This window comes from Saccoglossus kowalevskii, chromosome 6 (genome assembly GCF_978046115.1).
Source record: "Saccoglossus kowalevskii chromosome 6, keSacKowa6.1, whole genome shotgun sequence".
Taxonomy (NCBI): Eukaryota; Metazoa; Hemichordata; class Enteropneusta; family Harrimaniidae; genus Saccoglossus; species Saccoglossus kowalevskii.
The window spans coordinates 21,333,141-21,619,343 of NC_140646.1; the positions used below are offsets into that span (position 1 = coordinate 21,333,141).

Sequence of the window (286,203 nt, forward strand, 5' to 3'; positions counted from 1 at the left end):
TGTTCGAATTGCGTGCTTCTCATGAAGCGACGAATATGTATAGTGCATTGATCTTGCATTTAATCTGCAGTTTATGATGACTGCGTGATTATGTTTCGTAACCTGTTACTCTGAAATGGAATTGAATGTAGAATACCAAAATACGACTCAAAACAACAAGAACTACATATAGCACAATCTGCCCAGACCAGGATTCGAACCTGGGTTATTGCGGCCACAACGGAATGTCCTAACCACTAGACGATCACGGCTAGCCAGTCAAGTTCGGATCAAGTGTTACTCAGTAAGCGACGAATAAGCATAGTGCATTGATCTTGCATTTAATCTACAGTTTATGATGACTGCGTGATTATGTTTGCAAATCTGTTACCCTGAAATGGAATTGAATGTAGAATTCCAAAATGCGACTCAAAACAACAAGAACTACATATAGCAGAATCTGCCCACACCACGATTCGAACCTGGGTTATTGCGGCCACTACGGAATGTCCTAACCACTAGACGATCACGACTAGCCAGTCAATTTCGGATCAAGTGTTACACAGTTAGCGACGAATAAGTATAGTGCATTGATCTTGCATTTAATCTACAGTTTATGATGACTGCGTGATTATGTTTGCAAATCTGTTACCCTGAAATGGAATTGAATGTAGAATTCCAAAATGCGACTCAAAACAACATATTGCACAATTTGCCGAGACCAGGATTCGAACCTGGGTTATTGCGGCCACAACGCAATGTCCTAACCACTAGACGATTACGGCTAGCCAGTCATGTTTGAATTACGTGCTATTCAGTAAGTCACGAATATCTATAGTGCATTGATCTTGCATTTAATCTGCAGTTTATGATGACTGCGTGATTATGTTTCGTAACCTGTTACTCTGAAATGGAATTGAATGTAGAATCCCAAAATACGACTCAAAACAACAAGAACTACATATAGCACAATCTGCCGAGACCAGGATTCGAACCTGGGTTATTGCGGCCACAACGCAATGTCCTAACCACTAGACGATCACGGCTAGCCAGTCACGTACGGGGAATTGTTGCTCAGTAAGCGAAGAATAAGTATAGTGCATTGTTCTTGCATTTAATCTAAAGTTTATGATGACTGCGTGATTATGTTTGCTAACCTGTTACTCTGAAATGGAATTGAATGTAGAATACCGAAATACGACTCAAAACATCAAGAACTACATATCGCACAATCTGCCGAGACCAGCATTCGAAAATGTGTTATTGCGGCCACAACGCAATGCCCTAACCACTAGACGATCACGGCGAGCCAGTCATATTCGGATTTCGTGTTACGCAGTAAGCGACCAATAAGTATAGTGCATTAATCTTGCATTTTATCTGCAGTTTATGATGACTGCGTGATTATGTTTACTAATCTGTTACCCTGGAATAGAATTGAATGTAGAATCCCAAAATACGACTCAAAACAACAAAACAACGACATAACGCACAATCTGCCGAGACCAGGATTCGAACCAAGGTTATTGCGGCCACAACGCAATGTCCTAACCACTAGACGATCACGGCTAGCCAGTCATGTTCGAATTACGTACTACTCAGGAAGCGTCGAATATGTATAGTGCATTGATATTGCATTTAATCTGCAGTTTATGATGACTGCATGATTATGTTTGCTCACCTGTTACCCTGGAAAAGAATTGAATGTAGAATCCCAAAATACGACTCAAAACAACAAAACAAAACATAACGAACAATCTGCCGAGACCAGGATTCGAACCTGGGTTATTGAGGCCACAACGAAATTTCCTAACCACTAGACGATCACGGCAAGGCAGTCATGTTCGAATTACGTGCTTCTCATGAAGCGACGAGTATGTATAGTGCATTGATCTTGCATTTAATCTGCAATTTATGATGACTGTGTGATTATGTTTCGTAACCTGTTACTCTGAAATGAAATTGAATGTAGAATACCAAAATACGACTCAAAACAACAAGAACTACAGATAGCACAATCTGCCCAGACCAGGATTCGAACCTGGGTTATTGCGGCCACAACGGAATGTCCTAACCACTAGACGATCACGGCTAGCCCGTCAAGTTCGAATCAAGTGTTACTCAGTAAGCGACGAATAAATATAGTGCATTGATCTTGCATTTAATCTGCAGTTTATGATGACTGCGTGATTATGTTTCATAACCTGTTACTCTGAAATGGAATTGAATGTAGAATCCCAAAATACGACTCAAAACAACAAGAACTACATATCGCACAATCTGCCGAGACCAGGATTCGAACCTGGGTTATTGCGGGCACAACGCAATGTCCTAACCACTAGACGATCACGGCTAGCCTGTCGTGTTCGAATTTCGTGCTATTCAGTAAGTGACGAATATGTATAGTGCATTGATCTTGCATTTAATCTGCAGTTTATGATGACTGCGTGATTATGTTTCGTAACCTGTTACTCTGAAATGGAATTAAATGTAGAATACCAAAATACGACTCAAAACAACAAGAAATACATATAGCATAATCTGCCCAGACCAGGATTCGAACCTGGGTTATTGCGGCCACAACGCAATGTCCTAACCACTAGACGATCACGGCTAGCCAGTCATGTTCGGATTAAATGTTAGTCAGTAAGCGACGAATAAGTAGAGTGCATTGATCTTGCATTTAATCTAAAGTTTATGATGACTGCGTGATTATGTTTGCTAACCTGTTACCCTGGAATAGAATTGAATGTAGAATTCAAAAATACGAATCAAAACAAAACAACGACATATCGCACAATCTGCCGAGACCAGGATTCGAATCTGGGTTATTGCGGCCACAACGCAATGACCTAACCACTAGACGATCACGGCTAGCCAGCCATGTTCGGATATCGTGCTACTCAGTAAGCGACGAATAAGTATAGTGCATTGATATTGCATTTAATCTGCAGTTTATGATGACTGCGTGATTATGTTTGCTCACCTGTTACCCTGGAAAAGTATTGAATGTAGATTCCCAAAATACGACTCAAAACAACAAAACAATACATAACGCACAATCTGCCGAGACCACGATTCGAACCTGGGTTATTGAGGCCACAACGAAATGTCCTACCCACTAGACGATCACGCAAGGCAGTCATGTTCGAATTGCGTGCTTCTCATGAAGCGACGAATATGTATAGTGCATTGATCTTGCATTTAATCTGCAGTTTATGATGACTGCGTGATTATGTTTCGTAACCTGTTACTCTGAAATGGAATTGAATGTAGAATACCAAAATACGACTCAAAACAACAAGAACTACATATAGCACAATCTGCCCAGACCAGGATTCGAACCTGGGTTATTGCGGCCACAACGGAATGTCCTAACCACTAGACGATCACGGCTAGCCAGTCAAGTTCGGATCAAGTGTTACTCAGTAAGCGACGAATAAGCATAGTGCATTGATCTTGCATTAATCTACAGTTTATGATGACTGCGTGATTATGTTTGCAAATCTGTTACTCTGAAATGGAATTGAATGTAGAATACCAAAATACGACTCAAAACAACAAGAACTACATATAGCACAATCTGCCGAGACCAGCATTCGAACCTGTGTTATTGCGGCCACAACGCAATGCCCTAACCACTAGACGATCACGGCGAGCCAGTCATATTCGGATTTCGTGTTACGCAGTAAGCGACCAATAAGTATAGTGCATTAATCTTGCATTTTATCTGCAGTTTATGATGACTGCGTGATTATGTTTACTAATCTGTTACCCTGGAATAGAATTGAATGTAGAATCCCAAAATACGACTCAAAACAACAAAACAACGACATAACGCACAATCTGCCGAGACCAGGATTCGAACCAAGGTTATTGCGGCCACAACGCAATGTCCTAACCACTAGACGATCACGGCTAGCCAGTCATGTTCGAATTACGTGCTACTCAGGAAGCGTCGAATATGTATAGTGCATTGATATTGCATTTAATCTGCAGTTTATGATGACTGCATGATTATGTTTGCTCACCTGTTACCCTGGAAAAGAATTGAATGTAGAATCCCAAAATACGAATCAAAACAAAACAACGACATATCGCACAATCTGCAGAGACCAGGATTCGAGTCTGGGTTATTGCGGCCACAACGCAATGACCTAACCACTGGACGATCACGCCTAGCCAGCCATGTTCGAATTACGTGCTACTCAGTAAGCGACAAAAAAGTAAGTGCATTGATCTTGCATTAATCTACAGTTTATGATGACTGCGTGATTATGTTTGCAAATCTGTTACCCTGAAATGGAATTGAATGTAGAATTCCAAAATACGACTCAAAACAACAAGAACTACATATCGCACAATCTGCCGAGACCAGGATTCGAACCTGGGTTATTGCGGCCGCAACGGAATGTCCTAACCACTAGTCGATCACGACTAGCCAGTCAAGTTCGGATCAAGTGTTACTCAGTAAGCGACGAATAAGTATAGTGCATTGATCTTGCATTTAATCTGCAGTTTATGATGACTGCGTGATTATGTTTGCTAATCTGTTACCCTGGAAAAGAATTGAATGTAGAATCCCAAAATACGACTCAAAACAACAAAACAAAACATAACGCACAATCTGCCGAGACCAGGATTCGAACCTGGGTTATTGAGGCCACAACGAAATGTCCTAACCACTAGACGATCACGGCAAGGCAGTCATGTTCGAATTACGTGCTTCTCATGAAGCGACGAATATGTATAGTGCATTGATCTTGCATTTAATCTGCAGTTTATGGTGACTGTGTGATTATGTTTCGTAACCTGTTACTCTGAAATGGAATTGAATGTAGAATACCAAAATACGACTCAAAACAACAAGAACTACATATTGCACAATCTGCCCAGACCAGGATTCGAACCTGGGTTATTGCGGGCACAACGGAATGTCCTAACCACTAGACGATCACGACTAGCCAGTCAAGTTCGGATCAAGTGTTACTCAGTAAGCGACGAATAAGTATAGTGCATTGATCTTGCATTTAATCTACAGTTTATGATGACTGCGTGATTATGTTTGCAAATCTGTTACCCTGAAATGGAATTGAATGTAGAATTCCAAAATGCGACTCAAAACAACAACAAAAACAACATATCGCACAATTTGCCGAGACCAGGATTCGAACCTGGGTTATTGCGGCCACAACGCAAGGTCCTAACCACTGGACGATCACGCCTAGCCAGCCATGTTCGAATTACGTGCTACTCAGTAAGCGACAAAAAAGTAAGTGCATTGATCTTGCATTAATCTACAGTTTATGATGACTGCGTGATTATGTTTGCAAATCTGTTACCCTGAAATGGAATTGAATGTAGAATTCCAAAATACGACTCAAAACAACAAGAACTACATATCGCACAATCTGCCGAGACCAGCATTCGAACCTGTGTTATTGCGGCCACAACGCAATTCCCTAACCACTAGACGATCACGGCGAGCCAGTCATATTCGGATTTCGTGTTACGCATTAAGCGACCAATAAGTATAGTGCATTGATCTTGCATTTAATCTGCAGTTTATGATGACTGCGTGATTATGTTTGCTAATCTGTTACCCTGGAATAGAATTGAATGTAGAATCCCAAAATACGACTCAAAACAACAAAACAACGACATAACGCACAATCTGCCGAGACCAGGATTCGAACAAAGGTTATTGCGGCCACAACGCAATGTCCTAACCACTAGACGTTCACGGCTAGCCAGTCATGTTCGAATTACGTGCTACTCAGGAAGCGTCGAATATGTATAGTGCATTGATAATGCATTTAATCTACAGTTTATGATGACTGCGTGATTATGTTTGCTAACCTGTTACTCTGAAATGAAATTGAATGTAGAATACCAAAATACGACTCAAAACAACAAGAACTACATATCGCACAATCTGCCGAGACCAGCATTCGAACCTGTGTTATTGCGGCCACAACGCAATGCCCTAACCACTAGACGATCACGGCGAGCCAGTCATATTCGGGTTTCGTGTTACGCATTAAGCGACCAATAAGTATAGTGCATTGATCTTGCATTTAATCTGCAGTTTATGATGACTGCGTGATTATGTTTGCTAATCTGTTACCCTGGAATAAAATTGAATGTAGAATCCCATAATACGACTCAAAACAACAAAACAACGACATAACGCACAATCTGCCGAGACCAGGATTCGAACAAAGGTTATTGCGGCCACAACGCAATGTCCTAACCACTAGACGTTCACGGCTAGCCAGTCATGTTCGAATTACGTGCTACTCAGGAAGCGTCGAATATGTATAGTGCATTGATCTTGCATTTAATCAGCAGTTTACGATGACTGCGTGATTATGTTTCGTAACCTGTGACTCTGAAATGGAATTGAATGTAGAATCCCAAATTACGACACAAAACAACAAGATCTACATATAGCACAATCTGCCGAGACCAGGATTCGAACCTGGGTTATTGCGGGCACAACGCAATGTCCTAACCACTAGACGATCACGGCTAGCCAGTCATGTTCGAATTTCGTGCTACTCAGTAAGCGACGAATATGTATAGTGCACTGATCTTGCATTAATCTACAGTTTATGATGACTGCGTGATTATGTTTGCAAATCTGTTACCCTGAAATGGTATTGAATGTAGAATCCCAAAATACGACTCAAAACAACAAAACAAAACATAACGCACAATCTGCCGAGACCAGGATTCGAACCTGGGTTATTGTGGCCACAACGCAATGTCCTAACCACTAGACGATCACGGCTAGCCAGTCAAGTTCGGATTAAGTGTTACTCAGTAAGCGACGAAGATGTATAGTGCATTGATCTTGCATTTAATCTAAAGTTAATGATGACTGCGTGATTATGTTTGCTAACCTGTTACCCTGGAATAGAATTGAATGTAGAATTCAAAAATACGAATCAAAACAAAACAACGACATATCGCACAATCTGCAGAGACCAGGATTCGAGTCTGGGTTATTGCGGCCACAACGCAATGACCTAACCACTGGACGATCACGCCTAGCCAGCCATGTTCGAATTACGTGCTACTCAGTAAGCGACAAAAAAGTAAGTGCATTGATCTTGCATTAATCTACAGTTTATGATGACTGCGTGATTATGTTTGCTAATCTGTTACCCTGGAAAAGAATTGAATGTAGAATCCCAAAATACGACTCAAAACAACAAAACAAAACATAAGGCACAATCTGCCGAGACCAGGATTCGAACCTGGGTTATTGAGGCCACAACGAAATGTCCTAACCACTAGACGATCACGGCAAGGCAGTCATGTTCGAATTACGTGCTTCTCATGAAGCGACGAATATGTATAGTGCATTGATCTTGCATTTAATCTGCAGTTTATGGTGACTGTGTGATTATGTTTCGTAACCTGTTACTCTGAAATGGAATTGAATGTAGAATACCAAAATACGACTCAAAACAACAAGAACTACATATTGCACAATCTGCCCAGACCAGGATTCGAACCTGGGTTATTGCGGCCACAACGGAATGTCCTAACCACTAGACGATCACGACTAGCCAGTCAAGTTCGGATCAAGTGTTACTCAGTAAGCGACGAATAAGTATAGTGCATTGATCTTGCATTTAATCTACAGTTTATGATGACTGCGTGATTATGTTTGCAAATCTGTTACCCTGAAATGGAATTGAATGTAGAATTCCAAAATGCGACTCAAAACAACAACAAAAACAACATATCGCACAATTTGCCGAGACCAGGATTCGAACCTGGGTTATTGCGGCCACAACGCAATGTCCTAACCACTGGACGATCACGCCTAGCCAGCCATGTTCGAATTACGTGCTACTCAGTAAGCGACAAAAAAGTAAGTGCATTGATCTTGCATTAATCTACAGTTTATGATGACTGCGTGATTATGTTTGCAAATCTGTTACCCTGAAATGGAATTGAATGTAGAATTCCAAAATACGACTCAAAACAACAAGAACTACATATCGCACAATCTGCCGAGACCAGCATTCGAACCTGTGTTATTGCGGCCACAACGCAATTCCCTAACCACTAGACGATCACGGCGAGCCAGTCATATTCGGATTTCGTGTTACGCATTAAGCGACCAATAAGTATAGTGCATTGATCTTGCATTTAATCTGCAGTTTATGATGACTGCGTGATTATGTTTGCTAATCTGTTACCCTGGAATAGAATTGAATGTAGAATCCCAAAATACGACTCAAAACAACAAAACAACGACATAACGCACAATCTGCCGAGACCAGGATTCGAACAAAGGTTATTGCGGCCACAACGCAATGTCCTAACCACTAGACGTTCACGGCTAGCCAGTCATGTTCGAATTACGTGCTACTCAGGAAGCGTCGAATATGTATAGTGCATTGATAATGCATTTAATCTACAGTTTATGATGACTGCGTGATTATGTTTGCTAACCTGTTACTCTGAAATGAAATTGAATGTAGAATACCAAAATACGACTCAAAACAACAAGAACTACATATCGCACAATCTGCCGAGACCAGCATTCGAACCTGTGTTATTGCGGCCACAACGCAATGCCCTAACCACTAGACGATCACGGCGAGCCAGTCATATTCGGGTTTCGTGTTACGCATTAAGCGACCAATAAGTATAGTGCATTGATCTTGCATTTAATCTGCAGTTTATGATGACTGCGTGATTATGTTTGCTAATCTGTTACCCTGGAATAAAATTGAATGTAGAATCCCATAATACGACTCAAAACAACAAAACAACGACATAACGCACAATCTGCCGAGACCAGGATTCGAACAAAGGTTATTGCGGCCACAACGCAATGTCCTAACCACTAGACGTTCACGGCTAGCCAGTCATGTTCGAATTACGTGCTACTCAGGAAGCGTCGAATATGTATAGTGCATTGATCTTGCATTTAATCAGCAGTTTACGATGACTGCGTGATTATGTTTCGTAACCTGTGACTCTGAAATGGAATTGAATGTAGAATCCCAAATTACGACACAAAACAACAAGATCTACATATAGCACAATCTGCCGAGACCAGGATTCGAACCTGGGTTATTGCGGGCACAACGCAATGTCCTAACCACTAGACGATCACGGCTAGCCAGTCATGTTCGAATTTCGTGCTACTCAGTAAGCGACGAATATGTATAGTGCACTGATCTTGCATTAATCTACAGTTTATGATGACTGCGTGATTATGTTTGCAAATCTGTTACCCTGAAATGGTATTGAATGTAGAATCCCAAAATACGACTCAAAACAACAAAACAAAACATAACGCACAATCTGCCGAGACCAGGATTCGAACCTGGGTTATTGCGGCCACAACGCAATGTCCTAACCACTAGACGATCACGGCTAGCCAGTCAAGTTCGGATTAAGTGTTACTCAGTAAGCGACGAAGATGTATAGTGCATTGATCTTGCATTTAATCTAAAGTTAATGATGACTGCGTGATTATGTTTGCTAACCTGTTACCCTGGAATAGAATTGAATGTAGAATTCAAAAATACGAATCAAAACAAAACAACGACATATCGCACAATCTGCAGAGACCAGGATTCGAGTCTGGGTTATTGCGGCCACAACGCAATGACCTAACCACTGGACGATCACGCCTAGCCAGCCATGTTCGAATTACGTGCTACTCAGTAAGCGACAAAAAAGTAAGTGCATTGATCTTGCATTAATCTACAGTTTATGATGACTGCGTGATTATGTTTGCTAATCTGTTACCCTGGAAAAGAATTGAATGTAGAATCCCAAAATACGACTCAAAACAACAAAACAAAACATAAGGCACAATCTGCCGAGACCAGGATTCGAACCTGGGTTATTGAGGCCACAACGAAATGTCCTAACCACTAGACGATCACGGCAAGGCAGTCATGTTCGAATTACGTGCTTCTCATGAAGCGACGAATATGTATAGTGCATTGATCTTGCATTTAATCTGCAGTTTATGGTGACTGTGTGATTATGTTTCGTAACCTGTTACTCTGAAATGGAATTGAATGTAGAATACCAAAATACGACTCAAAACAACAAGAACTACATATTGCACAATCTGCCCAGACCAGGATTCGAACCTGGGTTATTGCGGCCACAACGGAATGTCCTAACCACTAGACGATCACGACTAGCCAGTCAAGTTCGGATCAAGTGTTACTCAGTAAGCGACGAATAAGTATAGTGCATTGATCTTGCATTTAATCTACAGTTTATGATGACTGCGTGATTATGTTTGCAAATCTGTTACCCTGAAATGGAATTGAATGTAGAATTCCAAAATGCGACTCAAAACAACAACAAAAACAACATATCGCACAATTTGCCGAGACCAGGATTCGAACCTGGGTTATTGCGGCCACAACGCAATGTCCTAACCACTGGACGATCACGCCTAGCCAGCCATGTTCGAATTACGTGCTACTCAGTAAGCGACAAAAAAGTAAGTGCATTGATCTTGCATTAATCTACAGTTTATGATGACTGCGTGATTATGTTTGCAAATCTGTTACCCTGAAATGGAATTGAATGTAGAATTCCAAAATACGACTCAAAACAACAAGAACTACATATCGCACAATCTGCCGAGACCAGCATTCGAACCTGTGTTATTGCGGCCACAACGCAATTCCCTAACCACTAGACGATCACGGCGAGCCAGTCATATTCGGATTTCGTGTTACGCATTAAGCGACCAATAAGTATAGTGCATTGATCTTGCATTTAATCTGCAGTTTATGATGACTGCGTGATTATGTTTGCTAATCTGTTACCCTGGAATAGAATTGAATGTAGAATCCCAAAATACGACTCAAAACAACAAAACAACGACATAACGCACAATCTGCCGAGACCAGGATTCGAACAAAGGTTATTGCGGCCACAACGCAATGTCCTAACCACTAGACGTTCACGGCTAGCCAGTCATGTTCGAATTACGTGCTACTCAGGAAGCGTCGAATATGTATAGTGCATTGATAATGCATTTAATCTACAGTTTATGATGACTGCGTGATTATGTTTGCTAACCTGTTACTCTGAAATGAAATTGAATGTAGAATACCAAAATACGACTCAAAACAACAAGAACTACATATCGCACAATCTGCCGAGACCAGCATTCGAACCTGTGTTATTGCGGCCACAACGCAATGCCCTAACCACTAGACGATCACGGCGAGCCAGTCATATTCGGGTTTCGTGTTACGCATTAAGCGACCAATAAGTATAGTGCATTGATCTTGCATTTAATCTGCAGTTTATGATGACTGCGTGATTATGTTTGCTAATCTGTTACCCTGGAATAAAATTGAATGTAGAATCCCAAAATACGACTCAAAACAACAAAACAACGACATAACGCACAATCTGCCGAGACCAGGATTCGAACAAAGGTTATTGCGGCCACAACGCAATGTCCTAACCACTAGACGTTCACGGCTAGCCAGTCATGTTCGAATTACGTGCTACTCAGGAAGCGTCGAATATGTATAGTGCATTGATCTTGCATTTAATGATGACTGTGTGATTATGTTTCGTAACCTGTTGCTCTGAAATGGAATTGAATGTAGAATCCCAAAAGACGACTCAAAACAACAAGAACTACATATCGCACAATCTGCCGAGACCAGGTTTCGAACCTGGGTTATTGCGGGCACAACGCAATGTCCTAACCACTAGACGATCACGGCTAGCCAGTCATGTTCGAATTACGTGCTATTCAGTAAGTGACGAATATGTATAGTGCATTGATCTTGCATTTAATCCGCAGTTTATGATGACTGAGTGATTATGTTTCGTAACCTGTTACTCTGAAATGGAATTGAATGTAGAATACCAAAATACGACTCAAAACAACAAGAACTACATATAGTACAATCTGCCCAGACCAGGATTCTAACCTGGGTTATTGCGGCCACAACGGAATGTCCTAACCACTAGACGATCACGGCTAGCCAGTCATGTTCGGATCAAGTGTTACTCAGTAAGCGACGAAGATGTATAGTGCATTGATCTTGCATTTAATCTAAAGTTTATGATGACTGCGTGATTATGTTTGCTAACCTGTTACCCTGGAATAGAATTGAATGTAGAATTCAAAAATACGAATCAAAACAAAACAGCGACATATCGCACAATCTGCAGAGACCAGGATTCGAGTCTGGGTTATTGCGGCCACAACGCAATGACCTAACCACTGGACGATCACGCCTAGCCAGCCATGTTCGAATTACGTGCTACTCAGTAAGCGACAAAAAAGTAAGTGCATTGATCTTGCATTAATCTACAGTTTATGATGACTGCGTGATTATGTTTGCAAATCTGTTACCTTGAAATGGAATTGAATGTAGAATTCCAAAATACGACTCAAAACAACAAGAACTACATATCGCACAATCTGCCGAGACCAGGATTCGAACCTGGGTTATTGCGGCCGCAACGGAATGTCCTAACCACTAGTCGATCACGACTAGCCAGTCAAGTTCGGATCAAGTGTTACTCAGTAAGCGACGAATAAGTATAGTGCATTGATCTTGCATTTAATCTGCAGTTTATGATGACTGCGTGATTATGTTTGCTAATCTGTTACCCTGGAAAAGAATTGAATGTAGAATCCCAAAATACGACTCAAAACAACAAAACAAAACATAACGCACAATCTGCCGAGACCAGGATTCGAACCTGGGTTATTGAGGCCACAACGAAATGTCCTAACCACTAGACGATCACGGCAAGGCAGTCATGTTCGAATTACGTGCTTCTCATGAAGCGACGAATATGTATAGTGCATTGATCTTGCATTTAATCTGCAGTTTATGGTGACTGTGTGATTATGTTTCGTAACCTGTTACTCTGAAATGGAATTGAATGTAGAATACCAAAATACGACTCAAAACAACAAGAACTACATATAGCACAATCTGCCCAGACCAGGATTTGAACCTGGGTTATTGCGGCCACAACGGAATGTCCTAACCACTAGACGATCACGACTAGCCAGTCAAGTTCGGATCAAGTGTTACTCAGTAAGCGACGAAAAAGTATAGTGCATTGATCTTGCATTTAATCTACAGTTTATGATGACTGCGTGATTATGTTTGCAAATCTGTTACCCTGAAATGGAATTGAATGTAGAATTCCAAAATGCGACTCAAAACATCAAGAACTACATATAGCACAATCTGCCCAGACCAGGGTTCGAACCTGGGTTATTGCGGCCACAACGGAATGTCCTAACCACTAGACGATCACGACTAGCCAGTCAAGTTCAGATCAAGTGTTACTCAGTAAGCGACGAATAAGTATAGTGCATTGATCTTGCATTTAATCTACAGTTTATGATGACTGCGTGATTATGTTTGCAAATCTATTACCCTGAAATGGAATTGAATGTAGAATTCCAAAGTGCGACTCAAAACAACAACAAAAACAACATATCGCACAATTTGCCGAGACCAGGATTCGAACCTGGGTTATTGCGGCCACAACGCAATGTCCTAACCACTAGACGATCACGGCTAGCCAGTCATGTTCGAATTACGTGCTATTCAGTAAGTGACGAATATGTATAGTGCATTGATCTTGCATTTAATCGGCAGTTTACGATGACTGCGTGATTATGTTTCGTAACCTGTGACTCTGAAATGGAATTGAATGTAGAATCCCAAATTACGACTCAAAACAACAAGATCTACATATAGCACAATCTGCCGAGACCAGGATTCGAACCTGGGTTATTGCGGCCACAACGCAATGTCCTAACCACTAGACGATCACGGCTAGCCAGTCATGTTCGAATTTCGTGCTACTCAGTAAGCGACGAATATGTATAGTACACTGATCTTGCATTAATCTACAGTTTATGATGACTGCGTGATTATGTTTGCAAATCTGTTACCCTGAAATGGAATTGAATGTAGAATTCCAAAATACGACTCAAAACAACAAAACAACGACATAACGCACAATCTGCCGAGACCAGGATTCGAACCTGGGTTATTGCGTTCACAATGCAATATCCTATCCACGAGACGATCACGACCAACCAGTCATGTTCTGATTAGGTGCTACTCAGTAAGCGACGAATAAGTATAGTGCATTGATAATGCATTTAATCTACAGTTTATGATGACTGCGTGATTATGTTTGCTAACCTGTTACTCTGAAATGGAATTGAATGTAGAATACCAAAATACGACTCAAAACAACAAGAACTACATATCGCACAATCTGCCGAGACCAGCATTTGAACCAGTGTTATTGCGGCCACAACGCAATGCCCTAACCACTAGACGATCACGGCGAGCCAGTCATATTCTGATTTCGTGTTACGCATTAAGCGACCAATAAGTATAGTGCATTGATCTTGCATTTAATCTGCAGTTTATGATGACTGCGTGATTATGTTTGCTAATCTGTTACCCTGGAAAAGAATTGAATGTAGAATACCAAAATACGACTCAAAACAACAAGAACTACATATAGTACAATCTGCCCAGATCAGGATTCGAACCTGGGTTATTGCGACCACAACGGAATGTCCTAACCACTAGACGATCACGGCTAGCCAGTCATGTTCGGATCAAGTGTTACTCAGTAAGCGACGAATAAGTATAGTGCATTGATCTTGCATTTAATCTAAAGTTTGTGATGACTGCGTGATTATGTTTGCTAATCTGTTACCCTGGAATAGAATTGAATGTAGAATTCAAAAACACGAATCAAAACAAAACAACGACATATCGCACAATCTGCCGAGACCAGGATTCGAATCTGGATTATTGCGGCCACAACGCAATGACCTAACCACTAGACGATCACGGCTATCCAGCCATGTTCGGATATCGTGCTACTCAGTAAGCGACGAATAAGTATAGTGCATTGATATTGCATTTAATCTGCAGTTTATGATGACTGCGTGATTATGTTTGCTCACCTGTTACCCTGGAAAAGAATTGAATGTAGAATCCCAAAATACGACCAAAACAACAAGAACTACATATCGCACAATCTGCCGAGTCCAGCATTCGAACCTGTGTTATTGCGGCCACAACGCAATGCCCTAACCACTAGACGATCACGGCGAGCCAGTCATATTCGGATTTCGTGTTACGCAGTAAGCGACCAATAAGTATAGTGCATTGATCTTGCATTTAATCTGCAGTTTATGATGACTACGTGATTATGTTTGCTAATCTGTTACTTTGGAAAAGAATTGAATGTAGAATCCCAAAATACGACTCAAAACAACAAAACAACGACATAACGCACAATCTGCCGAGACCAGGATTCGAACCAAAGTTATTGCGGGCACAACGCAATGTCCTAACCACTAGACGATCACGGCTAGCCAGTCATGTTCGAATTACGTGCTATTCAGTAAGTGACGAATAAGTATAGTGCATTGATCTTGCATTTAATCTGCAGTTTATGACGACTGCGTGATTATGTATCGTAACCTGTTACTCTGAAATGGAATTGAAGGTAGAATACCAAAATACGACTCAAAACAACAAGAACTACATATAGCACAATCTGCCCAGACCAGGATTCGAACCTGGGTTATTGCGGCCACAACGGAATGTCCTAACCACTAGACGATCACGGCTAGCCAGTCATGTTCAGATCAAGTGTTACTCAGTAAGCGACGAATAAGTATAGTGCATTGATCTTGCATTTAATCTAAAGTTTATGATGACTGTGTGATTATGTTTGCTCACCTGTTACCCTGGAAAAGAATTGAATGTAGAATCCCAAAATACGACTCAAAACAACAAAACAAAACATAACGCACTATCAGCCGAGACCAGGATTCCAACCTGGGTTATTGCGGCCACAACGCAATGCCCTAACCACTAGACGATCACGGCGAGCCAGTCATATTCGGATTTCGTGTTACGCAGTAAGCGACCAATAAGTATAGTGCATTGATCTTGCATTTAATCTAAAGTTTATGATGACTGCGTGATTATGTTTGTTAACCTGTTACCCTGGAATAGAATTGAATGTAGAATTCAAAAATACGAATCAAAACAAAACAACGACTTATCGCACAATCTACCGAGACCAGGATTCGAATCTGGGTTATTGCGGCCACAACACAATGACCTAACCACTAGACGATCACGGCTAGCCAGCCATGTTCGGATATCGTGCTACTCAGTAAGCGACGAATAAGTATAGTGCATTGATATTGCATTTAATCTGCAGTTTATGATGACTGCGTGATTATGTTTGCTCACCTGTTACCCTGGAAAAGAATTGAATGTAGAATCCCAAAATACGACTCAAAACAACAAAACAAAACATAACGCACAATCTGCCGAGACCAGGATTCGAACCTGGGTTATTGAGGCCACAACGAAATGTCCTAACCACTAGACGATCACGGAAAGGCAGTCATGTTCGAATTACGTGCTTCTCATGAAGCGACGAATATGTATAGTGCATTGATCTTGCATTTAATCTACAGTTTATGATGACTGCGTGATTATGTTTGCTAACCTGTTACTCTGAAATGGAATTGAATGTAGAATACCAAAATACGACTCAAAACAACAAGAACTACATATAGCACAATCTGCCCAGACCAGGATTCGAGCCTGGGTTATTGCGGGCACAACGCAATGTCCTAACCACAAGACGATCACGGCTAGCCAGTCATGTTCGAATTTCGTGCTACTCAGTAAGCGACGAATATGTATAGTGCATTGATCTTGCATTAATCTACAGTTTATGATGACTGCGTGATTATGTTTGCAAATCTGTTACTCTGAAATGGAATTGAATGTAGAATACCAAAATACGACTCAAAACAACAAGAACTACATATAGCACAATCTGCCCAGACCAGGATTCGAACCTGGGTTATTGCGGCCACAACGGAATGTCCTAACCACTAGACGATCATGGCAAGCCAGTCATGTTCGGATCAAGTGTTACTCAGTAAGCGACGAATAAGTATAGTGCATTGATCTTGCATTTAATCTAAAGTTTGTGATGACTGCGTGATTATGTTTGCTAATCTGTTACCCTGGAATAGAATTGAATGTAGAATTCAAAAACACGAATCAAAACAAAGCAACGACATATCGCACAATCTGCCGAGACCAGGATTCGAATCTGGATTATTGCGGCCACAACGCAATGACCTAACCACTAGACGATCACGGCTATCCAGCCATGTTCGGATATCGTGCTACTCAGTAAGCGACGAATAAGTATAGTGCATTGATATTGCATTTAATCTGCAGTTTATGATGACTGCGTGATTATGTTTGCTCACCTGTTACCCTGGAAAAGAATTGAATGTAGAATCCCAAAATACGACCAAAACAACAAAACAAAACATAACGCACAATCTGCCGAGACCAGGATTCGAACCTGGGTTATTGAGGCCACAACGAACTGTCCTAACCACTAGACGATCACGGCAAGGCAGTCATGTTCGAATTACGTGCTTCTCATGAAGCGACGAATATGTATAGTGCATTGATCTTGCATTTAATCTGCAGTTTATGATGACTGCGTGATAATGTTTGCTAACCTGTTACTCTGAAATGGAATTGAATGTAGAACACCAAAATACGACTCAAAACAACAAGAACTACATATCGCACAATCTGCCGAGACTAGCATTCGAACCTGTGTTATTGCGGCCACAACGCAATGCCCTAACCACTAGACGATCACGGCGAGCCAGTCATATTCGGATTTCGTGTTACGCAGTAAGCGACCAATAAGTATAGTGCATTGATTTTGCATTTAATCTGCAGTTTATGATGACTGCGTGATTATGTTTGCTAACCTGTTACCCTGGAATAGAATTGAATGTAGAATTCAATAATACGAATCAAAACAAAACAACGACATATCGCACAATCTGCCGAGACCAGGATTCGAATCTGGGTTATTGCGGCCACAACGCAATGACCTAACCACTAGACGATCAGGGCTAGCCAGCCATGTTCGGATATCGTGCTACTCAGTAAGCGACGAATAAGTATAGTGCATTGATCTTGCATTTAATCTGCAGTTTATGATGACTGCGTGATTATGTTTCGTAACCTGTTACTCTGAAATGGAATTGAATGTAGAATCCCAAAATACGACTCAAAACAACAAGAACTACATATCGCACAATCTGCCGAGACCAGGATTCGAACCTGGGTTATTGCGGGCACAACGCAATGTCCTAACCACTAGACGATCACGGCTAGCCAGTCATGTTCGAATTACGTGCTATTCAGTAAGTGACGAATATGTATAGTGCATTGATCTTGCATTTAATCCGCAGTTTATGATGACTGAGTGATTATGTTTCGTAACCTGTTACTCTGAAATGGAATTGAATGTAGAATACCAAAATACGACTCAAAACAACAAGAACTACATATAGCACAATCTGCCCAGACTAGGATTCGAACCTGGGTTATTGCGGCCACAACGGAATGTCCTAACCACTAGACGATCACGACTAGCCAGTCAAGTTCGCATCAAGTGTTACTCAGTAAGCGACGAAAAAGTATAGTGCATTGATCTTGCATTTAATCTACAGTATATGATGACTGCGTGATTATGTTTGCAAATCTGTTACCCTGAAATGGAATTGAATGTAGAATTCCAAAATGCGACTCAAAACAACAAGAACTACATATAACACAATCTGCCCAGACCAGGATTCGAACCTGGGTTATTGCGGCCACAACGGAATGTCCTAACCACTAGACGATCACGACTAGCCAGTCAAGTTCAGATCAAGTGTTACTCAGTAAGCGACGAATAAGTATAGTGCATTGATCTTGCATTTAATCTACAGTTTATGATGACTGCGTGATTATGTTTGCAAATCTGTTACCCTGAAATGGAATTGAATGTAGAATTCCAAAATGCGACTCAAAACAACAACATATCGCACAATTTGCCGAGACCAGGATTCGAACCTGGGTTATTGCGGCCACAACGCAATGTCCTAACCACTAGACGATCACGGCTAGCCAGTCATGTTCGAATTACGTGCTATTCAGTAAGTGACGAATATGTATAGTGCATTGATCTTGCATTTAATCGGCAGTTTACGATGACTGCGTGATTATGTTTCGTAACCTGTGACTCTGAAATGGAATTGAATGTAGAATCCCAAATTACGACTCAAAACAACAAGATCTACATATAGCACAATCTGCCGAGACCAGGATTCGAACCTGGGTTATTGCGGCCACAACGCAATGTCCTAACCACTAGACGATCACGGCTAGCCAGTCATGTTCGAATTTCGTGCTACTCAGTAAGCGACGAATATGTATAGTGCACTGATCTTGCATTAATCTACAGTTTATGATGACTGCGTGATTATGTTTGCAAATCTGTTACCCTGAAATGGAATTGAATGTAGAATTCCAAAATACGACTCAAAACAACAAAACAACGACATAACGCACAATCTGCCGAGACCAGGATTCGAACCTGGGTTATTGAGGCCACAACGAAATGTCCTAACCACTAGACGATCACGGCAAGGCAGTCATGTTCGAATTACGTGCTTCTCATGAAGCGACGAATATGTATAGTGCATTGATCTTGCATTTAATCTACAGTTTATGATGACTGCGTGATTATGTTTGCTAACCTGTTACTCTGAAATGGAATTGAATGTAGAATACCAAAATACGACTCAAAACAACAAGAACTACATATAGCACAATCTGCCCAGACCAGGATTCGAGCCTGGGTTATTGCGGGCACAACGCAATGTCCTAACCACTAGACGATCACGGCTAGCCAGTCATGTTCGAATTTCGTGCTACTCAGTAAGTGACGAATATGTATAGTGCATTGATCTTGCATTTAATCTAAAGTTTATGATGACTGCGTGATTATGTTTGCTAACCTGTTACCCTGGAATAGAATTGAATGTAGAATTCAAAAATACGAATCAAAACAAAACAACGACATATCGCACAATCTGCAGAGACCAGGATTCGAGTCTGGGTTATTGCGGCCACAACGCAATGACCTAACCACTGGACGATCACGCCTAGCCAGCCATGTTCGAATTACGTGCTACTCAGTAAGCGACAAAAAAGTAAGTGCATTGATCTTGCATTAATCTACAGTTTATGATGACTGCGTGATTATGTTTGCAAATCTGTTACCCTGAAATGGAATTGAATGTAGAATTCCAAAATACGACTCAAAACAACAAGAACTACATATCGCACAATCTGCCGAGACCAGGATTCGAACCTGGGTTATTGCGGCCGCAACGGAATGTCCTAACCACTAGTCGATCACGACTAGCCAGTCAAGTTCGGATCAAGTGTTACTCAGTAAGCGACGAATAAGTATAGTGCATTGATCTTGCATTTAATCTGCAGTTTATGATGACTGCGTGATTATGTTTGCTAATCTGTTACCCTGGAAAAGAATTGAATGTAGAATCCCAAAATACGACTCAAAACAACAAAACAAAACATAACGCACAATCTGCCGAGACCAGGATTCGAACCTGGGTTATTGAGGCCACAACGAAATGTCCTAACCACTAGACGATCACGGCAAGGCAGTCATGTTCGAATTACGTGCTTCTCATGAAGCGACGAATATGTATAGTGCATTGATCTTGTATTTAATCTGCAGTTTATGGTGACTGTGTGATTATGTTTCGTAACCTGTTACTCTGAAATGGAATTGAATGTAGAATACCAAAATACGACTCAAAATAACAAGAACTACATATAGCACAATCTGCCCAGACCAGGATTCGAACCTGGGTTATTGCGGCCACAACGGAATGTCCTAACCACTAGACAATCACGACTAGCCAGTCAAGTTCGGATCAAGTGTTACTCAGTAAGCGACGAATAAGTATAGTGCATTGATCTTGCATTTAATCTACAGTTTATGATGACTGCGTGATTATGTTTGCAAATCTGTTACCCTGAAATGGAATTGAATGTAGAATTCCAAAATGCTACTCAAAACAACAAGAACTACATATAGCACAATCTGCCCAGACCAGGATTCGAACCTGGGTTATTGCGGCCACAACGGAATGTCCTAACCACTAGACGATCACGACTAGCCAGTCAAGTTCAGATCAAGTGTTACTCAGTAAGCGACGAATAAGTATAGTGCATTGATCTTGCATTTAATCTACAGTTTATGATGACTGCGTGATTATGTTTGCAAATCTGTTACCCTGAAATGGAATTGAATGTAGAATTCCAAAATGCGACTCAAAACAACAACATATCGCACAATTTGCCGAGACCAGGATTCGAACCTGGGTTATTGCGGCCACAACGCAATGTCCTAACCACTAGACGATCACGGCTAGCCAGTCATGTTCGAATTACGTGCTATTCAGTAAGTGACGAATATGTATAGTGCATTGATCTTGCATTTAATCGGCAGTTTACGATGACTGCGTGATTATGTTTCGTAACCTGTGACTCTGAAATGGAATTGAATGTAGAATCCCAAATTACGACTCAAAACAACAAGATCTACATATAGCACATTCTGCCGAGACCAGGATTAGAACCTGGGTTATTGCGGCCACAACGCAATGTCCTAACCACTAGACGATCACGGCTAGCCAGTCATGTTCGAATTTCGTGCTACTCAGTAAGCGACGAATATGTATAGTGCACTGATCTTGCATTAATCTACAGTTTATGATGACTGCGTGATTATGTTTGCAAATCTGTTACCCTGAAATGGAATTGAATGTAGAATTCCAAAATACGACTCAAAACAACAAAACAACGACATAACGCACAATCTGCCGAGACCAGGATTCGAACCTGGGTTATTGAGGCCACAACGAAATGTCCTAACCACTAGACGATCACGGCAAGGCAGTCATGTTCGAATTACGTGCTTCTCATGAAGCGACGAATATGTATAGTGCATTGATCTTGCATTTAATCTACAGTTTATGATGACTGCGTGATTATGTTTGCTAACCTGTTACTCTGAAATGGAATTGAATGTAGAATACCAAAATACGACTCAAAACAACAAGAACTACATATAGCACAATCTGCCCAGACCAGGATTCGAGCCTGGGTTATTGCGGGCACAACGCAATGTCCTAACCACAAGACGATCACGGCTAGCCAGTCATGTTCGAATTTCGTGCTACTCAGTAAGCGACGAATATGTATAGTGCATTGATCTTGCATTAATCTACAGTTAATGATGACTGCGTGATTATGTTTGCAAATCTGTTACTCTGAAATGGAATTGAATGTAGAATACCAAAATACGACTCAAAACAACAAGAACTACATATAGCACAATCTGCCCAGACCAGGATTCGAACCTGGGTTATTGCGGCCACAACGGAATGTCCTAACCACTAGACTATCACGGCAAGCCAGTCATGTTCGGATCAAGTGTTACTCAGTAAGCGACGAATAAGTATAGTGCATTGATCTTGCATTTAATCTAAAGTTTGTGATGACTGCGTGATTATGTTTGCTAATCTGTTACCCTGGAATAGAATTGAATGTAGAATTCAAAAACACGAATCAAAACAAAACAACGACATATCGCACAATCTGCCGAGACCAGGATTCGAATCTGGATTATTGCGGCCACAACGCAATGACCTAACCACTAGACGATCACGGCTATCCAGCCATGTTCGGATATCGTGCTACTCAGTAAGCGACGAATAAGTATAGTGCATTGATATTGCATTTAATCTGCAGTTTATGATGACTGCGTGATTATGTTTGCTCACCTGTTACCGTGGAAAAGAATTGAATGTAGAATCCCAAAATACGACCAAAACAACAAAACAAAACATAACGCACAATCTGCCGAGACCAGGATTCGAACCTGGGTTATTGAGGCCACAACGAACTGTCCTAACCACTAGACGATCACGGCTAGCCAGTCATGTTCGAATTACGTGCTTCTCATGAAGCGACGAATATGTATAGTGCATTGATCTTGCATTTAATCTGCAGTTTATGATGACTGCGTGATAATGTTTGCTAACCTGTTACCCTGGAATAGAATTGAATGTAGAATTCAAAAATACGAATCAAAACAAAACAACGACATATCGCACAATCTGCCGAGACCAGGATTCGAATCTGGGTTATTGCGGCCACAACGCAATGACCTAACCACTAGACGATCACGGCTAGCCAGCCATGTTCGGATATCGTGCTACTCAGTAAGCGACGAATAAGTATAGTGCATTGATCTTGCATTTAATCTGCAGTTTATGATGACTGCGTGATTATGTTTGCTAACCTGTTACTCTGAAATGGAATTGAATGTAGAACACCAAAATACGACTCAAAACAACAAGAACTACATATCTGACAATCAGCCGAGACCAGCATTCGAACCTGTGTTATTGCGGCCACAAGGCAATGCCCTAACCACTAGACGATCACGGCGAGCCAGTCATATTCGGATTTCGTGTTACGCAGTAAGCGACCAATAAGTATAGTGCATTGATCTTGCATTTAATCTGCAGTTTATGATGACTGCGTGATTATGTTTGCTAATCTGTTACCCTGGAAAAGAATTGAATGTAGAATCCCAAAATTCGACTCAAAACAACAAAACAACGACATAACGCACAATCTGCCGAGACCAGGATTCGAACCAAGGTTATTGCGGCCACAACGCAATGTCCTAACCACTAGACGATCACGGCTAGCCAGTCATGTTCGAATTTCGTGCTACTCAGGAAGCGTCGAATATGTATAGTGCATTGACCTTGCATTTAATCTGCAGTTTATGATGACTGCGTGATTATGTTTCGTAACCTGTTACTCTGAAATGGAATTGAATGTAGAATCCCAAAATACGACTCAAAACAACAAGAACTACATATCGCACAATCTGCCGAGACCAGGATTCGAACCTGGGTTATTGCGGGCACAACGCAATGTCCTAACCACTAGACGATCACGGCTAGCCAGTCATGTTCGAATTACGTGCTATTCAGTAAGCGACGAATATGTATAGTGCATTGATCTTGCATTTAATCCGCAGTTTATGATGACTGAGTGATTATGTTTCGTAACCTGTTACTCTGAAATGGAATTGAATGTAGAATACCAAAATACGACTCAAAACAACAAGAACTCTACATATAGTACAATCTGCCCAGACCAGGATTCGAACCTGGGTTATTGCGGCCACAACGGAATGTCCTATCCACTAGACGATCACGGCTAGCCAGTCATGTTCGGATCAAGTGTTACTCAGTAAGCGACGAAGATGTATAGTGCATTGATCTTGCATTTAATCTAAAGTTTATGATGACTGCGTGATTTTGTTTGCTAACCTGTTACCCTGGAATAGAATTGAATGTAGAATTCAAAAATACGAATCAAAACAAAACAACGACATATCGCACAATCTGCAGAGACCAGGATTCGAGTCAGGGTTATTGCGGCCACAACGCAATGACCTAACCACTGGACGATCACGCCTAGCCAGCCATGTTCGAATTACGTGCTACTCAGTAAGCGACAAAAAAGTAAGTGCATTGATCTTGCATTAATCTACAGTTTATGATGACTGCGTGATTATGTTTGCAAATCTGTTACCCTGAAATGGAATTGAATGTAGAATTCCAAAATACGACTCAAAACAACAAGAACTACATATCGCACAATCTGCCGAGACCAGGATTCGAACCTGGGTTATTGCGGCCGCAACGGAATGTCCTAACCACTAGTCGATCACGACTAGCCAGTCAAGTTCGGATCAAGTGTTACTCAGTAAGCGACGAATAAGTATAGTGCATTGATCTTGCATTTAATCTGCAGTTTATGATGACTGCGTGATTATGTTTGCTAATCTGTTACCCTGGAAAAGAATTGAATGTAGAATCCCAAAATACGACTCAAAACAACAAAACAAAACATAACGCACAATCTGCCGAGACCAGGATTCGAACCTGGGTTATTGAGGCCACAACGAAATGTCCTAACCACTAGACGATCACGGCAAGGCAGTCATGTTCGAATTACGTGCTTCTCATGAAGCGACGAATATGTATAGTGCATTGATCTTGCATTTAATCTGCAGTTTATGGTGACTGTGTGATTATGTTTCGTAACCTGTTACTCTGAAATGGAATTGAATGTAGAATACCAAAATACGACTCAAAACAACAAGAACTACATATAGCACAATCTGCCCAGACCAGGATTCGAACCTGGGTTATTGCGGGCACAACGCAATGTCCTAACCACTAGACGATCACGGCTAGCCAGTCATGTTCGAATTACGTGCTATTCAGTAAGCGACGAATATGTATAGTGCATTGATCTTGCATTTAATCCGCAGTTTATGATGACTGAGTGATTATGTTTCGTAACCTGTTACTCTGAAATGGAATTGAATGTAGAATACCAAAATACGACTCAAAACAACAAGAACTCTACATATAGTACAATCTGCCCAGACCAGGATTCGAACCTGGGTTATTGCGGCCACAACGGAATGTCCTATCTACTAGACGATCACGGCTAGCCAGTCATGTTCGGATCAAGTGTTACTCAGTAAGCGACGAAGATGTATAGTGCATTGATCTTGCATTTAATCTAAAGTTTATGATGACTGCGTGATTTTGTTTGCTAACCTGTTACCCTGGAATAGAATTGAATGTAGAATTCAAAAATACGAATCAAAACAAAACAACGACATATCGCACAATCTGCAGAGACCAGGATTCGAGTCAGGGTTATTGCGGCCACAACGCAATGACCTAACCACTGGACGATCACGCCTAGCCAGCCATGTTCGAATTACGTGCTACTCAGTAAGCGACAAAAAAGTAAGTGCATTGATCTTGCATTAATCTACAGTTTATGATGACTGCGTGATTATGTTTGCAAATCTGTTACCCTGAAATGGAATTGAATGTAGAATTCCAAAATACGACTCAAAACAACAAGAACTACATATCGCACAATCTGCCGAGACCAGGATTCGAACCTGGGTTATTGCGGCCGCAACGGAATGTCCTAACCACTAGTCGATCACGACTAGCCAGTCAAGTTCGGATCAAGTGTTACTCAGTAAGCGACGAATAAGTATAGTGCATTGATCTTGCATTTAATCTGCAGTTTATGATGACTGCGTGATTATGTTTGCTAATCTGTTACCCTGGAAAAGAATTGAATGTAGAATCCCAAAATACGACTCAAAACAACAAAACAAAACATAACGCACAATCTGCCGAGACCAGGATTCGAACCTGGGTTATTGAGGCCACAACGAAATGTCCTAACCACTAGACGATCACGGCAAGGCAGTCATGTTCGAATTACGTGCTTCTCATGAAGCGACGAATATGTATAGTGCATTGATCTTGCATTTAATCTGCAGTTTATGGTGACTGTGTGATTATGTTTCGTAACCTGTTACTCTGAAATGGAATTGAATGTAGAATACCAAAATATGACTCAAAACAACAAGAACTACATATAGCACAATCTGCCCAGACCAGGATTCGAACCTGGGTTATTGCGGCCACAACGGAATGTCCTAACCACTAGACGATTACGACTAGCCAGTTAAGTTCGGATCAAGTGTTACTCAGTAAGCGACGAAAAAGTATAGTGCATTGATCTTGCATTTAATCTACAGTTTATGATGACTGCGTGATTATGTTTGCAAATCTGTTACCCTGAAATGGAATTGAATGTAGAATTCCAAAATGCGACTCAAAACAACAAGAACTACATATAGCACAATCTGCCCAGACCAGGATTCGAACCGGGGTTATTGCGGCCACAACGGAATGTCCTAACCACTAGACGATCACGACTAGCCAGTCAAGTTCAGATCAAGTGTTACTCAGTAAGCGACGAATAAGTATAGTGCATTGATCTTGCATTTAATCTACAGTTTATGATGACTGCGTGATTATGTTTGCAAATCTGTTACCCTGAAATGGAATTGAATGTAGAATTCCAAAATGCGACTCAAAACAACAACAAAAACAACATATCGCACAATTTGCCGAGACCAGGATTCGAACCTGGGTTATTGCGGCCACAAGGCAATGTCCTAACCACTAGACGATCACGGCTAGCCAGTCATGTTCGAATGTAGAATTGAATGTAGAATCCCAAAATACGACTCAAAACAACAAGAACTACATATAGCACAATCTGCCGAGACCAGGATTCGAACCTGGGTTATTGCGGCCACAACGCAATGTCCTAACCACTGGACGATCACGGATAGTCAGTCATGTTCGGATTTAGTGTTACTCAGTAAGCGACGAATAAGTATAGTGCATTGATCTTGCATTTAATCTAAAGTTTATGATGACTGCGTGATTATGTTTGCTAACCTGTTACCCTGGAATAGAATTGAATGTAGAATTCAAAAATACGAATCAAAACAAAACAACAACATATCGCACAATCTGCCGAGACCAGGATTCGAATCTGGGTTATTGCGGCCACAACGCAATGACCTAACCACTGGACGATCACGCCTAGCCAGCCATGTTCGAATTACGTGCTACTCAGTAAGCGACAAAAAAGTAAGTGCATTGATCTTGCATTTTATCTGCAGTTTATGATGACTGCGTGATTATGTTCCGTAACCTGTTACTCTGAAATGGAATTGAATGTAGAATACCAAAATACGACTCAAAACAACAAGAACTACATATAGCACAATCTGCCGAGACCAGGATTCGAATCTGGGTTATTGCGGCCACAACGGAATGTCCTAACCACTAGACGATCACGGCTAGCCAGCCATGTTCGGATATCGTGCTACTCAGTAAGCGACGAATAAGTATAGTGCATTGATATTGCATTTAATCTACAGTTTATGATGACTGCGTGATTATGTTTGCAAACCTGTTACCCTGGAAAAGAATTGAATGTAGTATCCCAAAATACAACTCAAAACAACAAAGCAACGACATAACGCACAATCTGCGGAGACCAGGATTCGAACCTGGGTTATTGCGTTCACAATGCAATGTCCTATCCACGAGACGATCACGACTAGCCAGTCATGTTCTGATTAGGTGCAACTCAGTAACCGACGAATAAGTATAGTGCATTGATAATGCATTTAATCTACAGTTTATGATGACTGCGTGATTATGTTTGCTGACCTGTTACCCTGGAATAGAATTGAATGTAGAATTCAAAAATACGACTCAAAACAACAAGAACTACATATCGCACAATCTGCCGAGACCAGGATTCGAACCTGGGTTATTGCTGCCACAACGCAATGTCCTAACCACTAGACGATCACGGCGAGCCAGTCATATTCGGATTTCGTGTTACGCAGTAAGCGACCAATAAGTATAGTGCATTGATCTTGCATTTAAACTGCAGTTTATGATGACTGCGTGATTATGTTTGCTAATCTGTTACCCTGGAAAAGAATTGAATGTAGAATCCCAAAATACGACTCAAAACAACAACATAACGCACAATCTGTCGAGACCAGGATTCGAACCAAGGTTATTGCGGCCACAACGCAATGTCCTAACCACTAGACGATCACGGCTAGCCAGTCATGTTCGAATTACGTGCTATTCAGTAAGTGACGAATATGTATAGTGCAGTGATCTTGCATTTAATCTGCAGTTTATGATGACTGCATGATTATGTTTCGTAACCTGTTACTCTGAAATGGAATTGAATGTAGAATACCAAAATACGACTTAAAACAACAACAAGAACTACATATAGCACAATCTGCCCAGACCAGGATTTGAACCTGGGTTATTGCGGCCACAACGGAATGTCCTAACCACTAGACGATCACGGCTAGCCAGTCATGTTCAGATCAAGTGTTACTCAGTAAGCGACGAATAAGTATAGTGCATTGATCTTGCATTTAATCTGCAGTTTATGATGACTGCGTGATTATGTTTGCTAATCTGTTACCCTGGAAAAGAATTGAATGTAGAATCCCAAAATACGACTCAAAACAACAAAACAAAACATAACGCACAATCTGCCGAGACCAGGATTCGAACCTGGGTTATTGAGGCCACAACGAAATGTCCTAACCACTAGACGATCACGGCAAGGCAGTCATGTTCGAATTACGTGCTTCTCATGAAGCGACGAATATGTATAGTGCATTGATCTTGCATTTAATCTGCAGTTTATGGTGACTGTGTGATTATGTTTCGTAACCTGTTACTCTGAAATGGAATTGAATGTAGAATACCAAAATACGACTCAAAACAACAAGAACTACATATAGCACAATCTGCCCAGACCAGGATTCGAACCTGGGTTATTGCGGCCACAACGGAATGTCCTAACCACTAGACGATTACGACTAGCCAGTCAAGTTCGGATCAAGTGTTACTCAGTAAGCGACGAAAAAGTATAGTGCATTGATCTTGCATTTAATCTACAGTTTATGATGACTGCGTGATTATGTTTGCAAATCTGTTACCCTGAAATGGAATTGAATGTAGAATTCCAAAATGCGACTCAAAACAACAAGAACTACATATAGCACAATCTGCCCAGACCAGGATTCGAACCTGGGTTATTGCGGCCACAACGGAATGTCCTAACCACTAGACGATCACGACTAGCCAGTCAAGTTCAGATCAAGAGTTACTCAGTAAGCGACGAATAAGTATAGTGCATTGATCTTGCATTTAATCTACAGTTTATGATGACTGCGTGATTATGTTTGCAAATCTGTTACCCTGAAATGGAATTGAATGTAGAATTCCAAAATGCGACTCAAAACAACAACAAAAACAACATATCGCACAATTTGCCGAGACCAGGATTCGAACCTGGGTTATTGCGGCCACAACGCAATGTCCTAACCACTAGACGATCACGGCTAGCCAGTCATGTTCGAATGTAGAATTGAATGTAGAATCCCAAAATACGACTCAAAACAACAAGAACTACATATAGCACAATCTGCCGAGACCAGGATTCGAACCTGGGTTATTGCGGCCACAACGCAATGTCCTAACCACTGGACGATCACGGATAGTCAGTCATGTTCGGATTTAGTGTTACTCAGTAAGCGACGAATAAGTATAGTGCATTGATCTTGCATTTAATCTAAAGTTTATGATGACTGCGTGATTATGTTTGCTAACCTGTTACCCTGGAATAGAATTGAATGTAGAATTCAAAAATACGAATCAAAACAAAACAACAACATATCGCACAATCTGCCGAGACCAGGATTCGAATCTGGGTTATTGCGGCCACAACGCAATGACCTAACCACTGGACGATCACGCCTAGCCAGCCATGTTCGAATTACGTGCTACTCAGTAAGCGACAAAAAAGTAAGTGCATTGATCTTGCATTTTATCTGCAGTTTATGATGACTGCGTGATTATGTTCCGTAACCTGTTACTCTGAAATGGAATTGAATGTAGAATACCAAAATACGACTCAAAACAACAAGAACTACATATAGCACAATCTGCCGAGACCAGGATTCGAATCTGGGTTATTGCGGCCACAACGGAATGTCCTAACCACTAGACGATCACGGCTAGCCAGCCATGTTCGGATATCGTGCTACTCAGTAAGCGACGAATAAGTATAGTGCATTGATATTGCATTTAATCTACAGTTTATGATGACTGCGTGATTATGTTTGCAAACCTGTTACCCTGGAAAAGAATTGAATGTAGTATCCCAAAATACAACTCAAAACAACAAAGCAACGACATAACGCACAATCTGCGGAGACCAGGATTCGAACCTGGGTTATTGCGTTCACAATGCAATGTCCTATCCACGAGACGATCACGACTAGCCAGTCATGTTCTGATTAGGTGCAACTCAGTAACCGACGAATAAGTATAGTGCATTGATAATGCATTTAATCTACAGTTTATGATGACTGCGTGAATATGTTTGCTGACCTGTTACCCTGGAATAGAATTGAATGTAGAATTCAAAAATACGACTCAAAACAACAAGAACTACATATCGCACAATCTGCCGAGACCAGGATTCGAACCTGGGTTATTGCTGCCACAACGCAATGTCCTAACCACTAGACGATCACGGCGAGCCAGTCATATTCGGATTTCGTGTTACGCAGTAAGCGACCAATAAGTATAGTGCATTGATCTTGCATTTAATCTGCAGTTTATGATGACTGCGTGATTATGTTTGCTAATCTGTTACCCTGGAAAAGAATTGAATGTAGAATCCCAAAATACGACTCAAAACAACAACATAACGCACAATCTGTCGAGACCAGGATTCGAACCAAGGTTATTGCGGCCACAACGCAATGTCCTAACCACTAGACGATCACGGCTAGCCAGTCATGTTCGAATTACGTGCTATTCAGTAAGTGACGAATATGTATAGTGCAGTGATCTTGCATTTAATCTGCAGTTTATGATGACTGCATGATTATGTTTCGTAACCTGTTACTCTGAAATGGAATTGAATGTAGAATACCAAAATACGACTTAAAACAACAACAAGAACTACATATAGCACAATCTGCCCAGACCAGGATTCGAACCTGGGTTATTGCGGCCACAACGGAATGTCCTAACCACTAGACGATCACGGCTAGCCAGTCATGTTCAGATCAAGTGTTACTCAGTAAGCGACGAATAAGTATAGTGCATTGATCTTGCATTTAATCTAAAGTTTATGATGACTGCGTGATTATGTTTGCTAACCTGTTACCCTGGAAAAGAATTGAATGTAGAATTCAAAAAATACGAATCAAAACAAAACAACAACATATCGCACAATCTGCCGAGACCAGGATTCGAATCTGGGTTATTGCGGCCACAACGCAATGTCCTAACCACTAGACGATCACGGCGAGCCAGTCATATTCGGATTTCGTGTTACGCAGTAAGCGACCAATAAGTATAGTGCATTGATCTTGCATTTAATCTGCAGTTTATGATGACTGCGTGATTATGTTTGCTAATCTGTTACCCTGGAAAAGAATTGAATGTAGAATCCCAAAATACGACTCAAAACAACAACATAACGCACAATCTGCCGAGACCAGGATTCGAACCAAGGTTATTGCGGCCACAACGCAATGTCCTAACCACTAGACGATCACGGCTAGCCAGTCATGTTCGAATTACGTGCTATTCAGTAAGTGACGAATATGTATAGTGCAGTGATCTTGCATTTAATCTGCAGTTTATGATGACTGCATGATTATGTTTCGTAACCTGTTACTCTGAAATGGAATTGAATGTAGAATACCAAAATACGACTTAAAACAACAAGAACTACATATAGCACAATCTGCCCAGACCAGGATTCGAACCTGGGTTATTGCGGCCACAACGGAATGTCCTAACAACTAGACGATCACGGCTAGCCAGTCATGTTCAGATCAAGTGTTACTCAGTAAGCGACGAATAAGTATAGTGCATTGATCTTGCATTTAATCTAAAGTTTATGATGACTGCGTGATTATGTTTGCTAACCTGTTACCCTGGAAAAGAATTGAATGTAGAATTCAAAAATACGAATCAAAACAAAACAACGACATATCGCACAATCTGCCGAGACCAGGATTCGAATCTGGGTTATTGCGGCCACAACGCAATGACCTAACCACTAGACGATCACGGCTAGCCAGCCATGTTCGGATATCGTGCTACTCAGTAAGCGACGAATAAGTATAGTGCATTGATATTGCATTTAATCTGCAGTTTATGATGACTGCGTGATTATGTTTGCTCACCTGTTACCCTGGAAAAGAATTGAATGTAGAATCCCAAAATACGACTCAAAACAACAAAACAAAACATAATGCACAATCTGCCGAGACCAGGATTCGAACCTGGGTTATTGAGGCCACAACGAAATGTCCTAACCACTAGACGATCACGGCAAGGCAGTCATGTTCGAATTACGTGCTTCTCATGAAGCGACGAATATGTATAGTGCATAGATCTTGCATTTAATCTGCAGTTTATGATGACTGCGTGATTATGTTTCGTAACCTGTTACTCTGAAATGGAATTGAATGTAGAATACCAAAATACGACTCAAAACAACAAGAACTACATATAGCACAATCTGCCGAGACCAGGATTCGAACCTGGGTTATTGAGGCCACAACGAAATGTCCTAACCACTAGACGATCACGGCAAGGCAGTCATGTTCGAATTACGTGCTTCTCATGAAGCGACGAATATGTATAGTGCATTGATCTTGCATTTAATCTGCAGTTTATGATGACTGCGTGATTATGTTTCGTAACCTGTTACTCTGAAATGGAATTGAATGTAGAATACCAAAATACGACTCAAAACAACAAGAACTACATATAGCACAATCTTCCCAGACCAGGATTCGAACCTGGGTTATTGCGGGCACAAGGCAATGTCCTAACCACAAGACGATCACGGCTAGCCAGTCATGTTCGAATTTCGTGCTACTCAGTAAGCGACGAATATGTATAGTGCATTGATCTTGCATTAATCTACAGTTTATGATGACTGCGTGATTATGTTTGCAAATCTGTTACCCTGAAATGGAATTGAATGTAGAATTCCAAAATACGACTCAAAACAACAAGAACTACATATAGCACAATCTGCCCAGGATTCGAACCTGAATTATTGCGGCCACAACGCAATGTCCTAACCACTAGACGATCACGGCTAGCCAGTCATGTTCGAATTTCGTGCTACTCAGTAAGCGACGAATATGTATAGTGCATTGATCTTGCATTAATCTACAGTTTATGATGACTGCGTGATTATGTTTGCAAATCTGTTACCCTGAAATGGAATTGAATGTAGAATTCCAAAATACGACTCAAAACAACAAGAACTACATATAGCACAATCTGCCCAGACCAGGATTCGAACCTGAGTTATTGCGGCCACAACGCAATGTCCTAACCACTAGACGATCACGGCTAGCCAGTCAAGTTCGGATCAAGTGTTACTCAGTAAGCGACGAATATGTATAGTGCATTGATCTTGCATTTAATCTAAAGTTTATGATGACTGCGTGATTATGTTTGCTAACCTGTTACCCTGGAATAGAATTGAATGTAGAATTCAAAAATACGAATCAAAACAAAACAACAACATATCGCACAATCTGCCGAGACCAGGATTCGAATCTGGGTTATTGCGGCCACAACGCAATGACCTAACCACTGGACGATCACGCCTAGCCAGCCATGTTCGAATTACGTGCTACTCAGTAAGCGACAAAAAAGTAAGTGCATTGATCTTGCATTTTATCTGCAGTTTATGATGACTGCGTGATTATGTTCCGTAACCTGTTACTCTGAAATGGAATTGAATGTAGAATACCAAAATACGACTCAAAACAACAAGAACTACATATAGCACAATCTGCCGAGACCAGGATTCGAATCTGGGTTATTGCGGCCACAACGGAATGTCCTAACCACTAGACGATCACGGCTAGCCAGCCATGTTCGGATATCGTGCTACTCAGTAAGCGACGAATAAGTATAGTGCATTGATATTGCATTTAATCTACAGTTTATGATGACTGCGTGATTATGTTTGCAAACCTGTTACCCTGGAAAAGAATTGAATGTAGTATCCCAAAATACAACTCAAAACAACAAAGCAACGACATAACGCACAATCTGCGGAGACCAGGATTCGAACCTGGGTTATTGCGTTCACAATGCAATGTCCTATCCACGAGACGATCACGACTAGCCAGTCATGTTCTGATTAGGTGCAACTCAGTAACCGACGAATAAGTATAGTGCATTGATAATGCATTTAATCTACAGTTTATGATGACTGCGTGATTATGTTTGCTGACCTGTTACCCTGGAATAGAATTGAATGTAGAATACCAAAATACGACTTAAAACAACAACAAGAACTACATATAGCACAATCTGCCCAGACCAGGATTCGAACCTGGGTTATTGCGGCCACAACGGAATGTCCTAACCACTAGACGATCACGGCTAGCCAGTCATGTTCAGATCAAGTGTTACTCAGTAAGCGACGAATAAGTATAGTGCATTGATCTTGCATTTAATCTAAAGTTTATGATGACTGCGTGATTATGTTTGCTAACCTGTTACCCTGGAAAAGAATTGAATGTAGAATTCAAAAATACGAATCAAAACAAAACAACAACATATCGCACAATCTGCCGAGACCAGGATTCGAATCTGGGTTATTGCGGCCACAACGCAATGTCCTAACCACTAGACGATCACGGCGAGCCAGTCATATTCGGATTTCGTGTTACGCAGTAAGCGACCAATAAGTATAGTGCATTGATCTTGCATTTAATCTGCAGTTTATGATGACTGCGTGATTATGTTTGCTAATCTGTTACCCTGGAAAAGAATTGAATGTAGAATCCCAAAATACGACTCAAAACAACAACATAACGCACAATCTGCCGAGACCAGGATTCGAACCAAGGTTATTGCGGCCACAACGCAATGTCCTAACCACTAGACGATCACGGCTAGCCAGTCATGTTCGAATTACGTGCTATTCAGTAAGTGACGAATATGTATAGTGCAGTGATCTTGCATTTAATCTGCAGTTTATGATGACTGCATGATTATGTTTCGTAACCTGTTACTCTGAAATGGAATTGAATGTAGAATACCAAAATACGACTTAAAACAACAAGAACTACATATAGCACAATCTGCCCAGACCAGGATTCGAACCTGGGTTATTGCGGCCACAACGGAATGTCCTAACAACTAGACGATCACGGCTAGCCAGTCATGTTCAGATCAAGTGTTACTCAGTAAGCGACGAATAAGTATAGTGCATTGATCTTGCATTTAATCTAAAGTTTATGATGACTGCGTGATTATGTTTGCTAACCTGTTACCCTGGAAAAGAATTGAATGTAGAATTCAAAAATACGAATCAAAACAAAACAACGACATATCGCACAATCTGCCGAGACCAGGATTCGAATCTGGGTTATTGCGGCCACAACGCAATGACCTAACCACTAGACGATCACGGCTAGCCAGCCATGTTCGGATATCGTGCTACTCAGTAAGCGACGAATAAGTATAGTGCATTGATATTGCATTTAATCTGCAGTTTATGATGACTGCGTGATTATGTTTGCTCACCTGTTACCCTGGAAAAAAATTGAATGTAGAATCCCAAAATACGACTCAAAACAACAAAACAAAACATAATGCACAATCTGCCGAGACCAGGATTCGAACCTGGGTTATTGAGGCCACAACGAAATGTCCTAACCACTAGACGATCACGGCAAGGCAGTCATGTTCGAATTACGTGCTTCTCATGAAGCGACGAATATGTATAGTGCATAGATCTTGCATTTAATCTGCAGTTTATGATGACTGCGTGATTATGTTTCGTAACCTGTTACTCTGAAATGGAATTGAATGTAGAATACCAAAATACGACTCAAAACAACAAGAACTACATATAGCACAATCTGCCGAGACCAGGATTCGAACCTGGGTTATTGAGGCCACAACGAAATGTCCTAACCACTAGACGATCACGGCAAGGCAGTCATGTTCGAATTACGTGCTTCTCATGAAGCGACGAATATGTATAGTGCATTGATCTTGCATTTAATCTGCAGTTTATGATGACTGCGTGATTATGTTTCGTAACCTGTTACTCTGAAATGGAATTGAATGTAGAATACCAAAATACGACTCAAAACAACAAGAACTACATATAGCACAATCTTCCCAGACCAGGATTCGAACCTGGGTTATTGCGGGCACAAGGCAATGTCCTAACCACAAGACGATCACGGCTAGCCAGTCATGTTCGAATTTCGTGCTACTCAGTAAGCGACGAATATGTATAGTGCATTGATCTTGCATTAATCTACAGTTTATGATGACTGCGTGATTATGTTTGCAAATCTGTTACCCTGAAATGGAATTGAATGTAGAATTCCAAAATACGACTCAAAACAACAAGAACTACATATAGCACAATCTGCCCAGGATTCGAACCTGAATTATTGCGGCCACAACGCAATGTCCTAACCACTAGACGATCACGGCTAGCCAGTCATGTTCGAATTTCGTGCTACTCAGTAAGCGACGAATATGTATAGTGCATTGATCTTGCATTAATCTACAGTTTATGATGACTGCGTGATTATGTTTGCAAATCTGTTACCCTGAAATGGAATTGAATGTAGAATTCCAAAATACGACTCAAAACAACAAGAACTACATATAGCACAATCTGCCCAGACCAGGATTCGAACCTGAGTTATTGCGGCCACAACGCAATGTCCTAACCACTAGACGATCACGGCTAGCCAGTCAAGTTCGGATCAAGTGTTACTCAGTAAGCGACGAATATGTATAGTGCATTGATCTTGCATTTAATCTAAAGTTTATGATGACTGCGTGATTATGTTTGCTAACCTGTTACCCTGGAATAGAATTGAATGTAGAATTCAAAAATACGAATCAAAACAAAACAACAACATATCGCACAATCTGCCGAGACCAGGATTCGAATCTGGGTTATTGCGGCCACAACGCAATGACCTAACCACTGGACGATCACGCCTAGCCAGCCATGTTCGAATTACGTGCTACTCAGTAAGCGACAAAAAAGTAAGTGCATTGATCTTGCATTTTATCTGCAGTTTATGATGACTGCGTGATTATGTTCCGTAACCTGTTACTCTGAAATGGAATTGAATGTAGAATACCAAAATACGACTCAAAACAACAAGAACTACATATAGCACAATCTGCCGAGACCAGGATTCGAATCTGGGTTATTGCGGCCACAACGGAATGTCCTAACCACTAGACGATCACGACTAGCCAGCCATGTTCGGATATCGTGCTACTCAGTAAGCGACGAATAAGTATAGTGCATTGATATTGCATTTAATCTACAGTTTATGATGACTGCGTGATTATGTTTGCAAACCTGTTACCCTGGAAAAGAATTGAATGTAGTATCCCAAAATACAACTCAAAACAACAAAGCAACGACATAACGCACAATCTGCGGAGACCAGGATTCGAACCTGGGTTATTGCGTTCACAATGCAATGTCCTATCCACGAGACGATCACGACTAGCCAGTCATGTTCTGATTAGGTGCTACTCAGTAACCGACGAATAAGTATAGTGCATTGATAATGCATTTAATCTACAGTTTATGATGACTGCGTGATTATGTTTGCTGACCTGTTACCCTGGAATAGAATTGAATGTAGAATTCAAAAATACGACTCAAAACAACAAGAACTACATATCGCACAATCTGCCGAGACCAGGATTCGAACCAGGGTTAGTGCGGCCACAACGCAACGTCCTAACCACTAGACGATCACGGCGAGCCAGTCATATTCGGATTTCGTGTTATGCAGTAAGCGACCAATAAGTATAGTGCATTGATCTTGCATTTAATCTGCAGTTTATGATGACTGCGTGATTATGTTTGCTAATCTGTTACCCTGGAAAAGAATTGAATGTAGAATCCCAAAATACGACTTAAAACAACAAAACAACGACATAACGCACAATCTGCCGAGACCAGGATTCGAACCAAGGTTATTGCGGCCACAACGCAATGTCCTGACCACTAGACGATCACGGCTAGCCAGTCATGTTCGAATTTCGTGCTACTCAGTAAGCGACGAATATGTATAGTGCATTGATCTTGCATTAATCTACAGTTTATGATGACTGCGTGATTATGTTTGCAAATCTGTTACCCTGAAATGGAATTGAATGTAGAATTCCAAAATACGACTCAAAACAACAAGAACTACATATAGCACAATCTGCCCAGACCAGGATTCGAACCTGAGTTATTGCGGCCACAACGCAATGTCCTAACCACTAGACGATCACGGCTAGCCAGTCAAGTTCGGATCAAGTGTTACTCAGTAAGCGACGAATATGTATAGTGCATTGATCGTGCATTTAATCGGCAGTTTATGATTACTGCGTGATTATGTTTCGTAACCTGTTACTCTGAAATGGAATTGAATGTAGAATCCCAAAATACGACTCAAAACAACAAGAACTACATATAGCACAATCTGCCAAGACCAGGATTCGAACCTGGGTTATTGCGGCCACAACGCAATGTCCTAACCACTGGACGATCACGGATAGTCAGTCATGTTCGGATTTAGTGTTACTCAGTAAGCGACGAATAAGTATAGTGCATTAATCTTGCATTTAATCTAAAGTTTATGATGACTGCGTGATTATGTTTGCTAACCTGTTACCCTGGAATAGAATTGAATGTAGAATTCAAAAATACGAATCAAAACAAAACAACAACATATCGCACAATCTGCCGAGACCAGGATTCGAATCTGGGTTATTGCGGCCACAACGCAATGACCTAACCACTGGACGATCACGCCTAGCCAGCCATGTTCGAATTACGTGCTACTCAGTAAGCGACAAAAAAGTAAGTGCATTGATCTTGCATTTTATCTGCAGTTTATGATGACTGCGTGATTATGTTCCGTAACCTGTTACTCTGAAATGGAATTGAATGTAGAATACCAAAATACGACTCAAAACAACAAGAACTACATATAGCACAATCTGCCGAGACCAGGATTCGAATCTGGGTTATTGCGGCCACAACGGAATGTCCTAACCACTAGACGATCACGGCTAGCCAGCCATGTTCGGATATCGTGCTACTCAGTAAGCGACGAATAAGTATAGTGCATTGATATTGCATTTAATCTACAGTTTATGATGACTGCGTGATTATGTTTGCAAACCTGTTACCCTGGAAAAGAATTGAATGTAGTATCCCAAAATACAACTCAAAACAACAAAGCAACGACATAACGCACAATCTGCGGAGACCAGGATTCGAACCTGGGTTATTGCGTTCACAATGCAATGTCCTATCCACGAGACGATCACGACTAGCCAGTCATGTTCTGATTAGGTGCTACTCAGTAACCGACGAATAAGTATAGTGCATTGATAATGCGTTTAATCTACAGTTTATGATGACTGCGTGATTATGTTTGCTGACCTGTTACCCTGGAATAGAATTGAATGTAGAATTCAAAAATACGACTCAAAACAACAAGAACTACATATCGCACAATCTGCCGAGACCAGGATTCGAACCTGGGTTATTGCTGCCACAACGCAATGTCCTAACCACTAGCCGATCACGGCGAGCCAGTCATATTCGGATTTCGTGTTATGCAGTAAGCGACCAATAAGTATAGTGCATTGATCTTGCATTTAATCTGCAGTTTATGATGACTGCGTGATTATGTTTGCTAATCTGTTACCCTGGAAAAGAATTGAATGTAGAATCCCAAAATACGACTTAAAACAACAAAACAACGACATAACGCACAATCTGCCGAGACCAGGATTCGAACCAAGGTTATTGCGGCCACAACGCAATGTCCTGACCACTAGACGATCACGGCTAGCCAGTCATGTTCGAATTTCGTGCTACTCAGTAAGCGACGAATATGTATAGTGCATTGATCTTGCATTAATCTACAGTTTATGATGACTGCGTGATTATGTTTGCAAATCTGTTACCCTGAAATGGAATTGAATGTAGAATTCCAAAATACGACTCAAAACAACAAGAACTACATATAGCACAATCTGCCCAGACCAGGATTCGAACCTGAGTTATTGCGGCCACAACGCAATGTCCTAACCACTAGACGATCACGGCTAGCCAGTCAAGTTCGGATCAAGTGTTACTCAGTAAGCGACGAATATGTATAGTGCATTGATCGTGCATTTAATCGGCAGTTTATGATTACTGCGTGATTATGTTTCGTAACCTGTTACTCTGAAATGGAATTGAATGTAGAATCCCAAAATACGACTCAAAACAACAAGAACTACATATAGCACAATCTGCCAAGACCAGGATTCGAACCTGGGTTATTGCGGCCACAACGCAATGTCCTAACCACTGGACGATCACGGATAGTCAGTCATGTTCGGATTTAGTGTTACTCAGTAAGCGACGAATAAGTATAGTGCATTAATCTTGCATTTAATCTAAAGTTTATGATGACTGCGTGATTATGTTTGCTAACCTGTTACCCTGGAATAGAATTGAATGTAGAATTCAAAAATACGAATCAAAACAAAACAACAACATATCGCACAATCTGCCGAGACCAGGATTCGAATCTGGGTTATTGCGGCCACAACGCAATGACCTAACCACTGGACGATCACGCCTAGCCAGCCATGTTCGAATTACGTGCTACTCAGTAAGCGACAAAAAAGTAAGTGCATTGATCTTGCATTTTATCTGCAGTTTATGATGACTGCGTGATTATGTTCCGTAACCTGTTACTCTGAAATGGAATTGAATGTAGAATACCAAAATACGACTCAAAACAACAAGAACTACATATAGCACAATCTGCCGAGACCAGGATTCGAATCTGGGTTATTGCGGCCACAACGGAATGTCCTAACCACTAGACGATCACGGCTAGCCAGCCATGTTCGGATATCGTGCTACTCAGTAAGCGACGAATAAGTATAGTGCATTGATATTGCATTTAATCTACAGTTTATGATGACTGCGTGATTATGTTTGCAAACCTGTTACCCTGGAAAAGAATTGAATGTAGTATCCCAAAATACAACTCAAAACAACAAAGCAACGACATAACGCACAATCTGCGGAGACCAGGATTCGAACCTGGGTTATTGCGTTCACAATGCAATGTCCTATCCACGAGACGATCACGACTAGCCAGTCATGTTCTGATTAGATGCTACTCAGTAACCGACGAATAAGTATAGTGCATTGATAATGCATTTAATCTACAGTTTATGATGACTGCGTGATTATGTTTGCTGACCTGTTACCCTGGAATAGAATTGAATGTAGAATTCAAAAATACGACTCAAAACAACAAGAACTACATATCGCACAATCTGCCGAGACCAGGATTCGAACCTGGGTTATTGCTGCCACAACGCAATGTCCTAACCACTAGCCGATCACGGCGAGCCAGTCATATTCGGATTTCGTGTTATGCAGTAAGCGACCAATAAGTATAGTGCATTGATCTTGCATTTAATCTGCAGTTTATGATGACTGCGTGATTATGTTTGCTAATCTGTTACCCTGGAAAAGAATTGAATGTAGAATCCCAAAATACGACTTAAAACAACAAAACAACGACATAACGCACAATCTGCCGAGACCAGGATTCGAACCAAGGTTATTGCGGCCACAACGCAATGTCCTGACCACTAGACGATCACGGCTAGCCAGTCATGTTCGAATTTCGTGCTACTCAGTAAGCGACGAATATGTATAGTGCATTGATCTTGCATTAATCTACAGTTTATGATGACTGCGTGATTATGTTTGCAAATCTGTTACCCTGAAATGGAATTGAATGTAGAATTCCAAAATACGACTCAAAACAACAAGAACTACATATAGCACAATCTGCCCAGACCAGGATTCGAACCTGAGTTATTGCGGCCACAACGCAATGTCCTAACCACTAGACGATCACGGCTAGCCAGTCAAGTTCGGATCAAGTGTTACTCAGTAAGCGACGAATATGTATAGTGCATTGATCGTGCATTTAATCGGCAGTTTATGATTACTGCGTGATTATGTTTCGTAACCTGTTACTCTGAAATGGAATTGAATGTAGAATCCCAAAATACGACTCAAAACAACAAGAAACTACATATAGCACAATCTGCCAAGACCAGGATTCGAACCTGGGTTATTGCGGCCACAACGCAATGCCTAACCACTGGACGATCACGGATAGTCAGTCATGTTCGGATTTAGTGTTACTCAGTAAGCGACGAATAAGTATAGTGCATTAATCTTGCATTTAATCTAAAGTTTATGATGACTGCGTGATTATGTTTGCTAACCTGTTACCCTGGAATAGAATTGAATGTAGAATTCAAAAATACGAATCAAAACAAAACAACAACATATCGCACAATCTGCCGAGACCAGGATTCGAATCTGGGTTATTGCGGCCACAACGCAATGACCTAACCACTGGACGATCACGCCTAGCCAGCCATGTTCGAATTACGTGCTACTCAGTAAGCGACAAAAAAGTAAGTGCATTGATCTTGCATTTTATCTGCAGTTTATGATGACTGCGTGATTATGTTCCGTAACCTGTTACTCTGAAATGGAATTGAATGTAGAATACCAAAATACGACTCAAAACAACAAGAACTACATATAGCACAATCTGCCGAGACCAGGATTCGAATCTGGGTTATTGCGGCCACAACGGAATGTCCTAACCACTAGACGATCACGGCTAGCCAGCCATGTTCGGATATCGTGCTACTCAGTAAGCGACGAATAAGTATAGTGCATTGATATTGCATTTAATCTACAGTTTATGATGACTGCGTGATTATGTTTGCAAACCTGTTACCCTGGAAAAGAATTGAATGTAGTATCCCAAAATACAACTCAAAACAACAAAGCAACGACATAACGCACAATCTGCGGAGACCAGGATTCGAACCTGGGTTATTGCGTTCACAATGCAATGTCCTATCCACGAGACGATCACGACTAGCCAGTCATGTTCTGATTAGGTGCTACTCAGTAACCGACGAATAAGTATAGTGCATTGATAATGCATTTAATCTACAGTTTATGATGACTGCGTGATTATGTTTGCTGACCTGTTACCCTGGAATAGAATTGAATGTAGAATTCAAAAATACGACTCAAAACAACAAGAACTACATATCGCACAATCTGCCGAGACCAGGATTCGAACCTGGGTTATTGCTGCCACAACGCAATGTCCTAACCACTAGCCGATCACGGCGAGCCAGTCATATTCGGATTTCGTGTTATGCAGTAAGCGACCAATAAGTATAGTGCATTGATCTTGCATTTAATCTGCAGTTTATGATGACTGCGTGATTATGTTTGCTAATCTGTTACCCTGGAAAAGAATTGAATGTGAGAATCCCAAAATACGACTTAAAACAACAAAACAACGACATAACGCACAATCTGCCGAGACCAGGATTTCGAACCAAGGTTATTGCGGCCACAACGCAATGTCCTGACCACTAGACGATCACGGCTAGCCAGTCATGTTCGAATTTCGTGCTACTCAGTAAGCGACGAATATGTATAGTGCATTGATCTTGCATTAATCTACAGTTTATGATGACTGCGTGATTATGTTTGCAAATCTGTTACCCTGAAATGGAATTGAATGTAGAATTCCAAAATACGACTCAAAACAACAAGAACTACATATAGCACAATCTGCCCAGACCAGGATTCGAACCTGAGTTATTGCGGCCACAACGCAATGTCCTAACCACTAGACGATCACGGCTAGCCAGTCAAGTTCGGATCAAGTGTTACTCAGTAAGCGACGAATATGTATAGTGCATTGATCGTGCATTTAATCGGCAGTTTATGATTACTGCGTGATTATGTTTCGTAACCTGTTACTCTGAAATGGAATTGAATGTAGAATCCCAAAATACGACTCAAAACAACAAGAACTACATATAGCACAATCTGCCAAGACCAGGATTCGAACCTGGGTTATTGCGGCCACAACGCAATGTCCTAACCACTGGACGATCACGAATAGTCAGTCATGTTCGGATTTAGTGTTACTCAGTAAGCGACGAATAAGTATAGTGCATTGATCTTGCATTTAATCTAAAGTTTATGATGACTGCATGATTATGTTTGCTAACCTGTTACCCTGGAATAGAATTGAATGTAGAATTCAAAAATACGAATCAAAACAAAACAACAACATATCGCACAATCTGCCGAGACCAGGATTCGAATCTGGGTTATTGCGGCCACAACGCAATGACCTAACCACTGGACGATCACGCCTAGCCAGCCATGTTCGAATTACGTGCTACTCAGTAAGCGACAAAAAAGTAAGTGCATTGATCTTGCATTTTATCTGCAGTTTATGATGACTGCGTGATTATGTTCCGTAACCTGTTACTCTGAAATGGAATTGAATGTAGAATTCCAAAATACGACTCAAAACAACAAGAACTACATATAGCACAATCTGCCCAGACCAGGATTCGAACCTGGATTATTGCGGCCACAACGCAATGTCCTAACCACTAGACGATCACGGCTAGCCAGTCAACCTCGGATCAAGTGTTACTCAGTAAGCGACGAATAAGTATAGTGCATTGATCTTGCATTTAATCTACAGTTTATGATGACTGCGTGATTATGTTTGCTCACCTGTTACCCTGGAAAAGAATTGAATGTAGAATCCCAAAATACGACTCAAAACAAAACAAAACATAACGCACAATCTGCCCAGACCAGGATTCGAACCTGGGTTATTGAGCCCACAACGCAATGACCTAACCACTCGACGATCACGGCAAGGCAGTCATGTTCGAATTACGTGCTTCTCATGAAGCGACGAATAAGTAAAGTGCATTGATCTTGCATTTAATCTGCAGTTTATGATGACTGCGTGATTATGTTTCGTAACCTGTTACTCTGAAATGGAATTGAATGTAAAATCCCAAAATACGACTCAAAACAACAAGAACTACATATAGCACAATCTGCCCAGACCAGGATTCGAACCTGGGTTATTGCGGCCACAACGGAATGTCCTAACCACTAGACGATCACGGCTAGCCAGTCATGTTCGGATTAAATGTTAGTCAGTAAGCGACCAATAAGTATAGTGCATTGATCTTGCATTCAATCTTCAGTTTATGATGACTGCGTGATTATGTTTGCTAACCTGTTACCCTGGAATAGAATTGAATGTAGAATTCAAAAATACGACTCAAAACAACAACAAAAACGACTTATAGCACAATCTGCCGAGACCAGGATTCAAACCTGGGTTATTGCGGCCACAACGCAATGTCCTAACCACCAGACGATCACGGCTAGCCAGTCATGTTCGAATTACGTGCTACTCAGTGAGCGACGAATATGTATAGTGCATTGATCTTGCATTTAATCTGCAGTTTATGATGACTGCGTGATTATGTTTGCAAACCTGTTACACTGAAATGGAATTGAATGTATAATTCCAAAATGCGACTCAAAACAACAACAAAAACGACATATCGCACAATCTGCCAAGACCAGGATTCGAACCTGGGTTATTGCGGCCACAACGCAATGTCTTAACCACGAGACGATCACGGCTAGTCAGACAGGTTCGAATTTCCAAGAATCATGTAAACGAAAAGCAAGTATAGTGCATTGATTTTGTTTGCGAACCTGTTACCTGGAATAGAATTGAATGTAAATTCTCTGGTTTCAAATGCGCTCTAATTGAAGGATTCAAGCTTGGTCTCTCATTGAAGTTGGTATTTATATCGGGAATACAGTACAGTATAATTCTCGCATTGTCCCTCAGTTGGCATGAAACACAAACTGTTTATTAGCTTGCAACACTGAGACTAATATGGTTATAGTAAACATTGTATTCATATCGTGAATTCATGCATGTGAACATTCATTCCTCGTCCCTGGCTGGAGTTTAACCATCAATTTATCGGTTAACTGTTGAATATGCTAAGCAGTTGCACTACCGAGACTGCCATAGTAGTCTATATTCCAAATAAAAATAAAATAGACATTACAAACCTTCCAAATTTAACTCTCACCTGAAATTTTAAACAAGTAGAACACATTCTCAATTAAAGATAATACAAGTCATTGAAAATGACACAGTCCCCGTTATATTTTTAAAAGTTCTCTTTGTGCTCGTCATATTAAAGCGGAAGGGTTGTCACGAACGTGTCCTTGAAACTTGAGTCCCTAGTGGCAAATACAACAGATTGTTTATTTACATCAAATTCGAACATGTGTTGCGTAACGACCCCTTTGGTTTAAGACATAGCAACGAAAAACATAGATCACAAGTGAAAGTAAAACAACTTGAGGTGTCTATGTTATTGCACTTGCTAAATTTGTTTAAAGTATGTTTGAGAAAATGCAAGTCTGAGGATCGGAATGAGGCACTAAAATTAATTACCATACATGAATATGAATGCTTGATGCCATGGTGCCCTTCAATAAATATTTACATGGGGCTTACATAACATACGTATTTGAGATTCTGGGATAGGGAATACAGCAATTTCAACAAATTGTATGCGAGTTCTGGACTAAAGTGGCTAATATACCCTTTGTACAAGTCGAGCGCCCTATTGTGTTGAATAATATAGTGAAGGCAGTGTCCTAAAATTTGCAGTTTTAATAAATATCAGTTCAAAATAATGCGTTGAATACAATTTAACGTTTGTCATGCCTCTAATTTAAATTCACAAGACAGGTGGTGTCAAACAATGGTGATCTATCTGTGAATTACATTTGCATATCTACATTATAAAATTAAAAGAACTCCCCTCATAGGGGGATAGTTCGTCACTTTATTAGTGTAAAACATCCATATCCCCATAACCATATCTGAGAGGCGGAAAGCAATCTCAGATATGCGAAAGGCGCTAGCTCGCTGTGACAAAATGCAATGAGACATGTAATTGGCGAATCAAACAGTAGCATCAATGTGAATCTCCCCCGAGGGTGAATGGCAAGCAGAGTTAAAGCGTAGGTCAGCATAACTGGCATGTCAAAAAAGACACCAACATTATGAGTAAGCTAGGCATGAGCCCGATTAAAAAATGTTTAAGCATGTCCAAGATGTCACAATTTAAACAAACAAGATGGCCGCCAGTCGGCCATATTTTATCAAAATGGCAAATTGAATTGACATGTACATGTATCCATGTGCCAAATACAAATGAAAATGGTACATAAATCTTGGGAATATAAAGCCAAAGTAGTATAGCCAAAAAGTCAGATGGCTGTCAATCGGCCACATTTACCACAATTTAAAAAACAAATAAGATGCCTGCCAGTTGGCTATCTTTGAACCAATTGCGAAAGAAATTGTCATGGACATGTAACCTATGTACCAAGTTTGAATGAAAACTGACAAAGCATGTCCAAAATACAACATTTAAAAAAAAAAAGATGGCTGCCAGTCGGCCATTTTGAATCAAATCGCTAAACCACTGCATGTGCATACAATGTATGTCCCACATAAAGTACTAGACACATGCAAAGAATGAATAGAATTGGTCTGAAGGATTCTGAAATAAGACTACGGACGGACGAAAACCGAATTATAAGTCCCCGTTTTCTGACTTCGTTCGAACAGGGACTAATTACACACAATGAGGAGGTCGTTTTTTTTTTTACAAGAAAATATAGATCGATGCTACTGGACAGATATGATGTATCAGAAATTCATCGTCAACACAAATAACATAGTTAATCCTCTTTCAGTTTACAGTAAATCATACACTTCATATATTTAAAAAAAATCTACATAGTATGAGTAAATTACAATATAAAAATACACAACAAATTTGAAGATAACAAATTCTTCACACTTATTTGGTATTTTATATAGTAAAAACAACTAAAATACACTTAATTTATTTCAGAAAGTCCTAAATTAAATACAGGGGTAATGAAAAATAACTTGGACATAGTTTTTTGCACTGACCAGCAATTGAATTACATAAATACTTTAATTATCATTATCATGCATCAAATATAATTGCAGTAATGATAATTCCTTTTACAATCAATCAATTTGTCAACTACAAACTAAGGTAAGCTTTATTATAAAGCATATAAAATGTTTCAGTTTGTGGATTTGTGAAATAGAGATTTACCTAGAATCTACATGTAATACTGCTGAGAAATCTAAAGGGCGGTTGCCATAGTAACTGATAAAGTGTTCACATTGTGTACATAAAGTACATGCTCAACACAAATGGCTACTTTAACAACTTGACAGGAGATTTTTTTTTTTTAATTGTTTGAAATATGGTAAATACTCCAGTATATTTCAGTAGTTCATACATTCACCAATTAAGGTGAGTTTTCATGTTACAGGCACAGGAACAGTTTCCAGCAGTAGCATCGCAACTTAAACTTGGCAGTGCACAGGATTCGTTCCTCCAGTGTACTGGCTGCTGAATTCTCTGGAGATGCCTTTTTTATATATACAGTAATTGCTCACAAAATTGTGGGAACATGTTACCAAAGTGTCTCTGAAATCATCTATGACGATAAATTGTCAGAAATGGTGTTTCCTGTATGCAAATAAGCTAGTTAAACATGCTAAAGAAACATGCAGGATTTCTGATTGTGATGTGTTTATGGCGAACAGCTGCGGAATGGATACATGGCATAAATAAGATCAGATTCAGGACATACAAGTTTAAGAAATATATCAAGTTGTATAGGAACGGTCAGGGCATGTCAGAGATATGGCTCCAGAACTGTATTCCTATATTGAAGCAATATGCCTACCACTCAAACATTTAGAATCCAAACTAAAAAACACAGGTTATAACAAGACAGTCACCATTGCTCATTTATTGATACACAAAACTGAAATGAGTCAACCTTTTTGAATCGAAATTTGAAATGAATATGCATAAAAATGTATGTACTGTAAATGCATTAATTATTCCCTGGGTTTTAATATTGCTATTTTTACTGATAAGTAAAATCATTTAAATTAAATATATGTGAACATGTAAAAAAACAATAAAACTCATTGTTTTTCCGTGACAAAATTCATGAAATTAAATCACAGCTCAAAACATGAAAATAAATGGTACAATATAAATGAGTACAGGTAGTTCTGTGATGGCAAAAATGCTTAATTTTGGTGCTTTTTAAACTTTATAATGCCTGTCAATCAGCATCTTAAAACCAATATGTATATGTGTGAAGTTAACATGTGATCGGCAAGATATAGTCAGGGACACATGGAGATTAATCCAAAAGGCCACATTCAATAAATCTGATATCACATGGTCACTCATTGGGGATCCACTATTTATCACATCACTGTCCAGAGAAAAATATGGACATGAGCACAGGGATGTGTATAGTTAAGAGGGACAGAGATAAGGAACCTCAAACTCCACACACTGCTGTGTATTCCATTTTATATACTAATTTAGAGCAACAGTTGTTGTTTCATCAAAATATCTTGTGATGAACAGAACCACTGTATCATATAGATTTATAATCCACATAAATATGACAGCGTGGTTTAAAAGCCCAACAAAAAAATAGATCTGTTTCTGTTCGGCGTGCATGTCAGTCCCAAAGGCACCGCTTGAAAGTATTTTTGTTTTATTTGGAACAAAGAAGAAAAAGTGTGCCTGCTGTTAGTGGAACAATATCTTGTTTCTGCGCAGATCAACATTATTAGCACCAATTCATACTGGATATACGTGCATAATTCTTCAAACTCAAAAAGAGAGACGACTCTTACTTCCATGTTCAGTAGGATAGCTGTTTTGACCCATAGCTGATGCTTTTAGTGGTGTTAGTTCTGTATCATTCACGTCACCACCCTAATAAAGAAACACAATAAATATGATAATCTTGTACTGTACATTATTACATATGTACTGCAGTTTATTTTGATTCGTCCCTGAAATCAAAATCGATATTTCCACAACCCATATGCAAATGAGGTCCGAGAGCAAACAAAGTAGTCCCTTCAGGAGTACAGTTTTTCGGAATAAACAATATTTAGAAGTACGATATTTTCCCCTTGGGGTACATGAATATACTTGCCGAGTGACATGAAATTTGAACAACAGTAATGGTACTTTTAGGCAGTCACTTATTTTGGCCCAAACTAATTTGCATATCACCCATGCAATAATGTTCTCGATATTTTCACGGTCGATATGCAAATGAACATGGTATTTTCATTGGCTACCGAACTATTTTTATTTTGTAAACACATTTTCGTCTGCTGTTTTTATCCAGTTCAAATCGTTCAACAACAGTCAGGTGTACATCACATGGAATACTACAATTGGGAGAACTTAATGTGTGTTGACCACCTGGAAACTGAGTTTTATAAACCTTGAAGGGCTCTCAGAAGATCCACCAGCAGTAAAATCAGCGATTACTCTGGAGCCGCAACCATCAGCATCGAGATACCAGGTTTCTGCTGGCGACGTTGCGGCATTACTTAGTTCCAAATAAAAATTACCAACGCCAAAAGAGCAACATTTTAACCGGTAATCAAGACTCAGTCAATCCACGACCAGCAGGCAACATCACACACGAAGGTGTAGCATGCAGCCACAGTCCCTCAACGAAGGACTGTGGTGCAGCTAAGCGACAACCGCTGTCGACGAAAGTCATCCCGTCTGTAGAGTACCGCAGTTGCACGGCATGTTTGCCAATGCACAATTCTGTGGCGGAACTTTTAACTTCAACATAAACTGTGTATCATAGTCGTCCAGTTCAAGTTCTGGTTCTGCCGTGGTCCCAACTAAACGTCAACGAGTTATTTATTCGGACAGCGACTCAGATTAGACGTCTGATTATTTTAATTTCAAACAAACAGTGACACGCGTTCTCCATACGCGTTCTACACTTGTATTGGAACATATTAATGGGCAATGGGATTCCCCGACCTAAATTCCATCCCGGTTTGCACGTTCTTTCTTTAATACGAAATTATCAAGTATGGAACATATGTAATAATAACAGAACCCCACACCCTCCCCGTGGCTTTCGCTGCGTATGGAAGTTATTTTCATGTTATTTTCGCTTCGCTCGTGAAAGTACGGCCGCAGGATACACCGCATCTCGAGTGTGGGGTGTGGGGTTCTGTCATATTATTTCAGCTGGAAATAATTTTTTTTTCTCTAAAAAAAAAAATTGTTGACAGATGCATGTATGGACACAGTCACATAGACAGACAAAACACAACTCAAATTTGGTTTATAAATTACTTTCCATACTGATTTGCCTTAAAATTCACATGAAAACTGGGGAAAGGAGTCCTGGATGGTATTTTGCTAAATAATAGAAATGTATCTCATAGAAGCACACATAAAAATAAAAATTGTATATATTGCATACAGTTTGCATACTTGATTATTAAAATATTATGGTGATTTTAGACACACTTCTGTCATTTACGTATAAAGATATACAACTACCGTACTTTCCCGATCATAAGCCCAGGGGCCTGAGCATGTAAAATTGAGAAAATTAGGGGGTGGGCTTATACTTGAGGACTACCTCAGAAAAGATTATTCGGAAAAGTAAAACTATGTTCAATGACCAGGTTTCACAACTAGATGATTACATTTTTGGCGTTTCGATTAAACACCCTGGGCCTATACTCGGGGATGCCCTCAACTTGTTAAATGTCTAAAAACAGAGGGGTGGGCTTATACTCAGGGAGGGGCTTATGCTCGGGGAAGTACGGTAATAGAACAAATCGAATCATATAAGAAATTTGCACAAGCTAGTTTCTAAAACCTGAAGAACAACAGAACCATTGCTGTTGATAACATCATAGTACAATGTAATGACAAACCTTTGGTGGGGTAAATCCTTTTTCTTTGCACCATTTATTAAAACACAGGGTAGCTTGTTGAATTTTTACTGGGTCTATGTCCTTACAGTAGACCCTAATGTGTTGTTCAGCAAACCTCTCAGGTAGCATCTGAGAAACCTGAAATAATAATCACATGACAGTGAAATGAGGGAAATATTCATAATGATGGATTTTTTATTAAAGGGCTTTGAAATGCACATGAACAACAAATTGTATTTACCATATTTACTGTGGGACACAACTTGAACTATGACCTGTGGGACTCAACTTGAACTATGACCTGTGGGACTCAACTCTGACCTGTGTGTAATGCGTAATCTACATACCTGATTTTTTCTGACCATCATTGCTTCGTTAGGATTGGCTTTAGAATAAAACCTAACATGATCAATAGGATTCTGGTCACCCATGCCGTAGTCTAAATCAATTATCTACAAGTGAAAAAGAGACAATTTGATTCCCAACCTGATAAAACTGGGATCAATCTATATCGCAAACAAATTTAAGTACTGGTGTTGGCAAGTCATTCTAAAATGAATAAGAAGCAGTTATGATTATATGTAGATTAATAAGTTGCAAAAGTACAAGTTTTGGTTGTTAGTAGACTAGAGGTGTGAAAAATGAACTTTTTGGTATGGATGGGGGTTAGATTTACTGGTATCATTAGATTAATTAATCAATTAGCCATGTCTATTATACACCAAAGTTTGATGTTGTGTGATAGACTGTTAAATCTGACACAGGACAACGGAGTCACGCTTCCGAGACTGTGTGGTAATACTTACATGGACAACGATGTTATCAGCTGGCACTTGGTGACCTGCTGTTGATAATATTGCTGATATTCCTTCCTGAATTTGTGGAATTTCATCCTGAAAAATAGAATATTAACATGTACAAGGTAAAGTTCAATGTGTGCACCAAGATTAAACAAATTCTGTCATTGCATGACTGAGAAGTTGGGTTGGACGTACAGAAATGCCTGATTTTTAGCACTAAAATTGCAACCATTTGATTAATATCGTAAATCAGATCCCAACAACGAATGCAATATGGACTAAATACCACATAACCATAAAAATTGTTGCAACCACAATGCAAGTAAATGTTCAGCAACAACTTTAGACAGCGCCATCTAGAGTCTGAAACTAAAGTCAAGCTTGTTCACTTGTTTAAGTATGACCATTGACAAGCTATTGTCACTCCCGGTGACTCTCATTGGGAACATATTTTTTTTTTTTTTTTTTTTTTTTTTTTTTTGGAAATGCCTCTAATCAGATACCTTATTTTTCCTAGCTGAAAATACCTAAGTTGGTCAGATTCCAAGTCAATCATGTACAGATTTGTTGGAAGCAGTAATTAACCATCAATATGACCCAAGTAAATGCATGGGTATATATTAAATATATGCCAAATATATTAAAAGAAATAGGTTGGCGTGCAGTTCGCGCCCTAATTTTTAGTAAAACAAGCCATGCATGGCATGGCACAGTCTTCGTCAGTTATCAAATTTAAAATATATAGTTTTGTTTATAGTAATATAGCTGGAATATAACCATGTCAGGAATATTATTTTTTAACATTAAAATGATTGACATTTGTATCTGATCATCAAACAAGTACTTATTGAGAGATATTGCTTTGGAACAGCATTCAAAATCATCCAATTTGAATACATCTATATATATAACATGATGTATAACGAATATATAAAATTTGAATATAATCAGTCAAAGCATTTAAGAGATATGGCTCTAGAAGCCCAATCATTAAAACAAAATGGCTGACCGCCAGTCAGCCATTTTGAATCCAATCTGAAAAATAAAATGACTTGCATCAGGAACCCGTAATGTCTAACGTATGTACCAAGTTTGAAATCCATCCAAGTCGAAGATATGGACCGAGAAGCCCATTCATTAAAACAAAATAGCCGCCAGACAGCAATTTTAAATCCGATCTGAAAAATAAATGATGTGCATCAGGAACCTGTGATGTCTAATGTATATACCAAGTTTGAACAAAATCTATCTGTAAACAGCCGAGAAATGCTTGATTTTTAGGATTTTTTAAAACAAAAATGGCGCCATTTGGCCATCTTGAATCAGATTGTAAAACAAAATGATGTGCATCAAGGTCCTATAATGTCTAACATATACACTGTAACCTCAGTATAATGAACACCGTTATAATGAACTTCCTGATATAATGAACACATAGCGTGTCTCCCTCTCACAGCAAACCCAATGTATTATGTACTTCATTATAGTGAACATTTCACTATAACAAACTAATTGTATGTCTCCCAAAGAGTTCGTTATAGCGAGGCTACAGTGTATATCAATTTTGAACAAAATCCATCTATAAACAGCCGAAAAATGTTTGATTTTGATGATTTTTAGCACAAAAATGGCCGTTATTCGGCCATCTTGAATCAGATCGTGCATATGTATAATATCATGTATGATGTATGTGTGATTGTGAAGTTTGATTGTGATTGGTCCAGGCATTTCTAAGATACAGGTCCGTACGCACGCATGCACGCACAAACACACGCAAGCACGGAGGTCAAAACATAAGTCCCTGTTTTTGACAGTGTACAAGTCTGCATAAGATCTATAATGTATAACACAATGTCTCTTGATAACATTCACCTTCACCAGAACCATACCACGATGTCCACCCTCTATTAGTCTCACATGCAGTTCAGATATTGGCTGAACTGCATTGCCGTGCAAGTGATTAACTCAAGACTCAAAGTCAAGTTAATAGTACCTGATTAATGGTGACACCATCAGGGGGTCTTGTTTGTCCAATACATTTATACAACTTTCTTGTGAATATCTTGCGAAGTATTGTGCGAGATTCTTCTATTTCTGGTTCTGTTGTTTGTAATATTTGGTGAATAATATTATCCGTTAGTTTACAGAATGCTACCATGTCATCTATTGTTTCGGATATCTTAACCATTGTCCTGCAGAAGATATGCATAGATTAGGGCGAGATGGGTACATGAAATTACAATTAATTGTAGTGCATAAAGTTATGTCCAAGCATTGAATTTCTCTACAAATATTTCCCTTACACAGGTATACTGTAACAGAGTTTATTTTCCCGGGGTTTCAATCTCACAAATTTTAAATTTTGGGCATATTCACTAGGTTTAAATTCATTACCGGTAATTTGATAGTAAAACAATGCATTTTTAAATTAATGTGATTTAAATGTAGCAATTTTTAATGGCATGTGAATAACTTTCATGTAACATAATTATGACAGCATTTCTACAGAAGTATTGGCCCAGCAAATTAGCAATCTTGCTCACGTATTCACCGACGCATTTCGTTTAGACAAAGCAGGGAGCAACAATTATTACATAGTCTAGTCACTTAATCATTTCAGTAACTGTAATATATAACAAGCTAGTATATAAAACATAGTCAGTTCTGTTTTCAAAAGACAGGAGACTAACCAGTTGATCGCTTAAAAAACAAAATGACAAAATAGCTGTCTACTCTGCCACTATGTATTTTCAAGTGTTGCATTTCGGCATTCTACTTTCTAAATCTAGGTGTCTAACTCCAGAACTTCGCCAATATTCACTGATGAGTAAATATAAAAACAGTTTGTGTTATATATAGTTTCAAAGACTAGTTGAGCAGTATTTGCATTGTCCATTCTAACAGCTATAAGGATTGGTGAAGAAAACATACTAAGGTATGATTACTAATGGCACCAGCAAGTCAATCTGGTAGGAAATCTGTTTAGTCATAACCAAAGTTTGCAAAACGGCTACCCAAATACTGGTGAGATTTGCTGTAGCACATTACATGCCATATAGTAAAATATGGATATAATTTAAACATGTTAAATTTAATCTGCAGCAAATTTTACCACATCACACGAGTACTTATCGACTTTCACTGAAATCCTTGTTCAGCCGAAGTTAAGATTGGGACCCCCTTGTGGTAAATTCAATCAATCCTTCAGTCAACAAGTTACCGTTTGATTACCGTAATTCTAAGAGTACCGGTAATGATTTTTTTAAACTAAATTTAGAGACTTACCACCTTACTAAATATTGTGATTTTTAACAGTATTTCAATAGTTTACATACAATGCGCTGAGACTTGAGTAGTGCATTTGGAATATACATTTTCAATATCGTATTTATCCGGGTAAGTGCCCATGCCCAGGCAAACACTCACCCCCCACTTTTAATACAATAAAGAAGTTGAGATCATATCCGGGCATATGCCCAGGGGATCTTTTTCTACACTTGTAATAAAATAATTTAAAAAAAACTATTTTTTGTTCGTTGTATTAACGATTCAAGCAAAGCAAGTGTTGCACTCGTTCGGCTTCAGTGTCATCGACAATAAAACCATTGTAGTAATCCGTACCCGGGGGAGTGATTGAAATCACGTTGTTTTGGCTTTATGAAATATTCAGTAGCAGCTTGCGAATCCATAACTTGGGCCAGCAATTTTGCAATGTCAAGCAGGGATGTCACACCGAAGGCTGTCAACCATCTTTCATCGCAGCTATTGCATTTCTCTCTTGAAAATTATTCTTCTGTCGTTGGAAAGAAAATTATTCCTATTTCAAGCCCACCGTGATATCCGTATAGTGAGACATTCAGACCGAATGGTAACTTTCACCATGATTGATGAGCTTCTAAGTCTGGTAAGAAAGCAATGTTGAATTCACCTCTATGATGAAACACTAGTAGTGATGCCATTCTTAGTCAATCAGTAAAGCGGATGCTTAAAGGTCAAAAATGATTGCCAGACAGTAAACAAAAGCATCGTGTGCCATTGTAGTAGAGTCGTTTGCAGAGACCCCATTTTTCTTGTCTCTACACTCTGTGTGGGACAACATCAACGAACTTCAGGACGAAGATGTAGGGATTTTGTTTGATCAAGACAGTGACGCCGAATTGAACTTTGAGGGTTTTGACTTTTACAAAGATGACAATGAACGTACAAATAGAGATCTGAACTTTCGTAATTTACTGTGTAAATTATTATTGATCTTGTATGGCTGTTGTACCGGTATTTGTCAAAACCAAAAATAATTTTATGCAGTTTAACCCCTAACATTTTAATTCATTTTGAGTTTATGCGTGCTTGTCGGTGAGAAAATCCTACCGGGGTAATTCAAATGATTCCTCACGGTCGATTTTTATTATTTCTGGTTTATTTGTCACATTATAAGCAATAAATTATTTTTGTTATACCCCTAATGTTGCATATTGTTCATTTATTGTCGCTGCATGTTTTTATTTGCTATTCTATTCCCTGCCACAGTTTGATCTTTGTGTTGTTAATTTTCATTTTTTTTTTTTTCAGGGGATGTTCAGGACCCTGGGCGCTTACCCGGATAAATACGGTACTACTACTACTACTACTAATAATAATAAATACATACCCATTTGTGCCTGGAATCTTGATATGATCATCAGCTTTTACAAGGGCTTCAACAATCCTGAAATACAGAAGAACATTTGCAATTGAATTCTGTATAAAAATTAAAATTGAAACTGAATTTTTGTGTTTTATAAAATGATCATGATAAAACATCTTGTTTACTATTTGCAATAACAAGTAGAAATAAACCATTATTAATTATAAAACCACATATTTCATCGGGAATCACGAAATGAGTGATTATGTCAGCAGGATTACATTAAAGTATTATAATACAAAGCATGCAGAGGTCATAGGTCAATTCTCAATTTCAAACCTCCATAGTTTAGACAAATTTAAACAGCCCAGCCTTGTTACCCATAAATGAGATTCAGATACTTCTTTCACAATTTTATTCAAGTGGTCTAATTATTCAAGTAATTTTCACATCGGAAAAGACTGATATGAACATCGCCTATCATTCATAACACAATTGGGTTTTTGGATCACCAATAAAAAAATCATATACGGAAAGAGACTGTTAGAATTGATCACTTACATTGATTCTATAATCTTGTTGACTTTATGTTGATAGGCTCTTCTATGTAACGTATTCCTTGTATGAAACATGTCATACAGGTTACTGACTTCCTAATAGAGTAATTAAAATAAACTAGTATTAAAATAAATCAGTATTATCACCATGTGTTTGACTGCCATATTTATATTTCTCGTCGAAGTGTATTTTTCTATATTAAATTTGTTTATTTCAAACCAATGCTCACATAATCAATTCAACAAATTCAGGTGATGATTTATGTAGTTACGCAGACCCGTGTGACCGCACAGAAGAGAATGCAAAAAAATTAAACATTGTTTTGCTTCAATACCAATATCAAGAATGGCAAAATCTTTGGACGGGAACTTATGACATGGATTAGGTCTACACTATATTCTCGGGATTTCACTCAAAATACTTAGAACACTACTGTGTAAATGAACATACAACATCATTTGATGGAATCTCACAATGAAAAAGAAGCACAAACTTGTCCTGAACAGTTTAACATTTTCATTACTGAATAGACATCCATATACTGTTTCTGACAAGTATCAAAAGTATTAATTTTATTTGCGTTTCCTGAGTGACAGAAGTGATGTCATAGTAGTAAACTATAAATCCAAATAAACTGGATTTTCAAAGCTGCATGTGACAAATGCAATATGCAGAAAAATTACATTATGGCAAACTAATGTGTATTGTTCACAGTGGTTAAGTTGAGGTTTCTGAGTGAAAAGTAGCCAACTTGTTTAATAATATATATACTGGTAAGCATTAGACACAAATATTACCTTCTCTCTACAGCATATCTGTGGAGAACCATCCACGTTGATAACTCTAGCAAATTGCTGAAATCGGCGATAGTCAAAGTTGTTTGGAATTCCCAGATTGTGACAGTCTCTGGCAAAGTAGTCCCACTTGTCCACATCGATACCATTCCTTTTATTGGCTACTATCTCATACAGGAAACTCTTCTCTTTTTCTCTGCCACGGTAAGGACATGCAGTCTGAAGATCATTAATCACAGATAGTTAAAGAGATGAAATGACATTATTAATTATTGGCACCCAAAGATTAAAGACACATTTCCAGGTGGGAAAGATATTAGTTAGGAACATGGTTTAAGATACACCACACGTTTTAACTGTACAAAAAACTTTTGGTTCCTACAATATCAAACCAGTATAAAGGGGTCCTACTATTTAACGCCCGGACACGCGAGGGAGTGTCCGGGCACGCGCGGAGGCGAACAGGGGGGAATACCTAACGCGCGGGGCAGCGGCAGCAATCCTTGTACTGTATAATATTAGTTTATGCTCAAAATTTGAACCGGAGTGGCGAATTCGAGCAGCTATCATAGGGGAAGATGATGTTAGATGGTGTTAGACATCAGTTGAGGCAAACAACCATACTGGAACATTTATTTATTTATTTTATCTTTAAAAAAGCCCTTAAAATTCTTAAATTTCTGCAAGCACATTGGGTTGTTGCTGTACCCAGATTTGACTATATACATTGTAGAAAGAAATAGAATTGTAAAAAAGAACAATAGGCATGCAGCTAAAAGACTCCTGATATGTTTACCTTATTATTCTGTCTCTGCAATGGTCCTGCTATCTGTTCTTTTATGAATGTAATGTCTTTTTCATTTAATCCGTAGTCTTTAATTACACCCATGAGGTTGTTGTCTTCTATCAAGTAATCAAACATGTCAACCGAGGCTTGCTCATGCTGTAGAGATAAAGGCATTAAGCATATCATTAAATGAAAAAAAAAGTAGTGAGCTCTCCAGCTAGTACGCAAACATGCACAAACTGACAAGCAGCTAGTCCAACCTTAATCTAGTTTTTAAGACACGCACAGTGCAGTCTAAGCCTTAGTACAGACTAATGAATTGTGTCAGATTTAACCCCTAGAAGGGCTTGGAGATAATGCTCTACACATATAGTAGGTTTTTGAGACAAATATGGGTGGCAATCCGTCATGAACCATTAAAAAAGTGAAGACAGGTGAATACATGTCAATCCAATCCATTAGCCCCCAGTCTGATTCCAGTCGCAGCTAAAACGATTTACAATTTGTATAATCTTTCTTAGTTTGTGGCGTTTATTATTTAGTTCATATTAGCAGTAATCTCTAGTCTCTCTCCCTCAATCATGTGTGGGTGCAACTGAAAATCAAAGAAAGCTTGGGAAGAACTCCCGTGTGCTGAGATTATTGGAGACACATTAAAATTAATTCAAAATTTAGGATTTGCTTTTCAAACGAGAAGCATTATCAAAATTTATAATACATACAGAAAATACATTTGGTTTTTCATCCATGGTTTTTAATCTTATTAATTCTAGAGCACCTCTGTGATGAATTCAATTTAAATCTGATTTTTTTTTAGATATCAACATTAAACTAATCATGTCTGTGGATTACCTCAATGAACCAAATCAATTATTATACAAATTAAGTAATTATTACATATTGATTTAGGTCTGTATATTGTTTCAGTACGCACATTTACAAAATTTCATTATAATGTGATGATTAATCCTTACCAAATTAGTGGAAAGCTGAAAAAGTAAATTATTATACAAATTAGGTACCGTATATAAACCTAAAACTAATTAGATTATCTCATTGTGTTAGAGTATACATGTATAAGTACCAAAATGCACTGAATTGAGATATGTACTGTCACAGACCATCTATGTACAAACTTTCATTGAAATGTGATTAGAACCAACAAATTATGAACTATTATGCAAATTAGGTAATTAATAAGGTTAAATTAGGTTAATTATATGCATAGATTTTTTTACAAACTAACATACGGTTCTTGAGATAATGAAGGAACGGACAGCCACACATACAGGGTGTACATTTGTACATACAGACAGACACGACACGGTCAAAAAGGATTTTCACATTTGATAACTATAGGCTATATTATGAATGATGAGGGACTGAGTAAATATGCAGGTTGGCAAAAGACAGTGGTGTATATTGTCGACAGCACATACAGGTAGTGTTTTTCTGCATTTTAGGAAGCTGGTTATCATTAAAACATATTCAATCATCATATTTTTTGTGCATTTACCATATTTTATGTCTGGAAATCCAGAAAAAGTATGGTCACTGACTCACTGTCCAAATATTGGGTCAAACACTCTTGAAAATGATGATTTTGAGCCATTTACCATTGTTTCCATGGTGAAAAGATCTTGTCATAAATGTATATAACAATTTTGTTTAGGTACATATGGTGAAAAAATCATATTTGATTTATGAGATGCGTGCTTATGCTTAGCAATCTTAAATTTTAAGCGTTAGAGTCATTGTGCCAGGTCGTGTTCAATATACGACACATAGTGAGGTACACAATGCATGTAAAATACATTGCATATTTACATGTAAATTCAAATGTAAATGCTTACGTGTGACAACTGTAGTGCTTTAATTGAGTTATCACGAGAAATGTTAGATTAGAACTGATTTTGCCACTCGGCGCTTACTGCAAAAATCATTTATATCTGCTGGAATTAATTTTCACTGAAAAGACTTTTAGGGAGTTTTGTATGGAGTATAATTTCACTGATTTTTGATGAGTTTAAATAAATATAGGAAAAAGCACTATATATATTTTATTTTTACTGAATCATCCCTTCAGTGGTTATTTTTTATCTGGATATTCTCAAATCCTGTCATGTTGCACTGTTTTCAAATTCTGCTTTGAGAGTAAGCTAAACACAACTACCCGGTAACCAATGGATGATTCCTTTTTTGTGCCAGGCGACAGTTCAGGACATTGAATGTCACCGTTGTCTCTCCTGACTTTTTTCTTGTATGTGCAAATTGCAAGTGCTAGTGATGACACATAGTGCATTTTTGCCACAGAACTCATATTCATGTTTGGGACAACATGACAGGGCCGTGCGACCATCTTTCTATCAAATGGCAGTTTAATGCGCTATCCTGCGTCAACCAGGCTCGGTCGAACACAAGCACCTGCAGACCTTAACCAAGGTTCCTCCAAAGTCGCATTTGTTAATGAATGAATCTCAGCCAGTGGAATTGGCCTTCCCATTGAGACTGTGGCACACTCACCCAGGGTAGGGGGTCGACCCTTTTGATGTTCAGGCTGAGGTAGGATTTGAACTTAGGTCTACCGATCATGAGTCTGATGCGACAACCACTATGCTACCAGTGACTGGTTGATTCATGATTTTCGTTTAAGGTCATCCTTTCTTTGTCAATCAGAAAATTCTGTGTGGGATTTCTGAAGTTGACAATAGTATCGTTTTAAATGAACAGAGATGATGTTATTTTGTTCCCAGTATGAAATGGTTATATTAGATTTATAAGTTAGTATGTTTTGAACTATATGTATGATGAAATAAATTACAGGAAATATGCCTTGAACAGTAAAACTTTACTAATTTTCTTTAATGTGCCAATTGTTTTGGCTTCATCTTTTTATTTTCTGTTCAAATGTGATTTAGAATCATGTTGCAATGTGCATGAATTTACATGATTTTGTTATTGTTGTAGGGCTAACTTACATCAAGTTTGTTCATCTTCTAGTCGTTTGTTTAGTTGACTGTTGTCTTTGTCAAATGACCTGCATTCTCAATCTGAATACTTAGCATTGAATGTGAGCTCATTTTCACCATGTCTGTCAGCTGAATTGCTATATGTGTAAAATTCATGGCAGTTCTAATGAACCCATGCATGATTATGTTGGGAAAAACTGTATTTGACCTCAGCGGAATTGAGTGATTTCATCGGATGTGCCAAACCATCATAAACCAACACCTTTCATCACATGATTGCTTAAATGACATGTGATTTTGCATGTGACTTTGTGTTCCATTTACCATGGAAACCACAAGACCATTCGCCATTGTGTTTGATTTTGTTAACAGTGAATCCAGGTTCATAGTGGAAATTCTGCCACGGTATAATATGGCGTGGCAAAAACCAAATCAATGAATCATGGCTGGCGAAGATGGTAACGAACATGAATTGGCTTTCATTGCAAATGAGTAAACACTGATAGTCCAAAGATTATATTCATTGCCCTCAAGACAAATAAATATGATTTGCCGAGATATTAATTAATACATTCACAGTTTCAGGGACACATTGATAAAATTTATATTAAGTTTGGAAGTCATTCTCTGGTAGCCTTCTGAACATCTCATGAGAATTTGACAACCCTGTACAAAATAAATCCCTTGTGTAGCCTTGTTAAAGGTTGAGATAAAAAGAAATAGTCACAAGGTGAATTCTGTATAATTTTCACTGCTAGAAATACCAGGAGTTCATGTTTTATGGTGTGCGTTAAAACAAAATTTAGTGAAAGTCATTGAGAGTCTGTGTCGTAGGACCCTGAAAAAATCTTCAATCAATCAAATCAAATGTTTGTGATTTTCACTGACTCACGAAATTCAAAACAAAACAAAAATATCCAATGTGCTGTATGAGAAAGGACATAGTACATGGAGTATGTATGCAAGATTAATTAATTGAATGTAATATATCCATTGGGTAGCGTTGTATCTTACCTTCCAATTCTTTTTAGGTCTAACATAAGGAATAAACCAATTATCAAACATATGGGAATATGGACCATGGCCTGAAATAAATACGACAAGTTTTGTACTTTTGTTATCATGATGGATAGAGGTTTACTTGCAGCACTCACTTAGGGGGCTGTCCAGGGATTGCGTTAACCCCATATTTTGCTTCCCTGACTCCAATTATTGAAGAGGGACCCAGTTTTTCAGTCAAGCTGGGGTCCAATCTCTAATAGTTATCCAGGATAAAATTTCTATCTCTTAAAATTTTGTAAGTGAGACTCGTCTTGCAGCGACACTAGCGCAAACCCTGCTGTCTGTACATTTAATCCTATATGTTGTTTTGGATTTAGGAAGTTTCACATCTTTCTTGGAAACAATCAGAGAATCAATACTGTAAGGGGTTGACTTCACATCAAATCTTAGGGCTTTGTTCCAGATGATATTTTGTGAAAGTCACTGCAACAAACTCCCTATAGCGTGACAAGGCAAATCTTAATAACAAATTGTTTTAAATTACTCTCCGTACATATAAATTTAACTTTGACAATAAAAAAACCAACAGTACACATCATTTAAAGAAACAGCGTATATTAATGACTTTGGTTTGCAGAAAAAAAAAACGACAAATAAGCAAGATGTTTTCTCTCACCAAGATCATGGCAAAGACCAGCAATCTGCACACATAATACATCAACATCGCTTATAGGTAAGTCTGGTTGTCTGGTTTGCAAGGTTTTCGCTAACTGTCCAGCTAAGTAACACACACTGATTAAGTGGAAATAACAATATACAATGTAATACACAATTAGGGTGAATACATTGCCTGCTGAAAGCCCCTATCATGACAGGCAATGTGTTAATACAAAAATATAGAAATAATAAGAACTGATACAAATCACCACCATTTTTAAGCTTTCTTACTACTCTAAAAAACATTATTTTCACTTGGAATTACATGTAATTTTCGCTGAAAAAGTGATGAAGTGAAAATAAAATACAGAGAATATCTCTTTTTTCCTATATTTAACATTCAACTCATCAAAAAATTAGTAAAAATAAATTCCATACAAAACACCCAAAAAGTCTTTTCAGCGAAAATTAATTCCAGCTAAATTAATGTATTTTACAGTATATGTTGACGTAACAAAATAGCCGACACTGGTTGATAGTAATGGAAACAAATACGCTATAATTATAATACGCGATAGTACATATGTACTAAAGTTTCTATCATTGCATTCTGCTTCAGGAAATAGCAAAAACATCCCAGGACAGGATGAAAATCGAGAAAAACAATGTGCCGGTACACCCATGACAAATTAATATTTTGTGAATACAAAATGGAAAATGAAAGACAAAATTTGTTTAAACATTATGATAATCTAATTGTGCAAAATAAACTAAACTTACCCAATAGAATGTTCAAATCTATTATGAGCTGCCCCAGGGAATACAAAATAACAAGCACCAAGCTGTTTAATGTAGCGTAGCCTCTGAAACTGTGGTGTATCTATTATCTTCACACACAGGGGATGAACTTCAATATGTCCATGTATTGGGTCATTGAATACATGCACCTGGAAGGTAAAACAGTGATATGAAGCACCAGCAACGAGAGAGATTCATGATTTCCAGAGACATCTATTCACTCACCATTGGAGCCTGCACAAGGACAGAATGAAGACTAAAGCACCACAGTCCACATTAGTTCCCATGCAATGTACTAAATGAGTGTAAAATACAATGTACATTATTATTATTACCAGTATACATGTATAACATTTGAACACTGACCAATTGAACATTAAATTCATTGCCACTACATATTGTGAATTATTATATTTCAGTACCAGTAATTTCATTACAAGATACATAATTATATCAGCATGAATTTTAAAACATACTATCATGACAGCCAAACTTAATTGATGTTGAGTTCTGGTTGCAAAAGTAACATTGCATTATTTTTTGGACAAAATACTAAGTACTAGTTTGCGATCCAGAGAAAATGATTCAACCTTCATATTAAGACAACCTGTCTATAAAGACCTTTTTAATGAAGTCCCCTGGATTTTTGCTATACATAGGTTTATCTGGATATGTATATTGGCCTTGCAGGAACGCAATGGATGAATGTGTTTTAAAGGTTCTTTGAGATGAATTACACAACCATATCATGTGTGGTACCAGACTTACTTTCAGATTGAGATTATCTTGAGAGAGATTTCTAAAAAGCTGTAGAAGCTGAAGTCTAGTGCCCATCTTTCTAAGAAAACAAATATACATGTCATGATTTCAAATTAAGAAATATAAAATAAATCATGCATGTACATACAGCTAAGTATAATTGCCTTATCTTGGCAATGTTAAAGCGCGGTAGTCGTCGCGCTCCGCATGAGCCACATTTGTGTTAATAAACATTGATTTTCCAACAATCCAATGCGCTCTTCAAATGGAAATCACAAGTATGAGGTTTGACCTGGGCGCGACTTGCACTGATTACCGCCGGTGTCTCCTTTGATGCCTTCCAATAACATGAAAATTACTTAATTAAAGCTTGGAAACGTCTCAGTTCGTACTCGTTGATCTGTGCAACAGTCAAAGTCGCCATTTTTGTATATATGAGACCCATATATCTTGCACATGCGCAGCGCGACGACTACCGCACTTTAAGATAACAAGGGCAATCCTAATAATTCTGTTAAAAATAGAACCATTTTTGAGAATAGTCAGAAAATAAACTTCTATTTAGAGGAAAAAGCTAAATTTCTTCCATAGAAAAAAATGGACGAGTAAAAAACATGCACATTTGGGGCTTTTCTTGAAAAGTGAGAATAATGACATTTTGAGGGGCATGCACATTTTACAGACACTAAAATATTTGATCCACGTAAAATTGTTTTTTGAGAAAATGCTAAGAGTTAATGTAACCACCTGTGCTGACACCTTGCTACCGATATAAAGCACATAGCAACACCTAGCACCAGAAAGTTGTTTTTTCCAGCTTAGCTTTTCTTCAGTTATTACTCTCTGTTATTATAGCAGGACAGTACTTACTCAACTCCAATTTTCTCCAATCTTTCTTCAGTCAAATCTGACAATACTGATCCAACAATCTGCTCACCTATACAGAAATCAAACAGAATGTATGCATGACACACATACTGGCACCTCAACAACTGCATGCATGGGGGAGGGGGGGGGGGTTAGAAGTTATCATTGATCTGTACCTCTAGATTAGTTATTAGGATGTGTGACATGTATGAGGCCTTATATTGAGATAATAAATAGTTACAGCATCGAAAAAGAGCAAGAACCTGTTAGTTTGTTTCACTTTGAGCTGCATATAATGTTGTATCTTTTTATGATGTAATGATACCATTATTTATTTTGAGGTTATCCAATTTTATTTTACATTTTGACATGCCTATTTTTGAGCAAAAAAATAATGCAGATTTTCCATTACTTAAACTAAGTTGTGCTGTTGATAATGCATTTTGTATATATTTCTTTTTTATGGCAGGTGACTGAATATTAAATTTTAGACCCAATGACTAATCAAGACATTCTCTAAATTACAGTTTATATAGACTCAATTTCCAGACTGTGTCCCATCGTATTTCCAGTTAGGGAGGTGGGGCAGCTCATTAAATTATGGATAGGTAAAACTTGTGAAATCTTTTTACTAACCATCAAATATTAAGCTTACAACTATGTAAGAGAAAAACAGATGTGAATATATTAAGCGTTTACTTACAGCAACTTGACTTTTTACTGTGATCCTAGTTTAAATCTTGTGTGTGTGTGTTTATATGTCCTAATCTGCCTCAGTAGTTGCGTTCACGCACAGCTCCTTAGCACGGGCTAAGAAGTCAAATTCCTTAGCCCGTGCTAAGAAAACGTGCGTGAACGCTTAGCACGGGCTAAGGAATGCTAAGTACGGGTTAAATCTGATCCGAATTTAAGACGCGGTCTAGACCTTAGCACGGGCTAACGAAGTATGCGCGAACGCTTACCCCAGGGCTAAGCGCCCTCTGCGGCGACCTTTGGGTGTAAAAATTGTCCCATGTTCGTATAACGACACTATTCCACCAGTCATTACTCCGCGCTCGCTTCCACACTAATCGGGTCACTGTAGTAGAGCGTACAGCATGCAGCAGCTCCAATCATAGACAAAATAAATTTGGTTCGCTGTCTACAACATGCATTAATAAAACTCTGTATTCTGTTACGCCTGTTTTATACTGTTTATGTGCATCCAAATAAGTTGGGCCCGTCTCCACTCGTGTTCCTGTGCACGTCGCTTCAAAATTAGAACGAAACCCAGGAACGAAACATGCCAGTAGCAGAAATAGAACCTCGCGCGTGTCATTCATTTTTCGTTCGTAAATAGCGGCTTACCAAAGGTCACCGACTAATGGCACCCCTTAGCCCGTGCTAACGACTGGCCCTCCCTGTGCATGGACGCAATTGGGTCTAGCCGAAATGCAAATATGCTAGATAAGCCTAAATCAGCTTAAATCTTAGCCCGTACTTCGTGTAACGTGAACACAACTAGTGTTTACCCCAGAAATTTTATGCACTGCAGTGGTAAAAATGTATGTACTAATTTGCATAACATTTGTGTACTATTTGCATAATCATTCTGAACAGAAATTATGATAATTAACCTACTCAAGTACACAATGCACAAAATTATTGACTCGCAAAACTTATTTCTCCAAGAGAAACTTATCAAATTGATTCTCTCAGGATAATGACTGTGGTCAGACCAGTATGGCAGTAAAACAAAGCATTGTGATGGTCCCACCACACTGTGTGTATCCTGGGGGGAATACTGTCAGTGTCTGTACATGATATTAGACAGACTGGGACTAAACTGTTAACACATTTCCTGCTGAAAGCTTCTATGAATAGCCAAGATGGTGATGGTAAAACAAAAAAAAAAACAGTTGGAGCATGTGATGTGATGGTAATTATTTACCTAGTAGATTAAACATTTGTTTTTTCAGGTTTGTTGTATGTTGATAATTAATGTTCAACAAAGCAAAAGTGTATACTGTAAAATACTTCATTTTCGCTTGGAATTTATTTTCGCCATTTTCCCTGAAGGGATGATTCCGTGAAAATAAAATCCAGCGAATGTACTTTTTTTCTTATATTTCACATTAAACTCATCAAAAATCAGTGAAAATAAATTCCATACAAAACACCCAAAACTTAATTCCAGCGAAAATAAAGTATTCCACAGTAACTTCAATAATTGCCTACTATCAATTATTAGACTTTGAACTCATGGTGTTTTATATCGATCATTTGACTCTACTTCTATTTTGTTGATCTGACATATCAGAAAATGACCCAATTTTGAAGACTCCATCAATATCAAATTATAGCTGGACTCCAAATAATTACATGTATTGAAGTTTTAGATCAAGACTAGTGAAACGCTCTCATAGCTGTGCTCTCGCTGTCGCTCGCAAATGTCGTAAATTACGAAATTTTGACAAAATTTACGAACAAAATAAATATCTATTAGTAGGATTTACGAACACATTTTGTACAAAATACCCTCGCAAATCGCCCTCATTTAATTGTCAAGACTCGACTGTGATCATCACGCGTGTTACGGTTTGAGTGATTGCCATTTTAAAGTTAAACAACGTCCCGTTACTTCTAAGATTGCAACAATTGTTACATGGTGATCGCGATCAACACGGAACTGCCACTGAATGTATTTTTCCACTCTAAAGTTATTTTGGTGTCATCGCACATGCGTAGTTTAGTCGACATGTGTTTCAAGATACCCCGCGACATTACTCTGAGTATGGAACGGTTTCATGTCGCCCTTATCAAACACGTGATTTATTTATTTATTGAAAATGGAGACTACGTCAAAAAGGAGCAGACAACTGCTCGACGACTATTTTTCACGACGAGATGGAGAAACCGCTAAATCGTGTTCAGAACCAGAAACAAATGGGTGTCCTAACCCTGACAGCACCAAGAAACTGAAAGTTGATCGTACTGCAGCACGATTTCAGAAATAATGGAAGGTTAGCTGCGGTTCCGTAGCTCTTTGGTGCGACATACAATCTAATTTTGCCCTACCAATTTCATTCGGACGTCTTGTTTTTATTTTTGTTGTTGTATGTCGAACATGGGCCGGCCAGTCTCTGTCACGTAAATAATGCGGTCGGCAACATAGGGCTATGATTCCACAGCTAATGGAAGGTGAGACAATGTTAGCGAATCGATCGAAAAATATTATAATTCTTAGCATAGCTGCAGTTCTGTAGCTCTGGATTTCGCTGGTGTCCGTGTATGGCGTTTTTTGTTGCATCGGTAGTCTGATTCGGTCGTCTATTGGTAACCCTAGGTAACGTCTATTGGTAACCCTAGGGTTTCGCAATTACCAGTAGACGACCGAATCAGACTACCGATGCAACAAAAAACGCCAAAAACGGACACCAGCGAAATCCAGAGCTACAGAACTGCAGCTATTCTTAGCATTGAGATCGAGTTACAAGACCGAAAGTTACTTTAGTTACTTTTTCACTTTAATTCAGAAATTTCGATGAAAATAAATAGTCATTTTGTGTCGTCATAAACGTCAACATGCGGGTTTGCACGATGAGCACGGGAGATTACTTCATAATAATATTGATTGGCATAGAGTTTTTTTCTGAGAAATTTCCCGTGAAAATTTATTCACAGACTTATGTTCTTGGCAGTGAACTTAGTGAACTTTTGAATGATGACTATTTTCCCCACTGTTAACAATGTGAGCTTATCATGAATATGTTTAATTAATACTGAGTTATTCAAATAAAGGTTCTGGTGTCTACATTTTATATTTTGTTGTGATGTTTTGTTGTACCATCATAAATGGTACATTTTGTGGAGCAGACTGCCTAATTTGATGTCATGAAATTACACACAAAATTAGAGCTCAGGTTGCACCAGCAAGCACCATTTTCAGCATGCTGTTCTTGTTTTCGGCGGACGACAGAGGGGACACCTCCCTCTCCTTCTCTCTTCCCCGTTGTGCTCGGTCGCGGGAAAATGCTCCGCAGTTTCCAGACAAAGTTTACTAATACTTTTTTTTCTTGATTAGTAAATTTACTATTACCTAGCAAATTCCAGAGAGAGCCCAGCATAGCAATCTAAAACTTCAATAATTTTCAAATAACTATTAGAGAAATTATAACAAAATAATACCAGACTTTCATAGTCACTCTGTGTAATGTCATTGTCAAATGATTATCGGATAACTTAAACCCAAAGCCAAACTTGTATAATACAATTTAAAACCAAAACCAGACTTGTCTTGACTTCCTTGGTGACACATTCTAGAATACCGGTAGTGCCTAAGTTCTAATATCCATTTGATTTGAAACTTAGAATTATCAAATTTGTTGATTGATATTAGACAGCATACTGTTACAGCAAGTCTTATAAAGCTCATAATTTTGCAACCCTTTCAGTCCTGTAAAACCTCATAAATTTATTTAAAAATCCTTTTTCAGAGATGATTAGCCAAACTAAAGGATAACATTCAAATTGTAGGTGAACTGCCTTAGTACATGTAGTTGGCAAATTAATGATCAAGTACTTGTGAAATTTGTTGTAACAAAGTTTAAGATTGATCTTAGACAACATACGAGACTTGAGTTGGAGTTCTTTGAGTCCCGCAAACTCCATTAATAAGTTTGATAATCATATCTGATATCTGTTCCCCAGCAGCCTCTGTTCGTTTTCTCAGCTTTCCTCCCGAAAAATAAATTCCAGAACATTTGCTATTCATACACCCTTATTTGCATAAGATACTGGAGCAATCAATGCTTTGCAGTATGGTGGAAGCCCAGAACAAAGGTGTTGACAAAGGTGTTGACAAAGGTGTGCCATTTTAGTTGTTTGCATCTTTTCCTCAAAACGTTCAAGCTATTTCTTGCAACCTTGGCAAAATGCATGGTGAATACAGTGGTTCAGCAAATGCGTTTGATGACATAGTATCGTGGTGGTTTCCATTCAATCTAATTATACATTTATGCAGAATTTTAGGGATTGACCAGATACACACAAGTTGCATGAACATATACAGCAGTAGTCATCAGGAGATTAATGATAATCTTTCGGTGAGTGCGTTCCAACAAAGGAATACATTTGTCAGGAGTCACCGTTAAAGAGTGTGCATTCCCGCTGCGGCCGCATCAAAACTATAATGCAACATTGTATCATTTTTTTTTTCATGCATCGCAATCTTCAAGAAAGTATCATACACCAAATCTATTCATCTTAATCTCCAGGGAAGAAAACATCCAATCCAAGTTTTTTTAAAAAGACTCTTTTTACCTCCATGATCTATCTATCAGCACAACAATATTTACACAACTACATGTACATCAATTGTACAAAACTTACATTGATTTACTGTGACTTTCAAAGTGTAACAAACCAAAATACAACAGCAAACAAGTCACTAGCCAGTTTATTGGTTATTATAATTAGTCAAGTAGTACTGACATCTTGTCTTGCCTGATTGGGTGTTTTTTCTAAGGCTAATTCCCTGGTAGTCAAGATATGCAAATTTATAGTCAGTGGAACAGGAATCGTATAGCAAATGTTCTATTTTTCGGTAGCAAAGCAGAGAAAACAGAAGGAGTTAGCTGGGGTGCTGATAATGAAAAAATACAAGATCTTGCCTTCATAAAATTGTTCAGATATCAGATATATGATAATTGTTGACAGGCAAACACCTATGTCAAGAATTTCTCCTTTTAGCTCCATGTCTATATGAATAGCTACGATTTACTAGTACCGTACTTATCCGGGTAAGAGCTCATGCCTGGACAAACGCCCACCCCCCACTTTTGACACAATAAAGAAGTTGAGGTCATATCCGGGCACACGCCCACGGGGTCTTTTTCTACACAAAACAAAAAAAACTATTTTCTATTCGTTGACTGTGGTTGTATTAATAGTTGACTTTCTTGAAGTCAGTCGTGATACTTATAAAAATTGTTAATTGCGTAAAACAAGGAGTGAACGCAAAATAGCAGTGACAGCTTTCTGCCTTCAGAACAGCGCGTTCACCGCTGATTTTTTTCAGAATCATAACAGTCAGCAAGTCTATAAAAATAAATATTAAAGCAGAAACGGTAGTTCTCTTTTTGAAATATGTCGTGGCCCTAAAAAGGGCTGGCCGTTTGGTTTGTGCATCCTTAACGATTCAAGCAAATCGTATAAGAAGAGCCGCTAAGCAAGTGTCGCACTTGTTCGGCTTTAGCGTCGTCGACAATGAAAACAATGTTGCAGTATTGTAGCAACCCGTACAGGGGAGAAAGGTTGAAATCACGTTATTTTGTTTATAAATATTTTGTAGCAGCTTGCGAATCCATAACTGGGGCCAGCAATTTTGCAATGTCACGCCGAAGACTGCCAATTTTTTTACCATCTTTTATCATCGTTATTGCATTTCTGTCATGAAAATTATTCTTCTGTCGTTGGATAAAAAAAAAAAAACTTTCTATTTCAAGTCCACCGCGATATCCATATACTGATATAGTGAGACATTCCAACCGCCGGAACTTGCTGAATGATAACTTTCACCGTGATTAATAAGCGTCGAGTCTGATAAGAAAGCAATGTCACGATTTGACCTTTATGATGAAATACTAGTAGTGATGTCATTCTTAGCCAATCAAATAAAGCAGATGCATAAAGGTCAAAGATGATTGCTAGACTGTAAACAAAAGCATCGTGTGCCATCGCAGCAGAGCGGCCCCATTTTTCTTGTCTTTTTATTATGATTAGACATGAATGAAAAGTGCCAAGCTGACAGACTGCGAAATCGGTGGATTAAAAGTGCTAAGTCCAAATTGTGTGGGACGATATCGACGAACTTCAGGAATAAGTTGTAGGGATTTTGTTCGACGGCTACAGTGACGCCGACTTGGACTTTGAGGGTTTTGAGTTTGACGAAGATGGCAATGAACGTACAAATAAAGATCTGAGAAGTGTTTTCAAACAGCTATGAATTTTTATAATTTTTACTGTGTAAATTTGTAAATTAATATTGATCTTGCATGACGGTTGATTCGTAATTTGTCGAGACCGAAAATCATTTTACGCAGTTTAAACCCTGACATATTAATTCATTTTGAGTTTATGCGTATTGGACGTGTTTGTCGGCGGGAAAATCCTAATTCAAATGATTTCTCACTGTTGATTTTTATTATTTCTGGTTTATTTGTCACATTATAAGAAATACATTATTTTTGTTTTACTTCTAGTGTTGCGTAGTGTTCATTTATTTCCGTTGCATGTTTTCATTTGCCGTTCTATTCCCTGCCGCAGTTCGATCTGCCTGTTGTCAATTTTCGCGAATTTTCGGTTTTTTTTGCCGGGGATCTCCTGGCAAACGCCCACCCCTTCTTTTTGGCAATTTTCCATGTTCAAGACCCTGGGCTTATACCCGGATAAATACGGTATCATCTTCACAAACTTAGACAGTATAATACTCTCTATGGAGCACCTTCCAGTTAAGCCTAATCCTGCAACAAATTTACTTTCTGGATTAAAATAACAATGGATACCAAAAGATAGATTAACATTGTAAACAACATAAACAATAGTGTCCCTTGATTCTTTGGTGCAATCCATGGGATTGAGCGGTTCCCCTATAAGGATGTAGTAGACTTTCGCGGTGATTTTTTTCTTCTACTTTTTTTTCTTTCATTAAACGGTGACTTATACATATAGGCAGTCATAAGACCTTGTTTTTTTATTAAATCAGGTTTTTATTTCAAGAAAAAACGGCTTTTTAAAAAATTAAAAAATAATTTACAAGTAACGGAAATCCCGGGAATGTGCACTTCGGCTAAGCCCCTCTGAGCCTAAACAATAACATTTGTAATTAGCTTAATTAATCCCGCAAATAAACATCGCGTGTACGCGTCTGGTCAAATGACCGGATACACTCACTCGTTGCTGTTAGTTCATCGCATCGCTTTTCTCTACTACATATTACTGTTCATTTATTTTGTATTGACCAAGTTTATTTTGAAAAATAGCACAGGAAAAAATCAGAAAAGGACTGTTTCAATGACAAGCAAAACCTGCAAGTTTCTGAATAGCAGAAATCGTATGTTTTACTACGAAACACAGTCCCTCAACGAAACAAAGTCGGACGAGTCGAGTGAAAACCTGTGACATCTGCTCCACCGCACTGGAGACTGAAGACACCACCGTAACTACCTCGAATGTTGACGATGAGGACACTGTGCTCTCGCTGTCGCTCGCAAATGTCGTAAATTACGAAATTTGGACGAGATTTACGAACAAAATAAATATCTATTAGTAGGATTTACGAACACATTTTGTACAAAATACCCTCGCAAATCGCCCTCATTTAATTGTCAAGACTCGACTGTGATCATCACGCGTGTTACGGTTTGAGTGATTGTCATTTTAAAGTTAAACAATGTCCCGTTACTTCTAAGATTGCAACAATTGTAACATGGTGATCGCGATCAACACGGAACTGCCATTGAATGTATTTTTCCACTCTAAAGTTATTTTGGTGTCATCGCACATGCGTAGTTTAGTCGACATGTGTTTCAAGATACCCCGCGACATTACTCTCAGTATGGAACGGTTTCATGTCGCCCTTATCAAACACGTGATTTGTTTATTTATTGAAAATGGAGACTACGTCAAAAAGGAGCAGACAACTGCTCGACGAGTATTTTTCACGACGAGATGGAGAAATCGCTAAATCGTGTTCAGAACCAGAAACATATGGGTGTCCTAACCCTGACAGCATCAAGAAACGGAAAGTTGATCGTACTGCAGCACGATTTCAGAAATAATGGAAGGTTAGCTGCGGTTCCGTAGCGCTTTGGTGCGACATACAATCTAGTTTTGCCCTACCAATTTCATTCGGACGTCTTGTTTTTATTTTTGTTGTTGTATGTCGAACATGGGCCGGCCAGTGTCTGTCACGTAAATAATGCGGTCGGCAACATAGGGTTATTATTCCACAGCTAATGGAAGGTGAGACAATGTTAGCGAATCGATCGAAAAATACTATAATTTGTGTAACATTCTTACCGGGCATTCTTAGCATTGAGATCGAGTTACAAGACCGAAAGTTACTTTAGTTACTTTTTCACTTTAATTCAGAAATTTCGATGAAAATAAATAGTCATTTTGTGTCGTCATAAACGTCAACATGCGGGTTTGCATGATGAGCACGGGAGATTACTTCATAATAATATTGATTGGCATAGTTTTTTTCTGAGAAATTTCCCGTGAAAATTTATTCACAGACTTGTGTTCTAGGCAGTGAACTTTTGAATGATAACTATTTTCCCCACTGTTAACAATGTGAGCTTATCATGAATATGTTTAATTAATACTGAGTTATTCAAATAAAGGTTCTGGTGTCTACATATTATATTTTGTTGTGATGTTTTGTTGTACCATCATAAATGATACATTTTGTGGAGCAGACTGCCTAATTTGATGTCATGAAATTACACACAAAATTAGAGCTCAAGTTGCACCAGCAAGCACCATTTTCAGCATGCTGTTCTTGTTTTCGGCGGACGACAGATGGGACACCTCCCTCTTCTTCTCTCTTCCCCGTTGTGCTCGGTCGCGGGAAAATGCTCCGCAGTTTCCAGACAAAGTTTACTAATACTTTTTTTTCTTGATTAGTAAATTTACTATTACCTAGCAAATTCCAGAGAGAGCCCAGGGACACCACTATACTGTCACTGGAGGTTGGTGACACATCAACATACGGGATGAGCATGATGTCGAAATGAAAAATACCCGGGAAAAATATCGCCAGCGAAGTCTCAGTGCAGTATCTGTCCGGCAACGCTTGCGGTGAAGCGAATAACACAAGGTTCGTCGACCTGGATATATTGATTTCGAATCTGGCTGACCGCTGTAAATGTTCTCAGTGTAGAAAGGGAAAAATAAATATCCATGAAGAATCTCGTTATGGCTGGGATTCTCACTTCAGTCTCCGGTGCACATGCGGCATTTTGAACATAACACATGCACGCGGATTGGCTAAGAATACGCCCTAACGAGGTAGTCAAAAATAGTAATCAGATCCATTGTGTCATATGGGACGGCAGACTGACTTTCAAATTTGAGTGACGCATCGGTGGTTCGTAGACAAAGCAGTTACACATACATTCTTAGCTCTTGAAAATGAAAACTGTTTTGTGCTGGTAATAATTGTATAACAATCATACTGCAAGTCGACAAAACTAAACTAAACGAAACTCCGATTGTAACGAGTTATAGAGCAAAAACGACGACCTGTAATTCACGACAGTGCTGTCGGCAAGCTTGACTGACTGACTTGCTTCCAAGCGGATTCAGTCAGCAAATAGAAGGCCCCTTTTTTACTTCAATTACGATTTTTAATTGATATTCAACAACAAAAGTGTCATCGCCGGTATTTTAGTAAAAATAAAAAAGCGTAGCTTTACCGAGTACTCGCATCTCATTATGCAGTTCTGCTCTGATGACATTTTCGCTTGGTTCAGGTGCCGTGGCTTACGAGAAAGGGAGCGTAGACACGACAGTGTTCAAGTTTAACAGTCACATATCACGTTTTGTACATAAACAATTGTTTGTTGTGATATTGTATAACACTTAAAACTAAGCTTGTCAAGCAAATAAACTTAAATTGATAACGGGAATACACTGTTTATTCAAGGGCGGCCATACTTCGTTTTCACGTTTCTTTTTCAAATTATCGATTTTTTCATAACTTTATCGGCCATGTACCAAACGGGTTGTTTTGATTTTTATAAAACCAACACAATAGCTATCTAAAACATCAAAAAATAACTGAATACTATGCGCTGAGCAGAAAATATCCTCTCGACTGTGCTACTTTTGGTTTTTGAGTCTTTTCAGCCATTTGAAACGTAACGTGTCTAAAACCACAAAAATCACGATTACGCAAACAGTTCTTGTCCGATTTCATTGATTTTTTCAGAGATTGAACTCAAGATCAATTGAAAACAAAATGTAAAATATTTTTCAAGTATCAGTAATATTTCATTACTAATTGACCTGTGAAAACAGAGCACTCTAATTTTTTACATAATTCTTCTCCACCACTTTGTAAAAAAACCAAACAATTCAGAAACTATCTCTTTTACATTATTGTTGAGAACATTGTAGTCTTCCTTTTCTCATAAAAATGTGTTGGCTAACTGTTTTCGTTTTCTAGTAGCAATAAAAATTGCAGAACAATCGATTTTGTTTATTTAGCAGTCACGTGACATAATTAACGTTGACGTTAGTGTTATAATTTTTGGATAAAGTGTTGCAAGGGCTACAATAACATGTAAAAATTGTTAGTCATTAATCATTGTTATTATTTTTTTTATCAAGCTTTTTCTGTTTTGCCCAACGAAAGTCTACTACATCCTTAAACCGAAAACATGTCAAAACACAGGAACAAGTCACCGGGAGGTGTTTAGTCTGACAGTCTTGAACGAGGTTGTATTGACCACCGACTTCAGCCATCATTTGCCGCGTTATGGACGCCGGGGAATGCTATGTTATTCAAAACTGAACTTAGTGTCAAATCACAAATAGTGCTTTTCTCCTAATATTGTACTTACACCCTCTATGATATTGTAACAATCGCGGGGATGTGATTTCCTTTTCAACAACTTGTACTTGAACAATGCAACATATCATAGATATAACTTACGTTGAAAAACTTGAGTAACATTTTTGAATTGATTCACTGCCAGATATTCACAAACATCGTCTACGTCCCAGTCTCGGTGGCTAGATGCATGTAATTTCATTTTCTGGGCATTTGAATTTCCCGGGTTTGAATTCTTCCGCTTTCGCGTCGCCATTTTTCTTTCTCAAAACATATATACTACGCACTCTCCACGCAGAGGGCGCTCGTTCCCGGCAAGCCTCATGTCACAGTCAGCTGGCGCACATGTGGTAATAAAATAAATACGATATTTACTAACTCATAGTTGCTGTCGACATAGGAAGTAAAGTAAGCAAATAACACCGAATAAACGGCAAGGTAAAGACTACGTCTAATTATAGTAAATACGTACTGCGTGCGTGACTCGAACCGGCGCTCGCGTACGGCACCTAATCGCCTAGCTTCACGCTAGCCCTGAGTACAGTCCTGTAGGTTGGCCTCCTTCCGCTGATCAGTCGGCCCCACAGTCCTGAGAAGTCGCATAGAGCAGGGATTCGACACTATTGTGAAGGAATGTATTGGGCGATTTAAGAGGCATTCAGCTTTGCAGTTAAAAAATAAGCAGGTCGTCACGTCTAACTATTCTGAATGCCTTAACTGGAAGTGAAATTACATAAGATTTCCCACTCTAGTCGATCAAATCGACATTTTCCAACGTCAACCGAAAGTATACGCCGCCATCTTCTTCTTGACGTATTTATAAACAAAACGTTGTTTCGTTGCGTAAAACTAGCATTTGTGATCGCTTGATTTGATCGATAGATGTTTTAGCTGGTTACAATCATGTAAACTGCAGAACGGTTCTCCGCCATAAATTTGTAGGCGGGTGTCGAATCCCCGGTCTATGCGACTTCTCAGGACTGTGGGGGCCGAATGATCAGCGGAAGGAGGCCAACCTAAGGACTGTACTCAGGGCTAGCTTCACGCCACAACACGTCTTCCCCTCGGCCACCGGGCATCCCCAAAAAAGTCGGGGTATTTGAAACTAAAAATTGGCATTCCAGCCACAGCAGCCAATCAGCGACGGCCTAACGCTTAGATGACAATTTCGGTTTCAAATACCCCGGCTTAGTGTTCTAGGTTCTTCGCGTAATTAGGTGTTCGTATGCAAGTGATTTATCCACACAAAAACGACGAATTCGGCCGAATTGTGTTATCAGTTGGCTTAATATAAGGCACGGATCTAGAAGCCGTACCTACACACGAATTGGTGACGTCACAAAATACATGACCTTCAATCGGGGTCGTTTCCTCGGTATATACGAATTGGTATATAAAAATTACAATAAAGAAACTTAAGACATTACACATAAGGTAAAATAAATCATGTGACAATATAATGATAATAACGGTAATAAATCCTAGCTTAACAGTTGAACAGAACGATCATATAGTCAGTCGGGTGACGCCGAGGGTCACGCACTTGTTGCAAAATGGCCGTGTGGTTGAAACTGGGTCATGGCGTGACGGGCGAGGAAGACATCATTAAACACTCTCAAAATCACAATAAAACGGGGAAGTGGTTGCATATTACGGCGTAGCCAACATGGGAAATACCGCCCATTACAAACGACATGGGTTCGAATCACACGAGATACACACTCACCAGAACCGAAGCAATCAGAAATTAAAGCTGCAAGCAGCGTCACAGGGGCCCAAGTATACATGCCATAAATAATGAGGTCAAATGATACACAATTAGTTTGAATGATTAGTACCATGAGGTCGAAATGCAGTTGGTTCCATGTATTTATTTGAGATATAAAGGTTATTAATATATGGTCATCTGTTATTTTAATCAAATCTCTTGTTCAACGTTGTCATAATAACACAGGATTCATCATTCTAACTACAACAGTGCTTGAGTTATAACAGTGATGATTATTAATGAGGTTAGAAGCCCCCACCCCATGCAGTTGGTTCCATATATTTATTTGAGATATTAATGTTATGAATATTAATGAGTTCACATGACCATAAATGGTCATCTGTTATTGTAATCAAATCTCTTGTTCATTGTTGTCATAATAACACAGGATTCATCTTCCTAACTGCAACAGTGTTTGAGATACAACGATTAAGCATATTAATGAGCTCACATGACCATATATGGTCATCTGTTATTTTATTCAAATCTCTTGTTTAACATCATCATACTAACACAGGTTTCATCTTCCTACCTGCAACAGTGTTTGAGATATAACAGTTATGCATATTAATGAGTTCACATGACCATATATGGTCATATGTTATTTTAATCAAATCTCAGGTTCACTGTTGTCATGATAACACAGGAATCATCTTCCTACCTGCAACAGTGCTTGAGATATAACAGTTATGCATATTAATGAGTTCACATGACCATATATGGTAATCTGTTATTTTAATGAAATTGCTTGTTCACTGTTGTCATGATAACACAGGAATCATCTTCCTAACTGCAACAGTGCTTGAGATATAGCAGCTATGCATATTAATGAGGTTAGAAGCCCCCCACCCCATGGGCGCGTAGCCACATGACCTAGCCATGTGCCATTAAGGGGAAAGAATGTATCTAAAGAGTAGAATACACGTACAAAATTGTATTCCAATCGGACTAATACAAAACATGTAGTTGCATAGTTTCAATTTTCACAAAATCCAAGATGGCGGCCAAACCACGTGACTTATCGAAAATATATTATTTTTTCCATATGGAGTTAAGGCCAGGCATGGTAAATATAAAAACATCTAGTAGATTCGTTGAATCACCTCTGAGAAACAAATGCCCAAACTTTTGGTCAATTTTCCTCAAAATCCAAGATGGCGGCCAAACCATGTGACTGATCTGAAATCTGTTATAGGTTTCTAAAAGAGATTGACATAGAGATGCCATGTAGCAATATTGAAAATAATCGCTCACGTGTGGCATGAGTGAAAAACTACTTCCTGTTGAGAACAAATCCAAAATGGCGGCCAAACCACGTGACCAAACATAATGAATTTCTCAAATCTAAATCTGCTCCATATGTAGAAGCTAAGTACTGAATATGAGAACATTTTACTTGGCGGTTCTGAAGAAGAAGATTTTAAAGTGTTTTTTGCCGTTTTTAGGAAAAACAAAATGGCGGGAAAAGTCACATGACCGCTAAAGTTTTTATTTCTGATATTTATTACACATGAGTTGTACTATATACCATAAAAAAATCTAGACGCCTAGACCCTCAGAAAGTGGTCAAACAACCACTTCCGGTTTTATTTCAATCCAATATGGCTGCCAAACTAATTGGCCAATCAAAATTCTGAAAGCATGTTGCACCAGTTCATATTAGAGACTATCAATATAGAGCAATTTCAGACTATTTGGTTCAGTGGTTTTCTCAAACGGCTTGACGAAAAAAGTTACGGAAGAAAGAAGAAAGAAGATGAAGAAAAAACCGAACAATAAGAATAGGGGCCACGCCCTACAGGCTTGGGCCCCTAACGAGCAATCGTTTTGGCTTTTCCGTTCAACTCATCGGAACACTGGAGTAGTTAGAAAAATGAACACCACTTAACGACCAACGTCGATGGCGTTCCCTATATTACGAAAACAATTCAGGCAACAGACGAATATCTTCTGTGGTGTTGTGGAATTTATACTGTGTCTGCGGAATTGTTGATTGAGGGTTCGAAGCCAGCTGTTAACATTTTGTTAGAAAGTTTCACAATTAAATCAAATATCCAATGATACCAGTATATTTATTTCATTATTTTAACAACTTGCAATGGTGTTAGTTGGTCAAACACGAGTTCTTACACCTAAATATGTATCAAATATTTATCCACACATTTATTCTCTCAATTTAACAACCTTGTAGAGGTGGAAATTAATCAAACAACAGGTATTTACTCACAAATATAATGGTCAATATTTGTCCATACATTCATTCTGTCAATTTAAGAACTTGTAATTGTTGGAATTAATCAAATGAGAGTTGTCTACACCAAAATATTTGTCTGCACATTTATTCTCTCAATTTAACAACTTGTAATGGTGTAAAATAATTAAACTAGAGCTGTCTACACCAAAATAAGTCTAAAATATTTGTCCACACATTTATTCTCTCAATTTAACAACTTGTAATGGTGTAAAATTATTAAATGAGAGCTGTCTACACCAAAATAAGTCTAAAATATTTGTCCACACATTTATTCTCTCAATTTAACAACTTGTATTTGTGGGAATTAATCAAACGCGAGTTGTTTACACCAAAATAAGACTCAAATATTAGTCCATACATTTATTCTCTCAATTTAACAACTTGTAATGGTGTAAAATAATTAAACGAGAGCTGTCTACACCAAAATAAGTCTAAAATATTTGTCCGCACATTTATTCTCTCAATTTAACAACTTGTAATGGTGTAAAATAAATAAACGAGAGATGTCTACACCAAAATAAGTCTAAAATATTTGTCCGCACATTTATTCTCTCAATTTAACAACTTGTAATGGTGTAAAATAATTAAACGAGAGCTGTCTACACCAAAATAAGTCTAAAATATTTGTCCACACATTTATTCTCTCAATTTAACAACTTGTAATGGTGTAAAATAATTAAACGAGAGCTGTCTACACCAAAATAAGTCTAAAATATTTGTCCGCACATTTATTCTCTCAATTTAACAACTTGTAATGGTGTACAATAATTAATTGAGAGCTGTCTACACCAAAATAAGTCTAAAATATTTGTCCGCACATTTATTCTCTCAATTTAACAACTTGTAATGGTGTAAAATAATTAAACGAGAGCTGTCAACACCAAAATAAGTATTAAATATTTGTCCACACATTTATTCTCTCAATTTAACAACTTGTATTTGCGGGAATTAATCAAACGCGAGTTGTTTACACCAAAATAAGACTCAAATATTAGTCCATACATTTATTCTCTCAATTTAACAACTTGTAATGGTGTAAAATAATTAAATGAGTTGTCTACACCAAAATTAATCTCAAATACTGTAAAAGGGTTAATTATTCACTGGGTTTTAATTTCGCTTATTTCGCTGACTGCAAAAATGCGCTAAATTAAAACCCAGTGAATATGTAAAATTTAGCATAGAACACATTATCTAAATAATAAAACCGTGAATTTAAAACCCACTGAATATGCCTGAAATGCTAAATCAGCGAAATTTAAACCCAGTGAAAATTAACCATTTTACAGTATTTGTCTACACATTTATTGTCACAATTTAACCACTTGTTAATAGTGGAAATTACTTAAACACGACTTGTTTAATCAGTTGACATCAATGCAACTTACCCGCAGACAGTGCACAACAGAGTATCATTATTGAGCAAATATAAACAGGAACGTGTCTTGGCATTAGGTTTAGGGTCGGGTCAGGTATGGGCAACGGAATTATTAACAGGAACGTGTCTTGGCATTAGGGTTAGGGTCGGGTCAGGTATGGGCAACGCAAATGGCAAACACCCAATTGGCAAAATGTACACTAACGGGTTATGCCATGTATATAGTTTACACAAGTAAAAACACAAAATTGCCAATTTTTTGGACAATTGTAACTCAATAATAGAAATATGTTGTATTTCTATATATATACACACTATATACTCTTATCAATTGCAAACACAACCAGTCAATCCAAAGTGGTCTTGTGGGTTGGTTCTCTACATAGTGATCAGGAGGAGCCGGGTTCAATTCCCTTGCCTGCCCATCTTTTTCTCGCAAACACTATTTGGCAATAAAGCTAAATATGACAACAAATTGTTCAATTTGCATGACTACCCACATAGCTCAGTTGATTTGTACTATGTCAGCAATGTGAGCGATCGCTGGTTCGAATCCAGTATGTTTAGTTAGATTTTTGAATGCTAGTGAAGACAGTGCTCCTATGAATAGGACTTAAATCCTATTATTTGTGTCACCTATTTAACGTGACAATCACAGCACATATCATGGTGCCCCTTAGAAACATAATACATGACAGTGCGCTGGGAACTCAAAGATCGCAAGTTCGAATCACGGATTGGACACTCCTACAAAAGACATGAAAGACGTTAAAAACATAAACAGCGGATTCAAAAACTCAAGTCAGAAAAACAGAACACAAGAATACTACCTCACATAGAAGCCAGTCGAAGTCGACGAAGAACGAACACAGTTGACAGCTGTAGGTCACGTGTAACAACAGACACGAGGAGCATGACCTGGTATTTTTTTTAGATTTTATTTTTTATTTTTTTCATCTGTTTTTTTTTAGTTTAAAAAATGTGAGCTGGCTGGAGCCTTCATCCCTTGTCTATTTCTTACACTAGATACCAGCCGATACCCCCCCCCCCCCCGCTCATAGAGACTGCGTATTACAGTTGATTATAGTTCTGGGCTCCCTGTGGTCCTGCCCGCGTTTCACAACTTGTCTATATTTAGTTTTATGCGTCATTCAAGATGGCGGCCCCCTAATAGTAAATATCGCATTTATTTTATTATATCAGATGTGCGCCAGCTGACTGTGCCTCATGCTTACAAACCTCTGCTGAACGTGAATTTGCATATGACTACTTGACAGCGGATCAATTGACATTAAAATGATTGACATGATTCATTTTCGTTGCTAGCAGATAAGTACAGTGTCCCATTTCTGTAACAGTTTACTCAAACGTTCATCACAAGCTTCCGACATATTCTGTAGTCGTGTATTATGTTTGGGACAAACCATTGGGTGGATTTTCGGGAAAACTTGACTACGCCTGTACTTTCCCGAGCTATGTATTGCATCACACTCCAAGTAGAGTGACTGTGATTGTACAGGGAAATTTGAGCCTCGATCTGAGCTCAGACCACTAATAAACTGACTGGAAACGCATATTATATCAGCAAATAACACCGAATAAACGGCAAGGTAAAGACTATGTCTAATTATAGTAAATACGTACTGCGTGCGTGACTCGAACCGGCGCTCGCGTACGGCACCTAATCGCCTAGCTTCACGCCACTACACGTCTTCCCCTTGGCCACCGGGCATCCCCAAAAAAGGATGCTTAATGACCGAGCTTATTACGTGCAGAGAACGTGAAACCCGTCCACGCGATACGCGCCACACAGCATGGCCAGAATGCGGCAAAGGCCTTCAGATCTGGCTGTAGTAGGATGGTACAGCATTTTAACAGTGAATAAGTACTGAGAAATAATTTTTAAACTCATAGTTGCTGTCGACATAGGAAGTAAAGTAAGCAAATAACACCGAATAAACGGCAAGGTAAAGACTATGTCTAATTATAGTAAATACGTACTGCGTGCGTGACTCGAACCGGCGCTCGCGTACGGCACCTAATCGCCTAGCTTCACGCCACTACACGTCTTCCCCTCGGCCACCGGGCATCCCCAAAAAAGGATGCTTAATGACCGAGCTTATTACGTGCAGAGAACGTGAAACCCGTCCACGCGATACGCGCCACACAGCATGGCCAGAATGCGGCAAAGGCCTTCAGATCTGGCTGTAGTAGGATGGTGAAAGTAATGGTACAGCATTTTAACAGTGAATAAGTACTGAGAAATAATTTTTAAACTCATAGTTATTCACTGTTAAAATGCTGTACCATTTTTAAACATGCTTACCATGCTGTTAATTTTTAAACTCATAGTTATTCACTGTTAAAATGCTGTACCATTACTTTCACCATCCTACTACAGCCAGATCTGAAGGCCTTTGCCGCATTCTGGCCATGCTGTGTGGCGCGTATCGCGTGGACGGGTTTCACGTTCTCTGCACGTAATAAGCTCGGTCATTAAGCATCCTTTTTTGGGGATGCCCGGTGGCCGAGGGGAAGACGTGTAGTGGCGTGAAGCTAGGCGATTAGGTGCCGTACGCGAGCGCCGGTTCGAGTCACGCACGCAGTACGTATTTACTATAATTAGACATAGTCTTTACCTTGCCGTTTATTCGGTGTTATTTGCTTACTTTACTTCCTATGCCTATTATATCATCTTTCCAAAAAGTAAACCGAGGCGAACGTCAGATCAAAAGAACAACCCGCATTTCCAGTCTGTTTATTAGTGGTCTGGGATCGGAGCGCCGAATTGAGCTTGGATCCGAGCTTCTATTCATTTATACAAAACTTCCAATCATACTTTGGACGACTTACCACAAGATATGGACTAAGTGAATCGTTTAAAGGGCGGCAGTCGCGTCGCCGTGCCGCGTCCTGTTCGATATGGCACTCATAGCGACGTATACAACGCATGTAAAATACATTGTTTATTTACATGAAATTCGAACACGCGCTGCGCGACGACCACCGCGCTTTAAGCAAATATATAAAAATGTAACAAAAATGGTAACTAAATTGAAATTGAGCAAAACTTTGGGAGTACCTGTATCGATTCAGACAACTAGAGTTGATTGAAAAACACGTGTGTATTAATTTTAAAAATACCACAAATACCTTACCATTCTTCTGCCAGTGGTTGGTGAATGTTTTTTTTTTTTTTTTGAACAAGCCATGGAATATTTTGAATTAGAGTGCATATGCAAGTTTATCTCTACTAATATCAATCAGCTAAATCATACAGAAAAAGCAGAACTAGCAGATACAGTGTTACAGTAATACGTAGAACACCACGAGTATGGATATTTTGATATTACTGATCAAACCCGGCCTGTAATTTCATCTGATCAAATGAGAAATTATTCATCCAATTTGTGTCACATGGCATTGCATTTATATGGCAGTTGAATAACACTGCCAAAGAAGGGGATTTTGATAGATTAGTTTCTAATTATATTTATAATCTCCCATATTTTTTATACCCTTTCAAATCTGAGCAAGTACTTCATTAAAAAAATAGATTATATATTGAAGACACAATTCATATTAATTTATTAGAGCAAATGAGTTTACGTGTTTTGGAAAGATCATTTACAAATGCACGGGACTGAATTGGGTGCAAAATAGAGTCTGATTTAATTGTGGAACATTCTGTACGCAATCGAAAAGATTTTATAAGGGGTTTGGGAACTAACAAAAGTGAACAGGCAATACTAAGGGTGACAAATGCAGCGTGTACTGTTCAGTCTATTGTGTCTACTTTTGATGATTCCTTGAAGATTGAATCTGTTTCTTCTTGTCATTCTTAGCCTGAAACTGAGAATGACAGGAAAAAAGTATTAGGTATCTTGAGAGAAATACGTCCATTTAAATTTGTCTCTGGACGTACATTTAAAAGCTTCCCCTCAACTCTAGAACATCCGCATCAAAACATTGATAAATCGAAAATTTCTATTTCCATGAAGCGAAATATCATGAGATTTTCAACTGGAATGCCAGTTGAATTTGAATAAACATTATTTCAGAATGGGTACTGTGATCCAAATTGAGCTACTCAGGCCAATTTTCCAAAACTTCAAAGATTTTGCTTTGTATGTTGGGTGTGGTGTAACATTTATGAGAAACGAAATGTTTCCATCTGGGGGGGGGGGGTGTATGTTTCATACTGGACTTGTTCTTGACAGCAGAGCTCTTTTGACTGCCTGGTTGTTTGTTTTGTTTAATTAAAAGCTATCTGTGTAATGCTATGAATGTCCCTGCAGACCACCAGTGTAGTTTTATAAATTGTTGTATTTGATGTAGTGCTGCAATCACTATTGTCTGGATGCATGTAATCTGATGTAATTCACATTCTTTACTACTTTGCATCCTGTGTTTTGTAAATTGTTGTTGTGCTAAATTATACAATTGTTTTTTTGGTGTAAACATTACAGCTACATACGTGACAGACTGAAGTTTTACAAAATTATTCATGAAGTGCAAACTTGTAAGGTTTACCAAGGTTTCATACTAAACACAACTTTCAGTAGTGAAAATGTACTGATTGGTTTTCAGATTCATTTTTCACTTTTACCCATATTGTGAATGAATATTTGCAATGTCAAATGGCTGTCCATGCTACCATCTTAAATTATATAGCCTGTTAGATTAGGCATGAATTAATAAATACTAATATACATTGTTTCTTTATTGTTTTAACCTGCATATACCCCCAAAACTTCTTTCCAACTTTGCACCATGTTGCTGACCATCTGTGTACTTTGTATTTCCCGAAATTAGCAACCTTAAAGCGCGGTGGTCGTCGCACAGCGCGTGTTGGAATTTCATGTAAATAAACAATGTATTTTACACGCGTTGTATACGTCGCTATGAGCCCCATATCGAACAGGACGCGATGTGACGACTGCCGCCCTTTAACCAACAATATCCCAAAATTGAATTTATAGGACCCTTTCAGAATTTTTAGGGCTGTGAAAATAAAACAAAACATTCTATTTATTAAATATTTTGTGGTTGCTCAGCGCTACAAATTTTCAAGAATCACAGCCATATTCATAGTGATGCAAATTGGGAATGCAACTGTACACATAAGATTTGTTATGGAATCATGTATAAAATTGTGATTTAAACCTGGCCAAGTTTAGAGCTGAGACAGTTCTCGCATGTACATTGCTTTGCATATATTGAGCAGCATTTACATTTCCAGAGCTTAACTTTTTGCTCCTGAAATTAATTGTATTCAAGATAACTAAACGTAGACATCTGTTTTACAGTATTCTACAATATCCTGATTTAAATCTTTGTCATTTGAAGCAATATCAGATGAATTGAAGTAAATTACAGCTGATGCTTTCTGACCAGCTCTACCTGCTCGCCCTATTTGCTGGAAGTGCTAGTAATCATTTAGTGATCTTGGTAGTTTAGCATGAATCACTCTTCAATCACTGTACTATCAAAACCCATACCATGTTGCTTGTTTTTGAGCGGCCGGATCGCCAACCAGCCTACCGGCTTGTAACATGGTATGACCATGGATGCAATAAGAATTACCTCCATGGTATGAAATGTCCATGACTAAAAAATAACGGAGCTTGTAATCAAAACAGCTGATTCCTTCCTGCTCATCGCTTCTCATGTGCAACAATGTTGTTCCGCCTTCCACTCATATTTTTTTTTTTATTAGACGCATAAAATCCTTAGGAAAGGATAAAAAGGGTCTTACAGAAAGAAATTAAAAAAAAAATACAATCTAAAAAATAAAACAAAAAATAAAAACTTTTCTAAAAAAATAAAACAAATCAAAAACAATAAAGACAATTTGCAGCCAATAGTGAATACAGAATATAGAATGAACACAAAATGTAGCCTAATACACTGATAGTTGTTGCTGTTTTGTTCCATAGCTGTTTTTAGGAAGACAGCTATAAAGGCTGGTATATGCAAATACACGTACGTAAAAGGTTTGTGAGCGTGAAGTATGCGCCCTCTGTGTGGAGAGTAACCGTTGTGTCGTCACCGGAAGCGCTGTTCCGCACAATCGGTGTAGAAGACGCCGAACTGCAGCGTCAATGTACTAGTAACATAAAAAAAAGCAATAAAGCTGTCGACTTTCAAAGAAAAAAAGGTGAATTAGTCATAGTGGTAAATGGTTGTGGTGAAAATCCATGTCGTATAATGATTATTTAAAATATCTTCAGCCATGGAACTAAAACACATTAAAAAAAAACACGTATTTTTTAATGCCCACTTAAGGGGCATTGACCTTTGACTTTTAAAGGCTAAATAGGATTGACCTCCCCAGTAATCACGCGTACTTATTTACGTTGTAGTCATTTTAGTATGGGCCAGATTGATTGTGATCGCGTGGTTAGTGACTAGTGGAACCGTCAAATGAGTTGTACTATAAATACGTTCTCAGATCTGTAAATGAGGGTAAGTGTCTTGGATTCCTGTCACAATATTCCATCTAAACGCTAGTATACATCTCACTCCCGAATTTTTATAACTATCCGTCACTCAGTAAAGTGACTTCATGTATACTATGCTTAAACCGAAAACATGTCATGTAGTTTTTAGATGTTGTGAGCGAACATACCTGAGCACTAAATCTATTAACGTACTACAGTTTGTATGTCACAACGAGTGGTGAACGCGACTCTGCTGACTTCGCTCGTCTCACTCTCAGATTTGATGCGTAACGACATGGCTGCACGTAACGCGCTGTCACAGTCATGTAGTCGTTAAAAAAAAATACATCTTTGCTATTCTAGAATGTACTTTGACCGTACTAACTAACCAAAGCTTGGTGTTGATGAAAGGCCCAAAAAGGCACTACCCCTTTATTGGAAGACGCCAAATAAATCAAAACGCCTTGAAATGTGTCGACCTGGTCATCACCATGTCTGATTCATGAATACTATACGTACGAATGTAACCATTGACGTGATGTTCCCATGTGTTGCACATCCTTTGCCAGTACCCAGTACGTTGTGTTTAGCTGAAGACATTCACACCTTTTCCATAGACATGTGATTGTTCAAATCAATCACGTTGTTTGCCTTATCACAATCATCAGGGTAGTAAGTATCCTCATGGAGCTTCTCTTTTCAGCTGCATGATATCCAGTTTATCAGACATTGTAAAAACAAGGAAAACATACTTTTGTACCTGCATATACACAACCATTACCTTCCATGACACAACCATGCAAGAACAATTCACACATGTTATTTGTACATTATTTTTATTATCATGACATCAATTATCAAACTAAATATTGCATGTTGTGAAAGCTGTAACAGTATTCTAAAAAAAAAAAAATCACTGACATGCATGGTTACTTTTAATTGGTTCTTGGCACTATGTCGCAACCATTCAAGATTCATGGCATCAAAAATCAAATATATCAAAACACCATCCAATGTGGTTTTAATTGAAAAAAATTATTGCTTATGAAGACAAATTTTCACTCTTCGATTTTGTTTTTATTTACGGTTGCTAAAAAGATGCTGCGTTCTGTCAAAGTTTGCAAGGTGCACTTCAAAAGTTCTATGTTTTTTGTGAAAACACCATTGTCTGCCTTGAACGGATGGCACTGCCACTAACAATTTGTATTAACACTTTGGTAGAAAATTTACATGGATTATTTTTTGGTAAGGAATTATGTATAATTATTTGTCCAATAAGTAAAATAATCTCAAACTCATATTCTAATATTCATGATTGTATGTGAGAGAAAAATAAAGTACTCTAAGTACTTTTTTTGGTGGTGGGGAGGGGGGTTGTACTGATACATCTTGGCAAATGTAATTTGAATGGCCTCTCCATAATTTGTTATGTATACAAATGTTTTCAAAAGTGTTAATCCTGTGTGCTAACTTCTTACTACCTCTTACTGTTGACTAGTTGTTGAAAGGACCGATTTTGATAAACCTGTGATTGAGTCATTTTGAAGACTAACATTGCTGTTTAAAAAATGGCTTCTCGTCAACTTGTAGAACTACATTCAAATCTTGGCATTGAACATTCAGAGTTGAATGTGACAGAAAAGTAAACTACTCCATGCATTCTGGTTCTCAAAAATATCAACTTACGAGTTGTTTTCATTTTATTTTATTTTATAATTTTCTGATTCTTTGAAGAAGAAAAAAAAGTCACTCATGGTTGTGATGAATGCAAAACTGCTAATTTGAATATTCAAATCTGGAAGTTCCCTGGTAAACCTGCTAAGTATTATTTTTAGTGCGAAATAAACAATGCCATAAAAGGAAGTTTAATCTTCTTTTATTTTAGCTCCAAAGTTACAGCTATACTGTTTCATTTCCTGCACACTACTTACTCGGTTGTTTGGAAAAAAAGATACCTGGAGCAATATTTATAAATGTTTATAAGTGGATACAATTTATACAACTTTTAGCTCATGCCTACCTCAAAAAAAAAAAGTTACTGGTCTCTGTTATCATCCGGCATGTCAGCTTTCATCTGCTTTGTTACTAGGATGATTGAGTGTTAGAAGTTATTATTTGAAAAAAACACAATTGATAAATTTTTCAGTTCAACTGATAAATATTTATTGAACCACAGTGACTGTGGTTGGACCAATCACTGGTACATGGTGCATCATGTATATTGATGGTTTGCAGATTCATGATGTGCATGTGCTCAGTACAGACTTGAGAGATGTGCGCACTGATGGCCCTCATCCCTCTATTTTATTTGTTATAATACTGTAAAATACTTTATTTTCGCTTAGAATTAATTTTCGCTATTTTCACTGATCAAATGATTCAGTGAAAATAAAATCCAGCTATTATACCTTTTTTCCTATATTTTACTTTCAACTTGACAGAAATCAGTGAAAATAAATTCCATACAAAACACCCAAAAAGTTTTTCATCGAAAATTAATTTCACAGTAGTTTGTTTTATGTATACTGTAGAATACTTTATTTTCGCTTGGAATTTATTTTCGCTATTTTCGCTGAAGGGATGATTCCGTGAAAATAAAATCCAGCGAATATACTTTTTTTCCTATATTTCACATTAAACTCATCAAAAATCAGTGAAAATAAATTCCATACAAAACGCCCAAAAATCCTTTTTAGCGAAAATTAATTCCAGCGAAAATAAAGTATTCCACAGTACATGAAATCTTCATGGTTATAACTAAGCTAAACAATTCTGTATTGATCTTGTTTTAATCATGATTATAAAAGAGATTACATAGAAGTTCATGGACACATGGATGTACTAAGAATCCATGATGGACATAAGATCCACATAGATATAATGTCATGTGTACAAGTTGTGCGAGGAAATCGAAGGTCGAAAAAAAAATCCTAAATAATAAATTGCACTAGTCTCTTACTGTAATTTTTTAGACCCCAGTGTTCACCCCAGTTAAGGTAGCGGGACTGTTATTTGCATACATGTTTTCATCTTCAAATTGTGACCAAATGACTACAAATAGACCCAGGAAAGTATACATTTTTGGAATCGCCAGACTTCAAGCTGTTCAAAGGTGTGTTTGTGCCATGCCCGTATCATTCCTGTGTTACTAGTACTTACTTAATCAAAAGTGAAAAATAACTTTTTTTGTAAAAAAAATAATTCAGCATTTATGCTGGTGATAAGAATTTTTTTTTTCACTTTTCCTAGTTGTTCAATAGTCTAGTAAATTGAATGTGTCTGGTCAGTTTTATTCAAGCAACACGTTTTGAAAAATGTTCCATAGACTTGTGATTGTTCAAATCAATCACGTTGTTTGCCTTATCACAATCATCAGGGTAGTAAGTATCCTCATGGAGCTTCTCTTTTCAGCTGCATGATATCCAGTTCATCAGACATTGTAAAAACAAGGAAAACATACTTTTGTACCTGCATATACACAACCATTACCTTCCATGACACAACCATGCAAGAACAATTCACACATGTTATTTGTAAATTATTTTTATTATCATGACATCAATTATCAAACTAAATATTGCATGTTGTGAAAGCTGTAACAGTATTCTAAAAAAAAAAAAAAATCACTGACATGCATGGTTACTTTTAATTGGTTCTTGGCACTATGTCGCAACCATTCAAGATTCATGGCATCAAAAATCAAATATATCAAAACACCATCCAATGTGGTTTTAATTGAAAAAAATTATTGCTTATGAAGACAAATTTTCACTCTTCGATTTTGTTTTTATTTACGGTTGCTAAAAAGATGCTGCGTTCTGTCAAAGTTTGCAAGGTGCACTTCAAAAGTTCTATGTTTTTTGTGAAAACACCATTGTCTGCCTTGAACGGATGGCACTGCCACTAACGATTTGTATTAACACTTTGGTAGAAAATTTACATGGATTATTTTTTTGTAAGGAATTATGCATAATTATTTGTCCAATAAGTAAAATAATCTCAAACTCATATTCTAATATTCATGATTGTATGTGAGAGAAAAATAAAGTACTCTAAGTACTTTTTTTGGTGGTGGGGAGGGGGGTTGTACTGATACATCTTGGCAAATGTAATTTGAATGGCCTGTCCATAATTTGTTATGTATACAAATGTTTTCGAAAGTGTTAATCCTGTGTGCTAACTTCTTACTACCTCTTACTGTTGACTAGTTGTTGAAAGGACCGATTTTGATAAACCTGTGATTGAGTCATTTTGAAGACTAACATTGCTGTTTAAAAAATGGCTTCTCGTCAACTTGTAGAACTACATTCAAATCTTGGCATTGAACATTCAGAGTTGAATGTGACAGAAAAGTAAACTACTCCATGCATTCTGGTTCTCAAAAATATCAACTTACGAGTTGTTTTCATTTTATTTTATTTTATTACTTTCTGATTCTTTGAAGAAGAAAAAAAAGTCACTCATGGTTGTGATGAATGCAAAACTGCTAATTTGAATATTCAAATCTGGAAGTTCCCTGGTAAACCTGCTAAGTATTATTTTTAGTGCGAAATAAACAATGCCATAAAAGGAAGTTTAATCTTCTTTTATTTTAGCTCCAAAGTTACAGCTATACTGTTTCATTTCCTGCACACTACTTACTCGGTTGTTTGGAAAAAAAGATACCTGGAGCAATATATATAAATGTTTATAAGTGGATACAATTTATACAACTTTTAGCTCATGCCTACCTCAAAAAAAAAAGTTACTGGTCTCTGTTATCATCCGGCATGTCAGCTTTCATCTGCTTTGTTACTAGGATGATTGAGTGTTAGAAGTTATTATTTGAAAAAAACACAATTGATAAATTTTTCAGTTCAACTGATAAATATTTATTGAACCACAGTGACTGTGGTTGGACCAATCACTGGTACATGGTGCATCATGTATATTGATGGTTTGCAGATTCATGATGTGCATGTGCTCAGTACAGACTTGAGAGATGTGCGCACTGATGGCCCTCATCCCTCTATTTTATTTGTTATAATACTGTAAAATACTTTATTTTCGCTTAGAATTAATTTTCGCTATTTTCACTGATCAAATGATTCAGTGAAAATAAAATCCAGCTATTATACCTTTTTTCCTATATTTTACTTTCAACTTGACAGAAATCAGTGAAAATAAATTCCATACAAAACACCCAAAAAGTTTTTCATCGAAAATTAATTTCACAGTAGTTTGTTTTATGTATACTGTAGAATACTTTATTTTCGCTTGGAATTTATTTTCGCTATTTTCGCTGAAGGGATGATTCCGTGAAAATAAAATCCAGCGAATATACTTTTTTTCCTATATTTCACATTAAACTCATCAAAAATCAGTGAAAATAAATTCCATACAAAACGCCCAAAAATCCTTTTTAGCGAAAATTAATTCCAGCGAAAATAAAGTATTCCACAGTACATGAAATCTTCATGGTTATAACTAAGCTAAACAATTCTGTATTGATCTTGTTTTAATCATGATTATAAAAGAGATTGCATAGAAGTTCATGGACACATGGATGTACTAAGAATCCATGATGGACATAAGATCCACATAGATATAATGTCATGTGTACAAGTTGTGCGAGGAAATCGAAGGTCGAAAAAAAAATCCTAAATAATAAATTGCACTAGTCTCTTACTGTAATTTTTTAGACCCCAGTGTTCACCCCAGTTAAGGTAGCGGGACTGTTATTTGCATACATGTTTTCATCTTCAAATTGTGACCAAATGACTACAAATAGACCCAGGAAAGTATACATTTTTGGAATCGCCAGACTTCAAGCTGTTCAAAGGTGTGTTTGTGCCATGCCCGTATCATTCCTGTGTTACTAGTACTTACTTAATCAAAAGTGAAAAATAACTTTTTTTGTAAAAAAAATAATTCAGCATTTATGCTGGTGATAAGAATTTTTTTTTTCACTTTTCCTAGTTGTTCAATAGTCTAGTAAATTGAATGTGTCTGGTCAGTTTTATTCAAGCAACACGTTTTGAAAAATGTTCCATAGACTTGTGATTGTTCAAATCAATCACGTTGTTTGCCTTATCACAATCATCAGGGTAGTAAGTATCCTCATGGAGCTTCTCTTTTCAGCTGCATGATATCCAGTTCATCAGACATTGTAAAAACAAGGAAAACATACTTTTGTACCTGCATATACACAACCATTACCTTCCATGACACAACCATGCAAGAAAAATTCACACATGTTATTTGTACATTATTTTTATTATCATGACATCAATTATCAAACTAAATATTGCATGTTGTGAAAGCTGTAACAGTATTCTAAAAAAAAAAAAAAAATCACTGACATGCATGGTTACTTTTAATTGGTTCTTGGCACTATGTCGCAACCATTCAAGATTCATGGCATCAAAAATCAAATATATCAAAACACCATCCATTGTGGTTTTAATTGAAAAAAATTATTGCTTATGAAGACAAATTTTCACTCTTCGATTTTGTTTTTATTTACGGTTGCTAAAAAGATGCTGCGTTCTGTCAAAGTTTGCAAGGTGCACTTCAAAAGTTCTATGTTTTTTGTGAAAACACCATTGTCTGCCTTGAACGGATGGCACTGCCACTAACGATTTGTATTAACACTTTGGTAGAAAATTTACATGGATTATTTTTTTGTAAGGAATTATGCATAATTATTTGTCCAATAAGTAAAATAATCTCAAACTCATATTCTAATATTCATGATTGTATGTGAGAGAAAAATAAAGTACTCTAAGTACTTTTTTTGGTGGTGGGGAGGGGGGTTGTACTGATACATCTTGGCAAATGTAATTTGAATGGCCTGTCCATAATTTGTTATGTATACAAATGTTTTCAAAAGTGTTAATCCTGTGTGCTAACTTCTTACTACCTCTTACTGTTGACTAGTTGTTGAAAGGACCGATTTTGATAAACCTGTGATTGAGTCATTTTGAAGACTAACATTGCTGTTTAAAAAATGGCTTCTCGTCAACTTGTAGAACTACATTCAAATCTTGGCATTGAACATTCAGAGTTGAATGTGACAGAAAAGTAAACTACTCCATGCATTCTGGTTCTCAAAAATATCAACTTACGAGTTGTTTTCATTTTATTTTATTTTATAATTTTCTGATTCTTTGAAGAAGAAAAAAAAGTCACTCATGGTTGTGATGAATGCAAAACTGCTAATTTGAATATTCAAATCTGGAAGTTCCCTGGTAAACCTGCTAAGTATTATTTTTAGTGCGAAATAAACAATGCCATAAAAGGAAGTTTAATCTTCTTTTATTTTAGCTCCAAAGTTACAGCTATACTGTTTCATTTCCTGCACACTACTTACTCGGTTGTTTGGAAAAAAAGATACCTGGAGCAATATATATAAATGTTTATAAGTGGATACAATTTATACAACTTTTAGCTCATGCCTACCTCAAAAAAAAAAGTTACTGGTCTCTGTTATCATCCGGCATGTCAGCTTTCATCTGCTTTGTTACTAGGATGATTGAGTGTTAGAAGTTATTATTTGAAAAAAACACAATTGATAAATTTTTCAGTTCAACTGATAAATATTTATTGAACCACAGTGACTGTGGTTGGACCAATCACTGGTACATGGTGCATCATGTATATTGATGGTTTGCAGATTCATGATGTGCATGTGCTCAGTACAGACTTGAGAGATGTGCGCACTGATGGCCCTCATCCCTCTATTTTATTTGTTATAATACTGTAAAATACTTTATTTTCGCTTAGAATTAATTTTCGCTATTTTCACTGATCAAATGATTCAGTGAAAATAAAATCCAGCTATTATACCTTTTTTCCTATATTTTACTTTCAACTTGACAGAAATCAGTGAAAATAAATTCCATACAAAACACCCAAAAAGTTTTTCATCGAAAATTAATTTCACAGTAGTTTGTTTTATGTATACTGTAGAATACTTTATTTTCGCTTGGAATTTATTTTCGCTATTTTCGCTGAAGGGATGATTCCGTGAAAATAAAATCCAGCGAATATACTTTTTTTCCTATATTTCACATTAAACTCATCAAAAATCAGTGAAAATAAATTCCATACAAAACGCCCAAAAATCCTTTTTAGCGAAAATTAATTCCAGCGAAAATAAAGTATTCCACAGTACATGAAATCTTCATGGTTATAACTAAGCTAAACAATTCTGTATTGATCTTGTTTTAATCATGATTATAAAAGAGATTACATAGAAGTTCATGGACACATGGATGTACTAAGAATCCATGATGGACATAAGATCCACATAGATATAATGTCATGTGTACAAGTTGTGCGAGGAAATCGAAGGTCGAAAAAAAAATCCTAAATAATAAATTGCACTAGTCTCTTACTGTAATTTTTTAGACCCCAGTGTTCACCCCAGTTAAGGTAGCGGGACTGTTATTTGCATACATGTTTTCATCTTCAAATTGTGACCAAATGACTACAAATAGACCCAGGAAAGTATACATTTTTGGAATCGCCAGACTTCAAGCTGTTCAAAGGTGTGTTTGTGCCATGCCCGTATCATTCCTGTGTTACTAGTACTTACTTAATCAAAAGTGAAAAATAACTTTTTTTGTAAAAAAAATAATTCAGCATTTATGCTGGTGATAAGAATTTTTTTTTTTCACTTTTCCTAGTTGTTCAATAGTCTAGTAAATTGAATGTGTCTGGTCAGTTTTATTCAAGCAACACGTTTTGAAAAATGTTCCATAGACTTGTGATTGTTCAAATCAATCACGTTGTTTGCCTTATCACAATCATCAGGGTAGTAAGTATCCTCATGGAGCTTCTCTTTTCAGCTGCATGATATCCAGTTCATCAGACATTGTAAAAACAAGGAAAACATACTTTTGTACCTGCATATACACAACCATTACCTTCCATGACACAACCATGCAAGAAAAATTCACACATGTTATTTGTACATTATTTTTATTATCATGACATCAATTATCAAACTAAATATTGCATGTTGTGAAAGCTGTAACAGTATTCTAAAAAAAAAAAAAAAATCACTGACATGCATGGTTACTTTTAATTGGTTCTTGGCACTATGTCGCAACCATTCAAGATTCATGGCATCAAAAATCAAATATATCAAAACACCATCCAATGTGGTTTTAATTGAAAAAAATTATTGCTTATGAAGACAAATTTTCACTCTTCGATTTTGTTTTTATTTACGGTTGCTAAAAAGATGCTGCGTTCTGTCAAAGTTTGCAAGGTGCACTTCAAAAGTTCTATGTTTTTTGTGAAAACACCATTGTCTGCCTTGAACGGATGGCACTGCCACTAACAATTTGTATTAACACTTTGGTAGAAAATTTACATGGATTATTTTTTTGTAAGGAATTATGCATAATTATTTGTCCAATAAGTAAAATAATCTCAAACTCATATTCTAATATTCATGATTGTATGTGAGAGAAAAATAAAGTACTCTAAGTACTTTTTTTGGTGGTGGGGAGGGGGGTTGTACTGATACATCTTGGCAAATGTAATTTGAATGGCCTCTCCATAATTTGTTATGTATACAAATGTTTTCAAAAGTGTTAATCCTGTGTGCTAACTTCTTACTACCTCTTACTGTTGACTAGTTGTTGAAAGGACCGATTTTGATAAACCTGTGATTGAGTCATTTTGAAGACTAACATTGCTGTTTAAAAAATGGCTTCTCGTCAACTTGTAGAACTACATTCAAATCTTGGCATTGAACATTCAGAGTTGAATGTGACAGAAAAGTAAACTACTCCATGCATTCTGGTTCTCAAAAATATCAACTTACGAGTTGTTTTCATTTTATTTTATTTTATAATTTTCTGATTCTTTGAAGAAGAAAAAAAAGTCACTCATGGTTGTGATGAATGCAAAACTGCTAATTTGAATATTCAAATCTGGAAGTTCCCTGGTAAACCTGCTAAGTATTATTTTTAGTGCGAAATAAACAATGCCATAAAAGGAAGTTTAATCTTCTTTTATTTTAGCTCCAAAGTTACAGCTATACTGTTTCATTTCCTGCACACTACGTACTCGGTTGTTTGGAAAAAAAGATACCTGGAGCAATATTTATAAATGTTTATAAATGGATACAATTTATACAACTTTTAGCTCATGCCTACCTCAAAAAAAAAAGTTACTGGTCTCTGTTATCATCCGGCATGTCAGCTTTCATCTGCTTTGTTACTAGGATGATTGAGTGTTAGAAGTTATTATTTGAAAAAAACACAATTGGTAAATTTTTCAGTTCAACTGATAAATATTTATTGAACCACAGTGACTGTGGTTGGACCAATCACTGGTACATGGTGCATCATGTATATTGATGGTTTGCAGATTCATGATGTGCATGTGCTCAGTACAGACTTGAGAGATGTGCGCACTGATGGCCCTCATCCCTCTATTTTATTTGTTATAATACTGTAAAATACTTTATTTTCGCTTAGAATTAATTTTCGCTATTTTCACTGATCGAATGATTCAGTGAAAATAAAATCCAGCTATTATACCTTTTTTCCTATATTTTACTTTCAACTTGACAGAAATCAGTGAAAATAAATTCCATACAAAACACCCAAAAAGTTTTTCATCGAAAATTAATTTCACAGTAGTTTGTTTTATGTATACTGTAGAATACTTTATACTGATGGCCCTCATCCCTCTATTTTATTTGTTATAATACTGTAAAATACTTTATTTTCGCTTAGAATTTATTTTTGCTATTTTCGCTGAAGGGATGATTCCGTGAAAATAAAATCCAGCGAATATACTTTTTTTCCTATATTTCACATTAAACTCATCAAAAATCAGTGAAAATAAACTCCATACAAAACGCCCAAAAATCCTTTTTAGCGAAAATTAATTCCAGCGAAAATAAAGTATTCCACAGTACATGAAATCTTCATGGTTATAACTAAGCTAAACAATTCTGTATTGATCTTGTTTTAATCATGATTATAAAAGAGATTACATAGAAGTTCATGGACACATGGATGTACTAAGAATCCATGATGGACATAAGATCCACATAGATATAATGTCATGTGTACAAGTTGTGCGAGGAAATCGAAGGTCGAAAAACAAATCCTAAATAATAAATTGCACTAGTCTCTTACTGTAATTTTTTAGACCCCAGTGTTCACCCCAGTTAAGGTAGCGGGACTGTTATTTGCATACATGTTTTCATCTTCAAATTGTGACCAAATGACTACAAATAGACCCAGGAAAGTATACATTTTTGGAATCGCCAGACTTCAAGCTGTTCAAAGGTGTGTTTGTGCCATGCCCGTATCATTCCTGTGTTACTAGTACTTACTTAATCAAAAGTGAAAAATAACTTTTTTTGTAAAAAAAATAATTCAGCATTTATGCTGGTGATAAGAATTTTTTTTTTCACTTTTCCTAGTTGTTCAATAGTCTAGTAAATTGAATGTGTCTGGTCAGTTTTATTCAAGCAACGCGTTTTGAAAAATGTCCTGAATTTGAATTTCTGTTTTAGTCGCATTGCCCCCAACTCAAACCACAACACATTGGTAAATAATCCATGAAATATTTTGTCTGGACACATTCAAGTTCCTCTCATTGTCACCTTAAAGCTGTGAAAATTTGGTGTTAAACCGACGACAATAAGTATACGTTATTTTTTGTTAAAGACCTTGTATTTTGAAAAACATAAACTCCTAGAAAACGACCATGAAGTAACAGCAAAGATTTTCAAGCTTGTTTATCGGCATAATCGATTTATTTTCCCATCAAGGTCTGTTCTAACATGTGCAGGGGCATCCAAATGTGTAAGGCTATTGGAAACCAAAAAAATAAAGGAATGGGATAGCTATAATTCGATAAAATCGGCAGATGAAAACAACAAAATCAATGATTTTTTTCAGTGGCTGTGTGTGTCTGACACATTCATATGCAAATGACTAATCTGTGAAATAAACAGGGCCAGAGACAAACCACTCAAATGTTTGGAAACACTCATTGTGTGTCAGATAGCTACTGATAACACATCCTAACATTGCTTTGTCTTGAGTTAATCTTTGAAACTTATAGGCACACAGATTAAACCTGTGTTGTTGATTTTGGAAAACACTACTGAAGCTGCCTTGCTTCCCTTCAGAAAATCTACATTTTAACTAACTTACATTCTAGGTTACGTTGACTTTATCAGATGAAAGTGTATAGTGCATTTCATCAATTAATAATTAAATGTGAAAATCGTAATTTTCAACACAAATAATAGTCTCGCTACGTAAATTTGCATAACAGTTAATTTGCATAAATAATAATATCTAATATGCATATATTACACTATTGTTTCTCAAAAGTTCAGTCATGGCATATCACATATTACTTTTACTAATATCTGACTTGTAACCATTTTCATCCCCTCCTGGGGATGTTGTGTGTTAATAAATAAATAAACTGTGGTCAAGTACAGTGTATGATATTCAACCTAGATATAGTAATTAAGGGAAGGTCGCCAACAAATTTTGAGCTTGTGGAAGGAATATATATATATATATATTGATTAAAGATACTATTGTATATAATGTTCACTTGTGAACGTTTTGCCATTATATTCATAGCTATTCATTTCGGTATGCCATTCCTAACATGACAATCAATGTGAGCATATCTATTGATATTGTTCTTGAGAAAAAATGAACTGATGATGAGACTCTGTGCTACTTCCTGTTATTCTGCAATCTACCCTTTCTGAATTTGCTTTATGGTAGTATAACCATAGAATTAACATGTATGATTTTGACTGGTTGCTTGTGGTGCTGGTAAAAAAAAAAAAAATCGGCCTTGGTTTGGACCTTCCGGCCCCACGTGTAATGTTAATATATTGAATATACAATGAATGCATGACAAATGTATCTTATTCACAACTTATTTTTCGTCTTTTGCATGACATTTTTCATGATTTACTGTAGAATACTTTATTTTCGCTTGGAATTAATTTTCGCTGAAAATAAAATCCAGCGAATATACATTTTTCCTATATTTTACATTCAACTCATCAAAAATCAGTGTAAATAAATTCCATACAAAACACCCAAAAAGTCTTTTCAGCGAAAATTAATTCCAGCTAAAATAAATTATTTTACAGTAACACCGTATTTGACACAATGCAATAGATGTCTAGAGTTCTCCCAACTTAGAATATGATTTGTTTTAAACAGAAACTCATCGACAGTGCAAAACTAGACTAACAAAAGTCTGGACTTCTTTTTTGTTTTTAACTTGATCATAAAAGCCCTGTAAGACGTATATGGACCCGAGAACGAGTTAAAAATTGGTTGGCACAAATAATCTTTTTTGGCCACAACGATTGTTGTGCTTTAAAAATCTACCCACACAAGTCTCCACTTTTTACATGTTTTCTTTGTCATTCTCTGATTGTCAATATCTACTAATTGGACTCTGCTCCTTTCATGTGCAATGCTGTCCTTGGTCTTCCTTCAATATAACAATCAATTTTTTTTTTTTTTTTTTTTGTGAAAAAGTTTTCAATACAGTGTAACAATGAACCTAATTTGCATACTGTAAAACACCTTTAAATAGCCACATACCATTTTAGTGAATTTGACTCAATGCACGAGTAACTGAATCTTAAAGCGCGGTAGTCGCCGCATTGATTTTCCCACAATTCAATGTGCTCTTAAAATGGTAATCACAAGTATGAGGTTTGACCTGTGCGCGACTTGCATTGATTACCGCCGGTGACTCCTTCGATACCTTCCTATAACATAAAAATTACTTAATTAAAACTTGGAAACGTCTCAGTTCTTACTCGTTGATCTGCGCAACAGTCAAATAAGCCATCTTTGTTTATATGAGACCCATACCGCACTTTAATTTATCTAAAGTGCCAATAATCTTACTGTGAGAATATACTATATGAGCTAAAATAACTTGCTCGCTAAAAAGACATGTTTTACAGTATTTAGGTTAGTTTACATAATCTGGTGTTCGTTCACACACAAAATTTGGTCAAGCCTAAAATTTGAGTAAGCCTAAGGCTTTCCAATGTGAAACCACCTAATACAATGATTTGAATAAAATAGTGATTGACAGTCATTTTGAAGACATGTTTGACATGCTGTAAGTGTTTAAAATCTATGCCTTCTTGTCAGCTAATAGGTGAGAATTACCCTTAAATCTTGCCTAGTAAACTTAAATCTAGTAAATTAATGTCAAAATCATAGAAAAAAAAATACACCATGCATTCTGACTGTCCAAATGAATGATTTTGTGGAGTTTTTCAGGATACATCATCATGAAGTGAGATTTAGTGAAATCTGGTCGACATTTTGTCTTTTATACACCCAGAGCCACAATTTAAGGTTATATGATGCTCTCTATTCGTTGGGCAGTTTAAATTGCTACTGTCGTCACTCAGCACGTGTTCAAAAACAATGTGTTTGATTGATTGGGCAGTCACATGATTGATGCAAAGAATTTTTGAGTTATTACTGTTTTGCTATACAGTGACATATCTGCACAATTATTTATATCCTAATACATATTTTTTTTTGTTCTCAACAGATTAACTGCAAAATGGATGAAAAAAAAGAATCTATTTTGGTGGGCATCTTTGTCTGCTTTGTCGGCATGGCGTCATGGATCGATATCAATGGCGTGTGGGTGGAACTGCCATTAATGGTGCACGTTTTACCCGAAGGCTGGAATCTTCCTTCCTATCTGATTATCATAATACAAGTAGCTAACATTGGACCTTTACTTTTCATTCTGATCAGCAAACTTACCAAACTTCAACTTGAGATTCCTACAAACTATATTATTATTTCCATTGGCGTTGTGGCATGCTCGCTACTTGTTGTCTTCTGGGACAAGACAACGCATCTGTTTGGGGAAGAACACAGTACAGCATTGTTTGTGCTATCTTCGTTCTTGGCGGCCGTGGATTGCACATCGTCTGTATCCTTCTTAGCATTCATGGCTATGTTTCCATTAAAGTTCATGACACCTTACTTTGTTGGAGAGGGACTTAGCGGACTTATTCCAGCGTTAATTGGACTGATTCAAGGTGGAGGGGGTAACTCTGAGTGTCTGAATACATCATATACTAACTCTACCACCAATTTTACAAGCTACCAACAGATTTACTATCACCCACCGCCACGATTTTCTGTTGAAGTCTTCTTCTCTATTCTTGTCATTATGTTGTCCTGCAGCCTCATATCGTTTGTGATGTTAAACCACCTGCCATTAGCAAAACGTCAAATGATACAAAATACTGATTTGAAGACGAAAAGAATGAGGGGATACGATATTGTTGCTGATAACACTGATGAAGGTGTCTCTATAGAGATGGTCAACAAACATAAACATTCAACTGTAACTGAAATAAATGCAGAGAATTTAAAATATGGTCAGATAAAAACACGTCTGAAGTCTGCACTGGACGCTGAAAAGATCAAACCGAAGAATGCCATGTCATCTTGGGATTGGCTATTATTGATGACCATCCAAATGTGGACCAATGCTCTGACCAATAGCGTAATGCCGTCTGTTCAGACGTATTCAGCGCTCCCTTATGGCAATATAGCGTATCATCTTGCTGTGACATTGGGTCAGATGGCTAATCCCCTCGCCTGTCTGGTTGTGCATCTCTGTCCAACCAGAAACAATGGTATTATCAGTTTGATAGCCTTCCTGGGCACGGCTGCTGGTGCGTATGCGATGTCAACCGCATTGAAAAGTCCATACCCTTACCTCTGTGGCAGTATGGGCGGAGAAGTTTTGGTGGTAAGTTGCTTAATAACTCCAGTGAGCTGTGGACAAATTTGTTTATGGCTGACTGAATCAGTTAAGATGAAGTATAGCCATAATTTTTTTTATGCCAATGAGTTTAAAATGGTAACTACTGTAAAATACTTTATTTTAAGACGGGTATTTTTTTTGCTAAAATGACTTTTTCAGTGTTTTGTATGGAATTTATTTTCACTTCTTTTTTTATTTTTATTTTGATGAGTTGAAAAAAAAATATATTTGCTGGATTTTATTTTCGCTGAATCATCCCTTCTGCAAAAACATTGTGAAAATAAAGTATTTTACAGTAGGTTCTGTCCTACGACCAGGTAAATCGAGACATAGACTTGATGAAGTAAGTAACAGATAGTGTAGTAACGAAAACCAACTCCTGTAGTCTATGGATAGCTGTTTGTTATTGACGTTTCAATCAAACACACCTCGAAATCACCATCAGAGTTACACCATCTCTCCTCCAGTGCCGATTCTATCCTGATTAGTACCTGTGTCTGGTAGACACATTGATAATGAAACCAAGCAATCCATAAACAGTCCAGTCTACTTGTTTCTCATTACTACTTTGTATGATGCCAATGTCAACATTTCCTTTTAGATTTGGCTACAAAAAATATTGTTACTTATTTCCAAATCAAAGACAAATTTCATATCCACTTAGTAAATTGGGACCATTATTGGTTAATTTATGCAAATTTTTTAATAATGGCTTGTAGCTTATTTTAACGTGTTTGACAGTATTAATACCTGGTAGAAGCCCCTCTATTCATTTTGAACACTGACTCAATAAATATCATATTTGCTTCATTGGTAACATGTGCACTTTACATAATTGACACAGGAATGTTTTATGGCCAAAGTATGGAAATATACTACCGTAAAATCTGTATTAGAAGCTGCATCCATTCATTTTGAACAATTGAGAACCAAAAATCCATGATTTCTCATATGTGTAGATGTTCTAATAGAAACTGTATCCCTTCTGTTGCATTGTACCATTTTAATAGAAACCATGGCTTCTAATACAGATTTTACAGTAGTATACGCTTCTAATGAGAGCAAATATGGTAGACGAACCAAACTACCGTACCAATCACGACTATTATCAAATGAAACACAATTTTTACAGGCATATTTTAAAGAGTATCGTCGACGCCCAGCAAAAAACACTAAATGCTTGGCAGCATGAAAGGCTATGTACAATGGCGCATACGAATGTGATCAGATACTAAAACGTCATACCGGTAGCTTTGAAAAGTACCCGGATGTGAAATATGCTTATTCGTTATTTATTCCCCTCCATGAATGGCCTCCATGGTGTTTAATTTTAAGCTACAGTTATAATTAAAACAAAATTAAACCACTGCAATATTATTATTACAGTTTGGAATATACACAACTATAAATTAAGACCGCATTTAGGTTTGCTTCAATATGAGAAAGGAAATGCCTGACACAACAAATAATACACGTTAAAACCAATTGGTACTAATGTATGGGATCAATGCCATTAATGATGATTCTGTATGCTACGCCATCAGGTTTGAAAAAATAAAAACCATAAAATAAAAAATTGAGACTTTATTCCATTCCTTTCTATTTGTACAATGTAGGTGCTGGCATGGATTATGTTAGTTGGATTTCTGACCTACGTCAAAGTGATGATTTGCGTTAGATGTCGTGATAATGGACGCAGAGCATTGATATGGTGCGGTGCCGTAATGCAGACTGGATCTTTAATCGGTTCTATTATCATCTTTCCTTTGGTCAATACTTTGCATTTATTCACTATAAGTGACCCTTGTTCCAATACATGTTGGGACTAGTTATGTGCAATGTTTGTTATGACTGTAATTTATCTCCCTCTTTACTATACTCTATGTCAATGATGAATGTTACTAACTAGTAAAAATGGGAAAAAAAAATTACTGTAAATTCTTGATATTTTGCACATACTTTGAAAAAAGCAAGTCACAAGGAATATTTTTTTGTGAAATCATGAGCTCGAGAAATTTGATGATTCAATTTGACATCAAGTTGCAATCGCACTTGAAATTAACGCAACGCGAATAAATTTCGAAATTAAGTAAATGTACTTTCTGTGATGGTATTTATTGATTTGTTAGTGTTTTGGGATAGATCATGTTTTATTGCATGAATGTGCATGCATTGCGAGAATCATGTTGGATTTATTTCAGTGCATACCCCCCTGTGTTGCTGTATTATTTTACAAATTGTGAATGCATGCAAGTCAGAACATGATTTGTATAAATTATTAACGTTAAAGAGGAAAATAATGGGGTAATGAGGATGACCAGCTTATCTAACAAGCTCAGCCTGAAAAGACTAAAGACATTCATATTTCAATTTTTTGGGGATTCCCCTTTGAAATAAAACTTTGTTACTTGTGTTTAGAAATATTTTTTTTAACCATCATAAAATTTAATAGTATTTATTGTAAGCAAGCATACTTGTTAAAAGTAATACTACATATCAATACACTGTAAATTATTATCATTTTTTAGCTCCGCTGTCGACTTTGTCGAGCGGAGCTTATCATATGAGTGATTGTCCGTCGTCGTCCGTGTCAATGTTTTACTTTTTCGACTTCTTCTTGAAAACTACAAGCCTGAATGCTTTGATACTTGCTGTATATGTACCTTGGGTAGACCTCTCTTAGATTTGTTCATTTCATGTTGATATCTTCAATTCTCTAATTTTGGTGAATATTTTTGTCATTTTTGGTAAAAAGTGATATTTTCGACTTCTTGTTGAAAACCGCAAGTCCAATTGCTTTGATATTACATATATAGGTACTACATGTGACCCTCTCTCAGATTTGTTCATTTTGTAATGATATCTTTAATTCTCTAATTTCGGTGAATATTTTTGTAATTTTTGGTAATAAGTGATATTTTCGACTTCTTGTTGAAAACCGCAAGTCCAATTGCTTTGATATTACATATATAGGTACTACATGTGGACCTCTCTCAGATTTGTTCATTTCATAATGATATCTTTAATTCTCTAATTTTGGTGAATATTTTTGTCATTTTTAGTAAAAAGTTATATTTTCGACTTCTTGTTGAAAACCGCAAGTGCAATTGCTTTGATATTACATATATAGGTATTACATGTGGACCTCTCTCAGATTTGTTCATTTCATGATGATATCTTCAATTCTCTAATTTTGGTGAATATTTTTGTCATTTTTAGTAAAAAGTGATATTTTCGACTTCTTGTTGAAAAGTGCAATTGCTTTGATATTACATATATCGGTACTACATGTGGACCTCTCTCAGATTTGTTCATTTTGTAATGATATCTTTAATTCTCTAATTTCGGTGAATATTTTTGTAATTTTTGGTAATAAGTGATATTTTCGACTTCTTGTTGAAAACCGCAAGTCCAATTGCTTTGATATTACATATATAGGTACTACATGTGGACCTCTCTCAGATTTGTTCATTTCATAATGATATCTTTAATTCTCTAATTTTGATGAATATTTTTGTAATTTTTGGTAAAAAGTGATATTTTCGACTTCTTGTTGAAAACCGCAAGTCCGATTGCTTTGATATATTATACATATAGGTACTACATGTGGACCTCTCTCTGATTTGTTCATTTTCTAATGATATCTTCTGTTCTTTAATTGCCATGTGCATTGCTAACAGCGGAGCTATCTCAGCCGAGAGGCTGCTTGTTTTGCAATATTGTTATTTGTGGGCATTCATGGGAACACTATTTTTCACCTTGATCCAGTATGAAATGTACAATGCTACAGAATTTCATGTTTTCACCAAAATTCTACAACATTTGTCACTTTCCAAACTCAGTTTACAGTACTAAATATTCTCATCTAATTAAAAAAAAAAAATGTAGATATGTTTATTTATGAATATTTTTTTTTACTTGCTTTTATTAATTTTTTATTTATATAAAAATAACTTAATAACAACAAGTAAGACGAAATAAATATACAGTAAAATACAAAAATAACAATAAAAAAATGTATACAAAATGAAAAAAATATTTAAAATATTGAGCCTATCTCTTCATCAGATTTTAATGGGTATATTACTGCACGATAAAAAAAGAGACTGTAAATGGGCTCTTATTCACAGTAAATTTCAAATAGGGTATTAGTGGTTGTGACAGGAGTGTTCAATCAGTGCTTACTCCATCAGGAAATCACAGTACTACCGGTAGCCATAATTTTACAGTACTAATCAAATAATAGATAATTTTTTCCAACAACCTGATATATATTTATGATATCGTTGAGAAACATTTTTTGTATAAAATAAGTGTTATAAAATATTGTGTGTAAATTTTGATAATATGCTTCAATACTGTATTGCTTCATTATCGTACACATAAGCTTCGAGCAGGTGTAAAGACCAGTCATATATTGTAACCTAGCTTTTATGTTACCAGTATTTTTTGCTGGTGGGGTCATTAAATGAAGTTACTGTAAGTAAACGGTACTGTATTTTGTATTATCAGGAAATACATTCCCACTATTTTTAGATTTTCTACTAAAACCATGCAAGTATTTCATTCAACTCCAAGTCTATTCATGTCAATTTCATCAAGTTAAATGGACGTATCTTGGATGAATAAATTCAAAGAAATATTATGTTGTTTAATTGTTGTAGGTATTTATTATTACACTGTTCATTATTGCGTGTTATAAATCACCACTATCAGAATTAAAGGTTTTTATGACAATATAGCTTTACATTATCGCACGATAATGTAAACCTCTATTCGCAAGTGAATTCATTTCAACAAAAAGCCTCTAAATTTGATCTGATGTTGATGATTTATAGAGGGCGAGGCAAGGGGTAGCTGGTACAGTTTTACGGGTAATAATAAGGGCTTTTTACAATTTACAAGGGGAAAAAAGACGTTTTTACAGTTTAAATGCTCTTGATTCAGTTAGAGGGCCATTTACGTTGTGACATTCAATTTTGCAGTGAATTGTGTCATCTAGTTGTTTTACAGTTTCGAAAATGTAATTTCCCTGGATTATTCTTTACGATTTTTTTATTTGGATGTAAATTCTTGTACGTACCGAGAAAAAATGACACATTTTTACAGTGTGCGTCTAGCCTGTGATTACAGAATTACGGAATTTATTTTTCAATTTACGTTTACGAACAAAAAAATATTGCAATTATGTTGAACGAAAATAACCCTTGCCCCCCCCCCCCCTATTTATACAATTTTTGACTCCCATGTGCGAAGCACATAATGGGAGTCTTTGCAGTTAGTGTGTATGTATGTGTGTCCGACTGTTCCACTGCTATCTCAAGAACCATACATCGGTTTTTGATGAAACTTGGTGCATAGATGCTCTGGGCCAATGCACAGATTGATTAGGTTTTGGTAAAAATCCATGCTCATTAATTACCTAATTTGCATAATAATTAGCTAATTTTTAGCGGTTCCATGCCACCGATATCTAAACAACCACTCATTGGATTTTGATGAAACTTGGTACATAGATGCTCTGAACTTATGCGCAGACTTGATTAGTTTTTGGTAAAAATTTGGCATATTAATTACTTATTTTGCATGATAATTAGCTCATTTTTAGCGGTTCCATGAATGTTCCACTGATATCATAATTAACCAATTTCCAACTTTCACACTGATATCTCAAGTACTAATCATCACATTTCAATGATTTTTTGTACACAGATGCTGTAGGACAATGGACAAACCTGGATAATTGTGGGTTAAAGTCTGTACAATATTAATTGCCTAATTTGCATAATTAACCAATTTTAAGCTTTCGCACTGATATCTAAAGTACTAAATATTCCATTTCAATGAAACTTAGTACAATGATGCTCTAGGACAATGTAGAAACCTAATTATTTTGGGGTAAAAATCTGTTCATATTAATTCCCTAATTAGCATAATAATTTATAATTTATATTATAATCAATCATCCAATATGGTGCTGTGGGGGATTCATTATTACCAGGACTTGACCACAACTATATGAGTGAACTTTCTCAATATATACCAAGTGAGCTCTGTTTATCATGCAACCGGGCTTGCCACTGTAAATACATAATTATTGTCCTATGCAGATAAATGGAGAAATTCAACATTTTTCACCACCAGACTTTCTGGCCCAAATTTTTCTGCATTCTTTTTCTTATATTCTTCAATATTCCTGGAACCCTAATTTTGGAGTCAACAGACAAAATTTCAAGTTTGGATTGGAATGAATTAGTTGATATCATTCTGAACAGGGGGAGTTAATTTTCATATCGGATGGCATTGTTCCCAGTATCATCGACCCAATCCCTGAGGAAGAAATTAAATTTATTAAATACTTAGTCTTTTAAAATATGTCAATCGACAGATAATGATGAGATTCCAGCAGAACCTTTCAAGGAATGTAGTACGTGTATTTATATTTGTCTTATTCTGTGAAAATTGTCATGGAAGAAAACAGGACGTAATTAAATGTCAGTTGTCTATTGTCCGTCAACAATTAGATCTTAAATTTCTTCTTAAAAACTACCAGTTCAATTGTTTTGATTCTTTATATGTAGGTACGTCCTTCAGATTTGTTCATTTCGTGACATTTTCCAATTTAACGATTATTTTTGTCATTTTTGGTAAAAAATGAATTTTTCAACTTGTTTTTCAAAACTACCAGCTCAATTGCTTTGATATTTGATATGAAGGTACCTTGGGTATGTAATTTGTAGCCGGAAGATAACATGGCAAAATCCAGGTGAACTATCGCGGTTGTGATATGGCAAAAACATAAGCAATTTGGAGTTAGGGGTGAGCAATTTGGGGTCTGAGTTAAGCAATTTGGAATTAGAGGTGAGCAATTTGGGTTAGAGGTGAGCAATTTGGAGTTAGAGGTGAGCAATTTGGGGTTAGAGGTGAGCAATTTGGAGTTAGAGGTGAGCAATTAGGGGTTAGAGGTGAGCAATCTGGAGTTAGAGGTGAGCAATTTGGAGTTAGAGGTGAGCAATATGGGATCTGAGTTAAGCAATTTGAATTAGAGGTAAGCAAATTAGGGTTAGAGATGAGCAATTTGGGGTTAGGGGTGAGCAATTTGGAGTTAAAGGTGAGCAATTTTGAGTTAGAAGTGAGCAATTTGGAATTAGAGGTAAGCAATTTGGAGTTAGAGGTGAGCAATTTGGGGTTAGAGGTAAGCAATTTGGGGTTAGGGGTGAGCAATTTGGAGTTAAAGGTGAGCAAATTGGGGTTAGAGGTGAGCAATTTGGAATTAGAGGTGAGCAATTTGGAGTTAGAGGTGAGCAATTTGGGGTTAGAGGTAAGCAATTTGGGGTTAGGGGTGAGCAATTTGGAGTTAAAGGTGAGCAATTTTGAGTTAGAGGTGAGCAATTTGGGGCTAGAGGTGAGCAATTTAGAGTTAGAGGTGAGCAATATGGGGCCTGAGTTAAGCAATTTGAATTAGAGGTAAGCAATTTGGGGCTATAGGGGAGCAATTTTAAGTTAGAGGTGAGCAATTTGGGGTTAGAGGTGAGCAATTTGGAGCTAGAGGTGAGCAATTTGGGGTTAGAGGTGAGTAATTTTGAGTTAGAGGTGAGCAATTTGAGGTTAGAGGTAAGCAATTTTGAGTTAGAGGTGAGCAATTTGGGGTTAGAGGTGAGCAATTTTGAGTTAGAGGTGAGCAATTTGGTGTTAGAGGTGAGCAATTTTGAGTTAGAGGTGAGCAATTTTGAGTTAGAGGTGAGCAATTTGGAGCTAGAGGTGAGCAATTTTGAGTTAGAGGTGAGCAATTTGGGGTTAGAGGTGAGCAATTTAGAGTTAGAAGTGAGCAATTTTGAGTTAGAGGTGAGCAATTTGGGGTTAGAGGTGAGCAATTTAGAGTTAGAGGTGAGCAATTTTGAGTTAGAGGTGAGCAATTTGGGGTTAGAGGTGAGTAATTTTGAGTTAGAGGTGAGCAATTTGGGGTTAGAGGTGAGCAATTTTGAGTTAGAGGTGAGCAATTTTGGGTTAGAAGTGAGCAATTTTGAGTTAGAGGTGAGCAATTTGAGGTGAGCAATTTTGAGTTAGAGGTGAGCAATTTTGAGTTAGAGGTGAGCAATTTGGGGTTAGAGGTAAGCAATTTTGAGTTAGAGGTGAGAAATTTGGGGTTAGAGTTGAGCAATTTTGAGTTAGAGGTGAGCAATTTAGGGCTAGAGGTGAGCAATTTGGGGTTAGAGGTGAGCAATTTGGAGTTTGAGGTGAGCAATATGGGGTCTGAGTTAAGCAATTTGGAATTAGAGGTAAGCAATTTGGGGTTACAAAAGGGTGCAGCAAAACTGAGAATATGTTTATTTTACACACACTTATCCAGAAATATGTTGCCGAGCAAGCGTCCAAATCCTTGTTTTGTTTTCTTTGATTATATTAATTATATGAGAATGAAGCGATATCTCTATGGCTTAACATTTTCGATATTAGGTTTTCCACAATGGGTGTGAAAATTGGGGTATATAAACGGTTCAGACATTGAAATATAAATATGAATACACTTATACTATTAAAGCGTCAGGAGTACTACATATGTATACAATACTGTCATAGGTCAGGCTTCTCAGTTCCTCATTCAATCATTACTACTATTTTAAATAGCTCGAATACGTCTACGAGGAAGAAATAAGTTCATAAAATACTTAGTATTTAAAATATATACCCGTAAATCGGTAGGTATAAATAGGATTACAGCTGAACTTTCACGGAATGTAGTATTATATTTGTCGTTCGTCCGTCAACAATTATATCTTCGACTTTTTCTTGAGAACTACTTGCATTGATACGCAAATACCTTGGGCCTCCGTCAGATTAGTTTGAGACAGACCGCCACCAGTCACTGAGGACATAGAATATTTCGTTTTTATCTCGCATAAATTTCGCTATTACTAAACGCTGCCTTTTTGTATTTGTTTATCTGTGTTCTTTTTTCTTGATTGTATTTATGAAATTCCACATTTCGCTTTTGCTGACAGAGTGAAGCGATGTGTATAATCGAAAACAGGAACATAACTAACTGTATGACAACGTCGAAGGACACCACCATTCACCAAAACAACAAACTAAATTATACAGTTATCACACTGCAATTCCAGGGAAGAAAGTGATCATCAAGCGGATGAAAAGGTGAATGAAGTTTTTTAGATGGATTAAATAAGCTAAACGTGCATGCAGGCCACATCAGAATACACGCGCACACACTTACGCACACGGTATATACATAAACACACATTGGGATCAATTAAGCGGCAGAGTCATAGCTAGGATGACTTTTGGATTTGATTATAGCTAGAAACGAGGAGAGCGTTAATTCCTGAACATATGTGCGCGAGTAATGTTTTTACTGGGCAGAGTAATTCAGAATAGTGTATATTTGCATGGTAACTTAGTACACAGTCAGGGACTGTGCTTAGTATAATACTTTTTTCATTGAGCACATAACATTGACAACTGTGTATATCGCCCTCTGTGTCAAAATTATGCCAAAGGACTTCCAATGTTTTGGTTTTGATTATATCTGGGCAAACCATTGCACCAACAATCCAAGAGTGTTTTTGTCAATTTGAATATGCTTTAAGGTAGAGATGCAGGTTTGTGGGCACTTGGGAGTGAATTTTTTTTTTTGCTTTTTTTTTATCCAAACAGTCTTTGCAGACCTGTTAACATTTTGTAGAACTGTGAATAGCAGAACATACTCAAAAAACGATTTTAAAATATAGATAACAGGTGCAAACATTATCTCTTTTGAATGCTTAGCAAGATTTAGCAAGGCTGTACATAAATAATAAAAAAAGAAACATGGTGAAAAAAGAAATGACGGGATCTCCATAATATGCACTATATTTAACTTTTAACAAAACGATAATACATTTAAATTTGGAAATGTTACAGCCATTTTAATTATGAGCATTAGCAAACTTCTTACTGAGTGAATTGTTATGCAAATTAGCAATTATCTCAGCTTCTTTTTAGTGCACATCCCAGAACTTAACAAAAAAATAGCTCCTGGACGCTTTGACCTTTTGTTTTGAAATGTTCACAAATGATTGACAATGTAATGATCTTCAAAACGCTGTCGGGCATTATTTTTGGTTGAACAGTGTTACAACAATCGTACAGACAACTTGCCTGGGTGTTAATTTATGCATAGACTTGAAGTAGTGAAATTTGAGCTGCTGCCCTGCAAAATTGACAACTGGTAGACAGCTTTCAAGACGTCACTTTCTTCATGGTGAACAGATGTACCCATAAACCAATTTCGACAGGAAACAGAAACATGGTTTAGAAGCTAATTTTTTTTTAATCACTTTTGACAAAAAAACACATTTTTGTGCATATTTCAAACTACAGTGTCCATAAAAGAATACTAAAAAAAATTAAAAATTAATACAATAAGCTTTCCGAAAATATATAGTTTTGTGGACAAGGGAGGTCATCTTGGTTTCCTAATTAACTAATTAAAATACCTGGCAGGTAAACTGCATCTCTACCTTAAATATTACATTTAAGTCAATTTTCTAAGTTACGGTCTTTTAAGTCAGACATGTCTAATTTTACTACAGAAAATTACTTAAATTAATCTGTAATCAATAATTTTCTAAGCGTGAAGAATTAATTAAATAAAACCTGTTCAAACTGTAACTTGAATGCAGCTGAAGGTAAACAATAGTGCGCCATCTATAGTTAAGAAAGGACTACACTTTTTACTTATCATGTACGAGTGCGACTACAAATAATGTAGTATAATAACGAGTACGATAAATGTGCTGGACCGATCAAGTTCAAACTTCACAAATGCCACGTCACATATAATTCTATATCCAGTATTTATATGTTTATTCAATCTTGTAATTTTTACAGTTAGCTTTGATATGTTTATACTGTTATATTGTAAGTAATCTAAACTCCATGGAGTACACGATGTTAATAAAGATTAAAATTAATTTAATTTGTTCAATGCTGGTTTATTGAGTACGCTATTAATAGACTCATTTTTTGGAGGGGTCATAGTAAAAGACCATCAGCCAAGACCCGCCTCCCCTCTCGTTCAATGGTGCGATCCCAAAAGCAAAACCGGGATACCGCTGTGTGAGTTCTGAGTGCTTCGAAAAAAAAGCATAAATAACAATAAAATCGAAGCTTTCCCTGCTGAATGCGTTTCGGTTTATCAGTGAGTGATATATGTTAGCATTATGTAATACTATGTACCAGCCAGAGGTTTACACCTGTCTGGTTTGCCTGGAGACGTACACCCGCGTTTTTTTTTCAGGCAGGTGTGATATACAGCACTACGTTGAGCCCGCATCAAAAGTCGAAACTATTTAACTCTACTGACACGCCGTTTTTTCTGTAATAATGTATTTTTCACATCCGTAATTTAATTTGAATAGCAACGTTTTGCTATTTTAGTATAGTGTGACGTACGACAGCACGTATGGTAGACTGCAGGCCGGAATGTTTATGCAAATATTTTAGCATGTCCATTGACGTCATTGTAATACGTCCCATAACGACATCGCACAATGGCTAGTATTTTTAGATTAATCGAATGGAGCAATTTTAGACCAATCAAAACACACTTTATATTGGTGCATAGCTGAGTCGGTACTTGCGCAGCCAGTATGCGTAGAATTGTATTTTTGTACTCACTGTTGTCCTTGCTAGAAATTATCACTGTGAAATTTTAGCGTTAGTTCATGTGAAAGTATTTCATTCATTTTCCGCCCAACCTTGTAGGAAACGGACATTAGATTACCACATACATGCCAGCGATATAGAAATCACAGCACCCCAACTCCAGCATGAACGATCTAGGCCACAGGAGCTCGTTCGATGGCAAAATCGCCGGTAACTACGATCTCGAGGAAACTCTAGGAAGGGGTCACTTTGCGATCGTCAAACTAGCTCGGCACGTCTTCAGCGGCGAAAAGGTAGCTGTCAAAGTCATCGATAAAACCAAACTAGATGAAGTATCCCAAGCTCATCTCTTCCAGGAAGTACGTTGCATGAAACTAGTCCAACACCCGAATGTTGTACGTCTCTACGAAGTTATAGAAACACATACAAAACTGTATTTAATACTGGAGCTTGGCGATGGAGGTGACATGTACGACTACATTATGAGGCATGAATGTGGACTAGACGAGGACACAGCAAGGACTTATTTTCGTCAAATTGTTCGGGCCATATCGTACTGCCACAAATTACATGTTGTGCATCGCGATCTGAAGCCCGAGAACGTTATTTTTTTTGAAAAACAAAAAGTTGTTAAACTGACAGACTTTGGCTTTAGCAATCTATTCTTACCCGGCGAAAAACTCGAAACGTCTTGTGGAAGCTTAGCCTATTCCGCTCCAGAGATCCTACTCGGAGATTCCTACGATGCTCCTGCAGTGGGTAAGTGTTTGTAAATGCCACATTTTTATTTATTATGAATATAAAATTATATTATTACACTTTTGCAGTTCATGCAAATCGCTGTCTGACTTCATGTGTGTTATATTACAACACACAATACACCTTTGAGTGAACATTGCATCCTGCAGGCGGGCTTGAAGCAGTATGGCCACCGAGTCAGAAGGTATTAAACGTCGAAAGTAAAATCGATAAGTATTGTGTTAGTCCAATATATCTAAAGACACTCGTGGTAACATTTATTCACTTTGATGATTGTAATACATTTCACTAAGTTGTGTATGTAGTCAAATTATCCTTTTTTTGTGTAGAAATAAGTTGTTAGGTACCAGCTTAGTAATTATTAATTAAAACATGATGAACTGAAATATTTAATTCCACTCATCATCTCAAGCATTTTCGGAAAATTGATAAACAACCACATCGTGCAGGTAGACATAAAACCGAATGTCACTGAAAGTAATACAGAAAGTCACATGAGTTTACATATAAGATCAGGTGAAAGTATTTGCATAGAGTCAGCTGTCAAACTTGTTCTTGTATCAATTCATATCAGATTTATGATAGGGTATTCTTCACCAATCAACGCCGTGTATTAATACTTTGCCGACCAGATAGATTATTTGTGGTTGTGTGTCAAATTAAATTCACAAACTTCTCATCCCATCTCATCTTGTATTACCATACTAACTAAATTATTTACGTTAATAATCAGTCATTATCTAACAGATTTTGTTGATGAGGTGAGTACGTAGGCCTATATTTAACTATGAGCTTGCTTTTCCTTTAGGGTGCCTGGCTTACGCCTCTGCAATCGTAATAATCCGAGAGTTAGATAAACCCACTCTTTTTAATAATCTTGTATTAAAGTTTATTATTTATATTTCTACATGTTGCTTTCATTTAGCCTTATAATATCATACTCAACCACGTTAGTGGGATCTGTGACCTCCACTTGTAAAATCATGATTTTAAAGGAGTGGGCTCTTAGCCGAGCACAATCTCAGAAAATTCACGTGACATTAGCATATTACAGTGGCCCTTAGCTAAGTCACTGGTGTTGGGATGCAAGCAAAAATCATGACTTATTGAGGGCAGCGACTAATCAAGGGCCAACTAACACAAAAGTCCAGAAATATATATTACACTATTATTGGTAGAGTAATGGCTGAGTATAATGTAGGAATAGTAAAACGTTAAAAAAAGACAAGTCCGACAAAAAGGGACCAATGTATCATGACTAGTCAGATAAATAACGAAATAAAGGGAAGAAAGAAATTGTGTTAAAGTAGAGGATGGGTGCTTGATAGGATACATGTATGGCTTCTAATCCAGTCAATTATGATAGCTATAGCCTGGTTCACACACTGTCAGGGATTTTTTTAAACAAGGGAACAGGGGCGCAGTGCCCTCATGCCATGGCCATGCGCCCCTTTACCCTAGGGAGCAGATCCTCTGGCAACCATAAAATTCTGATTGACCAGGGATCACATGTGGCCACAGTTTTCAACTGTGACCTGTCTGATAGTAATTTTGGCCCCAAGAAAGCCATGGAATGCTCCATTTTAACTCAGATTTTTTGAAAACTCTACACCCCCAGTAGGGAGAATCCTATCTCCCCCCACTTGGTGGCACCGTTGAATTGCAGTGCTGTCTCTTGCATTTTTTTTACTAGAAAAATCCCTGCATTGTGGAACACATGGCTAAACTATAGTGTATTAAAATGCCACAGAGGTCGCCTTTATATTGTCTGTCTTAAATATTTCTTTTTGTAAATTTGATAATTGGCACAATAAATGTCAGTCTCTGTGTGCTCAAACAGTATGTGGAAAAAAACAAATTGTGTTATAGTACTGTTTTTATTGCTGCAATATGAGAATTTTCAACTGGATAACAATTATTCAAATGGTGCAATGACAATAAGGCCACACTGATTTAATTTTACGGATGACATCCTCTGGAGACCCCAAAACTAATGCGAGAGGGCAAAAAAAAAAAATCCTGCTAAAACCATAGGACAGTAGCTGGTATTACGAATTGAACCACAGAACAGTATATCAAAAAAACAAAACAAGAAGTCTTTATTTGTAGGAGGCACATGTTGATGTACACATCTCGTACTGTATTACTGTCACAGATATAACCATTTCAGACAAACTCTAGTACATGCAGTCATGAAGTACCTTCAGTCAGAACACTGCATTCAAGGTACAGCATGAACACCATTTTCAGTACAAGTCAATGCGGAATGTACATATCACTACTTTATGACAATAACTAACAAAACATTGCACTGTGTGTGCAAGCAAATTATCCGAATCAAAAAAATGAAAAAAAAAATAAGAAGAAAATTTTCTACACCTCGAACGCGGACTTCGGCCGAGGAGCTTCCTCTGCTTTCGTTGGTAGCGTGGTCGCCATATTGGACTCATTTACGACAAAATTGGCACGTTTTGAGGTAGTCTAAAACAAGTTTTACGACAAGCCGGCGCTTTGTGGCAATATGAGTCGGCATATTCCAGGCAGAAAACTGCTCTGTGGAGACTCATCGTCGGAGATTTATTTATTTTTTTTGAGAACAGGCGAAAACTAATGCGTGCACGGATGTCATCCATAAAATTAAGTCGGTGTGGCCTAACTCATAATAATGACTGAAAGTTTATATTGAAAAAATATTTCTAAGAAGGGTAATGTTTCTCTCGATTTCGTAAACCCATAACTGCATAATTAGCATAAATTAGTATAGGGTCCTACGACACTGAGTGCCATTGAATTTTGTAAAACTGTGTCTTTCTAGCAGTGAAAATTAATCAAGTGTCGCAGTGCATTTTTTTTATTTTTCATTTAACTAGGGTTTCTTTATGCTGTGTGTGCGTGCACATGGAATTTGCATTGAACACAACACATTTTGAGAAAACATGCCAAGGTATTTGGTTTATCATGTCTGTTGTGGCAAGAAAAATTAATTAAAATTATTTTTCAAACTTGATCAATCCATGGTACAGCTAGCTTATGCACTTTTGGATATATTGGTGACAATAAGGAGTATTTTGTATACACCATCACATCCATGTGAAGCCATTGTCTGATCGGATCAAAAATGGCTGGCTGGCGTCCATGTTGTTTGCAATTCACTCTATAGTATATTAATACATTCCTTACTTTCTCTTATAGTTCACTAGCAATCAAGGTTTTCTATAGTTTAACTATGTTTTTTTTTACTGAATTAAAAATACAATGGGGAAACTAAAAGACTTATTACACCTGAACAACATGATGGATGGTGTCCCATGATGTAATCTCAGGGATTGAGAAAGATTGTTTAATAATAGACCAACTGATGAACACTGTAATCTTAAACCTGATCTGATTGTACAATACGCTTTGCTGCCACATTTGTCAGTTCTTTTTTTCAAAGCATTGCAAACATGACAACGGAATGAAAAGCACCAAGTGTTTCCATGGTGATCAAGCTGTCATAGCCCAATGAATGATAAACATGATGAAATGTGTAAAACGGGATAAATTGTCTGGTTGCTATCAAATCTATGATGGTTTCATCAAATTATATTACCATTGTTGAGTAATTACTGACATGAGAATATCGTATTTATTATCAACTCAAAATGGTATTTATGGGGGGAAATGATTAGTTTGAATCATTAGAATTGTTGCAATAAAATTGCCTCGCTATTTTAAGCCTGCATTTCTGTATATATGGCAAGTTAGATACTTCACTTAATGCCAATATATTAGACTGCTACTGTTTCTCTCAGAGGGGGGGGATTCTTATTAATATTTCAAAGGGGTTAATATTGGGAGTTTATAGGACGTTATTTTCGGACAGGTGTAGTGCAAGTTTATGAGTCTGCTGCTTCCTAAAATAATATAAAGTGGGGAAGTCTACATCTCTTTTTTCACCAAATACCAATCAGTATAGAGTTCCTGGAACGCCTGACCTTTGCAGCTGTTTCCTGTCTACTAAAGAACACGGTTTATTGGGAGTCAATATATTGATAGTACCTGTACATGTATTACTGGCACAGTGTATCGTTCATCTTGCTCTTGGAAAAATAGTTTTGCTGTCCTGAAACGTTGATTTTTCATTTTAATTTGGTGAAAGAATTCCCAGACTGAAATTAGACATACTGAAAACTGTTTTACACTGCAGCAAAATTTCGCCTTTGTTTTACTGACTCACAGAAATCTTTTGCGTACATGTTAGTGTATGTGAGAATATTGTCTCCATGTTATCTATAAATTTAATAAAACTATGTTGGCTCATACTATGTTGGCTGGTATGTGCTTCCAACAATGTTGGCTCATGTTCTGTGTTTTGTATGTACTCCCAACAATGTTCGCTCATGTTCTATGTCTGGTACAATGTATGTGCTCCCAACAATGTTCTGTGTCTGATATGTGTCCCAAACAATGTTCGCTCATGTTCTATGTCTGATATGTGTCCCAACAATGTTTGCTCATGTTCTATGTCTGGTATGTGTCCCAAACAATGTTCGCTCATGCTATGTGTCTGGTACATTATGTGCTCTGAACAATGTCGGCTCATTCTTCATGACTGGTATGAACTCCCAGCAGTGTTGGTTCATGCTTCATGCCCGGTATGTGCTCCCCACAATGTTGGCTCATGCTTCATGCCCGGTATGTTCCCCCCACAATGTTGGCTCATGCTCTGTGCTTGGCATATGCTCTCAGCAATGTTGGTCATTGCTTCATGCCTGGATTGTGCTCTGAACAATGTTGCCTCATGCTTCATGCCTCGTATGTGCTCCTAACAATATTGACCCATTCTGTGTGCCTGGTATGTGCTCCCAACAATGTTGGTCATTGCTCTATGCCTGGTACATGTATAAGCATTTCCCAAAAATTGTTAATCAAGTCAAAGTTTTTTCTGATGAATAATAAAGAACATTTGTTTTGTGTTTACCTGTCATTGAATTGTGAAATGAATATGCTGAGTAATCCAATATTCCTTTAGCATTCACTAGCATATTAGTAGCACCACATGTTTTGGCGTTTCTTTTTAAGAGTTTACATAGATATCTCCTTGAGATGGCAGGCTTTCTACTTTAGTCACATATAGTATATATTCTGAAATAAATTGACATGATTTATGTTTATGTATGTTGTAGCAGTCTAATTTTGGCTACTGGTGATCAAGGCTTGAATATGCCCCCTCTGGATACAAGTATTTCATTATCATATCACTTGTCAAAACCGATGAAATGAATGTTGTCAAAGATGAAGGGTGTATTAGATTTTAATCTATGCTACATGTATGACTATAATAAGGCAGATCTACATTTTTGATGGATTGATCATTCAGTATCAGTTGTGTTGGATTACAAATAGTAGAGCTATTTGACTGATTCAGAGTTCATTTATGTCATACATGTATACCGGTGTGTAGCTGTAAAGTACATTACATGATTGTTGATTCAAATTGCTCTAATTGAAGTATTGTTCTGACTGATGTATTTGTATCTTCATCATCTCTAGTCAGGTAGCTTGCGTGCGAGCGTGACTACTTCGGCAGAAATTCCCATTTGTACATTATGCATTGTGTTTGGTGCAAATTACGTTATTCATGTTTGTCAATTTACATTACTGTGTTTGCTAATCCATGCACTGTATTTGTACTGTACTTGCCTTTTTGACAAATAACGTCTGATGCTCTGAGATCTTGTTAATATATCATCTCCTTTGCATAAATCTGTATTTGGAATTATATTACTGGTAATGTGAGTTAATTGTAAACAGTTGTCAGAGGGAAATATTTGTAATTGAGTACATTCACTGAGTGAAAAGCGAGGTATCACACACACAATTGCTGTTGTGTGAGAGCATATGACATGTCATTTGTAGTAAACTCATTCCTTGACATATCATTTACTCAATGAAAAAAAATCATACATTAAAAAATTTGCAATTTGCTGAAGGAAACGAGTAACAAAGTAAGTGTGAAATCCAAGGAGACGGGAGACAACAACATTTTTATTTGTGCCTTCAGAAGTAACCTAGAGCCACGTGAAGATTTAACAACTTGATTTTTGAGATTCCATTTCTTGATGATTCCTACAGAGATGGTACACTAGTGGGTGTGCATGTATGTGTGGAGGAGATGAAGACTTGATGAATGAAAAAAAAAGGGAAAAAAATTCTGAAAACAAAATTAAATCTGGGATTTGTCACCTGTGCATGCTTGCAGATACCTTTGCACTTTTATCATGTTATATTCCTTTAGGAATTAATTCCTACATGTACACGTGCACAGGTGACGATCCCTTCGCTTTAAGATGAGTGGCTTTTTTATCCTTGTCCCAATGATTAGCGGATAACTGCAGGGTGAATGGTTATCCTTGAAATACGTACAAAGAAAATAAAAAGTAAAGTAACTTTTGAACATTACACAGAACTCGAGGGATAATTTTGATACTAAGAGACCTCACTTATTTTTCCACTACAGTGTTTGATGAAGTAATGAAACAGGTACTATTTGTGAGCTGTAAATTATTTTAACAGAAAAACAAAATCTCCCTTCCATCCCATTTTAAAAAAGGTTTGACCAGAAATATTTTTTTTGCAAGGTCTAACATGGTGATTGTTTTCTTCTCTTTTTTCACACATTTACGTCTTGAGTTTGAGTATTGTGACACTATCCCATTGGGTGGTGTCTTGTTCTGAATGTATGTTGAATTTCTGCAGCAATGCAAGTTGATTTGGTTTCAATGTCATTGTTTTCAAGAATTTGTTGGGTAATCGTAGACATGCAAATTTACAGAAATCTGACATTTTAAAATCAAAATCCCACTTTATTTGCAGTATCTTTACCGTGCCCTTATCATCAAAGATGGAAGAGAAAGGTATATCAAGGGGAAAATGTCTATCGTCGTTGTTGGCATGGGTGGCGGCGTTGTTGTTGTTAGTGATTGTTAATGTGTGCACAATAACTTTACTAATTCTATTCCAAACTTTATCAAACTTAGTCACCTAATTCATCAATATAAAATCTTCCCTTAGTTCAAACAACAGATGTTCTGTGTAAAAATATCATGCAAAAATTGAGAACATCTGATAAAATAATAAAATGGTGATACACAATCAAAGGTTGCTGATCCCTGTGGGAATATGCATTGTTGTATGTGTTCAATGAAGTAAATCATTGAACACAAAAAACAAAAACAATGTAAAAATACATAAAAAGCAAAACGTTGCATCCACATTTTGAAAGGAAAATTGTACTCAAAAATATAATTCATTCGACAAAACATTTTTGTGTTGAAATATATAAATTTTGAAAATCAAAATTCACGGAATTTTTTTCAGCCATTAGAACAGAATGATAGAGCTTTTATTGTAAAAATACGCTTCACAAGATTGCAGTGTTTGAAAATGAAGGGTCTCAGGAGGCAACAGTACTGTTGACTTCTCCCTCCACTGAACACCAACTAATTATTTGAGTTGATTTGCATACAAAGCAGAGCTTGCAACATGATAGTTATTCCTAGAGGCTTTTTTTTTCACTTTTAAAATAATACAGTAGTCACATAATGAATATAATAAGGCAGTTCATATTTGTCTCAGTAAATCATTAATTTTTGACAGACACCTGTACAAAATACTTGGGCAAAAGCCAGCTAAGATTTTCTGTTATCTTGCATGTTTTACGAATCTATTCACGTCTAAATGCAGCACTTTTTTTCTGAGATGAGGCATTTGTTTTTATCCTAAAATATCTGAATTACTTTGAATTTGAACAAATTAGGCGCCAATGTTTTTGTAAGATATTTACATCAATCAAGGACATTCACTTTCCCACTACTGTTTCAATCCTAAAACTTGTTTTGATTCAAAATTAATTATGACAATGCATATTCATATTGAAACAAACTATGATAAAGGAAATAATATTATACAACAAAGGGCAAGGTCACCAGAGTTCAACTATGTTTTACACTGCTACCGGAAATACCAAATTTAGCCTAATTGTTTTTTAATGACCAGAGAAGCTGTTCTTTCCTGCGAGAGATCAATAGAATTACCCTTTAGCTTTACTTTTGACAAGTGGAAGTCATTTTCATTTGTACTCTTCATCCTGTTTTCCATCATGATGTGTCGAAATGTGATTCTAGTCTCGAAAGAGAGGCGCGATCAGTTGCTGTGTAATTGCGGAGGCGTTTTGTTTTGAATCGTCACTTGCATAAAATCAAATTGGAATCAATACCGTCGCTTATAAGACTGAGAGCTCTTGTTACCGAGATTCTCATTTATACTGGCTGATTGGTAAATCTTGCATCTTGAACACTCAATAATAAAATAAATAGTGACTTAAATGCAAGATTTGGAAGGTGTAAAATTGACATTCCTCGTAGCAAGCCCTACCCTACTATATATGATGATGCAACTCTCCTGAATGGCTTACAAAGTAACAGATGATAACTGATCACAAGGGAGTCATAACACGTTTAAGAATGGAGCAGTGGCTGCGTGGCTGAGCTGTTATTTTTAATATTCTTGACAACTGCAGAGAATCAACATTTGCGTAATAAACAACTGATATTGAAACATACTTACACAGGATATTTCAGACATATGTTACGTCGTTTTCTACCCGACATATAATATCTTGGTGTACGTGTAGTACATGTATACATTGATTGATTAGTAAAAGAACTCTGACGTATTTAGAAATACTTATAATATAATATAATGTTTAATTTATTTCCAATTTGACAGCATATCCAAGATCACACATTGAGTTGATAAAGTTTGGTATTTGCAACAGGATGTTACTTTCCAATCTAAAAATACATTTCATGTTGATAGTTTAATATGATGATACATTATTTACTCATATCGGTAGCGTACCAAATCTTCTATGTAAACTTCTAGATGGTGGCTCTGTTAATACATCAACTGCTGAAAGCCTCCAGAGAAAATAACGAATTGCCGATATCTATTGTTTAAAAAATTCACCAGCAGGCAATGTGTTTATGTTAGAAGTTAGAAGCTGAAATTGGTCGTAAATCGCGTAACAATTAATATTCATTGCTTTATTATATTCAATCATGAAGCTTTAGTCCCATAGTAACATGAAGAGTATTCTTCTGATACATTATTGTATTTTGAAAAAATTTATCTAATATTATACAAAAATTGCTATTTTTAGAACAATGACATATAATCAAGATTTTTTGAATAATTCTAGGGAGCAAACAGTACCTCATCAGTCGTAATGTATAATTAGATAGGCAGGGATTGAAATGGAATTTTTCCCTGCATGCATAGTGTGCATGTTGAATTTGAAATTTACCTGCACTAACTTGTTGTGAAATGCACTACTTTTAAAGTTTAAATAAAATTTACAGGTTCCCGATTGATACAATCACGAAAGAATTGTTTTTTTTTTCCCAATGTTGGTTGAACTTAATTTAGGCTTAGTGAATATAATGAGAAAATGTTGTGTTAATTTCTGCATGCACAGCGTGCACATTATATTTTGAGTTTACTTGCACTAGTTGATAATCTATGTGCATAGTGCAGTGTGCACCAGGGGTATTTTGATCCCTGATAGGGCATAATATGTCTATTGTCGGAACAATATTCTTTATTGATAAAAAATTTTCGCCGATCACAAAAAAAACAAAAATCAGCTGGTGACTCCAACTTTTTTTGAAGTCATTATCAGGATTCTATTTATAATCATATATTGACATAATGTCAGCTATTTTGTGTTATGGATGTGTCAGCTTATGGGGACTTGTACAGTGTTCAGCATTTACATTATCACATTTTACAATTGTTGACTTTTTGATAAATGTTGTGTTATTTATCTGCGTTATCTGTGTAATAGTGTATTAGCTGGTAATCTCATCTTTTTTGGTTCATCTCCTCATTTTGATCATTCACACATTTTTTTTATTTTAGTAAAAATTGTACCTACTACTGTTGTGTCAACTCTGACATTTATGGAGATTTTCTCTATCTTCGTGGTAACAAATCTACGGGGTTAAAACAGCACAGTACATGGTTGCTCTGGTAACAGCATGGTACAATTATTGCGAAAAAATGGTCTCTTGGCAATAAATTTTAATTAAAGCTCTTGTGTGTCCAAAAATACATTGACTTTCTCGCAATATGTATTTTGATACAAGTGTGGAATAAAATTTCAACACTGGGTAAAATAAATACAAGCATATTAATTCATGTCTTATGCAGTATTTAGCATTCCTGTGTAGTCCAAGGTAGTATCGCAAAATTCTTATTATGGGTGGAATGATTTTTGGACTAAAAAGTATATTTGTGTCAGTTTTTGTGTGGGTTGCCCCATGTCGATGTAATGCAATAAAACCGTGCTCTCTGAATCTCTATAAGTGATTTTATATGTGATATTATATTTTGTAACAGTAGAAAAAAATGTTTGTTCAATCAAACAACAAATAATTTGCATTGTACATGTACCATTGAATTAATACCAAGTAATAAAAGCATTTTTGCCAAATTAGCATATTTTAATAGCATGTTATTACATTTCATTATGTATGACATCATAAACGTTTTGAAACCAAGTGACTTGATTGTCAGCTAAAATGTTGTATAAAAATTATCTTTTTTTCTGAGCGATAATCAAATCATACATATTCATTGTGTGTTTGATAGACTTTCAAATATCGTGTTTATATTAGATAAAGCATTAGATTGATAATGTAAATTGAATTTTTCCTCGCAGAATAACTTATTTCAGCCAAAATTACCAGTATACATTATTTAATCTTGTGAAACTTGCCCCAAAGGAATTGAGTCTCACTAGCAACAGTCATGGCCTAACAACCAGTAATCGCTCTGAGCAAATTTAACATTGAACTTCTAGGTTCAGTTGAATTTGAATGCAAAAAATAAATTTAGCGAAATTAAGGCTCAGCTCCAACTACAAAACACAGTTTTGTAGGTGTTGCATAACCCATGGAAAGTTAATACTGTCGCCAATGTATACTAAATCCCACGTAGGTTGCTACAGAGTATCAAGCGTGGGCCACTCAGTGCTTCAAAAAGTAAAAGAACATTCAATAATTTATGTGAGTAGGCGGCGATGAAAAAAAATATATAATGCCCACTGTGATAAGTTTACTGATGATTTGGGACTGCTTTGCTGGAGTTGGCTAGGTCACTGCAAGTTTGAATCATCGTGAATAATTGCATTCTTCACATGATCTGCTTGTTGTCTTTAAAAAACAAAGTGTTTTTCAACATGAGGCTACACATACATGTAGCTGATGTGGTTTCTCAGTAATCAGAGAATTTATGTATACTATGTACAACTTTATTAGCTCCGCTGGTTGAATTTGTTGAGCGAAGACCATCATATGAGAGATTGTTAGTCGTCATCGTCCGCGTCTACTTTTTTCAACTTTTTCTTGAAAACTATAAGCCTGATTGCTTTTATACTTGGTGTATATGTACCTTCAGTAGACTTCTCTTAACCAGTTCCCTCTTTTCATCACAAATTCAAAAAATAGTCCTGTTTATAGTCTGCACTTCCCTTCCGAAGATTGGGACAAAAATAACCAACATTTTTTGAGTAAAAAGTAAAAATTGATTAAAATTTTGTCTGTTGTCTTCAAAATTAGGATTTATTTCCAGAAATATTGAAGATTATAAGAAAAAAGTGCAGAAAAATTAAGGCAAGAAAGTCTGGGGGTGAAAAAGTTGGATTTGTTCATTTTGTGATGATATCTTTAATTCTCTAATTTTGGTGAATATTTTTGTCATTTCATAACTATTCATCCTGGGGTACTGGTATCCGCAGCCTCTTGAGTATCTTTGTAATACAAGCCTATATAGTCAGTATCTGCTTACAGTACAATGTAAAAAAATGCTGCAGTTGTATGTTTTATTTCATTGAAATACCATATTTTCATTATTTTGACAATAAGCATGGTAGATTTCTAGTACAATTTTTTTTGTCCATTTCTAATTTAAGTAATATCATTAACTTTGGTTTTTTGGTTATACAAATAGCTCAATGACATGCATAAATCGATGAAATTTGCATTATTAATGATGTCAGATTTAAAAAAAGAAAACCAGTTCCCTTCCAATATTCATTATAGCATTCCAATAAGGAGACTTTGCGTTGTTTACACTGGTAGGTATTATGGATTACTTGCAATTTTGGAACAAAATGGAGTCAAGTGTTAGTGTGTTTGAGGATCTCGCATGTCAGAGTAATGCAAATGGTGAAACAGGAGAGCAGAATGATTTCTCGGGTTGTATTGTCAAGTGTCCAGGTGCCTGTCATGCTTTGCTGGTTAGTTCAGGTGAATACCTATCAAAACACAATGGTATTGTATTGCGTATTGTTAACCCCTACCTAAATGTACCTGTACAAAAATGAAGGTATTCTGTTTTAAATAGATTCTATTGTACTACCTCTGTTCACTCTTTTTATCAAATATGCTTGACAAAATAATACTAGGTACTATTAAAGCAATTATGCCCAAGTATTAAAATAGTGAAATATAAAGTAGTTTTAATGAAAATCTGCACATCACAAGTACTACCCGGTAGTTATGTTAATTTATCAATTTCAGGAGTTGTATATGTATAGTGGTTGTTGCATTGGACCCATCATTGCCAAATTCTTGGTTCATATCCTACCTAGATTTTAATCCTACCGCAGGTAATCAAATCAAACTTGTGTTCAATTCCCATTTAGGTTCAAATCCTACCAAGGCTCATATTCTGCCTGGGCTCAAATTCATGGGTTCAAATCCTACCTGGGCTCAATTATTACCTGGGTTCAAATCTTATCTGGGGTTAAATATTACCAATGGCCGAGATTCATTCAACCAGGGATGCAGCTGTGTAGTTGTTTGATCAGGCCTGGTTTGATGTTTTGGGTAGGACATTATTGTAAGTGCTAGAAATCACCGCACAGTCCTGTTATGTATATGTATGTAATAAAAAGTCAGTAGTTGTGTTCATGTTATGGATCTTGGCATGTGCCGAGAGTTGGGACAGAGTTGTCATGTACCAAAAAGTGTGTGTGAACAGTCTGGACTTCATTGATTTTGGTCCCAATAGAGAGTCAGGATCGAAACTCGGCACATGTCAGGATTGGCTGCCTGAATGCTCAACATAAACAGGAAATCACACCCTTGCCAGTGAACTTAAGAGAACATATACTGATTCATATGACATGGCGATGGAGGAAAGTGCTGCCTGCTTGTCTAGAAAGATATGGTTTGATGCTCAAGTAGGAGCACTGACTAGTACATGGAAAGAAGATGACATTTTGTTTCTCATTGACAGCTCAACAAGAAACAAAAAACAGGTGTATTGTGGTACGATTTCAGCACAAGCCGCAGTAGTCACAAGTAACGTGAAAGCAACTGCTGTAATCCATCTGCAAACTCGAGGGATATAAAATATTTGGCACGTGCCGAGATCCTGTGATGTGAACATAGCTAGTGACACCACCTGGCACGAATATATTTTTAAAAACAGACAAATTTATTGATCTGCACATAGTGGTGATCATACTGACCTTTATATTTTTATTTCCTTGTAATGTCCTACTTTACTGTGGACTTTACACACTCATTGTGCTGTGTACTTGTGTGCATTGTCAGCAGTTTGTTGCAGGTGGTCTTACATGAATGTAGTAATTTAAAACTACTTCTCTTAATTCTAAGGGACTTTCGCTACCACAGATGGTGCTTCCTAATCATCATAAAGAATTCAGATTAATGCTACTTTACAATATTTTGACGTAACACCATTTGTACTCTGAAATTGTACATAATTAAAAAGATAAGGGGGTCAATATTGAAAGGGTGCAATTTACTTTGACTATTAATTTCAGTCGCATCCATCTGTGCCTGTGACATTACGGGCCTATGCATTTGGTCGATTTATTTCAGATTTGGCACAGAGACAATTAGTTGCATCTCGGTAAATATACAATGTGTCTATTCGACTAAAAAAATTTTCAGGTTGACACATGTGGTGTTCTCTAATTACAAAATACACCTTGTAATGCTGGAAGGGCTTGGGAAAAATGCACTAAGTATTGACAACTGATATATCTAATTAAAACTTCACATATGTATTGCAGATGCATATAACTCAGACTAGGTGCATAACAAATCACCATACTAAACTTTGAACAGTCATTCAACTTCCATGGCCTCGGTTCAATCTATTGGTGTATAGCCTGACCTCTAACAACACTGAATGTATTCTTAGATTGTTTATCCCTTCTTTCTTAAACATATGCTAAGCATACTATACTCCCTATATATAACAGTATAGTTTATTTTTAATCACTGTTTATACTGTATGCCCTTTTTGTCTAGCCTACTAGGAAACCATGTAATGTGCAGTTTTATTTGTTTGCATTCTACAAAGACTAGAACTGTTTTTTGTTAGCTTTAGCAGACTTGCGTCTACGTAATCTTTTATACTGTATTTGAATACGCTTGCTAATTCTGTGATTTCAGACCCATGGTACCATCCTAAGAGATATAATATCCATCTCCATTTTTTGCTTAAAGGGGCACCTTCCAGTTAAGATTAATTTCACAACAAATTTACTTTCTGGATTAAAATAACAATGGATAACAAAAGATAGATTAACATTGTAAACAACATAAACAATAGTGTCCCATGATTCTTTGGTGCAATCCATGGGATTGAGCGGTTCCCCTTTAAAGTTCTTTTATTTTTAAATCTTAACTATCTTAATAATTTGTAGGAGGTGATAATATCCAATTCAGAATTACATATTTTAATAATGTTCTTAGTTTATTGATGCAACACCGGATGTAGCGCGGCAGTAATTAAAACTACATGTACTTTTAATATATAATATATATAGCATATTTGCTCTATTCGTATGTGTATGCGCTGACATAATTTACAGAGATGTGTTTCTATAGTCTAAATAAATAATATTTAAATGATTCAGTATACAACAAATGTAGTTGTTGGATTGTATATGCCTCAGTTGGAGGTGCGCTTCTAATAGTGCGAGTAGTTTTTTTTTTTCAAAGTTAAAATAAGACGAGTTTCTAAAGCATTTAATAAACATATGAATTTACGTATAAATATATGAATTTACATTCCTGATTCAGTTCTTATGGGGGGGGGGGTTATAGATATAATAAAGAAAGTGCAAGGTACAATGTTGATTTAAAGATTCATTCTGTCAATTGAGTTGTTATTGTCAATAGTAAAACAAACATATCATAGATATTTGTTGGAAATGTTTAATTGTGGTTACCAAAATGGTCCCTGTTTTTGTTTTTATTCTGTACAGACATGTACATTTCACATTTAGATATTACGTCAATTATGCAAGGAAGAGATAGGATGTCTAACTATTCTAGGAATGGTGCATCCTGCAGTGTGTTCATAGTGGCACTGATTTATACAGACTTCAGCTCCAACATTAGAAATAGCATCTCAAGATCAACCTTGTGATAGTTTCCATGGCGATTCATATTTCCCATCCTTTTTTTTTTTTTGACTTGACCTCTTATAGTGAGAATAAATGTAGCTAATAAATGCAGACAAGCCTATTCAATAATTCACAAGTATTTTAGTTTTTTTTTTTTTTTTTGATGTTAATTGAAAAGGAAATCTGAGTAAAGAGGTCACAGCATGGAATTGATCTGTGTCCTGCTTTTGAAACATTCTGTTGCTATTTTGGTAATCAATTAACTGTTATTCCTCCAATGAAATCGCATTAGAGTTTGACCTTCGAGTGACCTTGCTGTGATCCTAAGTGATGTGGTGTATATTATATGTACTTTAATAGTTCATATTCAGCACTAGCTGTTATTGGCATATGGACATTCTACTGTCATCTTAAACACTTGCCGAATTTGTTTATCTTTAATTCAACCAAATTTCTTTTTAAATGTTTTATTACCAAAAAAATTTAAGTATAAATTTATATTTTATTTTAATGTAATGAGAAATACATTGTTAATATAATGCTTTTATTATTTAATCGTGTGTGCTCATGCGGAAATAGACGCAGCTCCTTTTGATATATGTCAAATCTGTTTCAGGAATTTCTTTACGTCACAATCTTATAAAAATTTAAGTATCTTGACACTTTTGACAACGTTTTGACATTTATTAAAATTTTGGAAATTACCAACCATTATAATCCCTAATTTGAGTATTACTGCAGCTGACAATCCCCTTGCTAAATTTAATACAACATGGCTTGTCTGCCCACACAGTCTTGGGTTTCTTTGGTTAGTTCATTTTTTCTCAAAAATGGGGGGATAGGGGAGATTAAACATTGGCATCGTAATAATTCTTGATGATATTACGAGCATTATATTCGCACTTGATAACTGTGCGTGATTACTTCACGTCGTGCTCACTGATGCCCAATTATCCAAATGTTTCTATTCTTACGATTGATTTAATGGTTTAGTGACGTCAATGGCTGCCATGCAAAGGAAGACTGAATTGAAACGAGAACATAAATGCAGCCAACTAATCTATATTCACTGAGTGTGTGTAAACCATGTCGGGTCATTTACCTTACTTTTAGACCGGAAGACGAGTGAAATCGACTGATTATATTTTAGGATTCTGCGTAACACATGTCTTGTGTAATCCATTCAAGAGTTATTGATGTTATAAATTACTTATATAAAGTTAAACTCCATTTTCCAATGTAGATTATGCTGTCTTAAGGATCGCTTGAATGTATGCACAGGTTTTTGAATAACGAAATGCAGCTGTTACATTTGAAGAGAACATAATGGCTGTTTTTGAAACTTAAACTTAACTACTATCCCACAAACAGTTTTAAAGGTGATCCATGTGTATGTATTTGTGTTTCAGAATGATATTATTTAAAAAGAAATGCATATATTACATAGAACTGTGACTTTACCGTACCATGTATTATTTTCATTTTCACTGCTTTAATCACAAATTATTAAGATGCTGGTAGATTGTCACGATGTTATTAAAAAAAGTCTATTTTCGGAGAAAGTATTTTGAAGTAATCTTCAGAGTCTTAGAGAGGTTTATTAACCTACAAACTGATAATGAATAAATGATTATCATATCTTATGTGTAAATTTTATTAATATGTGTATTTTACGTTCCTCCTTGATGTTGAAAATATAGGCTAGCATTGACCTTTGAATAAAAACAATGAGCACTAAAATAATATTAATTTAACATTTAACTTGATGACATCATTGCATAGCATTTCTGCTAGAGTAGTGCAGCAAACCCCTTGAGGGCGCTGTTGGTATTTTTTTGTTTCAATCTCAAAGATTGTTTTTCTTTTGAAGTGTTTTGAGGTTTCATTGCAAGCAATGAGCTTAGCTATCATTAAAAAAATGATATTCTCTGGGTGGTGAGATTTAATTAGAGAAGCGTTGCTTGGCAACTCATGAAGTCGTTTTCACAAGGTCATCAGTCTGATGAAAGAGAAATGTACATTTCAATTTTCAAGTGAAAAAGCAGAAATGAACAGTACCGGTAGCTATTCACCTGTTCGTTTCCTGGTCTAAATTTCTAAAAATGTGTCAAGAATATTTGGCTATTTATATTTGAAGGGCATTGAGGTGTAGGGTATCTACACGTAAGTAATCGCTTCTATGACCTATATGTGAATTACGAGCCATGTAAACTCATGTATGGTAACACAAAGTCGATGTAGGCTGGTGGTCTAGTTATTCTCCCACTGTGTGGTGCTACGTGCGTGACATGTTAGCCATCTATGTAACATGTACGGTAGTTTCCATTCTTGACATACTCGTACCACATGTACTGATATATCACTGTATTTATTTCTATTCCAGATGTCTGGAGTCTTGGGGTATTGTTATTCATGTTGGTAAGTGGTTCGCCACCATTCAATGAAGCAAATGACAGCGAAACACTAACCATGATTATGGATTGTAAATATATTTTACCAGATTATCTTTCGGATACATGTAAAAAGTAAGTCATTCATGGTCACTTTTGCACAGATTGTTCACTGGACCATATTTTTGACCATATTTTTTATGCTGGAAAGCAGGAATAATTTGCACCTTTGTCTTTTTCAGTTTTGCAATAATTCATTTTTCGGGTTAGTTTTTCTATATCCTGTGACAGTAATAATAGGCAAACAAAAAGAAAAAGTATTCAAACTTGTTTCCACTGTGGACGCCGCGCAGCGCGTGTTTGAATTTCATGTAAATAAACAATGTATTTTACACGCGTTGTATGCGTCGCTATGAGTCTCATATCATTTTGACTACAAGATCAAGTTCAGTTACCTCAAGTTTGTTTTCCCAGTATTTTTCAAATACCTAGTCACAGGGAATGAATGGTAACGTTTCTGTAAATTCTTGCATCAAAAGTATGTTAGCAGCATATTCATTCATTCATTCACTCTTAATTTAGTCTGTTTGGATTTAGAGATATCTGACATTTCTGTAAATATAATCAGATTTTAGAAGCATATACCTGCATAGTGGGTGTTGATACTATTACACAAGATTAGGGATTCCTACTGAATATTAATAATTAATTCCCTATGTGCTGCTAGCTGTAGACCAATCATAATGTATATATGTAAATTACATTATACCAGTGAATCAGTGCAATTATCGTAATCAGATGAAATTCTGTTTTAATTTATTCAAGCCACGGGTAGATAGAGCATCATGTTCTGTTATGGTTTATACAGATTTGATATAAAGGAGTATTAATGGAATGTTGTCGACACTGGTTCATTTGAGCAAGCATAACATCCCTTTTTCTTGTGCCTCGGCGTGCATGCGCAATGTAGTGGTGTGTACCAGTTCACAAACTGATATTTTTTTCAAAAAAATTTGTGTTACGATGGCTTAAAATCTATCAATGTTTGCGCGGAGAATAAAATTTAAAAACAAGTGCAATTAAGACTACAGTACTGGTATGTTCACATTTTGCTGTCACTCAGTAGATATATATTAAATGGTAAAATGATAGTTCCAGGCCCCATTTTATTTTACTCTAGACACTTGCATAACGTTTTAAATAAATAAATAACAAAGCATTCAAGCTGACATTTCTCTAATAGATGTCACACAGGTCTGTGTCTGTAACTCTACATATATGCTTTTAGTAAGTAAAACTTTTAGCAATGCAGCCATCTCTTCGTATACTAAATCTATAATTTGCTGCTCTCACGAGAACATTGCAGGTAATCAGACTTAAATGAGTCCTGTTTATTTTGCCTGTTCTCCCCTATGCTAGAAGGTGACATTTTTTTGTAAAGGTGAAATTGCTGCACGAAAAGACTGATGTAATTTTCGACTACAGTCCCCTTTGCTAGAAGTGCACTTGTTCGTGTAAAGGTCAGATTTGTGCACAAAGAGACAGATGACATTTTCAACTGTAATCCTATCTGATAGAAGATTTTGTATGCATACAAAATGCAATTTGAATATTGGCCAATTGGAAAACAGCAATCCATGCACTTCTATTGATTTCTTCTTTTAGGGCTTCCAGCAAATTTTTGACTGCTATTTGTTTTGTATTTGTTTATAGTCTTATACGAAGTATGCTTATACGAGATGCGAGTCGGCGTGCTACTTTAGACGATATTGAAAACCATTCATGGGTAAATTATGGAGAATCTGTGACTGTCAATAATATACCTTTTATACAAAGAGAAGACATCACTGATGCAGATCGTGAATATATAATCAAGAAAATGGTTGAAGGCAACATAGCTGATACAGTTTCAATTTTAAAGTATGTCCAGCCACATTTTTACCTTGCCCGTACCATCAAAGATGGAAGGGAAAGGTATATAAAGGGAAAGATTTTGTTCGGCGTTGTCGTCGTCGTCGTTGTCGTCGTTAATAATTGTTATTGTGTGCATGATAACTTTACTAATTCTATTCCAAACTTCATCAAACTTGGTCACCTTGTTCATCAGTATAAAGTCTTCCCTGAGTTTGAACAACAGATGTCCTGTATGAAAATATCATGCAAAAATTGAGAAAAACTGATAAAATATTTCGACTGTTTCTACTTGACTGATCACTGGTGATACACATCAAAGGTCACTGATCTCAGTGGAAATATGCATTGTTGTATGTGTTCAATGAAGCAAATGATTTATCTTGTAATAATATCCTTGGTAATGTATCTCAGAATCCCTTACTGGGTTTCAAAACCAACTCATGGAGAGATTGCACAGTCTGATACACATTTGCAAACCTACCAATAAATCTTTACAGAAAACAAGATGTCAGAAAATCAATATAAGCACTGCTATGAACTGGGTGCCAAACTTTGATCAAGATCTGAAGTTAATAGAAAATCTGTTTAGTTCAAAGTTATCAAATCAAAAACAATACATAAAAAATACATAAAAAGCAAAACATTTCATCCACATTTTAAAAAGAAAATTGTTCTAAAATATATGTATTCTGTATTTGACAAACAGTTCATTCGACAAATGAAAACTCACAGGAATATGTTTCAGCAATTAGAACAGAATGATAGTTTTTATAATACTAGTTTAAAAACTCACTTCAAACAAAGATTGCAGTGTTTGAAGATGTAGGTTCTCAGGAGGCAACAGTACTGTTGACTTCTCCCTCCACTGGACACCAACTAACTATTTAAAGCAGAGCTTGCAACATGATAGCTATTCATAAAGGGTGTTTTTTTTTTTTACTTTTCATATAATACAGTAGTCACACAATGAGGCAGTTCATATTTGTCTCAGTGAATCATTATTTTTTGACAGACACCTGTACAAAATACTTGGACAAAAGCCAGCTAAGATTTTCTGTTATCTTGCATGTTTTATGAATCTATTCACGTCTAAATGCAGCACTTTTTTTTGCAATGAGGCATTTGTTTTTATACTAAAATATCTGAATTACTTTGAATAAAGCTGGAAATTATGTCCCTTTAAATAATTAAACAAATAAGGCACTAATGTTTTTGTAAGATATTTACATCTTTAAAGGACATTCGGTAGACTGATTCCCCACTGTTAGTTCAACCCCAAAACTTTTTTGTATTCAAAATTAATTATGACAATGTATATTTATATTGAAACAAACTATGTTAAAGGGAATTATATTATATAACAAAGGGCAAGGTCACCAGAGTTCAACTATGTTTATTAGTCCCCGTTCGGACGCAGTCCGAAAACGGGGACTTATGTTTTGCCCTGTGTGCGTCCGTCCGTCCGTCCGTCCGGGATCACCTGTATCTCGAACATGCATGGACCGATTAAGTTCAAACTGGACTCATACATCACACATTATATGGGACATATGCACATGCATTTTTTTCATGATCTGATTAACGATAGCCGAATAGCGGCCATTTTAAGGTCGAAAATGCATCAAAATCGCACATTTTCAACATTCCGGACCCGGAGCTCAGTTATGCATGGACGGATTTTGTTCAAATTTGGTACATACATTAAACATAATAGGACCTTGATGCACGTCATTTTTTTTTTTTGGATCGGGTTCGAAATGGCCGACTGGCGGCCATTTTGTTTTAAAGAATTCAGTTCTGGATCCGTATCTGAAACATGCTTGGATTGATCGAGTTCAAACTTCACACACACAAGGTACATCATGTCACAAATATGTATGTGCATTTGTTTCATGATCTCATTAACGATAGCCAAATGGCGGCCGCTTTAAGGCCAAAAATGCATTGAAATCGCACATTTTCACCATTCCGGACCCGGATCTCAGTTATGCATGGACGGATTTCATTCAAATTTGGTACATACATTAAACATAATAGGACCTTGATGCACGTCATTTTTTTTTTCGGATCAAGTTCGAAATGGCCGACTGGCGGCCATTTTGTTTTAAAGAATTCTATTCTGGATCCGTATCCGAGACATGTCTGGATTGATCAAGTTCAAACTTCACACACACAAGGTACATCATGTCACAAATATGTATGTGCATTTGTTTCATGATCTCAATAACGATAGCCAAATGGCGGCCGCTTTAAGGCCAAAAATGCATTGAAATCGCACATTTTCACCATTCCGGACCCCGATCTCAGTTATGCATGGACGGATTTCATTCAAATTTGGTACATACATTAAACATAATAGGACCTTGATGCACGTCATTTTTTTTTTCGGATCAAGTTCGAAATGGCCGACTGGCGGCCATTTTGTTTTAAAGAATTCTATTCTGGATCCGTATCCGAGACATGTCTGGATTGATCAAGTTCAAACTTCACACACACAAGGTACATCATGTCACAAATATGTATGTGCATTTGTTTCATGATCTCAATAACGATAGCCAAATGGGGGCCGCTTTAAGGCCGAAAATGCATTGAAATCGCACATTTTCACCATTCCGGACCCGTATCTCAGTTATGCATGGATGGATTTTGTTCAAATTTGGTACATACATTAAACATAATAATAGGACCTTGATGCACTTTTTTTTTTTTTTTTCGAATCAAGTTCGAAATGGCCGACTGGCGGCCATTTTGTTAAAGAATTCAGTTCTGGATCCGTATCCAAGACATGTCTGGATTGATCAAGTTCAAACTTCACACACACATGGTACATCAAGTCACAAATAGATATGTGCATTTGTTTCATGATCTGCTTAACAATAGTGGAATGATGGCCATTTTAAGGCCGAAAATGCATCAAAATCACGTATTTTCACAATTCCAGAACCGGATCTCAGTCATGCATGGATGGATTTTGTTCAGATTTAGCACAATGTGTTGTACATATGCAGGTGCATTTCGGTCATGATCTGCTTTGAATGTATATGTCACTCAAATATGAACGGAACGGGGACGTGTCATTGACAATGACTTGTTTTCCAACTGGACAATGTCCAGAGCTTTTACATGTATGGATTGAGTTTTGTACATTCATCCATCTGTTTGTCGCATTTTCTCAGGTTCATGAACCCATTTTTTTTTCAAGCCATACAATATAGTAGAGATGGGATGGCATACATATTCCCCGTTTTTTGTTGGATCAAATTCTCCAATTGGCAGGCCATACTTGACCCCAAAATGGCCTAAAAACCTAGAGCATAATATTGGTATACACACAATTGTGTTGTGAAAATAAGTCTGTGTCATGGTCTGTCCATGATGGCCTACTGGCAGTAGGCTTTGCTTTACCAAAATTTTGTTTGTACATTTCTGCTCGTATTCAAAATTCTCACTGTCCAACTAGGTTCATACTTGGTATTTCAGGCAATTGTGTTTTTCCTCAGCAATGTTCACAGTGTAGATTTGGAATGAGCACTTTAAAAAACAGAGCTTATAAATGCTGACCCTTGTGTCATTCCCAAATGGCTTAATATCTCAATTCCTGTATTTAAATGTTATGTTTTTTTACCACAGTTATTATTTGTTGTTGATGATTCTAATTTTCCTCATATTATTTATTTAGGTCAATTGATAGTGACGCATATGATCACATTGCTGCCACTTATTGTCTGCTGGCTGAACGCAAACTACGCCGACTACATGCAGAAAAAGTCGCTGGGCCCAAGCATCCTTCTACTAAAACCAAAGCTAAACCGAATCTTGAACCATTGGCTTTGTCACCTCGGTAAGTTTAGTTTGTAATTTGTGTTGAATACTCTCACATTCAAATTTAAAACTCAAGCAGTTGAATTCAACTGTACAATATTCTAGTGATGTCATAATCATGGATCAAAGGAAACTCATATTCTGTCCTTCTTCTCACTTGTGCAGAAAACAGATGGCTCCCACCAGTCTTGAAAGTCCGGCAGATGATTTTGTGATGTCATCAACACATGTGGTGCCTCACCCGGTAACTCAGCCTATCACAATACCAGTGCCACAAATGTCGCCGCTGTCCCACTCCTCGTCCTTGGAGGACGAGTGTGGCAGTCCCATCAGTGGTAGCCCTCGTCGCGGCCTCTTATCCAGGGATCATTTAACAATCGTGCCGCGTCACGGTAGAAGTATCGTCAAGGAGGGAGTCAGTGTCTTGATGGTAAGTTGTAATAGTGAGACCGTAATTCACCGTCATTGATGTAATAAACTGCATGTGTACTCGCACATTTCCTGTATGAGGGCACTGTCACAACTGCCACATTGAAGCTTACTATTTAAAGTATTTTTTTGAAATATTGTTCTCATCGCTTTTTGTTGATGTGAAACTAATTGCAATAACAGTATGTTTTTTTTTTTAGTCTTAGTTGCATATTTTATTAAATGTATGGAATTTTATTCTGTGACCAATATTTGCCTGCAAAAATAAAGTAGGGAATGACTAGTCCCTGTCAGAAATTGGAATCAATTCAGAATAACCCCCTAGAGGAACAGAAGCAGTCTAAACTAGGCCCCCTAACTCCAATTGTGCTTTTGATAATTATTCTGTGACTTCTAGGAATATAAAGCTTTCCATTATTCCAGTTTTACACTAACCAAATGAACAGTAGTTGTGCAGTTTAGTATGTATTGTAAAAAAAACAACTGTAGTCAAATATTAGTTGTTTTGATTATCTAATTTTCCAAATAAATAGAAAACATTTATAATAGTAAGCTTCAGAAAAATTAATTTGTCATGTTTTTGTGATATTTTTACTGCCAACTTATGCATGTCTTAACTGCACTGTATTTATATGCTTGTAATAACAACAAATCTTACATTTTAAGAATTATGAATTTTGGAATATATGTTTCTATTAGAAAGGGCAATTTATTATATGATTCATATGGGTGAATATTATTTATAATTTACATGATATGATTTGGTGGCATAACATAATACTAAACTACCAAACATTGGCCAGACTATTGGCAAAAATAAAGAAAATTCTGAAAGATAAAACTTGGGATGAATTGTTATTCCTGCTAAATTTATGCGCATATACTTTCATGTGCCAATAAGAATTTAATGGATACTATTGATCCTTTTGAACAATGCATGATAAATGTGTGTTTTTTTTCAATATTAACACATTTTCCAAAATTTGACTTAATAATAGTATATATAATATAGTTTTTAGGACAATGATATCCACACAAACGTGATAATTACATGTGTTGTCAAACCATTTAGTTTTGCCTGGGTTACTCAGTTTTTTTCCTAGATTTGTACATATTAATTGATAATAACAACCCAGAGTTTTAAATTTAATGTACCATGGTAATTTTGTGAACTTATAGTAATAAAGCTAATAATTTCTTAACAATAGTAAATAAGTCTGCTTTGTGTTATTCTGCATAGTCTAACGGTATGGTTGCGGCATGTTTGGCTCTAACATAATTGCACTCGATCAATAATTACATTCATCTGTGAAATCTAATTTTAGATTTTTATCTTATTAAGGATTGACACGGTTTACTTGTAAAAATGCAGGAAAAATTAAAAGCAGAACTAATTAATTCACATCAAATAAATGACAAAGAGTTAATAATAGTAGAGAAGTAGATTTACCTGAATTTGTTTCCACAGAAACAGTGACTTTGTGATATCCCCTCATAGTGCCATACTCTGGCAGCCATTTTGAAATGAAAATTGGTCAAAATTTCATACAATTGTTCTTAGTAATTTAGTCAGATATCAGACAAGTTTTTTCTGTTGAACTTTCATTACAAATAGGCAATCACAAGGAATAACTTGTCAACATTTCAGGAATTTCTTGTCACTCATGTCACACTACCGGTAATATATCTTAAATTTAGCTGTGTTATCACTGAGTGCCATCATTTTTTCCCAGCAAAATTTTGATGCAATATTTTACATAATTTGTTTTTTGATAATTTTGGACCAAAAAGAAATTACTTACAAGTCTTGATACAACTTTTGGAATAATTGTAAAAAAAAATTATCTTGGTTTTAAAATCTGTGAAAAAGTTGGATTGAAGAGATGCGTAACATAACATTCATGTATGAATACACGCATGTTGTATTTAGAAGTGCATCTACTGAAGCACACGTATACCAACAATTGGAATTTACAATTTTTTGGTAAACCGAATCAATAAATATGACTAGTTTTGATCATAAATACACATGTGTATGGATGATACACTTCTAATCTGGCATATATTGTAATCCGATCATTGAAACCTTTTCCTGCATAGTGGGCGTTGTGCCACTAAAAAAGATTATGTACGGTATTGCCACTGGCAATTGATTGTATATTTGCTGTATCATAATCCACCCGTCAATTGTCACTGCTGTGGTTCGGTGAATGAATGTCACGAATTGTATTCATCAGTATCTGACTACAATGTTGCCAATACTTATAACAGGACTCTTTCTTTCCGGGGCATGTCAGAAAATCAATAAACCATAAAATATTCAATTCCAATGCTTTCAGCTCCGCTCTACAAATAGATGGTTTAGTCGAAGAAAACTGAATATTAAATATGCGCATCATTGTTTCAAATTAGAAATTAGGGGCACGATCTCCAAGATCCACATACCCATGATTCATTTTCCAGATATCTAATCTCTTGGAAATAATCTACACATATGATTTGTTGCATTGTGTAATTAGTGTCTATGCAAGGTTTGAAACATTTGTTGCAAATGAGTATTGGAGAGTGCTGTTCTATAATGATAATTTTGGGAGACTGTTCCTTATATTGCATTCCGATGAATACATTATATGCCTGAATTGTCTTCCCTTGTATTTATATGAATACATGATGCCTACGTATCTTCCTTATATGGCATTGATATGAATGCATTAGAGTTATCTCCCTTATATGGCATTGATATGAATGCATTAGAGTTATCTCCCTTATATGGCATTGATATGAGTGCATTAGAGCTATCTCCCTTATATGGCATTGATATGAATGCATTAGAGTTATCTCCCTTATATGGCATTGATATGAATGCATTAGAGTTATCTCCCTTATATGGCATTGACATGAATACATTCTCCTTGACTTGGCTCCCTTATATGGCATTGACTTGAATACATTATCCCTGACTTGGCTCCCTTATATGGCTTTCACATGAATACATTATCTCTGACATGCCTCCCTTATATGGCATTGATATGAATACATTATCCCTGACATGCCTCCCTTATATGGCTTTGACATGAATACATTATCCCTGACATGCCTCCCTTATATGGCATTGACATGCACACATTATCCTTGACTTGGCTCCCTTATATGGCATTGACATAAATACATTATCCCTGACATGCCTCCCTTATATGGCATTGACATGAATACATTATCCCTGACATGCCTCACTTATATGGCATTGATATGAATACATTATCCCTGACATGCCTCCCTTATATGGCATTGACATGAATACATTATCCCTGACATGCCTCCCTTATATGGCATTGACATAAATACATTATCCCTGACTTGGCTCCCTTATATGGCATTGACATAAATCCATTATCCCTGACTTGGCTCCCTTATATGGCATTGACATGAATACATTATCCCTGACTTGGCTCCCTTATATGGCATTGACATGAATACATTATCCCTGACTTGGCTCCCTTATATGGCATCGACATAAATACATTCTCCTTGGCTTGGCTACCTTATATGGCATTGACATGAATACATTCTCCTTGACTTGGCTCTCTTATATGGCATCGACATGAATACATTATCCCTGACTTGGCTCCCTTATATGACATTGACATGGATACATTATTCCTGACTTGGCTCCCTTATATGGCATCGACATAAATACATTCTCCTTGGCTTGGCTCCCTTATATGGCATTGACATAAATACATTATCCTTGACATGGCTCCCTTATATGGCATTGACATGAATACATTATCCCTGACTTGGCTCCCTTATATGGCATTGACATAGACTCATTATCCCTGACTTGGCTCCCTTATATGGCATTGACATGAATACATTATCCCTGACTTGTCTCCCTTATATGGCATTGACATGAATACATTCTCCTTGACTTGGCTCCCTTATATGGCATCGACATGAATACATTATCCCTGACTTGTCTCCCTTATATGGCATTGACATAAATACATTATCATTGACTTGGCTCCCTTATATGGCATTGACATGAATACATTATCCCTGACTTGGCTCCCTTATATGGCATCGACATGAATACATTATCCTTGACTTGGCTCCCTAATATGGCATCGACATGAATACATTATCCTTGACTTGGCTCTCTTATATGGCATCGACATGAATACATTATCCTTGACTTGGCTCCCTTATATGGCATCGACATGAATACATTCTCCTTGACTTGGCTCCCTTATATGGCATTGACATGAATACATTCTCCTTGACTTGGCTCTCTTATATGGCATCAACATGAATACATTATCCCTGACTTGGCTCCCTTATATGGCATTGACATGAATACATTCTCCTTGACTTGGCTTTCTATATGGCATCGGCATGAATATATTATCCTTGGCTCCCTTATATGGCATTGACATGAATATATTATCCTTGGCTCCCTTATATGGCATCAACATGAATACATTATCCTTGACTTGGCTCCCTTATATGGCATTGACATGAATACATTATCCCTGACTTAGCTCCCTTATATGGCATTGACATGAATACATTCTCCTTGACTTGGCTCCCTTATATGGCATTGACTTGAATACATTATCCCTGACTTGGCTCCCTTATATGGCTTTCACATGAATACATTATCTCTGACATGCCTCCCTTATATGGCATTGATATGAATACATTATCCCTGACATGCCTCCCTTATATGGCATTGACATGAATACATTATCCCTGACATGCCTCCCTTATATGGCATTGACATGCACACATTATCCTTGACTTGGCTCCCTTATATGGCATTGACATAAATACATTATCCCTGACATGCCTCCCTTATATGGCATTGACATGAATACATTATCCCTGACATGCCTCACTTATATGGCATTGATATGAATACATTATCCCTGACATGCCTCCCTTATATGGCATTGACATGAATACATTATCCCTGACATGCCTCCCTTATATGGCATTGACATAAATACATTATCCCTGACTTGGCTCCCTTATATGGCATTGACATAAATCCATTATCCCTGACTTGGCTCCCTTATATGGCATTGACATAAATACATTATCCCTGACTTGGCTCCCTTATATGGCATTGACATGAATACATTATCCCTGACTTGGCTCCCTTATATGGCATCGACATAAATACATTCTCCTTGACTTGGCTCCCTTATATGGCATCGACATGAATACATTATCCCTGACTTGGCTCCCTTATATGGCATTGACATGAATACATTATCCCTGACTTGGCTCCCTTATATGGCATTGACATGAATACATTATCCCTGACTTGGCTCCCTTATATGGCATCGACATAAATACATTCTCCTTGTCTTGGCTACCTTATATGGCATTGACATGAATACATTCTTCTTGACTTGGCTCTCTTATATGGCATCGACATGAATACATTATCCCTGACTTGGCTCCCTTATATGACATTGACATGGATACATTATTCCTGACTTGGCTCCCTTATATGGCATTGACATGAATACATTATCCCTGACTTGGCTCCCTTATATGGCATTGATGTAAATACATTATCCCTGACTTGGCTCCCTTATATGGCATTGATGTAAATACATTATCCCTGACTTGGCTCCCTTATATGGCATTGACATAAATACATTATCCCTGACTTGGCTCCCTTATATGGCATTGATGTAAATACATTATCCCTGACTTGGCTCCCTTATATGGCATTGACATAAATACATTATCCCTGACTTGTCTCCCTTATATGGCATTGACATAAATCCATTATCCCTGACTTGGCTCCCTTATATGGCATTGACATGAATACATTATCCTTGACTTGTCTCCCTTATATGGCATTGACATGAATACATTATCCCTGACTTGGCTCCCTTATATGGCATTGACATGAATACATTATCCCTGACTTGGCTCCCTTATATGGCATCGACATAAATACATTCTCCTTGGCTTGGCTCCCTTATATGGCATTGACATGAATACATTATCCTTGACTTGTCTCCCTTATATGGCATTGACATGAATACATTATCCCTGACTTGGCTCCCTTATATGGCATTGACATGAATACATTATCCCTGACTTGGCTCCCTTATATGGCATCGACATAAATACATTCTCCTTGGCTTGGCTCCCTTATATGGCATTGACATGAATACATTCTCCTTGACTTGGCTCTCTTATATGGCATCGACATGAATACATTATCCCTGACTTGGCTCCCTTATATGACATTGACATGGATACATTATTCCTGACTTGGCTCCCTTATATGGCATCGACATGAATACATTATCCCTGACTTGGCTCCCTTATATGACATTAACATGGATACATTATTCCTGACTTGGCTCCCTTATATGGCATTGACATGAATACATTATCCCTGACTTGGCCCCCTTATATGGCATTGATGTAAATACATTATCCCTGACTTGGCTCCCTTATATGGCATTGACATGAATACATTCTCCTTGACTTGGCTCCCTTATATGGCAGTGACATAAATACATTATCCCTGACTTGTCTCCCTTATATGGCATTGACATAAAAACATTATCCCTGACTTGGCTCCCTTATATGGCATTGACATAAATACATTATCCCTGACTTGTCTCCCTTATATGGCATTGACATAAATACATTATCCTTGACTTGGCTCCCTTATATGGCATTGACATAAATACATTATCCTTGACTTGTCTCCTTTATAAGGCATTGACATAAATACATTATCCCTGACTTGGCTCTCTTATATGGCATTGACATAAATACATTATCCTTGACATGGCTCCCTTATATGGCATTGACATGAATACATTATCCCTGACTTGGCTCCCTTATATGGCATCGACATGAATACATTCTCCTTGACTTGGCTCCCTTATATGGCATCGACATGAATACATTATCCTTGACTTGTCTCCCTTATAAGGCATCGACATGAATACATTCTCCTTGACTTGGCTCTCTTATATGGCATTGACATAGACACATTATCCCTGACTTGGCTCCCTTATATGGCATTGACATGAATACATTATCCCTGACTTGGCTCCCTTATATGGCATTGACATAAATACATTATCCTTGACTTGGCTCTCTTATATGGCATTGACATAAATACATTATCCCTGACTTGGCTCCCTTATATGGCATTGACATGAATACATTATCCCTGACTTGGCTCCCTTATATGGCATTGACATAAATACATTATCCTTGACTTGGCTCTCTTATATGGCATTGACATAAATACATTATCCCTGACTTGGCTCCCTTATATGGCATTGACATGAATACATTATCCCTGACTTGGCTCTCTTATATGGCATCGACATAAATACATTATCCCTGACTTGGCTCCCTTATATGGCATTGACATAAATACATTATCCCTGACTTGGCTCCCTTATATAGCATTGACATAAATACATTATCCTTGACTTGTCTCCCTTATATGGCATTGACATAAATACATTATCCCTGACTTGGCTCCCTTATATGGCATTGACATAAATACATTTACCCTGACTTGGCTTCCTTATATGGCATTGACATAAATACATTATCCCTGACTTGGCTCCCTTGTATAGCATTGACATAAATACATTATCCTTGACTTGGCTCTCTTATATGGCATTGACATAAATACATTATCCCTGACTTGGCTCCCTTATATGGCATTGACATGAATACATTATCCTTGACTTGGCTCCCTTATATGGCATTGACATGAATACATTATCCCTGACTTGGCTCCCTTATATGGCATTGACATGAATACATTATCCCTGACTTGGCTCTCTTATATGGCATCGACATAAATACATTATCCCTGACTTGGCTCCCTTGTATAGCATTGACATAAATACATTATCCTTGACTTGGCTCTCTTATATGGCATTGACATAAATACATTATCCCTGACTTGGCTCCCTTATATGGCATCGACATGAATACATTATCCCTGACTTGGCTCCCTTATATGGCATTGACATGAATACATTATCCCTGACTTGGCTCCCTTATATGGCATTGACATGAATACATTATCCCTGACTTGGCTCCCTTATATGGCATTGACATGAATACATTATCCCTGACTTGGCTCCCTTATATGGCATCGACATGAATACATTATCCCTGACTTGGCTCCCTTATATGGCATTGACATGAATACATTATCCCTGACTTGGCTCCCTTATATGGCATTGACATGAATACATTATCCCTGACTTGGCTCCCTTATATGGCATCGACATGAATACATTATCCCTGGCTTGGCTCCCTTATATGGCATTGACATGAATACATTCTCCTTGACTTGGCTCTCTTATATGGCATTGACATAAATACATTATCCTTGACTTGGCTCCCTTATATGGCATTGACATAAATATATTATCCCTGACTTGGCTCCCTTATATGGCATTGACATAAATACATTATCCCTGACTTGGCTCCCTTATATGGCATTGACATGAATACATTATCCCTGACTTGGCTCCCTTATATGGCATTGACATGAATACATTATCCCTGACTTGGCTCCCTTATATGGCATTGACATGAATACATTATCCCTGACTTGGCTCCCTTATATGGCATTGACATGAATACATTATCCCTGACTTGGCTCTCTTATATGGCATCGACATAAATACATTATCCCTGACTTGGCTCCCTTATATGGCATTGACATAAATACATTATCCTTGACGTGTCTCCCTTATATGGCATTGACATAAATACATTATCCCTGACTTGGCTCCCTTATATGGCATTGACATAAATACATTTACCCTGACTTGGCTTCCTTATATGGCATTGACATGAATACATTATCCCTGACTTGTCTCCCTTATATGGCATTGACATAAATACATTATCCTTGACTTGTCTCCCTTATATAGCAGTACTATGAATAAGTTGTGATTATCTCTTTCCAAACTTAGTGGTACAAGACATTCATGATAAGCTTAATGTATAAGGGCATTTTTGCTGATCTTGACAGTCACACCATTGATAGAAAACATTGTAATAGTATTATGCTAGCTTTTCTACTCATTAATCAAAGAAATGTAAATATTGTATCATTGCAGGAGGAGGAAGAGGAACACCGAGTGAAATATAGCATGACAGCGATAGAAGAAGAAAGTGATGGACACTCGTCAGACGGATCATCCTCTGGCGACATGTCACAAAAATTACGAGTACCTATAGCTGGTGGTTCATGGTCATTAACGACAAGAAAGAGTCAGCCGTTGTTACAGATCAACGAAGAAGAAGAGCGTGAGTACTGTTTAGAAAACTTATCATGAATGGAAATATTCACAAAGCTATCATATATGTTTTAAGTTGCATTCCTATTTAGTGTGGAATGAAAATGACTGTGGGGCTTATACACCCAGATTCAGCACTTTTTTTTGTGATTATTTTGTAGACCTTTACTGCATGATTTCTAATACTTGTCTTATGTTGTTCTTTCAGATGACTCTGATGAAGATATATTAATCGGCAGTCCGTTGATGAGGATGAGCTCGCTTAATTCAAATGGATCTCCTGAACTCTTGCGACAGAAATTTAAGCAGCCGAAACTGAAGCCAGCAAATCCAGGGAGAGCCACCAATTATAGTTCATCAGATGCCAGTGATGACGACACTGATAATCGACGGCGTTGCGAACATGATATCATCCGGCGGAAACACAGGCGTGGTAGCAGAGATGGACCTCCTGGGGGTGGCGGCAACAATGAGGGGAGTAACAATCAGGCCGCTAACCACCATAGCGTATCTTCCAGTGGCGCTACCAGTAATGAGAAGAAGAGTGCGTCTAACAAGACTGTAAACAACAAAGGAACAAATAACAAAGGGAAGAAGAGTAACGAAGTGCGAGACAGTTTGAAGACTAGTAATCTGAGTGTTAATTCAAATTGTAGTTCTAATTTCAGTACGAGTAAATATGTGATTGACCCCAGCAACACAACACCAAGTGATTCAGATGAACAGGCAACTGAAAATTACCAGAATCGAAAAATATCCTGGTCTAAAAAAGATTTTCCGGATATTTCGGAAAGTAAAATGTTAATCCTTCCAAAGGAGGAGTACACTCAAGAGGAGAATTTCAAAGATGAGGAGAAAACGTCTGGAAAATCTAAGATCGGTTGTACGTGTATGTGCGGACGTTTTAGTAACAATAAGGAAATTAATAGTAACTCAAAGAGCAGTGACGACTCGCGGAAATCCAATGTACATAGTAGTCAGTGCAGCTTACATCATGGGGGGCAAACACCGCGAATGAATCAAAGTAATTGTTGTCGGCTCATTTGACTAGAACCATCCCTATGATATCTTGACATCGCACAATTTTTTTTTTTCATTTACTCATTTCCAAAAATGTTTTTAAAACAAAAATTCCATTTCACATCGTGCTTGCCGTCTTATTTGGATTTTTAAGAATACATTTGTGAATAAGTTTTTAAAACAAGGTTACCGGTAAATCCTTTAACAGATTGCCAAAAAATTGACAGTATTGAGGCAACTTTCCAGATGTTTTTTTTTTCCTGATGGTAACATCAATTTTTAAATAATTTATTGTTTGTTGTGCATGTTACCACCTCTCATACCATGTGGTTTCTTTATGTTTTTGTCATAAAATTTGCTTGTAAGCTTGTATTTATTTTCAATTTGCTTTTGAGTTATTTTTTTTTAATTATTATATATATTTACCAGTAGTTCCCCTTCGGACTAAAAATAGGAAATTTGGATTGACCACTGTACGTCCGTCCATGCATCATGAGAGACTTTTATGATCCAATTAAAGATGGCCGAATGGCAACTATTTTTATGCTTGAAAATTATCAAAATCAAGCAATTCCACCATTTTGGAACTGGGTCTTGGTTGCATATGCATGAATTTTATTCAAACTAGATAAATACATTGAACATAATGGAACTTTGACATCATTTAGTTTTCTAAATCTGATTCAGAATGGCTGACTGGTGGCCATTTTATTTTTACAAAATCAAGCATTTCTGCCATTTCTGATTTTAATCGTGTAAGAATGGTTTTCTTTCAAACTTTGTGCATTCATTGAACATTTTGGGCCGTTGGTGCATGTTATTTTGCTTTTCATTTCTTCATCCAATGTTAATTTATTTAATGGCACTAAACAAAACAGGGCAACAGGCTGACTAGGGTGGTAGACAGTTAACGATAGTCATAACACCTAATGGCATATGTAAACATATTCAGGTCGTTTGCTTATCGTAATTTATTGTTCTATTTCTATCACTATAATTGTTCTTCAAAGTATAATTCAAAAAGCTTGTTTCACCTGTCTTCAAGCCGTTTTGTATTTTAACTACAACCCACTTGACAATTTATCAGGATTGATGACGATAACATTTCACTGTCTTAAAGTTGTATCATCTGCTGAATTATTTGAAAGCCTTCAACATATGTAAGCAAAATGAGCTGTGAACCAAAGTCAGTAGCTAGTTATGCATGTCAGAACCTGGCTGATTTATTTATTTTTTACCTGGACAATCTAAAATTCTGCTTTTAAACACACTCAACACAACTAACTAAGTGTTTAATGTTCACTCGGACAGATGTTATGAGTTCTCATATACATGTATAATGTGTATATAAAGACATAAGAAACAGGACAAGGAAACATAAGGGATAGGTGGTCATTAAGCTAATCCTGAAGGGAATTTTCATGAATTAAGAAGACCACATTAGAAACGTTGGGTTGCGTGTCTGATTTAACCACAGCTGAATCTGTTTGCAAACATCTTCTGACCGGGATATCGTGTGAATATCGTAATTTCAGTTTTAGTATTTGGCATCTACTAATTCGTACGTCTAAAGCTGCACACAAAATATATCTGATGATACAATAGGAAGGGCAGTTCACTGCTAACAAATTGTTCAACTCATAAAAACGTCCCTCATGAAATTAGAGAAGTTTTTATAACCAGGTATTTACTTTATAAGCACATTATTTACAAACTGAGTAAATATGTTGAAACTCATTATAAAATATTACAAAGTAATAGAAAGAACAAACTTTTGGGATTTAAGTGATTTGAAATGTAACTATTTATATCTAAACCATTGTATTTTCACAATATTTTTGGAGTGAGGGAAAATTTTGTAGCAGTGAGTATTCCTTAGTTTGATTCTTAAACTTTAAAAATCATTTGTGAAATGTTAGTTTTGAGAACACCAGGATTGGAGGTGCGTTACTTTTACGCAACATTGCATTGTGTGATATGTATGTGTGAGCAAGCCCCTCTAAATCTGCCCCTCAAAACCCTAATATTATTCATCGTTACTTTTTTTAGTACTACCAAATTATGAACATTTTGATGATTTACATTATTTGTTCTCTGTTATTTGGCAAACCGATTTGGTGAAATAATGATTCTTGGATTGTCTGTAATGATTGCAGACAGTAATACTGATGATTACAAATATCCTTGTGTTGAAATTATGTTCTTAATTCCAAGAAAATACTGCAGTTGTATATTTTTCAATAGTGTCTTCAATTCTGTTTTTTTTTTTTTAATTTTGTCTCTTATCACTTATGTAATTTTTATGAATCTATCATTCATTACTTTAACTGTTCCACTGAAATGAATGTACGTCCTGTTTCTAACAATTGGAGTTAGATTGGGTGTGGGCGATAACAACACAAATAATGTTTGTTAGATGTGTCCTGTGTATCTGTCAGTAGTATATGTTAAATTATGAACGGATCAATAAGCATGAGCAGTTTGGTCTTTGGTTGACTTTCAACGTGAATTATCTTAGCTGCAGATTGGATTGGCTGGGTCATACCATGTATGCCACGGGTAACTTTACTTCACCAGTTTTCACTGGTACCAATTCCATTGCTTGGTTTGTTGTGTCATACCATACATGCTATTTGTTTTTAATTGGATATCATAAATCAGCTGATTGTTTTTTAATTATTAAAAAAACGCTCATCAGCAGGTTTTAACCTGCAAAATGTTTTCACCAATATATTATGACCTTAGCTTGTTTTTGAACCAATCTACAAATGTGGAAAAAAAAATTCTGTTAGTGGAGTTAGAACCCCGAACCCCCCCCCCCTCCAGTTATCCCCATCATAAATAAAATGGTATGAACTTGTTTTAATGTAAGTAATTATTAATTTACTGTACAAAAACTGAAGGTGATTATTATCAGACTGAAATAGACTCGTATAATCCAGGGACAGAAAATCTGCCCTTGTAAACCAGTTCTTCCCAGGCTAGTACTAACATGACCTCTGGTCTATGACCAGCATTTTGCATCTAAATATATATTATATATTTTATATGTACACTAATATACGTTATATGTACAGTACAGTTATATGTTGTAAAAAAATACATTCATAACTTTGTATATTGTACAGCAGTGGGTTATGGGTAATAAAACTGCCGTATGAGGGCTATCTCTATGTACTTAACTAGTTTTTCATTGCATTTGTGGAGCCACTTCACTAAATACTGAAATGTGACAATGTGCAATTTCTGTGTTTTTTGCATTGCTTCAAAATGGGTTGCAGTGAGGGTTCTTGTTTTTTTTTTTGGACTGATCATGGGTTTACGGATTTTATGTTTACTTAAATATTTTTTAGTCTTGATGAAGATAAATCGTTATACGTGTATATATTTATCACAGCATAGAACTTTGAAACATTATTATAGTACTAAACTGACTACCTTTAATTTCCACACACTGGATTTCATCTATTACTTCATTGTACTTACAATGTTTTGTAAATCAGGCCACATATTGCGCGACATCCTACAACTGGCTTTACTCTAGTCAAACAGTGTGTGTGTGCTACAGTATTAGCCATGTGGAGGTGCAGTCATCCCAGAGAGAAAAACATCCTGGCCTAGGAGGGGTGTGACTTTTGTAAAGTACTGTAACTGTGGAACTTGATACTCTAAGGAGAGGAAGTTGGATTTGTTGTAGGGAGTCCTTTTGAAGGTATTCATAAAAGCCTTCAAAATTTGTGAACATTTTTAACAAAAATTATTAATATTTTATGGCAGGGGAAATATTGCTTTAAATAGCGTCTGATGTTTACACACTCTTAAGTCTTGCTCCCCTCTTCAATACGTACCTACCGATATTTACTCCATGTTTTGTAACAGTATATTTATTATTTGTAAATACGTTTTTGTACATGTTTTATTTTGTGTGTACGAAGGACAATGTTGGGAAAAAAAGAACAGGTATTTTTAGCTCTTGTACGCTACTTCCTAAGGTAGTTTTATAATCGTTGCCAAAATATAATAATATGAACAATGATTTTATGAAATCTACAGTGACAAGTAATTACTTTAGAAGAGAAATAAATTTTGATATAAAAATATGTAAAGTTTGTGTCTCGAGTTATTTAGTACAAAAATTACGCTATCCATCAAGGACAACTAATTTGTAGGTGGTTTTAGCAAAGATAATGTGAGATCTGACATTGGAATGTGATAGAAAGAATGTATGTAACATACTTTGGTATTGTTAGATAATGATTTGTATAAAGAACCACACAGCTAATGCCTTGAAAGTAGGTCATTTTACATGATGCCCCCACCCCACCCACCCACGCACGCACGCACGCACGCACACACACACACACACACACACACACACACACACACACACACACACACACACACACACACACACACACACACACACACACACACACACACGATAAAAAAAAAAACCTTGTAAATAAATTTGACAACAAATTGCACTTCAAAATCATTTGCGACTCTTTAGATGTAGAGTGTACTTTGTTATTATTCACAAGTTCAATGACAAGGTCAATGCTGGTACACAGCACTGCAGTTAAAGGGTTAAGAAAATGTGTAAAGCTAAGCAGAATACAAAACCACAATATGAAACTCAAGTCTTTTTTTATAAAAAAGACAAGTGCTGGGCACTATTAAAATGCATTGTCAAATAGGCTCACCAAATGTTGACACCGAGGGCACTATTTTAATCACAGTTTGATGCAGTCTTGTCATTTTATAATTTGTAAAAAAAAAAGATCACTGGACATTAAAGTCAAAATCTTTGAAGCTTCTGCCATTAAAGTTAGTCTGCAATGCACACCAGACTCTGGATTTTTTAACAATTAAAAAACAAATCAGACAACAGTGACATTCAGAACTGTTGGCTGGCACAGAATATACGAAAAAAAACACTCAATTAGGTTCCTTCTATTCTGATTATTCAGACACTCACTTACAATCCATGATTACAGGTGATGAGCCAGACACTACAATCCATGATTACAGGTGATGAGCCAGACACTCACTTACAAACCATGATTACAGGTGATGAGCCAGACACTCACCTACAATCCATGATTACAGGTGATCAGCCAGACACTCACAATCTATGATTACAGGTGATGAGCCAGACACTCACTTACAATTCATGATTCCAGGTGATGAGCCAGACACTCACTTACAATCCATGATTACAGGCGATGAGCCAGACACTCACTTACAATCCATGATTCCAGGTGATGAGCCAGACACTCACTTACAATCCATGATTACAGGTGATGAGTCGAACACTCACTTACAATCCATGATTACAGGTGATGAGCCAGACACTCACAATCTATGATTACAGGTGATGAGCCAGACACTCACTTACAATTCATGATTCCAGGTGATGAGCCAGACACTCACTTACAATCCATGATTACAGGCGATGAGCCAGACACTCACTTACAATCCATGATTACAGGTGATGAGCCAGACACTCACTTACAATCCATGATTACAGGTGATGAGTCGAACACTCACTTACAATCCATGATTACAGGTGATGAGCCAGACACTCACAATCTATGATTACAGGTGATGAGCCAGACACTCACTTACAATTCATGATTCCAGGTGATGAGCCAGACACTCACTTACAATCCATGATTACAGTTGATGAGCCAGACACTCACCTACAATCCATGATTACAGGCGATGAGCCAGACACTCACTTACAATCCATGATTACAGTTGATGAGCCAGACACTCACTTACAATCCATGATTACAGGTGATGAGCCAGACACTCGCGTACAAATCATTCTTCAAGAAACTCCTTTGAATTTTAAACATCCAAAAATCCATGTTTACCAAGTAAACGTTTATCAGAATTAAAACATAATTTATAAAAATGTATCAATCTGTCCTATTTCAAGAAAATCATCTTTTTTATTCATATTACTTACAATGTAACAGTCCACATTCAAAGATAAACAATCAAAAAACACAAACTGGGGTTCTAATTTGATGTTCATACATGAGTGGCACTATAGAACTGAAATGGTGTCAGAAACACTGGTCAATGTTTGCCAGGTATTAATAAAAATACTATATAACCGTAGCTAATACTATGTACTTTAATAATACATAACCTCATAATGCTGGATAACATAACGTACACCCATCTGCTGTCATGACAACCAAAAGATGATAAAAAAATCTCCATCTACCCAGGAAGTTCTTTTTCTTCAAAGTACTTTTTCTCAATTCGTTGACAAAATCGAATCAAATTCGGATACGTCTCAATGATTTCTGCAAACTTCCGACTAATCTGTCGTGTTGTTAGTAATGTATATACATGACCGAATACCAGTGCATCTAACTCAGTCGGTCTGAAACAAAGAACAGTGAAACATGACATAGACAGCTTTAAGATGGTAGGTGTATTAGTCTGCTAATTGAGATTCACAACATGAAAACAACGTGATCCACAGTATTGAAGTTATACTCTGTCTGCAGTCTGATTTATTCCAGCACACCTGTACCACAACTTTGATTTCTAACTGATTTTTTGAGATAATAAAAATAATCAAAGAAAGCTTAGAAAGAACTCCCATGTGCTGAGAGTATTGGAGACACATTAAATATAATTCGAAATTACTTAGCTGAAAAATAATTATGCAAATCAGAAAATTAATATGACCAGATTTGAGTGTAAAACTAATGAGGTCTGCGCAATGTAACAGAAAATCTATGTCTCCAAGTTTAATTGAAATGTGATTAGAACCAAAAAATTATGAATTATTATGCTTATTAGGGAATTAATATGAACAGATTTTTACCCCAAACTAATTAGGTTTGTACATTGTCCTAGAGCATCTTTGTACTAAGTTTCATTGAAATGGAATAATTAGCACCGTGAAAACTCCAAAATTTCGACCCCTCTAAAAATTTGACCGCCTATTTATTTGCCGGGTTTCGGTGTTTTATTTACCTCCAAATTTTCAACTCCACTAAAAATTGCCGACTCATTCTTATTCGAAAATTGCGACCAGTTTTAGTTTTCCCCCAAACGAAAAAAAAACCGATGTGAGCGTTCAAACGGGACCTTCCTCAAAGGCATGAATCCGGGTTTCTGATTGACTGAGAGATTTTTATTTTATTGGTAACGAAAATATATTCTAAATAAACGAAGTTTCAAATAAAAACGAACAAATAAATCTCGGCATGCTGCGTTTCTGAATTGTTGATTATTACTGTACTCAGTAGTGATTATAATAATGTACACAAAATAAATTTGTTGAATGGTTATGAAATACAAATAAAAGTCAACTTAGTTTCATCGTAAGCGAATGATTCCGGTCTCGTATAAACGTTTGATGCTGCAGGATATCCGCCATGTTCTCTTAGGTCAAATAGGTCAAATCGCTAATTAACCAATCAAAAAGCTGGATGATGCGAAAACGGCATGATTTTTTTTAAATAAAAAAATTAGTTGTTTTTAAAAAATAAACTGGTCATCCGAAGAATAATTTAACATTGTTCACAGTGATAACAGCTCATTCTCGAAAGGAAGCTTACCCGCTCACGCTAGTCACGATAAAAATCATACACGTGTACTCTTGAATAGACAGACGTCAATGACTACGGTAAAACTTAGACTCTATTTTAGCCGGCAGGATTGATTGAAATGTCCGAAAAATGACGCCAAAATACACCTTAAAAGTCCCATTTTATTTTCTTAAATCCCATTATATTTTTTAATCCAAGGGCGAATTTACGGCAGAATTTGGTCCCTCAAATCACAGGCGCTCGGAACGTTTCCTGGATAATAAAAAATGACCTAAAGTGGGATCGGCATAGTTATAGTCAGTCGCCGGTAAATTTCCCTACTACTCATATGTTATTATATGAGTAGTAGGGAAATTTACCGGCGACTGACTATAACTATGCCGATCCCACTTTAGGTCATTTTTTATTATCCAGGAAACGTTCCGAGCGCCTGTGCCTCAAATCACCGGTACGGTGCTCAAATAAGGGACACGTGAGCTTTGATTCTAACCGGATACATTGCACTGGGTCGGGGAGATCGTTTGCTAAACTTCCATGTATCTTTTGTCCAATGGGTACCTGTACTTCGAACATTCGCAAGTTTTCCTAGGTAGTGCGAGACAGCTTTGTCTTTTGACCTACATTGTATTAGTTTTGTGCTGACCTCTTCTCCGCGTCTTGATGTTTTGTTTTGCTTGTCATAATACTCACTGATTGATGACTTTGTTTAGATTTTGAGTTACAACTCGGCCACGACCTTTGCTTTTACCGTGAAACATGAGGAAGTTTACGTCAATTGACGGACATTGCATTTTTTAAAAACTAATGAAGCACACTGTCTATCATCTCCATTTTTTTTTGCTGATTTCTATTCTGAAAAATTCGACCGTCCGAAAATGCACCTTAATTTTGACTCTAAAAACACGTCACATTTCTAACACAAATTATTTAAAACCAGTCGAAATTTTGGAGTTTTTACGGTACTTTAGATATCAGTGTGAAAGATTAAAATTGGTTAATTATGCAAATTAGGTAATTAATATGTACAGATTTTAACCCACAATTATTCAGGTCTGTCTATTGTCCTACAGCATCCATGTACATTCATTGATATGTGATGTATAGTACCTGAGATATCAGTCTGAAAGTTGGTTAATTATGCAAATTAGGTGATTAATATGCACAAATATTTACCGGAAACTAATTGGGTCTGCATAATTCTAGATTCATTGAAATATGATGATTAGTACTTTAGATATCAGTAGAAAAGCTGAAAATTAATTATGCAAATTAGGTAATTAATATGCACAATTATTTACCCTAAAACTAATCAGGTCTCTGCATAGTCCTAAAGGATCTATGTACCAAGTTTCATTGAAATGCGATGATTAGTACTTGAGATACCCGTGGAAAAGCTGAAAATTAACTAATTATGCAAATTAGGTGATTAATATGCACAAATATTTATCGAAAACAATCAATCTCTGCATAGTCCTTGAGTATGTAAGTACCAAGTTTCATTGAAATGTAATGCTAACTACTTATATCAAATGCTGAAAATTAATTAATTATGCAAATTAGGTAATTAATATGTACTGATATTACCATAAAAACTATCAGGTCTGTGCAGTGTCGTATGACATCTATGTACCAAGTTTCATTGAAATATGATGATTAGTACTTGAGATATCAGTGGAAAAACCGAAAATTGACTAATCATTATGCAAATTAGGTAATTAGTATCCACGGATTATTACCAAAAACTAATCAAAACCTAGCATTAGTTCAGAGCATCTATGTACCAAGTTTCATCAAAATCCAATGAGTGGTTGTTTAGATATCAGTGGAACATTCATGGAACCACTAAAAAATAGCTAATTATCATGTAAATTAGGTAATTAATATGCACGGATTTTTACCAAAAATTAATCAAATCTGCGCATATGTTCAGAGCATCTATGTACCAAGTTTCATCAAAATCCAATGAGTGGTTCTTTAGATATCAGTGGAACAGTCATAGAACAGCTAAAAATTAGCTAATTATCATGCAAATTAGGTAATTAACGAGCATGGATTTTTACCAAAACCTAATCAAATCTGCGCATTGGCCCAGAGCATCTATGCACCAAGTTTCATCAAAAACCGATGTATGGTTCTTGAGATAGCAGTGGAACAGTCGGACACACATACACACATACACACACACACACACACATACACACATACACACATACAGACACACTAACTGCAAAGACTCCCATTTTGTGCTTCGCACATGGGAGTCAAAAATTACAAAAATCAATATGCATAGTTTTCTGCATTAAACTAGTCATCAAACATTAAACTGATTCAACTAATTTGTATCATGGCTGTTGCAAATTGGAGAGTTGTGCCCTATTAAACTGCCATTGTGAATATATAAAGATTAATATATTGCAAATGCAGAGTTATGAGTACTTTGATCTTATACACCATTCTATAAACAGGTTACGGCATATATCCATGAAAATTCTTGAACTTCCATTGGCTAAATCAAGACTGCTGTGGTACGCACAATGATTTAATATTTGTTTATAAGTGGACATACATCAGCACAGTGCAAAAGATAAAGATGCCTACAATATCAATTTATTATTAAGACAAAACTAAATAAGATCTACCGTTTTAAATGCCTTCCACGGATATGATGAAATTTGGTAAAAATCGTTTTTGCCATGGTTAAACGGCTGACACAAATGTACGCATGACATCACAAGATACACAATTGATTTCTAGGTCCTTAGATCAGTTATAATATCTCCCACTAGGTAAGTGCTTTTTAAACTATTTAAGTATTTTCAAATACCTGTCTAAGAAAAAATAATACTGATCACCAAGGCGCTGTGACAATGCTTTACAACACTCATCCACTTCAGAGTACACCTAATAAACAAACAAATAAATAAATAAATAAATAAATAAATAAATACAACATTTTATTAATGATGATTTGAATAAATTCTTATTATGATATGGTATGCAAATGCTGCTAAATACTACCCATACATACTGAGTAACATTTGTGTGAGTGGGCTGGTGGAATTGCTATAAGGTAGGGTGGCTAGGAATAAATAAGTATAGTACAGCTTCCACCCCATGTGCTGTGCACATTCATGCATAATGTAGGCACATTTTTGTAATGAACCACACTGTGCAACAAATGGACTGTCTTAGCTACAGTAATTTGATTTTTTTTTTATTAGATCCTCTCATTAAAGAAATGATCTCAGATTATATGAGGTTATTATGAAAAAAGTATATTAATAAGGTTATTATGAGGATACTGCGAAGTATGCATGAAGACAGTACAGCGAGAGTCGTGGAGGTCGAGTACTGTCTGAGTGCATACTTTGCAGTATCCTCATAATAACCTTATTAATATACTTTTTTCCCTCCCAGGAATACATCATAGGAATGCAGAAATCCAAAACGTTTAGAACAGATTTATAGCGAACTTCTTTGTGTGGGGTAAGGGGTGTGTGGGGTCTGCTCTAGTGGGTATACAAAGACAGTACTGACAGGTAGACAGTGCATTGGTGGGTAGGCATAACACTAGTTGGTAGACATAGTACTGGTGGGTAGGAATAGTATTGGAGTGTAGGCATAGCACTAATAAATGGCAAAGCAATGGTGAGTAGGCATTTGTACTGGCGGGTGGGCATAGCACTTAAGGGCAGGCATATCACTGATGATGGGTAGGCACAACACTGGTGAGTAGGCACATCACTGGTTGGAGCTCTTATTTTCAATTATCCACAGTATAAAAAACAATCATGACAAGAATCTTGTGTATTTCTATTTTACCTGTTCCATTGGTTTGACAGTCCAGCCTGTTGATTTCAATAATCTGCATACTTCCCACTGTTTACTGTAAGCCAGAATGTGATCGAGTGGCCAAGGATATGGTGATCCATATCTTGGTCTTGTTACCTCAGCTACTGTCGTTTTCTCATACCATGACAAGTATAACTGTGTAAACAATGAAATCATTGGAATGTGATTTAAGATACAGCTGACATTGACAATGACAAACTGTGCTATACTATACCATGGAACTAACCACAGAAACACTGAAATTTAGGCGAGGGTTCTTCGAACCCGCCTATTCACATAGTTCATACCCACCATAGACTCCGGTCAGTCAAAATGACTATTTTGAACTGTAGGCATTAATCAGCGATTCTGCCAGTGACGGAGAGATAGAATCCAGGTCAGGGGAAGCCCCATGACCTCAAGATTCTTTTACCCCTTACGTCACGAACCCACGTGACCGAGGACTTAGACCAACGCGACGGAAAGAGTGGGGAGGTTGGGGGGGACCCGGAGTCTATGGTGGGTATGAACTATGTGAATAGGCGGGTTCGAAGAACCCTCGCCTAAATTCACTACGTTCAATTACCCACCATAGACTCCGGTCAGTCAAAATGACTATTTTGAACTGTAGGCAGACACCGATAGGTGGCGGGTTTTTCCGAGCAAACAGAAAAAAAAAGGAGAATGATGAAAGACTTTCCCCCAGTCCGGGATGAAAAACAAACCCAAAGACCTAAGTTAAGACCCAAGAAGGGTGGTGTCTTACCTTGCCTGTGCTGTCCCAGAAGCAAGAAGCCAATGCTGCTGTGGTGACAGGGTTCGGTGTGCCCGAGAAAGCTAGACCCAAGCCGAACTCGGGGGGTTATAAGCTTGAAGTAGGACCGAAACAGTTCGCATGAGGGCGTAGGTCGACAGAAGCGAAACCTGGGAGCTTCCAGGAAGTGCTAGTGGAACAGACAATCTGCCCGCAACAATGCAGAGACTGACTTATCGCCTATGCGCAGAGGCCCCTGCAGTCGTTCGGGCTGGGTCAGCAAACAAGGCCTGACCCGCTACGACGGGGCCTAACCTGAAGAGACCCTGCTCAATAGATTGGGTGTCTCCTAGGTAGTAGTTGATGAAGACGTTCTGCGTTCTCCAGAAGCCTGCCCTCAGAATGTGTTTGAGGGGGGCACCTGACGCTAGCGCTAGTGAGTTAGCAATCGCACAGACCTCATGTTCTTGTACTTGGTGTCTCTGCAAGGTCTGTGTTGAGGAGGATAGTGTATTATAGACCTCCAGTACAGTCGCAGTAATCCACCTGGGGATGGAAGTCGGGGAAACCGGCTTATCCCGCTTGTCAGGGCCGTAACACAAAAACATGTGTTTGGTTCCCCGTCTAGAAAACCTGGTACGGTTCTCATAGCAACTCAGCGCTCGGACCGGGCAGAGAAGCAACTCCTCCTGATCTTCCGGACTGACAATATTTGCCAGCCGGGGGATGACGAGCGGTTGAGGATCGTGTCCTGGGATTTGGTTCTTGGCGAGAACCCGATTCGTGTCTTAGTACAACTTGATCGCCCATAAAAGCGGCACAACCGTCCGCAAAGGATAGTGCGCGCCTAGCTTTGACCGGCGCCTACCTGAGGCGAGGGCCAGTAGGAAGACTATTTTCCACATCAAAAAATTGAGTGGTGCTGATTGGAGAGGCTCCAAAGGCGGTCTGCTTAGAGCGGACAACACAGCCGACAAGTCCCAGTTGGGCAGTTCCCTTGCATGGGGTCTCAGTGTCTGGAAAGCAGTAAATAGTCTCCTAATAGTAGGACAATCGGTTAGTCTTGTTCCCGTACGTTTGAATGGTGGGGCACAAGGCCGACCTGTAGCCAACGATCGCTACGTAGGACAAACCCACTTCGTCAAACAGGTGGACGAAGGAGCCTGCTACCTGGCCAATAGAGGGATGGTATCGATCAATCTCCCTTCCGCTACACTAACCAGTGTATGCTCGCAGCCTAGAAATGTAGGCTGCATTGGTGGAATCCCAGTTCGCCCTGGCCAGGACGTTGGCAGCCCGCTCAGATAAAGCTTTCGTATGGGCGGGTCTAATGAAAGCCTCTATGCGGGTAAGTGATACCCGCTGGGCTCGTGGAAGTGCACCGTCTAGTTGGGACGGCATGTCCGGTAAGTCCGGAAGCACTGCTGGTGTTTCGACTATCGTTTCCGACAGAAGTGGAAACTAGGCCCTGTTCGGCCAATTGGGTGCAACCAATGATAATATGCAGGTGTGCACCTGTCGAAGTCTTCTCCGGTGCCCGGTGGACTAGCGGGAAGGGAGGAAAAGCGTACACAACTAAGTGGATCCGGGGGGTAGCAAAGCGACCCTGGCCCAGGCTCCTGGAGTCAGCAGGAGTGTTACGTACGTCGGGAGCTTGGTGTTCCAAGGTGCGGCAAACGGTCTAACCTTGGACCGTCCACAGCCGAAACAGCCTGGAGGCTACCCACTGGGGTATCAGCCACTCCGTGTTCTGGAGACGGAGTCGCCCTGAAAGGGCGTCGCCAGACTGTTCCTCACCCCTGTAAGGTGGTGTGCGGTTAGCTCCCCATTGTATTCCAGGCACCAAAGGAGGATTTTGCTCCGCTAGGACTGACAACGATGGGGAATGCGTCCCCCCCCTCCTTCTTGAAGGAGACCACCGCTGCGTTGTCTGTGCGGAGCAGGACTCTGTGGTCTCGAACTACGGGTAGAAAGCGTGGTAGTGCTAATTGTACACTGCTCACAGTTCGAGCCGGTTGATATGGTGGTCCCAAAACTATGCGGGAGCCATATCCTTGGGCTTGTTCGTCCAATAGATGCGCTCCCCAACCCTGGGGGGAGGCATTTGTTACCAGAGTCATACCTGCGGCGAGCGGGTCCAAGGGGGCCCCTCTGCCCGAGGTTGGTCAGTGACGAACACCAGGACAGGGCTTCCTTCACTTGGTCCGAGATCGAAACCCGCCTATCTAGTTCCCATAGAAGAGCTCGGCGTTATAACAAGTGTTATACCGGGCGGCTGCGTAGTGCAGCCTGGGGAACGATCCTTCGAACCGAGGTCATCATTCCGATGATCCGCATTAGTTCACGAAGGGACACCGAGGGAACGCTGACTAGGCATTCGGCTAGGCTGCTTAGCGCTAAGCAATATGCTTGAAATAGCTAAGCCAAGCTTACCTCTGTGTCAAAACTCCATGCCCAGGGACACCAACTGCGCGTTGGCTCGAGGTGGGACTTGTCGATTTACTAACGAGCCCAACTGGTGAAGTAAATCCTGTGTTAGCCTGATGCGTTTGGCTATTACCCCTTGCCCGGGTTGTTGGTAACCAGTAGTCTGGGTACGGATTGAGGTGTACCGACATCTGGTGAAGCAGCAGCACTACCTGTTTCATCCCTCTGGTGAACACGTAGGGCGCTGTGCCTAACCCGAACGGAGGGGGGGGGCACCGAAGTTCGAATACTTGGCCCAGCTGGGCGATTCGAAGGAGATGGCAACTCGCTAGGTGCATCGGTACGTGCAGGTAGGCCCCGCTTAAATCTAGCAGGGCTAGCCAGTCAAAACGGTGGATGGAGAGAAGAACCCTGAATGGTGTCTCCATGTGGAACCGATCGAGGGGCACGTACTGATTCAGTCTGTCTAGGTCCAAAACTGGACGCCTGCCACTTGTAGATTTGGTACTACGAACACATTTGGGTAGAAGCCTGGACTTAGTTCCAGCTGATGTACCCTGTGTATGGCGTCTTTCCCCAGCAAACTGCTACTTCCTGTCTGATTGCTTCCGCCTTGCGGGAGTCCCCTGGCAGTGCCCAACAGGGGAGACATTGACGGGGGGAAGTGGAGATTTCAGCGGTATGCCGTAAACGGATGTCACCACCTGGGAAGGTCCAGGGGTCGGTCACCCGCCGTCTCCAAACCAGACTACATCTGTGTACTACAGGGATGTGTGGCCATGTGTTCGGCGGTTGCAAGGGGGGAGGGTGCTCCCTTCTCCCATGAGGCGAGTTCCCCAAGGCCTGAAGTAGTCACTAAGTTGTGACCTGGCCACTCACCGAACACGTGCCTGTCTCCCCCGGTTGCAGAGGTGAGCGTCAAACATGCTTCCCCTGCTGCCGGGTAGACATCCGCCCAGAGAGGGCGAGGAGCCACCACCTGGCTCTTACCTCCCTGGGGGCACGCCACTACCCTTCCCTCCCATGGAAGGGTATAAGTGCTTGCCTCCTGGCTGACTCTGGCTAGCGGGCAACGCCCTAGGGCGTTGTGTTTTCTGTGCTTGGGGTGCCCTCCGCTTGCCCATGGCAGGACCAACTGGCTAGCGGATTCAATCTGAACCCTCCGAGCTCTGAGACTGTACCCACCATTCCCTGAACAAAGAGCGTGGAGGGTGTCCAGTCTGCGTCACTGAGGTGGGGGACGTACCCCAGCTCAGCTTGTTGGCGAAAACACGTGCGTCTAAGGCCGCGTCTCGTAGCCCAGTAGTGGCCCTGGCCAAGCGGGCCAGACAACACTAGGGGGTGTCGCACGTAGATGTGCGGTGGCCCACAAGTAAAAAAGTCGGCTGGTCTAGGAGGCTGGTGCGTTCTGCCTCCAAGGTCACCAGAGTGCTGGGCACGCATAATAATACGCTCAAGCAACTCTGCCCTCAGGGCTAGATGGGTCGTCCTCAATTGGCAAAGACACCCATGGAACGCAGCTATCCCCCTTTGCCCGGTTTGCCAAATTCGTGGTACCGGGGTCTGGGGAAGGAGCCTTGGAATCCTGTTGGGGGCGTTTTGGTCTCATCCCACGCTATGGGGTAGCGTTTGGTCCAGTGGGAAGTGTTGCCTAATGTTATCCCCACCCGGGGGCCTTAAGCATTACATCCTCCGCGGCTGACCAACGCCGCCCATCAACACCGTTTGCGTGCTCTGCGCCCCACTCCGCACTCAGACGGACAGGGGAGAGATGTGCCGACGGGGTTGCTTTGGATCCCGACGCCCGTGATTCCATAAGCGTTGAAGCAACCTTAGGTGGTCGCTTTAGGATCAAGGGTGGGGGTATATACATCGTATCACTGGGAACGATGATACTCCGCCTCACCTCAAAAGCGTGGCTCACCGAGTCATACAGATGGAAGACTCTGAGGGACTGCCCGGAGTACCGGCTGTATCCAACGCGAGCGAACGCATCTCCTTTAACTTAAAATATGTGAGAGGGAGCGTGTTCGACTGTGCATCTCATGACAGGGTCGGTTCCCTCTGGGGACGCCCGTGGGTCGGTAAGAAAGGAGTCAAAACCCACAGCGGGGACCGGACACAAGGATAAATTCGTTACCGTTGTACCGTTACCGCGTGACGAACCCTAGCTGGCTGAAAGTGGGGGGGGTCAATGCGTGCCCTGCCCTGAAAGCCCTGCCCCGAGATCGGAGACTTGGCTGCCAGCACCCCGTTGGCATTCAGTGCCCGCCGATCCAGAGAAGGACCGGTGTAATTAGCCTGAGCCTCGGCCACCCCCCAAAATAGTGGGAGAGCCGTGACTGGGAACGGGGGTTCCCCGGAAGAGACGTGTTTGAATGCAAACATGCTTTCGTGTCTCTTCCTGCTTGCCCACCGAGGGGACACAGTGGAGACAGCTCGCTCCGACTGCGTCTGATCTACCCGGCCTGCCAGGGACGCAATTGCCCCAACAGTCCTTCGACCAAAGCCCTCAACTCGGAGGCAAACTCGGCGTCGTGCAAGGAAGGGTCCACGAAGAGACCCGCAACGGGCCCCATAGGAGGAAAGCCTCCAGGGGCACAGCCTCGCTGCAGCCGGTAAAATCGGATAAAAAACACCGCCTGAAAAAACAGACTGTGAGGATGCCCTCCGATCAGCGGGGGAGACCGAGAAAGTATCGGTACCTCCGCCGTCGGGCCTCTTACTCGACTTCCCGGTACATGAAGTACCGGTAGCCGAGCGTGAGGACTTTCCACTCATGCATAACACGCAACTCACTTTAACCGATTTGTTTACTGGACGCGCGACCTTGCTGTGACGCGGTCAGTGTCAGCCATTTTGATGGCTCTGAAAGAAAATCTCAGGCCTCAGAACTCCAGTGAAAAAAACACGCTTTCACGCAAAAAACACCAAAACCCATACGTAGCTACGACAAAGTATCTCGGATGCGGGTTCTATGCTGGTAGATTCTGAATAAACCACTGTACGGTCGGCTCGAAAGACGAGGAGTGGCGCCGGATTTTGATTTCTTTGCTGTGAAAAATACTACACACAAAGGGGAAAACGACACGAGGGTAAAAAAAGACAAGGAAAACTTATCCTACCAGCTACCATGTCGGATGCCGAGCAGCGGCAACAACCCAAGCTATAAATCCGGACAGGAAAAAAAGCAGGCGATCCAGCAGAGCTCGCTAGATTTCATCTCCACTCGAGGCGAAGAGAAATTAAGAGTGATGGACGGCTGCCTATGGCGTTGCCATGTGGCCTCGGTCACGTGGGTTCGTGACGTAAGGGGTAAAAGAATCTTGAGGTCGTGGGGCTTCCCCTGACCTGGATTCTATCTCTCCGTCACCGGCAGAATCGCTGATTAATGCCTACAGTTCAAAATAGTCATTTTGACTGACCGGAGTCTATGGTGGGTAATTGAACGTAGTGAATTTAATTTTTTCGGGACAAGATGATGTAGAACATGACTTCTTCAGGATCCTCATCAAAACTAGGATTCATAATTTTAAAAAAAATATAAAACACACCCGTGCAAGTGAATTAAACAGCGTTATGACAATACAAATACTAGTACAACAGTTTTGAAACTTACCTCTGCCATGTGTAGTGTATTTATGACCAATGACATATAGGCTTTCATCTCTGCTTTTTGACTTGCAACCATATCTTCTGATAATGACTTACCCTATATTTTAACAGACATGTTGTGTCAAGCTTAACTGATTTGCTGCTACCATACCATGTAATTAACTCTCCTGTTACTAGGCAACCATTAGGCATGATCACCATTTGTTTGAATTATGGAATATGCCATAAATCATTAATTTTTAATTAAAAACAGTAAACATTACACAAAATGTAAATCTCTCACGGACTCCCTAGGCTGATTGTGAATATCTGTGCTACACAGCTGGTCTGGACTCTCTCAGCTGATTTTCAACACCTCTTTGAAGAGAATTTGGTGCATTTTGGTACGCAGCAATATAAGTAAACAATTAAGTACAAACTGTGTTTATGTTTGTGTTCTGACATCACAGCAAGTTCAGCATGTTATCATAATCCTTTAGATCATGCTATAAAACCATTTGATTTATTTTCACTATTTTGATGTTTTGGGCAATTTCACTGGGTTTCAAATTCACACAATTGGCAGAGAAACAACTAGGTAGTTCAGATTTTTATTCTACATGTTCAAATGGATTTAATTTAGTGAATTTTACTTATCAGTGGAAATAGCGAAATTAAAAACCAGTGAATAGTTAATTTTTAGTAGTTAGTTTAGTTTACAGTAATTTATACTAAAACAGCTTGTACATCACTGTGTTGCATCCCTTTTATGTTTGCCTTCAGTCTCCTCTACTGTAAGAACTAAAATATATTGGAAGAGAAACGTAACTTTTTCAGAGAGCAACTTTGCAGTATTACTTACCCTAAGAGCATAAAACTCCAATAATGGCTCAAATTCTGCTACAATGTGTGGACCAACTTTTACGAATGGAATTCCACCTGTCAGAAAATATACACGATTAAAATTAGAGCTGGTTGATCTGGTTGGCAAAAGTGGTTCTTATGATGTAAAATGGTTAAATATATTTGTGCCTTGTATAATTTGAGCCATCTTGAATTGGTTATTGAAAGGAGTGAATGTCTATAAATATCTAAAGTTGCAGGATGTATGTGTGAAGTTTGAATGTGATTAATCAAGGCATGCCCGAGATGCAAGTGGCTAAGAACAAATGCACAGACAGATAGACACACATAAAGAGGTCAATTCATAAATCATGTTTTTTCAGACTGCAAACCCTGAAAAAAATGTGAAATACTGTAATATACATGTACCTATCTAAACTGAACACTTTGTAAGATGGATACTAATATTTGTCTAAGCCGAACATTATCTATCCGTTGAGTTGTAGATACACAAAGACTGAAGCATACCAAACAATTTTTTTCAGCACATACAACGATGTTCAGTTTAGAGCTGAATATAAAACTTCAACAAGAATTTGACTGATATACAAACCAGAAGGTGACATTTGTTCTGCATTTGTCCGTAATTCCAAATGAAATTTAATATCACACATGTGTAGATAGGTTTTCACAGCTAGGCATTTAGCTGCCTCGGGGAGTAAAATCTGTTTCACTGAAAGACAGGAGATTTATTATTTATTATCATTATTATTGTACACAAATCAATAATTTACATTATACTGGAAAATCAGCAAGTTATTAGAATACAAAACAAAACGATGATCACTGATCAAAACCACTGATCACTGATCAAAACCACTGATTACTGTTGAAAAATCTATCTATCTATCATGAATTTCATAATTGCTTTATTAGTAGCAAATGTACTTTAATATGTAAATGACTAGAGGTCATATTTAATGCTTCTAATAGATATGTGCTTTCAAGGCCCAAACCTCAAACCAACTACAGATACTGTAAAATCTGTATTAGAAACCGCGGCTTCTATTAAAATGGTACAATCCAATAGAGGGGGTGCGGCTTCTATTAGAGCATCTACACATATGAGAAATGATGATTTTTTGGTTCCCAATTGTTTAAAAAGAATGGGTGCGACTTCTATTAGGGATGCGGCTTCTAATACAGATTTTACGGTACTTGAAACCACTGTAAGTTACAAGAGAGAAATTTTCACACATTTTCAGTGAAAATTGCAAAATTATGTAGCAGTGAAATTTCTTTTAGGGTCCTTGGACATGGAGTGTCTGCAAGTTGCACTAATAGATATGTGCTTTCAAGGCCCAACAACACAATCATTAAACCATGCCAGTACTTCTGTATGGGGCGGAAACATGGAGAACCACCAAATTCATCACCAGAAGAATCCAGACATTTATAAACTCTTGCTTACGAACAATATTAAGAATATGGTATCCAGATGTGATCACAAACCAGGAGTTATGGGAAAGAACAAGTCAGCAGCAAATAGAACAGGAAATACTACAGAGACGCTGGCGATGGCTAGGACACACCTTTCGAAAACCAACCCAAAACATCACAAGGTCGGCACTCAGCTGGAACCCACAGGGCAAAAGGAAACGAGGTCGTCCAAGAAATACCTGGCGACGGGACCTAGAGGCTGATGTCCGGAGGTTGGGCTATACCTGGAGGGAAGTGGAGCGTCTTGCACAGAACCGGCCTGGTTGGAGAAATCTTGTTAGTGGCCTATGTCCCAGGAGGGACGATAGGGCATGAATAACAAGCAGCCAGTCGGCTGAGATAGCTCCGCTGTTAGCAATGCACATTTCAATAAAAGAACAGAAGATATCATTAGAAAATGAACAATATGTATAGTATCAAAGCAATGGGACTTGCTGTTTTCATCAAGAATTCAAAAATATCACTTTTCACCAAAAATGACAAAAATAATCATGAAAATTAGATAATTGAAGATATCACCACGGAATTAACAAATCTGAAAGAGGTCCACATGTAGTACCTATATATGTAATATAAAAACAATCGGACTTGCGGTTTTCAACAAGAAGTTGAAAATATCACTTATTACCAAAAATGACAAAAATATTCACCAAAATTAGAGAATTAAAGATATCATTACAAAATGAATAAATCTGAGAGAGGTCCAGATTTAGTACCTATATATGTAATATCAAAGCAATTGGACTTACGGTTTTAACAAGAAGTCGAAAATATCACTTCTTACCAAAAATGACAAAAATATTCACCAAAATTATAGAATTGAAGATATCATCATGAAATGAACAACTCTGAGAGAGGTCTACCCAAGGTACATATACACCAAGTATCAAAGCATTCAGGCTTGTAGTTTTCAAGAATAATTTGAAAAAGTAAAACATTGACACGGACGACGATGGACAATCACTCATATGATAAGCTCCGCTCGACAAAGTCGACAGCGGAGCTAAAAAAACTGTAAGTTGCAAGAGAGATAGTTTCACAAATTTTCAGTGAAAATTGCAAAATTATGTAGCAGTGACAATTTCTTTGGGGGTCCTTGGACACGGAGTGTCTGTGACTTTCACTAAATTTTGTCTTGGGGAATGCCACAAAATCCTGAAATCGTGGAAATAGCAATGAAAATTACACAGTTTAAGTAAGGTATATATTTGGGGAAAATTTTTGTATTTTTGAAAGCATTTAGTGTCAGCAATTCTGCATGAAATTGGTAATGAGAAAAGGGGATCTTGCATGCCCCTATTTTCATATGGATTATGCTATATGGTACTGTCCTAGAACATTTACTACGCAATGTACTATCAGACAGGTCAAAGTTGAAGACTGTGACCACATGTGATCCCTGGTCAATCAGAATTTTATGGTTGCCAGAGGATCTGCTCCCTAGGGTAAAGAGGCGCATGGCCATGGCATGAAGGCACTGCGGCCCTGTTCCTTTGTTTAAAAAAATCCCTGCGATGTGCTGTTATGTAAGTTCTTAGTATGAATCCAGCTATTGGGGTTTCTTCTTAGTAAAACTCGGTCATCAAATATGTCACATGATTTACATAACAGTGCTAGGACAATTGAGAACAAAGAGAATTCACCTTAGAAAACCAGCCAGACTTGAAAACAGGACATTTATCGTATATAATGTTCTGCAATAGAGCATTCTAATTGGCTGAGTACTTGGGTTTTAATATCGAGTTTGTACAGACAACAAACACATTAGTATTTATCATGAAACATGCTTTAATTCTTACCTTCATATGGTTGGAATAAAGACACAGTGTCTGGTAATCTTTCGTGTCCTGTTGATTAATAAATAGTTTTAATAGCTCAGTAAATTTCCATCAGTAGAGTTCAAGTGCACGGAACAACTCGAGTTGATGTTATGTGTACATAGATTACTTTGATTATAGATTACAGAAATTGAACACGACCATTATATATTTACATTTTTTGTACTATTGACACAACAAAGCCATTTCTTTCATTTGTATAAATATTTATAAATTTCAATAGCATGTTGAATCAATCCAGTCAACCAATGAGTGCAGTTATTCAATCGGCGAATAGAAATCTCTCGTTTTAGTTTGAAATAGGAAATTTATGAATATTTATGAGAGCCATGGGGAAGATAAGTGAAAACCCTTGTTAAATTTGCTAAGTTTATTATTTATGAAAATGACGGGAATGGGTTTGTTGTGTCAATGGTATAGTTTAGTTCACCAATGACGTCACTAAACATTACGTAATGTGATTAATATTTCATGGTGTTTGATTCAAGCAAACAGATAAGAAGAAGAAAAAACTACTGTAATAATATAGCAACAGACGTGCATATTTATAACGACATTCTGTGATTATAGCACTTCTATTTCAGTAAGGTCTTATGTGCCTCGCTAAAGTTAGGTAAAGTATTTCATCAAAAATTAGACAGTAGATATGCTGAAAATCCAAGTAAATCGATCAGTGTTATTTAATTCGTTCCCGATTATTTATTTATTGAGACAAGCAACGATGAATAATCAGAAAAACATTATTAATAATAAATAAATGAATAGTACTGATCAATTTATTTTTTAGCCCTGATCACTACTTACCGGCCATTTGGCTAGATACAGCTTGTGCCACCAGTGTGGTCATCGCATTGCAAACTGAAACACGAAGAGAACACTGTGTAGGCAAATCTGGTAAAGCCCGGAATCTGCGGAGACGTGTGTATGTGTCAACGTGCACGAAATATATGCCACAGGAAAAGGTCGTGTCAAAGTTCAATATTTGCGCGCCCTCATGTGGCCGATTTTGTAACACATTAGTAGTATGTAAAACACTGGAAACGACTGAATTTGACTCAATCGATGAATTAACAGAAAATTTAATTAATTAGTGAAATCACAGCTAAATTAACTATAATAACAAATAAGGGTCTCTGAAAATGCCAATTTCAAACAAATTTAATATTATTTATGATTATATGACAACTATATTCAATACATTGTCCATGTTTCAACATGAAATTGTCTACACACGCCCAGTATTATGTGCATTAAGGGAGAAGCCAACTCATAAATAAAAATACCCAGAACTTATCACTTAGCAATAAATTATACTCCGGAACAATAAAATGGTGTTGATAAATATATTTCTAGAATATGATGGTAAGTATTTTTGTAAATGGTGGCAATTTTGCCAATATATAGATTTATTTATCATTCACTCCTATTATGAGCCAATTTAGGGGGAGCCACCCTCCCCGGTTGGCATCCCCTTTCTTAAAAATTGTCTGGATCCACCTATGCCTACGGTAAATATTCTTTGATATTTTGGCTGGTGACAAAAAGTGAACAAATTATATATCGCGATTGATAGGACAACTTCTGTAGTTATTCTGAATATTAGCAGAACCCTTCGTGTTACTACAGAACTGTACCCCCATCATGCTGATTGAAAAAAACAACAACAATGCACATTGTTATGAGATTTATAACCAACTTTCTCATAAAGTAATAGTAGGTTTCTATCTTACGTGTAAGATATACATTCGTAAAAATATTTTTAAATCTGTCTTAATGTACATGTTATTGTGAACAATGTCACGAGGTCACATACAGCGCGATTTAATTGTATTTACGAATTTAATTTACCACAGCCTAGGTTTTGTAATACAAACGAATATATAGCCGCCTGCATATTACTAGTAATCCGTCTATCTTTGTCCCTGGTCTTTATCTCAGATATTCATTATATTTAAAGCGGGAGGGTCGTCACCTGCGCATTCGCGGGAATTGAGTCCCAGGCGACGATAACAACACACGCGAAAACGCAAAGGCTCATGGGTAGACGCTTGCTTGTAAACAATGACACGCTATAGCCACCTGACACATGCGCAGGTGACGACACCCCCGCTTTAAATCCGTATAAACGTCGTTATAACTTGTCTATTAAAACGTACGTGATTGGTATCACTGCATTCTCAAATTGTTGTAGTTGCACTATTTTCGTTAATGAGATCAATACAGGAAATATTTTCTTTTTTTTTTACCATTTGATATACTGTTTTTATTGTATTTTTTGCCAATATCCGATACGGTTACAGTTAATACTACTTTGTGGAATAATTTACATGTTCAGTGTCATTGCGCCCTCTATGTTGGTTACCACTTTCGCTGCCACTTTCCTGGTAGTAGCGAGACTGGGATGCAAAAATACTCGTGCTTTGTCATGGCAGAAAATAACAACATGTCAGTTTGTTGATAGTCGATAGAACGGAATTTTATTTTTGTGACGTCCATTGGTATACCCAGAAGCACAATATCACGCGTGCAAGTTTACGTTACACCTCAGGGGTCACACCCCGAACCGGCATGCGCGCGCATGTGAAACGACGTATCTTCGACTTCCGGGGAAGTTCTGGCAGACCGTGATCACCATTACGTCAACACAGCACCAACTGATATAACCTGTGAGAAAAAAAAAACATGTAAATAGTAAGTACATAATATATTCAAGAATTATTAGTTATGTGTAATTATTAATAATAAATGTATTGATTATATGTAATCGGGCATCGAGTAAACGGAACTTGTTTATATATTTTATTCTGTTGTCTTTCCCCACTATTTCTACACCATCGTCATCGATGTTTGCACGTAAAATCTTATTCGACGTGGCAGGTTGCAAATGAATGTGTGAACCATCTGTCTACTCCCCGGGTGTGTACTAAACTCAGTTAATTTAGTAGAAGATTCAAATGTGTATGTTTTTGCCATGATATGACCCCGAATATGACGAAGTTAATGTCATGACGATTATGACGTTTCGTGCAGCCAGGTGTTTGTAGTTCCAAGGTCCAGCGATCTTAGTATTTGAATGGCTGTCAACACCATAATCTGTCGGACAATGTCATATTTCGGAATGATTTGGCCACACTTTGTCACAAACAAAACAAGTTGAAGATAACGAGAGTTCATGTTTAGGGACTGGACAGAAATTAAAGGGGGTGGTGTTTTTAAGGGAGGGTATTTATTTTTCATGTAAGCGATTGGGGGTGGGTGGATAACTTTATTTTGTGCAGCAGGGTGACTGTTTTCTATGAATTAAATATATTGATTATAATATACAAAAAATGCAATAAAAAATTGTGTAAATTAACCAATTTTGATAAAAGAAAAATTCATGTAGGTATTGTCGCTTTATTAAAACGACTATATAACAGTCATGACTCAAACACATTACTAAAATAAGCGGTGTTGACTAATACCCATGCAAACAGTAAGTGGTACAGCAAAATTAAAAGAAAAAACAATGTAAATTAAGTTTACTTATGTACTAGACGACACTTTTGCAATGATTCTATTTTTTTTAACTGTTTTCTTTGTAAACGGTCAAAGAAGGGAATTCAACATGAAAGTATAATATGGTCTATATTTTTTGTATTTTCCCTGCATAATTTTGCTACATTATTTCTGCATATTTTGTTTTTCATTTACAATTTGTCTATCGTTATTGTTGTTTACAATAAATCATCAACAGATGTGTTTATGTTTCTATGTTTTATTAACATCATCATAACTTCATTAACTTCAATGACACCTTTTCCACTAAAAAAGGAATGAGGTAGTAACTATAGAACATTGCAAAGCGCATAAAAGTCAGATACTGTGCGTAGACTATAACTTTAGATTTTTCTGGCGATTTTGTGATCATCTCGCAATTCACACGACTTCTCTAATTCTCACATGATCTTCATTGCATATTACACCCTTACCCTCATAAGTTAATATACTTGTACATACGAGTCATTGGCATGGCCATGATAATAATAGTTTTATTTCTTCACCTAGGTAACAATGACCACTTTGTGTGTAACTTTACAAATCTTCCTCGTTCTGTTGGTGTCGGTTACAGTTGCCACGGATGTAACTACAAAGGATGAGGACCAAGTGAACACTATCGACAGCAAGTTTTTAGCATCTATTTATAATGGCATAGGTGAGTTATCAAATACCATGTGCACTTAGAACTGCATGAACATATTAGTCTGTACCATCATCAGTTTGGTTTTTGAGGCTTAGTTTATTTTCAATACATTTGATATCTCTTGGTTATTTGTACACATGGATGAAGTCAGACAAATAACGATTTCTGTCTTCCAGGTATGTATGTGTATAGTCCAACATATCCAGGACCAGACATGAAAATGTATTCAAGTGTCAGTGCAGTCATTGCAGCTTGAACTTGAGTATCTTGAGGGCTCCTAATTTCGAGGCTAAAATTTATTGAAATTTGTGGTGAAAATGTTTGACAATTTTGAAAGGCATCAGGGCATGGTCTAGAGTATGGTCAGAGCGTAACTTAACATTTACTTAGCTTTAAGTTCACTTAGTATTCTTTCTAAACTGGCACATATCTAAATTGTGCTTAGTAAGCTACCTATCTACATCTCATATTAGTAACTTTGGTAAACACTACACAGAATATGTTGAAATTACTGATGACAATGAAATTCACATTAAAAATTGTAAGTTTTTATGAAAAAAGGTGAAGCCAGCTGATAATCAGCTTTGAAGTTAAGTTATGCTTGGACTGAACTTAAAGTGATTATCGCCATGGCTTCTAGGGAATCACATTCATTTGCTTCAAAATTAACAAAACAATTACAGAAAAATACATAAAGTGTGCTCACAATTTTCTCAGAAGGAATTATACCTTGCAAAGGATTCCAAGTCAAACTTACAATAAATGATGAAGTAGTACCAGTAATACTATTGAATTGATCACCAGGTCCAGTGTTAAACCCACCTCTAGCAGAAAACACGATCGAATTGGAATTACCGATACCTGAGCAGATACATATTGCTTATGGCGACGTAGCGTCTGAAATGATAGTCATGTGGTCTACCCCTATACCTGCTTCATCACAAGTACTGTATGGTCTGGCACCCAATAACTTCTCTCTTAGTGTGTCTGGAGATTCTGTTGATTTCTTTGATGGCAACCCGGACGGATTACATTATTTACATCGTGTTAAATTGTCTGTAAGTATTCTTGAGATTTAATAATAACATTTATGATTGATGATGCTACCATTTATATTGAAATGTACCAGTGGTTTACTTTGATTTTACGGAAAGTAGAACCAATGTGAGGTTTATCAGCGCATTCAACTAATGCGACAAATGCTCGGATAATAAAGCTGTTTATAACCCCAATCTAATGAAAATATAACTTTTTTGTGGGGGGTATATATCACAGACCCTTTTCTAATAAATCTTCAAAAAAATATTGTAGTTTACAATGACAAATAAATTTCATTTTTACCTTCTCCATATCATCAAAAATAGAATGGAAAGAAATATATTGAAAAAACATGTCTGTCGTCGTTGTTATAATTGTTAATGTGTACAACATAACTTGAGTAATTTCAAACTGTATCAAACTTGGTTATGTTATTGATCTTAGCTGGTTCTTGCCCGAGTATGATGTACAAGTAAATTAGATACTTAGAGTAATATGTCTCATTATATTTGTAGTGTGATGTAATTGTAATTTTTGTGAATCCTGGAATGAATCTGATTGTACCCTACAGATGGTGATTTTGGAAATATTTAAAAAGGAAAGGAAAGGTTTAAATAATTGTGCATTAGTTTTCCTTGTTTCAATGTCTGCATGATTATTTCTGTGAAGAAACAATACATAATTATGCATGTGATGATTGTAATCTTATTCACGAGATTTTAAAGAAAAAAACAATTCAAATATTGTCACCATGCTTTGTTATTCAGTTGAAGCGATTCTCAAATTGTTCCCCAACAATCGAAACATCAGTTATTTTCCTATGTACTTTAAATATGTCAATATATATCTTCACAGTAACACAATATTTAAACTCTATGCAGTCTTAGTTCATCAATCAACATCATCTTATTACTATGCATGTATCAAAGCTCCAGATGATATATGGCATAAATTTGATGATGATAGTGTTATAGTATTTTATAGTGTAGACACAGTTTTATCAGTTAGATAATTACATCAATCAAGGAGTTTTTGTAGACTGCTTTAATTCTGCTGTTTCAATCCTAAACCTTGTTTGTATTCAAAATTAATTATGACAATTCATATTCCTATTAAAACAAAATATGATAAATAAAATATTATGTAAGAAAGAGTAAGGTCACCAGAGTTTATCTATGTTTATAACTGGTGATGGAGGATACAGCTGTAGAATGTTATACCTAGATTATCCATTAATCTCACGTAGTTCAATAATTCATACAATTTACAATTTTTACTGTATGTACTTGTCAGTACATGAATTTATGTGCTCTGCGTGTTATACATGTATGGTGGTTGTTTTGATATTCGTATTTATTGTAGGGTATCTTTGTATATTATTGTGAGTAGACACACAGTAGCAGCTGACTAACCGAAGCGTATAGTGCAAGTAACCCTGTATTTATCACTGCATCGCTACAGTTTTATTTCTGACCTTTATTTATGAAATTCAGTGTTCTCCCCAGGATTTTGGTCAAGAATGACAGCTAATTTGCATAATAATTAGCATGTAATTTTTAAAAAAATAATATACCTTGTTCACGTAATGCGTACAACCATTTCAAAAATAGTTAAGACTTCAGATGACCTGGTACCATGAAATTCACTTCTTTTTTGTATGTTATTCATTACTCGTATTAAAATTTTTATTCATTTGTAAATTTTAAAGAATAAATCAAATACGTTTTAATCATAAAATCACAGTCATAAAAAAAAAACAGTCTTGAATGTCTCTCCATTTTACTGATAGAATTTAATAGCTGGACAGAATTATTCTTATAAAGTTAGAAGTGATAATGAGTTGAGTGATGGATATATATTTACTGCAATGAAAGATGGACAGGTAAGTTTAATATATGTTTTGCTCCCTGCCAGGCAGACAATAATTTCATGTAGCTGGTGACAACCTCGCCACCTCTGATACTCTTAACATCAGTTACCTTAAGGTTCTATGTTCTTTGCCTGTCGTTTGTCTGTCTGTCTTTTATTTCAGACGAGCACTCCACATTTTAGTATGTAAGTACAAAATTTCATTTGAAAAGCAAAATTTCTACAAATCTGTCAAATTTTGGTTGAAAATTACCAGTAAAAAAAAAAACAATTTTAGACAGGCACTTTCTATTTTCTAGTTATAACCATGGTTACCTTTGACAATCATATATTTGCTAGCCAACTGGCTATATTAATTAAACATAAATTTAAAAAGTAAGACCTCTTTGATGACTCATTTAAATTTCATGACAGATGCATTCTGCAAGTGATATTTGTACAAATGGTACCACACTCTGACTTATTAAAATATGGTCAGTGACTAAATTCAATAGTTATAGCGGGGGTGTCGTCACCTGCACATGCGTCAGATGGCCATAGTGTGTGATTGTTTACAAACAAGCGTTTACCCATGAATCTTTGCGTTTTTAGCGTGTGTTGGACTCAATTCCCGCGCGTACACACTTGACGACCCTTGCACTTTAAATGTATTTTAGCTGTCTACATTAATATTGTACATTTGAGTTTATTTGATTCATGCAAACAGTATCATGTGACACCTGTGTACTCATTTCAGGATTGGTCTCCTGTATTACTTGTCTACGGTGACATGGGTAGGATTGGAGGTGCTCCTAGTCTGAAATTACTACGCAAAGAAGCCGCTTCAGGATTGGTTGATGCAGTCTTACATGTTGGGGACTTTGCATATGATTTGCATACCGATGGAGGAAAGGTTTGTTTGAGCCAACTTCTTTTCTTGAGTTGTCTTGCTCTATTCCAAAAAAAATAACCAATCAAAGCTATGATTATTACTAATCTTGGTAAATTTCTACATAAACCATTCAACCTTAGAAGGGAGTTTTTGTTACTTTCGGTATAAGAATTTTGTTATATATATACGTATTTTACAATTTATGTACATTCTCCAGTGCGTGTGTATTCTTTTGTTATTTCTGTTATGTATAGTCATATAGACCTGTGGCCTAAAAGACAATAAACATTATTTATATTACTAATTTATAGATATTAACTGTTCCTTACTGTACATGGTGATGTAACTATACAATATAATAGAATTAATTTAGACCGTGAAGGTCAATAAAACTTTTTAAAAAACAACAAAAATGCACAGAATTAGTCAATAGCATTAGAAGCACATCTCCAATTATTTATTTTTACCATAGGGAAATCTCTGTGATTTACATAAGTATACACACTACTAATAAAGCAAATAGGATAACTACCAGTACATCTTGAACCCTTAACCCTTGATTTGTTGACAAGTAAATGAGAAATTAACAGTAGAATCTGAATTTAAAAGTTCTCTTCAAATAAGCTTGATTTATAAACAATACACACTGAGTTAGGGGGCTTTGTTTTGTCTTTGAAGGTGTACATGTAGGTATATTAGTCTATTAAAGAATATGACCTTTCAGTACTCTCAAAATTGGTGAGGAAGTGAGAGCAGGATATGCACTTTTAATATATCATTTTTTTTTTAGCTAAAACATCATTTGAACACATTTTATGTTTTTAGCTTGTTTTACAATTTGTTAAGTGGGAATGCAACTTTAAATAAAGCAGTGTTAAAATAAACATGTTACCCTGTACGTCAAAGTAGGGTAAGAAATTTCTGAATGTTATGAGAATAAAATTGACACTACATGTATATTCTGATTGTATTTTTATTTTAGATTGGTGATGACTTCATGAATCGTATACAGAGTATAGCAACTCGTATCCCCTACATGACAGCAGTTGGAAACCATGGTATGTTATAATTCATGTTATAAAGCCCTGTATTTACTGGTATATAAAAATACATGAACACAACACACATGTTTAATAATCGCATTAATTTTACAAGAGACAAATATTCAATCAGTAAACGTCATCAAATTTTAGAGCAGTGAAAATTTCCTGGACTCCTACAACATGGAGTGTCAGCGACTTTTGCAAAAATTTTGTCTCCATGATTGTTATAACATCATCAAATTGGGAAAATTTCCGGCTGTGAAAATGAAAAGGTTTATGTACTGTATATAGCACATAGACTTTCATTTGTAGTATAGAGTTATATGTTGAACATAACATGTCTTTGTGTTTCAATCTCATCTTCAACTCATACAACTACAGCTCTGTATAATCCTCCAGCTGACCGAGAACAAATCAATAAATAATATATATTATTATACATCTGTTACCATAACACCATAAGTTACATTGTGCTGTAATATTGTGGTGTTGCACTGGGTATTTTCATCCTACCATATTAGGAAATGCAATTTCCAATTATGGAACGATTACGTGTGTAAGCGTCTTCTAATAATAAAAACAAACATGGCAGCCCCCAGGGCTCAATCTGTTCTAAACTTTTTGGATTTCGGCATTCCCATAATGTATCCTTGGGGGAAAGAGATGTATAATAATAAGGTTATTATGACAATACCTCAAAGTATGCACTCAGACAGTGTGCTGCGCGTCGGTCGATACTCCTGCTGGTACTGTCTTCGTACTTACTTTTCGGTATCCTCCTAATAACCTCGTAACCATCTAAGGACAGAAAAGATATAATGTCCAATACATAAATTGTAAAATTCTTCTTTCTTCTTTGTAGAGATCGAGTTTAATTTCAGTCATTATAGATATCGTTTTTCCATGCCCAATTCACCATGGCCCATGCCTCTTGATAACATGTGGTACAGTTTTAACATGGCTAAAGTACATTTTATAAGGTGAGTATTTTATTACTTAAAGAGTGATAGTCGCTTTGGATACATCTCTATAGGGCTCATATCTAACAAATCAAATGTTTTTATAACATTATTCTACTAATAGTGTCCTGTGTAATTGTGTTACCCAGTAGTTATCTCGTCAGCTATTTGAAAATAATTCAGGGGATAATTAGTACATTTGGCAGGAGATAAATTATAACGTTTTAACTCAAAAAATAGTTGTTTATATCACGTTGCTATGTGCGAATTTCAGTTTTCCCAATGTCTTTTATTGGATTGCACTATTGCAAAAAATATTGAAAAGAACTAGGTTATGAAGATAGTTATTTTTTTAATTTCATAATTTTAATACTCCAATTCACAATATATAAGGATGCATTTCTATGTGAATTTGATTTATTTTTTATTTTTTATTTTAGCTTAAATCTTTTTTCCTACTTAACATACTGGGTTGATTTGTAATATTAAGTTATAAAATAAAATATATCAGTAGTGAAAAATGTAACCTCATTATATTTTCAGTAAAACTTTCGAAGTGAAAGTAAAGTCTATTTAGTTTGATTACTGTAAACACTAATAGTTATTCACATGTTTATAATTTCCCCATTTTTGCTGATAAGTATAATTCTCGGAACTTTGAATCCACATGAACATGTAAATTTACAATAGTCCTGGAGGTAAAACCCAGTGACTATATCAATATAGGGAATTTGTGAAATTATTACTGTTACTGTAGCTGTGCAGCTTAGGGACAGCTTAGTAGGGAAATATGTATTACTGTGGAATACTTTATTTTCGCTGGAATTAATTTTCGCTGAAAAGACTTTTTGGGCATTTTGTATGGAATTTATTTTCACTGATTTTTGATGAGTTTAATGTGAAATATAGGAAAAAAAGTATATTCCCTCGATTTTATTTTCACGGAATCATCCCTTCAGCGAAAATAGCGAAAATAAACTCCAAGCGAAAATAAAGTATTCTACAGTATAGCCAAAACCCACACTGTTCTATTAATGCGCATACGTGTTTAATAGAGCTAAAATGGTGCTTTACTGATGTTTCCTTTCTGTACATCAGCAGATGCAAGCTATGCTCTGGTGAATGTATATATTCATAAAGTATGGTACCTTCTCTGTAACGGCTAAAACCAATAAGACTGAATAATATTTTAAATTATGAAATACAATGTACATTTAATATCTGTACTGTATACTGTTTCAGGGTTTTTTCTAGAAAAAAAACTGCAAGAGGGAGCACTGCAATTCAGCGGCGCCACCAAGTGGGGGGGGGGGATCTCCCTACCAGGGTGTGGAGTTTTTGATAATTCTAAGTTAAAATTGAGCATTCTATGGCTTAATTGGGGCCAAAATTACTATCAGACAAGTCACAGTTGAAGACTGCGACCACATGTGATCCCTGCTCAATCAGAATTTGATGGTTGCCAGAGGATCTGTTCCCCAGGGTAAGGGGGTGCATGTCCATGGCATGAGGGCGCTGCGCCCCTGTTCCCTTGTTTAAAAAAATCCTGCTGTTATTCTTTGTTTTTGGTTCTTTTACAATTATATTTCACAAATACTGTAATTTGTTATACTGCATGCATTTCAATACGGAGGTGAGTCTACGGACAAAATAGTATCTTATCAGTGCTTCTAAGATAGCAAATACCATATTATTTCACTTTATTTAGAAGTAGATGCCATTACGTAAATGACAGTGGTGTGTCTATGGTCACAATAAGCTATATTTAGAATACCCTAAATGTTATATTTGCTTCTAATCTAGCAAATGCAGTATATATGTACTGTAAAATGACTAATTTTCACTGGGTTTAAATTTCACTAATTTTACCATTTCAGGCATATTCAGTGGGTTTTAAATTCATGGTTTTATCATTTAGATAATGTGTTCTATGCTAAATTTTACATATTCATTGGGTTTTAATTTAGCGCATTTTTCAGTCAGCGAAATAAGCAAAATTAAAACCCGGTTAATAATTAACCCCTTTACAGTATTTGTATTGATTCTCTGTCACATTTCAGTTACTCCACAGAGGTGTACTTCACCGATGATAATCTCATAGATGTACAGTATCAATGGTTATTGAATGATTTACAAGAAGCAAATCAACCTGAAAATCGTTTGAAAAGACCCTGGATTATAGTTTATGGACACAGACCAATGTACTGTTCAAATGCAGACTCAGATGACTGTACAACTTTGGATTCTAAAGTTAGAAACGGGTAAGTTATTATTGACAATATGATTTATAATAATTTTCTGATGTTTTGATCATTTTTGACATTCACGGTTTTGCAAATAAACTTTTCATAATGATAAATTTCACATCGTTCTGTTTTGCATATTGTTTCACTCGTTGAGCAATCAACAAATGATTGAAACCTAGGACCATGATGTGTTTGTCGGATTACATGGATTGTATGCTAAGAGAACGGTTTGTTTTTACTCATATCATTAACACATGGTAATTCTGACAGCTGCATCTGTTTTATACTTGAATGTTGCGGAGCCCGAACAACTGATGTTCTGAGACCCATTTGGTAAAGTTATAAAAAGACATGTGTGAATGATATGAGAATAATTGTTTCTCATCTCTTTCAGATTAGAGGAACTGTTTTTCACTCAGGGAGTCGATCTAATTATTGAAGCACATGAACACTCCTATGAGCGCCTCTACCCTGTGTACGAAGGCAAGGTTTTGGGCAAGGACTACACTAATCCTAAAGCACCTATACACATCATTAGTGGAGCGGCTGGTTGCAATGAATTTGATGGTGTCTGTGTCAATGCTATGTTAGGACCTAGAGGTGAGTTGTCACATACCAATGTTTCACTCAATAAAATAAGTATAGAGTAAAGTCTGTATATGTTACCTATATATTTATTGCTAACAACTGATGGAAATGTTCCTGTTCTTAAAGATGCAATAAAATATTGCTATTACTATTACCTAAGATACAGTACTTTATTGTTGAGAAGACTTGATAGGAATATTATATATGTGTGTTTTGTTTCTTACATATGCTCTGTTCTAAGCAAAGATTGACATCTATTTTGTTGAAAATTGCCAATAATAGAACATGGTACTCTTGTGTTTTACCAAATCAAGTGTGGGAGGCTATTTTAATACAGATGTCTGTCTGTCTGTCTGTCTGTCTGTCTGTCTGAATATTTGTGTGTGTGTGTGTGTGTGGATGTGTCAAATCCACCAATATCTCATGAACCACTAGGTGGATTGGAATGCAATTTGGTACTTTGTGATGAACTCCAGACTTGATCAGATTTAGGCAAATATCCACACATATTAATTAGATAATTTTCATAATAATCAACTATTATCAGCATGTTGTTTTGATATTCTAACTTGATACATTCACATCGTTTTTCATGAATATTCAGCGCTACATAAAATTAATATTAAGTTATAGCTAATTTGCATGATAATTAACTACTTTCATGTTTTGTTGACTGTTTCAGTATGTTTGTCATCTTTGTAGCAGTTTTGCTAAAAGAAAAGAAACGTACAATTAAATTTCAGTCTGTTTATTCTGTATATTAATGGTAGTCTGTTCAAATGGTTTTTATCTTCACACTTGTATACTGTGTGTGTAGTTGAGTATCTGATATTGCGAGTGCCGTCACCTGCGCACATGCGAAATTGAGTCCCAATCGACGATAACAACACACACTAAAAACGCAAAGGCTCATGGGTAGACGCTTGTTTGTAAACACTCACACGCTATGGCCATCTGAGGCTTGTGCAGGTGACGACTCCCCCACTTTAATTAACTATGTTTTATTTCGTATTCTATTTGTATTTTGCGATTGAATGATTTGATTCATGGTATATCATTAGGTTCGAATCCATCTGTAAAACAGCATGAGCAATGCTGCGGCAGAAATGTTCAGTAAACATTAACAAATATTGACTTCACTTCACACGAGAGCACTTTCTAGCATCTCTAATTATGATATCCATTACATAGGTATATCTGACTTACTAATGGTTCAACAGGGACTATGTCATTAACTATCACTTAGGATAGGGTAGAAAGGAATGACTCGTCTGTTTGAAATCATGGAGGGTGGCTGGAAGATTTGGTAAAAAAATAAATTGCGAGGTAACAAAACAAACAAAATTGCATGCAAATTGTTGCAGGAATAATATAATGACACATTCAAGAAAAAATAAAAGTGTACAGATTAGAGCTGCGAAAAAAAAATTGTGTTGCTCACACTTCTCCAGCCACCCCCCATAATTTGTAATGACTGACCTCCTAACTTGGTAATGATAAATAAAACTTCATCTTGATTTTTTTTTTTTTAATTATTCAGGAGATTGGTCAGCATTTCGAGCATGGTTGCCAGGGCTTTATGGTTTCGGAAAATTACATATCGTTAATGAAACACACATCTTTTGGAAACAAGTATTAGCTCTGAATGGACAAACTATTGATTCTGTATGGATTGAACAACATAATCATGGACCATTCAACATTGCTGACTTTGACTTTGAAATTGAAAATAATGATGAAGAAGAGGATGCTTGGTGGTTGTCAGATTAACAATTATGCACACATCTCTGCTAACCACCCTTCCTGCAACTTTTAAGCCATCCATACATGTTAGCCGTCAAGTTTTGCTTTCCATCTACCCCAGCTTACAATCCATCCATGCTTGCCAGCCCTGCTAGCAATCTCGGCTAACCATTCGTCCATGCTGGTCATAAATCATACATTCTTTAGTAGCCACCAATCATTTCTAGCCATGCATCAATCATGCTAAACCACCAATCTGTATTACTCAGATTTCTATCAATGTACAATTTCCAGCCAGCAGCTGAAAGTCCATTTTTATTCCTGCCCTCAATATTACGGCGTCCATCTGCTATCACTGTCACTGATATACCTTGCTATGTTGTAGGTCACATCCAGCCGTCCACTCCTTTTGATGTTTCCTCTTCGTTATCCATTAATCGTTTCTCTGAGTCTTTCCCTACTCTTCATCCCTGGCTGACTGCCATCATTGTTCGCTACCTTCAGCTTTTCTTGCTAGCCTGTTGGTGACTTGGTTAAAATATTCATCAAGAATTATAAATATAGATGTAAATCCTTGACACAGTGAAAGTTTGAAATGAAGTCCAGAATGTCCAGCTTATGTATTGAATTATTACTTCAATAATCAAAATGAATGCTTCATATATATAATATACTTTCATTAACACATAACATCCCTTGGAAGAGGTGAAAAAGGCTACAATTGAAAATAAAAAAAAAAAAGCTTAAATAAATATAAAAAAAAACCTAAATAATGCAAGGCAAACCAATTATTTGCTTCTATGTTGAATACTTAATAATCAAAACAGCTCAAGAGGTCATGACATGTCATCACTGATCATGAGCAAATCAAATTTACTTTCATTGAATGAAAATTATTGGGTAATGTTTTATTTTCCATCTTCTAAACACAATTTCTGTCTTTGCGTTTGAAACTTTGTAGAAACCATTAGAAAATGTTGCACTTCTTCAATGTGTTTGTCATCAGTATTCACAGATACAGGCACATAAAAATAGTGACCATATTCTATTTTTCAGTAAGTGATGAGTGGTTACTGTTTTGGTAGGAGTCTCACAAAGAGCAACATTTGTTTTAATCATTTAGGTATCGTTCAATGTGGATATCTTGCATTCTGATTTGTTTTAATGTCATTTTTGATTTCTTAAATTACTGTAAAATATTTTACTTTAGCTGGAATGTATTTATTTACTTTTTGGGTGTTTTGTATGGAATTTATTTTTACTGAATCATCTCTTCAGTGAAAATAGTGAAAATAAATTCCAAGCGAAAATGCATTCCTTATAATTGATATAATTGATATCTTGATACAATGTTGGTTAGTTTTTCAACAGTAACCTGCCATGAGAATCAGATGACTGTACGTGCTCATTCCAGTCAACAGTTTTTATTACCCATGTATGGTCACAATGAATACCTTCGTTTTGATTTATTGGTCCAATAATATTGTAATTCTTTACAAAAAGAATGTTTTCCATACTCGGATAGTGTATAGAAAATTGGTTCTGCAATTTTTCTAGAACATGCCACTTTTGGTGATACCTATTGAGTGATGTGGAAGAAGCGAGACACTTCATATCGATAAATTCAAAAACTCGGGCATTGAAATCTTACCTAGAAACGAGTCCACTTCAAATTACGGTACATACGTTTCACTATTTTATCAATCTTAGATTATTCTGGGAGACTATGCATGGAATAAATATGATGCATGTTTGTTTTCATTATTCAGAATTATTTTAATATCAAAACTGGGATATTTTTAAACGTATTCTGTGAATATCACTGTATTATAGCTGGAATTTCCTAACTGTAAACAAAATGGACATCTATGCATGTAATTTATTTTTACCTATTTGCCATGAAGTGTATATAAACCAATTAAAAATGTTTTTTCAGTTGGTTTTATCGTTACACTAATAGAAATTTCTCCCTGAAAATAAACATTTCTACAGTAATTTTAATTGAGGAAATAAAAAATATAAAAAATGTTAATATTTTTGGATTTTTATAATTATTTAAATGGTTATTATGCATTATGTGTGCGTTGTATTTCGTCTACTTATCATAACTGCACAGTCTTCGTGCTGTTTTGGTTAAACTGTAAATGCATCAAATATTTACTGATTTTTAAATTTCGATGTTTTTACCGAAAAGTAAAATTTGCTAGAGTAAATCCAGTAGGTAAAATAGAATAATAGAACTTGTATCAAAATAGTCCTGTGAAAATAAATGCTTTTACAGTACCTGGGTATGGGTCACATGAAATGTATATTTATTACTAAATTTGAACGCATGCTAGGGTATGCATGTGTATAGAACACAGAAATAAATCCATATATCTAAGCATCATTATGTGTTCTTTGCTTGTCAAATTATTCTATTGAAGTATATATGTTGTAATCTCTTGTGAAAAAATATTATATTATAGAGACTAGAAATATTTGATTTTGTCATGTCCTGTTTCAACAGCCTAATTGTATGAGACCAGGGGTTGCTGAACAATAATTTATGCAACACAGATAACATCGTCCGTTTGCATTGGTTTCGTATCTGTTAATTCCTCAACAGCCTAAATGTACGAGACCAGGGGTTGCGGAAAAATAATGTACGCAACACAGATACCATCGTCCGCTTGCATTGGTTTCGTATCTGTTAATTCCTCTTTCCATGGAGGCAGTAAGCTGAAACATTATTGTCGCATACAACTTGTTTACCACTTCCGTGTGACTGAGAATGTTCTAGAACCGTACTGTGTCTGGGTGGAATTTTTAGAAGTTGGTTGAATAGGTAATAGGACACTGTAGAAGGCAATAGAAGTTAATGGAACATTCTAGAAATTTGTAGTAAGTTCCAGACTCATTATGTATGCTGATGATGTAATGGTCTATTTATAGACAGTGTGGGTATATATAGGGGAGTTGTTCAGCACTGAGATCAGATCGGAGATCTCGTTGAATTGTATTGGAGTTTAAGTATCTAGTTATTGGAGTAGTGGAGTTTTACCGCGTTATTGTACTTGATGTTTGCATAGTATAATAATACCAGTACCAGTTGAAACCTCATCTGTTGGCTCCGTGTTCGTATTTTATCATCGCTGCCAGGGAAGTCTTTTTGTTACTGTTGCCATTTTGGTATTTGAACCATCACACCTGTACTATACCAATTACGGTAATATTGCGTTGCGTGTGACATCTGGGGGCTCGTCCGGGAACAGTGAAGACATATAGAAGACAATATGGCCAGCGAGATGAAACAAGAGTTGATGGAATGGGCGGATGAACTGGGAATGACTGGAGAAGACAAAAGGAAATTTATTTTGGAGCAATTGAGATCTCAGCGGGCTGACAGACAAGCGGCGAGGGAAGAGAGAAAGGCAAAAATGGAAATAGAAGTAGAGGTGAGGAAAATGGAGATTGAGGAAAGAAAGGAAAAGTTACGGCTGGAAGCGGAAGCAGGCGAAAGAGAAAAATTGTGAATGGAAGCAGAACAGTGAGAAAAGGAAAGGGAAGCAGAGGTAAGGAAAATGGAGATTGAGGAAAGAAAGGAAAAGTTACGACTGGAAGCAGAAGCAGAACAGCGAGAAAAGGAAAGGGAGATTGAGGAAAGAAGGGAAAAGTTACGATTGAAAGCTGAAGAAAAGAAAAGAGAATTTGAGTTGAGGAAATTAGAGCTGCAAGCAGCAATGCCGGGGTTTCAACAGGCTGATTTTGGTGGTCAACGAAATGTGGTCAGTGATGCACAGTCACCAAAGTTGCCTGCATTTGTTGATGGTAAGGACGAATTTGATAGTTATTTATTGCGGTTTGAGAGGTTTGCAACGAATGCGAGTTGGCATAGAAATGGATGGGCCACAAAATTGAGTGCACTGTTGACTGGTAGAGCACTGGAAGTATATTCCAGGATGTCCGACACTGATTCAGTTGACTATGATCGTTACGCCTGCTTTCCACAAATACGAATAAAGTACAAATGACTAGTTGGCACTACCCCATTCATTCTTCGTTCATATTCTTTGAAAGGAAATGTTAAAGGGGACGTCAACCCCTCAATCCCATGGATTGCACCAAAGAATCATGGGACACTATTGTTTATGTTGTTTACAATGTTAATCTATCTTTTGTTATTCATTGTTATTTTAATCCAGAAAGTAAATTTGTTATGAGATTAGGCTTAACTGGAAGGTGTCCCTTTAAGCAGCATTGGCGCCAAGGTCAATTCTTGATTTTTGTCAGAATCTTCTTAAAGTCCAAAGCTGAGATGATTTGCATACAAGCAAACAAAATTCGTACGGAGAGTTAGCAGACCCCATAGGAAAGTCCCTACAAACATTGCAATATAGCGAGAATCTTTTTATTTGGCACTATCAAATTATCATATTTTATGCAAACAATTTGCCACATTTGTGACAATCTCATTTCCACTGGCAGCACTTGATTTTGGACTAATTTATTAATGTCTGAGTTGTTGATTTTCATATTGCAACATTGTTGTGACTTTACAAAGAGGGTTGTTAATTGTCCTATGAATGATTGTCCGAAGTGTGTGCTTCAACCGTGGGAGAAGTCAATTGGGTGGTAAGAACAATAAAAATAAGGACTTTCCCGGAGAAGTTCCCCGTAAGAATATCGTTTGCACCCACTGCAATGCAAATGTTTATTATACATATACTACATTGTACGGTAGTTCTCTTTTTGGAGGATGTGGTGGCCCTGAAAAGGGCCGTTTGGTTTGTGTACGCTGACGCATACAATTTAAGCACGCTCGCCACGGATACGACGGGCAAGTTGGATATCTTTTGGCATGATGGTGACACGCTTGGCGTGGATAGCACACAAGTTCGTGTCCTCGAAAAGACCGACTAGGTAGGCTTCGCTTGCTTCTTGTAGAGCCATGACAGCAGAGCTCTGGAAACGAAGATCAGTTTTGAAATCTTGAGCGATTTCACGGACCAGACGCTGGAATGGGAGTTTACGGATCAGAAGTTCGGTACTTTTCTGGTAACGACGAATCTCACGGAGAGCTACGGTTCCTGGCCTGTAACGATGAGGTTTCTTCACTCCTCCTGTGGCTGGTGCGCTCTTACGGGCGGCTTTGGTTGCCAACTGTTTACGTGGTGCTTTACCACCAGTAGATTTACGTGCGGTTTGCTTGGTACGTGCCATGTTGAATTCTTCGTTCAAAACAAGAATGAAGTGATAAGGATTCAATAATGGCGCCCATTATTTATACCAGGCGAATATCATTAGGATTGGTCAGGAACATTACCAGCTGGAATATGATTGGTCAATTTAGAGTCCCTCTGATTGGTCGAAATTAACGCAATTTCATTGGTTGAAAATTGTCCAGTCGAATCCGAAATTGTAGCCAAGCTCACACACGTAGTTGAGCGAATGTTCCCATTCTGTTATTTATTACAGCAAGTCTCAGAAGTATTGAGGCAGCCAATTTGCAAACTCGCTAGCGAATTGGCTAACTGCTTTGGTTTTGACTAAACGGTTGGCTTTCGAATCTCACTGGCGCCGGCTTGTGATCGCGTCCCCTCTTGGCGAGTCTATTTTGCATTAGGGGACATAGAATGTTTTTGCGCAGCCTGGTACATGTCTGGATTCCCCTGAATGATTTGAACTCGAAACTGGCCACAATCAGCTGGCATACAAGTGGTGATATGATAAATACGATTAATCTACCGATATTTATTATATGAGAGTAACCATCTTGAACACTGCTTGAAACTGAATAGACAAGTTGAGAAACAGTTTCCTACAAATCAGGGAGAAAATAACAAATTTTCACACTCAAACGATCCGTCGGGGTAACATTAAGCCAACCGCTGGAAAAAATCGACCTCATTCGTCGTTTTTGTGGGGACACGAAAGGCATAGAACACTTTCCCTGGTATATTTGAAAGCGAAATCGCCATCCAACTGCGAGACCGTCGCTGACTAGATCCTGAAGTACGAGGATCGTCCCCTACTGTTACATAGATTCGCCTTAAGTGGGCGTGACCGCAAGACGAAGCCAGCGAGATTCGAAAGCCAACCGGTTAGTCAAAACCAAAGCAGTTAGCAAATTCGCTAGCGAGTTTGCAAATTGGCTGCCCCAATACTTCCGAGACTTGCTGTAAATAAGTGTCTTGTTAGTGTTAGTGGAATGCGGATTTGTATCCATGGCGCATAACATGAACTTGCTTTTCAAAAATAATAAAATGTGATGAAATAGTGAAATATTTTACATTGTTACTTTTTATGATCTTTTTAATTTTCACATTTCTACACGCAATACTATTTGATGGAACTACTCAAAAAGTTTGTGAAAACTAATATTCGCTCTTTATTTTGTTCACTTTGATAATTATATTTTTCAGCAACTCCTCCCCATAGATCAATTACAAATAGTATTGCGTTAGGGGTTGGTCGTCATTGTAAGCTCGGATTCATTTTTGTTTTTCTTCAACATGATCTCTGCGGATTTTATTTTCTAATGGCCAGCAACGATTATTCTTTAGGTTGCATTTAGGCAGAACGGTCGTTTGTGGATATTTCACGCCTTACATAGGTTGATTTCGCGCCATTAGAGACGAGCGTTTCTGTTCACGTCGTAAACAGAACTGAAGCGCGGGAAAACAACAATGAGATACGAGAGTCAACAAGCTTTAGAAAGTGCGGGTTCATTGTCCAATTTATAATGAGTGTTTTGTTATATTGTAGATAAGGACGTTACTAACACTTTGCGAATTACCAGTAACACACAAACGTTGTCAACAACTATGGAATTTGCATAAAGTAGAAAGAATCGCTCTAGTACCTCTTTTTATTGTACAACTTTATCAAGGTCTCTGGACCCAGTGAGTGTACGATTCAATCACTGTGATTCAATCAAGACTAGTATTATTGCATAGGGGTAGAAAGAATGAGACAAGCTTTATTTATGTTTTAATTCTTCAATTTCAATTTTCGTATTAGTTATTTCAACTCCCCGCCAAGAAACTAAACCCTCAGACAACCAGACTACTGAAAGTTTGAAGGACTAAATTATAGCCTAATATTTATCGTAGATTTCACTATCACAGTCGCATCTAACGACAGCGCAGACCAAATAACCGATTCTCAGGAGCTTGACCCCAAACAGGTTGTACATTGTCATTGACCCCAGGCATTGTTTCTATAGAACGAGGCCGTAGCAAAATATATCCAATCAGCAACAAGAGTTTTTTTGAAATATAAAATCGGGAATAGAGATGCAAATCCACAACTTGAAGCTTGTCAAACTATCAAAAACACAAATCATGTAGGAAAGGCAGATTCATCGTATTCGGCAGTTGAATTTTATTCGAAACTCGGCAAACATGTCTGGTCGTGGTAAAGGGGGAAAAGGTCTTGAAAAAAGAGTCGCCAAGCGTTATCGTAGAGTTCTTTGTGAAAGGTATAACCAAGGTATCACCAAGCCTGCTATCCGTCGTCTTGCACGTCGTGGTGGTGTGAAGCGTATCTCTTGTTATATCTACGAAGAAATCCGTGGTGTGTTGAAGGTTTTCTTGGATAATGTCCTCCGTGATGCCGTCAACTACACCAAGCACGCTAAGAGAAAGACAGTCACCGCCATTGATGTTGTCTATGCCCTAAAACGCCAGGGCCGTACTCTGTACGGTTTTGGTGGTTAGACTTGCCAAACACAAACCAAATGGTCCTTTTCAGGACCACCACATCCTCCAAAAAGAGAATTGCCGTAAATTGTGTGTTATGTCATGTTGTACAGTAAATTATAGCATGGACGTGCTATTACATTCGTGGTATTTTAATAATAGTTCTGGGAAAGTTACCTGACACATTATAGTTCCATGCCTGACACGAGTAGCAATGCTTTTGTCCATTGTGTGTACTTGAAAATCATGTGTGGGCCGGGACGTGTTTCCATTTTCTTCTGAAAATTAAAGCAACCGGCTATGCCCGCCTGGAGATCGTTACGCGATTAGAACAAGTTCGGTTAAACCATAGACCTTAGGTCAAACCTCCGACTTGTCGTCTGAGGTCGAACTACCACAGCAGACGTCAAACCAATAGTGGGGACTGGGACATGTTGAATATAAATAGAAGATCGCGACGCGATTTCTTTTCAGTTTATTTCATTCAATCGTATAAATTGTATATAATAAATGGGAAAGTTATCCAACAAATGTATGTTCTGACACAGTATGAAATTTCTGGACTCAGTCGATGGAGTTTGGTATGTGTCGTAACTCTTGTGAATGAGCGCATTTCGTACGACACACTCTCGTAAAAGTGGTTTTAACCACAGTCCCTCCAGGTGTCGAGGCGCGGTGTTTAAACTAATCATATAACGATCTCGAGACGCGCTTAGAAAACCAGTCAGCAACTTTGCTGGAAATGTTGATTTTTTTGGTGTTCGGAACAGTAGTTATTTTAGACAACGCTACGAATGTCTGTGTTTTTTTTAGCAATCAAGTTTATAAACCTACGTTGCAAGCATGGAAATAATTCCTAGTAAATAATGTACTGTCATGATTCCTAAATATTTTGTTTTAATTTGTCGGATGTTGTCTTGGCACAAGGCAGTGTGTCATTATTACTGCCTATGCCATTCTACTGTACCGCGTGAAATATCACGCAACAATTTATAGGAAATTACCTATTTGATTGGTTACATTGTATCAAGTTACGCCTTATATGGTATGAATTTTCAAATACTAGTTACTAGTACTCATGTATTACATGTTAATTGTAATTAACGGTAGTCTTGGACTTGCCCTTTGCCTTGCCTCCTTTACCACGACCAGACATATTGAACTTTCAATTTAGTTGGATAGGAAAAACTATTGTCATTTAGCGGTTGCTTCGCAGTATTTATACCTACTGCTCGGATTCTTACCGTATGCTACATCCACCAATCAGAATATAGTAAAGCACGACCTTGGTTGTATATTGTCAAAGGTCAATATACTACGCACTTAAAGTTGTGTATTCTCTTGCGTTCGTTTCGTTTCCCGCCTTGCTTGTCGAATCCATCATTTGCATGTTGTTCACTATTTATATTGGGACCTTCGTCCGTTACCACCATTCCGAACATTATATTTGACGTTCAATACAAGCGGTAAAGCAGCGAAGAAAGGCAGCACCAAGTACACCAGCTCTAAGTAAAGCGTATGCCTAGCGTACACAAACCAAACGGTCTTTTTCAGGGCCACCACATCCTTCAAAAAGAGAACTACCGTAATATAACCAATGCACTACCTATCAAACTGTCCAAGCCACCAGAAAACTATGACACGTTCCGTGAGCACCCCCTTTATTTGTATTGCCACACATAAATGTAATTGTTTCGGTTGCTCGTTTGCAATTTGTTTTCAACAAATTTTCATTATAACTCAAATAAAAAACCTCAGATTATTCAAATAAAAAGGGGACGCTATAACACAACATGATAATTGATAGTTTCTAGCATAAGGGTATTTTACCTCCATGTTTCTTGTAACTTACGGTTGAAATGATAACAGCTATGCGCCAGTGCGTAATGTATTTCACATGACGCACTGATGCTGGGATTCGTCCAAATCCATGCCATGTTCGCATACTAACATATAACATGCATATAACAATTATTTACTTTACTAACACAAACGCACATCGAGATCAACTGTTTGTACCGGTAATACTAGTACAGTAACTTTAAAGGACGGCAGTCGTCGCGCTGCGCATGTGTGACATTTGTGTTGATAAACATTGATTTTCCTACAATCCAATGCGCTCATCTAATGAAAATCACAAGTATGAGGTTTGACCTGGGCGCAACTTGCATTAATTACCGCCAGTGAGCCCTTCGATATCTTATAATCACCTGAAAAATACCTAAGTAGAGCTGCTTGGTAACGTATAAGTTTGTATTCGTTGTTCTGCGCAACAGTCAAATTCGCCATCTTTGTTTATATGAGACCCATATATCCCGCGCATGCTCGGCGCGACGACTACTTCCCTTTTATTTATTAACTTTTATTAATCACGAATCACGTGTTAAGCGACAAAAATGTGGCATGAACTTGAAAACTTTATAATACTGAATACAAAATAATTGCTTTCATGTAAGTACACGTCTGACTATCTCCAGTTTAAAGTAATAATTTACTAGTATATATTCTAGAAATAGCAGACGTTTATTTTATCGTGAATGTACATAGACAGGCAATCGTCCGGTTTATTTATTGCTCATATAGTTCGTTACTATAGAGATGAAATTTCACTTTGGCCATATAGTTTACAGAGTGCTAGCTATGGGTCCGTAGCTCTTCTTGTGTTGCTCTTTAGTTATTGTAATGGTATTTAAGTAAATTCTGTTACATTTGGTGTCCTCAAAGTTGTTTTGTTTGATATTATGATTTAATCGACACAGCAGAGCTATTGGTTCTTCCCATAGACTTGCACAACACAAACTTGCGACGCCAAACTGTATCGCAAATAAAAGTCGATATAAACCATTACAAAGACAAAAGACCGACACAAGAAGAGCAATGGACCCACAGCTAACGTAGTACATAGAGGGTCGGCAAGGGGTATTTTCGTAAGCTGTAATCAGTTGTTTTTATTTTCGTAATAATGTAATTTAAATAAAAAATTCGTAGATATGGGCAAGAAGTAAAATGTAATCAGCCATTTTATTCGTCCGTAATTTGTACAAAGATTTTTTGTAAGCTTATAAAACATTTTCCAATTTTGATTCTTAAACACATATTATTAGGTATATTATAAAAATGTAATTAGGAATTTGCTTTATCTGTAAAGTGTAAAACCCTATTTTTTACTGTAAATGGAACTTTCCATTTTATTTCCTGTAAAAACGTAAAATGTCTTTTTTTATTTCCTGTAACCTGTACCAGCTACCCCATCTCCTTGTCCCCCCCCCCAAACATACACTTAGGTTCCGGCACTCTCAGGCTGCACGAGAATGTCATTTGTTACGAAATTCAAAGTCAAATTTGCGAAATATGGCTCTTTCACAGAAGCGAGGAAAATTTCAAATCATGATCACGTTCACTCAACACGTGGGCCAATAACGTCGCTACCCAAATTGGTCTGCGCATAAAATCATCGAGTTTTTCTGCTTTTGTTGTGTGTGTCGATTTTACGTAAAAGGATTAAAGTGACCCTGTTTTCGTCAAAAACAAAACAAAACAAACAAACAAATAAGCAGCCTGTCGGCTGAGATAGCTCCGTTGTTAGCAATGCACATTTTAATTAAAGAACATAAGATATCATTAGAATATGAACAATATGTAGACTTGCTATTTTCATCACGAAATGAATAAATCTGAGAGAGGTCCACACGTAGTACCTATATATGTAATATCAAAGCAATTGGACTTGCGGTTTTTAACAAGAAGTCGAAAATATCACTTTTTACCAAAATTGACAAAAATATTCACCAAAATTAGAGAATTAAAGATATCATTACAAAAGGAACAAATCTGAGAGAGATCCAAATTGTAGTATCTATATATGTAATATCAAAGCAATTGGACTTGCGGTTTTTAACAAGAAGTCGAAAATATCACTTTTTACCAAAATTGACAAAAATATTCACCAAACTTAGAGAATTAAAGATATCATTACAAAATGAACAAATCTGAGAGAGGTCCACATGTAGTATCTATATATGTAACATCAAAGCAATTGGACTTGCGGTTTCTAACAAGAAGTCGAAAATATTTACCAAAATTAGAGAATTGAAGATATCATCATGAAATGAACAAACCTAAGAGAGGTCTACCCAAGGTACATATACACCAAGTATTAAAACATTCAGACTTGTAGTTTTCAAGAAGTCGAAAAAGTAAAACATAGACACGGACGACGACGGACAATCACTCACACGATAAGCTCCGCTCGACTGTACTTGTACCACGTGACATGTGTTGCATTTCCATGACAGTGTATGGGAATGCGGATTATATCACAGAATATAGGCAGTAATACTGTAAAATAGTTTTTCTCATTAGAAATTAATTCTTACTGTTACAGGAATTCAGAAATACATCTATTACAGTAATAAGCATGTGTTTGTAATGATAAAAAACGATAATGGATCCGATATTGTCGCCAATATTGTTTGATGCATTGACAAACGCAAAAGTTGCGGTGTTCGCAAGATATGAAGGCCCAACATTTATTTCAAATGGTCGAGCATTTCATAAATGTTTGTGTTATGTTCAAATTTATTTAAATTTAAAGGAGGTCGATCAAAAATACCGGCAATAGAACATTATGTACCTTTGTCGTTTTCCTGTCCATTGTACTTCTTGAAAACATACAAATGTAATATTTCCTATAGGATAAACAAACGCTGAATAACAAATCTTAAAAATGTTGAATAAATATATTACTATGGTGATGATCCTTGAGTAAAATATGTGGGAATAAACGTTTGTTCCTTCAGAATGTATGACAATAGCGCCACCACGTGGCACATTTAAGTTTGTTTTCGTTAAATATACCACGAATATCAGCTGCAACATCCAAACAGCTTCTTCTCATTGGGTGACACGCCTTCGTTTAAGTCCACATTGTGCATATATGCCATCAGTCTCTGTGTGTCTTTACTTGGGGCCCGTAGTAATCTAGAAATCTCGACAAAACAGTCTTCAACACCTTCACCTTAAATAATATAAGCAATTCATTATTATAATCATAATGTATTCGTAAATCGCATCTATGTATACTATACACATATAACTGTGTTGATAATTACTTACTTAGACAGATATACCTTTGATGATACATACAGATTTACACATTTATACCTGTGATGTCTGATAATAACTTGTTCAGACATATATACCCGTGATGTATGATAATTACCTGTTTAGCCATATATACCTGTGATGTATGATAATTACATGTTTAGCGATATATACCTGTGATGTCTGATAATTACTTGTTCAGACATATAAACCCGTGGTGTCTGATAATTATCTGTTTTGCCATATATACATATGATGTTTGGTAATTACCTGTTTAGTCATATATACCTATAATGTTTGATAATTACTTGTTTAGACATATATACCTGTGATGTATGATATTTACCTATTTAGACATATATACCTGTGATGTTTGATAATTAATTGTTTAGACATATATACCTTTGATGTTTGATAATTACTTGTTAAGACATATATACCTGTGATGTATGATATTTACCTATTTAGACATATATACCTGTGATGTTTGATAATTACCTGTTTAGCCATATATACCTGTGATGTGTGTTATTTACCTATTTAGACATATATACCTGTGATGTTTGGTAATTACCTGTTTAGGCATATATACCTGTGATGTGTGTTATTTACCTATTTAGTCATATATACCCGTGATGTTTGATAATTACTTGTTTAGACATATATACCTGTGATGTATGATATTTACCTATTTAGACATATATACCTGTGATGTTTGATAATTAATTGTTTAGACATATATACCTTTGATGTTTGATAATTACTTGTTAAGACATATATACCTGTGATGTTTGATAATTACCTATTTAGACATATATACCTGTGATGTGTGTTATTTACCTGTTCATACATATATACCCGTGATGTATGATAATTACTTGTTTAGAAATACAATGTATATACATTTGATGTATGATAATTACCCGTTTTTGCAGAAATAGTAAACATGTGGTCTATACAGTGTGTAGCCGCAAAGTTTTTCACAGTGTCAGTATCGACAAGCACTGCGGTGTCTAACTTCGTACCAATCATTATCCGAGTTGCTAAAATATAAAATACATTTAATGTTATTTATATCAATACCCCAGGAAAGTGTTCTATGTTCTTCGTGTAATTAGGTGTTCGTATTTACGGGATTTTTCCACACAAAAACGACGAATTCGGCTGAATTTTGTTATCGGTTGGCTTAATATAACCCAAACGGATCATATTTTTGTGAAAGATTGGTATTTTTGTCCTGATTTGTAGGAATCTGAAAAACGCGTTTCATAACTTGTCTCTTATTTAGTTTTATGCCGCATTCAAGATGGCGGCCCCCATATATAGTGAAAATCGCATTTATTTTATTATCACGTGTGCGCCAGCTGACTGTGAATATAAATACAAGTCAGAGCAGTTGTGATATTAGTATGTATAGTATACAATGGTCAATGTGCCAGGTCATTTGTGAAACGTACAGACACTTTTCTGAATTGTCTGCGCGCCATTACAAAAAATAAATCAGGCGATATTCAGTGTTTAAATCTGGATCCGCCATTAAAGCGGTAGGATCGTCACCTGCGCACGCGCGGGAATTGAGCCCCAAGCGACAATAACAACACACGCTAAGAACGCAAGAGCTCGTGGATAAACGCTTATTTGTAAACAATGACGCGCTATGGCCACCTGACGCATATCGTAGGTGACGACTCTCCCGCTTTAAGCTCCATCCCTCATAATTCCTCATCCCTCAATTGAAGTGATATCATTCACACTCACCCTCGTCGGCGTAGTCATTTGCGTCTCTTACCCATTGAGAGAGGTACTGTATAGACGAAGGGTCGTCGAGGGCGTACACAAAGATTGCAGCATGCGCACCCCGGTAATAATTCTTGGTCAAAGTGCGGAACCGTTCAACGCCAGCAGTGTCCCATATATTCAACTGTAGACATGAACAATATAGATAAAACTTCAATTGAAACGTGTTTTTTTTTAAATAAAGGTAATTTACAAATTCTTTGACGAGAACAGTAGACACGACACAAATACAAATAAAGCTAGAATCAAAATAACGTTCCCAGCGAGAGAACAAATTGATTTTTATTTTTCCAGGACTGTACTAAATAGTTTACAGGTATTACAGTGGTGTTCATATACTTGAAGTGTGTTTGTGATGTAAATATCATTCACACTGGCGATGTATTTATTCATTCACTTCCGCAGCTTGGATTAATAGCCAGTCGATTTGGTCCAATGCCCATTTAGTTTTTCATCGTTTCTCTATGTTGTGGTATTCTGTGCTGTGTTCCAAAGCTAACCCATATTAAACCATATAAGCCGACACGTTGTACATTTGTGGGTATACGATACTAGTATATCAATTACGTAACATATCGCGATGCTACAATACTCGACGTCGAGGCATATTTCTATTCACTTCACTTACCATTTCTCTTCGTTTTCACGCCCTGTCAGCGATCATGCAGTTAACATCCAACTGCGAGTGTTTATTTCAAATGAATCGCGTACAACCGGCAATTCTTGGTGTTTTAGTATAGACGATATAATTACCTTGATCTGCTCCCCGTCGACTTCAAACTTTTTAAAACAACAGTCAATTCCCGATGCCACGGCTATCGTTTCTTCGTAAACGTTGTCACGCAACCTCCTAAACAGGGACGTTTTTCCGACTCCGAGTTCACCGAGCAGAATTACTTTGTAGACAAGTTTTCCGCTCACCGCCATGTTATATTATTGTAAACGTCATTGTATGTGCCCGCCCAAGGGTCACATACGTCACTGAGTTACTGATTAACTAGATGTGTATACTCAGTGAATGGTTTGGTAATATATATCGGCCAGGGTCGCGTATTTCTTGAGGTGTTTGAAGGCACGTAACACTGGCAACAATCTATGATAAGTCAACAGTTTGCATACCATATTTCGGAGGTTCTACAAAATATATCAGATTAAAATCATTTGTTTTCACGGGAAAATTTCCTATATTAGTTTTATGCATCGTATTATATGCAGAAACACAACTGACAACGTCAACTAGTGCAGATAAATTACAATGGTTTCAACAACAGTAGTACAAAGTTTAAAGGGCGGTGGTCGTCGCGCTGCGCATCATTTGTGTTGATAAACATTGATTTTCCCACAATCCAATGCGCTCTTCTAATGAAAATTACAAGTATGAGGTTCGACCTGGGCGTGACTTCAACTAATTGCCGCCGGTTACTTCGTCGATACCTTCCAATCACCTGAAAATATCTAATTAAAGCTCGGTAACGTACCAGTTTGTAGTCGTTGATCTGTGCAACAGTCAAAGTCGCCATCTTTGTTTATATGAGACCCATGTATCTCGCGCATGCGTGGCGCAACGACTATCTCCCTTTAAGGTCAAAACAAATAGCTGGCCAGATATAACTAAAGCGGTCATAAGTATAAGTGTCCGGTCATGCAGTGAAGTACTTCAAAAGTCATTGAACAGCACCCAGTGACGCAGGCGAAAGTTCAACCAGGCGTTGAAATGGAGGCGGAGCTAGCCCGCCAAGGCACATCTTCTTTTCAAATAGGGTCACCCAGAGTTCCATAAGCCAGCTCACTCGATGAGTGTTCCGGTACAATTGTTGAAGTCTTCAAAGTTCAGCACTAGGTTAAGACCTGTGATTTTACTTTCTTAGAAATTCAACAGACCATGTTTCCACTGTCATCTGCCAGTATTCCAGCATATTCAACAAGTGTAGAATATTTAGCAAGTGTCACTAATGAGGTCTTATTTAGGATCATGACCCCAAACATCGCCCCCAGAGCTGGGATATAGCAATTTTCACGAGAAATTTGTGCAAGGTATATCTCGGATCGTCTATTGTGTGTATGCTGTCTTTTTGATTACTAGTACATGTATATGGGTATTTTATAACTTCGTTCGTAGAGGGCGCAGCTCACCAACCTCGATCTAATGTCGCCATACTGACGATATTACGACTCGGAATATTTACACCATTAACTGTCATTTGAGTGTGTGTTTTTATTTTTATTGTGGTTTTTATTGTTCGGTTATTAAATTCGTCGAGTATGCTAGTTTTCAGACACTATTACATACATAAAATGCGATACGCAAACCTTATTCACGACCGCGGACGGACGTCAACCTTATCAACTGTGGAAGCCTATGGAGAAAAGCGCGGTGTAACCCGCGATGAAACATGAATGCTTTAGTCAATTTACTGAGCGGTAACATTCTGTACTAAAATTTTAAAATAAGGACACATTTAAGGATGCTTTGAAACCAAAAATTCTACTTTTTTGTATTTTTAAATGCTGGACTACAAGGAGCAAACACTCAGTAGGAAAAAAATGAAATGGATGTTTTTATAGAGTGAAAAATTCATTTTTCTTAATTAAAAACAAAAGCACATGTCATTGTTTTAATTAATCGGCCAAAGCCACAATAGACAGATAATTTGCATAATAGTCACAACCCATAACAAATGAAGACAGTCTCTTACATTCAGTACAACACAGTTCCTCTAGAGGGACTGTGAGTACAAGTTACACTTCAATCATACACGCATTCCATTTAATTTTGTTGAAATTCTCGCTCTTCAAAACAAACGTCTTGCAGTCGACTGTGAAACTAAAATAAACATAATTTCGACGAGGATATCCTCATAATACTTCGATGTTTATTAGTTCGTTGTACAAAACACGGATCCTTCGTGGCCGGAAATAGCTGTCTTTCTAAATTATAATCTTTTAGAATATACATTACTAATCTTCACCGAAAACTTGCGACCTGTTATTTAAAGCGGGGTAGTCGTCACCTGCGCATGCGTCAGATGGCCATAACGTGGCAATGTTTACAAACACGCGTCTATCCATGAGCCGTTGCGTTTTTAGCGTGTGTTCTTATCATCGCTTGGGACTCAATTCCCGCGCGTGCGCAGGTGACGACCACCGTTTTAACACCATGTGAACAAGATTGTGTTTCGAATGAGTCGGGGGATTTCAAAGCAACATACCATCATGCTTGTTTAATGTTCCGAATGTTAACACATGAATTATATATCGCCTACATTTATAAATTGGGCTAAAAACATCCGCCTACATGTATAATACTTTACGATCCCACCATGACGGCCAACATAAACAGTCTACACTACGTGTAATTGTGTCACCCGTGACTGTGAACTGTGTTTACCACATTGCACGTGAATCTACCGTATGATATAGCAAGAATGCTAATGCTGATAAAAATAACTGGCGTCGTTCACTTTGTCGCCCTTATACTAAACAAATCGATTTGGTACTACTTTTTAATCAGTGTGTTTGCAATTTAGTTTTGTTTTTTCTTACAAACAATATAAATTAACATTCTTTAACTTGCTGCTACCAATTGATAAAAACAAACATAAAATATTGAAAATAGTAGAGCAACCAACCTAGCCTGTTTGTTAGAAACAGGAAGGATCCCATTAGATTTATCAGACATCAACCAAATAATGAAATATTGGCTAAGAATTAACACAATGCCAACAAATATGAAGTTTATTAACTAGGCATACAACTAGACAATGCTGGAATACAAAACTGAGTATACAGCATTAAACATGTGCTAAAAATAATAAATATGAAACACATTTTGGAAGAGGGAAAATATGAAGACGGAAATGGTCAAATTAAATATTACAGAATCGTTAATTTATGACAACAAGGGAGAAAATCACAAAAATAAAGCGCGCACATATAGGCAGTTTAAATAAGATTTTTCATACGAAAAATACGAAAAAGACATAATTAAAAACCCACATTGCGGATCTTCGTTAACCAATTTAACAATTAGTTACAAATTGAAAGGGGAAGATTTAACAATGTTGATATTTCAGAAAGAAATACATCGAAAATGAGACGCATGTTTTTGTAGGAATGCATAAATATACTTAAAATTTATCTAAACAACAAAGTAGTTGAAGTGAGGATAATAAGTAAGTAAGGAAATAAGGTCGAGGAAATACTAATTGAGTTATGAAAATATGTTCATAATTGCTTCACAAAAAGTGAGATTAAACATTAAAAAAACACTCTAACAGCTGCCTCAGTTAAAACCAAAAAATAATAATAACACACACATTATTGCATGCATTAGATGAACAGTATATATATATATGTTTTTTTCGTTTTTTTTTTTTATTCCCATCTATTTATACTTTATTTGATGCCGAAACCCATGTAAAACATCCCAAGAGACATATTCAGTGGTACATTTCGAGACAAAATAAACTTTTTAGATCTCACTCGCGTTCACCATTTTTCATGGTTTCGTACACGGGGCGGATGCAGAATGTTCAGTTAAGGAGCTATAATGACTTGATTGTCGCACTGCATTGTGGGATGTATGTATATGAATAACGACAGGTTCAGGGTACATCCCCTCTGCATACGTATACAAATGTGACCTCAAATCGTCTTATTCGAATGTGGTACATGTCGAAGATTTGTTTGTTTTTTTGTATTTACACAACACGAACAGTGATCAACATGAATAAAGTGAACTGCAAATCGCCCACCTTACCATAGTATTTTGTATTTACGGTGGTTCAGAAAAGCGCAAACTTATACACGAATAGTTTAACTAAAGTGTGGTTCAGAAATGACGTCACAGTTCGCTGTAGCGCCCGTAGGGATACGGCCAAGTGAGCACTTCTTTCGTTTATCCATTTTCCCATTTTTTTAACGGGACATTTGAAGCGATACAGGCGGTTTAACTTTTTTAAATCTATTTTTATTTCAATAATTTAAACCATCAAAGAATCATTGTGAAAGTGATAAATTCTAGACTTTTGTATTCATTTGAATTCACATACTCTCGACACAACAAACCCATTCCCTTCATTTGTATATCGTATTTCACAATTCAAACTAAAACAAGAGGTTTATATGATTGAAACATTTTCAAAATGACGTCAATTTGCAACGCGCATGTTGACTGGCTGTCAGTGAAATTTATAATATAAAGACGAGTTTGTGTTTTGAAAAAAAAATTATGTAGATAAACTATATTTATTAATCTATCATGTCTTTTAGCTTACTTTAGTTATTTTAACTAATTTAGTTTCGTTTAATTTAGTTTCGCTAAATCGAAATGTGGCTAATTCACAATAAAGTATACTCCCACAATGAGATTGTTAGCACTTTAGGTAAATTAGGATTCTGTTAATTCATACATGGATTCACATTTGCTAAAATGGATTGAGATATTTCAACGAGATTTACAGTATCTCGGACACAGAGAGCGAGAACAAAAATATACTTTCAACGCGCAACTACAATTATTTGGATATTTCAGCTTTCCTAAGGGTTTCACACATCAGTAAAATTAGTATTTCTTTCGTGAAAACAACATTTTGCAAAAGACGGCATATTTATTATTGAAGCTGTTAGTAAGTATAACAATAACAGAATAACCATGCTATAGATTTTTGAATGGATTGTGAAAAATAAGTTTTGAAATTTCCAATATAATAAAGAAACATTAATCATTAAATCATCAGTCGGGCGTACTCGGTTCCAGGGTTAGCTTCCTCTACAATTCCTTGTCCCTCATCAGAATTTTTAGTTCTTCAATACTTAGGCCAGTATCCCTTTGAAGCAAGGATACACAGTCACCAAAAGATCTGCCAGGTCTTACCTGTCCATGGGTTGGTTTCCACAGCAGGACCAAGGACGCTATTTCGTTGTGTCTGAAGCAGTGTCCCGCTAGTCTGAGTCTACGTTTTCTGATTGTTTCCGATACTTGTGGTAGATTACCGTAGAGGTCTTTATTTGTGACATGTTGTCTCCAGTTGATGTTTTGTGCATGACACAAGGAACGTGTATATGTTCCATCAAGGTCTTTCTCCGTTGCTTTGGTAAGTGTTCAAGTCTCAGCTCCGTAAAGCAGAATGCTTTCAGCTGTAGCTCGAATGAATTGAGTCTTGAGACTTCTTGACATATTTGACCTCCAGATGTTATTCATCTTTCTCATGGCTGACCATACATGGGCTTTCCTAATCTTTATGTCTTTTAGAGAATTGTCTACGCATGACCCAAGGTATTGAAATTATTCCACGTGTTTCAGTTCTTTTTGGTTTACCTGTAAACCTGTTCTTTGCTGACACTCACCTTCATAGACTTCCGCAAGGCCTTTGACTCCATAAACAGAAAGAAGACGTTTAAAATCCTGGTTGCATATGGAGTACCCAATGATATAGTGAAGGCTATATCAAACATGTATATAATTATCACTGCAAAGGTTATAACAGAAGATGAGAACACAGAATGTTTTTTCAAATATATGCAGGTGTTTTACAAGCCCCATATCTGTTCATCATTGTGCTGGATTATGCCATGCGAACAGCACTTAAAGAACATGAAGCCTTGGAATTACAATATCATGCAGAAGAAGCCGAAGAAACCCAACAACTCACCTAACTGATACAGAATTTGCTGATGATACAGCTCTTATGTCGGACAACATCGAAGATGCACAGGCTTTACTGTCATTGGTGACGGACGCTGCAAAGAAGGTTGGGCTCCACATCAATGAAGCAAAAACAGAATATATGGTCTTCAATCATCATTAAATCAAATTGATTTATTTTTAATATTTATTCTGGTTTTACTGTCCAGCATCTATACATTTCATTGGTTTCGCTGTAAGTTCTGCTTCCACTGTTCCGCTAATTGTAGGCAACTTTTGTTTTGTTCGTTTTTTTTTCACTGACTGGGTCTATTTTGTGACGTCTTGAATACCCACGCTTGACTATGTTTTGACAGTATTTTTTTTAAATATTTGACAACTGTCAGTTCGAAACAAAGAAGCAACTGTTATTACTATTATGTGGTTCTGACCCCCCACAGACCAGTACCATGACAACCATTCTCGTTTGATACTATGAAGTCTTGCTATTGCCGAAGAGTGTCGCGAACCTTTCATACAAATCACGCAAAACTGTCACGTATGGTGTACAATTAATGTTACTAATATTTAAATATATCAACTTAGTAATGTTACTGTTGATAATACCGTAAAAATATGTTATTATTTTTGTATATAATATTTGAAATATTATAAATTCAATAGATTAGCGTAACTTATTATAAGTTGTAGTGTCATTGTCTTTGAATTTAGTTTAGCACAGATAACAAACACGCATACACACGCACACATACAGTGTTTTGGCGTTGCGTAGATCCTTATCAAACCAGAAGCGACATGGCACGGTGCTTTAAGTAACATATACCTCCTCGACTCGAATGTAACAGTGTTACCCTGTGGCATTTAAACCACGTGACTGAAGAGTGATGACACCACAATGCTTCTAGGTAATTAAATATGCGAGCGAATCATTCAAGCAGATAGTTCAGAATTCACGTGTTGATTTATTCAAGTCTATTCAATAGTCGTTCTTTATAGCTGCCCTTGCGAGACTGGCACAAGTGGGACAATATATAGTCGCTACTAATTATAAACGTATCAAAAGCCGAAACCCATGTGAAAACTTGCTTGCAGTTTATAGTGTTAAGCAGTCGTGTATATGTGCAGAGCCAAATGAACGTACGACGGAACTTGTTGGCACACCGTACATCCCTTCACATAGGCTGGAAGAAAGTGGAGTTCGACACCCGTGTTCCAAGACGTTCAGGTAATACTTGTTCGCATTTGACGAGGCGTAATTGTTGAACGATGAAAAAGTCTCAATCATCTTATTACGCAGAGTATTATATAGTATATTAGCATACATCTTCACCTGGCTTAGTCTGGATATATCATGCCATCGTGTATCACCAGGTTTCTGGTGTTCATCTTGATGAATGGCAAGTGTACACATTTTAGGTAGCAGAAGCCTTGGGTGTCGATGGTAGAGACGGCGATGAAATGTGATTGAACGAAGCATTGAGCATGATGATTAGGAATTGCCTTATACGTATACACATTATATTTAGTAACGGTTATATAGAGATGTACGCAAACCCCCTAAGTTAAAATAGTCCTTAGGTGGTACCGATACACCCACGTCTCGTTATGCATGTATACCTATATGAATATTCCGGGTCGGACTGGTTTGTACACATGTACGTTTCAAACACCCATGGCTCGAATTACAATCTCTCGGTTACGCATCGCTCCATTTATTTTCATGTGTATGTAGTAACAGCCATGTGTCGTAACCGCTTTGTGCAACATTGACAACTTCCATTAATCCATTGGTAGTAAACTCGTAAAATCTAGCTATTAACTATTAATGGCTTGTCATCATTAACGCTTCACCATTGGGTCTTCTAGAGGTAGGACTGTACTGGAATGTGCACGTTGGTGAGTTGATACTCTAGTCTTAAGACCTGCATTTATAATTAGCGCAGGTATTTGCCATGCTACGTTATATCCAATTTCCATTGGCGTTTATTTTTGCCGATTCTCAAAAGGTTATGTAGTATGGATAACTTTGCGTCGGTGTTTATTATTTTCACAGTATCACTGTGGTATTTTCTTGCTCTGTATAGGTATGTACTGTAAACGCATTAATTATTCACTGTGTTTTTAATTTCGCTAATTTCAGTGTTAATTAGAATTCGCTAAATTGTGAACATGTGAAATAATAATAAAACTCATTGTTTCCCTGCTAATATCGTGAACCCAGAGAAATTGCACAAACTATCATAGTAGGGAAATTAAATGTTAGTGAAAATAAATGGTTTTACAGTACATTTCTGAATCACGTTAATTGCACGGGGACTTAAAGTTACTCGTAGCAGATGTACTTGCGGAATTCATCAAACTGATAATATTTTGTGCATCAGATGACGCATACCACGTTTTAGTTCCGAATATCCATCATCGTATAAAAAAATCATGGTTTGTAACAGAAAATTGTGAGCAATTTCAAAACTATAACACTTTGGGTGGAGAATAATAACAAACACCAAGAAATGTCATCAAATGAACAATGCTGAGAAGATAGTGTCCCACCACATGATGCATACAGGCATGAAACCATTACGGCGTAGGGTTTACTTTCTCATGAATATTCATAATAAATTAGCATATGCAGATACTAGTATACATCGCAAAGTGATGCGGCTTTAAATATGTAACACTCACTTGTAATTCTTGGATGCTTTATATTGCCGAAGCCCATAAACCCTTTAACACAACTTTTACGTAACTTCTTTACAACTTACTTTTATTAGACATGAACACTATTTCCATGTATAGGACAAAGTAACCTCCGTCAACAGACTCCAATCGATCAAAAATTAGGACAGGATTTCGTTTCAGACCATATTTCATAGCTGGATAAACATTCTGACAGAAAAAGTTTACATTTGTCTTTTTAAACGATGTTGTATATGTCATTGCTGTGTTAGGGGCGACGTCAAAAGATCGATGTCGGATAAAAAACTTAATTCCTTTAGTTTTTTTTCCAAACCCCCCTACCCCCCACTGAAACTTAATTGATAAATATTGGTCATGGCGTCAGACTACATTCACCATTAAATACAAATTGATAATCGGACAGTAGTATTGCATAGCAGTTGGTTGTTGGGTAGGTGTAAAAAGAGTTTACAAATGCACCTCATTTGACGCACAGATTTACACTCAAACCAAACCATTTTTCTTTTCCTTTTCGGTTATTTCTGTCCATGATTGGATAGAACTACAAATACTCCAAGATTTTTTTGACTTCATTAAAAAATAAAATCGTTTTTGTAGGATGGAAACTTTTTGAGGTCAAAACCCCCCACCCCAAAACTAAAGGAAATAAGTTTTTTATCCGACATCGATCTTTTGACGTCGTCCCTTAGCATAACCATATTTAGCTTGAGTGGTATCAACGAAATATCAGATGTATGCATATTAATGAGGCCGTATGACCCTTCTCCCTAACAAGTCCACCCGGGCATGGAGGCAAAAAATAAAAACAAAATTCCATATTAAACTTGCGATACCATTTCCAAATGAGACGTGTGGTCTTGTTTCAAACCCTCGTACCGGTAATATTCTAATGAGACCTGACGTCTTGTTTCAAAAACATGTAATATGCTGATGAATCCTGTAGTCTTGTTTCAAACCCTCGTGAAATCGTGGAGCGGAAAATCCGTATTGACTTTCGTGTAGTTGAAAACAATGGTCGCCATCTTGATCTAAAACTTGTTTTCTTATATTCGTCGTACACGGGTATATTACTCATGCATTGAAAGTTTTGCACGTCAAACATTTAAAAAAAAAACTGATTTACAAGTAATAAGAAAAAATGAAAATGAAAATGCTGAGAATAAAGATTGTGAAGATACTTAGATGCATCATCTCATTACATACTGTATCTACAAACAGACAAAACTGCTGACCATTCATGCAATACTAGTAGTTTGGTGTATAATAATTTAGGCCGATTTCCATAGTTACGCCCGAGTTAAATAATTAAAATAATATACCGTGGATCGTGCATTAACCACGAGTGAAAAAAAAATGAGTATTTTACGATAGTTCGATCCGCTATAAGCGATTTGATTGGACATTGTGCACATAATTGTGACATCGATGGCAATCGCAATGACTTACTGTTGAATATGTATTTGAATAATATATTAAAGGAAGGTAGTCGTCGCGCCACGCATGCACGAGACATATGTGTCTCATATGTCTCACCGTCGGTATTCAGTGCAAGTCGCGCCCAGGTCAAACCTCATCCTTGTGATTTCCATTTGAAGAGCGTATTGGATTGTGGGGAAATCAATGTTTATCAACACAAATATCGCATATGCGCAGCGCGACGACCACTGCGCTTCAAATACAGTATATGTGAGTATAATGCAATTTCACACATTTACAAAAAAGCATTTCGATTTACAGTTGCATACACGGGCTTCATCATTTCTAGTATGGGGGTGACAGCGGATACACTTACCAAAATATGTTCCTGAGTTTGTAAATTTATTGTATGAAAGCAACCAACAAAGTACATAATAACGCTGATGTAATGTCATTCAACTGTGAAATGACGTAACCAACTGAAAACGTCTTCTATTTTCTATTGACGCCACTCGTAAATACACATAAATAGTTGTCGCATATGACTTATTTACCACTTCCGTGTCACTGAGAATGTTCTAGAACCGTACTGTGTCTGGGTGGAATATTCTAGATTTTTTAAGAAACTGATTGAATAGGTAATAGAACACTGTAGGAGGCAATAGAAGGTAATGGAACATCCTAGAAATTTGTAGTAAGTGCCAGACTCATTATGTATGCCGATGTAATGGTCTATTTATAGACAGTGGAGGTATATATAGGGGAGTTGTTCAGCACTGAGTTCAGATCGGAGATCTCGTTGAATTGTATTGAAGTTTAAATATCTAGTCATTGGAGTAGTGGAGTTTTACCGCGTTATTGTACTTGATGTTTGTGGAGTATAATAATACCAGTACCAGTTGAAACCTCATCTGTTGGCTCCGTGTTCGTATTTTATCATCGCCGCCAGGGAAGTCTTTTTGTTACTGTTGCCATTTTGGTATTTGAACCATCACACTTGTACTATATCAATTACGGTACTATTACGTTGCGTGTGACAATAGTACTCAATTATCCAAATCTAAAACTGCACCATACATTAGATAAATAAATTACAGGATAAAGTAGACAAAACGCGCCACCCCACAGTAACATTTTCAGTGAAGCAAAGCAGGAGGCGGATGCAGAAAAAAACAGCTACCTCCGCAATGTGATGCAATGAAAGTGACTAAATCCGGTAGTCAGTTGAGCAAATGGTCCAATTTGTGGTACAGTCGTTGTGATTGGCAAATACTTCGCCCGCTCTAGAATCATTGACCTGGTTGGGTCCAAGTCTGTGCCTATACTAACATAATTATCTGGAAATTGAAGAAGTCAAAATAAACACACCTTATTTACATATACCAAATATGTAATAGTGCTGGGATTCGGGCACGTAACATTCATTGCTATTGCAAGTATACACTGCCAATATTACTAGTCACACTCGAAATACCCATTTTGTTTTGTCGCCATTTGGTAATGTACATGTGCAGTTGAATGTCACCGACTGGTTTTACTTCATGTCTCTTTCGTACGGTGTCCAGCCGCATGCAAACATATGGGATATTTTATGGTAGGAATTTTTTCATACACTCTTTAATAATAATATTTGAAATAACAATAACAGCGTTAGCTCGTCTTCATATTACAGCTAGGGACAGAAATATTTCATCTCATCTTATCTATAATATTTTAAAAAAGTCTTGGATTGTGTTCTTTCCAACAACATGTATTTATTTACGCGAGACCCGCGAGCACGACATTGACTTAGAACTGTACATCAACACAATTAAATTTTAACAAAGATCAACAGTAATTATGATACGTAAATATTCCAAATAATAATATATAATATTGTCGTAATAAAAATATTATACTCATATAACAAAGTGAATATAATAATCAAAAAAGACAAATAAATCTAAAAGCGTACTTTCTTATCTTCAGTTGAACTCTTTAAAAACGAAAGTATAAAAAATATCCTATTGAGGGCAGTTTATCAAAGGCTGCGTCGCAGTATAGGAATGTACTCTCTATTTTGTTGGTGGTGTTCGTGAAAGTGGTACAGTTATTTTGGATTATACAGCAGATTGTCATGATTATACATTGAAGACACAACTTTACAATATCGAGAAAGATTTTGTGATACTGTACCCTGGGGATTGATCGCGACAGACGAGTATTACACGATGGGAATCAGGGTCAAGGTCAAATGATTTGTGACAATTCACTGGTACAACTCTGGCTCTGGAATAAGTCGTGAAGCAAGGACACTATTATTGTGTAGTAATAATGGACAAAGACCACCATCGCCTCCATATTGTTGAGAATTGCAGTTTTGTTGTGAGTCAATTATACGTAAAATCATGGAGGTATTAAAAGAGATCCAGTTTAATACCCCTGTGATTTTTGATAATTTATTTAACCATGGAGCTAAAAAAAGAAGAGTAAATTTATTTTAATCCTACTTTAATCTTTTAATCCTATTTTGGTTTGTTTTGACCTAGTTATTCTTCTCTACACCCTAGCCGTTCACCTCAGTGTTTGTCGGCATGGATGTGTAGAGGGAAAGAGGGAGGGAACTTGTTATGATTCGAAATGTGGCCATGACGAAGTCATCGCTCTCGAAGTTTTCGAACCTCAAGACGAAAACAGAAATGTAAGCAACATGAAAAATAGACTACTTTTTGCCAAGATGTGAGGAGTTTCGCCGTTTTCGATACACGTATACAAAAGTCACCGATAAACACACGTGTTGTTTTCGTTTTTTTTTTATTATTAATTTCTGGTCTTTTAATGAACAAGTCAATTGTTTATAAATTGTTCGCCGCCATTTTCGACTACCTGTTGTTTAGACTTGCTTGTCGGGAATCCAATATTGACGTCCGGTAATCTCCCGACCCGTTAAGTATTACTAAGTGGGCAAATAGTCGACAGTAGTCATGGTAACATCAATGGTAATTCACTCTCTCTTTTCTTACCTCCAGAATTTAATTGTTTACTATTTACTCAGAAACACTTAGCACATTCCATAGAGGAACAGTATACCAGTAATGGTTCCAAAAGAAAAAAAATATGACAAAAAAGCATAGAACAGGCTGCTTGGGCTTTGTTATCATTAGGGAAATTTATGTACATTTTAAGTATACAAAAAATATAGTTTAATATATTTGTATAATTTGTGTATACAAATTGTACAATCAAATATTTTTATTTTGTTTTAATGTACAATTTTTGTATACATAAAATGTACAGCATTTCTAAGAAGTATACTTTTTGTACAGATTTTGTAAACAATCACTATACTATTATGATGCTCAATTTGGTAAGGGTGAAGAAGCTTTTATTTTTTTTACTGTCAAAAGTTCTAGTCAACGCGAACAGTTCTTTGAAATGGTTTAATTTATATTGATGACATTCCATTAAAAAAAATGAAATTCATTCAGAATATGAATAATAATTTTTGCTCAAAGATTTATGATTTGGCCAATTCTTAAATTAATATTGAAGACAATTTAACTCTAATCTTGTCATGTTTTATACTTTAAATTATGTGCATATTTGGCAGAGACTTATTCATCAATCTGCCAAGTTTCATCGATATCTGCTGCAGAATTTCTGAGAAAATGTTAGAGACGTCACAGACGGAAAATTGAAATAAGAATTAATAGTCCGCCTTTCAGGCTGCACCTGAAATGAGGACTAAAAATGTATATTTATCATGATTGTAATGACCACAGCTTTATGCCCTTCACTGTATAAAATTAAATTCAGTTTCTTTGCCAGGGATTGATTTTTCATATAGCCGCTGTCTTTGCTGTTTATAAATAGGACAAGACATAATAAGTGGAAGTCATCTTTCAATTCCACAATGGTTGCAAAATCAAATCTGCTGAATTTGTTCATGTATTCAAAATATCTGTAGCTTATAAATTTAATCTAGTCGACTGAATGTTTTGTATTTTTCTTGTCTCTAATTTCTGTTTTCAAGTATATAACCTAACCCTTACCTTAATCCTCAATTAAATTAATTGGCTAAATATTAAAATCTAAAATCCCTAGGGATTGCCTTTCAGTATTGTGTTTCTTCGAACTAAATTCCTTGAAATCCAATGATCGACATACTAGTTTCTGAAAAGTATAATTTTAAAATAGATATTTTTCAAACTGACATCCTGGTTCATGATGATAAAGGTGGGCATTCGTCACTTGTCTTATAACTCCCATTTATGTCAAGTTACGTAAAATAACGTGTGATAAGGGAAACACTTGTAAAACTTATACTGACCCTCTTAAAAGCATGTTACTTTATAAAGTTTCCTTGTTGACACAGTTTAAATGCTTGCTGATGACCTGAAACGAGGCAATTGTTTGGCAGTCAACTGCCATCGTCAATGATCATTAACAATGGTTAACCATAATCAATCTACCATGTACAACTATGGCAAATCACGGTCGATCATGGTCGACCTCAACTAGTTTTAATAATGTGCGTGTATGGAAAATATGGGCAGAAACTAGGTTGGGTGCTCAATTGAAATAAAATGTGATGTTTTATATATTTAATTCATCACTCATAAAGGGAAGTATGAACTTACTTAGAATGTTTCATAAGGAGCGTTGTGTTTGATAGTCATTATTGAACACAGTTATGCATCAGTCAACATAACGCAATTGTCTATAGTTAACTATGGTAGTTAACGATAGTTGGTCAAGATTTGGGTCATTCACTTAACCCAAGAATAGTTACAAAAGCCCAATTCTTTGAAAAAAATAAATAAATAAACAATTTTGTAACACTTTTAAAACAAAACAACTTGATAATTTTTTGCTCTTGTTTAAAAGGTTGAACAACTATAAACACCAAATATTTTCATATATTTTGTCAACAATTTTGATTACTGTAAAATACTTTATTTTCACTGGAATACATTTTCGCTGAAAAGACTTTTCGGGTGTTTTGTATGGAATTTATTTTCACTGATTTTTGACGAGTTTAATGTAAAATGCAAAAGATATATTCGCTGGATTTTATTTTCACTGAATCATTCTTTCAGTGAAAATAGCGAAAATTAATATCAAGCGAAAATAAAGTATTTTACAGTAGTACTTCTGAGAAATGAAAAATTAGGCTCGTTTTGTGAAATTAACAAAGAAATTACTTCAACTATTTGGCAGGAAATATGATGCTGTTCAAATAGGGTAATAGGAAGTGTTTGAACAACTGTGTTATAATAATGTTTATTGACTTTAAACAAACCAAGAAATACTTTGAGATATTTAAGAGGATACTGCAAAGTATGCACGAAGGCAGTACTGTGATTGTATTAGCTGATGCATAAAAAAGGTCAATTCCACCTTGTACTGCCCTGAGTGCGGTATAACCTTATTATTATACATCTTTCTCATGCTTCACCACCATTTTTAAGCCCCTTTTATGCTGTTGTAGTATGTTCAGCTGTTCACAAATTCCCAAACTGTTTTTGTCTTAATCTGACAACAGGCAAAAAAACAGATTAAATTGGATTGTGAGTGCACCCAACTTGACCCAAGGTATAGAATTCAACACTGCAATGGTGGAATTGTAGAATATCCAGCTAAAAATAATTAATCGCTTCATTAGATATTTGTATGGGATATGGGCTAAAATAAAAACATTTGTTAACAGAAATAAGATTGTGCACTGGGAATGAAGACATTTACACTGCTGATCATAAGAACCAGATACTAGTATTGTAAAATTTACTCACCAAGATCTATTATTAGAAAGTGCAGTAACCCAATATGTTTCAAATTTTTCCTCCAAATTTAGCTCAGATCAATCACTACTGTGAAACCATTTATTTTCACTGACATTTAATTTCACTATTATGATGTTTTGAGCATAATAACTGTCTTTCATGAATTTGTCACAGAAACAATGAGTTTATTATTAATTTACATGTTCACGTAGATTTAATTTAGTGGATTTTAATTATCAGAGAAAATAGCGAAACCCAATGAATAATTAATGAATTTACAGTATTTGGCAACTTTATGCAATTCATATTATAATATTCTATAAGGAATTCTGAGATTATTACAGGATATGTAGTATTTATTGAGAAATATTAAAATGACCTTTATATTGTTCTTATTTTTTTGCACCAAATTTGTATTAAATATTTATATCTAAACGCATAGAACCAGGAACAGCCACTGGTGGCACTGTATAAAATCAAAACCTATTAAGGCTTGCCAATGCTAACCCTGACAAACATTGTAGAGAGTGCAGACCAGTTTAGTATGATAGAAAGGCTGTACATTTTTCAAATAACCACAATAGAGAGAGTAAAGACCAAATATATATGATTCTGGCATTTCATAATAAATGCTTTCTATTAATAATTGCACTATAAAATAATATTCATGAGATATGTCTACGTCAGAACCTCTGTAAAGTTATTGAATTTGTTTTATGCAACGTAACGTAAACCTCATTGATGGTGCTGAATGTTGTGTTTGTATTCGAAGCCCACACGTAAGCGACACTACCAGATATATACATCAACTACATCAAGCCACACCAACCCAGCGATTGCAAAAGATTTGTACACACTCCCACCGTGTCATACGCTGTAACAAATCTGGTTTCTCCATAACACTGGATTCTCAATGGGCAAGGTTGTAATAGTTATGCTATGTTTATTTTTGCAGTTGCGCATTTGAAAGCAAGACAATGAATGGTGTAAACACATCTGAGCAGAGTGAAGTACATCAAGGTGGTAACCATGGTAACTGCTGTAGCCATGGTAATTATCACTCCTGGAAAACTGAAATTATCCAATTATTTAAGCTAGGCTGGCCTACAGTAAGTATAGCTGTAATGTTCTTAAAGAATAATTATGAGACAGTTTATCTGAGGGAAAGGACTGGTTTGTTTATTTAACCAACTGATGACTGAACCCTGGTTTCTAGGTGCTACTGAGCATGCCCACATAATTATTCACAAGACAAGACTAGGTCTAAGGTCACAATAATACAAAGTAATACAAAGTAAAATAATACAAAGTAAAATACTACAATAGCTATATTTTTTGGACAATTCAGAATTATTTGCATTTATTCATCCTTTTTTGTTTTTTTTTACTATCAGTGATAACAATGATGACAACTTGCTATTTCTTTCAGGTTCTATTTACACTTGCCACTGGCGCTCTGGCCACGATTAACCTGATGTTTTGTGGTCGAGTGGATAAAGAAACTCTGGCTGGTGCTGCATTAGGTTTATCAGTGAGTTTTGTGTAGTATTAATTGTTGGCTATGAATGCTTTGAATGAATTATGCTGAATTATGCTTTCAATAATTATACAGCATGGTTATATGTCTTATACGTCATTTATATTTTCTATAACTTTTAATCATTATACCATTTTGTTCTGTTAGTTGTACATGTACTGTAGACTACTTTATTTTAGCTGAAAAGATTTTTTGAGTGTTTTTTATGGAATTTATTTTTGCTGATTTTTGACAAGTTGAATGTAAAAAAAGGGGACAAATGCATATTCACTGGATTTTATTTTTACTGAATCATTCCTTCAGCGAAAATTAATTCATTTTACAGTACTTAAGTAATATCTCTGCTGGTTATTGCGATCATGTTCTTTTGAATGTTTCTTAAAAAAAAACACTGCATGCATTTTTAAAACCACTGTGGTTTTTTAAAATCACAGCAAAACATTCTTTAGGCTATATGAAATTAGTGTTTTGGAATTATCGGTACTCAAATTGTGTGCCATACATCAGGGGATGTAACTTTCAAATTTCACCAGCATTACCAGAAAGTTACCAACACTGCATTATAGCACAGTGGTTGTCGCGCAGCGCGTGTTCGAATTTCATGTAAATAAACAATGTATTTTACATGTGTTGTATACGTTGCTATGAGTCCCATATCGAACAGGATACGGCGTGACGACTGTCGCCCTTTAAAGTTTATTTTCACATAATTCCACCAAAGTTAGCAAACAGTCGCTTTATTTAGCACTAGACAGTGACAATAATTTAGTCAGTGTTTCTTTGGTTATAATTTTCATCAAGAGTTGTGTAGTCAGATTTATATCAGAATGGGAATCTAAAAAAAATTGCATTATAATAATTTTAATTGAAGCAGACTGTGAAAGTATTTTTACCAGACCTCTGGGTATTTAATTTTTACCAGCTCGACTTGAAAGTTATCCATCTTGGGCAGTAAATTTAATCATTGATATAATGCAGATCTATTGTAGATGTGATTCAAATTCAGTAAATACACTCTGCAATATATCAGGAAATCTATAATCTGGCATCATCACACACATATATTCGTTTGAGTTTAAAGCGAGGTGAGGGGGGTGTCACCTGCGAATGTGTCAGATGGCCATAGCGTGTCATTGTTTACAAACAAGCATCTACCAATGAGCCTTTGTGTTTTTAGCGTGTGTTGTTATCGTCGCTTGGGATTCAATCCCCACGTGTGCGCGCAGGTGACAACCCTCCTGCTTTAATATCACTTGGAATGTCTGGGCATTATATGATAATTAGTGAATGTAGTTTTGATACTTGCATTTCAGTTCAGTAATGTTACTGGGGTTTGTGTTGCACATGGTTTTGGATCAGCTTGCGATACTCTGTTTTCTCAGGTAAGTTGTAATTATTAACTGAATGATCTTCACACTATTAACTCGAATGGTATGTGTGTGATATAATTATATATAATCTCCCAGTGTTTCTAATGAGTGTGATGTCATCACAGACTACTGGCTCCCCGTATAGTGTCTATATGAGGAGTTGCGAGTCCAAGATGACATCACAAGAGTGAGGATTCCCGAGAGGATTATTTTAATTATTATATACATACGTCCTGCTCATCTGAATTTACGTTCGAGTGCATTGTAGAGCAAAGGTATTGTCTGAGACGTGAAGTGTCAAGGACAATACTGTAGGGTACACTGAACTAGAACGTAAATTCTAGTATTTTGTGTGTTACCTTATTCTTATATGCCTTTTCTGGACTAAAACGATAAAAAAACAGAACATTCTAAATTTGCATTTGTACAGTGTTGGGTTTGCGCCTGACTACCACTGGAGCAAGGCTTAATTAGGCTTCACCATCCTGCACACTGCTTGTAGTCAGCTGTTTCAGTCTCACTCAGAGTTTCTACATTGTATGTATTCGGACATGATGGTCAGGATAACTGTCACTTAGAACTTTATTGTTCTATTGTAGAACTTTTGAAGATTTTCATTTATATAAAAGGACAAGTGGTTATATGTCCACAAATTCTGTCAAGGCGGCAGTATAATCCCGGCTGCTAATCTGTAACGTTGATTGCATCTTTTGGTCGTTACTACATGTTGTAATACTTTCTGAAGATATTCGTAACGTGACTTCACGAATACATTTGCTAGACAGTTTTTATAGTTGTTATGAAGACATAATAGAGTGGTTATGACCTATCTCATGGTTCGATCACGTAAGAAACGAGTGCTCAAAATTAACATCAGTGAAGTACGCATATATTATGCAAATTTTTATCTCACTGACAGCACCTAATGGCAAACTATTTCTGAATGCAAAAACTTTATTTTAGCTGACTTCTTTCCATCGTCTTAAAAAAATAATGTACACTAATTAGGTTATTAACAAAATACTGGAATTTAGGTTCTCGTTCATTGTATGCTTTGGCACTACAATTATTTGCTTTGTGTTTTCATTGATCAGATGGAGTGGTCACGGTTTAAACAGAGTACAATAACAAACATTTTTGTAGTGCTCAGCACTGTAGGTAGACTGGCACAGTCTGGGCGATTTATTTCTTTTTAAATTAAATAAAAAATTAACGAAATGGAGGTGTTAACGCAAAATCCCCTGTAACGCGAAATCATGTGGTGGTTTCGCTTTCACTCCACCTTTCGCAAAACTATTTTTTCCATTTTTTTTTTAAAAATCACCACAGCTGGGCCAGTCTACACCCTAGGTGTATAATATAAATATTCTGAAGTGTTTGCAAGTGAAATATGTGACGTGGACCTTTTTTGGCATGTGTGATTTTCTTCCAGGATTTAGCATGTACAAACTGCCAATGTCTGATTGTGAATAAGGGAAACCTGCTTATAGACATCTAATATGTATTGTTATTGATAACTGTTTATTTCAGCTTTAACACATCACCTTTTGTGGAGAACTTCAGCAGGACATGTGTTAGTATAATACATTTGTCTTTGTCTTTGTAGACCTTTGGCAGTGAAAATAAGAAGTATGTTGGAGTTGTACTGCAAAGAAGTTTACTTATTATGGGTATTGGATGTATATTAATCTGGGTGCTTTATGTTAATGTGGAATATATATTGATTGGTTTTCAAATTGATAGGGAAGTAGCCAGGTTAGTATGTTGGTAGTGTACTCCGAAGAATTTTACTTATTGTTGGTGTTCCTTGTTAATTATTACCGTAGTTGTCCAAGTATAAACCCCTCCGGGAAACTGGCAATTTGGGTGGAAAATGGGGGGGGGGGCTTATAAACAAATAAAAGTTAAAACTTCTCCCAAGCAGGGGGTTATAATCGGATAACTGACTTGTAAATTTATGTGGGGGGGGGGAGTATACTCGAGCAGGGGTTTATACTCGAACAACTACGGTATTAGTCGCTGTTTGGACGAATTTCGAAAATGGAAACCTATAAAGATTTACACACATATGTGCACAACCTCATTCAAGATGTCTAAATGGCAGCTATTTTAAGTTAAAAATGCATTAAAACAAAACATTTCTGGCATTCTGGAACCAGATCTCATCCTGCATGGACAGATTTCATACATAAATATGAAATGGCTGACTGATGACTAGTTTGCTTAAAAAATGCTGTTTTGGAACCATATTTTTGACATGCCTATTTGAAATCATACTTTACACATGCAAGTACATCTTGTTACCCACATTGATGTATGCATAAATTTCAAGTTGTCTGATTCTTTTCAGTCAGGGACTGTGACTTGATAATCAAGTGTCTTTTTGTCAATGTGGAATATTGATGTTGTTTTCAAATTGACAGAAAAATAGTTAAAATAGTTAAAGCGCAGTGATCGTCTCGCAGTGTGTGTTCGAATTTCATGTAAATAAACAATGTATTTTACATGCGTTGTATACGACACTATGAGTCCCATATCGAACAGGACGCGGCGCGACGACTACTGCCCTTTAACTGGTACAATCAAATATTGATAGCAATGAAAGCAATCAAAAAAACAAAATGATATAACATACAATCATACATCTAAATTTAAAAATCCATTGATATTCAGAAAAATTCATTTATTATTTGTATGGTTTGATAATATCAGTTTAATTTTAAAGTGTGTTTTTGATCTTTCTCTTGCAGAGGTGCTACAACTTATGTTCATGTATTTATGACTGGAGTTCCTGTAAGTATGTTTGTATTTTTCACATAATGGAACTTCAAATCCATATAAGTTACTTAATATTAGATTACTATGAGCACATCATTTTATTTGTGCATATTCATTCTGTAATAATCTCATTGATACTTGACTTGTCTGTTGTTGACTCGTCTGACTTTGTTTCGTAGAGGGACTGTGTTTTGTAGAAACTTACAGGTTTCGTTTGTCATTGGAACGCTCTTTTTCCGATTTTTTTTCCATGCCATTTTTTAAAATAAACTTGGTCAATACAAAATAAATGAACAGTAATATATAGTAGAGAAAAGCGATGCGATGAACTATCAGTAACTAGTGAGTGCATCCGGTCATTTGACCGGACGTGTACATGCGATGTTTCTTTGCGGGATTATGCTAATTACAAATGTTATTGTTTTGGCTCAGAGGGGCTTAGCTGAAGTGTACATTCTCAGGATTTCCGTTACTTGTAAAAAAATTTTATTTTTTAAAAAGTCGTTTTTTCTTGAAATAAAAACATAATTTAAGAAAAAAACAAGGTCCTATGGCTGCCTATAGGTATAAGTCATCGTTTAATAAAAGAAAAATCACCACGAATGTCTACTACATCCTTAAACACCAGCAATTATAAATTGCTATGAATATTGATAAAATAGTATGTGTTTCCATTTTCCTTTTCTGAATTGTTTGATCATTTTTGCCTTGTTTCTATCTTTGTACATAGAATATATGACCATTGCATCATGTTTTACATATTATTGCCGTAGGATAATTAATATATGGCTTATAATGGACACCAATATGGCTGTCTGACTGATTACTTTCATTTTAGGGATTACTTCTTTTCCTGCTGTTATCCAAGTACCTATTAACTCAGAGCATTGTAATATCAGTTATGCTAATTACCATTGTATGTGTAATACTGGGCATTCCTATTCACTATGTATTGATATTAGTGCTTGATTTGGGCATTAGGTATGTATACTGAAAATATGTGTGTGCAGGAATGAAATGTTTAATAAAATCTGTGAGATTTAATGATGTATATTGGTATCTGCAGTTAAACCTATGTATACTTGATCTTGCATCATAGTAAATCAATAAACATAATTCGCCCAGTACCCATGCAGGTCAATTAAAAGATCGGGAGCAAACATAACATATACTTCAATATAGTTTTGATGTTAAACTTTCCATTTTGAACCCGATTAATAGCCATCTGAGGTGATGTTTCATTATACTATGGGTATAACCAAATAGGTAGCTATAGATGTAGCTGTTGTACAAATCAGATTCACAATTAATGACTGACTGGTGGCCATATTGCTTCAATGAATGCTCTTTCAGAGACATGGCTTTATCAATCATATTCAAACTTCACAAATACATCATGTACATGATGTGATTCATTTGTTTTGTGATAAGTTATTCGCGAGGGCTGAATGAAAACCATTTTCAAAGTCAAAATACATCAAAATCACACACAGCTTTTCACACAGTCTGGAACCAGTTTAAATCAAACTTCACATGTATACAAGACATCATGTCAAGTTCTGATACATAATGGCTGCATGGCTAGTTTCAGTTTTGTTTATATTTTTACATGACGGCTATGCCATACGTTATACATCTAAAGCATATTCATCTAAAGCTCACAATGTTTCAACATATCTCATTTCAGTGGCGCTGCTTTGGCTCACTCATTGGTGTGGTGGCTCATTTCTATCACATTATTTGTTTATATAAAAATCAGAAAATTACACAAATCAACATGGGCAGGTAAGGATATAATGTGTTTATTTAAATTTACGGATTTCTTGTACCTCATGAAGTCAATCCATATTCCATTTCTTGGTCTGTCATTACTATTTCTATAGGTTGGTCTTACGAGTGTCTTAATGATTGGGATGTTTATGTGAAGATATCCTTAGCTGGAATTTTGATGATTGCATCTGAGTGGTGGGCCTTTGAAGTTGGTACTTTTCTAATGGGTAAGTCCTTCCTATTTCAGGACCTATATGTACAAGTCGGGACCTATATGTACATGTGATATGAAATACTTTACAGGTTATTCTGTGACTTATTATCATAATATTCTGATGTTAATTTTACTTATCATTATGATAATAAATCCATTACATATTTTTGGGAGAGTTTGTGAAATGTTTTTTTTTCTCGTGTTGTTGCATGGGAAAGCGATCCCATATAAATTTATCACTTCACTTGCGTATCACTCAACACCAAAGCCTGTGTGTACATTTTCCACAATCAAACATTTCAATGGTTACAGAGAAGAGTTCATGGCATTTTATGATGCTGTGTTCGTCAAATTCAAATGATATAAATGTATATATTTTAATTAATTTGTCTAGTACAGTGCAATTAATGACACTAGTCTGAAATTGATAATTACTTGTAGTAATTAATGATCATTTTAAATTTCATTGTGATAAGAAAATGTTGTTAAAATCAGTTAGATGATGACCACAAGAAACTCTTAAGGTTTGGTAAGCAATTTTAGTTCTATTGCCATAAATTTTCCCAATTTTTCACAACAGTGTCTGTGATGTCATAATTTATCCATTTTTGGAGAATCAAGATGTTGGATTACACACTGATGATCAAAGGAATGAAAAGTGATATAAAAAATGTGAATTGCATTCTCCTACATTTGTTCAACTTTTTAGTCTCCATTCGGACACAGTCCGAAAACGGGGACTTATGGATTGGCCTCTGTGCGTTAGTGTGTCCGTGCTTGGACCTATATATTTAACATGCCTGGACTGATTACATTCAAACATACATACATCGTACATAATATTATACATAGACACATCAATTTGTTCCATGAGTTGACTCAAGTAGGCCGAATGGCGGCCATTTTTATGACATTATGGTATGGGACCTTGATGCACGTCATTTTGTATTTCACGTTGGATTCAAAACGGATTCAAGACTGGCAGCCATTTTGTTTTAATGATTGCAGTTTTAGTGCCATATTTCTGCCATGCTTTGACTGATTTTGTTCAAATTTTATATATTCATTATAGATCATGTCATAGATATATATACAGATATATTGGTTTGACTATCTGATTCAAAATGACTAAATGGCGGTTATTTTTGTGCTAACAACCAAGTATTTCTGGCATTCCGGAACATATTATTTTTCAAATCGGATTCAAAATGACAGACTGGTGGCCATTTTGTTTTAATGAATGCAGTTCTAGAGCTGTATCTCTAACATGATTTGACGGTTATGTTCAAATTTTATATATTCATTATACATCTCCCAATACAGACAAGTACTCATTTGATGGTCTGATACAAGATGACAGAATGTCAATCATTTCAATGTTAGAAAAAATCATCATAATAAAACATCTGTTTCAGCTTCTGGATCTATATCTCAGCCATGTTCATGTTCCAACTATATTACTATAAACAAAACTATATATCTTAAGTTTGATAACTAACCGGGACTGTGCCATGCATGGCTTGTTAGTCCCCGTTCAGACGCAGTCCGAAAACGGGGACTTATGTTTTGACCTCCGTGTGTCCGTGCGTGCGTGCGTGCATCCGGACCTGTATCTTAGAAATGCCTGGACCAATCACAATCAAACCTCACACATACATCATACATGATAGTATACATATGCACGTCAATTTGTTTCACGATCTGATTGAAGATGGCTGAATGGCGGCCATTTTTGTGCTAAAAATCATCAAAACAAGCATTTCTCAGCTGTTAACAGATGGATTTTGTTCAAAGTTGGTATATACATTAGACATTATAGGACCTTGATGCACATCATTTTGTTTTACGATCTGATTCAAGATGGCCGAATGGCGGCCATTTTTGTTCTAAAAAATCATCAAAATCAAGCATTTCTCGGCTGTTTACAGATGGATTTTCTTCAAACTTGGTATATACATTAGACATTATGGTACCTTGATGCAAATAATTTTGTTTTTCAGATAAGATTAAAAACGGCCGACTGGCGGCCATTTTGTTTTAATGAATGTGGTTCTTGTGCCATATCTCTGACTTGCTTTCACTGATTATGTTCAAATTTTAAATATTCATTATACATCATGTCATAGATAGACAGATATATTGGTTTGACGATCCTATTCAAAATGGCCAAATGGTGGCCATTTTTGTGCTAAAAAATCATCTATTATCAAGCATTTATGGATGAATTCCGTTCAAACTTGGTACATATGTTAGACATTACAGGTTCCTGATGCACATCATTTATTTTTCAGATCGGATTCAAAATGGCTGTCTGGCGGCCATTTTGTTTTAATGATTGGGCTTCTTGAGCCATATCTCTTAAATGCTTTGACAGATTATATTCAAATTTTATATATTCGTTATACATCATGTTATATATATACATGTATTCAAAATGGCTGATTTTGAATGCTGTTCCAGAGCAATATCTCTCAATAAGTACTTTTTTGACGATCAGATACAAATGTCAATCATTTTAATGTTAAAAAATCATATTCCTGACATGGTTATATTCCAGCTATATTACTATATAAACAAAACTATATATCTTAAATTTGATAACTAACGAGGACTGTGCCATGCATGGCTTGTTTATCTAGGATCATTATGTTGTTAGCCCAGACTTCCCTTTTAACTAATTGTTTCATTTTAATACAGGCACAGTAGGTGACACTGAACTAGCAGCACAGGGAGCGGTATTTGGTCTGGCATATTTCTTTTATACTGTAAGTTTATGACATATCACATGACCATGGTGCTTATCATTCACAGTTTGACATTTAGTGTGAAATATTGTTGCTGATAGGGTACTGTTAACATTCTAGTTAGAGTAAACATCATAATTTTGTGTGTTCAAACACAATACATCATTACAAATCATGTTGTGGTACTATTATGATTATAGTAATACAAGAAAACAGACTAAATAAAAATTATACATGGTGCCCCTGTCACCCAGGGTCCAGATAGGTGGTCGAATTTCTAGAGTAGACACAATTTAAGATTTGGTATTCCACATACTTCATGAGTTTTACATAATTTAATCAGCCAGTGTGTAGCTTTTCTGAAAATGTCACTATACTATACATACATATTATTAATTATATCAACTTATTTTTGTGAATTAAATTGCTTTCACATTGTATGTCTTTGCATAACAAGCAAAATATGTTTGTACTGCAAATGTCAATGTATTAATTGTAATTTTAGATACCATTAGGATACAGTGAAGCAATCTCCATAAGGGTTGGAAATACTCTTGGTGCTAATGAACCACACAAAGCTAGAAGGGTTGCAATAGTTGGTGTTATATCCATGAGTAAGTTTGCGATACTATAGTCTGTCGTAATTTAACATGGGACATTGTTCTCATGTAAGATAATAAAAATACTGCGAATTATGTACAATAACTTAGTACAATGATTGTATATGGACTGACACAATAATTTAATGAGTGATAAAAGCTTTCGTTCAGTGATGACACTATCTATTTCCATCATATGCTTTTGGACTTCTGTCTCCCATTTAAACTAAGTGTTTGAATGTGATGTTGATTGCTTGAAATATTTACAACGTAGATAAAACGTTTTACAGAACAGTCAATTCTATTTGGTGCCAAATGTATAATAATATATTATAAATATCATAAAAGTTTTTTTTTTAAATTATGTCATTTGATTTTGATCTTGTCATGAAACTTCCTCCATGTACAACCATATTTGTTGAGACAACCAAAGCTAGGGTACTGGTTAATCACGTCTACATGTTCTCATCTAATAGTGGATGAGATGGTACATGATATAGTAATAATAATTTGTCATTAATCTTTAGTCATCAGCTCAGTATTATTTGCCATTATTATCATTGCAAGCAGGGATGTCATTGGTCTTTTATACACAAGTGAAAGGTGAGTTCATACTTTATACAATAGATGAGTTTTGAGTTGCCAGGTTGCTACATTAAATTATGAGTGATGGAAGATAGGATAGGGTGGAGCTTCAGTGGGAGTGGAGGTTCAGTAGTCAGTTGGTTTGTACCCAGACATTTGTGTTACCATTTTTTTCTTAGTTTGATTCCTTTGCTGTTGCTCCATAGAGATTTATCACAATGGACAGACTAATACAAAGATACAATAATAGATAATACATGATAACATAACTAAATGTTTGTATGAACAAAAATATGTTTCTTATATTTTGTAAACATTCAAAGGCAATCTACATGCATCTAACATGTAATCATTACAAAATTGAAACTTTATTTTTTTAATATCTGCCTGAAACTAACTGCATATTACTGATGTTTATTAATGCTGCTACCCATTTTCGAGATAGGCATTTAGCAACGATTAATGTTCGACTTAATATGGCTGAGAATAAAAACAAATCTATGTTCACAATACTGAATTTGTTCTATAAATTCTTTTGCATCTTTGCAGAGAGGTGGTTGTTATGATTGCTCAAGTAGCTCCATTGATGGCAGTCTACCAGATATTTGATGCTATAGGTGTAAGTATCACGTTAGTTTACAGTATTTAAATGTTCTAATCATGCGGGAAATCGTATCTTGCTTGAATTTTGTAATGTGTAACAAATGGTATGTTCATTCTTGGAATTGTATGCGGATCTGGCACATGCGCAGATATCATTGTCAACAGTTGTTTCTGTATTCTATGTCAGTTTATTTGTAGTTTTTATTTGTAGTAATTTTGATCTTTCATATGGGTGATTGTCATCGCATCTGCGTCAACTTTTTACCTTTTCAACTTCTTGAAAACTACAAGCTTGATTGCTTTGATACTTGGCGTATGTTGGTGATGTACCTTGGGTAGATATCACTTAGCTTTGGTTATTTCGTGACAATATCGTTAATTATCTAATTTTTATGAATATTGTTTTGTATATTTTGGTAAAAAATTATATTTTTGACTTGTTAAAAACCGCAAATCTGATTGATTTGATATTATGCACATAGATACTACAGGTGAACCTTACTCAGATTTGTTCATTTTGTGATGATATATTCAATTCTTTGAAATCAATTTCAATTGAAATCTGCATTGCAGAGCTATCTCAGCCGAGTGGCTGTTTGTCAAACTTGGTTGAAAGTTCAGCATCAGTGAAGCAATTGTAATCATAGATATCTTTGTTCAATTTCAGGTATCCTAAACTGGTAAATATAGAATAATCTTTGGTACTCACAAATTATCTGATCATAACACACATTTCAGAATTTTTTTTTTGTAATGTAGATGGCATCATTGGGAGCTTTACAAGGATGTGGACTTCAGAAAGTTATTGCTATTGTTAATTGTGTTCTGTATTACATTGTGTGTTTGCCCATTATGTTTGTACTGGTATTGGTATATCATATGGGAATATTAGGTGAGTGTTGTTATTTTGAGAGAATATATACAGACATTAGAAGAATATTATGATATTAATATTCATATGTTTACGAAATTACTCCCTTTTATAAAATATTCCAAAATACCCAATTCCACCAATAAAGGATGGTAGTTGTCGCGCCACGCATGTGCAAGATCTTGGACTCATATGAACAAAGATGGCGACTTTGACTGTTGGGCGAACCAAAGAGTACAGACTGAGACGTTACCAGGCTTTAATTAGATATTTTGTAGATGATTGGAAAGTATCCAAGTCCAATTGGAATTAGTCCAAGTCACGCCTAGGTCAAACCTCATACTTGCAATTTCCATTAGAAGAGCGCATTGGATTGTGGGAAAATCAATGTTTATCAACACAAACGTTGCACATGCCTGGTGCGACGACCACCGACATTTATATATTTCACCAGCCTCATTATTAGTAAGAGTAATGTTTGATATTTGTTTGTGTCTTCAAAATATGTTTGCTTTATACTGACTAGCTATATCAGCATTTGTATGATATGTTGGTGTGTTGGAGAGACACATTCATTATAATTGAATTACAGTTGTACCTCTACCATACTGGCCATTAAAGTTATAATGAACAATCTCTAATATACTAGTCTGTGTGAGAGGGTCATATTTTATAGTAATATTAACCAATCACAGTGGCATTTCCAGTATACCTCATTTGAGAGGTACATACATTATAATGACCAAACAGAGTAACACCTTTATTATACTGTATTGTTTCGGAGATACTTGCAATATAGAGCTATATTGGCCAATCAGAGTGTATCTCTGTTATTCTGGTCCGTCTACGAGGTACGTACATTATAGCCATAATGTTGCACCTTCAATATGCTGGTCAGTTTTAAAGTCAAATACGTCATTGTTATAACGGCCATTCAGATTGATATTTCTGTTACAGTGGTTCATTTGAACGATACATACATTATAGTAATATTGGACAATCATATTTACATCATTGTTGCACTGGTTCAAATGATAGATACAAACATCGTAGTTTAATGACCATTTGTCTACCGAGACTATACCATGGAATTTGAAACCTGACTGATATCATTGTTTTACTATTTGATGTGTTTCTTAGGAGTGTGGATTCCTCTGGTAATCGTCTTAGTTTGTAAGGGACTGCTTCTTGTATTTGTTGTATTCCGGCTGAATTGGCAGAAGCAAGCAGATAAGGTATGGGAGTAAAGTGTTTGTTTATATTCACAAAATATTATATTTAGCTCTAGAAATTCAGGTTGATTCTGTTGATAAAATCAACATTTAAATATATCAGCATTACGATATACCTTGCATACTATTTTATTTGGTGCGTAAGAGTAACCTATTTTGTAATTGTGTTATATGACATCATATCAATGTGTCAGAAGTTCTGTGGTTGGGGTTGTTCAAAATGGCAGAATAAACATGTCAATATTTTTTATGTTTCACATGCTCCTTATTGAGTGGATCACAGTATGCCAGCACAGTGTGTTTACATTCTTTTTAGCTCTGCTGTCGACTTTGTCGAGTGGAGCTTATCATATGAGTGATTGTTCGTTGTCGTCTGTCGTCAGTGTTAATGTTTTACTTTTTCGACTTCTTCTTGAAAACTACAAGCCTGAATGCTTTGATACTTGGTGTATATGTACCTTGGGTAGACCTCTCTTAGATTTGTTCATTTCATGATGATATCTTTAATTCTCTAATTTTGGTTAATATTTTTGTCATTTTTGGTAAAAAGTGACATTTTCGACTTCTTGTTAAAAAGTCCAATTGTTTTGATATTACATATATAGGTACTACATGTGGACTACTCCCAAATTTGTTCATTTTGTGATGATATCTTCAATTCTCTAATTTTAGTGAATATTTTTGTAATTTTTGGTAAAAAGTTATATTTTCGACTTCTTGTTGAAAACCGCAAGTCTGATTGCTCTTATATTACATATATAGGTACTACATGTGGACCTCTTTCAGATTTGTTAATTTTGTAGTGATATCTTCAATTACTTAATTTTAATGATTATTTTTGTCATTTTTGGTGAAAAGTGATATTTTTGAATTCTTGTTGAAAACAGCAAGTTCTGTTGCTTTGATACTATACATATTCTTCATTTTCTAATGATATCATCTGTTCTTTAATTGAAATGTACATTGCCAACAGCAGAGCTATCTCAGCCGACAGGCTGCTTGTCATATAACCTCTGTTATTGTTGTGTTTTTTCAGGCACAAGAAAGAGCCAATGTTAATAGAGATAATACATCTGATAGTGTGCCACAATTTGTGGGTGTTAACATGGACCAGATAAAGATTGAGCACAAAAATTCATATACACAGACTGGTCTTCCAACAAGCGCAGAAGTTACCATAGTACCTTCAGATAACTACTCTAGTAATAACGGCAGAAATTCGACCTATAGCTTTGTAGAACAGAATATGGAACAAACTAATCAACCGTCTTTGAAGACACTTATATGGCGACGGATATTTACATTGCTATTTGCATTAACACTATTAGGAATAAGTGTGGCTGTTCAGTTTCTGGTTGTCATTCCTCCAATCAGTGATCCTATAAATAATTGCTTTTCTGCAAATATGACTGACTCCATGTATAATATCAGTATTATTAATGGTACTAATATATGCAATGATACACTTACATAATTAGCTATAAAGCTTTATTTGTACCCTCAAATTCAAGTGATTTAATTTTTTGAAATCATGAAAATAAGGAAAACAGTACTTAGTGATTTTTTAAAAATATATCTGGGGAGTGTCTAAGTTTTTTTAATGAAGGTAAATGGTAAATTGAGGCGTTCATATGCACATGTTCACTGTCGAATTTTAACTTGACATTGTATTATGTAAAATTACTGTAATGTAGTAATCTGAGATATATTTAAGCTTTTGTTGAGATTTTTTTTATATCACAAGTATCAGATTATTGTATAATTCACTAAGTATACTTTGTATAAAACAATATTTTAAAGAAAATTGCGTGTTTTGTGTAAGACGTGAGTTGGGGCACAGCAAGAACCACCCCATAATTTAATCTAGAACTCTTTGTTGAATCATGGACGTCTCTAGTTGAATATACCTGGACACCACTAATGATAATTTTCAAGTTAGATTTATTTTTATTGGCGACATATAGGAATCGAACCCTGTATCTTTTAGATAAGTTGGGGAGGTCGCTCTACTGACTTAGTTAAGTTGGTGATTTTTAAAGGCATGCAGTGAATGACACGTGACAAATAAATGCGTGTATAAACTGTGTCACGTCATGTACATCCGCGTATTTTTGTTTCACTCGCATTGCATTGTTTATCTACACTGAAACGGGCACATAACGTGTGGGCTGAATGTAAAGCGAGCAGTTCATTCATGTGTGTATGTGTTCGGTGCAAGTAAGGGACCCCGCCCCTCAATGTTTCTGGCTTTAGAATCGCCTCTGGTTATGTTGTAATTGTTATATAGAATTCATCATGTAAATCTGATTGTTCAACAAATATGGCTTGTGATGCACAAGATGTAGAGTGTGATGAACGTCCTAATGAATAAATTTTGATTAGTTTAGCAAGTTAATACATGTCCCGATCACATCTTAATATATTTTGTACATAAATGGCATAACGGCAGATTATAAATTACCTGACATTAAAATATTATGACGATGTACAGCATTTACTGGGAAGTGTATTAAGCTGAGATGTTGAAATTTGAGTCAATACGAAACCACCAGGTTGTTTTGACAAATGCTTTGAATATCATACGGCACAATAAATGTGCTGATCTCAAGTACATTCCGGTCAGTTTCGCGATTTTTCAGCAAAATGTTACTTCTTTGCAGCCTATTTACCCAACTTTCATGTGTTTTTATTTGACATTACCCTGCTTTTATAAATTTTAAGAGAATTTTCCCCTCTTTCCAAACAACTTTTGAACCTAAATCCAATTTTAAAACTAACAATATATGCTTCACGTAACTTACTTTACCGTGGACTTTTTATGAATTTCCATGCCAATTGTACGACTTTCCATCTAACTGTAACTACTCTTCAACCTAATTCCATGGGTATACAGCAAACTTTACCTACTTTTCCAGCCACCTTTCAAGACTATATTCTAACTAAATGTTAAGACTTAGACTTCCACCGATCTCTACAATATTCTTGCAGACTTTAACTTTTTACTGCTTTCCAGCCAACTTTTTTTGATTCACCAGTCAAATTTTACAACTTTTCAACAACTAATTTTAAACTAATTACACAACTGTCCACCACATTTCTACTACTTTCCCGGCGCTTTTGTTCTCTTCTTTCAACTAAAAACGTTTACTACTTCCCAAGGCACTTTTTTAATCTTCCTATCTAAATTTGTTGATTTTCAAACCAAACTTTTAATTTCAACCCCTTACATTTACGAACAATTTTTTGTCAACTTTTACAATTTACCACCATACTTGCACTACTTTGCAGCCACTTTTGAGATTCTTCAACCATATTTTATGACTGCTTATGTGTTCTTTCTTACCAACTTTTCAGCCAATTAACACGACATTTAACCACAATTTCCTACATTCCAGTCGACTATTACGACTAAACTCCAAACTTTCATGACTCTTCAAACAACATTTACCAACGTTCAATACTTTGTACCAAATTTTTCAACCACTTTTCAGCCAGATTTTACAAATCTCTACGAAACTTATGGATAACACATAAATGTCAAAAGCAAAACTAATCATGACATGAAAACTGAACTCTGTGGGTGAATGAGCACAATGTAATATTTCAACAGCCCTAGCTACATTTAGTGTAGTGTCAGTCAGTCTCGTATAATGCTTCTGTCACTGATCTGATCAAGGGCGTTTGGCAATATGTTCATGGATCAGAGATACATTCTGATTTGAAAGATTTAAAAAAATAATATTTGTATTAAATATACACACAAACTAGATACTGCGCCATTATATCTATATTTAATGTTATTATCGATTTGACACGTATTAGGTAAATTGAGAAAGTCGTAAGTTATCAATAGCGGCGTACATGAGAGTTGTAAAAAACAAGCCGGTAGGCTGGTTGGCGATCCGCTCCGCTCAAAAGCAAGCACCATGTTTTTGGCTGTTTCCATGGTGTGACATAAACGTGAAGCTAACGTCGGTTTATAACTAATACGAAGTTCGCAAACACCATTCAGTTTTTGGAAGTCACTTAGTTTATTACTAGGACCACAATCACTCTCCTAGTCGAGTGACTGTGCTAGGACGTATTCTGCTGTTACATTTATTATTTCCAACCGTTTTGCGATAGCATTTTCTAGAATGAAGCGTTTCTTGTAAATGCTGGAAAGCGAAATAATGAAATAACGAGATGGTAAATATTTACCTAAAGTACAGTGTGTTGACCTTCATAATAATATACTTCATAATGCAAAACATTAGTCACGGCGAGTTATTTAAATATACGACTCCTAATCGAAAAATATGACCACAGTCCAGAATTTCAGACAGATATTAAGAAACCTAAGAGCATATCAAAAGCATTTACTCTAAAATATAAAAAAGAACTGCAGTCAAAAATGCCAGCAAATAAAGGACTCTGCCCCACAATCCTTTGTGCGCGTTATTACGGACACGCGCAAAAAACTGTACCACGCTTGTCAAATCTGGGTCAAATATACAGTACGCTACTATCTTGCCACAGTGGAGTGTTCGGTGACCATTGAATTAGCCCGTGATTCATATTTTATGTGTATTAATTTATTCATCAATTTTCGTGACTGACAGTACTGCCCAAATTTTAGTCAAAAAAACGCAACTGGTGAAACGGAAGAGCATTGCCAGGCGATGGACGCGGGGCTCTTTGGCAACGACCGCATAGAGGTCAAAATACGCGTTCTATTTTTACGCGTTAAATATGGCTCTTCCATTTCGCCCCCTCCGGAATGTTCTACTTTCACAGCCTAATCGCAGGTTTTTCGAAAAACGTCGAAAAAACACAAGAATTAGTAGAAATGTTCCTGTTTTGGGCGGATTATTGATGGAGAATAATGTCTTTATTACAAAAATGCTGAAAAACCGTGAGTTGTTGCCTTAGTTATTTTTTTATTGGCGAAAAACTGCGAACCCGGCAAATTTGGTTGCACAACTTCCCTTTATCATATACACCCAGCGACACCGATAAAACTGGTAGGAGGTAATACATTTGGGGCGAAAGTATTCAAAAATCAGTTTTTGGATGTTGCAATGGCAATGGTGGGCCAGGATTGTTTTCCAATTAGTGACGGCACGACCTACCTGTGAAGTATGAACAAAACCGGCCGAGCCGAAACAATCACAGAGGAGTTAAAAGCCGTTGCTGGTGAAAAGTTACCCCAACTTTAGGGTCAAATTTCTCGGTAATGAAAACAGATATCAAAAATTCAAATGGTAACTTTGTGCCCACACTCAAGCTGAGTAGAATGAGCTATGTCTGAAATGTTTTATCCCAAATTTGTAGGAGGAGATACATTTGGCGCGAAGCTATCCAAAAATCAGTTTTTTGGCTGTTGCTATGGCAACGGTGGGCCAAAAAAAATTTTCAGATTTTTCCTTATAACTAGGGTTAAGGTGTGACCTACCTGCCAAGTTTGAACGAAATCGGCCAAGCCAAAAAAATCACAGAAGAAATAATAGTGAACACTGGAAATGTACACACACAGACACACACACACACAAAACGACAAAAGTGATTATAAGGGCAATCCTAGCGGAGCGGATCGCCAACAAAAGTGATTATAAGGGCAATCCTAGCGGAGCAGATCGCCAATATTTAACAGCGCCGACAATGAATTGCGCGCGCTTCCACTTCACGATTGCGTGCGCGTCTGTGTTCTGTTATAAAGCGTGGTTACAACGTATAAACAGAAATTCGGGGGGGGGGGGGGTGAATGACACGATTAGTTGAAATAATCGTCTTATTTGCATAAATTAATATTCATGAGCAATGAAAAACTCATCTTTTCAGTAAAATTGTGCCAAAATGCTTTCAGATAGCAAACATGTTAGTTCTAAATTGACTGATTCTATCGTTACGAGCTGACAAAAAATAATCGGAAAAATGATGTAAAGGTATTTTTTGAGACTCGTTTTCGATCATGATTCCAGCTAACTGTTGAAAGTAAGCACAGGTTTTCTCTTTACCATGATCATAGCAAGTTACGAAATTAATGGAGAATGCAGAGGCACGTTTATATTTCACTCTAGTACTATTGCTCAACATTGCTCAAAATGTTTTCGGTGACTTTCATCAGTGACAAGTTACCTAATTAGTATGCATTTCAAGAAACCACAGTGTGTGTGCATGCGCAGTTTGAAATGGAACGGTTTTGAACGCAATAAAACCACGCGTATAGCAAGAAATTGTGGCGTCAAACTGGTTGTCGGTTGAATTGTTTTGCAATAGACATAATTTTGGAGCCTGTATTTGTCTATGAAATGTTTCTAAGTTTTGTTGAGGATTATTCTGTAAAGAAATTGCTGAAATTATTTCATCTGTTCGTAAACGGGACGTTGTTGCTTTGACGGTGGGCTACGGGCGACTGACGTCGAAACGTTCCATTCAGATCGGATGGCGCCCTCTCGTCCATTCCCCCTGCAGAAATTAATGTTTTGCTGGCCTGTAGAGGGCGCTAGTAATGTTGCAGCGACAGGGGAGCAGTCTACGCGCTGCTACAGCAAGGACAACATCCAATTTTTGTCGCTCGTTACTGTTCGCCATTTGTCGCTGTATTTTAGCAGGACGTTCAAAATTATGGCTCAACCCCAGGATTCGGACTTTCAAAAAGCTATAGAGGCACAGATTTTGGCTTCCATAAACCAGCCCTATCACATAGAATATGGAGTCATGAAGGAGGAGGTGCGGAGCGCAAAGGACGGTGCGAGACACGAATTCATGGGGGAAATCAAGCGTCTGAAATTCAAAGAGGCCCATTCTTTCAAGAAGAAATCGAACGAAGACCAGTTCAAGCACAACGAAAGGGTGTTAGACATTTTGAAAAACACAACAACGGAGCTCGAAGCAAAGAAATTCGAGGCGGCAAAGACGACATTGGACGAAGGTATTTCCGAAATTAATCAAAGGCAGAAATTAATTTTGCTGGCGAATTCCTCCGAACACGGATGGGCAACCGCACAGGAGTATCGATCCCAGGAGCTGGTGACAGACAGCGATGATGAAAAACGAATTTGGAAGGCGTAATTGAGGGCCGGTCGACGCACCAAAGAGCAGCGACTGAAAACGCAGAAGTTCAAAGCTCGCCTACACCCCGAGGGCGCGGGAAGCAGTTTTGGGGCTTTTCGTGACAGCAACTTTGTGACAGAGAATTGTTTCATTTTAATGTAGGAATACACGGTTATTTAACTTGCGATACTGACTTTGCCGAATTAGGTATTTTTTTCTGCCGAAAATTTCCAGTCCCTGGATGGGGGCAATTATTCTGAGCGAGAATATGGCGCGTGCGTAACAAAAGTCAGAGGAGGGCTTAAAAATTGCTACAACGTTTGGCAACAAATTGGCGCGCCAGATTTTATTCTTGACGTCATAAATTACCGTTGTTTTCTATTCCTTCTGCCTTCATTTGCTTGTAATAATCGATCCGCCATTCTGCATGGGAAATTTGTGGAGTGGGAATTGTTGACAAGCTATTGTTATCGAGGAGGTCCACCACTGGAAAAATTATTGCTTCATAATACATCGGTTGAAGACATCGCCGCGATGGAGGAAAAACGTAAAGAGAGAGCAATCAAAAGAAGCACGAACGAGGAAATGTTGTACTTCGTCAAAGACCTGATAACTCAATACAACCCTACTGATTTACCAAATTTAGGCAGACTGGTAACAGAAGACCCTGACGCTACTACAGAGGTGAAAGACAAGTGGCATAAATTTATCAGTCGCAGTGTATCAGAATACCTGTACAGAACTACAGTAGACACAGTACGCTCGGAAATATTACGAAAGGAATTCGGTGAGTTGGCTTTCAATTTACGAGATATAGCTTGTCGAACAACCCTAAAATACGCCGATCGAAATAACTATTTGGGTATTGAAGAGAGTATAGTCTGGTTTACTAAGTGGTGCGACCACCAAAGTATCAACCTGTGGGACTTCCTATATGATATAATAACATGGTTTGACAAAAAACAGCCAAAGAAAAACCTAATATATTTGATGGGAGCTTCGAAATCGTGGGTGATGCGTCCAATCCATGACGTAGACCGTTTCTGGGGGAGCATTGTGACGTCAAATGAAAGCGCATCAAACTTTATGTTCGAGAACTGTTTAAGCGCCCTTGTTGCCATGGCAAACGAATTCATTCTCTCTGAACATAACGCCGAGATGGCAAAGTCGGTATTCGAGGGAATGAATACCATGATCAACCATAAGGGCAAAGCTCCGTGTTTACTCGAACGCACACCAATCTATATTACGGCCAACCAGTGTTTATGGTACCAGGTCTCTTCACAAGAGAAAGCTTTCAAGAATAGAATGCTTTTTATGAAAGACGATATAATTGAAATGCCCGAACTTGAATCGATTGAACAAGATCTCAACCCTATTATGTATTCCTGGATGTTGGATATGGTCAACGGCGATACAAAGCCGGAAGATTACGAATGGCCACCAATGACTGATATGGAGGATAAACTTGACCATTTATGGCGCACTAGTAAATGGGTTCATATCAAAAAGAAACCTAGTAACCGAATGGCACCACGAGCATTATACCAAGATGAACATATGAAAGAAACAGCAGAAATGATTAAAGATTGGGAAGTAGAAGAACAAGAAGAAATAAAACAACTTTTCGAAGAACCCAAAGTAAAACCCATGCAGAAAAGAAACTTACCAACAAGACAAGAACACTCAGTAAAAAGATACTTTGAATGCTTTGAAGAAGAAGACAAATCATATGTAGATTTTACTGAACTAAATCAACGACAAGACGAATGGAAAAGTTGCGAGGATATATTTAATCTAAACTGCCAAAACTTTAAACTGGAAGGACAACATTATAACGCAATGGTGAACATGCACAAAACAGAGTCAATACCAACGTCGATATGGAAACCAAAGCCCATGTGGGACATTATCGAACTGACAATATCAAGAGATCGGAAGAGTGCAATTTATTATGGAAACCTCATGGAAAGACTTGCTGAAATAGAGCGCATAGAAAAACTAAAGATACAACAAGATAACATCACTAATTGGCGTACATGCACAATGTGGCCAGCCAAGTACCTGACACCGTACACCAAAGATACAAGAGTGAAAATAGTCGAGGAAATCGACACAGGATTCATCGATTATACAGATCGCTTGTGGGGTTATGGTACGATCATATACCGAAAACCAGAATATACGATGATGAACACGCTATTGCCGGTTATCCCAGTAGAAGCAAGAAATACCACACTGTTTCATCACAAACCTCTTTGTCACCATGTCATAAATGACACAACATCACATACCCTGTTATACCTCCGTATACAAGGATGCAAATCTCTTCATATATTGGATACCATGCTCCCAATAGTCTATGACCACCAGATATGGGAGTAAAAAAAGCAATGGGGTTGCCAACATTTCGAAACAACAGAAGGAAACCTAATACTGAAACCCAATCCGGACGTATTTGCAGACTTTCCACCAAAACCAGAACCAAACGATCTCTACAAAGATGGAGAAATAATAGACGAAGATACAGACCATAAATGGGAAATTGTAAGAGTACCAGGTAAAAACATGATTTTAACACGAAAACGAAAATTATACAAGTGTTAATAACGATATCATTTACCTTTACAGATACAATAACAGTAATGATGGCAAATCTTCACATCTAATTACAGATAAAGTGGTCCAAATTTCTGAGGACGAGTCCTGCACTAAATATTCATCAAACAGAAAGACAGATACTTTACAAGATGAAGGCGATATTTGAAGAACTGTGTTTTAGAATTTATAACAACCCGATAACACATGTATATTTAATCGGATTAATTAGCACTATATTTAAAAATAATATTACAATGTTCATTTATTTACTCATTACTTACAATTTCTTTACAAAACCGTTCGTTTTTACTGTTCTTGATCAACTTGATATTAATTAAATGTTCAAAACGTATACAACTGTTTCATTACTTTTACACGCACACACATAGGTAGGATATAATGTTTAAATTTTCATTCCCGGGATATCAATATTGTGGCCCTGGGACTGATCTTAATGAATATAAAAAGGCCAAAGATGAAATTGATGAAATATGTAAGGAACATGATATCCAGTATGCCAATCCTAAAATCCCAACATCTGTGGCAGATAAAATATTTGTCGAAAGAATACAAAAAATACCTAACTGGAAAGCCTATATAATGGGATTCTCAATACAAATGAAACAACTCATAGACAACTACGTAGTTGACACTGATAAAGTGATGCGTGACCCATACTTTGATAAACAACAAATGGCCAAGAAATATAGTATTGCAAAAAACAGAGAAGCAACACCATATGATAATCCTGAATTTGATGAAACAACAAAACAATATCACTTACGAATGGCTGGAAGAGTAATGGAAATTATTAAAGAAGACGAACACAATGAAAGATATTTCGGAACGGGGGTATATCAAAAAAATGCAAGATATAGAATAGCCCAAGAATTAAGTAGAAAAAGAGATTATGATCCAAACTGGACAATTGAAAATACAAAAGAATATAAAAAATATAGATTTGGCGAAATACAAGACTTTGAAAAATACAAAATTGACGACAATAAATATCCAAGGGGACAAAATATAAACAGAAATAACGAATTCGATGTCATGGATGATATGAAACATAATAAAAAAAATACAAATACAACACTCCAAAACAACAGAATGCCAAAAGTGGTGAAGAAACAGGTCAAGAAGAAGAACAAGGACAAGAAGACGAAGAAGAAGAAATGCCGCCAAGCAAAAGAGCGAGAACGGACGAGCCGATGCAAGAAGATGCGACTGCGGATGAAAACCCATCTGCAATTGGCACTGAAGGAATTGGCTGGTATGAAATGCCGATGTTTGCTAACAATGGATCAGGAGACAAACCAACAGAATTAACGTTTGCAAACACAATGCCAATATACATTGACAGACAACAAGCTGGAATACCATATTTAGTACCCCATGCCGGACACGATCATGGGACAGGGGAAACAGCAATACACGACCATAAATTCAAACGTCAAAACTATATACGATACACACCACCTTGGTCATACGTAGGACACGATCATCCTATATTAACACACGATTCAAGGAAAGCTCACTACTTGGCACAATTTGCAAAGAGCTGGAGAATTAAATCACACAGTGCTCCCTATGTTAGGTTGATTTTAGATCTTCGTGAAGTATATTTGCATCTGTTTAAGCAGAGTTTCCGTTGTGAGTGTGTTGCCAGAGATGCTTCATATGGGGGATTTTATGTTTAAGTTTGATCTGAAGTCAGGCAACCACCATGTTCAGATTTCTCCAGACCACCGCAAATACTTTGGTTTGTCCTGGATTATCAGAGGTAGCAGAAAGTTTTTTTATTTTTGCGTTTTGCCTTTTGGTCTGTCCTCGGGCCCATACTTATTTACTAAGCTGTTACGCCCTCTAGTGGGTAAATGAACAGGAGTCTGTGCTCTCGCTGTCGCTCGCAAATGTCGTAAATTACGAAATTTGGACAAGATTTACGAACAAAATAAATATCTATTAGTAGGATTTACGAACACATTTTGTACAAAATACCCTCGCAAATCGCCCTCATTTAATTGTCAAGACTCGACTGTGATCATCACGCGTGTTACGGTTTGAGTGATTGCCATTTTAACAATGTCCCGTTACTTCTAAGATTGCAACAATTGTTACATGGTGATCGCGATCAACACGGAACTGCCACTGAATGCACTTTTCCACTCTAAAGTTATTTTGGTGTCATCGCACATGCGTAGTTTAGTCGACATGTGTTTCACGATACCCCGCGACTTTACTCTCAGTATGGGACGGTTTCATGTCGCCCTTATCAAACATGTGATTTGTTTATTTATTGAAAATGGCGACTACGTCAAAAAGGAGCAGACAACTGCTCGACGAGTGTTTTTCACGACGAGATGGAGAAACCGCTAAATCGTGTTCAGAACCAGAAACCCATGGGTGTCCTAACCCTGACAGCACCAAGAAACGGAAAGTTGATCGTACTGCAGCACGATTTCAGAAATAATGGAAGGTTAGCTGCGGTTCCGTAGCTCTTTGGTGCGACATACAATCTAATTTTGCCCTACCAATTTCATTCGGACGTCTTGTTAGGGGCCCAAGCCCGAAGGGCGAAGCCCCTATTATTATCGTTCAGTTTTTTCTTTCTTTCTTTCTTTCTTTCTTCCGTAACTTTTTTCGTCAAGCCGTTTGAGAAAACTGCTGAACGGAATGGTCTGATAATGCTCTATACTGATAGTCCCTAATGTGAACTGGTGCAACATGCTTTCAGAATTTCGATTGGTCAATTAGTTTGGCTGCCATATTGGATTGAAATGAAACCGGAAGTGGCTGTTTGACCACTTTCTGAGGGTCTAGGCGTCTAGATTTTTTTATGGTATATAGTACAACTCATGTGTAATAAATATCAGAAATAAAAACTTTAGCGGTCATGTGACTTTTCCCGCCATTTTATTTTTCCTAAAAACGGCAAAAAACACTTTAAAATCTTCTTCTTCAGAACCACCAAGCAGAATGCTCTCATATGTAGTATTTAGCTTCTATATATGAATCCCATTTATGTTTGAAAAAATTATTACGATTGGTCACGTGGTTTGGCCACCATTTTGGATTTCTTCTAAACAGGAAGTAGTTTTTTTACTCATGCCACACTTGAGGGATTATTTTCAATATTGCTGTATGGCATCTCTATATCAAACTCTTTCAGAAACCTAAAAAAGATTTCAGATCAATCACATGGTTTGGCCGCCATCTTGGATTTTAGGTAAAATTGACCAAAAGTTTGGGCATTAGTTTCTCAGAGTTGATTCAACCGATTAACTTCTGGTTTTGAATATAACATGCCTGAACATTGCTACATATGAGAAAAATAATATATTTTCGATAAGTCACGTGGTTTGGCCGCCATCTTGGATTATGTGAAAATGAAACTTGTGCAATTTCATGTGTTGTATTGGTCAGGTTTGGCTGAAATTGTGTATGTCAATTCTACTCAAGAGTCGCATTCTTTTCCCTGAATGTCACATGGCTAGGTTGTGTGGCTACGCGCCCATGGGGTGGGGGCTTCTAACCTCATTAATATGCATAACTGCTATATCTTGAGCACTGTTGTAGTTAGGAAGATGAAACCTGCTGAATTGTGATGACGTTAAACAAGAGATTTGAATAAAATAACAGATGACCATATATGGTCAGGTGGACTCATTAATATGCATAACTGTTATATCTCAAGCACTGTTGCAGGTAGGAAGATGAAACCTGTGTTATTATGATGATGTTAAACAAGAGATTTGGCTAAAATAACAGATGACCATATATGGTCATGTGAACTCATTAATATGCATAATTGTCATATCTGAAACACTGTTGCAGAACAAGACATGCAACCAGTGCCATAATGAAGACATCTCCCAAAAAAATTAACTCATATAAGAGAATATCATTTATGATTATGTAACCTCATTAATATGCATGAGCACATGGCTCCTTGTATATTCTAAAAACCGTATCTCAATAACCGAACCAGGTAAATAGAAGGAAGCATCAGCATGTCAACCTCATTGTACAAATCATTCAAAGTACTTTAATGGCAATTCGCTGAATTATGGTGACATTAAACAAGAGATTTGAATAAAATAACAGATGAACATATATGGTCAGGTGAACTAATTAATATATGCATAAGCACATGGCTCCTTGCATATTCTAAAAAAATATCTCGATAACCAAACCAGGTAAAAAGAAGGAACCATCGGCACGTCAACCTTATTGTACAAATCATTCAAAGTACTTTAATGGCAATTCATTGACCACTTTAATTACATAATTCGTCTGATAGCTTGGGCCCCGGTGACGCCGCTTGCGGCTTTAATTTTTATTTTTGTTGTTGTATGTCAAACATGGGCCGGCCAGTGTCTGTCACGTAAATAATGCGGTCGGCAACATAGGGCTATGATTCCACAGCTAATGGAAGGTGAGACAATGTTAGCGAATCGATCGAAAAATACTATAATTTGTGTAACATTCTTACCGGGCATTCTTAGCATTGAGATCGAGTTACAAGACCGAAAGTTACTTCAGTTACTTTTTCACTTTAATTCAGAAATTTCGTTGAAAATAAATAGTCATTTTGTGTCGTCATAAACGTCAACATGCGGGTTTGCATGATGAGCACGGGAGATTACTTCATAATAATATTGATTGGCATAGAGTTTTTTTTTCTGAGAAATTTCCCGTGAAAATTGATTCACAGGATGACTTGTGTTCTAGGCAGTAAACTTTTGAATGATGACTATTTTCCCCACTGTTAACAATGTGAGCTTATCATGAATATGGTTAATTAATACTGAGTTATTCAAATAAAGGTTCTGGTGTCTACATTGCATATTTTGTTGTGATGTTTTGTTGTACCATCATAAATGGTACATTTTGTGGAGCAGACTGCCTAATTTGATGTCATGAAATTACACACAAAATTAGAACTCAGGTTGCACCAGCAAGCACCATTTTCAGCATGCTGTTCTTGTTTTTGGCGGACGACAGAGGGGACACCTCCCTCTCCTTCTCTCTTCCCCGTTGTGCTCGGTCGCGGGAAAATGATCCGCAGTTTCCAGACAAAGTTTACTAATACTTTTTTTTCTTGATTAGTAAATTTACTATTTACCTAGCAAATTCCAGAGGAGAAGGTAAGTGTGTTGTAGTTCACCTTGACGACGGGTTAGGGGCAGGTGGTAAAGGAGATTAAGCAAGACTTAATAAGGTTTGGCTTTAGAATTAATCATAAGAGTATTTGGGAGCCTGTTCAAGTTATTACATGGCTAGGAGCTCCCACCGCGTTCATGGCAAAGCAATTGGCTCATGTTGTGGGGCAGATTATTTCGATGAGAATAGGCATGTTGTATTGCTGATGACAAGACATTTATACTTTGCATTAAATGCCTGTTCTTCTTGGGTTAGTAAGGTTTGGTTGACTGCTGAGGCAATTGGTGAATTACAGTTTTGGCAAGAAAACTAGATAGCATTGAATGAGATTCCCATGTGGTTTACCTCCAAAATAACCAAGGTAATTTATTCTGACGCTTTTTGCTAGGGGTACGTTGGCTATATTGTCGACTTTGACAGTAGCATTGCGCAAGGCAGAGTTCAACTTGGCGGGAACTAGACGCAGTTTACAGAATTTTACTAAGTGTTTCAAATGCCATTCAGAGGTGCACCGTGAAATGGTTTACCGATAATCAAAATGTGGCAATACTCATTGGCAAAGGTAGTAGAAAACCGGATTTGCAGGTGATTGCATCAAACATTTTCAGCTTTTGTGCATGCAACGCTATTTCATTGTTGTCTGAATGGATCCCCAGATCAGCAAATGACAAAGCTGACTATTTAAGTAAGATTATTGACTCAGACGACTGGAGCATTAATTATATATTTCATTACCTCGATAACAGATGGGGGCCACACACGGTTGATAAATAGTATTTTCTTACAACCCAAAATGCACGCGTTTCAATTCATGGTATTGGTGTCCAAATACTAAAGCTGTGGATGCTTTTACCCAAGCATAGGGAAATGATATGAGTTTGCTTTTGCCATCAATTTGCTTAATTGGGAAAAAGAGAAAAAGTCAATAAGAGCTGATATTATTAAGCATGTGGCCACTATTCATAAAGATTCAAAACTGCTTATAGATGTTAGAGAAACTTGTTTGTTTTTATTAGCTTTTGCAGGTTTTCTCAGGTATAGTGATGTTAACATTATGTTTGTAGATATTTGTATTCGCGAATCCCATGTGGACATTTTGATCAGTAAGAGTAATACAAACCAGCATAATCATGGGTCTACAGTCCACATATGCATTGCACACACAGGGGGAATTACGTGTCCAGTTTCTAAGTTAGAGCAATATTTGCATGGCCTTGTTGGGGCCGTTATTTGTGTCAAAAGGGCACTATCAATTGGTTCATGCTAACAACTGTTTAAGCTATACTTGAGTCAGGGAAATTGTGATTAACAAACTTAGCAGTGTGGTTAAAGATGTCTCGAATTTTGGCACGCACTCATTTAGAATAGGGGTACCACAGCCACAGCAAAAGCTGGAATTAGTGGCCGACATCTTATACGACATGGGAGATGTAAATAAGAGGTTGCCAAAAATGGCTACATCCAAGAGGACATTGGGGCTGTCCTTCAAGTGACCAATTCCCTGGAAATTTGAATCCCCCAGTTCCCCTTCTTTTTCTATTACAGTGTATTGTAATCTTTTAAGATGGCCTATTGAGGGGGGGGGACAAAACGTGTAATTTCTGTGGTTACAACGTATAAACAAAAAATAATGTTTCGCTGGCCTGTAGAGGGTGTTAGTACTGTTGCATAGCAACAGGGGAGCAGTCTACCGGCTGCTACAGCAAGGGCAACATCAAATTGTCGTCAGAATATTTGGAAAATCTTCTGTTAACTTTAGAAAGAGTTTTCATATTGCTTTTGTAATTTTAAGATTTTTGCTGATCTGTAAGGTGAATTCAAGTTAACAAATGACAAATGGAGCATTTTATTTAGGGATACCACTACGAAATTTTCTATACCATTGTTACACATCGCTTTTCCAGATTTTTTGACCTTTATTTTGTAATGTGTTTTTCTGGTTTTTAGTGCGAAGTGTTCTGTAGAGCTAGGGCTGTGTCAAAACCTGTTGCAATAAGCACATTTTTAAGTGGCAGCGTACCACACACAGTATTACAGTGTATTGTAATCTTTTAAGAGGATCCATTGAGGGGGAGACAAAACAGCCTGTATGAAATACCTCACTTGTATTTCAGTAGTGTTATAGTATTGGTATTCCAATACACACTAAGACTTGTGTAGTTTTCCCCAATACCCGACCAAGAGTTTCTCTTCTTGGGCGCTGACGACTCACTATTTAGTATTCAGGATGGCCGATTTCCAGGCAGGGCATCAGACGTTTGATTGTGCATGAAACACTGAAGATAAACTTGGAAACAAAGATTGTTACCCTTCACTCGTTGGCTTCAAAACACAATATTGTATAGACTCTAAAGCTCTCTCATGTAACTGTGGCAACGAATGTTTGCAACATGTAATAACATTCAAATTTTCACAACACTATTTTTAGTGGTATTATTAAAGCGCGGTAGTCGTCGCGCTACGCATGTGCAGTCGCCATCTTTGTTTATATGAGACCCATATTTCTCGCACATGCGCAGCGCGACGACTACCACGCTTTAATGAATACATGATCATTGTTCTGGTTGACCTGCCTGTTATCGTAATCAGCAGTGACATTCTGCTCTCTTGATGACTCATCTGCTGGATTGGTTTTTAGCCTGACTAAAACTTCGCCATTTCAACCATGTATTGTATTGGCAGCAAATCATCCAATTTTGCTCTTTTACATAGTCATCGTCTATCAGCTCCACTAACTGCCCATAGAGTTCTATCTTCACCTTCTTTATATCTGCCCGGTTTGCCTGTCTGTCCAATAGACGGAACAGTTCACCCTTGTTGTTTTCTTCTCATTATACTTAGTTTGTTCTTGTAGAAGTCCGCCCCTTGTCAATTAAATTGTCAAAAATTGAATTTGTAATTGTGTATGTTTTTGGAACAATAACATAGTTACAAATTCTTCAATTACAATATAATAATAAATGCATGTACATTTATTAAAAGGGTAAAAAATATATACAAGAACAGGCTGACATTGCATGTTTTATAAAAAGGTAATAAAAGTAAATAACAGGTTTCTTAAAGTTCTCAGATTGAAAAAAAAAATGTAGCAATGTATCTTGAACAATACATCTGTTAATAAATAACCAAAGTGACGAAAGTAAAAACATTTCTACAAATGATGGCTTGCAAGTTATTTCTTTGCCATCAACAAGAACATCTAAAAAATCAGGTCTCACTCTAATGTGTCACAGGCAATTAATTGCAGTTCCGTCCACATCGACAACTTTGTTGATTTATTGCAGCAGTTTTGATTGTGTATATTCTATCATTGGTAACTTAGAAACAGTGGTTACTTCTCTTATAAATAGAAGTACAATTTTCTACCCTATATATAAAATATGTTTTTGAAATTCAGTCCCTCACCCCCTTGGCTATTATCGCCGATTTTCGAAATTTACAATTACAATCTCATGCTTCCGAACAATCCGATATTTATGCTGGAGAACAAAGTATACAAATACTGTCTACAATATACTGCAAAGTGAAAATAATATACCAATTTGACCGTTGTTGTTTTTTTAACAAAATTCCAAACACAAAAGACAATCGACAAAACAAACAAACAAAAACTGCCGAGTACTGGTAGAGTCACTGTAGTCATATCAGTAAGAAAAATATACTGTGGACCTTATGGTCAATGTAAATACAAAATTAATGTAGTGAATACAATATTTATAAAAAATATATTGCAAAACCGTCAGTTGTAAACTGAACTTTAAATCGCAATGGGGCTTCAATATAAATTTACACAGACCAAAAAAAATGCATTATTAGACAAGGAAAAATAATGTTTTTTAGTCAAGGCTATATACTAAATTCTCTTATTTTGGGGATATTTTTGTGAGTGTACATGTATGCATTAAAATTTCAAACTTCAAATGTAATCATAATACAAATGTAAAGTAAACAAAATTATCGAGTGATTTTGGATTTGTTGGGAAAGTAGCCGAAATGCTGTGACATTGTCTAATTGTCACTAAAATAGTTAACACAAATTTTTCGTAAATATTACTGACCGCGAAAAGAAGCCCATCGCGAAGTGTCTTGTAAGTTCTACAAATAACCATTATCTAATCTAAAATGTGAATGTTGACAGTGTACACTGCCATCAAAATGTAGCATCTGGTTAACATTACATGTTAACTTTGAAGCTCCATGCAATTGTTGCATCTGAACACATTTCTGGAGTGCTTATCTCTTGCTTCGCTTAGCCAAGTGTGTTGACTGTGTACACAGCCTGCTGTATGTCAAACAAAATAATTGACGAGTACTATATTAAAACTGAACACCACTAAAAAGCTTTCAAAAAGTTCTCAAGGACAAACTTCTTCGTCTGCAACTCATCTCGTGAGGGGTAATTGTTTTCTGAATCAGTAGTCATGCTATAGAATCAGAATAGCATACTTGCTTATCACAAACGTTCATGTTTTCCACATCTTGATATTCCCACCCTAAATCAACAAAGCGCTTCAAAAAGCAATCCATCCGGGGTTTATCAACCCTTGATCATAGAGCAGAGAGTAGAATGTGTTATTGTTAAATATGCAATGATGAACAAAAATTTGGATCACCAACAAAATTTCACATCATAGTAATACTGTGTCCTTTCACGTTATACTCCTTGTGTAATGGGCGACTCTTCAAATAAATTTGTACACAGCTAAAAATTAACAGGCATGTTAAAAAACTTACCTGCAGCAGGCATGGTACAGACATGCACACATATATGTCTGCTGCACACCCGACCCTTCAGTCTGCTGCACATCTGACTCATCAGAATGCTGCACATCAGGCCCGTCAGACTGCTGCACATCTGACCCGTCAGACTGCTGCACATCTGACCCATCAGAATGCTGCACATCAGGCCCGTCAGACTGCTGCACATCTGACCCGTCAGAATGCTGCACATCTGACCCGTCAGAATGCTGCACATCTGACCCGTCAGACTGCTGCACATCAGGCCCGTCAGACTGCTGCACATCAGGCCCGTCAGACTGCTGCCCATCTGACCCGTCAGACTGCTGTATATATCACCTGTCAGACTGCTTGCTTTACATCTTGTTCATCAGTCTGCTGGACATCGGACTCATCAGTTTGTTGCACGTCTGACCAGGAAAACTGGATCATATATGCCCATTATGACTGTTTCAATGAACTAAATGTGATAAAATGCCAGTTTTAAAAGATATGTTATTATTTACCGGTATGTTAAATGATAATGTATATTACGCATTCTGTATAAAATATTCCATCTATTTACTTACACTTTCATATTGGGCAACATGTGTATATGGACTTCCAACTTGCATTCATTTCTAGTATTTTTCAACAAGACACAAACGGTTGATACAAGATATTTGTTTTACTATATTTTTTTTAATAATTAATGTTAACACTTTGTTTTAGTAAATTGCGGTGTACAAACATTACCAAATAAATATTTCTACAATTACAAGAATTTGATATACAAATAAAAAATGATTTAATCAAAGCAGAATTAAAAGAATTTAATTTTCAACAAAAAAGAAAAGGAAACACCTCATTCAATAAATCAAAAACCTAATTAAAACATATCACGCTGGGAATCGTACTCTTCCTCTTCACTTATTATTTTCATAATTAAATAACAAATCATGTTCCAAAGCAATATTTAAATCCAGTTTTTTGCCAACTTCATCATACCAGGTGGTGTGCATTTGCCAAAAGCTCCTTCTCTCTGGCTGTTCTTCTCTCTTGAATTGTTTCTGCCAATGAAAACAAAAAAATGTTTTTTAACGTCAAGCCAATATGTTGACCACGAAAATGTCAAAAACTTTTTAAAGTAACATTAATCCTTTTCAGTATATTTTGTAATTGTTTTTATTATAATTGGTCACGTACATCGTATTTTGTATTATTTTTAATATCGCCACATGAATCTGAAAGGACGCATATATAACAAGATTTCAACGAGATCCCCTCTGATTGGTTTCGACAACCAATCACAGACAGCCTTCTAATTGTCTATGGTGATGTCACCAGTCAAGAATAGGGCAACGAACTAAAATAAAATGGCGGATAGTGCCGATGTTTATGATCAAGGAAAATGTTTTTTTTTTTTGGTAAGTTTGTCATTGTTAAACGGTATAAACATCAATCTATGATTTTCACAATTATACTGTGGATTAATGGGTTCAATTTACTTTCAATTTGGGGGTTACTTTTGTGTGGTTGACTATTTTTGTCCACTGGTTTGATCAAACACAGGAAACTTTGTGGTCGTTACACTGGAGACTGATGTTGGATTGTTGGCGATCTTCCCGAAATCGTCTACGGCTGTAGGTTAAGTGCCGTTTGTTCGTAAAATATTTATCAACAAAATTCATGATAACTCTTTAGTTATTTAGCTGATTTGGGTTAGAATAATAAATAATCAGACAATCATAAAAACGCGATTGATCCGAAAATGTTTTTATTTTAGCTTCAGTACTTGTATTTAGTGTGGACGTCGTGTGTCAAACTAGAAAAAATTATATTTTCTATTCACAAATGTGATCCTACAACATCCTTGTCATTACCTTTATACAGCTTAAAGCAGTTGGGGTCAAATCAACTTTTGGCTGTTTACAGTTTTATAATCAATATGACTTATTTATTTAAGATGTACATGCTGGAAGCAGCAGGAAGTATACACAGTTTGTTGGGAATGATAAATAGTCAATTTAATGACAACAATATTTGTGAATAGAAAATATAAATTTTTATTGTTTGGTTTATGCATGTTAATTTATTGAGTTGTATATTAATTTGTTGGAAAAATGTAATGTGGGAAGGTGGAGTATTGCAAAGTATTAATTGTTGGCAAAAAATGTACTTGAGCAAAAAACTTGCACTTTCTCACAGCTAAAAAACACTTTATTATGATCCTTGCCAATAAGATTTTCTGCTATAGCTTTGTTTGAGCTATTCAGTCACTGACTTCTGATACATTTGCAATATAGAAGTGTATGTTAAAATCATAATTACTATTTTTTTAGTAACCATGTTTAAATGAAAATTTGTATTATAGTCATGTATTGTATTAGGGGTCATATTTATTATTATAACACATAAAGGCAAACATATACCTTAGCTGTTTACATGTAAAGGAACATCATTATTCAAATATAATATTTTCTAACATATATGCATGTGCAGTTTTATGTTTTTTTAATCTAAATCTATGTGTGAGACTGGTATAACGTGGATGAAACCAGCATAGGCATGGTATTGCTAACAATAAATTACTGTGTTTGAAACCTAAAATACAATAACAATAAATTGTATACGAGTATACTCGTTCATCCAAAAGTGTTTGTATCAGTATGTATATAATTATTGATATCACCTCCTGAAGCTTCCAGCGAGCATATTAACCAACTCTGCAATATTTTATTTCAAAAACATTTGTGCAATGTTTCCTTTACATTGTGTATGCTGTTCTCAACGATATGTTAGAATAAACAAGGCTTTCTAGGTACTCAAAGAGTGTCAGCGGTAGAGTGAAAGTAGCTGCAGTGTTGAAAGGCTTGAGTAAAGTATACGAGATATGAGCAAGCAATTATCTTCTCACGTTAGTGAAAATTGATATAAAATATAAGAAAACAGTAATTATACTTACTATCAAAGCTAAGCATTTAATTGTCATGGCTGATGGTGATGCCATCTTACTTGCACACAGGTTGTGTGCAAATTCCTCTGTATTCATGTATTTGTAGTTCTTTTTTGTTTCTTCAGTACATAAAATCTATAGTTGAATTGATAGAGAAAATATTGTTAAAGATTAACGTGTCTATAATTAATAAAATAAGAAATGTTATTATTAATGCAAATAAAAACACTGATATACAATTCAAAATCTGAAAATTAATTCATGAATGAGCATAAGATTTGTCAGGTAAGTTTAGTAATTTACCTTTCTTGCTTCCTTTTGTCTCCATTCTCCAATTTTAATTTGGCAGAATGACAACATCTTGTTTTTCCTTTTCGGAATAATAATATTTACATCAGTGTTTATAATCTGTTATTTTAGTTTAATGCAAGTATTGTCATATAGGTGCTAATGTGTCTGTGTCGTATTCAAAAAAAAGAAATTACAGCCACGAGTTTGTATATGCACTATGTAGAAAATAAAGATGTGTGAGAAATTTGCATATCTCATCCATGTGATTATTTACGTTATAAGATCAGCTTCTGGTTCCAAAAAAATCATTATATCGGTTTCTGCACTGCTCATCTGTAAAATTCTGTCAATAAATTGAACAGGCTAAGAAGAACATCAAAGATTATTTTAAGTAATTTTGATCAAAAGAACTAAGGAAAAGTTTAATTGAAATCAACTGATGTATTCCATTTCAAATTATAAAGACAGGAATATGTGTATATTTTAACTATGGCCAACCATAGTCATTATTAACACGTAAATATTATTTATTTACAATGCCAGACAGGCACTACTAATGTCTGATGCAGTTTCAATAACCCAAATGAAATTGGCCATTATGTACATCATCTAAGACAGGCATGTGCAATAATTTGTCATTCAAATCCATGCATCCAACTTTACTTTAGGATATTGGGTTCATGAATTTTATAAGACACACTATTGAGTGTAACACCAATTTCACTCTTTTTTATCCGTTGCTGCTCTTTAACAAGCAAGTCTATTTTTTTACTTTGTTCATCTATCTTCTTATGCAAAGATTTTAACAAAAGCAAAAATTGATCTGCAGCCCGAGGTTGCAGCTGCTATGACGAAGGTACAATTTCTATAAATAAATGTATTAAATTACATGATATTAGTCGTAATAATGCTGATACATGTATTTTAATACTAACTGTTACATGGTGAAACGAAAAAAATGGTAAATGTAAATTATTGTTATTCATTTTTTGAGATATTTAGTCATGGCTATAAGTCCCTCAACAAAATGTGGTTCGGGACTTTGGAAACCAGAATTTTCTGTCAGGTGATTTTTACTTACTTTTTCTAGCTTTCCTGCCGGTGGCATTGTTATAGGAAATGTCAGACTCTCATGTCTTCGTTTACAAAACGTTTGTAAATGAGAATGTTTCCTGACGCCATGTTTCAGCTAAGACGACCAACTATGAAGTCAAAATCAAGGAATGCTAAGACTAACCAAAAAGCATTTTGGAAATACACACATAGTAAATCCATGACCAGATCTTCTATACCAGATTTGGTTAACCCAGATTGGTCAAGAGGTTGTACAGATGCTGAAAAACCACAGTACTAAACATTTTTTTCCCAGTGTTTTTCCCACAAGGATATTCATTACCTAATAATTACAGACCAATTAGTTTTCTCCACACCAACATGAGTTCCTTAGTGGTAGGTCATGTATGACACGACTGGAGGTAGGTTATTGAAGACTGGACATGTGTTATTGATGAAGGTGGTAGAGTTGATGTTATCTATTTGGATTTTATAAGGGCATTTGATTCTGTCCCACACAAACGTCTTTTGATTAAGCTTCGAGCTTATTGTATGAGTGATATTTGCTATATTTTTTGATATTGGATAGAATCATTTTTAACTAATAGAAAACAACAGGTTGTTATTAATGGACAGTATTCTAATCTTGTACCAGTGATTAGTGGCGTTCCACAGGGGAGTGTGTTGGGACCGGTTCTATGTTTACATTAATGACTTGAAGTTGCTCTAAGCAGTCTCAAGCCATTTGCTGATGGCACTAAACTGTATGCTAATACTAATTGTTCTACACACCTTCAACTTGATATTATGAAAGCCCAAGACAGGGCTGATACTTGGCAAATGAGTTTTAATCCAAGCAAATGTACAGTCATTCAAATAGGCAAATGTAATCCTGGTCATCTATATACCATGAGAGGCAATAATACCACTATTACTTTTGAGGTTACAAACTGTGAGAAAGACCTGGGTGTACTTGTGGATGATAATTTATTTGTTAATCAATACAATGACTACATAGCGCACAAATCAAATAACATTTTGGGTGTTATATGTCGTTCCTTTAGTTACTTGGACGCTGAATCACTTGTCTTGCTATATAAGGCTTTAGTTGTGTCTACTCATGATTCTTTGCGTTTTAGCATGTGTCGTTATCGCTTGGGACTCAATTCCCTCGCATGCGCAGGTGACGACCCTCCCGCTTTAAGTTTCTTAAATTGGAGACATGATAAAAACATATAATTATTTTAATCACAAAAATACAAGCCACCAAGATTTATTTACATTACATGGACCATCTACAACTAGAGGCCATGACTTTAAATTAAGGAAAATTTGGGTCATGTCTGGGTGTCAGAAAATACTTTTTCAGTAATAGAGTTGAAAATATTTGGAACACTTTACCCAATAATGTTGTTTAAAGCAAGATTCGATAGACACTGGATTAATTTACTATTGAAATACAACTATCGTGCTGATTATGTTTCCTTCATGTAATGCGCAGTCTCAAACAGTAATAGTAATATCTTTTAAGTGACCTCAAACATTATATTATACAAGTATAAGTAAGTAATATTAAATGCACCGGTAGTTGGTTTCTTATCGGCGATCCCTATTTATACGACTCAAATTAACTCCATTTTTAATAAAGTGTAATAATATACCTGAATTTTCCTGTGTGGCCCACACATCACTTCAATTTTCTCCAGCTGATTTGAACGAGTCTGACCCCTGACGCCAAACCGTCAGATTGCGTAAATGGTGCTCCCTGATTGGGCGAAGCACTAACTGGCACAGTTGAATATGTTTGTTGAATATGCCGCTGGGTCAAAGGAGTAATTCAAATAATATTATGTTGTTTGCCTGAAATCGTGTATGTCTGCGAGAGGATGTTTTTTTTTTTAAACTGGAGTATTGTATGACAGTAATCATAACACCGAACGATCCCTTACCAAACATGTAGAACTAATCTCTCGTCTAATATAGATTTTTTGTAATTCTATTTCTTCGTCTTTATAATGTGCATATATAATGAGGCATATAGATAATATGTAGATAAGAATAAATGAAACGTAGACAAATAATAGACAAAGAATGAACAAAATGTAGACGAAGAATAGACAAATTGTAGACGAGGAATGGACGAAATGTAGACCAAAAAATAGAGGTGATGTGACAGCATTCATAAACGGAATAGTAATAAATGTACATATGAAATGACTTTAATGTGTAATTTTTCAAACAAATGTTCGTAGATGCACACATTTATATATTATACATTGAAGAACGTGTGTGTTCAAAGTGACCTTGGGATGAATGAACTGAGTGAGGTTTAATCAACGCCGTATACATGTAGACATTGAAACATCCCTCTCACTTTAAAGAATAATTGCATGAACAAAATTATAAATTGATATACAATACCTTTATTGCTATATAGGTGATGAAATCAATCTTCAGCAAAATAGTTGAAAATACAATAGTACAAGATTATTTAATTCAAAGAAAGTCTTCCATTTACATTTGTATAACATTTAACCATAGCACTTTGCATTATAGTCACAAATTGAACAAATCTGAGTGACAGCACCCCCAGTTACCTGCCTAGCATATACATTTAGCAATACTTCTAGCAACAATGATGCAGAAGTTGACACGGCAACAGTTAAATATAATTTTCACAGGCAATTTCTCCCTTACTGTCAGATGCATATCAAATGTGACCTTTGCCTTGGAGTGGACATTCTTTACATTTCCTGATTTTTTTTTAAAACATGATATTATTCAACAGCGAATTAAATTATTCACAGGTTTCATATATCATATCAATATAAATCAGTGGTGTTCATGTTTTTCATTTTAGGGGTTCTCCCATTTGAAAAGCATGGGTGTGCTAAAATGTCCATGATGTCTGCATAATCGGAAAAAATGTTGTCAGAAGCATGTGAATAAAGTATTTAAAAGAAAAAAAAATCCCCCCAGCCTCTCCCCGTATCAAATGGGTAAATTTTGAAAGCCAATAAAACTGTAAGTCAATAAATATTTCACTTCATTAGACCTCAGATTTCAAACCAGTTGATTTACTGCATATGTTGAAAAGGATGTGCACTCACTCTATTTAAAACATCTTCATACATACTTGTTACTATGGAGCAGATATAATTTTCCGGATTTGACCTCCTTGTTTGTCAGTTATTTGTTTTGTGTTCTTGGATTTCGTTTTGACGATGTGTATTCGGACATCGTTTGAGAACATTATTTCTACTGTGTTCAACTGAATTGTTCGCCAAAATCGCGCAAATTAAACTGATCATTGGTCAATATTCAACAAATTGATCGAATCGGTAACGCATCATGGCATACAAGCAGCAGGTGACCTTGGATTACAACGTTTGTGTCATTCTGAATAAAATACGCAAACGACTACGGCCAGCATACACTCACACAGACAAAAAATATTTAACTCGGTAAAATTATATCTACATATATTATTGTAATCTTACCTGTAAAAAGTGACAGCTCTTTCGACGTGCGTGTGACGAGGCCTGGTGCGCGAGAGGGACTACAATTTCGCGCGCGAATTTCATTTCTCCACATGTTGCAACGATTAGTAAAAACGGTTGCTGAGACGATGGAAAACTAGTCAGCATTTGTATACAGGCAACGAATACTTTAACAAATATTTACACTATTTACAGACGTAGTACGGGTTGTATTGTTTTTTGGTAGCTTGTGACGTTCGTCGGTTTATTCCTACATTGTCCACCTGGCCTTTTTCCCCTTATCCATTTGGTGTAAGGGCCCTCTGCGTCTTTTAACATATCCTTTTTTGTCTTCCACAATTGTAATAACTGTACGTAGTGCACAAAACAAGTCTAAATTTGAAACAAAGCGTAACTGCACGAATTAAACTAACGTAAATCATTAAGTGTGAGAGCTGAGGCTAGCATGCATGAATGACATTTCTTGGATATTTTAATTCTCAATTTTTGAAAAACAAAAAACGCTATTTCTTGCAAATAAAATAGCAATTAAGAATAGTCATTGCACAATTCGTGATTCGTTGATTCTTCAATTCGCCTTACCCAAGTGTACTGTCTAGTTGTCAGCAAAATTATGACAGCGAAGTCAGCTGCTTTCTTATTGGTTGTCACAATGAAATAATGTTATGATACTATAAATCTGACTTATCACGACAGGTGTCACATTGAGTGGCATTTGACTCGTCGGAATTAATGTAAACACTCGTTTTTGCGGGGTTTGTAACTACATATTTTTTGGAAAGTAAAGTCAATTAACTGGATTAGATTGACAAGAAACTTCACTAGCAAATTGATTTTTTTTAAACATACATATATAAACATGTATTTTAAGACTAATAAAATCATGTAATGTTTTATAGAAATTGTACCTTCGCCCCAGCAGCTGCAACCTCAGTCTTTTCTTCTTTCGTTAACATCTTTGCATAAGAAGATAGATGAACAAAGTAAAAGATAGACTTGCTTGTTAATGAGCAGCAACATATATACTGTATATAATGTTTAATATATTTAATTAATCATCTTTATTATGTGTATTGATATGACAATTTACATTAATTGTGAATTTGTATTTACACTAACACAGCAATTATTTTATTACAGAATTTGATAGTTGCATCATTGGCCAACAATTATTTAACATCTTCAAGTAGATTTGTTTCTAGACAAACTGTAAGTATGAACATAAATTATTAATTAATTTATTTTACCAGGGGATCATTATCAATAAAGGTACTTTAACTAATTTATAACATTTATATAGTCCACTTAACTATGATATTTACATTAAGGTTATCTTAAAGACATTGAATAATACACAATATTTAAAATGAATGAAATGGAAATAAACATGGATGTCTTATAAAATTCATGACCCCAATATCCTAAAGTATGGTTGGATGTTTAGATTTTAATGGCACATGCCTGCCTAACTCATAGATCTGCTAATCTGTTAAATAATAACAAATACTGTTTTAGATGATGTACATAATGACTAATTTCGTTTGGGTTATCAAAACTGCATCTGACATTAGTAGTACCTGTCTGTCAATAAATAATATTTACATGATGACCATAGTTAAAATATACACATGTTCCTGTCTTTATAATTTGAAATGGAATACATCAGTTGAATTCAATTAAACTTTTCCTTAGTTCTTTTGTTCAAAATTACTTAAAATAATCTTGATCATCTTCTTAGCTTGTTCAATTCATTGACAGAATTTTAAAGCTGAGCAGTGCAGAAACCAATGTAATGATTTTTTGTAACCAGAAGCTTAATTTATCTGATTTTATAACGTAAATAATCACATGGATGAGATATACAAATTTCTCTCACACATCTTTATTTTCTACATAGTGCATATACAAACTCGTGGCTCTAATTTCTTTTGTTTTGAATACGACACAGACACATTAGCACATATATGACAATACTATACATTCATGTTTACATTAAACTAAAATAACAGAATATCTATATAAACACTGATATAATTATTATTATTCCAAAAAGGAAATGTTAAAAGATGTTGCGCCGGACTTGGCAGAGAATATTGCTATTTTAAACAAGATGTTGTCATTCTGCCAAATTAAAATTGGAGAATGTATACAAGAGGAGGCAAGAAAGGTAAATTACTAAGCTTATATGACAAATCTTATGCTCATTCATTGTATATCAGTATTTTTATTTGCATTAATAATGACATTTCTAATTTAATTAATTATAGACATGTTAATTTTTAACAATATTTTCTCTATCAATTCAACAATAGATTTTATGTACTGAAGAAACAAAAAAGAACTACAAATACATGAATACAGAGGAAGTTGCACACAACCTGTGTGCAAGTAAGATGGCATCACCATCAGCCATGACAATTAAATGCTTAGCTTTGATAGTAAGTATCATTACTGTTTTGTTATATTTTATATATTTCACTAATGTGAGAAGATAATTGCTTGCTCATATCTCATATACTTGACTCGAGTCCTTCAACACTACTGCAGCTACTTTAACTCTACCGCTGACACCCTTTGGGTACTAAGAAAGCCTTGTTGTTTCTAACATATCATTGAGGAAAGTATACACAATGTAAAGGAAACATTGCACAAATGTGTTTGAAATAAAATGTCGCAGAGTTGGTTAATATGATCAGATATTATGCTCGCTGGAGGCTTCAGGAGGTGATATCAATAATATACATGCTGTTACAAACACTTTTGGATGAACTAGTATACTCGTATTACAATTTGTTTCAAACACAGTAATTTATTGTAAGTAATACCACGTCAGTGCTGGTTTCATCCATGTTATACCAGTCACACACATAGATTTGAATTAAAAAAACACAAAACTGCACATGCATACATGTCAAAAATATTATATTTGAATAATGAATAAAATATAACAAATAACATTGTTAGTCACAATATGACAGCAATAAACATCTTTCATGCTGTATGTTTACCTTTACGTGTTTGTCTTAAACAAAAACCTACTGCAATACAAGATTATGTTTAATTAAAACCTAACAATAAATGTTTCCCCTAATACAATACAAGACTATAATACCAAATTTTCATTTAAACACGGTTACTAGAAAAATAGTAAGTGTGATTTAACAATACACTTCTATATTGCAAATGTATCAGTGACCCAATATTTCAAACAAAGCTAGAGCAGAAAATCTTATTATCAAGAAACATAAAGTGTTTCTTAACTGTGAGAAATTGTCATTTTTTTGCTCTAGTATCAAATATTTTGCCAACAATTAATACTCCACCTACTCCATCTTCCCCACATTATATTTTTTTCAACAAATTCATATACAACTCAATAAATCAACATGCATAAACCAAACTAGAATTTTTTTATTTTCTATTCACAAATGTGAATACATTTTAAAATCCGTGTCATTACATTGAATATATATCATTTCCTACTGCATCTTCGCAATCCAAAAGTTTGATATACATCCATTGTCTCACTTATGTTGAAGCTTCAACTTTACACCCCATTAACAAGAATTGAAACAAAAACAATAAATAAGTCGTATTGATTATAATACTGTAAACGTCTATAGTATCGTATATTACCCACAACAGCCTAAAGTTGATTTGACCCCAATTGCTTTAAGCTGTATAAAGGTCGCTGACACGATGTCCACACCAAATACAAGAACTGAAGGTAAAAAAGCTAAAATAAAATCATTTTCGAATCATTCGCGTTTACATGATTGTGTGATTATTTATTATTCTAACCCAAATAACTAAAAAGTTATCGTGAATTGTGTTGATAAATTGTGACGAATAAGCAGTAAGATCTTCAACAAACCAACACCAGTCTCCAGTGTAACGACCACAAAGTTACCTGTGTTTGATCAAACCGATGTACAAAAAAATCATAGATTGATGTTTATAGCGTTTAACAATGATAAACGCATTTTCCTTGGTCATAAACATCGGTACAATCCGCCATTTTATTTGAGTTCGTTGCCTTATTGCTGACTTGTGACATCGCCATAGACAATTAGAAGGGGGTCTGTGATTGGTTGTCGAAACCAATCAGAGGGGATCTCGTTGACATCTTGTTATATTTGCGTCCTTTTAGATGCATGTGGCGATATTAAAAATAATACAAAACAAGATGTACGTAATAATTATAATAAAAACAATTACAAAATATACTGAGAAAGATTAATGTTACTTTAAATGTTTTTTGAAATTTTCTTGGTCAACATATTGGCTTGACGTTAAAAACATTTTTTTTTCATTGGCAGAGACAATTCAAGAGAGAAGAACAGCCAGAGAGAAAGGGCTTTTGGCAAATGCACACCACCTGGTATGATGAAGTTGGCAAAAAACTGCATTTAAATATTGTTTGGAACATGATTTGTTATTTAATTATGAAATAATAATTATAATAAAAACAATTACAAAATATACTGAGAAAGATTAATGTTACTTTAAATGTTTTTGAAATTTTCTTGGTCAACATATTGGCTTGACGTTAAAAACATTTTTTTTTCATTGGCAGAGACAATTCAAGAGAGAAGAACAGCCAGAGAGAAAGGGCTTTTGGCAAATGCACACCACCTGGTATGATGAAGTTGGCAAAAAACTGGATTTAAATATTGTTTTGGAACATGATTTGTTATTTAATTATGAAATAATAATGAGGACGAGGAGTACAATTCCCAGCGTGATATGTTTTAATTAGGTTTTTGATTTATTGAATGAGGTGTTTTTTTTTGTTCAAGAAATTCTTGTAAATTCTGCTTTGATAAAATCTCATTTTGCATTTGTTTATTAATTTCTTAACATTATTTTGTAATTGTAGAAATTTTTATTTGGTTATGTTTGTTTTTAGTAAATTCCAACTGTGGTGTATTAACATTAATTATTAAAAATATTGTTGTAAAACAAATATCTTGTATGAACTGTTTGCGTCTTGTTGAAAAATACTGGAATACCGGTACTCGAAATGAATGTTGGATGTGTATGTACAAAGATATATTGCCCAATATGAAAGTGTAAGTAAATATGGAATATTTTATACAGAATGTGTATACATTATCATTAATCATACCGGTAATTGTTAACATATCTGTTAAAAGTGGCATTTTATTACATTTAGAAACAGTGCAACAATCTGGCGAGTCAGATGTGCAGCAGTCTGAGGGGTCAGACATGTGCCAGATATGTACTGCCAGCATTGGTGCAGGTAAGTTCTAGCTGTAACATGCCTGTATATTTTTAGCTGTGTAGTACTCGTCCATTATTTTGTTTGACATACAGCAGGCTATGTACCCAGTCAACACACTGTTGGGTGATGTTGTCGTTAAGGATGATCTGAAAAGAGCAAGAGACAAGCACTCCAGAAATGTGTTCAGATGCAACAATTGCATGGAGCTTCAAAGTTAACATGCAATGTTAACCAGATGCTACATTTGGCTGGCAGTGTACACTGTCCACATTCACATTTGAGAACTTACATACGTTTTATTTATTTTTTCAAAATAACAAGATCAGCAATGTTGTTTTCAAATTTATTGCATGACACAGGAAAGCAGCGCGATACAGCTTTGTACTGTTTTTATTGGAGGGGTTATGGTGGATGAACGTTTGTGCATTTGTTTCCTATCATTTTATTTTGTAAATTGTTAGAATAAATAGTTTCTCAAATTTGTCTCTACTGGTTTGTTTCCCATCCCATCCCCTCAGATTTGTAAATGGTCAACCTTGGAGCATATGTACATGAATGGTGCTTTTGTAAATAATCTGCTAATTTTAACATATTGTTTTATTCATTCAGGGTAGTGTAAGAGTTTTAGTTGAGACAAAGCATGATCCAATCAAGTCTGCAGATGTTAAAGTGGATTCGCTTGGTTTGTACAAAGCAGAGAAAAATGCTTTGAGAAAAAACCCAAAAGATTACCTAGATAGATGTTACTATTATGACTACCCCCCCTTACTCCCATCTAATTAACTTATTCAATGAAATAATCTTTCTTTAGAACCCTTAGAACATTATTATGTACTTTGTGGTCAGAATTTGTTTGTGTTAATGGTAACTATATAAATTTTTGATACTGAAATCAGTCACATGCCCTCTTTTTAAATCCTAGCTAATATTCATAAACATTTTTATTTTTTTTTTGTTACAAATGAAAATTTTGATGAGTGTATTAGAATTAAATTTGTAACCATGCTCTATTAATAGCGTACACACTTAAACTAAACTATAGATTTTCTGTTCAAAATAGGTTATATATTTTAATGATCCAGTATACAACTTACAACTGTTGGGTTACATAGTATTATACACATATGCATTGAGATGTTGTAACTTTTGAATAACTTGTATTATATACCCTTTTTTTTAGCAACACTTCTGAATGTGATTGCCATTGTGTTCTCCAAGCAAGAACTACACATCTGCAGGTCGTTTTCATTGTGAATTTTACTCATGTATATAATTATAGTAATGGAAATTAGAATGTTACAAAAATCATTATTTTAGTCGTGAAATATAGAATGAAACGTCTTTGTTCCCTTTTTGTGGTCAACAGGTAATATATAACCTACTCACATCGGTAAATTGTATTCAATGTAAGAAAAAACTAAACAATAAATATTTTCAGTTCTGTTTCCATGACAACTTTGTCTATTATTGTATAATTTATTCAATGAAGGTTGGTAAGTGACTGGACTGGGTATTGGAACTATGTTGATTTGGTTTTCAAATGCCAGTGTGATATGCAGTTCAACCTTGTTGACTGTGTCATAGATTGGTAGAAAACAACAAGGCTGTTGTGAATATATTTAGCATCCCACACAAGCTGTCAAAAGAGTGACCTACTAGTCTTCGATTACTAATACTAGCTTTCAGTTTGTGAGCTTATTAGTCAACGTGCTAGTGTTCACAGAATGACCGGCTAGTCTTCGAAGACTAGTACTACTATTCATTCTTTTTCCACTAGCTGTCACAGGCGACATATTAGTCGTTGATGCAAGTCGTCGAGTGTTAAGCTCTTTTAAATTGTTCGGCCTATACAAGAACTCCGCAAAAGCTAGCTGAAGACTAATTTTGCTCAATAATAACATTCAGAAAATACACTTGTTATCAAAACTGTTGGATCTTGTTTCTTAGTTTTCGAAGACTTACTTTGAGAGCTTGCTGATTAATGATAGCTATCCATTTTGGTAAGGGACTGTACTGTGGCTTACATGTACTTTCATTGGAGACGCTCTTTTAAAAGAGCAAATATGGACTCTTTCTGCATGCAAAACGGGCAACTGCGAAATGTTATTACTGACAACTATCTTCAGTCATCACAATGTTTTTTTCTCTAAGTTTCGCTTTTAATTTTCAACTGTATTCCTTGCCTAATCTTTGTATGTTACTCACGATTTCATCATGGGAGCAATATAGCCCTTTGTACAGTCCTGTGAACTGGCCTCCATCGTCAGCCACCACGGTCCCGAGAAGACCAATAGAACTTTGATTTGTTCTGCCTACAATTCTGTGGTGGAACACTAACTGTCAATTTTCGTAATCAAAGTTCTATGACTGTGGTGGCCGACGATGGCCGAATGTTTACAGCTAAGGAGGCCTATCCACAGGACTGTACTCATGGCTATGGATTTATAGTGCTCTAAGAAACTCTTGGCCATCTTTCAGGATTCTCGTAAATGGCAGTATTGTTGGATTTAGTTAAAGTGCAAAATTAACCTCTTTAAAAGGACTTTCAACTAAATATAAAAGACAATTCAACTTAAATAATTTTCCATCTTTGCTTTTTTAATGAGGCCGAAAAAAATGCGTGTGGTTGCGGTAACCCACCTTACCTTGCTTTTTTAAGTCAAATCCTCAACTTTTACTTTCTTAAGGAAAAATAAAAAAAAAAATGGAAAATAACACAAAATTTACAAAATCATAACATCAACCATGGATGGTGTGTATTCAATATCAATACTGACTTGCAATATCACATTGATGAGAAGACTGTGGCATGGTTCATTAGAGAGAAAACAGACTATTGAACAAGAAACCCCATCCAGTTTCCGATAGCAAGTATTACATTTGTACCTGTTGGCTTTTACAGTCAGGTACAAGGGGTAGGATTTTTAAAGGACCTAACTATTACTGAAACCACACAATTTTTGTATTTGTTCTGATGTGAAAGTATTTTTACAGATACAATCAGAATAACTACTTTTTACCAGGAGCTGTACAAGATACAATCAGAATAACTACTTTTTACCAGGAGCTGTACAAGACAAACCAAAGCAAATGGTTAATCACTGTGGTTGCTTGCAGTGAAATATGTCATATTTACCCACAATGCACTATTCTAATACTAGTTAGGTGCAGTTGGATTATCATTATTCAGTCATACCACGTTATATATCTTTCAAAATCATGAATGCTTGTTTTCTTCCATGTTATACAAAACAAACATTTCACTGTATGTGTTGCAAATTCCTTTTAACTGTTCTCTTTCCCTTCCATTGAGAGCTGATAACAGAAGATGGTGCAATATTAGTATTACAAAATGATGATAACGTAAAAAACATCTTCGCCGTTTACTGTAAAATTAACAGTACTTGGAGACACAAGAACGTCATTTGATACCAAAAATGATTTATGGTAAACACATAAGCTATCTTTTTTTTTCTGTCTTAGATCTGTAAATAAACATTTGAATTATGTTTAATTTGAATCTAACAATCACATTAAATTTAGATTGTGCTTTAATTGCCCTTACAAATTCATCATTTCCTCTGTTCAAAAATATGTTGTACTACACTTTACACAGTATACACAAATAATTCCATAAAAATATTGTCACATTAAATGCAGAAACATTGCACAATACTTTCTGTCAGAACGTAATGTAATGTGCATTTTATGTTTTGACAAAAAGTAGTGGTTGAAACTATTCTTGGCAAAAAAATTGTTTCAGCTAAAGAAATGGCTTAATACTATTGTAGGTTCGTGCAGTGGCACACTGCTCATCTTTCACCTCTAACACCTGGTTTCAATTCTGGTACTGCTCATATGCATTGGGTTTATTTTGTCCTCACCTCCGTTCGTGGGTTTTCCAACAGCCACTACCGTTTTCCTCCCACATAAAAATAAGAAATGTTGTACAATTGTGTTGACTTGTTCATTTCTCGCATATGTAAGTTGGCTTCCAAACCCTATTTATTGAATAATTTGTATCTTGAATCTGTTGTAAATTAGCAAATAAATCAACCTTGCAGGATTTGTTGAGAATGTCATAATTCTTGTATTCAGTTAAAAGACCCAAATTTACCGTTTACAAAGAAAGCTACTTTTCAAAAAAAATCAAGTTGTTCCAATAAAAATACATCTAACTCCATTTGCACAAGTGGTTTGTTTCACGAACACCCCCCCCCCCAACTTCACCCCTTGATTCATTGATTTTATTTTTGTACATTTTTATGACAACCAATGGAGAATAATTTACAAAGTCTGTACTTCTCATCTCTTCTTGCATTTCCACGTTTGCCTGTATACTTTCCTGGATATGTCAGATAAACCTTGTTCTTTTGCTGTCACAGCCAAGAAAACTGAAAAGTATAATATATAAAGAAATATTGTTATATCTGATGGCTGCAAATGAAGATTATACAAATCTTTTAAGGAAAGCTATTGGAATGGCATATTATATAACTCACTTCCACCATAGCAACCCTGAAAACTCTACTAACTAAACTATAGATTTTCTGTTCAAAATAGCTTATATATTTTAATGATTCAGTATACAACTTACAACTGTTGAGTTACATAATATTATACACACATGCATTGAGATTTGTAACTTTAGAATAACTTATTATATTATATACTTTTTTTATAGCAACACTCCTGAATGATGTGATTGACATTGTGTTCTCCAAGCGAGAAGAATACACATCTGCAGGTCTTGGCTTGAGACAAAAGAAAGGAGATTCAACTAACCAAGTTTACCTCGATTCGCACTGTGTTGATTCAATCAGAGGTAAACGTAATTAAAAATATCTACTTTGTAAATTGTTAACTTTGTGTACTTGATATAGTTTATCTTGGCTTAAAATTGTACACTTACATATATGCCTGAGTACACATATAGAAGATGTAAAGCAAGACTTAAACCCAGTCATGTTTGCATACTTAATGGATTTGGTAAATGGAGATGTACGACTAGAAGACATGGAATGGCCAGCAATGTCAAATATAGAAGATAACTTAGAAAGAGATTGGCAAAACTGCAAATGGGTTTACATCAAGAAATATCCAAAAAACAGAATGTCACCATCGATAAAAGATGCAGACATGTTGGCGTTAGAAGCAACGATGGCAGAATGGGACGAAGCAGTAGAATTTAAGGTCAGACAAAATCACTTACCATTATTAGAAGATAGAAGACCAACAGAAAATGCTCGTAACTATCCAACGCGACTTGAGCTCTTCAATAAGCGGTATTTTAAGACCTTCGATAAAGAATATAAGCAGTTTCACGATTTCACTACAATAACAGAAAAGCACTTATACGAATGCCTAGCAGCTAAAGAAATCTTTGACATAAATTATCAAAACTTCAAAATAGAAGAACAACACTACAACGCTGTGGTAAACTTACATAAAAGAGAGAACAGCCCTGAAAGTATTTGGAAGAAAACACCAAACTATGATGTACTAGAATTCACAATACCAAGAAACAGAGAATGGGCCAACTATGAAGGAAATTTAATGGAACGTATCAAAGACATGGAAAGAAGAGAGAAGTTATGCTGACTACACAACGTGCTCAATGTGGGCTGCAAAATATAAAACATCTCTAATCGCGGAGAGTTAGATCCGCGTGGTTGAGGAAATAGAGGATGATATAATCGGATATAAAGAGTTCTTGTGGGGGTATGGCGTTGTGATCTACCGAAAGCCTATTTATAGTTGTATGAATACACGTCTACCAACAATTCCTGAAGAAGCAAAACCATGTGCAGCATTAGATCATAAGAAAGCGTGTCACCATCTACAAAATGACGTAACAAGTCACACTTTATTTTACTTAAGAATCAAAGGCATACCGAGTCTGCATGTACGCGACACATTATTACCAATAAGATATAACAACCAAGTAGCAGAAGAAAGAAAATTATGGGGATGTCAAGATTTCGACACAACTGACGGCAACATAATATTAAAACCAAACAAAGATTTGGGAGCAGATTTTCCACCAGAGCCATTAAAGCACGACCTGTATGCACCAGATGGTGAACTGATTGAAGAAGAAGATAACGCTCAATGGTTCATTGTAAGAACACCAGGTAAAACACTAAAACGAAAAAATACAATGTGTTAATAACGATATAAATTTACCATTACAGATGCAATGACAACATTAACGTATAAAATGAGCCAACTTACAATATAATATCATTCCAGATAAAGTGGTACAGTTAACAGACGACGAAAGTGGAACCAGCTATCCAAACCAAAGAGAAAGAAAAGAAATTGACGATGAACTGGGTTATGATACTCAATAGAGTTTATAACAATCCATTGACGAATATTTTTGCAATTGGTTTAATTAGTACTTTATTTCGAAATACTATTACGATGTTCGCATATTTACTTATAACATATCACTTTTTTTAAAAAAACATTTGTATTCACAGTGTTACAACAGTTAGAGTTTTATTAAATGTAATTAACTTATTACATTGTCTCTTCACTTTTACACGCACACACTTAGGTAGGTTATAATGTTTAAGTTTTCATTCCCTGGGTATGAATTTGGCGGACCTGGTACAAACCTTAAAGAATACAAAAAAGCAAGGAGCAAGCAAGAAATATGCAAGGAGCACGATATACAATATGCCAATCCTAATATCCCAACTTCGGTTTCAGACCAAATATTCATAGAAAGAATACAAAAAATACCAAATTGGAAATCATATTTAATGGCGTTCTCAATAAGAATGAAACAATTGGTTGATATGTATGTAATAGACACAGATAAAGTAATCCATATTTCGATAAAAAACAAACAGCCAAAAAATACAGTATAGCTAAAAATAGAGAAGCAACACCATACGACAATCCTGAATATGACGAAACTACAAAACAATATCATTTACGTATGGCAGGGAGGGTGATGGAAATAATAAAAGAAGACAAACATAATGAAAGATACTTTGGGACAGGGTCTCATCAAAAAAATGCGATATAGAATAGCACAGGAATTGAGTAGAAAGAGAGATTACGACCCAAATTGGACAGTAGAAAATACGAGAGAATATAAAAAATTTTGATTCGGTGAAAGACAAGATTTAAGTAAATATAATATAGATGAAACCGCTAATCCACGAGGACAAGAATATAACAGAAATAACGAATTCCATGAAACATAATAAACAAAAGTACAAATACAATATACCAACACAACATAATGCCAAAGGTGAAGAAAAAAGACAAAAACAACAACGAAGAAGACGAAATGCCACCAAGCAAGAACGGAAGAACCGATGCAAGAAGATGCGGCTGTGGATGAAAACCCATCTTCAATTGGCTTTGAAGGAATTGGCTCGTATGAGATGCCAATGTTCGCTAATAATGGACCAGGAGACAGGCCCAACGAAATGACATTTGCAAATACAATGCCAATATATATAGATAGACAAACAGCACAAAATCCAAAAGTATCATTTCACGCAGGAGTAAATATAGGAACAGGAGAAGAACCAGGACAAACAGACCACAAACTAAAAAGACAGAAGTTGATAAGATACACACCAAACTGGTCATATGTAGGACACGATCATCTAATGCTAACACATGACTCAAGAAAGGACACTATCTATCAATGTATGCAAGAAGTTGGAGAATAAAATGACACACAGTGAAATTCACAAATATTGTACCACTTGCAGAAACAGACATGACAAATCGAAAATCAATATTACACATTCCAAAACCTGTGTTATTTGTATACGAAGATAAAGGTAGACTAACTCCACAATTTCAATGGCACAAACTAAAAAACAAGAAAAATTCATTAATAGATAAATTAAAGAGACATATTCAACGTTATCAGTGAATGGCGAACAAGAATGTACACCTACCAAGATTTCAGAGACAGACTAACCATGAAAACATTAGAACTAAACTTATCTGACGAGTACTCAGACAGGTTTACTATGATAGATGCACTTAATAAAGAATTAGTCGGAAAGCCAGGATATGTAGAAAACGGGGTAAATGCACACGAAGAAAACAATACTGCCATACAACAAGATCTAAGAATACCTAGCGAAGAAACAAGAAATTCAGCTAAACGTAGTTTAAACACGAGACAACAATTACTAGATATGATCCATGAAGAATGGAATCCTTTTGCTACTGGTAATGTAGTACCAGTAACAGCAGGAGATACACTTTTTTACAGCTATGACAAACCATCACCCTGGCATGCAGTTAATGACATGCCACATAGATGGAGAGAACGACAAGCACAGCCATATGCAAAGGGAGAAGAAAACGGAGAAGGTAACAACCATACAGGCGACAAAATAAACAACAGTGATAAATCAATAGTACATGCAGTGTTCGAAATTAACTGAAAATCATAAAAGGCCCGAAGGACCTATGTCAAATTAAAACTGTAGGTCCTTCTCGCTAACTGTAGGCCCTGATATTTAACAAACAATGACTAAACGGATAATACAAGCTTGCAATTGCAAAACCTTTATTTACTAATTAATCAGGTATATTATCTGCAGCCTCAAAGAGGTCATCATCATTTCTTTCATCGTCACTAAACTCATCAAAATCTTCAGAAAAAAACACAGTCATTATCACTGGCAGACTCTGAATCTGACATGCATTTTGCATCGTGTTCACAATCATTGGCGTCAGCCTCAGCTTCTACAAGGATCAATTCTGCTGCACGATCCTCGACAAGGCCGGCAATACATCACCTTGTTGTTGTTATCAAATAGTAACCAGTCTTTGAACTCCGCCTGCCACCTAATTTGGAATGTGCGTGGTTTACGCCTAGACCGTTCGTATTCTTGCTGATTTTTTTCCTTTTTTGTGTAGTTTTCAGCGTGTTTGATGCAAATCAAAGATTGCGGAACATAAAATGTAAGCGCGAATTCTATTGGTTTGAATCGGAGGCTTGATCGGCCTACAACCAATCAGATCGTTTGTTACAGTTCCCACGTTCGGCGCATTTCGCTATCATTCGGCAAGCTTGAATTATGACTCGTATGCCCAGGTCGATGAGTGATGCCATTTGTTGACCAAACGTGCAAGAGAACGCAATTTTGAAACAATTCTGGAGTTACTATCGATATTTATTATATATTTGGTCTTACAATCATACTAAATAATGGAACGTGTTTTTTTTTAAATATAAATTTATTGTCGGTCACAAGGACTGATGGTTTTTCACAGCTCTAGGCCCTTTACACCCACTATGGGCGTGAGGCCGACGGACCGACGTTAATTTCGAACACTAAGTACATGGAACTATTGTAGAACCAGTACTAAATTTATCACTGCCATGGCACACATACTGTCCACTAATAGATTGGCCTGGTCATGATATAGCCAGAGACCAAAAAGATGGAAGTAATCTAGTTACCAGCGGAATGACTAATCCAGACGGAACCAGACAGTATAAATTCAGATGTGATTTGTTGTTGTCTTCCTGTTTTTTCGCGTATGTAACCTTGTGCCTTGATAAACTTGTTGTAACTCATGACTGGTAGTCTTAGCATCAACTCCTATGTAGTATTGTAGTAGAAAGATGCCGAATGCTCAGCGGTTAATATACACGTCTTACCTGCTCGGTGTTTTGCGCCTAACTGCCAAATCACTTCAAATCCTTCTAATCCTCGCGCGATTGAACGTTCGCGCGTAATCGAATGTGTGCGCGAGTGCCCGTTCTACGCGCATGCGTGCGCGCTTAGTGCCGTAATTCTTACTGCGCAATAGAACTTGGCGTTGTGCCAAAGAAAACGCTATAGAGGACTCTCTCCACGGTCACTGGTCACGGTTGTTAACATCATGGTTAACAACCACCACACACAAAAATCGTCCTTATATTCTGACATCACACATCCGGCTCTTTAGTGTGTTGTCTCTTTTTATAGAAACTCACGGTTATTGTTGGGGGACCCCTTGAAGGGGGGCTGAAGGGACCCCCCCCCCAAAAAAAAAAAACTTTCGTTGGCGCTTTGAATCATCATAGCGTTGGTTTTTTTGACCTCTTGTCCACCTTGTCTATAGTCCGATCTAAGCGTCTTTTGTTGTTTGCCGACGATGGTGACTCGGGTGCTGGTGGTTTGGTAAAATACCTGACGATACGCATGGCAAAATACTTAAAAAATACAATTTATAAAACCTAATTGTAATACGTATTTTATATATACCCTTTGATTTGTTTGTAATTTTGAAACTTTTGTTGTTTTTGTTTATTTGTGTTTGTTTTTTCTGATCTGTATCCTTACCATACAGCACCCATTGATGGTACAGTTGTGTAATAAAGTTATTATTATTATTATTATTATTATTATGATTCGGAGATCCAGGGCTATAGACAGTTCAACTGAACCAAATTTAAAAGATTTCACGTAAATTTTATTACATAAAAAAGTTGCAAGATAAACCACTTCATTGGACGAAAGAAAATAAATGACGGCTATTGTCGGAAATAGATATGGATAGAATTATTGTTTACTATTTTTACTGATATTGTGTATCGTGTTATATTATTATACTGTTATATACATCGTTTGTACCGCCTAAAGCTTGAATGTAACAAAACGGGATACGACCTTGAACACTGTGCTATGAGCGAACGTGAGAGGCAACACCACAATATTTGTATTGACCAATCACAGTATTGTATATTTGTATCTAGTTTTCCCGCTCGAATTCAGAATCCCCACGAGGGTATTTAAGCATTCATTGTAATTGTTTCAGGGCTCTTCTATGTTATGTTCACGAATAAACAACTTGTGTTCTACTCTTGAAAGTACTTGTCTTGTCTGATTGCTGGACTGCTGGTATTATAAAGAATATTACGTCCAAAAATACGACTTCCCACATTTTTGGTGCCGAGACCAGGATAATGCCAGATCCAGCCCAGAATCCAGTTGAAGCGACAGATCCATTGCCTGATCTCAAAAAGAAACGCACAGTTTGCCGTGCTCAACTTACGAAGATCTTCAAAAAGGCAGAAGCAGAAATCGGACAATATGACGCTGAGGTTGACAAAACTAAAGCCTATGCCACGCTTCGAGCAACATACAAACTTGTTCAAGATAGATATGCAAGACTCATCGCTACTGATGAACAAATTTTCAACGCAACTCAAGACCCCGATCTGAGCAGCGACATAGAAGAGACAGACGACTATGAGATTCAGATCTCCGAGAGAAAAGAACTAATCGGACAATTTCTCGAGTCACGCGACCCCTCTACACTGAAAAAAGCTGCGAATGCCTCGTTTATCGCCGGAAAGCAAATCTCCGCGCAATCATCCGCTCAACGAAGAGCCGTTCAACTACCGAAACTCGAATTACAGACATTTGCGGGAGATACACTAAAATGGGTTAGTTTCAATGATACATTCAATGCTGCCATACATAACGATGGAACACTTGACAATATCCAGAAGTTCACCTATCTGCGAAGCCTTCTGACAGGTGAAGCCGCACGCACAATTGAAGGACTTGATCTTACTGATGCCAACTACGCTAGCGCTTTGACATTACTCAGGGAAAGGTATGGACAGAAACAAGTCATAATCAGTGCCCACATGAAATCACTGTGGGAACTACCAACGCCGACGGAAGATGCCACAAGTCTCCGTCACTTCTACGACTCGCTCGAATCCCATGTTCGCGGTCTACATGCACTGGGTGAAGACGAGAACTCATACGGAAAACTTCTTGTACCCATGATTCTAGAAAAACTGCCGACTGAAATACAACGTCTACTAGCAAGGGCACGTGGAGATGTCGCTTGGAACCTACCCGATCTCCGAAAAGCCATACTCACCGAAATTAAGATAAGTCAGGTTGGTAACAATAGCATTTTAACAAATCAACCCACGATTACTGCTACCTTTCACACTACGACGCGAGGGCAGAAATCAGCTCGTCCGAAACGCCTTTGCGCCTACTGCAAAGGATCGCATTCGCCTTCCGAATGTACGGTTGTTACAGACGCGAAGCGCCGTTTGGAGATCGTACGCCGAGACAAACTGTGTTATAATTGTTTAGCTAAGCATCTCGTTGGAAACTGTGCATCGAAACACACCTGCAGACACTGTCAACGTAAGCATCACTCATCGCTTCACATTCATGGATATAACCGCAGTAACCCAGGAAATAATAGCAGTGCCACAAATGGATCTAATCCCAGTGGGGATACTCGTCACAATTCTGGATTACCTGCAGATTCGGCCACTGGATATAATACACCGGTTTATTCGGCCAATAATGGAAATCCTACTAGCAGACCTACGAACGGATCTAATACAAATGGAAATAATACTTGTGTACATTTTACTTCAACCCTGAACTTTGCGCCAAAAGGGCCGGTTCTGCTCAAAACTGCTAAAATACCCGTTTCTGTCAATAATGGAACTATTGTCTCCGCTACTGTACTATTTGACGAGGGAGCTAATCGCACATTTGTTACTGAAAGTTTCGCCGACAAAATACACGTGAACACTACGCGTTCCGAAAACATTGATCTTGCTTCATTTGGGAACAAACATACACGCATACGCTCAATGAAAAAGATGACATTCGATCTGCATACCATTTCCGGCAACAAAGCGAAAATTGACGCATTGCTCATACCAGAGATATCCACTTCGATGTCCAATCACGTCGATTCCGAACTATTGACACTTCCATATCTGAAAGGGCTACGCCTAGCTCACCCGGTTTCTAATGACACTTGTTACGACATCGACATTTTAATCGGTGCCGACTACTACTGGAATTTCGTCGGAGACGAAGTTATTCGTGGCAAAGGCCCTACAGCAGTGTCATCTCCTTTTGGTTACTTGTTATCTGGTCCCAAACTTAATGGGAAATCTACCGCTGCTGCTAATGTGCTACACGTAATGACTGACACTTGCAAAACTGACATTGCTATCACTTCATACTGGGACCTTGAGTCCATCGGCATCAAAGATGATACACGCTCTGATAACACGCCTACAAAGGAAACCGAATTCAAGTCGTATCGCGATACTCACCTGCGCCGAGAGGACAATCATTTTGTTGCTAAGTTACCATGGAAATCAGACCACGCTCCACTACCTACAAACTACAACGTTTCGAATTCGCGAACGCGATCCATGATTCGCCGTCTACCGCCAAATGTTGTTGATATTTACGATAGAATAATTACCGATCAAGAAAAACAAGGCTTCATTGAGGTCGTTAAGAACGATAACATTGCATGTGGTCATTACTTGCCACATCGATCCGTCAAAAAAGATTCCGAGACCACGCCAATTCGTATTGTATACGATTGTAGTTGTAAGAAGAACGCTGATTCTCCTAGCCTAAATGATTGCCTAATGACCGGACCTCCGTTACTCAACGACCTCACCTCGATACTACTACGATTTCGCGCAAATCCTATCGCATTGACAAGTGACATTGAGAAAGCTTTTCTCCAAATACGTCTTGAACCCGATGAACGAAAGTTTACAAAGTTTTTGTGGCTTTCTAATCCACGAGATATCGAGAGCGAATTCGTCACTTACCAATTCAAATCGGTTTTATTCGGCGCTGTGTGTTCGCCTTTCATTTTGAATGCCGTAGTCAAAACGCAGATGGAAGCTAATTCGGACATTCCAACCTCCTCCGATTTGAAACAGAACATATATGTGGATGACGTCATAACCGGCTGTACGTCTGAATCCGACGCCATACAATACTACAACGAGTCCAATCAACTAATGAGTTCTTGTGGTTTCAACCTTCGTTCATGGTCTTCGAACAATAATGAGATTCGTAAACTTGCCAGAAATGACAACAAACTGAAGACCGCGCCAGACGTCGGCATTCTTGGTATACAGTGGAATACCGAGAAAGATACACTTACTTACAGAGATATTAACATTCAATCACCGGGACATTTAATTACGAAACGCGACGTCGTCAGTCATACAGCGTCATTGTATGACCCGCTTGGTTTATTATCACCAGTACACGTAAAGGCAAAGTTGTTCATTCAAGACATCTGGAAAAAGGGAATCAATTGGGATGAACCTTTAAATGAGACTATGTTTAACAATTGGGAATCTATTGCTGGCGATCTAAATCAGATCACAAATACTACAATGAATCGTCAATATTTCAATGAAACCACAGATGACACAAACGATTGTGAACTGCACGTTTTCTCTGATGCTTCCATGAAAGCATATGGTGCTGTTGTTTACCTCAGGAAAAACAACAAAACTGCTATTGTTATGGCGAAAACCCGAGTCGCGCCGATCAACTGCAAAACACTGACTTTACCTCGTATAGAGTTGATGGCAGCCTTAGTTGCCACGCGATTGAGTAAGTTTGTTTACAATGCGTTATCTCCGAAACTGAACATTACTGAACGCGTATTGTGGTGTGATAGTCAAATAACATTACATTGGATCCACAGTGATAAGAAATTGCCTTTATTCATCGCTAACAGAGTGAAAGAAATTACTGGCTTCAAACACGTGTATAAATATTGTCCAACAGTTGACAATCCTGCCGACCTCCTGACTCGAGGAATTACCGCAAAAGAATTGAACAATTCCAATCTTTGGTGGAATGGTCCACGGTGGCTTCCTGTGCAAGGAAATTGGCCAATCTGCACGCTTTTCGATTCACCTCTCTTCAGCGACGTTCAATGCGACGCGAATCCACGCTCCAATGACGTCACACATGAGGTCAACGAACTATGTACCGGGGATTCCCTTGATCTACGTTCTAACGCCATCGACGAGTCCGCGGATGTCAACATCAATACTTCCGGGTTTCCTCGCGGCCCACAGATGCCGGTAAACGTAAACAGAGACACACCCACCGTTTTTCACGTGTCGGACATTCATCAATCTGAGATTCAATCAACTCTGCCCGTTGCCATGAATACCGACGATGAACACTGCCGTTTATCGGATAATGCTATACGTGACACTTTGTTTATAGATTCACCTTCAGAATCTATAGCCTCTTCTGACATTTCTCTGGGAATGCAACGCATCATTGATCTGACTAAATATGGGTCTTTGAGTAAACTGTTGAGAGTTACCGCTTATGTTCAACGATTCGTGTCTATACTGATACGCAATAATACTACACGCGGGCCATTGACAGCCAATGAACTTGAACGAGCCGAAACCGCGTGGATTAAATGTGTGCAGAAAGAGACATACAGTGACACTATGATGTCACTTCGGGGACATAATGCAAAGTACGGTCGTTTGGTGCGCCAACTGAAACTTTTTATCGATAATGATGGTATTCTGCGGTGTGGTGGGAGATTACATAACGCTCCTATTGAATTTGCTACGAAGTTTCCGATTCTTCTACCTAAGGGACATACGTTTACTACTCTGATCATTCGACATGATCATATTCGTCTATTGCACAGCGGTACGCAGGCTATTGTGACGTCCCTGAGACAACGATTCTGGATCCCGCAAATTCGACGCGCAGTGAACTACGTCATTCATAAATGTGTAACTTGTCGAAAGGTGGACGGGAAACCATATCAATCTCCGTTAACTGCGCCATTACCAGATTACCGTGTCAATATGACTCCACCGTTTTCAGTAACCGGCGTGGATTTTACTGGTGCATTGCTTGTCAAATCCTCCGATAACAAAGAAAACAAGGCATACGTTTGCTTGTTCACGTGTGCGGTCACACGTGCAATACACCTTGAACTGGTACCCGACTTGAGTACTCGAACTTTCATAATGGCTTTCCGTCGATTCGCTGCACGACGCTCCCTACCAAGTAAGATGTTATCCGATAACGCGACTACCTATTTATCCGCCGCTGACGAAATTCACGCTTTGTTCGAGTCTACCGAAGTAAAGAATCTACTAGCCGAAAATCGCGTTTCCTGGACATTCATTCCTAAACGTGCACCCTGGTTCGGTGGGTTCTGGGAGCGATTAATAGGATTAACCAAAACAACGATAAAAAAGGTACTCGGTCGCGCCTTTGTTACCTTTGAAGAGCTCCGAACTATTCTTACTGAAATCGAGTCAATTTTAAACGACCGACCTCTGACCTACGTGTCAACGACCGAAGATGACCCCGTCGCATTAACGCCATCACACCTTCTTAACGGGCGACCGTTAACAACGCTACCTTACATTTCCACTGACATCGATGAACTTAATGATCCTAACTATGGGGATCATAACGCTAATAACGAACGATATAAACATCTATCAACCCTACAAATGAGTTTCTGGAAACGGTGGTCAACCGAATACCTAACTGCGCTCCGAGAAAGGCATCAAACGACTATTTCCGGGGTAAGAGATAATATTATACAAGTTGGTGATGTCGTTCTCGTTCATAATGACATTGATAAACGCGTACGATGGAAATTAGCTACTGTTATAAAACTTGTGTATGGAAATGATGGCCTAGTGAGATCAGCAGAAATAAAAACCTCATCTGGTATGACAAATCGTCCTATCCACAAACTGTATCCACTTGAGGTGAAGACACCCACTCCTTCAGATGAAGAGAGTCCACCACGAGACACAGAACCACTCTCGTTGTCACATGGAGGTGAAAATAGAGATGACACAACGCAACAAAGTGATACTGATGCTAGACATTCTCGCCCAAAACGACGGGCTGCCATTGCGGCTAGACATTTTATACAAGATCGTCTCAAGGACTTGTGATTATACCCTGAAATTGTTTATCGGATATTGCCTGCCAATGTCTTGGATTAATTGCCGTTAATTGGTTGAACATTATGAAATATATTGACTTTTTGTTCTCAGTTGTTTACCTATGCGAGTAATATTTGAACACATTACATCGTGACATTTTATTATCATGATAGATATATTTTCTAAAAACTTTAATGTTAACTTTGATTCGAAATGTTTGATTATTCAACTCTTATTACATGTTGTCTTCTATGATCATTGATAGCGTTGATTTAATACATCATTGCCTCGTATTTGTTAATATGACGTGTTAGTCGATATTTTTTTCGTGGCCGGGAGAATGTCGGAAATAGATATGGATAGAATTATTGTTTACTATTTTTACTGATATTGTGTATCGTGTTATATTATTATACTGTTATATACATCGTTTGTACCGCCTAAAGCTTGAATGTAACAAAACGGGATACGACCTTGAACACTGTGCTATGAGCGAACGTGAGAGGCAACACCACAATATTTGTATTGACCAATCACAGTATTGTATATTTGTATCTAGTTTTCCCGCTCGAATTCAGAATCCCCACGAGGGTATTTAAGCATTCATTGTAATTGTTTCAGGGCTCTTCTATGTTATGTTCACGAATAAACAACTTGTGTTCTACTCTTGAAAGTACTTGTCTTGTCTGATTGCTGGACTGCTGGTATTATAAAGAATATTACGTCCAAAAATACGACTTCCCACAGCTATCACACGCGTGACTTTGGCGTAAAATAGAAACATGTTGATAATTTGTACCAGTCTATCAAGGGCCGAGCATCAGCTTCAAAATGGCTTGCCCGTCGGACGAGGACATTGTTGATTTCACCTGCCCTGACATAATAAAATCTAGTTGCCACGGGCGTCGGGAATTTTCGAGGCCTGCAGTGTGATCAAGATGAATCAGAGAGGAAACGTCGACGGGTGTTAGATGATGACGGGACTGTTGCTGTTGACCTGGATGGTAAACAAATGATGTGGACACGAACACTTCATTGTCTCACGAAAGTTGCGCTTGGCGACGTGTTTGCATATTTAATAAGAAACTGCGAGTGGACGCCAGAACGAGTGACAAAACATAAACACGACGATGGGTATCTTATGTTTAAGAATAACCATGTAGGGGACGTTCTTTTAGGAAAGTTCTGATGATGTGAATATGTTCACACGATTAATGACCATGGATAATAATTCACACACAAACTAATCTAGTCACAGCCATGATGGATTTTTAATAATAATGCAGCACGCCCTCTACTGGACATGTGTATTAATTACAGGTCAAAGGTCATATGACATAACAGGACACTACATTGTTACTGTTACCATACTTTTAAATGCAAAGGCTGGCCACATACACAGTCAAGGTAGCAGGTACATAGGTAGCACACCAAGGGA

The 286,203-nt window shown here is 36.8% G+C and overlaps 11 protein-coding genes and 9 non-coding genes across 22 annotated transcripts; 6 read left to right on the top strand and 14 right to left on the bottom strand.

The window, feature by feature from the left end:
* Nucleotides 1-953: 953 nt before the first annotated feature.
* TRNAH-GUG (transfer RNA histidin (anticodon GUG)) lies at nucleotides 954-1,025 on the bottom strand. The gene has a single exon. It is a non-coding gene; the product is annotated as a tRNA-His (tRNA).
* A 1,235-nt stretch (nucleotides 1,026-2,260) lies between these two features.
* TRNAH-GUG (transfer RNA histidin (anticodon GUG)) lies at nucleotides 2,261-2,332 on the bottom strand. Its single transcript has one exon. It is a non-coding gene; the product is annotated as a tRNA-His (tRNA).
* A 6,981-nt stretch (nucleotides 2,333-9,313) lies between these two features.
* TRNAH-GUG (transfer RNA histidin (anticodon GUG)) lies at nucleotides 9,314-9,385 on the bottom strand. The gene has a single exon. It is a non-coding gene; the product is annotated as a tRNA-His (tRNA).
* Nucleotides 9,386-13,482: 4,097 nt separating this feature from the next.
* TRNAH-GUG (transfer RNA histidin (anticodon GUG)) lies at nucleotides 13,483-13,554 on the bottom strand. Its single transcript has one exon. It is a non-coding gene; the product is annotated as a tRNA-His (tRNA).
* Nucleotides 13,555-13,743: 189 nt separating this feature from the next.
* TRNAH-GUG (transfer RNA histidin (anticodon GUG)) lies at nucleotides 13,744-13,815 on the bottom strand. The gene has a single exon. It is a non-coding gene; the product is annotated as a tRNA-His (tRNA).
* Nucleotides 13,816-18,956: 5,141 nt separating this feature from the next.
* On the bottom strand, nucleotides 18,957-19,028 carry TRNAH-GUG (transfer RNA histidin (anticodon GUG)). The gene has a single exon. It is a non-coding gene; the product is annotated as a tRNA-His (tRNA).
* A 189-nt stretch (nucleotides 19,029-19,217) lies between these two features.
* Nucleotides 19,218-19,289, bottom strand: TRNAH-GUG (transfer RNA histidin (anticodon GUG)). Its single transcript has one exon. It is a non-coding gene; the product is annotated as a tRNA-His (tRNA).
* Nucleotides 19,290-21,298: 2,009 nt separating this feature from the next.
* TRNAH-GUG (transfer RNA histidin (anticodon GUG)) lies at nucleotides 21,299-21,370 on the bottom strand. Its single transcript has one exon. It is a non-coding gene; the product is annotated as a tRNA-His (tRNA).
* Nucleotides 21,371-29,809: 8,439 nt separating this feature from the next.
* Nucleotides 29,810-29,881, bottom strand: TRNAH-GUG (transfer RNA histidin (anticodon GUG)). The gene has a single exon. It is a non-coding gene; the product is annotated as a tRNA-His (tRNA).
* A 17,360-nt stretch (nucleotides 29,882-47,241) lies between these two features.
* LOC102803050 (deoxynucleoside triphosphate triphosphohydrolase SAMHD1-like) lies at nucleotides 47,242-79,991 on the bottom strand. Its single transcript, XM_085500183.1, has 16 exons — nucleotides 79,133-79,991; nucleotides 78,763-78,996; nucleotides 67,065-67,131; nucleotides 66,204-66,273; nucleotides 65,418-65,584; nucleotides 64,657-64,772; nucleotides 63,993-64,063; nucleotides 60,019-60,165; nucleotides 59,226-59,441; nucleotides 58,432-58,523; nucleotides 57,895-57,951; nucleotides 55,240-55,438; nucleotides 53,253-53,339; nucleotides 52,794-52,898; nucleotides 52,447-52,584; nucleotides 47,242-50,449 (listed from the first exon to the last, which is right to left on the bottom strand). Exons 2-16 carry the CDS (start codon nucleotides 78,914-78,916, stop codon nucleotides 50,345-50,347), a joined length of 1,791 nt encoding a protein of 596 aa, XP_085356309.1. The 5' UTR covers nucleotides 78,917-78,996; nucleotides 79,133-79,991; the 3' UTR covers nucleotides 47,242-50,344.
* A 10,360-nt stretch (nucleotides 79,992-90,351) lies between these two features.
* On the top strand, nucleotides 90,352-108,419 carry LOC100373716 (solute carrier family 52, riboflavin transporter, member 3-A-like). Its single transcript, XM_085500795.1, has 3 exons — nucleotides 90,352-90,528; nucleotides 105,087-106,310; nucleotides 107,942-108,419. The coding sequence occupies exons 1-3, from the start codon at nucleotides 90,523-90,525 to the stop codon at nucleotides 108,152-108,154; spliced, it is 1,443 nt and encodes a 480-aa protein (XP_085356921.1). The 5' UTR covers nucleotides 90,352-90,522; the 3' UTR covers nucleotides 108,155-108,419.
* A 9,598-nt stretch (nucleotides 108,420-118,017) lies between these two features.
* Nucleotides 118,018-157,239, top strand: LOC102808617 (uncharacterized). The gene is made up of 7 exons (XM_085500184.1): nucleotides 118,018-118,748; nucleotides 136,628-136,769; nucleotides 138,348-138,554; nucleotides 142,228-142,389; nucleotides 142,536-142,800; nucleotides 151,940-152,129; nucleotides 152,328-157,239. The coding sequence occupies exons 1-7, from the start codon at nucleotides 118,154-118,156 to the stop codon at nucleotides 153,164-153,166; spliced, it is 2,400 nt and encodes a 799-aa protein (XP_085356310.1). The 5' UTR covers nucleotides 118,018-118,153; the 3' UTR covers nucleotides 153,167-157,239.
* Nucleotides 157,240-159,076: 1,837 nt separating this feature from the next.
* On the bottom strand, nucleotides 159,077-176,470 carry LOC144358465 (metaxin-2-like). Its single transcript, XM_085500796.1, has 8 exons — nucleotides 176,311-176,470; nucleotides 175,468-175,515; nucleotides 172,782-172,901; nucleotides 172,188-172,264; nucleotides 171,351-171,443; nucleotides 164,542-164,706; nucleotides 163,544-163,620; nucleotides 159,077-159,539 (listed from the first exon to the last, which is right to left on the bottom strand). The coding sequence occupies exons 1-8, from the start codon at nucleotides 176,351-176,353 to the stop codon at nucleotides 159,374-159,376; spliced, it is 789 nt and encodes a 262-aa protein (XP_085356922.1). The 5' UTR covers nucleotides 176,354-176,470; the 3' UTR covers nucleotides 159,077-159,373.
* A 1,374-nt stretch (nucleotides 176,471-177,844) lies between these two features.
* LOC100370821 (acid phosphatase type 7-like) lies at nucleotides 177,845-192,435 on the top strand. The gene is made up of 10 exons (XM_002738159.4): nucleotides 177,845-178,197; nucleotides 179,554-179,701; nucleotides 180,494-180,747; nucleotides 182,517-182,609; nucleotides 183,333-183,488; nucleotides 184,450-184,525; nucleotides 185,373-185,490; nucleotides 187,530-187,730; nucleotides 188,110-188,315; nucleotides 189,844-192,435. Exons 2-10 carry the CDS (start codon nucleotides 179,560-179,562, stop codon nucleotides 190,071-190,073), a joined length of 1,476 nt encoding a protein of 491 aa, XP_002738205.1. The 5' UTR covers nucleotides 177,845-178,197; nucleotides 179,554-179,559; the 3' UTR covers nucleotides 190,074-192,435.
* Nucleotides 192,436-194,837: 2,402 nt separating this feature from the next.
* LOC100370523 (histone H3) lies at nucleotides 194,838-195,248 on the bottom strand. The gene has a single exon (XM_002738157.1). It carries the CDS (start codon nucleotides 195,246-195,248, stop codon nucleotides 194,838-194,840), a length of 411 nt encoding a protein of 136 aa, XP_002738203.1.
* A 2,183-nt stretch (nucleotides 195,249-197,431) lies between these two features.
* Nucleotides 197,432-197,746, top strand: LOC100370674 (histone H4-like). The gene has a single exon (XM_002738158.3). It carries the CDS (start codon nucleotides 197,432-197,434, stop codon nucleotides 197,744-197,746), a length of 315 nt encoding a protein of 104 aa, XP_002738204.1.
* A 4,296-nt stretch (nucleotides 197,747-202,042) lies between these two features.
* Nucleotides 202,043-205,562, bottom strand: LOC100370973 (ras-related protein Rab-1B-like). The gene is made up of 4 exons (XM_002738160.3): nucleotides 205,382-205,562; nucleotides 204,590-204,752; nucleotides 203,755-203,874; nucleotides 202,043-202,745 (listed from the first exon to the last, which is right to left on the bottom strand). The coding sequence occupies exons 1-4, from the start codon at nucleotides 205,553-205,555 to the stop codon at nucleotides 202,594-202,596; spliced, it is 609 nt and encodes a 202-aa protein (XP_002738206.1). The 5' UTR covers nucleotides 205,556-205,562; the 3' UTR covers nucleotides 202,043-202,593.
* A 7,489-nt stretch (nucleotides 205,563-213,051) lies between these two features.
* LOC100371125 (multidrug and toxin extrusion protein 1-like) lies at nucleotides 213,052-237,256 on the top strand. Of its 3 annotated transcripts, none has more exons than XM_085500798.1 (16): nucleotides 213,052-213,170; nucleotides 222,105-222,258; nucleotides 222,579-222,680; nucleotides 224,000-224,068; nucleotides 225,663-225,811; nucleotides 226,807-226,849; nucleotides 227,673-227,815; nucleotides 228,522-228,619; nucleotides 228,718-228,831; nucleotides 231,516-231,583; nucleotides 232,068-232,176; nucleotides 232,689-232,764; nucleotides 233,296-233,365; nucleotides 234,109-234,241; nucleotides 235,361-235,455; nucleotides 236,489-237,256. In XM_085500798.1, the coding sequence occupies exons 2-16, from the start codon at nucleotides 222,127-222,129 to the stop codon at nucleotides 236,924-236,926; spliced, it is 1,839 nt and encodes a 612-aa protein (XP_085356924.1). In that variant the 5' UTR covers nucleotides 213,052-213,170; nucleotides 222,105-222,126; the 3' UTR covers nucleotides 236,927-237,256. The 3 variants fall into 3 exon arrangements, with proteins under 3 accessions (XP_085356924.1, XP_085356923.1, XP_085356925.1); XM_085500797.1 differs by lacking the exon at nucleotides 213,052-213,170 and adding an exon at nucleotides 217,450-217,751; XM_085500799.1 differs by lacking the exons at nucleotides 213,052-213,170; nucleotides 235,361-235,455; nucleotides 236,489-237,256 and adding an exon at nucleotides 217,450-217,751 and having other exon boundaries at nucleotides 234,017-234,138.
* An 18,402-nt stretch (nucleotides 237,257-255,658) lies between these two features.
* Nucleotides 255,659-261,021, bottom strand: LOC146742157 (uncharacterized). Its single transcript, XM_085500800.1, has 4 exons — nucleotides 260,932-261,021; nucleotides 258,230-258,296; nucleotides 257,936-258,061; nucleotides 255,659-256,040 (listed from the first exon to the last, which is right to left on the bottom strand). Exons 2-4 carry the CDS (start codon nucleotides 258,284-258,286, stop codon nucleotides 255,897-255,899), a joined length of 327 nt encoding a protein of 108 aa, XP_085356926.1. The 5' UTR covers nucleotides 258,287-258,296; nucleotides 260,932-261,021; the 3' UTR covers nucleotides 255,659-255,896.
* Nucleotides 261,022-278,960: 17,939 nt separating this feature from the next.
* On the top strand, nucleotides 278,961-284,774 carry LOC102801347 (uncharacterized). Its single transcript, XM_006813409.2, has one exon. The coding sequence runs from the start codon at nucleotides 278,961-278,963 to the stop codon at nucleotides 284,772-284,774; it is 5,814 nt and encodes a 1,937-aa protein (XP_006813472.2).
* Nucleotides 284,775-286,203: the final 1,429 nt, after the last annotated feature.

Coding starts and splice junctions, on each gene's coding strand:
- LOC102801347 (XM_006813409.2), top strand. CDS start 278,961: ATGCCAGATCCAGCCCAGAATCCAGTTGAAGCGACAGATCCATTGCCT.
- LOC146742157 (XM_085500800.1), bottom strand. CDS start 258,286: ATGTTGTCATTCTGCCAAATTAAAATTGGAGAATGGAGACAAAAGGAA. Junction 258,062..258,229: donor GACAAAAGGAAGCAAGAAAG/GTAAATTACTAA, acceptor ATTCAACTATAG/ATTTTATGTACTGAAGAAAC. Junction 256,041..257,935: donor TTAAATGCTTAGCTTTGATA/GTAAGTATAATT, acceptor TTTCATTGGCAG/AAACAATTCAAGAGAGAAGA.
- LOC100370973 (XM_002738160.3), bottom strand. CDS start 205,555: ATGGCGGTGAGCGGAAAACTTGTCTACAAAGTAATTCTGCTCGGTGAA. Junction 204,753..205,381: donor TCGACGGGGAGCAGATCAAG/GTAATTATATCG, acceptor TCATGTCTACAG/TTGAATATATGGGACACTGC. Junction 202,746..203,754: donor TACTATTTCTGCAAAAACGG/GTAATTATCATA, acceptor ATATTATTTAAG/GTGAAGGTGTTGAAGACTGT.
- LOC102808617 (XM_085500184.1), top strand. CDS start 118,154: ATGAACGATCTAGGCCACAGGAGCTCGTTCGATGGCAAAATCGCCGGT. Junction 118,749..136,627: donor CTACGATGCTCCTGCAGTGG/GTAAGTGTTTGT, acceptor TTTCTATTCCAG/ATGTCTGGAGTCTTGGGGTA. Junction 142,390..142,535: donor CCATTGGCTTTGTCACCTCG/GTAAGTTTAGTT, acceptor TCACTTGTGCAG/AAAACAGATGGCTCCCACCA.
- LOC100370523 (XM_002738157.1), bottom strand. CDS start 195,248: ATGGCACGTACCAAGCAAACCGCACGTAAATCTACTGGTGGTAAAGCA.
- LOC100373716 (XM_085500795.1), top strand. Junction 106,311..107,941: donor TGGGCGGAGAAGTTTTGGTG/GTAAGTTGCTTA, acceptor TGTACAATGTAG/GTGCTGGCATGGATTATGTT.
- LOC100370674 (XM_002738158.3), top strand. CDS start 197,432: ATGTCTGGTCGTGGTAAAGGGGGAAAAGGTCTTGAAAAAAGAGTCGCC.
- LOC100370821 (XM_002738159.4), top strand. CDS start 179,560: ATGACCACTTTGTGTGTAACTTTACAAATCTTCCTCGTTCTGTTGGTG. Junction 182,610..183,332: donor CTGCAATGAAAGATGGACAG/GTAAGTTTAATA, acceptor TACTCATTTCAG/GATTGGTCTCCTGTATTACT. Junction 187,731..188,109: donor GATTCTAAAGTTAGAAACGG/GTAAGTTATTAT, acceptor CATCTCTTTCAG/ATTAGAGGAACTGTTTTTCA.
- LOC100371125 (XM_085500798.1), top strand. CDS start 222,127: ATGAATGGTGTAAACACATCTGAGCAGAGTGAAGTACATCAAGGTGGT. Junction 222,681..223,999: donor GTGCTGCATTAGGTTTATCA/GTGAGTTTTGTG, acceptor CTTGCATTTCAG/TTCAGTAATGTTACTGGGGT. Junction 232,765..233,295: donor CTTTTATACACAAGTGAAAG/GTGAGTTCATAC, acceptor GCATCTTTGCAG/AGAGGTGGTTGTTATGATTG.
- LOC144358465 (XM_085500796.1), bottom strand. CDS start 176,353: ATGACCACACTGGTGGCACAAGCTGTATCTAGCCAAATGGCCG. Junction 172,902..175,467: donor TTTATTCCAACCATATGAAG/GTAAGAATTAAA, acceptor CCTGTCTTTCAG/TGAAACAGATTTTACTCCCC. Junction 159,540..163,543: donor TATTATTTTTTCTTAGACAG/GTATTTGAAAAT, acceptor TCTTTGTTTCAG/ACCGACTGAGTTAGATGCAC.
- LOC102803050 (XM_085500183.1), bottom strand. CDS start 78,916: ATGGCGACGCGAAAGCGGAAGAATTCAAACCCGGGAAATTCAAATGCC. Junction 55,439..57,894: donor AAGATTCCAGGCACAAATGG/GTATGTATTTAT, acceptor TATCTTCTGCAG/GACAATGGTTAAGATATCCG. Junction 52,899..53,252: donor CTGATAACATCGTTGTCCAT/GTAAGTATTACC, acceptor TTTCACTTGTAG/ATAATTGATTTAGACTACGG.